Genomic DNA, 285,252 nt, shown 5'->3' on the forward strand with positions numbered 1-285,252 from the left:
AACCCAAACTACTCTGTGATTCTCTGATAATACTTGGGAGGGTGAATTCTGGCAGGGGGAAGCTCTGGTCTCACCTCCAGAACCCTTCTCTGAAGCTCCCTATAATGGGAGGCAGATAAGCAAGGGCTCCCATTGCCATTCAGCCGAGGCTGCATGGGGCTTAAGAGGCTCTTATTGATCAGATCCTCATTATGAAAGGGGTTATTAAATGCCCAGACCTTCCTACAGCAGCCTGGGCATCAATCCTGGCCATGCTCCCTTGCTTGCTTCTGCTGCTGAAATTTTAGGATAAATAAATAAATCAGAATGTCCACGTAATTGTAGGAAAAGAAGACACACATTAGGCTGGAGCAGCAGGGAATAATTATTTGCTGTCCTTCAGCACCCCAAAGCAAGGAGGAGTGGAGGGGAGGCTTGCTGTGGGTAGGAGCTTCGTGTTCCCCACCCTGGCACTGGCACAGGACCAAGCCCTGCAGCCAGGGATGGGGAGCAGACACCAGGGATGGCTGGGTTGGCACAACCACAAGAGCCAAAACCACGTGCAGAAGGGAGGGAAGGACGTGGCCAGAGGCACAGCAGGAGTGGAGATGGGGAAGGGAGCAGAAATATTCCAAACTGGAGCACAGAGAGTCATCCCAAGCAGGGAGCTCTCAGCCCAAGGGCCGGCCCCTGCAGCTCCTGGGGTGTCCATGGAGGGGTGGGACACCACCAAAGCCAGCCTTGAGGCCAGCAAAAATCACCTCATCTGCAGTTTCCAAGGAAAAAGTTGCTTTATTAAATTACCAGCCTGTGGAAAATGTATATCCTGTTCCTCTCGAGAGGAGAGAGACACATAAAATTTGGGCTCGTTTTGACAAGATACCTTCAGTGAGAGCAAATCACTCATGGGTTGATTAACTTCTCTTCTTAGGCAATTCTGCAAGTTAAATGACAAAGCTTCCTCTCCTCCTGAAGGCTTTTACTGAACTTGTAATGAATCTGGGTATACTAATGTCTTTCTTTTTTATTATTATTATTATTACAGAGTCAAGGCAGCACGGCAGCGTTACTGCCTGGGAGCTGTTTGTCATTGTACAGGACACCACTCCCTGTTTACCTTGTTTTCTCCTCAAATACCAGCAAATTAGGAAAAAAAAAAAAAAAAAGGAAAGAGAATTTCATCAACCATGACAAACGATGCCATTTTTTGATGCATATGCAAAACAGCAAATTAGGCATTTGCTGATGCTCTTCCATTTACGACCCAGAAGGGATGGGATGCTGGATATGGCCTCTGGGAGCAGCACAGGAGGGAGGGGTGGATTGGTTGCAAGAACCAAAATATGATAAAAATATTGTGAATCCCCAGAAAACTCAGAAATTCCCCAAAGTGGCCACAGACAGTTTATATCTGTGATAGCAGTGGCAGAAAAGCCCCCCAGGGCTGGGAGCCAGGCAGCTCCCTGCCCATGGGGTATTCATCTCCTGGCCCTGTCTTGGCTCCAACATGCACTGTTCCTCCCTGCTGAGATGCTGAGACACTGAAGATTTCAGACTGCTCAGGAGCTATTTTAATTCAAGGCATAATTATTTGAAACAGCAATTATGTGCTCGGTGAGGCTCAGAGACACCTCCCAAGTCCTGAGTGAAGGGAACACTGAGCACCCTGGGTTATCACCTGTGGCATTCGTGACCACCCCGATGGCTGGGGAGTTCTGTTCCCTTTGAGGAGGAGGATGAACATCCCTTTTCCTGGCTCTGCACACCTTTATCCCTGCTGCTAAAACAGTGTTTTCCCCTGGGAAGCAGCCTCCAGAGTGGAGGAACTCATTTCATCTCCCCAGCTTCACCTGCAGCGTTTTGCCGGTGAAAACACCACAGCACAAAAAAAAATATCTTTATGTGCGTGTTCCACTCATGTCTGAAAGTCTGCAATGTAAAATATAATCATTTTTAAGCCCACTTGCAGCAACGTTTCTCTCATGCAGGGCAAAGAGCTGGGGCTGCTTCCCTGCTCCTCCTCCCTGCAGAAATTCAGATACACCAGGCTCAGGCAAAGCAGGGATGTGCTGTTAACACAGAGGAGTGGTCCTGTGAGCTGCTGGAATGTTTTCCTGGACTGACAAACAATAAATGCTGATTTTTCTGGGCTCTGATAAGAGCAGGGGCTGCAGCAAGGAGGGATGGATGAAACAAGGGCAGCTCCTCAGCGAGGATGGCAAAACCTCTCCCACCTCGTAGGGAAAGTCCAAGCATCTCTGTGATAAGTTTGATAAATTATGGAATACAGCCTCAAAAATAAACTGTCAGGAAAGCTGATAGCAATAAAGGAGTTATGAGAGGAGAGGAAATTTGCCATTCAGAGAGAGATAACCTTGCAAATACTCTGTATTCCTGACACAGAAGGAACAGAACCGACACGCTCCCTGCTCTCCCTCCTATTCCAGAGAATCCGAGCTTCTCCACAAGCTGTGAAAAGGATCGTGCTTTATCTGCTCCTTCCCAGGTTCAGCTGAGGTTTCAGCAGGAGCTTGCTGAACCATCAGTGCTTGCAATTAACACTTGCAACTATTTTTACATTGGGATCTGGGCTGGGTGTTGGAGAGCCCCCGGAGGGAGGCTCAAGCTTGTGCTGCGGCGAGTGTGGCTTTGGGAGGAGCATCACCCCAGCTCCACAGGCTGCTCCTTCCCTTCCATCCCCACTAGGGAACCCTGAAAACCTCTAAGCTAAGCCTAACCCTTAGGGGGACCCTTTTAGGGACCCTAAACCCAGGGCTCAGTGTGGTTCTGCTGGGAGCGTGGCCAAGATCTGCTGCCCTCTGAGCATCATCACCGGACAGAGCCGGGGACATCCAGAGCTCTGAGGATGGAAATTTGTCCAAAAAAGCTTCCAGGTGTTATCTGGGCTGCAAGACAACCAGCCTAGAAGGAAGGGGCTGGAGCCTGAGGGCTCTGCTGCAAGCTGGGGTGGGGGGAAGGCTTTGGGCTGTGCAGAGCTGAGCTCTCCTAACAGGGAGTTTGGGAGCAAGAGAAGATTTTGTGCAGGATTGCTGAGGGAGGCAATGAGAAATGTCCTGAGGATGAGATGCTGGTTTATTTTGTAGCAGAGTAAACCCAGTGTGGCTTCATGGAGCTCTCCAGCTTTACTCCAGGTCCCTCAGCCAGGACATGCTGCCCACTGCAGGTACAAATGTGTCCTCTCATGACAGGTCAGACACTTCCCATAAGCAGAAACAACACTTGGAAGCTGTGGATTGTTTGGTCTGGAACTGAACACACAACCCGAGGCCATCCCTGGGGTAGCCAAGTCTCTGGGGCCGTGGGGGTGATGGTGAGCACAAAACCAGAGGTGATGCCCAGTGCTGTTACACGGGCTGGGGGTGTGAAGAACATTTAATTATCCACTTCCTGAATAATGATACAATAACAGTGTAGATGGCAGGTCATGCTGTGGATCACTCACAGCCACAACAATGGCATTTTTTGCCTCTTTCTTTTTTGCAGGCTCTGCAGAGCCAGTGACCACTCACCCTGCCCCAAAGGGCACTTGCTGGAAAGCCACAGGCTTGGCAGGAATAAGTAAAAAAGCTTTCAATACACTTTTCTTTTCGGTATAAACCCATGGGGAGCTCCACTGTGAATGGAAGGAGGCAGGATGGGAGGCATGGAATGGGAGGAAGGTCTCAGGGCTGCCATGGGCATCACTGTTCCACAGGAAAGCTGCAGGTACCACCTCCAACTAATTTAATTTGGGGAGGGAAGAGGCTGTATTTGTATTTGTAGCAGTATTTCACACCCCTTTGGTGGCAAGAAGGGGCTCCCTCTCCTCCCTCAGCAGCCTTATTCCCTGGCAGCCACAATCCAGTGATTCTGCTTTTTAATCTGCCTGGGAGAAGGGGGATAATTAGTAACGAAGCACACGTGCTAAGAACATGCAATTATAACCATTGGGTTATAATTTATGTCTTATCCTTCTGTGCAAAGTAATTAATATAGTAAAAGATTATTTATACCTAAGTGAGTAGAAGGCAAAGTTTGCCCTGCTCAGCGATGGGACCCAGCTGAACGACCCAAAAGTGGCTGGAAAGCCAGGGAGAGGCAGAGAAAATCCTGAAGGAGCAGGACCTGGTGTTTGGGAAAGCCTCCTCTTCTGGGCACCTTAGAGCAGAGGAAAAGAGAGACCTGGCAGGCCCTGCTCTGCCTTCCCTCTGCCCCCACTGCAGCTCCTCTTTAGGGGCTGCCCTGTGGGCTGCGTCTGACCCTGCTGAGCTTTTGGGTTTGAGATTTATTAAAAAATAATTTAGAGTCTTTGTTCCCCATCCAGCAGCCAGTTTTCCTTGTTTTCTGGCCACGAGCCTGGAGCGAGCAAGGCGAGGGCTGGCCCTTCCACAGGCTCCCAGCAAGGAGGGGAAGGGCAGAGTGTGGGGCAGCAGGGCCAGGGGAGCTCAGCCAGCCACCAGTGCCACTGGGAAAGGCAACTGGGACCAAGAACCAGCTCGAAATGCAGTCATGCCCATGCAACAGTCTCAGCAAGTTAGCAGGCTCTAATTTTTTTCTGACCATGCACAAGCAGTCAGGGCCTTGTGGTTTAATGAGTTTTTCCCCCCTCAGCTCTGGCCTGCAGCTGGTCCCCACCAGCATCGGTTCAACATGTACATTTTTATTAAAAATCACTGCAAACTCCTGCCAGGTCACAGAAATAGGGAATTCAGTGTCCCAGGGAAAGTTGGAACATGCCCAAGGAGCCCTGGGATGAGGTTTCCTTGCCCTGTCCCTGCTGTTCCTGGAGCTGTAAGCCCCAGGGGCAGAGGATGAAGGCAGCAGGGATGAACAAAGCCCCTCCCCTGGCAGGACCCCCTCGGTCCAGCTTCAGAGGCAGATTTTGTGTGCCTTGGCTCTGTTTCCATGGCAATTTGCTTGGGAGCACCACTGCAGAGGGAGCATCCCCAGGGGATGGACCTGGGAGCAGAACGGGCTGAAGGGCTGGACACAGACACAGTGCTGCTGCTGGACTTGTGCATGGGAAACGTGGGGAAAGAGCAGGCACTTGGACTTCAATTTTTTGCTTAAATTCAACTTCCAAACTGCTGCTTTTCTCCTGTGCTGGTGGGATTTACAGCCCCGTGTTCCCCCCAGCTCCCACCCAGCTGCTCTCTCCTCTGTGTCCCACCTGGGTGTGGAGGAGCTGGTTTAGCCACTAAGTCCCAAAGTAAAGGACCAGACACTGCTGCCAGCCCATGACATGGACAAATCAGCCAGGCAGGAGCATGAAGAGACCTTGGCTTGGACACCAAGCAGCTGAGTGGGCTCACCACTGTCATAACCCACATCTATCCAAGGCAAAACCTTGGATGGAGAATAAAGGTGTGCCAGGAGACAAAGCTCAGCAGCAGAAGCCACATTTTAGAGCCACCAGAGTAGCCAGCAGTGATGCAGCTGTGAGGACAGAGCCTCTACCTGAAGTGCACTCAGCCCATGGCTGGTGGGGTTTAGCCCAGTTTGGGAAGGGGTGGAGGTTTGGGAGTGGCTCAGGTGTTCCTGTGCCTGCCCTGACCCACTCCAGCCCCTCTGGCACAGGGGTTCTGCCAGCCCCAGGTGGGATCCTGCAGGGATAAAGGAGAAAAGAGGGACAAAAGTGCTGAGGCAGCTGGATCTGTGCTGGGTACCCAGGGGAGGGCATGGGCCCATGCAGGCAGCAGGTCCCTCATGCCCTGGCCATGCAGGAGCCTCTCCAGCCATGGGATGCTGCTGCCTGAGCCCTGGTTTGTGCTGCTGGACATTTCATCCCTGGAGCAAAATCAGGCAAGAGAAAGCAAAATATTACTTGGGGCAGGTGGCTGAGGAACATGAGGAGCAGACAGGCTTTGCTTTCTTTTTTTCTGACCCAGCCTCCTTCTGGAGTAATTTGCAAGAACCCTTTAACAGTCATTCTCCCTGCAAGAAAAATTGGCTTTTTTCCAGTTTATGAAAGGATTATTGCTGTTTGACAGTGCTGGAGACACACAGGTGTTGTGGTGGTGGTGGTGCAGATAAACAGTCGTGTCCATCTGGCTGTGGGTCAGCCCTGGGGTGTGACACTGGCCTGATGATGATGAGTGTGAGCATCATCACCTCCTGGAACACCACTTGCCCCTCAGCTTTGTCCATCGTGGCTCTGGAGCTCGTCAGCACCATGGTGGCACTCAGTTTGTGCCTGTGGCACCGAGTCCTCACACACACATCTCTCCTGGGGTACTTGTGCTTCTCCTAAAGGTCACTGCCATGTCTCAGGGTGATCTTCTCCCTCCAAGCCTCCTGAAATCCATGTAGCTCATTCAGCAGGGAGAGATGAGCATTAAGGATTGCAAAAGGATGTGCCAAACAGCACAGAAGTGTATATTTTAAATTCTTTCCAGCACTGTGAAGATGGGGAATTCAGCAGCAGGCTCTTGGGTGCCCTGCCTGATGGTGGGTTTTTCTCCCCTCTGATGGGTTTTACTCTCTTTGATGGGTTTTGCTGCTCTGTGGTGCACTGGGATTTGCAGACACACTCCCTTCTCCCCCTTCAGCGAGGAAGGATGAAGCACTGAAAGCTGCCCAGCTCTGTGCAGTGCCTCTGCTCAGCTGCTGCCCTGGGCTCGAGTGCTTCTCGGCAGTTCTGGTGGCCACAGGAGGTACTTGTCAGCAGATGCTCCTCACTGCTGCTTCCAGAAACTCTGCTATGAAGCACTGTAATGAAAAATGGATAGAGGTCTCCAAACACTGCTCTGCCAGCAAACACCTGCTCTGGGTCTCCTTCCCTCAGCCTCTTTTCAGAGGAGGCACATGAGACAGTGGTGGTGCTGCAGAGCATCATCACCTTGAAGGACCCTCCAATGCCCCAAGAGCAGACCTGGGCTGGGTTCTGCTGCTTTACAGCTGAGCTCAGCACAGGGCAAGGTGCAGCCTGTGCTGTGAAACCCCATTTTCATTCACAGCCCCACCAGGCAGTTTATTAATCTGCTGTGTCCTGGAACACAGGCGGTGCAGCCTGTGGGGTGTGTGCTCCCAGGGCTGAGCAGGGGGTAAATGACTCTGTGGTGCTCCTGCTGAGCAGCATCTTCCTGTCCATCATCCCCAGCTGGGCTTTCCCCGTGTGGGAACTGGGGCAGAGCACTCAGCAAGCCTGGGATGAAGGGAGGGGAAGCAGAAATGATGTGTCCTGGACAGCCTGTCACTCCCAGTGATCAACACCATTGATAAACCTTGGTGAATTGATCCAGAGGGAAAGGAAACCCTCTCAGGTGTGGGATTTAACAGCCCTGTTTTCACAGCTATGCTGGGATTGCTCTGACCCCAGTGGAACTGCTCCTCTCGCTGCCCAGACCACCCTGCAGGACCCTCACCTGGGCCAGGTGCAGAATCCAGAGCCAGCAGGGGTGGCTGGGCCCAGGTTGGGCAGAGCCCCCATCTCCAGAGGGGTTTGGTACCCAACACATCCTCTGCTCCTGCACCCTCTGCCCTGACCAACACATCCCTGCACCCAGACATCCAGAAAAACACCAGGAGGGGAAAGATTTTGGAATCCAGCCACGGCTGGGAGCGCTGGTGGCACGGTGCCTTTGCAGCACTGCTGTTTGTCCTCCTGCCAGCGGCACCCAGAGCCTCCAAGAGGATCCTCCAAGGCCGGCGGCTGCAAATGCGAGGGCAAAAGCCAAGCAGCACTCAGAGCTGACAGCTTTGCATCTGGCTTCTGCTCTGAGGGAAGTAATTAACAGGAATAATCACCCAGGAGCAGCAGCAGGCCTGGGAGGGGAGCAGGGTTCGTCATCACCAGCTGATCCTGGACAGGGGGATGGTACCACCTTCTCCAGGGGCAGCAACAGCAAAAGGCAGATGAATGGAAAAAACTCGGGAAAAGGAGGGAAAAGGAGGGAAAAGGAGGTTCCAGCAGAGCCTGGGGAGCTCCCCTCCACACCAGGCACCAGGCAGATTTTTCAGAAGAGATTAAATAATTCAGTGGTGGCCTGGCAGGGAAGCAGCATCATCATGTTCTGACTCTTTCGTCTTGCAGAGCAGGGGTCAGCTGCCCCAGCTCCTGATGTGGTGATGAGGGCACTGAGAGTGAGAGAAGGGAGAGGAAAGGTTGCCCTGTGGGTCCCTGGCTGTCCCCATCACTGGGACCCCTGAAAGGGAGCAGGGCCAGGCCTGGCACTCGTTACCTCCTGTCCCACTTGCGCTGCAGCACGGTGCCACCTCCCACTGCACCAGCCTTGCTACGTGGTCACAAAACTCCTCCTCACCTGGCTGACACCTGCAACACCCACAAGGGAGCAGAAAAATCCTAATAAAATCCAATGAAAACACTCAAAGCATTCCTGGGAGCTTGCAGCAGCCCCCTTCCTTGCTGCCAGCCACACTGGGAGTAGGGTGTGCTCCCCAAATGCCGCCCCACTGGGGGACAACATCGTGTCCTGTGTGGGGACATGGAGCTTTCTGAGGCCCAGTGGGGAGTGGCAGCCACTCTGCCTCCTCAGCCTTGCCAAAAGACTTATAGGTGGATGTTAAAGGCATTTAAGTTTTAATTTTTTATGGTGTCTGACAGTTTATTTTTTAATTAAAGCTGTGCTGGTGCGGGAAGGGCTGAGGCTGTTGTTCCTGTGCTGATCTGCCCTGGCAGGTGCTGGTGGCTGTGTTTCACCCCCAGGATTGGGCAAAGGAGCAGGATGGCCTCAGGGGGCACAGCCCTTTCCTATTTATTTCAATAAAAACACTCAGAGGGCCATCTGAGCCGATTTCCTAAGAAAGAAGAACTGAAGAAACTCCTCCAGGCTCCATCACCAGGTACAACAAATCATCAAAACCCATCTTTTGCACTTATAAATGACATTACACACAGTGCAGCCATGGAATGGCCATTCTAGTGCTTCTGGGAGGAAGTAGGATGGAAAATCAGCCCAGGAGCTGCTGGCCCCTTCCTGGGAAAGAGAAAGTGAGAAGTTTCTGTTTTGGGAGCACCAGCACAAGGCAGTGGGGACGGCTGGAGCCACCGGCCCTTGCTTCGCCTTTCACACCAGCCCTGCTCTCAGCCAGTCGCTAAAACCAGGCATGAAACAGACTTAATTGTGTTAGCAAATGGCTCCCAGGAAATAATTAACTCTTTTATGGAAGTGACCTCATTAGGCACCATTAAATCGGGCAGAAAGGAGCCATCTGGTGCCTCTGACATCACTGCTCCAGCAAGGGCTGGGATGCAGCCACGTCCGCCTGGTGTTCCCAGGGTTCACTCCAGGGTTGTTTTCCTGTCCCTACAGCCTGATCCCAACACATCTGTGCTGCAGGACACCTGAGTGACCAGCACAGGCACACCTGAGTGACCAGCACAGGCACAGCACAGCCCAGCAGTGCCAGGGAGGTTCAGGACCAGTTCCTGGTCCAGGAGATGCGAGTCCTGCCCAGACCTGCAGCAGAGAGGCTTTGACACAGGGAAGGTGGAAGAACACAGATGAAATCCTGAAGGAGTCAGGGCTGCCTAGGCTGGGAACACATCTAAATCAATAACCAGGCAGCTCAGCATAAATGGAGATAATTAATTACCTCTTACTGCATTATTTATTAGTGCAGGGATTTATCATTTTCTATAATGATTCATTATTTTCTGCTTGCTCCCTTCTGCAGCTCCTAATCCCTGGTGCTGAGTCAACTCCAGCCCTGGGCAGATGTCTCAGCAGGGAAAAGCAGCCCTGCAAAGCTGCTGGGAAAGCTGGTTGGTGTCCAGCATGCCTGCAGGTCATCCTGTTCCTGAGCCAGGGAAAATCAGCAGCCCCTTCTCTTGGAGGGGGAGTACCTGATGGCCAGGCTGGGCAATGCACAGGGCTGGATGTGCTGCACCTTTCCTCAAAAAATCTGCACCTGTATTTGTGGCAAAGTTGTTGAAACTGAAGGAGGAGGGTGGCAGTGGGATAGGATGGGGCTGTGGGGTGAGTTGGGGCTGCAGGAGGAGCCGAGCCTGGTCCTTAGCTCGGAGGCAGGAGGCAGCAGAAGGAGCAAATCGAGGGGCTCGATGCCCCTGCCAGCTCCCCCAGCAGCCCAGGAACCTGCAGATGGAAATTAGGGAGCAGCAGTGCCTAAGTCTGAACATGAAGAAACACAGCTGGAAAGTGACCCTTGTTTTTCTCCATCTCCCATCACTGAGGCTGAAGCCGGCTGTGATTACGTTTTACCAGAGAAAACAGCAATATTTGCCCTATTACCTGCAGTGAGCTGCCCCGAGGGCTGGGAGCACTCTCCTTTTAACACAATAAATGCCATTTACTGCACCCATCGCCAGGGACAGACGATATTTGCAGTTTCCCGGCTTGAAGCTGCTCCAGTCTCAGCTTCCACAGCAGGACCCAGCTGGTCCCTGTCCCCCACGGCCCCACAGGGAGCACCCAGCGATTTGGGATGGTCAAATTTGGGGTACCCACGGCAGCAAGACAGCCTGAAAAGTCTTCCTTGCCCGGCCAGTCACTCTGCACTTAAAAATACACTTTTAAGTTCGGGTAGAATGAGAAAATCTTTTCTAGCCAGCTGGGAATAAACTGGGTGACTTGATTATTTTTTCTCCAGGTGTGTTGGTCCTCTGTGAGACACAGGAGCTGGTGCCTCGTCCTGCTTGTCGCTCCCAAAGCGTGTCCGGGAAAAGGGGGATCGGGAGAAGGGATGGAACATCGGGGAGCTGCAGGGAAAAGGGATCGGGAGAAGGGATGGAACATCGGGGAGCTGCAGGGAAAAGGGATCAGGAGAAGGGATGGAACATCGGGGAGCTGCAGGGAAAAGGGATCAGGAGAAGGGATGGAACATCGGGGAGCTGCAGGGAAAAGGGGATCAGGGGAAGGGATGGAACATCGGGGAGCTGCAGGGAAAAGGGGATCAGGGGAAGGGATGGAACATCGGGGAGCTGCAGGGAAAAGGGGATGGGGAGAAGGGATGGAACATCGGGGAGCTGCAGGGAAAAGGGATCAGGAGAAGGGATGGAACATCGGGGAGCTGCAGGGAAAAGGGGATCAGGAGAAGGGATGGAACATCGGGGAGCTGCAGGGAAAAGGGGATCAGGGGAAGGGATGGAACATCGGGGAGCTGCAGGGAAAAGGGGATGGGGAGAAGGGATGGAACATCGGGGAGCTGCAGGGAAAAGGGATCAGGAGAAGGATGCAGCATCGGGGAGCTCTGCACAGCGAACCAGCAGGGAGCAGGACATGAGGGATACTGGCAAATGACACGGGGCTCAGAGCATCACTTCCCCAGGATGCAGATCCAGGGTGGCTCCACAGCCAGGTTTCCCAGCGAGCTCCGGGAAGAGGCTCGGCAGCGCTGCGAGCGATTGCCATCTAGAGGTTTTTGGGAAAGCAGTGCCCTCGACCCTCCAAACACAGCCCGAGCCGTCGGCAGCAGCCCAGGTGACACGGGGGGCTCCTCCAGGACTGGAGGTGGCCGCGATGTCCCAGGACACCCCCCAGGCCCTGGGCAGGGACACCTCCCACCATCCCAGGCTGCTCCAAGCTCCAGTGTCCAACCTGGCTTTGGGCACTGCCAGGGATCCAGGGGCAGCCACAGCTGCTCTGGGCACCTGTCAGGGCCTGCCCAGCCTTCCAGGGGAAGAAATCCTAACATCTAACCTAAATTCCTCCTCTTTTAATTCTTACCCATCCCTCCTTGTCCTGTCCCTGGAGGACGAGGGGGCCCAAGAGGCTGCGTGGAGAACAGACAGGCTGGCATGAGCCAGGTGATGTGGGCACAGCCTGTGGCACCCACAGGGACGTTCTGTGCCTGCTCCCAAGCCAGGGGCAGCCACCAAATTTTGATCTCTCTGCCCAGGGATGGGTGTGGGCTCTGCTCCGTGGGATGGTGAAGTGCAAAGATACTCCAGAAAGGATTAGCTCACCAAGATGCCGCCCCCAGAGCCGCATCATTTCAGCACTGCATTGCTTGTAAAGGGATTTTTTTTGTGGCACGGTGGCAAAACTCATCTGTCCTCTCTGACTCTGTGCAGCCGCCGTTCTCGGCTCTTGATGCGCTCAGCAAGAGGCGGGGTGGGTCTGGTTTGGTTGGTTTTTTATTTTAATTAATTACATTTGAGGCTTCCCTGCTCCTTGGTGTCCCCACAGAGCCCCTGCCTGCTCTCCTGGGGCAGTGCTGCCTTTCCTGCCTCCTCCAGGGCAGCATTTGGCAGCTACACAGAACCCAACAAGGCACCGATTGCTTTCAGAAGCACAGATGAATTTCACAAGGGTCTGGGCGAGTCTTTGAAACCTTGTGGCATCTCCAGCCCTTGGGGCTGCCTTTCCTTATCCATCTGTTTATCTCTGTTATATCTGTTTATCTCTGTTATGTTATATCTGTTTATCTCTGTTAGATCTGTTTATCTCTGTTAGATCTGTTTATCTCTGTTAGATCTGTTTATCTCTGTTAGATCTGTTTATCTGCCATGCTGAGAGCGCTCTCCATCCCTGCCCCAGCAGGGCGGACACCAATAATTCTGTTTAGGTGAGAAATGGCACATGCCTCTCGTCCAACTCCTCTAGGAAGTGTGAAATGCTCATTTTTTAAAAGCACAGATGTCTGGGAGAGCCAGCAGTCAGTTCCTTTATGTTCCATGCCGTGCTCAGCTGCAGGTGGAAATGCTCCCCAAAAGCCCAAATCCTGCTGTTAAAATTTAATATTTTGCTTGAAGCTCTTGAGGGAAAACACTGCTTTCCAAAATCCTGTTCTTCCCTTCCTTGATGTTAAAAAAAGGAAGTGAGAAAGGTGCATTTGGCACAGGATCTGGCACAGCTGCCACTGCTGGGGGGTCTCAGGGTGACCTGTCCTGGCTCAGTTGGGTCTCCCTGAAGGGCTGGACACTGGGAAAATGTGTTTTTCTTGCCTTTTCAGTGCCTGAAGGCTGGGTGGTGCCCACTGACACACCTGCCCTGCCGAGGAGGGCCATGAGCAGCATTTTGTGGTTGCAATGAGGGGTACAGGGAGCATCACTGTGTTGGTGTTGGCACCCCAAGCCCTGGTTTATAATTCTAACAAATAAATACACATGTTAGCATTGAAACCTTTCCCTACACGTGTGGTGCAGGGTTCATTCAAGCCTGGTTTTGCTCAGCCACTCCAAAAAGTGTTTGATTTTCCCATCCAGCCATGGGGTATCTTTTTTTTTTTTTGAAGACTCAGCAGCAGCATTTGAGGGTTAAACCACCAAACCACCACCTGTGAGTGGAGCTGGCATGGCTGCTTGTCCCCACTCCTGCTGGTGCTTGAAATGAAACAGAAATCCAGGTTTCATTATCACAACGGGCCGTGGGAAGGGTTAAATTTGGATTTTTGCAATGTGGGGTGTCACAGCAGCCTCGGTTTGGGCTGTGAGAGGGAGAGCAGACCCTGTCCACTGTGTCTGTACAGGCAAAACTCTTTCACTCTCCAGGTCAAACCGAGCTGGATTTGCAGCACATGGCTCTGCCAGCTGGGCATCTCCAACTCCTGTTGTTTATTTACTCAGCTTTAACCTCCATTTTCTCCTCATGAGTTGTTTGCAGTTGCCACTAATGCAATTACTTCAATTTAAATTGATATTAGGAAGAAATTCTTCCCTGTGAGGGTGGGCAGGCCCTGGCACAGGTGCCCAGAGAACCTGAGGCTGTCCCTGGATCCCTGGAAATGTCCAAAATCAGGCTGGACAGGGCTTGGAGCAGCCAGGGACAGTGGAAGGTGTCCCTGCCCCTGGCAGGGTATTTGGAATGAGGTTCCTTCTAACCCAAACCATTCAGTGATTTTATGATTTGGGGACCAGTGGAGGCTCCTGGTTCTCCTTCCAAGGGCTTAATCTGGCACTGAAAGAAGATTGATTTTCCATCAGAAATTGTTTAGAGAGTGCAGGATCATGGTTTGGGGTTTTAAGTGCTGAAGAGTTCCAGGAATGTCATTTCTTAGCAGCAGGGACAGCAATTTCTGCCCCACTGCACATCCCATCTCTGAACCAGGCAAGCCCCACACTGGGATGGCTGAGAGGGCACCAGAGGCTTAGAAAAAAGGGAAAACAGAAGGATTGGGAATTACTTAATTAGAAACAGTTTTCTCCTTTAATGCTCTGCAATTACTTTGAGGTCAGGAGAATTATTAGTAATATTAATCGCTGTATTTCCAGAGAACTAAAGTTAATAGTACCCTAATTGGGCCGTACAGTCCAGCACTAATTGCTGAGCTCCAGCAGGCAGCTCATTAAGTCTTCCAGCCCTTCTCCCTCGGCAAATCTCATTTCTTCTAAGCCCACATCCCGGATAATGTGGCTGCAGAGGGTTAAAGTGTTGGGATAAGCACACCAGACCAACCAGGCTGAGGCTCTCAAGGACTCTGCCCCTGTTCTCAACCTTCCAGCCATGCCAGAGCCATCTCAGGCCTCTTCCCTTTGGTGTGAGTGCCCAGGTGGGCAAGGAAAGCTGTTTGCTGCTGGGGTGGGCACAAGTGCAATGTTCTGGTTCTGAACAGGCTGGGATCTCATTCCACCCCCTGCCATGGGCAGGGACACCTCCCACCATCCCAGGCTGCTCCAAGCCCTGTCCAACCTGGCCTTGGACACTTCCAGGGATCCAGGGGCAGCCACAGCTGCTCTGGGCACCCTGTGCCAGGGCCTGCCCACCCTCCCAGGGAGAATTTCTCCCAATATCCCACCTAAACCCACCCTCTGTCACTTTGAAGGCATTTCCCCTTGTTCTAGCACCACATAAGTCCTTCTCCAGCTCTTTTGGTCTCTTTTAGGTACTGGAGGGCTGGGAGCTCCAGCAGGGAAATGCTGGTGGTTCCCACAGGAGGACAGGACAGGGATTTTCCTCCTGCCAAAGGGGATGGATGTGCAGACAGGGATATTGTGGCTGTGAATGCACACGACCCAGGCATCATCCTGCCTGAGCTCTGGGGTGACCAGTAAAGGAAAAACAACCAAAATACCCTCAAAATACTGAAATAAAGAACTGAAAAGCTGCAGTCAGGAGGGGTTCTTTCTTATTTTTAAGTTCTGAAATGCAACAACAGGAAACAGGAGGGTAGAGACATAATGAAGCTCCAAACCTGCCCATTTTATGTTTGAAAAAAAATGACGAGGGAGGAAAAGAAAATTTCATCAGGTACAATTAGGTTCTCAAAATTACCAGTTTTTATAAATTGCATGTATTTATGTGCGTGTGTGTGTGTGTATATATATAAAAGCCTTATATTTAAAAGATTAGTGCTCCTTCTGGCAAGGCATCAATGTAAATTGTCCTCTCCTGTTTACCTCCACAATACAAAGAGAAGATTATCTCATTCCAACGTCACTATGTATAAATAACTCTGTAAAAGCACCTTTACAGTGCCAGTGTTTTGCTGCCATTTTATATTATTCTTCCTTACAGAATTCAGAGAAATGCTCCAAAATACATAAAATGTTCCAATTTTTCCCCAGGGAGCAGGAAGGGGAGGCACAGAGCTGTTGCTGGGAAAGGTCCTGTGGCATTATGGAATTCTGCTTTTCTCCAGAGGTGTTTAACAGCAATAACAGGCAAGACTTACAATAAATAGAATAATGCAGCCCTTGGGACTGTGCTGTACTCACTGTGCTCTGTTTTAGTTCTAATTCTCTCCTCCCACCCATGGGGCTGGCGTGGAGTCAACCACTACCTCCATTGCACTTAGGGAGGATTTGGAGCAAAGGAGCTTTCACCTAAAGGCTGGAGCCAGCAGAGAGAGGGGGGGGGAAAACCCCAACCAACCACACCTAAACCACCAACCTTTTCATTTTTATTCCCTTTTAAGCCCCAGCTCTTGGCAGGCTGAGTAGCAGATAATGGGATTGAAGGAGGTGCCTTTCCCATGCAGGTGTTCAGCAGATGCAGCAGCAGAACAGGGATGGCCTCTGGGAGATGTTTATGTCCAAGGGGGCTGGTCAGCAGGAAAAGTGAGGGCACGTGGAATCCCAGTGAAATCCCAAATCCTCCCTGCCTGGCTCCTGGCTGCTCCCCACAGAGCAGGAGTTGGATCTTTGCTGCCCACATGGGCTCGTGAAATGCCCAAGTACTCCTCTCACACCCCTGTGCAGATGGGCCACACTTGTGTTATTAAATAAAGCAGCTAGCTTCTGGAGCTGTGGGGGTTTGTCTGGCCAGGTTTTTTTTGGTTTTTTGTGTTTTTTCTTCTTGTTTCTGCTCTGGCACACCAGAGAGATTTATAGAAACAACATCAAAAGGACTGAGAGTGGAGGGGATGGATGTGCTGAGCTGACCGCTGGCCCCCAGATTTGTCAGGCTGGTATTTATTACAGCAGGGGAGGTGACAGTTTTGTTAAGATCAGACTCAAAAGTCAACAGTGAAATTGCATCAAGGCTGACCACTTTCAAGCAGCTTCCCAGTAATCCCTGCTCCTTCCCTCCAACAGCACCATGAGAGGGGAGAGATAAATTAGGAGGCAGCAAAATGCACCAAGAATAGAGGAACAAAAAGCACATGGGTCTAGTGAAGGCTGTGATGTGGAAAATACTCACGGGGGTGAAGGCTGCTCATGTGCTGATGGCCTCAGATGTCTGGAAAAGGGTCCAGGCATCAAAGGAGAGGTGGCTGTCACAGCAGCTCAAAGTGCTGCTAATCTGACTTAAAAGGTGTGAGTTGTGGGCAGCTGCAGGGCTGGCCAGAGGGAAAAATAAATCGGGATGCTTAAGGGAAGAGACTGGAATGACAGGTAATTTATCTTGTAAAATCTCTGATTAGGAGTTGAAAACTTAGAGGCCAAGCTGTAGTGAGGACTAGGGAAGGTGAAGGTTGTTTTTGTTTGGTATTCCACAAGCTTCTCATACTAAACAAATTTACTGCAACTCACTGGAAAAAAGACTGAAAAGACAAGGATCCATTCTTTACACAGATACATATTTACAAGACTTCTTAGTGCACATTTACAACTGACTATTTTGTTTTCTTTCTAGAATTAAAGCTGCCATAAACCTTCAAAGACTTAAGGGCTGTTTCAACAGCCGAATTACAAAACAGCCCAGTCACAAATTACAAAATAAACTTGGATGGTTTAAATAAAGGGGAAAAATAATAAACCATGTGATCCACTTCAATATAGATTTATATAGGAAAGATAATTCTCTTGACACACTGTCTATGGTTGTGAAATGGTAAATTTCAGTATTTTAATTCATGCTTTGATATTTTGGGTCCTAAAGAGAAGCAGCTGACTGGGCCCCTGTTAGACCACAACCCTGCTGGGAGAGAAACTGCTCAAAGCCATTTGCCCCCCAAAAACTCTACGAGATGATGGTGGTGGAAACCAGACTCTAGAACCAACTTAGAAGAAGGTCTTTTTGAAAAGAAATGTATTTTCTTCATAAATACAGTACAATTACATTTTACAATGTCTTTTTACTTCCTAGACATAAAACCACTAACTTTTACAAAAGAGTTCCTATACAAATACATGAAAAGAGACTCCCCCTCTCCACAGCCCCCTGTCCCCCCAGCCCTGGCATGGAGCAAACCCCTGGGCAGCAGGGTGAATCCCAGGATAACCTGTGCCAGCCCCAGGGAGAGGAAGCTCAGTTATCCCAGGGATTTCCTGCCTTGTGTCAGTGTGGAGAGCCCCGGTCCCCCGAGCCACCACGGGTGCCACAGGTCCCACATGCCACCAGGGGCTCCTGGAGCACGAGGTGTCCTTGGAAATGGGTCTGGCCTAAAATTCTGTGAGTCCCCCCAGCTCAGGCAGCCTCAAAAACCAAAGCAAAGGCGATGCTCGGCTTCCAGCACAGACCCCACGGGCAGAACTTCAGCCCCACCACACGTGGTGACCTCAGTGTCCCCCTGCAGACTCCTGAGGAACAACTCACACATCCCCTTGAGTCCCCTGGCACTAAATCACTGCTCTAAACCCCCCAGGAACTGCCAGGCTGGAGTTCTTTAATTTAATAACAACATTGGGCCAGGTGGAACAGAAGTCTCTGGATCTCAGGCGGTTTCCCGAGCAGTCAGACCATAAAGGAACTGCCCAAGGGAAGGACTTGGGAGTTTGGCCTTTCTGTAAGCACTGGAAGAGGAAAAAAAAGAACTAAACTTCATTTTCTTGTTTTTCTCTACAAAGAAGAATATGTGGCTTTCTTTATAAAAGCTACAATTCTGCTTCTAATACCCGAGTTTAAGAAAAACTCTTAGTCTAAAATTTTGGTTTGCAAAGGTCGTTGCAATCATTGTTAAAAATCACTTTCTACCAGAAATAAGCTCTACAGAAGGCAAAGGAACTAGATGTGCAGTTTGTCTCCTTAAAGCAGTTTCTGTTTTAAAAACAAAATAAAAATCTGTACAGAGACTGAAGACTGTAGTACACATCTTCCTCAAAGCAAGCAGCTCGTTTACATTCACATCAGGATGGCTCTGAGGAAGCTCCAGGGGAAGAATACATTCCTGATGGCTCCCAGTTTGTCAGCACAGGAAAATGACCTCCAACTTCCACAGCAAACTTTTGGGCTTTTTGCTTTTTTTGGAAGAAATTGGAATGACAAAATAGGGCAAAGAGCCTGACTTAAGCAGCATAAAACTGCACCATCTTCCAAAATGACTTCAGTGGACAAGGAACTGCCAAGGCTCCTGCAATCCTGATGGTTCAGGCTGCCAGAGACAGCCTGGCTTCCATTTCTGGAGGAGACAGTTGCTGTATTTTATTCACAGGAAGCTATTATGTCCTTTTTGATTTGTAAAAATAAAATGCAGTGGCACTCCACTTGAAAACAGTGAGCTGCAGGGAGGATAAACCAATTATTTTCGCCTGAACAGACAATACTGATTGGGGAAAATCAGTTTTCTGAAAGAGGTCTTATCTGTAAAAGATCCAAATTTCCCAGATATTTTAGAATTACTGTGAATCAAGTGAGTTTAACTGTTTATTTAGAGACCTACAGTCGTAAAACTTCTTTCCAGATGCTGAGAAGTATTTGTAAAGATGGAATATAACTTTTCCTGGCTCTAAAGGAAGAGAAAAGCATTCAAACATTTCTCCCCACCCTCACACAGACACTCAGTGGCATTTTATTTCCCTTGTTGTTCATTTTAAGCCAAACCCACAAAATACAATATAGATATTTTTGCTGAAATGGCAAAAAGATGGACACCTTGAGCTAATGAGAAAAACTGAATTTTCAACAACTGTGGAGGAGGAAGAGAAATCAAATCATCCAGGGTGGGCATTACTTCATAAAGTGGGATGGAATTAAGCCAAGAGAAATCAGAAGCAAGACATTCTCAGGGATGAGAACGAAGTGGTGGTGGTGTGTGCCTAGAAAAGAGTGGGGAATGGTTCAGGGGGAAGGGAGGTCTGGAACTGTCTGGAAGGACATTGGATGTCCTGATGGAAGGGGGCTGTGCCTGGCCAGAGCATCTCCCACCCCACCCTTTGCCACCTCTGCCTTCTGCAGGACTGGGAAGATCCCCAACCAGCAGCAAACCTGCTAGAAACCAGGGGAAGTGTTTTCCTTGGATTTTAAGTGATTGTTATCAGAAGGAAAGCTCAGGGCTGACCTTTAGGCACCACCTGTGAGGAGAGAGGCACCTCCTCTCCCCTCCCACTGTGGAACTCCTGTGATCCCTGTTGGTCTGCTAAGGCCATTGCATTTGAACACCACAGCAGTAGTGTCAAACAGCAATTAAAGACATTCACTAACTCTGTGATAATTAATTGCTGGATTTCCTCATTTTGGGGGTGAAACGATCTGAAATGAAAATTTTGCTACTCTAATGCTGCACAGAAAGCTGAAACTAGCCAGGTTCCCAGTGTGTGACCACTGGCTAATGAAATATTTTAACATTCAAGTACAAAAAAAAAGTAGTTTTTAACAGAAATTAATATTGAAGTGTTTTAATAAAATGCAAAGACAGTAACAAAAAAATACTCATGTACTTCTATAGGTCTTAATATCTCCTTACAGTTTCTGTAACCAAAGCACTGCTGCATTTGTGATAGTTCCCAAAAATCTGGAAGTGAACCTCATGACTTAAATATGTAACTTTCTTCTGTAATGCCGCTGGGACCTTCTTGAAGCTGCTCTCTCCACTCAGATGAATTAAAGAAGTATTTTGAAAGGAGAGAATCTGCCATCTGAACCTTTGCATAGAGCTTCTCTTTAAAGCTCTACCTCTGAGGCTTTGCTGTGTGAAAAAGAATCCAGTCTCTCCAGAAAGGAGGGACATAGAAAGTTGAAGGGCATTTGAAATACAGAAAATTCTGCTACAGAGAAAGATCTCCACAAATGCAGTAGATTAAGTTGTTAAATCTGAAAAACAATAGGGCTTCCCACTGGAGCTATGGTAAATTTGAAGCAATTTCACTAAAGCCAATGGAATTACCATGTCAGAAATCTGATCTAACAGATCAGGGCTGGGCCTGTAAATTCTCCTTATTAATTTATGTAAAACATGAATGCAATATATTATTTACTATCCACTGTACAAATTATTGAAAAAGTACTTAAGTATAAAAGTGTGGCAAATCTTGCAAAAGGAACTACAAATATGAAATGCGACATTAATCACCGGAGTCATTTGTTTTAACAATGAAATAATTAAAAAAAAAAATTTGGGAAGTAAAAAAAAAAAAGTTACCACACTGAAAATGGTAATCTTTTCAGCCTACAAACATGAAATACCTATTCTGAGTTCTTACACTGAGAGGAAAGAGGAAGTGAAAGGGAAAGCTCCCTTGGTCACAGCTCAGATTTAGAAAAGCTTCCCAGAACACCTGTATTCCAAAACCATTAAGTGATGCTCATGACAATGTCCCTGCTTCTGATCATTTTAAGGCCATTAAGCTCACCTTACTACATTCAAACTAAACATGTAACCAGCACCTGTGAGAGCAGGTACTTCTGCTTAAGAGACTTTAAAAACACTGAAATGAAATATCAGATGTAGTGCACCTAAGGTCTAGTTTTTTTCTCCAGATGTTACCAGATCCAGTATTTAAAAAATAAAAGGGGAAACTTTCAAAGAACAAGTGTTACGGGTTTTTTATAATTTAGAACAAATTATAAATTAACCTGACCAAACTTCTGAGACATAATATACAAGAGCAAACAGCTGAGTGTTCTTTTATTACTCAGGTACTACATTTTTTTTTTTCCCAATAAAAATGTCTTTTAAAAATTTCTTGCTACTGTTATCCCAGCTCAGATCCTGGTACAGCCTTTCAGATGAGGTATTCTACCATCTCTCCATCTGGGAGGTCCTGCCCCACAGTCTGAACAGGGGCTTTTCTTTCAAGAGTGCTGGAGTGGAAGAGTGGCCCATCTATGTGATGAGGAAAAACAAGAGACAGACAATTAAAGGTGTAACTTCAATGAGGTCACAAATATGATATTCATATTTTAAGTCATCTCATATCATTGGCCATAGACAGCTAATAACTTCTTTAGTTTTAAAAAATTCAATTCCCACATGTGCAGCCAGACAAATAAAGCTATTTTATCAAATTCCCTTTGGGTACCTCCCACTGCTACACAAATCCACACAAAACTGGAGTGACTGCATTTAAACCAATGCAGTCAGGGTGGATTTTCACCACCAGACCTGTTCTTCCTCCATACCCATTAAACAGCACAGCATGGGCAGCAGGCAGAGCCCAGCCAAACGCTCTCTGCCATCAAGAACAGCATTGTAATGTGTCTGTAAGGAGAAGAGGCAAGGTTGTGTAATCTGCATTGATTTGGCAGAGTGGGCTGGAAAATGAGCAGCTCTTGCCAGCTGGGAGCTCTGTGGGAAGCAAATTCAGCTCCTGGGACAGTCACTGTCAACTGGATCTCCAAGGCTGAAGCTGGTCCTGTGACTGTGATGGTAGCAGGACAGCTTTATTGTGATAGTTCCCTCTCTCCTGCTTCTCCCTCCCCCTCTCTGAGTCCACCTGGCTTTGGATGCCCACTCAATGCAATGGCCAGTTTGAACAGCCCATTTTCATGTTTTTAAACCCCACATCCTACCCACAACTGACTTCAGAGCAGACACTGACTCAGAGACTGCCCAGGGATTTGCATTTCCCTGTTCTCAATCCTCAGATCTCGCTGCACCTCCCTGCCCAGTGTGCCCACGTTAATGCTGCCATTCTTCAGGCTTTTTTAAAATTCCTTCAGAGTCTTTGGGACCACTCAAACACCATCACACTTGTCTCTGAAATCAACTTGTCCTCACAAAAACTACCCCCAGTTTGCCTGGAGGGAGAAAGGGACGTCAGGGCTGCCCCACAGATGGAGAGTAAGTGGGGGAGGCTCTCCCCTGGGACTGGGGCTGAGCTCTGTTACCTGTTTTCTCTGCACTGTAGGTCAGGTTGGTGCTGGGGAGTCGCGCTGGGGTGGGAGCTGCAGGGGAAGAAGCAGCTTTGCCCTGCTCACTGCCCCTGTCTGTCTGGGTGCTGCAGTCTCTGCTGCCTGTCTTGGAGTGGGCTGACAGCAATGGTGTGGAGGGAAGGACAGGAGAGGGGGTGGAGGGGATGGATTCGGAGCGATATTCTGTTCCCAGCAGAACACCTGTGTGGGAAAAGGGAAGGAAATGTCACAGTCACGGAAAACTAACCGGTATCAGCTCTGCACTGATTGCTCAGGACCTGGAAAGTGCTCCCTCCCTCAAGAGGCAGCACTGCTTTGCCTTTCCACAGCACCTTCCACCCCTGGGTGCTGAAGTACCCAAGGAATAACAGTGTCCCCATGTTGCTGTTTGCAGGTGGGCACTAATCTGCACGCTCTGAAATCACCAGCAACAGGTCCTCATTTACATTTCAGAGGTTTTTACTCTCAGTTTTGGGCCTAACTTCCCCCAGGAAAAAAAAATCATCTGAGATTTGCTTTGTTACAACTCCATTTCCCAGAACAATGCTGTTGAGCCATTCCAGACAGGAGTCATGTTGGTGCAGGCACAACACTACAGGACAGAAATCCTGATTAAAATCTCTGCTCCAGTTCAAGGAGACTTTACACCTTCAGCCAGCTATAATACCCAGCTGAAAGCAAGTGCTTGGGAACCCTGAAAACTGTATCCCAGACATCCCAAAAGTCAGGTGGCAAATTGGGAATAAAGGCTTACATATTTAATGGCAGAGCCTGACTATCAGAAGTCACTATTTACCAGAAGTGACTAAAATAAGCAGCTATTTCAAATGTGTCCCATCTTGCAGCCAGCTTTTACTGCAGGCCAGGCCAGCTGCTCTATCTGTCCAACACATCCTCCCCTGCTGCTCCTGCCTCCCCTCCAAGCAGTGGCTCATGTATCAGAATTGGAATTCGGAAATTACCCAGGCTGCCCTTCCAGCTCTTGTCCTCCCTCTTCTCCTCCAGGATGGGGGTGCTGCTCAGCGTTGAGGAGTGGGACAGCAAGCCTGAGCCAGCGTTGGAGATGGACATGAGGGACTTGGCAGGTCTCATGGAGGAGAGCTGCTCTGTCTTGCCAGGCTCCTTGCGGGAGCGTTGCTGCAGCACTTTGATCATGGCATCCTTCTCGATGATTTGAGCGTGCAGGGTCTTAATCCTTTGGGGGAAGGAAAAAGGACAGTTTAAGTGTCTCCCATCTCACTGGACTGAGGTCTCAGTGTCCCCAAGGCTGTGACTAGGGCTCCCTTAGGCATTTGGAGAGGTCAAGAAAGGATACCAGGAGAGTGTCCTGAGCACTGGCTCCTCTCTGGCCCACAGAGCAGACCATGTGAGAGAGTGTGATATACCCACCCACCTCTGGCTACTGGAAACTGCTCTAAACAGCCATGGAAGGAGCTCTGAGACAAACCTGAGAGTTATGGGCAGGACATGAGAACAACAGAAAGAATTAACACACTTTGGGGAGTCTGCACTGGGCCTAACACCAGGGAAAACATCTCTGTGAGCCTGTTAAGGGGTGGCTGGAGCCTGGGGTCTGATGAAGATGCCCTGAAGACAGAAAAGGCACAAGCTAGATGCAAAAAATCTAAGACAAGACTTTTATACATTAGCCCTTGGTATCAAGACAGGTTTTAGATTGCTGTGTTTATAGTTCCTTGGCCAAATGAGTGTCTGGCATTTGACATCGCTGCTGCTGGTGAAGACACAAGAATTTCTGGTTCTGAGGTGTCTACCCAGGCAGTCAATTTCAAATCCCTGTCCCAAAGAAGCCAGGTAGGACCAAAGGGCACTTTACCTTCCCTCCATGTCGAGACATCTCCTGTTGGCCAGCAGGATCTCCTCCTCCTCCTTCTGGATGCGAGCCTCCAGTGAGGTGTCGTAGCTGGGGTTGGGTGAGTGGTTGATCACCGTGGTGTCCCTGTGAACAAGCAGGACAGCAGATGAAGGACCTGCTGAGTTTGCTGCTTTCCCCCCAGCAGCACAAAAATACTGCTCAAATGGAACAAACAAGAACATCTACTTCTTGTTTTTTAGTTTAAGCGGGCTCAGTGTCTTCCAAAAATCCAACTCTTAACTTCGTTTGTGTCCTAGTGAAGAAGGATTACAAAAACATGAAGATCATGACAATCACCTCCTGTCCACCACAGGCCACTGCCTCACTGCACTACTCTAAACTAATCAATGAGGCAAATCCAAGGACATGAGGGGAAAGGAATACCAGGCACTTTTCTTCAGATAAAAAGCGTTTTCCCTTCCCCTTCCAACAGGGGATGTGAATATCAAAGGGAACAAGGCGTGGAAGTTTCTTAAGTGATTCTAAGCAGCTTGGTCCAAAAAATCTGGAATAGGGTGAAAAGAGTTTCAGACTGATTCCACATAATGCCTAATGTTAAAACTGTGATAGCTGGTCAGTCCACTAACCAAATAATGAGTATTTCATTCTGCTTGTGAATGTGGAAGGGCATGAGAAGATCATTCACCAAAGAAACCCAACCTCACCCAGTTCCTGCTGGGCTCTAAAGCATCCTTCCTGCAACCTCAGCTTCCCAAGGGATGCCAGTTTCCACTGTTAAAGAAAAGGGAAAGGAATCTGGACAGTGTAAATGAGGCTGCCACTGGAATTAGTGGAATCTAGATGGAAATGGAAAAGCAGAGGCTCTTTCCTGACTGGACAACATTCTTGTTCATTTAATGAAACCTGAGCAGGCCTAACACATCCCCTCCCACTCCACGATAAACAATAGACCAGGCCCCAACTTATCAGCCCACGCTGAAAATATAACATGGCCTCTAAGCACAAGCAGCAGCAGGAGCCTTTAGGGAATCTCTGGGGAGGTGGAAAACAGTGCACAAGAAGCATCAATACCCTAAAATAACAGCTTCCTTCTGGAGCAAGATAAGATAAGTCTTTAAACGCTAACACAGCAGATCTGCAGCTTCACCCCTGTAATTCCAGTGTGATCTTACAAGCTGGGAAGCCAGTTGTGATAACATCCCTATCTGGATTTGGCTCATGAAACCATCTACAATAAAATCTGCTGTCCAGAACCATAAACTAGTAAGCAATGAAATCACATGCAAGCAAGGCCTGATGCTAAGGAGTTGCACTCCAGTAACAGCTCTTGTTTACCAACCAGCTGAGGCACTTGGGCCAATTTACAGCTGTAATAAGTGTGTCTGTACAGTTGTCTTGGAATGGGAGCTTGTTACCAAATTTCAGACACCCTTCCCACCCCCACAAGCAGTGCTTTCCATACACAGCAGAATGTTTTGAGCAGAATTTCCTAGTAGATGTTTCTGGTTAGTAACCAGACAATACCACAAAGTAATTTGCAAAAACATTCTGGAGAACAAGGAAGCCATTCAGGGTGAATGATGTGAATCACCAAGCTCACCCCATCTCACATGACTTCAGCAAGGACTGATTCCTGTTTTAAAAATTAAAAAAAAAAAAAAAACCCAAGCCTCTTCTCCTTTGAATCAACAGCTTCTAGGAATGGTTCAGAACAATTCTAATCTGGAAGATGGATCCTGCATGTGGAGGAATCTTCCCCTGGAAAAACGTTTCTAATTGCTGGCAACTGCACAGCTCCCAGGAAGAGCAGCCAAGCTCCGCTTGCTTGCAGAGTTCTGAGGAGCTGTTCAGACCACAGGGTGAGCAGTCACAGGAGGATGGCATGACAGCATTCCTGGGTGGGAAATATGACATTCAACTGGAAAAAGGAAATAATCCCAGAACTGTGGAAAGTCCCACTTACCTCTGAGCAGCCACGGTCGCAGCTGCATCCAAAGCAAACTGTCTCATCACACTTTCCTCCAAGTATTTCTGTTCCCACTTGGTCATGTCAGCTTCCAGAGCAAGGATCCTCTCTTCCTTCTCACGCAGGAGCTCCATGAGCGCCGTGGCATTGTACTCAGAGACATTGGCAGCCTGAGATGTGCCCTGACGCTGATCCCCAGGAGGAAAAAAACAAAGCAAACAAAAATAGAAGTCTCAGGATGCAGCTGTAAAGCTCAGGGTTGGCTGGTTTGCTTTTTGTCACTGGTTTGACACAAGAACCACCCCCAGAGGGAAATGCAGTGGCTTTATGCTGTATTGGCAAGGCTAACAAGAAAATACCTGAGATGGAAAATACTCATCCCAAGGCTTTTTTTTTCCCATGTGCAAAGCCCCAAATAAACATCCCAGAGCTGGACTGTGCTATACAGCTGTGATGTGCACAGCCCTTCCATAATGCCTGATCTAACACAGACAGACTCCCAAGTGCTCAGCAAGGCACTGACTAGTGTCACCCCTTCCAAAAAAATACAGCCAAAATATTCTTAAAGTATTTGATTACTAAATCAATATGATCAATGTATAGCTGGGACTGAAATAATTCGGTTCTAAAGCAAGATTTGGAAGGCAGGCAGTGTCCCCTTTCAGAGTAAGGAAATGTGGAGATTTGTTCAGATAATAGCTCAGTGAACAAAAATTGCAGTTTTATATGGAAGTCTCATGTGGGATTAGCAAGACACTTGACTTAAAAAATAAAATAAATGGTTTCAAGGAATAGAAATTGGGCCGGCTAACTATTTTATGCTGAGCTCAGAATTTTTAACCGTGACAGGAAAACAATTTTTTTGTGTTGACTCAGGTTCAATGTAAAAAGTTGTGGAGTTTAGAGTACCTGATCTTCCAGAAGTGCAACAGAAAACTTTATCAAATTATTGTAACTCCTACTAAAAACCAATGCAAAACCCCAAGATTTAAATATCTATTCCTATGCCGAGATGGAAGCTAGGGGATAAAAGTAACCTGAAACTAAATGTGGTTTAGAACACAGGCCTGCATCCTATTTCCAGTAAAATTCAGACACCTGACAGTTCATCTGTATTTCACACAGGCTGAAGTAAATGTAATTCCTAACACACCTGCACAACCTACTTCTCATTCATTATTTTCACTGAAGAAGACTCATAATAATGTTGCAATACAGTATAGGTGAAACTCCCATCTATTTCCATCAACTCCATTGATAGAATTGGCTTTGCTAGTTTAGTCTTGTGTGCTTTTTTTAAATTCAAAAGGTTTTTGAAGGGCTAGTTGTTAGTGAATTTTATATAAAATCCCAAACTGTGAACAAGATTTTAAAAATAACTTCAAATAATATAACCGTGGTATTTAAAGGTAAAGCAGCATGTAGCTATGAGGCTATTTCTGCATCTTGTCACAGGATGGATTCCCTATTGCTCCTTATCTTAACTCTCTTGTTGAAACAGAATTAAATCAGGTAAAAGCAATACAATGGCCAGGAAATCCATGAATCTAACTAGTGAGAAAGCAGTTTTTTTAACAAGATAAAATCCACTGCCTTTCTGTTCTGTGTGGGGCAGGGTGCAACCCCCCAGGAGGCCAGGGGGTACCTGCTGCATGCGGAGAGATTCCAGCTCCCTCTCCAGCCGGGTGCGCAGCCGGTGCTCCAGCTGCTCCCTCTTCTCACACGCTGCCTGCAGCTGAACCAAGGCCTGCTGCATCTTCTCCACCTTCTCAACATAGACCTGCTTCTTTTTCAGCTGAAACAAAGAAAAGGCAACATAAACAATGAGAACGAGCGAGTGAACTTTGAGCTTTGCCAGCAGCCAGGAAGATGATGTCCAGGTGACTTCCAAGTGATGGGAGCCCATAGGAAAGATGGAGAGAGGCTATTTACAGGAGCTTGGAGAGACAGGACACAGGGAATGGCTTCCCACTGCCATTATCCCATATCCCAGAGGCCAGAGATAGATGGGACTTTGGGAGGAGTTCTCCCCTGTGAGGGTGGGGAGGCCCTGGCACAGGGTGCCCAGAGCAGTTGTGGCTGTCCCTGGATCCCTGGCAGTGCCCAAGGCCAGGCTGGACAGGGCTTGGAGCAGCCAGGGATAGTGGAAGGTGTCCCTATGGCAGAGGGTTGGAATTGGATGATCTTTAAGGTCCCTTCCAGTCCATTCCATGGCTCATCACTGCTGTCAGTGGGCTCCAGCCTCCTGCTCTGGACTGGACACTCAGGATGTTCCAGCTCTGTCCCAGTTCTGCTTTCCTGCTGGGTGTATTTGTCCTTTCTGTCCTCAGTGACCCCATGGTAACGACGAGGAAACTGAGGAAATTATCTGTGGCAATGAACTAGAAAGGGCACCAGGGACTGAACCAGTGTTTGAGTGACTTGACACACGTTTCCAAGGTAACTGCAGCAGTGTTTAGAGCTGGTCCCCAAGTTGGGAACATTCCCAGTGCAATACTGAAAATTGCTGGTAGCATTTTTACAAGATTAAGCAGAAACTGAATCAAAACTTGTAGCGTCCTATTGCAGTCTGATCACAACAAAATTACAGGCTCAAAGTACACACATGGCTCTCCCCATGCCAGGTTTTTATCCAGGTTTATCCCAGCAGTCTGGACATTCTTCCTGGCCTGAGAGGTCCTGCTCTGTTCCTGCCACTGCCCTTCCATCCTCCTCCACTGTTCATCCTGCAAGCCAAGCTGCCATCCTGCCTCACAAGAAGCAACAAAAAGAGCCCCCCAGTAACTCTCTTAGGAAGGTTAATCCACAGTTCAGGCAGAACAAAAAACAAACTAAAATATGACTTTAAAAAAAAAAAAAAAAGAATAAAACATATCCAGCCCCTGGCTCTATTCAAATACAGGGAATACTGCACACCTGTGGGCATTATTTTCTGTTTAGGAAAAGACTAACGATTGGAATTAGCTGGCCGTAATGTGCAGCAAATCTGGGGCACTGCTTTTGTAGCTCTGATTGTCATAAACCCTGAAATAAAAAAATAGCAGGAAGAAGGCAACTTTTCCCAACAGTCAGAGCCAAAGCTCTAGAAAAGCACCACAATGCAAAACACAGACTCCCTTATGTGAGTTCAAAGAGCTGCTCTACATCTTCATGGAAGAAAAGTCCACTGAGGGATATTAAAGACAAAAGACACCACTTTTGGCTCAGGAAGTCCTTCTTGGAAGCGGAAAGTATTCTGGGAAAGTATCAGCCCCATTCTGACAGTGCTCCCTAGGAATCTGCTCTCAGCTTCAGCAGACACAGGATACTTTGATCTCAACAACACGAGCGGTTCTTACATCACACCTTTGTTCCAAAAAGCTCTTATCATGCGTTTCTTATAAAATTTTCCCTTTTCTCACTCCTGTTCCTTCAGGCAATGCGAAGAGCAGAGACAGAAAAATCTCCCAACACTATTAATCCCAGACATAGTATCCTTTTCTTCTCTCCATAAAGTCAGCAGGCATCTAATCTCACAGCAGGAATGTTGCTGCCTTAGAGGATTTTCCCCAAGCAAGAATTTTATAATAAAAGTTACAATAAACAGTGAGCAATCCAGCCAAAGGACTTCTCACCAGTGCATGTACAGTAGAAAGGTTATTTTTTTTTCTTTGATTGCTCAAGATTTCAAGCTTGTTTGGAACAGGAGGGATGAGAATATTTTAATGTAACTTAATAGTCTGCAGAAAATCAATAAATATGTTATACTTAATAAATCTTTTTATTCCAGATCATAGTACTTGATAACACCGATTTAAGGTTTGTCAGACTCCACTAAAGTGTGGATTAATGCACCAGTTTTAAGCTTAGATTAACAGCAGCTCAAAGTAGGCAAAAGTGATATAGGGTCAGCAGCAGAACTCAGAAATGAAGAGCACTCAGCATCTTGGGTTTTGACCTGGACAAGAGTGAGGAGCAAGTTGATAAACTCACTAGCAGTGAAATACCATGCATGGAGCTGAAAAATAATCTCTTCAAAACCATCTCTCCTCCCTCTCTCTTCTTCATAAAAGAAGTTAAGGATGAGGTGATGGAGATTTGGTCTCATTACCTGCTAGAAAGCATTTAAATTTCTGAGTTTTTTAACACACAGGCAAAATCCTGCAAAAGCAGCCACCGACAACATGTTACAGTTTCACAATTAACAAACCTGAGTATGCATATGTGTGGATTAACATTCTGGCCTGCATTCAAAGAATACCAAGACCCCAGCCAAAAAGCAGAATTAGGACACAGAAATTCCACTGAAACATTCACTTTGAACATGCTCCCATCAGCCAAACCTGCAGGTGAAAAGTTGCAACACAATCTGTTGCCCAAGCTCCCAGCACTGCCTGCACACGCCTGACTCGGGCACCAGACCCAAAGTACAGGCACAGCTTGTTCAGTGGCTTTGCAGAAAGACAACTTTTTTTTTTTTCCCCCTTCACAAGATGCACTTCTTCCAGCATCAGGAAGAATTAGGAATGTTGGAAGATTTAGGGCTGGTGTGTGTATTCTTTTCAACAGCTTAAAGCCAGAATTAATTCACTAATTCCTCAAGTAATTTTCAGGTTTTTGGAACCCAGGTGTTCAGTAAGCTTGAAAGGCATGGGATGTGCTTCAGACAGCTCAACTTTCCTAATGTCTTCTGCCAGAATTATCCTTTCTCTACAAGACAATCTCATTTCATGCACTTGCTGCTCTCAGTTAAGTCACTGCATATTCTGGCAGTGACTGCATATTCTCATTTACTTCCAGCTCTGCCACTCTACTACTGCAAGTATTTGTGAGAAAAATTTACCTTTCTGTGAACCAGGATTCTCCAGAAGTGGTAGAAGGGAAATCTAAATCTCTACAGTTTTGGTTTTCATCCCTCTGACTGGATCTGAACTCTCAATGTAAAGAGGATCAGGAATGATTCTGCCAGGCACAGAGGGATTTCATTACCAGAAATCAAGAACATGATCTTGTTTTCCTAAGACAGGAATTGGAAACAATTTCCTGAGTATTGCCAGGGTGCTGAAGACATAACTAAGATGGGAAGAAGGAAAAAAGGCAGCATGCTGAGGCTTGTTCTTGGTCATTTGCCATGGATTCCCCACCCTCTCCCTCCCAGCAAAGAACCAAAACTGGCTGCTCAGTGCCAAGGGCCACAGCAACATCTACCAGGGCAGGGATGGCATCAAAGGACACAGGAATTCTCTCCTCTGCATCAGGCCTTGCAGTGAACACGTGCTCTAGATAAGAGTTCATTCCTGAAGCTTTACAAGGATGCAGTCACGCCCTTTGGGATGTAATTTTAAATAAATTTGACAAGATAGTAATTTTCCTTTTGATGGTACAGCATTTAACTAAGATGCAAGCTCATGTTCACATAATGTATCATAACTGCTTTGCCTCCAAGGGTGTTCTGAAAATACAGAACATTTTGTTAATGAGAATATCTTTATTTTAACACCTCTTTACGATGTAAGATCTCAAATAACCTCAGTGCATGTCTGGAAACACAGCAGGATGACTGTATCCATTCCCAGCTTCCTACAGCACGATTTTAATAATGTCCTTATCCACTCCAGGTCAATCTCTGACTGCTTTGGAAAATGTCCTAACCAAGCATCAGAGGTCAGGCTATCATTTTATCAACAAAGTTTTCTAACTAAACCAAGGTAAACAGAAGCAATCACTCTCCAGTTGCCATTTACTACAAAGTTTATGTAAATTCTGCAACGGAACTGAGGACAAGAAAAATAAAGATGACCATGACTGGCCTGGGCTCCACAGAAATCCAGTGCACAAAGAGCAAAGCAATGCAGCGAATATCCCTGAAAGATTCCCTGGCTGCCTGATCAAGTATTTCCAGCTTCATTTAATTTCCCCTCTCCCTTGGCATGTACTTGCACAGTCTAAAATGAGTGGCCAAAGACAAAGTTCTCCCCTCAGAAATAGGGGATATTTGATTATTACTACAACTGCCCAGCACAAAGGGGATTAAAACATTCTATAAGCCATTCTAAAATCCTGTTCCTCATTTATTTAGGCTTTGACAAACTATGCAATGCCTTTCAGGGACCCCAGGTCCTTGCAGAAGGAAAGCTCTGAGGAGGGCACAGAGGTTCCATGGAAAGGGAGCAGGGGCACACAGGAATGAGGAATTTTCACTCAGGTCACAAGGCACAAAGGAGGCTGCAACATCCTCCAACTGGAGCTGCCTGTGCAGGACAAACACAGCCCTGGACACAGCAGGTGAGGGGGAAGGATGTTCTTTTTGGAAAGAAATTCATTGCTTCCAGATGCGTTACTCAGCAAAGATTTATATTATTTTTTTTTTCCCCTGGGAAAGAAGAGAAAACTTCCTGCAATGATTCAGAACTCTCCCAGGCATTTTGTCAAACCCAGCCATTACCCTCTTCATCTTGGACAGCTCCTATTTCAGCAAATTGGTAACACTCATCAGCATCTGTTTGTCTCCCACCCACTATTTCTGATGTCTTCAAAGTCCTTTGTTTAATATATTCAGGGTGTTTTCATAACATTCTGAGTTTATCCTAAAGCTGAATCCATTCAGATGCAGCTGAAAATGTGTTTCCCCACAAGAATTTGCCTGCTATGGCAGAAATGTAGTTAAAAAAAAAAAAAAAAAAAAAAGAAAAAAAGAAAAAGAGCCAGCAAGCACGTTTAAATCACCTCACCCTCTTGCAGTTGGAATATATTTCTCTAGGATGCCTTTGAACCCTCAGTTTGTTTGAATTCAGGCCCAACAAGGCGCCAGTGGCCTCAGCAAGAATTCCTGCTGAAACAATTTGGTAACACTATCCCCGTGCTAGGGAACAGTGTTTGTGGCATGGGAATGTCACAATGTTGTCACCCCGTTTGTTTGTGTTAAAATAAAGTTCTAACTCTCAAAGCCACCTCTGGAAAATCACTAACAGGCAGAATATGTGAGATAGTGACATGGCAATAAAAAGGCAGCTCTGGCACAAGAATGCAGCTCATTAGAGGGAACCAGGCAAAACAGAGAGGTTTCTCTCCTCTGCACCCAATCCATCCAGGAATGACAAGCCATGCAAAAAGTGTCTCTTTTAAAAGCAACTCTTTGCTGAAAGGAGTATTAGATACCTCTCAGAGTCTACATGAAACAAAGCTGTGGAGACCAGGAGTATCTTTTTATAGACCCAGGGAAGTGACTGGAAAAAACTAGACCAGGCATCAAGCAGACAGCTCTCCTTTGAGTCTCCTCCCTACAAGCCAGAGCTCTGTTCTGAAAGTACCTCAGGCACAGCATAAAAAGTACAATAGATGTCAGTGGGAAATGTATTTTTGCATTTCCCCCCAGACAGAATTCTCAGTGTTATCAGAAATAGAGCATTTTTTCTCTCCACAGCTGCACAGTGAGAAATGAACGCAGTATCTCAGCTGGTATCTGCTTCATGTGGAATTCATGTGGCTGACGGATCTTAGAACTTTTAAACAAAAGCAATTTTAGAAAAAATATTTCATTCAAACTTGTCCTGTCCCTTATCCACCAGTTTCTACCCATTAGAGAGGTCATCTTGTCTCCTCATCCCACTGCAAGGTATGTGTGTGTGAGGATGGCAAAGAGCAGATATTTTCATATCTGCTTTATATTTTATATATTATTTATATATATTATTTATTTTATATATTATTTATATTTTATATTTTTATATCTGCTTTTTATATAGTGGTTGTCACTATTCTTCAAAGCTGTCTCCTTGAGGAACTCGGTAAAAAAGTGGTTTGTAAAGCAGTGGAGCAATGAAGTACAAGTTACACTACTATAAAAAACCCACAAACCTTTCTTAAGCTGGAGTGTGGTCTTCCATGGTACAAATTAAATAAGGTAAGCAGAACTGACCAAGTTTGGGGGAAAAAAAAGTAAAACCAGTAGCACTTGTAGCCTCTGCACTCAGCAGTTGTGGTTAGATAAAGTATTTGGCACCAAACTCCCTCCTGCAACATTCCAAGTCTGGTAAGGACTGGCAGCAAGTCAGCATTCACTCAGTGTCAGGTGGGTCAGGATGGTCCTTTCTGCAAAGCCAGCAGTTCTGGCCCTGGCCTAGAGCAAAGCCCAGCTTAACTGCTCCATCTGCTCCAGGCTCTCAAGGTGTATGTGAGCAGATGGGGTTAAATCCTGTGTGACCAGCCACAACCCTGCTGCCATCACACTTGAGACCCTCACAGCAATCCATGCTCCAAAATGAGCAATATTTCATTGTTTTAGCTCCAAATACTATTCTCACTCTTTCTGACTGTGATACACATTTTTAAGCCAACATATGTTTTGCCTCAAATATGTTCAATTTATGTAAAATGTATTACATGTAATGAAAATAATCTGAAGTTTTGATTTCAGAAACCACAGACCAATACTTCACTAGAAACAATTTTAGCAAGCTGCTGATTTATGCAAAACTGTGGAACATTTACTAAAGGGAAGAACAAAAATAGAGAAGTGAAAATAGGGGTTAATAACTGTGTATCTTTATGGGGAGTAGAGAAGTAGTAAAGTTTAAATATTATATATAAAACATATACATACTTAGCAATTCTGTTCGTAGACACATTTAAGTTTGCTTTAAATATTTATGATCACTCACTTTATTTTGCACTTTGCAGAAATAAACCCCACACTATCAAAAATTCTAATGGCAGTTTGTACTAAATTTGAAGAGCCATTTCATCCCTGCTAACAGGGGAAGCATTCTGTGAATGTCTGCTTTTGCATCCAACTGCTGATCATCCCTTTATCTCTCCTTTAACTTGGATGCTAAAATCCAGTATATATAAAAGCCCTCAAAGCTCCACAGGTATAGACATTTTACAGATGGGTGGTTTTGTGCAGACTGGCAATTCAAGTCAAGGGTTTTGAAAATAATCTAAAGCTCCAATTCCAATGTAACATTTAAATTCAGTTATGTTCATATATGGCTTATAGCTCTCCCTAGAATGGAAATATTCTTTTTATAAAGGATCTGGTACTTACAAGGCAAGGTCACTCTGCTTAATAGGAAGTCAAAATGGAAAGGGTAAAAAGAACAGCTGAAAACTTACATTACAGGATGCAACAACTGAAATATGCATCCCCCCTCAGGCCCTGAGCCAGAGTAGCTGCCAAACCTGAGACTAAGAAACTCCACCCTCTTTTGCAGGACCAGTTTGGAAATTCCTGACACTTACAGGGACTAGTCACTCAGATTAACCTGGCCAGAATAAAGAAATCATCCACAAATTGTTCCTATCTCTTGGCCACTGAATGCCACTAACTCAGAATTGTGCTCCCAACCCCTCCTAAAGGTGCCCTGAGCTCTGAGCAGCTCCTTGGCCGCCTTTCTGAGTTACCAAACAGCCTGGGGATTGGAGAACTTTCCACACTTCAACGCTAATGAGGCAACAAATGCATTATAATCCTAAGTATTTCATTAAAAAGCGATTTGAGAAACCTGCAAAAGTGACTCTTTACCATTTGTTTCCACTTATTCCCTCTCACCTCTAGGAAAAAGCAGAGTTAAGTTATGGAACTGAGACACTTCCATATTTATCTACAGCAGGAAGGGTGGCACTTCCTGCACACCCTGGGATTCGAGCAAAGGTTGGATGCATGTGACCACAAGACCTCATGCAGATCATTTCACTCTGTGTCAGCCTGTGTGTGTGTGTTTTAAGCTATCATGCAATTTAGGTGACTTACCCATTTCACTATTCTACCTAGGCAGAAATACTTTGTCACAGCACTGAACCAAATTCTTCCAGTAAAACAAGAGTAGCCTTTTGAAAATAAAACATGCAATTATTATTACCCCTCAAGGCTTCAACTTTAATGTGAGGGAGCCAAAATTAGTGCCTACACAGAGGTTCAACCCAGCCAAGTGCTGTGTGTGCTGGCCCAGCTGATCAGTGACTCCAAGCATTTTCCAGGGAAACCACGAGGATGTCCCATGTACTTGGGAGTTAGAGACACATCAGACTTTTAAATAAGGTGCTGAAATTTGAATGAAAGCCAAAGAGCTCCAATACATTGCAGAATCAATGGCAATAGTTCGAGAGCTAAAGAGAGCCATGTCACATGTAAATTACACTATAACCTAATGCTCCCTCTCCCCTGAGTGAGTGCAAGGCAGCCAAGCCAGGCTAAAAGAGGTTATGACAGCAGGTAAACCCTCAAGAACCTCCTAAATGAGCAGAGCAGGTCCAGGGGAGATCCAGAGGGACTGAGGGATGGTTTCCATGAAGACATTTTCCATGAAGAGATCTTCCATGAAGATCTTAATGAAAATTTAAGGACACCAGAGAGAGACACAGGAAGGTTCAGGGGAGAGATACTGAGACAAATCCAGAGCTCAGAGAAGAGCAGGCTAAAACTCAGAAATGACCTACACCTGTACCTGAGAGTGGAGGATATTCACTTAGCATTTGATCATTCCTTCTCTGTTGGCACAATGGGATTCTGAAGGGAGAGAGAACTAAAAGGAGACAAGGGGAAGAGTTTGAGGAATGTCTCTGAAGGCAGCAAAATTCAGGTGGACATAGGCACAGTGCCCAGCTGAGGGTGACGCTGAGTGCTGGTAGCCAGGGAGATGGCAGGGCTAGAGAACAAATCTGCTGTGAGGAAGCGTGCTTGGTCAGGAGATTTCCTCCTGAGACTCTCCATGGAGGAAGAGCAGGAGTAAAGGAAGCAGAGGCTGGAGTGAAGCCTTTGAGAGGAGAGCAGAAGGAGGGAGGAAAGGATGGACACTGTGACGCAGAAGGGCACAAAGGTGAGAGCCACAAGTGGCAGGGACAAGGCTACAAAAGAAACTTGTGAAAGCTGCCCAGCTAAGCAGCTCAAAGGCATTATCCCCTCTTGGGAGGAAAGGGAGAGAAAACAACTAAGGTCATACCCAGCTTATTAGAAATGCTGGGCACACATGGAGATCTGCACTGTCCCCACACCTGGCAAGGGGAAAAGCAGCATTCATCTGATATTACTTGAAAGTCCATCCAGATCTGAATTTCTGCCAAGTTCAGCAGGTTTCCAGGGCTGAGATTCCACTTCCAGCCCACTTTTACAAGTTGAAACAAAAAGAAAACAAAATATGGCTGCTTAGACAAAAGCATTTCCAAGAAAATAGAGATTTGTGGCTTATCTGTTTAGCTAGTCAACACAAAGCTAAGCCGATAGAAACAGCTTTGAAGAAAGCAGATTTCCTTATAAATTCCACAAGACAAACTCATTCCCACAGCCACTTTTGCTGGAACACAAAGCCACTCTGGCTCCTCTCAGCATCCTTACCTCCTCCTCCAGTTTCACCACCTTGGCCTGAGCGTTGTTCAAGGCCTGGTCTCGGATCTCGATGTGTCTCCGCTGGTCCTCGTTGGTGGAGCGGGCAGCAGCCAGCTCTATTTCCAGTTTCTCTTTTTCCCGCTGTGTCTCCTTGTCTATGGATAAAAAAGTGATAGTTATCAATGCACAGCACTTGTCTCTGCCCAATTTTCAGGAGCCTTTCACTCCAGAGGTAAAGGGAAGATTGCACTGGGACTTCTCACAAGAAAGAGAATGCAAATCTAGTGCTAAGAGGGAAAATAAAAGGACATGGCTTTCAAGGAAGAGAAGGACCTGTAATCCTGAAAAACAAGTATGGTACCTTCAAGCAACCATGTGCCACAAAGATAGTGAGAAGGAATAGGAGGTGCATCACTCAGTACAGTTACTCAGGCAGTTTGCTGTGATTATACAGATTGTTAGTGAAACTTGGCACCTCTTCACCTCTGGGCTTTCAGCAGTGGAAAACAAACTGAGTAATTTTAATATCTCATGCTGGGGAGAGAGATAGCAGACTGGTGTTCCTGAAAAACTTGTGTTCCTTTTTTTCCACACTGACCCTCCAAACTGGAAGGGGGTTCTGTCCCTTCTCAGAGGAACCCTCAGCAATATTTTCAGAGGAGTCAGAAAACAAATCAGCAGTGAGAACTCCTCAGTCTTCCTCTATTGCCTGTAAGAATGATCCCCTGGGCCAGAAGTGAGGTACACACATCTGTTCTGTCCCTTCTCAGAGCAGATCTGCCACCCCAAACACAGCAGCCCATCCTTTTCTGCTGCTCTCCAGGAAGAGCTGGATGCTTTTGGAGCAGCAATGCTGAGTGTTGCAGGAACAGACACTGCCTTCATAAAAAAAAATAGGATAAAAATAATTGGAGAAATTATCACACAGGGGTGTGAGGCAAAGCCACAACACAGAGCTGATGTCCTCTGTGTATGTTGCCATTCCTAACTCAAGCCAACCAGCTCCAAAGATAACATTAACCCACTTGCTGGAGACACAACCACAGAATACTCCCTGGAGTGATCTACACCCAGCACTGATGACACCAGAGAAACTGCATTCCAGAAACCAATATCCCACGACAAAGGAATGAGGACAAGGAGTGGAAGGCTTGAAAAACAGGAACAAGGTGCTGGGTGTTAGGACAGACTGCATATGGAGTACACAGGCCCATTTGTGCAAGCATGTGCATAACTATATTTACAGGACCACAATTACTCCCTTTCTTCTGCCAGCAAAGAGCCAGGAGCAAAGCTTTAGCAACACAGAGTAGCTAAAGATTCCCTTCTGCCAGGGAATCAACACAGCCCACACACAGGTTGCAAAACAAACCTGTCCACCAACAGCACCCAGAGCTCTGCAGAGCAAGCCCTGACTGCAGCTCAGAGCCAGCCCAGGACATAAGGACAAATGTCATCACCTGCTTAATTTTTTTGCCCATCTTTTCCCAGCATTTCTCCTCCACCCAGGAATGAGTTGCTGCCAGTGTGAGCACATTAAACTGTACTGCAGAGACTGAGCTGCATTGAGACAGGGTGGCATTGTGCCAGCAGGTATCAGTCAGTGCTACCAGTCTGTTTGTTAATCTGGAAATGCTTGCAGAGAGGCTTTTGGAGGTTTTGTTGGAGACTTTTCTCCAAATGAGAACTGCTTCATTGACAAGTGCCTGCAGCACCCCTAGAAATGCTGGGACTGATGAAATGCAGCACTGTGGCTTCCATGTTCATCCGAAAGGAGAGGCCCCACAGCTTTGACCCCTCAATTTTTCTGGGTGTACCTATGAACCTCAGTGTCCACCCAGAAGAAGGAGAGACTAAACTCCCAGACTTCCCAGTACCACCAGGGAGTTTGGAATTCACGCCCTGAACAGCCATTTGCTTGCAAGGCAAACCACAAGGAATAAGCTAAAGATGACATAAGAGAGGAACACCAGAATCTGTCAGGGTAGCTGCAGTGTCTGTTACACCACAGGAAAAACTCTGTTTTGCAATTTTATTGCACTACCTTTTTATATAACAATTGGAGAAAAGTGAGCATTGTCAGAAGGGTGGAGCACACTGTGGGATGAGAGAAAAGTTGGCTCGGCACTGTCGGCCTCAAGACATTTCAGAACAAAGGAAAAGCAGCATTTCACACCCGTCATTTTGGTTTGCCTTGTGATAAATCCACTGCTGTGGACAGAATTCCTGACCCTCACCCAGCCCAGCAGACTGCAGGAGCGTTCATCTCCTTTATTTTTGCTGAACAGGATAGGGCAGTGACAAATTAAAGAGGAAGGAGACAGGAGACCTACCAGGCTCCTCTCCTACTGGCCTTGACTCGTGCCAGGACTCCTGTCAGCCTGGGAAGGTTTAATTTCAAAGCTTTCAAGGAATAAAATAAGTGGATAAAGTATGTAAATTATGGGGTAAACACTAATTTTACAGTTTAACTGCAAATTACCTTTGCTCCAAAATCTCTAATAAATCCCATCATATGGACTTTACACATGGACAGAAAAAGAATTCTTGAATCCCTCCTCCTTTCTCCACTGCCAGTTTTGGACTGCCACTGCCCTGATTTCTGTGCTGATAATTAACCTGCTGCACTGTCCTCCTTCCCAGGGTGACTGGAGCTTTCCACTGACCCATAATGGCTGTGTGACTCACTTTGTGCAAAGAGCTGGGAGATGGTTTTCCGATTGTCTTCAGAACCCTCAAACTCCTTCTCTGCCAGCTGCTTGTTGGCTGTCTCCATGCGTTCTGCAAAAATATTCAATGAAACCAAATTAAATAATTTAAAACTTCCAAGCATTAAGTTATATCTGTTCAGGGCATTCCTGATGCTGGGGGAATGGATCTCTTAATTCCAAAGCCTATCGGAAGTTGACGCTCACTCTTGAAATGTTTCTAATTATGTCCTTAAGGAAATACACTCCATGAGACAAAGCAGGTTAAAGTTCCAAAGAAATTATTTTAAGCATTTATAACATAGAAGTTTATTTTTTCAATTTATACCTTTATTTTTTCCACACAAATCCTACCATGCAATTAAAAGATGTCTTAAAATTTTCCACTAAATCTTAACAGAAGATTACTTGTTGTCCAATTACCTGACTTGAGGGAATAGTGTAAAATCCTAAAAACAGCTTAACAGCTCTGCTGCTTCAAGCTGCTAGAAATCTGTGTCAGTCTGTGAAAATGAGAATGAAATGTTTATGCTGTGTTTTATTATGAATAAGATTATTTAATGCAGGCCTTTGTGTACAGTACTGGGAAATGTATGGCTTTACCTCCTGGATGCAAAACAATTTCTGGGAGTCTTAGTAAAAGACATGAGGCAGCAAGAGCATGCAGGACAATCAGAAGGCTTTCTTAAAAAAATTAAACTTACAGTTTAAACAACTGTTTGTGCACCTTCAAAAATCTCAAATTGCAGATGTTTTCCACCTTTTAAACTAATGCTTAAACTTTTACCCCTGGTAAGGTCAAATACCACTCAACACCACGCTGCTGCCAGCCGTGGTGCTGCCTCAGCCTCTTAGCAAGAACCAGACACCAATAACATCTCACTCTGGAAAAGGAAGGGAGATCCAAAAAAACAGATGCCTACATTGATAAGGAATGACAAGACCTTCAGGAAGAACAGACACTCTGCAGTTTGTATGTCAGTGCAAAAAGGGTCACTGGACAGGAAATAAAGTGAACGTGCCTGGTGTGGGATTAGGCAGTCAGTAAAACCTCTTTCCATTCATGTAAACTGAACAAATTGTACAAATTGTCTCTAGGATATAAGACATGAGAGAATTCCAGGCCTGCATCTGGTTTATGGTATTTGGCTTATCACATGTTTCTTGTCAATGAGAAACAGGCTGGAAATGAAAGACTACAGCCCTCTCCTAAACCTGTCTTTTCCATTCTTCCAGCAAGTGCTTAAAATCTCTTGACTACTGAATGCACCTGAGTATCCTGTCATATTCCTGAATTCTTCAGCAAAACCCTCTCCCACCAAATAAGCATAACAATAAAAACCCCCAGCACTGAAGAACAGAAGTTTTACTTCATTTACCTCTTAGATCTCTGTTGAAATCATGAAGCCTACGAATTTCTCCTTCCAGTTTGTTTCTCATGGCCTTTTCCAGGGCATCCCGCTTAGAGGATGATTTCTCCAGGTTTTTGTATGCCTCTGAAACTTGCTGAATTTCTGTTTCCAGCTGCAGTGGAAGTGAAAACAAGCACTTACTGTTTCTCACTAACAAATTGTATTGTCTCAGACAGGAGATTACTTTGTCTCAAGTGTTCTTTATTGAGGAAAACTTACACTTATACATTAAGTAAAAGAAAGTCTCAGGTCCGTGATGAATCCCTTTATAGAAAAAAATACCAGTGGCTGAATAATTTTGCAGTAAAATATGCTTTATCCTTCCTTTTAGCCTTCAGTGTAAAGCGTCTTTGATCATCCAGAGCAGGAGATTCTCTCCTAACTCTCCTTGCTGGGCATGGTTTGCTATGGAAGTGTGGATCCACACCACAGCAAACCCCATCAGCACTGTCTACGGCAAGTGATCAACAGGGAGGTGGAGGGAAGTGCATTTGTATCCTTCTGTCATTATCAGGAAGCTGTCAAACAATCCTTTCAAGTATTTCCTAGCCAGAAACCTTCCCCAAAAATACAACTAAACAAACATATGCCCCTGGTTAGAGGTAACATGGGGAATAATGAGCATGGAAAGCCACACTGGTCACCTGGACTCAAAGACAAGCAGCCACACATTTTTCTGACCTCAACACTGCTCAGTGCAAAGAGCACAGCAAGGTCCATGAAATCCAAAATTGCTAAGTAGCATCAGCCTTTCCACAGCTGCAAGGCAAAAGCAAAGCTGACCTTCTGTCCAGCTCTAAACCACTGGTCATCAAGAAGTTACTTCTTTGAGGCAGCATGAAAATACCTCCACACATGCACATTAATGATGGGTCTCACTGCATTTTCTTTTAAATGTCTTAGCATCATTTACTCTGCTTGTTCCATAAAGCCAAAGATGGCAAATAGCTGGGTCCAAATCAAGACATTAAGTTTTCATGGAAATTGTGTGGTGTTGAAAGAAGGACAAAAGGAGTCTTAATCCCAGTCCTGCAGTCCAAATGTCTTTAGTGTAGGCACAGCAGCACTACTTGCCCTGCACACTGTGGTGCCAACCAGTTTTGTAGCCATGTCCCCTGTGCTTCCTTGGGTGGCTCTGGTCTCATGCCATCCCAAACAGGCCCTTCCTGCAGCTCTGAAGTCTTTTTGAGAAAATGAAACCTGCTGCTATCCTGGACAAGCCTTAGCTTAGCCAAGCAGCTCTTCAGCAGCTGAGGAGGACGTGCTTCTGAGCACGGTCAATGAACTGTTAGCAGAAAACTGAAGGCTTTGATTCCATCTTCTGCCAAAATTAAGCTGATGCCCAAAGGCACAGGACACAGACTAACCAATCTGCATACAAAAGACTCTAAAGTACATAATCAATCCCTTCAGCAAAGGAATCCAACAGTTGCAGATTAAATGATTAAATTAGGGACTAGACCAGAGACAGGAGAATGCCTGAACTCCACAACCACCCACCTTCTGCAGCCGGGCCACTTTCTCATAGCACCCATCCAGCTCCTGTCGAAGGGACCGGTTCTCCTCTGACAGGATTTCCACCATTTGCTGGGCCCTGGAAACGATGGCAAAAGGATCTACTTGCATCTGCTGGTAGGGGGAAGGGATCTGCTGGGCCCGGGGCATCACGGAGTAGGAGTCGCCTTGCTGCTGCTGCGGGCCTAGGAAGGGCTGGCATAGTCGGTACAGATCTCCCTGATGGACTGGGTTGGACAAGAAAGGCTGCTGGGTCCGTGGCAGAACGCCAGGATCTGCCTGGCTGGGAGTCAGTGGTTGCTGGTGCTGGGAAGGGGACAGCCTAGAGGGTGGCGGAGACTGCAGCAAAGTCAAAGATCCCAGGGATGTCAAGGAAGAAGTTGGGCTGTGGTGGTGAGGTGGTCTCTGTTGTAACTGCAGCTGCACATCTGGGTTCTGCCTGGAAAACAGAGAGCACAGGCTCCATCACAGACATGCAGAGGAAGATGCACAAACCCAGGGACAAGGTGTGTAGCTCCTGTGCACAGGTCTTCCCATATAAAAGACTCAAGTGAGGCTTTCTTCCATTTTATAACTCTGTTTTTAAAAAGCATTTCAAAATAAAATCTTTAGCAGAAATTTATTCTAAAGGCACAGAGGTGTTTCCTCTTGAGACTATTTTTTACAGAAATACATCAACAACTACTGGCCAAAATTATTTTTCTAACTTTTCTCCACACTTTTTGGATAAAACTGCTCAACTAAGGAAGGACTGCTATGAATGGGCTCTTTTCTTCTGGCCTTAAATCCATTAAGTGCCATCTGTCATCAAGAAAACAATTTTCTTCTGCAAATCAGGATAGAGAGTTAAAAGCATTGGCTAAGCTTGATGCTAGTATTCCAGCACCACTGATTTGAGCTTTCTGAAATATCAACCAACAAACTGCAGCCTGGTTAAATGAGACAAAGGATCTGAAAACCAACCCAAGAATCAGAAGCAGCATTTTCATTCCAACCTACCCTGTCCTATGCAGCAGGTGTGTTTACTGCTCCTAACAATAACCTCTGCAAGCTATCAGAGACACATCTAACAATCTATAACATGCCTGAGTCCATCACAGAGCTAAATCCAAGCTACACCCTCTCACATTTCCCAGGCTCTGGAGATCCCCAGCTCAACTCCTGCTGCATTAGCCAAATAAGAAATCTTTCTGAGAAGACTGTGTGGATTTATCATGCTTGGATGACCTCAGGAGGCAGGATTTGCTTTCTCCTCCAGAAACATTCAACCTTTAACTTCTCTGGATGTTCTTTATTCTAACAATTGAAGTCTCTTCCTCTCCATGCTGCAGCCAGTCTCTTCTTGAGCAAAGAGCTCAGCCCAGAGCAGACCCAGCCTGGCAGTTCAGCGTGTCCTGAAACACTCCTGCTGCTCTGACAAGATTTCCCACCCTTTGGGATACAGTTCAGCCCTGCAGCTGGAAAAGTACATACTGTTGTTCCACCTGGCCAGAGCTGCTCCAGAATACCCCCCTGGCTGTCTGTGCTCCCAGGAAGGACTCCTGCCCTGCAGAGGATGGACAAGGCAGCTCACAGCATTCCCACAGCACCAGGAGCCTTGGAGGAACTGACAACAGTGAGCAGGAAGCTGAGCTGGGAACTAAGGCGCTACACAAAACGCTTCAAGTGCAAACATTCAGTACCATCCTTCCTGTCCTCCAAGAAAGGAGGAACCACTCCTCATACCCACCACTCACATCTGGGCATTACTCACATCTGGCAGCAGCACAAGGGAGTTCAGCAGCTCTCAGCCTAGCACAGGGTTCACTATTTCAGCATTATGCTCCTCATGTCTCATTGCCCTGCTTTCCAGCAGAGAAACCTCCAAGCTCCCACTCAAAATTTTTAATGAAGAAAAAAAACTAGTCTTTGTTAACTAAGACAAAACAAAGAATCACTGCTCTAGCTACTGTTTCTCTCCTCCTCACATTCAGGTGACTGTGATCCCTGCCAGCAGCATCATTTCAGGAGCTGTATTTCCCCAGAAACGATCATTTGCAGCATGAGGATTTCAAGGGTCATGCTGAAGAGTGATGTGCAATTAATTTCCTCAGGAATGTTCAGCTTAGTAGCAGCAATTTGGTTCTTCTCCTCCCAGGGGGGCAGCTCTACTTATTGTTGCATTGATTTCATTAACTTCATTTGCCAGTTCTCATAATGAAGAATGAGGCAAAACCATCACAGGCCATGCTCAAGGTCACCTGGTTTGTCTCAGGTGGTTTCCAGCTGCTTTGTTAGCTCATCCAGTTGTGTGCAGAGTTAAAACTTTACATCCTCACAAACCACTCATCTCCCTGAGTTTATTCTTTACCTATCTCCACAGCTCTGCTTTGATGCTGCAATCAATTAGGGAATAACCTCGCTGTGACATTTCATCTGTGATGACCTACAGAGTTAGATCAAATAGAAATACGTTGCCAGTCTGCCTCATGGATGCAATAAAAAAAAAACAATTTTCAACCTACAAAACACTGTTTTCCAGTCTGAAAACAACCTGGAGCAGTTACTCAGGGAGACTGGTCTCAGTGAGTTAATCTTATAAGCCTAATGAGGATGATTTAGATACCAATGTTAACAATTTGAGCTATTTGACTAAAAACATCTTGTTATTCTGTCAACTGCGACCCAGTGGCAGAACCTTGTCATCCTGAGCACCAATGAAAGGAACAAAATGATGGCCAAAGAAACACAGCAGCAGCACTTTTAATTCTGAAGGGCCAGTCAAATTGACATGCCTTGTAATGATCCTTTTTTTAAAAAACCTATTGTAAAGAACAACTCTAGGAGATCGTGGCTGAGTATTTCTAAACAGGATACATTTCCAAGAATTCCAGCATCTTGGCACTCGCATCCAAAGTCTCTCATAATCTTGAAATTATACCAATCTTGTGGGCTCTAGCTAGAACATGAGAGCTTGGAGCCTCTAGTCTTGTGGCATTACCAACAGCATTAGGGCTTCCAAAATGTCACAGATGTATTTATATTCCCAACAGAATAGCACTGCTGGGTTAATACAACCTGCCTTTAAAAAAAAAATATTTAAAAATCCTAACCTCACAGTAACCTAACAGTGACACCAGATTTTTTTAAGATCTTGCATGCAAACTTTTACATACACATTCAAAGAACTTTTTAGCATCCCCACTAACAATTCTGTCTTATAAAATACATACATTTTGTGGGTACAAAATAACTGGCTCTGGGATTTTTTTATATTAACAAGGGAAGTGAAGGATTTATTTCTCTGGTAAAGCAATTTTGGGCTGAGAAAGTCAGAAAGATAAATTAACACAATTTGGATTTTTCAAGATTTTTATGCTACACTGCAAAATGCAAAGGTAAAAATGACTATTGGTGTAACAGTATTGCTGATAAAATGGAGGCAGAAAATTCCCTCTGTGAGAGAATGAGTCCTCAGGTAACCCTGCAATAGTAATCACAATTTTATCTGAACCAACCACTTAAGAAAAAACGTAGACTCTCAAAACACATATACAACAAAATTACACAATCTCCTTCCATTTGCCTCAGTGTCACAGAGACCTAAATAAACCAAATGCAAGGGAAAAAAAAAACAACAACAAAAACTCAGAGCAATTATCCCCACAAGTATTTGGGTCTGAAAGCATAACTTTAAGGGCCACTTCTCTGTGCACCACGCAGGAATTTCTGCTCCCTGGCATGGACCAGAGGAACACTCCACACAGGCCAAGTACAAACCTGGATTTATGGCTCTGCAGCTACAAGGGTCAGCTCAGCTTTTCAGGCAGGAAGACAGAGCCAGGGACTCAGGGCAGCTCTGCAGCATCAGGGGTGCTCAGGCTGCCAGGACAGAGGGTCACACACAAGGTCTGTGGGCAGAGCAGCACAGTGGGGAAGGCAGAAGAATGAAGGGATCAGGAAAGGTCTCTGGCTCGTTAAGGTGTTTGTTTTTTTTTAATGCCTTCCCAGCTTCTCCTGCCTGTTTGGTGTTCAAGAAGCTCCAGTTCCCCTCTCTTCCCCAGCCCTTCTGCACAAACCAGAAATGCTGACTGCGGGAAATGCTGACTGCGGGAGGGAGCAGGCTCCACTCCATTACACAGCCGAAATCAAACCCAGGAATTTTTGTTCTGCTGCCCAGTCACACCTGATTAGCCCCCACTTTGATGGTGCTCAGAGGAACGCAGTGCACAGAGTGATTTACTAATTATGGGACAAATTCTGTAGACCTCCCTCTCAAAAACTTTCTGTGAAGTCAATGGGATTAATCACCACAGCAGGAGTTCAGTCATTTGGGCTCCAGACAGAGGATGGCGCTTGAATCAGAGAGACAAGGAGCTTCGTCTGCACCCAAAAATGCATCAGACAGGGGCTCCCTCTGCACCCAAAAATGCATCAGACAGGGGCTCCCTCTGCACCCAAAAATGCATCAGACAGGGGCTCCCTCTGCAGCCAAAAATGCATCAGATAGGGGCTCCCTCTGCACCCAAAAATGCATCAGACAGGGGCTCCCTCTGCACCCAAAAATGCATCAGACAGGGGCTCCCTCTGCACCCAAAAATGCATCAGACAGGGGATTCCTCTGCACCCAAACCTGCTCCAGCTGTCACAAACCTGTCCTGTGCTGCCACAGGAGCCCCTGCAGCCCCCAGGACACGGAGCCCAAGGCACCCGTGCTCTGCTCTGGAACTGGAGGGTTCTTTTCACCACCAATCCTAAAGTGCAGCTGAGGTATTAGGGAGAGAACTCGACTCCGAAGCTTTCACATGCGGCCAGCCCTCTTCTAAACTTTCTTTAAAATTTCCAAATAACAGCAGAGATGCCTCCGACATGCCCGGCATTTACATTAAACCAACATCATTACCAACATACACTGTTCCCAAACTTTACACCGCCCAGGAGCAGGTGAGGCAAACTGTTTGCAGACTGGTTTAAACTTACCACACAGCCCATTCCTTTCCCAGACTGGGGAGGGTGAAGCATGAGAATGCTGTGAATTCCCCAATGTTTATCTTGCTCAACGAGTTTTATTTAACCGCATCATTAGGTCACCCTCAAATTCCCCCGAACAATGAGGGGAAAAACCCGCAGAAAAGGGTGTGGCTTCGGCAGCAGAGAGAAGGGGCTTTGTTTCCTTGACGCACAGTTCAAAAAATGCACACATTTACCAATCCAAATGAATCCCGATCGACGGCGCAGGAAAACGGGAGACTGCAAGGACACTCCTGGTGCGAGGCAAAGGCTCTCCCCGGAGCTGTTTGCCTTTAAAATCCCTACACCATCACCCAGCTGCACCTTTAGCAACACAGAAGGTTTCTTGTCTAAATGACAGTTTCTCTTAAAGCGTGCGGGAGAGGGAGGGGAATAGAGGACCCGTTCCCTTCCTTTGCTACGCTGCTCTGTAATTTATGGATTAGTCTTGCAATTGTTCTACTGCTCCAGCATTTGCTTGCAAAGGAAACCTCTCCTCTGAGCAGCTATTTAGGTTAAAAAGTAACCTCATTAGATTCCCAGTGCTTTGAAGACAAATTTCAGTTGCTTCCCCTACTGGAAACCTTGCCAGCTGAACCTTTCTCCTCCCCCTCCTTCCCCCCACCATGTTCTTTCAAAGCAGCCAGGATCCATCCAATACAGACAAAAATCACCCTGTCTAGAGGAGCTGACTGCTGGCGTGTTTTCAAATACCTCTCCCTTGAACAGCAAGCAGGCTACGTCTCACTGCATATAATATAAGGAGTATTTCTGATGCAGCAGAACCACTGAGGAGCTGTTTCTCTGTCCCATGTGCACAGAGGTTTGAGGCCTTTGAATTTGCAAAAACATTTGCAACGAGCTTCTACAATCATTACCCCCCCTAAACCCTTTACTTCCCCTTTTCCTGGCCTCTTTATTATTTATTTAGCCAGATCAAAGGGCCTTTTCATCAGGCTTGTATGCTGCTGAAGTCATTTCAGATCACAAACAATGGTGGACAAACTCTGAAAATAGCTCCTCATAGGGCTAGGAAGGTTCTGGGCAGATTCAAACTCCCTAAAGCTCGGACTCTGCTCCCAAATACTGACTGGTTTCTTCATGAGCCCCTCAAAATGTGCAAACACTAATTCACAGAGACCTCTTTCCATTTACATCCTCCCCTTGCTCCTCTGAATTACCCTTTTAGCTCCAAAATGAGGCCGAAATCGTTACACCGGCTACCACCTGGTGTGAGGCAGAGATGAGGCAGTATGGAAACAGGTAAGGTAAAACTGGGGTTTTAGCCCACCTTAAAAAACTTCATCTTCCCACATGGACATCAGTGTTTGGCTCAAGCCAAATCCAGCTCCTTATCTAGAGGGAACCAGAACAGGCTGAGATTTCAAACGATGCAAGAAAAATGAGCAAAAGCTGAACAAGCAAGTCTGGGATGAGGCACAAAGCATACTCCATTTTCCTCTCCTAAACTTCAATCCACTGAAAATAAAATCTTAACAATTCTAAAGGAAGCTCAGAGGTGATTTTTGCTACCTGCACCATTATTGCTTTCCTTCACTTTCTCCTTTCCTATGCAATGTAGTTTTAAAAAAAATTTTTTGTCTGGCAGATGTAATTAAAGAACAACTTAAGCCTTGCAATAAGTAACTAACTGCAAGTTTCTACAATGAATCACACCATAACTTCAGCTTTTGTAGCACAGCTTTTGTGAGGCTCTGGAGCCTCAGCATTAAATTTCCCCATACCACAAAATCAAGTTGGCTCGTTTAGGTTTTTTTTTTTTGGGTTTTTTTTTTGGTAGAAAAGCATCAGGCCTCTCTAGGCAGCTACTGAAGCAGGTACCAGTCCTTCCAGACAGTCTGCAGCTGAACACAACATGTCATCTCACGAATGAAGATGGGGTCTTTGCTGAGGGAAAACCTGCCTCAGGACTGAAGGCGATGGACTGAGTTTTATATTGTAATTCCCTACGTGGCTGTCACAGGGTTTGTTTGAAGGTCTCGCTTACCTGACTGAGCCATACTCAGGGGGATGCTGATACCTCATCATAGGCCCATCAGATCGTCCCTGCTGGCTCATGCGATGGTCACTATAGAAATGCCCCGAGTCCTGGGGTTTGCAGTTCATAGACGGGGTGGACATGTTTTTGTAAGGATACTCAGGGGGAGGCCCCCGCTGCTCCATTCCTTTCATGCTGGGCTGGGAAGGGGGCTGCACCGAGTTCTTGTAGAACTCATTGGAGCCAGAATTTTTGTAAGGGTCGCTGGACTGCTGGGGAGAGAGCGGGGACAGCGGGGAGAGCGGCGCGCTCGTGACGGGCGCGTGGGCCTTGACCCCGCTGGTGGCCAGGGACAGCTGCATCAGCCTCTCGCTCAGGGAGCGCACGTGGCCTTGCTTCAGGTCCTTCAGTCCTTCGTCCTGGTGCACCTTCCCCGGGCTCACCCGCTGCACCGTGGGCCTCCCTTCAGTCCTCATCTTCTGGTTGGTGACACCCGTGACGTAGAAGGCGGCCCCGACGCTGGCGTGCGGCTGGCCCCGGAAATACTGCGACTGCACCTTGGCCTCCTCGTAGGTCGGGAGGTCCTCGCTGTTCTGGAGCCGCGGCGAGAGCTGCTTCTCCATGATGCTGTTGTCCACCTGTATCTCCTGGCCCTGGGGCTCCTGGCGGGCAGCATGAGTTACGAGCTGGTGGTCCTGGGAGCTCAGCCCTTCGTTCTGAGAGGCCGGGCTGCCGGTGCTGCTGAAAGGGGGGGCATTCCCTGTGGCTTGCTGGTGTAAGGCGAGAAGGTTGCGGTTGTCATTTGGGTTCCCGTATCGGAGCTGCTCCTGCAGCAGGCGCTGTAAAACTGTCGTAGCTGCTTGTTCTTCTGAATTCCTCATCTCAAACTGTGGTGCCTTTTGGGTGGAATGTAAAAGCTGCCCTTGACCTAAGGAAAGGAGACACGGTTATTAGCGCCTGAGTGGATCCAGCGAGAGATATTCAGGAGCCAGGGCTTGAAATACAGAAAAAAAGCAGGTTAGATTACCAAAGGTTCCCATAACAATGGGGGTCATCAAGGCCCTTGACCTAAGAAGGACTTGCATGCCCGGGGGGCAAAGCCTCAGAAAGGTGATGAAAGGTGACTTGAAAGTTTATAGGCAAATCAATGGACTGCAAGCTGTAGGGATGCATGCCAAATACCTCAGACAGCATCTCGGGCAAAAAGGAGACGTGGAATTCACAAAATGATGAAACCTGTTTGCTTTATGCTTAGAGTTACCAACAGTGAAATACACTTCCCATATTTGTAGGCAGACAAGGATTGAAGTGTGAAATCAGCAACTCATTGGTTTTAAGGGAAAGAAAAAAAAAACGTCAAAGAGGCCCATTGAGATAGCATATGGTTCAAAAGAAGTAAAGAAATCTCTCAGCTTAGATAAAGCAATTCATGAATACCTAGTTAGCAAGCAGGTTTTCGGAGTTATTAAATGCCCAGAGTGAGATCAGCACCTCTTCTCCCTGCTGCAGAAAACCCCAGGCATGGTGCAAGTGAGGACTCAGGAACTTCCTGCTATACAAAGGCAACCAAATCCTCACACATCTAAATATCCTCAGCGGAATGCATGCAAATGCAAGGGGAGGAAAAAGACTTGTCTGATCTAAGGAACAGAAAAAGACCTCCGAGTGGCAGGAAAAAACACTGCGTCCCAATGAGAGAAACACAAAGAGCCAATGTCAGGCATATCCTAAGTACAGATTAAGCCAGTAACCAACAGCAATTACATTTTGCTCAGTCTCCCAGCAGAGTCCAGAGTGTGTCATGGAAACTCAGGCCCATTGGCCTTGCCTGAGTTGAAATATCAAAAATTAATGATACCTTTGAGACATGTAACTGAAAGCAGAGCTACTTTTGAGCGAGAACAGCTCAGAATAGAGAGTAAGCCTCACTTGCTGTCCAAGCTGTGGCTCTGCCCTGACAGCAGAACACATGTTGCTCTTCTAGCATTTTCTTTGGACACCTTTTTTCTGTATTACATTGTCCTTTAGCAGAAGGTAGCTTGTTCCCAACAGTTTTTTCTGTGGCAGAACCAGGAATCAGGAGGCCTGAAGGGTCTGCTTTGTGCTGCATCTCCACAACCTCCCCATTTGCTCCCTCAGACCAGCCAACCCCTGCAACACAAGGACTCACACTGGGCACACAAAAGCCTCGTGCAAACCTTAATGAAGAGAAAGTTAAAATCCACCTCATTCCAGGCTGCTCACCACGGCAGGAATTCAGGCCCTGTTAGCTGACCTGGAATGTGACTCCTCTGAAATCCTGTTTGAAGTGGCACATACCTTTGTCCTTCACTTGGAGTTCCCTGGTAAGGAGGAGCAGTTCTGCCACATGGGGGGACACACTCAGCCTTCCTCCTGCAAATCCAAGTTCTCCACTCAGAGATGGCTTCAGGCTCCTCTTCAGCAGGCCAGATCACTTGATACTCTCCTCGCTCCCAAAATAATTCTGAGGAAAGTATTGAAAACATCGTTTTAATCAGCAGATGAGACCCTAGAAATAATAAACCTTGGCCCATATTTCAGATTTTCCTTTTTGTAGCTTCTTGTTTTCTCCCAGAGACCAACAATTTTGATCCCTTTAGGATGAATGAACCCCTGTGTCCCCAGCAATCTACTCCAGCTGCTGCTTTAATCATGACCATTTCTGCTCCAAGATTAAATGTTGCCAAGTAATGCTTTGTCCCATCTGTGCCTCCAAGTGAAACAGTGATTAAAACCCGCTAATTCTTTAACTCCATTGTTTTATTTTTTTGCTCAGAATGAAAGCTGCAGCACAGATGAGGATGCCCTGTGCTTATGGCTCCTTTGCCAGTGGTGCTGAGTATTTCAAACTGTGTCAGCAGAAATCCTCTGCTGGAGGGTGACACAGTGAAATGCTTGATAAACTTCAACACACTGTGCCTCAGAAATGACTGTGAGAATGATCAGTTTGTGAATATTAGCTTTATTTTACAGACTGGGAAAGTCAGGGGAAGAAAAGGACACTGACAAGAGTTTATGCCAGAAATACATTGCAGAGCACAGCTCTAATTCCCAAAACACTCTTTAATTACGTTACTTTTCTCCTTCAGAATATGAAGCAGTAAAGAAACTTTAACCATTGAGAGGAGAAACAGGAGAATACAGAACAATGTGTATTTAGGCATGTTACAAGAAGTTACTGAAAGTGTCCTAAAGAAAAAGGTAAGCAATGCAAAAGATGTGGAATGTATTTGTGCACTCAGTGTGTTCATACTTTAAGGAAAGGCAATGAAAACAAAACTAGCAAAACTAAAAATATTCATTGATATGTATAATTTAACTTAATTTCCTGGAATGTTGCAAAAAAATAAAGTGAACAGATGTAGTGAAGGAATGCAGACGTGGATACTTCTGTCTCTGACTTATTATGGCACAAATCCACACCCAACAAAAACTAATCTCAGATCTGCAAGTTAAATACTTGAGGTGTCAACAGCAATTTCAAGGCACATGAACAATATCTAAGGAGAGAACAAGGCAGTGTTGTGTGGTGTGGTACTTCAAGATGGTGGCTGAAAAAAGCAGCTAATGTCAAATTCTTAACTGGTGACTTAGCTCAAGAGGGATATATTGAAAACAGCTGCCAGCAAATATGCAGTAAAGAACCTTTAAACCAGGCATTAAAGATAGCAGATAACTAGAGCAATTTCTAGCCTCTTTTCCCAGTGTTGCACAACAGAAGTTAAGGATTTCTCATCCTCCTCACACCAGAATCATCACTGACTCTTCTTTTTCTAATTTTTTTTTTTCTAAACCAAGCTGCCCTGAGCAATCCTTTTTATTAGTGCATAAAAAGGCTTTCATTATGCAATATGATGCTGCCTTTCCACCCAAAGATTTCTTTTGTCTCAACTGGAAAAATCTAAGGAGGTGGGGGGGAGTTGTTTATTTTTTTAATACAAAGATACAACCCAGCTTGAGATTCTGCCTCTCTGCTTTAAATATTTTTTTTTTTCAACAGACAAATACAATCTGTGCATGTTTAACTCCTTCAAATGCTCCAGGAACCATTTCACACACAGAGCTTCACTCCTCAGCACCACCAGCTCATTCTGCTGAGCTGATGGAGGGAGGGCACAGTTCACACTGAAAACACTTGCTGGAACTGAATGCTACTAATTTTAGTGTGGGTGTAAACTAGAAACCAACCTGGAAACCCAAAGCAAAAGGTGGGCTGAGATGCAATATGAAGATATTCTGGCCAACAAATCCGCTTTCTTTAAATACCGACTGGTAGCCTATTTTTTCCAGTTTTATCCCATTATTTTTAATTAACAAAGAAAATCTTGTGCAACTAACTTGGGTGGCAGCATTCCTGGAATCTGCTTTCTGAGCAGGCTGGAAACTCCTGGCAGAACCAGTGAGTTAACTTTTCTATTAACAAAACACAAAAATGAACAGTACAATCGGTGCTGAAGCCCATGTGTTATTTATTTGGACACCAAACTCTATTTGTGTCAGGCTCTTCCAGCAATTTCGGTTTTCACTGTGCCAAAGATGGAAATTAGTGAGATGCACTGGAAAAGTTGTTATGATAGAGCTGGAAGGAAATTGGGAAGGTTCTGTAGATACTTTAAACAGACATATTTGTGAGTTTAGCCTGCATCTATTATGATTGATAGAGCTGAAATCAGACTGCCAACAAATCTGCCAAACTATACGGATTGGATGGTGCACTCTCCATAGCCACAAAGCCTAGAAACACCTTTTCCAGTGGAAAATTCAGGTTTAGATCAAATCTCATCCAAGGAACCACAGTGAGATTTCCCAGGCTGAATCAATTTTGCAATTTGCTCCCAAACATCGCAGCTCTATCATCTTACACCTCATTCTAAACTCTGGTCTGAAATTACTCCTGGTAATTTGAGGGAAAAACTCTTGAGGAAACATCAGAACCTAGAACTGGTAGAACTAACACAGGAATTGCAAATAATGCTTCACCATGCCGAGATCAAGAATGAGCACAAAAGGGGGGTAGGGTAGGTATTATTTAAGGAAGAAAAGCCTCATGTTTGCAGGGCATTGTATAAAAACCCAGTAGCTGAGGCTTCTTGTCTTAAACATCGTGTAATTATGCACAGGAACCTTGCCAGTCCCTCGTGAGGAAGGAAGATTAATGAAGAATTTAAAATGATAATACTGCCAGGCTGTAGGGAACCAAAGCAGCACATTTCTGTACAGCATGCAAATATTTTCCAGCATTATAAAAATAAACAAGCTTGGACAAGTGAGCGACTCACCACTATTTGATGAGTGGCTCTAATGCTATAGCTCAATTAACCTGCATGAAGCAATAATAACCTCACAAGCAAAGAGAAGCATCTTTCTTTAGCTTGTGAAATGAAGAGGAATGCAAAAGTCCCTGTGAGGACAGCTTGTGCATACTTGCCCAGAATTACTGCTTAGCCAAGGAGCTAATTAGCTAACGCATCAGGTGGGATGGGAACAGGTTCACCACCTCATCAGGGCTGCAGTACAGTTAAGCACTTTCAGTTTTACTCCTAAGTTTTGTGTCACTCACACCTGAAACAATCCAGTGACAGACTTCAAACTCCAGCAGCAAATCTGTAAAGCAGTTCCGTGGTTTTTCGTAACGGATGTGCTCGTGATACTGCCCATCCTGGTTGGCAGCAGGGGATGGGATGCTACCAGGTAGATGAAGTTTTAGGCTGGTTTTTTAGGTGCAGGTTCTTCTTTAGGTTCTTCAGACAGACCTGCACTCTGTAATAGAGGGGAGGACAGGAAACAGTGCGGAAAGGACCAGCTGTGAGGTCCCTGGGCAATACTCCCATGCTGAGTCACCCCTGTGGGTAATGGAAACACTCTGCTGCTCCATGGCCCGTGCAAACCCCAGCAGGCTGATCGCTGATCCTGCAGAATTCACTCAGCCTGTGTCTCCAAGACCATTGGAACCACGGCTGCTCTGCACAAACGCTCACTTTGGAGTCGCTGGGAGCACCAGGGACTCAGAGGCAAGGTCCCAAGTTATTTAATGAATAGTGGAGGCTATCACTGAATGCTCTTTGCTTCCTTTCAGCCCTGCCCAAAGAGGAGGAGGAGGAAGGGAGAGAATACACACCAGAACCGTCCTGGAGAATAAAGGTTCCCAACCTCTGGTGCCGACACCCAGACCTGCAAGGCAGAACTCAACAAGTCCCAGCGTTGTGAGAGCTCTTTAGCACCTGCTCCTAACCAGGAGGAGGTTCCAGACTCCAACCATAAACACCTCCCCAGCTCCCATTCAACCCTCCGAGCCCTGCCTGCCTCCATCTGCTGCCCGTGGCTCAGGTGATCCCGGAGGGTGGCACCGAGCAGGTGCATGGAGCACTGCCAGCATTACTCATCTTCATTCCAGAAGGGCAGAGTCACCGGGCAAACAAGAAAAACTTCCTTCTTTTAACGAAAAACAAGAACAATGTCACCCGGAGGGGGGCAAATAAGATGCATACCCATTGTATTAGATCATCCTGCTACAGCAACACAAGAGAACAATCAAAGACTGGTCCCGGTTTTAACAACTCTCCCAGCCAAACTGAGTCCACCTGAGCAAGGATTAGACTGTCCCTAACCCTGCCCCTCAAACACTTCTGTCACTGGGACCAGGCACAGGGAAGCCTGGCAGGCCTGAAGAAAAGGCAGCAAGTTGCTTGGCCTGGCTGGAGATAAATAAATCAAGACACCAACATGGGAAGATCCCCTCTAAATTACTCTCAAAGGAAAAAAAACTGAGAAGACCTTACTTGACCTTTGAATTACTGCTCCCCTTACTAAAAAGTATCAATTTCTTCACAGGGAAGTTCCTATAATCTTCACCAGAATAATTTAGGTTTTATATTACAAAAGGACAAAAAAAAAGAGAATAAACACTTACAAAGCCCGGTATAAATAGGAATGTGTTGTGGCTTTTAAGCATTTTGTAAAGAATGCTATGGAATTTCAATTCCTCCATAAAATTTTAAAAGTCACAAGGGCAGGAGGATTTATTCTGAATATACCAGTCTAATAGGAAAACCAGCTGCTTTTATTGAGAATATTTCTACATGAAGACATCACACCACTCCGTTACTTAAACTGTTACACAGCACTACCTAACACTGCTCACACATCTGCAGAGTCACAACCCTTTAGGGACAGGTACTGCCATTTCTGCATAATTAACGAAACAAAAATTCCAGCACAGGCAATGGAAGTTCTGCTACCACCTCCAGAAAAGCCAAGATCTCACCTTTAAACGTCCTCTTGCTAAAACCAGCTCAAGTCCACGCAGCTTTTGCCACACCAGGTCTCATTTCAGAGGGCTGCCTTCCCAGCATAGAGCAAGCAAGATTAATTTGCCTCAAATTTCAGCGATTTCCAGTAATTATCCTTGCAGAACTGGGGAATTGCTGCAAGCCCAAGCCGCAGTTTTAATTCAACTTCAAGCTTTGTTTTGTGTTTTTGCGAATGCTCCACTTCTTGCTGCTGCTTCTGCTGCTGGCACTCAGGCAGCGCCCTGCTTCTGTCGTCAGCAGCCCCTGTCCCACAACTATCCCAACTATGCCTCAGCACCAGTTTCATTGCATTGTGTGGTTTCTCCATTCCTTCCCTGATTTAGTCCAGGCCTCTCCTTGGGGCTCTCAGATAATGAAAACCATGTGAGAGTAAAATGTAATCTTCAAACACGCAAACCAGTTTCATGTGCATTATCAGAAGGGAGCAAAATGTTGACAGTGCATCATTTGTCCCTACAGATAGGATCAGACTCTTTTAATTGCTGCTGAGATAAAAAAGAAAAAAAAAAAAAGAAAAAATAAAAGATTGGAATCACCATCTACGTTAAAAGTAAAGTCAAAATTCGAACCAAAAAGCTTAAGAAGTCCTGAAAACAATGGAAATTTGACCCCCAAACAGATATATATCCATTTTGGGCCTCCTTGAGGTAGTTTTTCCTCATATGTCAGTTGTGACATCCTGAAAATTTGTATCATAAATTGACACACACACAAAAAAAAACCAAAAACAAAAAACGTAGGTGAAGGATGCAGAGAAGAAAACAACCACTAGGGCCTAACTTTAGCATGGAATTTTCTGGCTTTTTCTAGTAATACCACAATTTAAACTATTTTAAGCCCCCATATGGAGGAGCTCTTCTTATTTCAGAATGCAGTTTCACAGAATATAACAGGACTAACCACAGAATCTGGAAAGCAGGCAGGAATGGCCCTTCCTTTGGTCTAAGGCCTGCTTTTTGTTTCCTTTAGAAAAAGAAACAGCTAAAATACAGGTAAATTCCCAGTTATCAGCCACAGATGCTGTGGCCCAAGGAAGGGCACAAACCCAGTTCAGTACAGGGACAGCCCAACACCACCAAGAGATCTCAGTGGGTACCATGGGTTAAAAATGTGAATTCAAACTAAAACCCTACAGAAGATCCAGCCCACCGCATTTTTCGACAACAAGGATGTTATAAAAGTGGTTTTGGTGTTGTTCTTTTATCATAACCACCTGGGCTTTTCATGTGCACCTTATAAAAAACCTTTAATTACCTATAAGATGATTAATTGAGCCTCACCACCACACTGGGAGGAAGATATTACTCCATTCATTTTAGCACAGTGGTGACTGGCTAAGTCCTGGCCTACACTGATGTTTTTTTTGTTGCCACAACTATGTCACTCAGAGAATTGATTTCTTTCAATGCAAGTATTCCAGCAACCACTCTAAAACAGATGCAGTTACAGTAGGAAATAATTGGTTTTAGGTGTATTGCTTAGGAAACCTCGCGTAAACCACACCAGCACAACTTCTGCTTTGCTTATATAAACTTCATCACTGCTAGAAAGATTTCCAGCAAGCACAGATCCTGCCTAAATGGATCAAGGATGTTTGCACCCCAGGATTTGTGCAAGAAATGAAGAAGAAGGAAGAGGAAACACTTCTGAGTGTTTTCTACAGCTGGAGAAGATACTCCTGCAAAGGAGCCTCAGCAGCTGCAGAAAAATAGTTAAATATTTAAAAGATCTAAATCGAAAGATTTAGAGCCTTAATGAATGAAATTAAATGAACTTCACTGAGTGCACAGAAATCAGAGGTAACACACGGCTCCTTGAGCACAAATCCAAGGTGATTAACCTTCCCTGCTCCCCCTCAGAGCTCAGTCAACGCCAGCAGGGCTTGTGCAGGAAATGCACTCAGCTCTCCCCTGCCTGAGGAATGCAGTGCCAGAGCCTCTCCAGGCAGGAAAAGCTGCTGTCCTGGGTTTCCTAAGGGAACACATCCTGCGGTTTGCTTCCCCCAGCACAACCCTGGGCCCTGATCTCCAGCCCAGCCTTTTGAGACTGCCCCATGGAAGCTCCCTTCAAACCCCCTGAGCAGCAGGGGATGGGGCAGCAGTGTCCCACACACAGTTACTATTGCCATCCCCACTCCCCCAAATCAGAAATCCCCTGGGCTTCCAACACATGCTAAATCCACTCTTCCTCCCAGGGACGCTAAGCTTTTTTTGTAACTTTTTTTTTAAAGAAGATCCAAGTGCTCCACACCCAATCCCAACTCAACAAGAGCAAAAGCTGCTCTTTTCCATGCAATTTTGGAGTTCTCTTTTCTGCCTCCTCTCCACAGATCCCTGATCTTACCCAAAGGAAGGGTAGAGCAGGCTACGTAATGGCTCTTGGTCTTGTCTCTTCAACCTTCATCATTTACAGTAAAAAGTGTTCCAAGTTTGTTTAAATATCAGCTCTCAGCCGTGACCACTCCAGAAAATTTCAGATTACCACCTCCTTGTGCACCTCCACAGACTATCCCAGGATCCCAGACTGGTTTGGGTTGGAAGGAACATTAAAACCCATCTCATTCCAACCCCTCAGCACAGGCAGGGATGCCATCTCTCACTGGTTTTAAGTTCTGGCTCTCCAGAAATACAGAGGAGCTTTGTTCCTTTTCAAAAAGACAATGGGAAAACAAGGAAGATATGTTTTCCCAAGCCCCACAACTAGACAGGCTAGCCCCAGTATGAAGCAATCAAATTTGTTTCAGCTGAACACAGAACCACCCAAATTAGAACAGCAGGAAAAGTCCACCAAACCCTGATGGGAACAAAGTCACTGAAATGTGGAATTACTTTCCTTGAGGGTTACAGTAAATAATCCTAATATATTAAGTAATTCTTTCAAAAAACAAGTTGTGTAGAGACACAAAACATTTTAAAGAAAATATTACTGTGACACAACTCTTAGACAAGGTCTTATAAATACTAATTAATTCATTAAACAAAATCCTAAATTAGCTTAGTTCATAAACATTCATATAAGAGAACTGTTCAACAACATTTTGGTCTACTATTAGACACTGCTTTGCTAATACAAATAAGCCTTTTAAAACAAATTTTATTGAATCAGTGAACTTTTTTTGTCATTTACACAAAGTCTGGTTCTATACTGTGACCAATACTGATGAACTTATATAGCCCAACGGTGGTTATCAAAGAAAATGACCAAAGACCTCTCCAAACTCCTGAGGAATTTCAAATATTTAGTATTTAAAAAAAAAAAAAAAAAGTTTTTTTAAGCTGAGACACAACCAAACTAGACAAGAGTCATTCTCAGAGAGGACAAGAAAGTAAAAAAGCAGCAAGTCTGAATGGCAGCATTTATCTCTGAAGCCCTTCTGCAGGACCAAGAATGCAGAGTGCCTGCCAGGAAGAGAGGAGCCACTCAGCTATTGGGAACAGGAGGGAGCCCTCACTTCTCCAGGGCCAGCCAAGCTCCATGGGAGCTGCCCACGACGAGGGACGACACATCCAACAGCCACCATGAGGGACATGGCCACAGCTCCATCCCCAGGGGACATGCCAACACGCTTCTTCCTGCACCTAAGCTGAGCACCTCACACAAACCTCTCCACTCTATTAAGACAGGATTTTAAAGCTTTGAGAAGTTTGTTTCTACATGCCTTTGAATTCTGTTCTCAGGATTTATTTTTTTTTAATTCATATTTCGTTTTCCATTCCTATTCACTCCTCATGCACAGAGCTCCCGCTGACATCAAATGTCTGGTTTGCCCTGAATGATCATTTATACACAGGTAAGTTTTAAATCTACTCTTACTTTAAAAATTACATCCAAGTGTCCATGTAAGCACAAATTCCATCAACCATCAAAAACACCTTTCACTTACAGGCATAGTAGGCAAGTAAGAAAAGATTATATTGCATATTTAAAAATTCATTACTCCTAGAACAACTTCAAGCTATTTTTCCCCAAAGTTGTTGGATCTCCTTCCTGTCCTGAAGACAACATTTCAAGGCTACTCTGGAGAGACAGGTAATATGCAAGATTTGGATATTTTCTGACTTTAGAGTTCTCCACACAGCCCATCACTTTCACATGGATACAACTCCAGTATCAGACACGTCCAAAGCATGAACCAAAAACCCTTTTGCAAAGGCTGAAGGTATGGCCATGGAGGCTGCAGCTTGAAGTTCTTCGTGTGGCCAGCACTGCATTCCAGGGCTGTTTGGAAATACACTCGCTCCTGTATAAAAGGGTTTAACAACTCCTGCAGCCAAGCTGGACTCACAGGGCAGGTATTTGCCTGCTCTTTCATAAAAGACAGTGATTTAATTCTACAATATGATGCCGCTGCCACATATTGGGCACGTGCAGAAAGAAGATCAGGCACCAGGGTATGTGGAAATCTAAACTAGAAAGTAACTACTCATCAGAAAGAAAAGCAGAGAATTCCTGAAAGGAATGAGCTTAGAGAAATGGGTTGTGGCCCAGATTCAACACAATGGACTAAATCACTTTGACAAATCCTCTAGTGCTTCCTGCAAGTGTATAACCCCAGCAACAGGCAGTTTGGAACACTTCTATGAGGAACCAAGTCCTCTCTTGTGTTTCAGTGGATAGAAGAGGAGAGAGCGAGCCCTGGACCTCACTGCCAATCCCCGAGAATGGCTGTTCTCACACTTTTATAAACACTTGGTCTCCATGGAAGAGGGATACCTAGCAGCAAACATTGGCAACCAATGGACATTTCACTCCCACTATGTCGTCCACAATAGCAAGGAGGAAATCCATGAGGCTGCTTTGATTAGGAACATTTTGAGAAGACTTCTTCAAAAGCGTCTGAAAATACCTTGAAACGTGGGAATGTGAAACAACAGCCGGATGGGGGAAAACAGGCATCTTACTTTATTCTGAAAGCATTTACACTTCAGTCCAAAGTGGGAATATCCATTAGTCCAAGAACCTTTTGCCAAGAACAAGGTCATTGTTTTCTTTTTAATTCACAACAGAACCCAGCATACAACATATTCTGCACCAAACAGAGGATCTCATCATTTACAGGTGTTTGGAGCCACGTTTCAGTTTAATGCATACTCTGAACATGTAAAAACTTTATTATATTGGGTTTTGTCTACCCTGCAGGTCAGAGCTCTGCTGCTCTTTAAAAGCCAGCAATAAGAATAAAGCAAGAAGTGCACAAGGAGTTCTGCCCCACGAGGGGTTTAAACAGACAAATTCTTTCCCTGTCAAAAGTATTTGTACATTAACACTCTTGGACTGTTGATAATCCTAAAATTTAACACTTATTCCTGTGTATACATTAATACAACAATCTAAACCAAGCTCAAATTTTGCACCACATTAAGAAAATTAAGCTTTAGTGAGCTCAAATTTTACTTCAGCTGTTTGTTCGTTGCAGTGACAGTGAGCCCCAGCCATGGAGCAAGGCATCATTGTGCTGAGCCCTAGGAATTAAATGGTGCAAGTTGCTCTATCAAAATAACCACCAGAAAAAAAAAAATTATACTCAACTGGAAACAAAAGGAAGGACTAGAAGTGGGAGAAGCATTTATGCTCTGAGAACTTGGGGGTTGCAAATTCTCAATTTCACCGTCATGGTTAGGAAAATGTGGCAGCAAAGCAATGCAACCTTATTTCTAAATAAACAAAAAGATTGGTCAGTCTGCTGATGCAAGACAGACTAAAGAGAACAAGAGAACTATTAAATTATCTCCACTTCTGGGACTCTGGCTATTCTTTTGCAAAGTGAATGGCTTATGCTAATCAGGATGCATCTGAAATGCATCATTCAAGCCTTCTTGTACAAATATAGATCTTATTTATCCCAAAAGATCCCCACCAGCTGGCAATGTTTGCATACAATGTTAAACCCAACCTCAAGAGCCCATGCATTATGAGTCATTTTACGCTTAAAAACATTAGTTCCCTTCAGTGTTCTCCAAGACGGTGTATCCCATGAGAAGAATTTTAGTGGAATTTACCAATAATACACTATGTTACCATCCAACTTCCTCTAGCACAAAGAAGTTACAAGTTTTCTGTTGTTCAGTGGGTTGGGTTTTTTTTTTCTCCTAACAGTGCTTTTCCTCCAGAACATCTTTGGGGAAGGAACAAAAGGATTTGCACCAATCCCTTCTATATGAATCAAATATTTATGCTATGCCCTCTTGAAGCACTTTCATCTAGTAACCTATGGAATGTGATCTCCTGACCTCAACACTCAGGCACGTCTAAATCAGCTGCCCTTTGAGCTGTATTAGAGGCTGCAGAGAATTTTTATACACTTGTATCACAGGCATATGAAAACCTTGTGGCCCAGCTGCGGTATTCTCTGCTACGAAGCATTAGTCCAAAGTGTGCTCTAGGAAAGGGGAATGCTTTGGTTGTCCCACGTTTATGGCACAATCCGATGTCACCAGGAACAGGCAAGATGATGAACCACGCTATCAGCATGTTAACCAGCCAGCACAATTTCAATTCAAGTGTCATGGCAAACTCCAGCCCCACGTCCCTCCACATGGCCCATTCTGCCCACTCCCATTCTGCCTCCAGCCCCCTCCCCAGGGCAGATACAGCTGCCTGCAAAACACCTCCAGAATCCAAAAGGCAAAGAGCATGTGGGATGAGCAGGCACCCCATTCCCTCCATCTGGAAATCCCACCCTTTCCTCAAGAAAAATAAATCATCCTATGCTGTCTTTGTGGCTCCCAGGAATCTTTGAAGGATGGGGTTATGTTGCAAATAAGTGTCCTGGAAGTAAAAGAGAGGGAGACCAGGTGTCCCAGATGAACCTGCAACTTCAACTACGGCACAAATTTTTCCAGGGTCAATTCATGACCCCTCTCCCTCAGAGAAGCAGTCACTGAGGTAACCCTGGTGAAAGTCTGACCCAGAGATTTAACAGGGTCACAGTCCTGATGGTAGGCTTCATGTTTTCACAGCAGCCCTGAAAAACTGACGTGATGCTGCCCATCACTCACACGGGAGCAGCACAAGGGTGTAGAGAAAGCTCGAGAACACAGCTCTTTGTGTTGCCACCCTGACGTGCTAGAAAAGGCTCAGTTCTCTGAAACAGTCAAGCAGAAAAATGTGAGACAGCAGCCAAAACCAAGACCCCATCCAAAATCCTGGTCAGTCACCTGCCCCAGTCCTCTCGCAAGGTGCCCCACTGGCTGCTGCACCTCAGCAGAGACTGAGGCACCCCCAGTTCTCCGAGGGTCCAGCAGCTCACAGCACACTGACTTGCTGCCCCACCTATCCCACTTTCTTTTCCCACAGAAATCTTTCCAGGGAAGCAGAAAAAAAACAAGAAAAAAAAAAACAACTTAAAAAAGAAAGAGGAACAGGGAGCAGGACAGACCGATATGTACCATTTCCTGTATCATCCACAGGAAAAACCCACGCAGCAGGGAAGAGCTCAATGTCAAGGCTGGTTTCACCACATGAACAGGCAGTTCCTCCTGCTGGGGGATGCTGTGTGATTCCACAGGGAACAATACAATCTTCCCTGACACAAGAGTCCCACTGCCAGCCACACAAAATTCCACAGGTCTTTCCCTTGCAGAAATGGCTGGTAGCAAAGGAAAGAGGGGAATGAGGAATGTGGGTACGGAGCTGGGGGAGAAGAAAAGTGAGACATTCATTGTGGAATTATCACTTGTAAACCAGGACACCCTCAACACTTGGCCCCTTCAGAAAGGAGGATTCTGCAAAATATGTTTCCCTGCACAGAGACTGGGCCTCCATCCAGTTATTATGTGCACATGTCCCTGCTGCGTTTTCAGTCTTACTTCAGGAAAAAAAAAAAATCTCAAAACAAAGAAAACATCCCCTCGTATTCACTCTGCACAGTGCCAAGCGTGCTCCTGACCATGCTCAATAATCTGTTAAGGAGTGTTAATTATGGGTGCAACACTTTTACACCTTGTGACACAGCAGTAAAGCACTTAATGTAAAACAAATTCCAGTGTGAAACAAGAAATCAGCCGATCGTGGCAGCCCTGTTTGCACGTGTGATACACAAATGCACATACATGATCCTCTGTGCAGCACGACCAGCAAAGACAATCTCAACACGTGGATTACAAGCACAATGACTGCAATTATTTTCTCAAAAGAAAAGAGCACCACAAGAAACGGCTGCTTCCAAACACATCCTGACACAAACCCACTTCGGCGACTTCCACCGAGTTTTACTCAATCCAATTACACACAAGTACATCACTATTCATTCTGGCAATTTACTACCACTGGTGAAATAGGTGGATGAGTGTATTCCTTTTTTTTTTTTTTCCTCAAGAATTTTGCAAGATGAAAAATAAACTTTACAGGAGAAAGAAGTGATGGACAAAAGCTGACACAGAAGAGAGCCAGTCTAAATCCCAGGTTAAGGCTGAAGAAAGAATGCAGAGTCCCTTGCAGCATGAGCACATCTCTTACCTACTGATCTGCTGAAGACAAAAGGTTTTTCTTCTTTTCAGAAACTGGACACTTGTAGCTCGTTGGGTCAGTCACACAAAGCTTCCCTGCTGCCAAAGGTATTCTTTTTCCCCTCGGGTTTTTGTTGTTGTTGTTTGGTTTTTTACCCCGGAGAGTAAAGGGCAGAACAGTGGATTCAGCAGGGGCAAAGGCTGGAATTCGAGATTTAACGGGCTGGAGAACTGCAGAGCTCTCTCCAAAAGATGCTGTATTTCAAGGCGCTTTCATTTGCAAATCCTTCTTCATCCTCAGTGTCAATAAAACTGGAGGAGGGGGAGTAAACTTTTTTTAACCGCAGAAACAAACCGGACTCCACAGAACGGGGAATGTGATACGAACCGGATTTGTGGCTCTACTCTTTCTTTTATTAAAAATAAATATACTTTTCAGAACAGGCAATCGAGCGGGAAGAGGGTAAAAAACAAAATAAAAAATCCCAGAGTCAGCCCAGGACCTGCCCGCGGTCGCTGGGAGGAGGACAGCGGTACCTCGAGAGCGGCAGAATAAACACAAAGAGGGGAAAGTCCGCGTCCCGGCGGTGGCAGCTCGGCTGTCAGTGGCAGCGCCGCCCGGGGCAGTCGCAGCGCCCGCGGCCCCGGCAGCGAAGGGCGGCCCGCGGCATCGCGCCCGGGCGGGCTGGGCTGGGCTGGGCTGGGCTGCGCTCGCTGCTTCTCCGCGGTTACCTGTGCGCGGCGGCGGAGCGGCACCGGGCAGGCTCGGCGGCACGGAGCACAGCGGAGCGTTCGGCTCGGCTCCCTCCTCCGCCTCCTTCCGCTGATGTGGGCGCGGGCGGCCCGCGGGACGCGCTGGGCCGGGGCGGGCAGGAAGCGCCGCCGCCCCCGGGCCCGCCCCGACCGCGGCACCGCCCCCGCTCCGCTGCGCCCGCCCGCCGCTATTGTGTGCGGACACACGGACACACGGACGCACCGAGGCAGCCTCCGCGGGTCCTCGCCCCGCACACGCACCCCAACAACCCCACTCTGTGCCCGGGAGCGGTGTCCAAACGCTCCTGGAGTTCTGGAAGCCTTAGGGCTGTGCCCATTCCCTGGGGAGCCTGGGCAGTGCCCAGCACCCTTTAGGGGAAGAACCTTTCCTTAATTCCCAACCTAGACCTCCCTGACACAGCTCCAGCAGTTCCCTTGGCTCCTGTCCCTGCTCACTGAGAGAGAGATCGGAGCTGCCCCTCCAATGTCCCTCGGGAGGATGCTGAAGACCACAATGAGGTCTCCTCCAGGCTGAACACACCAAGTGACCTCAGCCACTCCTCGTAAGAGTCCATCTAGACCTTTCCCCATCCTCGTGGCCTGCTTTGTACACTCTTCTCAAAGCTTATTTTTTTTTTTTTATATTGAACTGCCCAAAACTGCTCAAAACACTGGAGGCGAGAACATCCCAGTGCAAAGCACAGCAGGACAATCATCTTCCTGCCTGGCTGGTGATGCTGTGCCCGCTGCCCTCCAGGACAGCCCTGATCCCTCTGCAGGAGGAGCCACCTGGGCAGCTCTGGAAGCACCTACAGGAGTCGGCCCCATCAAAACCAACCTGCCAAACTGCTGGACTGAAATGGGTTTATAGCAATGTACACCTGCCCAGGACTCACCCCCGTTTTTGCTGGACAGATGCTGAAAATAAATGAAAGCGAGGCAAGAACTCATCATGACTAACTGCATATAGGCAAGGTATTAAAGGAGATCCCTGTATATAATGTTCTGCTTAAAACCAAAATGTACATCGTGTGATCTTCCAAAGCTTAGGCCATCCTAAGAGGAAATATCCACACACCTCTGCTACTCTGACACACCTGGAAATAATGGTCAGTGTGGAAAGATGAGACTGAAGACACTTCAGTTCTCCCCAAATACAACTCTGATTTTGCTGTGTTTCAGCATTTTATCACATGATAAAAGATGGTGGCCACATTCAGAGGTGGCTTTTGCTGAAGGCTTTTGTGCCTGGAATCACAGTGTGGAATTTCAACTCCTAAAACAGTTTATCTTTAAACATTCCACAGCCTTTACAGCAAAGCATGGACGCTTCACCTTTGTGCATGTGACCCCATTCAAAAGCCTGTAAAATGATCCCAAAATGCTGCTAAAAAGACTTAAAGCAGTCCTGTTTTGGAAGATCTGATAGAGGGTTAGTAATGGCAGTAACACCGTCAGGTCTGCAGTGGAACCAGTCTTTGCATCAGAGAGGCAAAACTCTTGTTCTGAAATGGGCTAAGCAACACCAGCTTCTCCTCACCCCGTCCCTGTAATCAGGGCAAATCCCCAGTCTAAACAAGGCTGAGAGATAACAAACTGGTCCTTCAGTAGGGATTTATTTGTGTACAAACAATCGTACCCTGCCTTTCTCACAATCCACCTCCTCCTCCAGCTCTTTGCATAGGGAGCACTGGAATCCTCCCCCAGTGAGGCCATTCCTGTCCTGAGCTCCCAAGGAGGACAATCTCCCAGTGACAGCTTCCACTTGGCTCCTGGTCATTACCTTGTAATTTCAAAAAAAAAGAGCAAAACAAAAAACTGAATGCAGCTGTCACAGTGTGTCCACAGCTGATTTAATACATAAAGGCTTGATCATGCAAATATGAAGCCCACTAAGCACTACCGATTTGGTAAGGTTTGGCCTAAGAAGCCACCAGTTTCCAAAAAGAACTGAAAGTGCAAAAACTGGCCACATGTAAAATCCTTGCACTGTGAAATTTGGCTTGCATATGAGAAGAGATTCACCCATTTACCTTTTAGTCACTCTGAGCAAATAAATCCTTTCTCACATTCCCAACTCTTAACATTGAAAAGAAAGACTTGTACAAAAATTCAGGAAGTTGAATTACAGAAATCCCAAATGCATCATGTATAAATATCTATTTTTCCCCTACCTCATAACCAACATTCATGCACTGGAATGTTTTAATGGAAGAAACGCAGAAAACATGTAAACAGCTCATTAACATCTCATAACTTTACAGTTTGAAACGCCAAGGGAAAAAAGAAAAGGCAGTGGAGAAGCAGCTACTGAAGGCCACATTTGCTGGATGCTGTGGGGCAGCGTTGTAAGGGAAATGCACAGCTAGAGCAAGAGAAAGAGTTATAAACTGTGCTTCAGTCACACATCCTGTCTCCCTCCCACATGCTCAGAGAAAATATGGGAGTAAAGAGAGGAGGCAGAGTCATCAGGAAAGCACAACTATTGCTTCATGCAGGCACTGGGGAGCAGCGAGCCTTGCCCGAGGCGTGTAAACCTCGGCTTCTCTGCTGCCTATTCCAGGAGCACTGCTCATGTTCAACCCACACAGCTGGAGATACCAGCCTTATCGGGACTGCAAAAGAACAAAGCTACATGAAATCCAAACTCTCTTCCTTCAAATCCTGTCCCCCTGTATCCTCCCTTCACCCAGCTCCCCGCCCAGCCCGGCGCTCAGGAGCTCCAGCGCACATCTGAACGGCTGCCAGCGGAGGAAGCGAGCAGTTTCCATACACACATCACGCCACAATGTGGGAATTCAGGAAACAACACAAGAAAAGGGTTCCTAATAACTGTTCCAGCGTGCTCGGGCCAATTTATGCAATCACACAAAGGTCACGGTGGTTGTGCTAAAAAGCACAAAAGATAAGTGCTACAACGGCAACTAATTCAAAGTAGGAGAATAAATCTCGGGCTTAGGAAAACCTGGAGTTGCTCCACCTACAATTTTTTAAGAGGTTGTCCTTCACATTCTTTAAAATTCCTCCATCTTAAAGTTCCTCCCTCCAGGAATGGCTGTAAGTCTGCCGCCCTTTGTCCGCAGCAGCTGGAGCTCAGGAAGCTGCTGATATTATCCCTCCTGTACAGACACACCAGAGCTCAGCTCAGCATCCACTCAGCACAGCGCACAGGGGCCTCAATTAATTTCCATGCATCTCTGATCTCGGGCCAGTTTAACAGAACTTTTCTTCTTTGCATGTAAATATAAAGGGTTAGCAGCACTCAGAAGTGGCATTCAGCTCTTGGGGCCAGACAGAACATCCTCACCAAAGTCAGGGTTTTTTTGTCTATAAAATATATTATTGGGCAAAATAACGACCCTACAGTAAACAGACAGTCATACAAGAAGTAGTTAAAAAAACCTAAGAAAAGAAGCTGAGGATGTTTTCCAGGAATGAGATCAGGAGCAAGGAACAGGCATTTCTGCAAAGGGAGAGTGTATTTCTTGTCACAGAAGCCAAAGTCAGAATCCCAGAATGGTTTGGGTTGGAAAGGACCTTAAAACTCATCTCATTCCATCTTCCTGCCATGAGCAGGAACACCTTCCACTATCCCAGGCTGCTCCAAGCTCCATCCATCCCAGCCCTGGACACTTCCAGGTCAATTTGACAGATACTCATCGAAGAAAAGGAAGTGAGTGAACCAACATTTGGGAATACAGACCAAAAGAAGCCAAAAATATTCCAAACCTTGTAAAAATCACAAGAAAGGTGTGGAGAAAGCACCAAGGTACCAGAAGGTTGAATGGTTGATCCAAAGTCAGGTTGAGAGTTCAGTCTGCACTTGCAGAGGCCCTGCCTTGCTGCCCACATGTACAGTGAGCTCAGACATGCAGTTCTGCAGCTTTTGCTGCTGTTTTACCACCTGGTTTTAGCACCCAGCACCTTCAGGGTGGCCATGGCCATCTTTCAGTCATATGCAGAGGATTTGGTGCTGCTGCCACATCCAGCCCTGAGCTGTGACAAGGCCTGAAAGGCTCCCTTGGGTCCTGCCATTGAGTGTGGCTGGAGAGCAACTACGATTTCTGAAGGCAAACAGAATCAGACAGACGAGAGATTGAGGCATGAAGTACATGAGTTATCATTCACCAAGATGGCAAAAATGGCTATTCACAGACCAACAGCACCTGAAATTAACACCATCAAACCTGACATGCGTGGAACTGCTAGAAAAATTCTACTCAAAACACACGAGCAGGAACAGTTACACACTACTTATTCCTTTGGCCTTCACTAAGTTAACTGCTGTGCCTTTCTACACAAGTGTATTATTTTACCAATTCTATACAATAAAACTTTGATGACCACACATTTCTGGGAGGGAAGTAATTGATATAGAAACCTCTGCAAAGGCAACTTCATGTCCTGTCTCTTCTGTGATTTACACTGTAACACAGCCCCAGCTCAAAGATTTTTCATGCTGCTGCGTGTAAAGAGTTTTAAAAGTCTGTCAGTCTGGGAGGTACCTCTAATGGATGGTAACTCAAGTGCAGCGTGGTTCCTGGGGTGAAGAAAAGGCCTGCAAGGAAGGGGGAGAAAAGGAACAGCTTACCACAGTGAAATGTAATATAGAGGTCAGCAGCGACATGTCACCCTTGAGGTGATTGATCAGGTACCACCTGTAAGGAGAATTATTCTAACTGCTGAACCTTGGCCCTTCTCTGTGCAGAACTGCAGAGGAGAGCTGTGTATCCAGGAGAGTGGTAAACAACTGCCAACTATGGAAAAACAAATGTTTCAGCTCTGCCCTAAACACACTCACACCTCAGTGCCTTACAGTTAAATGTAATTTGGGCAAAGTAAGGTTAGTCTGGACAAAGTGATTTCCTTACAAAAGTCTGTTCTTCTCACAAAGATGGACCTGTAAGCCTTTAACTGATGTCTATTATATGTTAACAACCTTGATGCAGGAAAGTTGACCACTCCCTTGCTTCTCTGCACTCTTACCTCTCAAGTCTCTTTAGAAAGAGATGTGTCTTTAAAATCTGCTAGAATTAATGGAAAGATTCCCTCAACTTCCAATGGATTTGGACCAGAGTGAACTGTTAAAAGTAAGGCATGGAGGCACTGAACTTCAGCACATTGTTTGTTTGCTCTCAAGGACTAAAGATTGTGTGAAATTACAAGTGAATGAGATGTACAGCAGGTTCTGCAGCAAAAACCAGACTTGCTAATCCTGATATTCCAATGACCATAAAGCCTAAGAGGTGACCACCATGGCTGATTTGATACCAAAAAGCCCAACCTCTTCAAAGCCCCCAGACCTTAAAATGGTACATCCGTATTGATAAATGCCACAGGGATGGGGGACAGGGGGTGATCTTTGATTTAAAGCTCTTGTAACTCATCTTTAATGCTGATGTCAGAAGCAGACTCAGAAGTGAGAAAAGAAAGAGGCCAAACCAACATCAATCTCTGGCTGGGAGCAACTTTGCATTGCCTGGGAAGGGTAAAGGCATGGTCTCAGTGAAACACTGAGTGTGCCATGTACATGCAAGAGCTCTGCTAATTGCAGGAGCAGAACCATCTTCCCCTGCTACAGAGAAGCTGTACTGAAGAATAACCAGCTTATTCTGAACATGAAATTAAAGAAGAGACGTGAAAGGAGAAAAATATGTTGGATACAAAAAAACATATTGAAATAAAATAGATTAATTTCTCTTAACTGCTTCAAAAAGTGCCAATTAGAATTTTTATGAATACATAGATGTGCTCCTAAAAACAGTCTTTCCCCTGTAGTAAGCTACAAAAAGACTGATAATTAGAGAGAGCAAGATATCAAGTTACAGGTAATTGATTAACATTTCATTTTCATGCAAATGAAAAACTAAAAATAGAATTATGGAACAAAGTCTGATTAGATTTTACAATCAATTTCAGAAGCTGTTGCCACATTCTGAAAGAGCACCAGCACTCTCTGCTGGTGATCTTTGTTCAACAGTTATCAAGAGAAAAATGAGGGATGAAAGTACATTATGTTCTTGATATGAAATGCCATTTTTGTTTTAAATGGATGATTAATTAAACCCCAAACAATCTGGCAAACAGCAACTCTAGGAGCTAGCTGTGCTTTTGGAAACAATACAGTCATTAGTAAGAACTGCATTTACCCTGGGCAATCATCACTCACTGGAATAAATTTCACTGTCTCAAGTAAACATCTGATGTAAATGCTTCTCTCAGCAGAAAGCACTTCTGTGGTGCTGCCACACAAAGACAAGCTGGTGTGAGAAATTCCCATGATGCCAAATCCCTTGGCTCCACCCTGACTTTCCATCAATTTTTGGACTATGCCAAGAAAAACAGCTCTCCTTAAAGAAGTCCCAGCACAGCTCCAACACCTTCCCCAACGGGAGCCACAGTGGGAATGCTGCTGTGTTTTCATCAAAGCAAACCTGCTCCCAGCCCTGTCTCTGTTCCACCCTTTGCCAGGAAGCTGGAAAAGCTTTGATTCCCTCTCCCCAGGATGCACCCAAGCTGTGTCTCCTGGATTGCCTTACACACCTGAGCCAGAGCTTACACACGGACAAAGAGGCAGCAAAAATAAACCCCAAGCCAAGCACCTCAGTGACAGCTGTTCCAGCTCCCAAACTGTGCTCGGATCAGGCACCAGGAAGAAGGGTTAAAAATTGGCAAATTGAATCCGTGTGCAGCTCATGGAAGTGTGGGAAACAAAAGAGACAATGTTAAGGACAGAGTATTCATTAGCAAAGGGCTCAAGTTTCTTGGCTTCTGCCATCTGCTTCCCAAAGGCCATTTTTCAAGGTAGCTTTTTGTTCTTCAGTTTTGAATGTAGCTGAAGAAAGACATCCTATTCCTACTTAGCTAATGAACTAAAAGCTCAATGCACATTCAATGGCTTAAAATATTTTGTCTTTTTATTCCCTGGGGACAAGAAGGGAATGCAATGTAAGAGGCAGGGGTTTTTCTCCTGGGATTTGGATCAAATTTTTACCTGACACAGCTGACCCAAAAACCTCACACGTCTCCATAAATATTCATTTACATCATGGTATGAAATACATAAGGAAATCCTGTGCTCACAAAAAAAATACATGAGACTTCAAAATGCTGTATATATCTGTATATTATGTGTAGCAAGATACACAGCCCTTTTGACCGTATTATGAAGTAAAAATTGTGAAGAACAGCTCCTGAATTAGAGAAACAGCTCAGAGCCCTAAAAAGAGCACACTCTGTGGTAAAAATAAGTGAGTTTTAGCACAGTCGTAAGTCAAAGTCAGGAATAATTGTTCTAACGCATTCTGCTCCTGACAAATCTCAAATTTAGAAGAGCTTCACATCTGCTGAGAGTCCCAAGGAACTTCTTAAGCATTCAGGGATCACTGACACTTGGCAGAACGGGACAGAGTGACAGCCAAATGCCAAGCACAGCTCTGAAACACTGCATGAGGAACAGACATTCCTGCCTAAGGGGGCAGAGCAAGTTTCCCACTGCAGAGAAGGACAAGAGTTTTCAAACCTGAAGTTTTCTACTCTTCAAGGAATTTAATATTGTGGACATGACAGGATTCAGCCAGAGACCAGTGATCTGCAAGAAATGAGAAGATGCTCAAAGCCTTGAGAACCTGAACACCTATAGGAAATTAACATGATTACTTTTTTAATATTATTAACTATACATGCCAGACTGCTCTTAAATATTCCCTTTCCACATTCCTATCCACACCTTTACCTTTGTGCCACAGGAATTCCATATTCAGCTCTGCCCCTTGATCATTAATGCAGACTCCTGAGCTTCAGACTTCAAAGCAAGGCAGGATTAAGAGTCACAAGCTCAGGACTGGGACAGCATCAAACCCTCCTTGTGCAAGAACCTCCACCTTGTGTTCAACTCCACAAACACCTCCTTCTGTCAGGACTGGGAAATTCAGGGATTTATGTGGAGCTCTCCACAGACTATGTTAATAAGGGAGCCCAACAGTGCCTCATCTCCTTCCAAACACTGGTAAATAAAAGGAAATGGGAATGTCTCCTGAGGTAAGGGAAAGAAAGATGTGAGTGCTTCCTGCAGGGAAAGAAATCAAAGGCTTCATTGTGTGGAAATGCACTTCTCCAGGAAAACTCTTCTCCCTCTCTTAAGCAGAGGGAGAATGTTCTTAGGGAACCCATCATCATCTACAACCCTGGTGGTGGTTTCATTTTTATTCCTGACTTTTCTATTTTTCCCTCTCACCCTCCCTCATTCTGCTGCTCAAAATGTCTGCACTGCCAGCTTCCTCCTTTCTGCAGGACCTCCCCTGCCATGTGCAGCACTCTACCAGTACCACCAGCATTACTGGGAGCTCCAGCCATGCCTCACTACTCAGAGATTCCAGCAAGGAGACTGATCTACAGTTAACATAATACAAATGAAGAAATTACAGCACAGATATATCAAGACAGACGTCTGTTCAAGACCCTAAGGGACTTAGGGGCTCATTTCGATGTAATTTACAATCAGCATCCCTTTGAGTTAAATTTGAAAATTACACCAACTTGGCCAAGATTAAGCCCACTCAGGCAGAAAGGCAGCCTGGGCTTTTTCAGCTTCACTTGTAACTGATCTCATACCACCAACTTAAAAGGAAATGACACAACACCACAGTAACACAGGTACAGTTCCTTTAGTGGTAAGAAAGCTGATAGAGATCACCAGACTTAGGAATTTTCATTGACAATATGGTCTACACCTGTTCTGAGTTAGCCACTGCAATGGTACAGCGGGAGAATCTGCTGTAGAGACACACAATGCCCTCATCAGCCTCGTGACCCCTCATGAACACTGGGCTAAAGTGATGGTAGATGGTGTTACAGAGCAGAGATTTACTTGTTGAGAAGGTGAACTACAAAGCCAAACTCAGGAACGTTTCTGCTTTACGAGAAGGTTGCAATTAGGTCATGGCTGAGCGCTGGGTAACCACAGCTCCAGAGCAAAAATATTCCCACAGAATAACTCAGATGTGACAGCAGGTACTTGGAATGAGAACAAGGATTTCATCCACATAGTCCTGCTGCTGAATTATGTGGATAAACAGCAATCCTGATGTAGCCAGCCCCCAGCAGGACACGTAGCTGTTGGGATACACAGACCCAGTTTAGCACAAGCAAACTAAATTCCCCAACAGGAAAGCCCATGTCCAACTTTGATGAAATTTGACAAAGAGCTCAGAGCAAGTTTCAGGTCATAATTCTATTTAGGTCGTGGATGAACTGAATCCAGGCCAAAACCTTTTTTTTTAGTATCTTCTGGACTCCAGTCTGAGCAATGTTTCTTATTTCCAAACCCTGTTTCTGCTAAAATACTCCATCAGTTCTATGACCAACCCTGCTCAGCTCAGGCTGGATATTTTGATGAACAAAAGATCATTATTGAAATAACAAGGAACTTCAACAGTACATTCTCCAGGCTGCTTTTGGTCACTGAGACTCCCTCCCTTGGATCCTGCACATGGAATTACCTGTCCTTGGGGCAAACAGGGTGGGAAAGGGGAGATTTTTGGGTTAATGGGATACTGTTCTGATCAGGGATATTATGTTACAAGGCCATGCCTTTGCACACTGCCTTCTTCGGTCTGGCACTTCAGTTTACAACTGGGGATTTCTCCTAATTAGATTGTACTTTTAATTATTTATGGCCTATATTATCTGCAGAAGCTGCCCAAAACCTAAGCCTTAATAAGGATAATCGGAATAATCACATTTTTCTCTCTTTTGTAAAGCACCTTGAGCCTTGCTGATGAGAAATGTTAGGATGTGATTAGATGCTTAATGAAAAATTATCGTAAGAAAGTGGAATAAAAATGAAAAATGAACTAAAATGGAATTTTCTATTTTATACTGCATTGGGGCTGAATTAAGAATCATTTATCAGAGGAGATTTTAACCTGAGAACTGAGTGGGGATCTTTTTTATGCATGTTATGATCGGAGAATGCAGGTGAGGATGCCAAGGAGCAGAGTTGGGGCCTGGATGTTGAGAGAACAGCCCCCAGGAGCCGAAGATCTGGAAGCGCTGGGCTATCCCACCACGAGCAGCCAGCCCTTGGCTGGTGCCAGCACCAAGAAAAGTAATGGGTGTTTAACATCACCCCAGTTCCTGTGCCCACCACAGCTCCTCCACACTGAAGATTTGGCTTTCCAGCACTCACCTTCCCCAAGAAGTATCCTGGAACTGAGGCAGACGGGGTTTCAGCTGCTCAGACCGTGCGGCAGAAGTCACGGTGAAATTTATGGCCCTGTCTGACTCAGTCTGTGAATGAAATCCTCAATCCCTCAGACCGTACCGGGAATGGCCGAACCAAGGCACGGATGCAAAGCTTTCAACCCTTTCTCGATTACCACTTTTCATATTTGCTCTCTCGTACATCAAAGCAGGAGGATTTGGAGACGTTTGTGTTGAATTCAGAGCTGGGGCAGGTGGGGGTGAGCCCCTGCGGGCGGCTGGGGCCGGCGGGAGGAGAAGGGCAGAGCCGGGACCATCTCTGGAGGCTGGGGCAGAGGCTGCGAGTAACCAAACATCCCCGGCACCACCTGCACCTGACAATGGAGCCGGAGAGAGGCCGGACAGAGGAGCAAGGAAGGCTCCCCCACACCCTCAGCAGCCCCCGAGCCTCGCCGCCTCCCCACGCCCAACCTCCCCCAGAGCCCCCGAACCGCGCGGGGCTGAGCCCCAGGACCGCCCCACACCACCCGGGCGAGGAGAAGGAGATCCCCGTGAGGACAGCGGGAACACCCGGCTGCCCTGCCCCGCCTCGGGGGGCCCGTCCCGGGCGGTGCTTGAGGGGACAGCGCCGGCCTTTCCCCGCGCCGGGCGGCGGCCTCGCCCCGCGGCCGCGCCCTCAGCCCGCGCAGCGCCCTTACCCCGCGGGCGCCAGGCCCCGCGGCCGCCCGCACATCCATCCCGGGCCGCTCCCCGCGGGCTGCCGCGGCCGGCACGGCGCCCAGCCACGCCGGGCAGCTCCGGCAAGGGCCTCCCGCCGATGCCGTGGGTAACTTTCAGCAGGCGGCTGCAACTACAGCGCCCGGCATCCCCCGGCGGGCCGGCGAGCGGTGCCGGCCGGGAGCTGTAGTTCCGCACGGGTGGGGGAGCCGCCGGAGGCCTGCGGGGAGGCCGAGGGAAGCACGGAACCACCGCGGCTGGAAGAGACCTGTGAGAGCATCGAGCCCAGCCTGTGAGTGATCCCCACCTGGTCAGCCAGCCCGGAACGCTGAGTACCACGTCCAGCGGTTCCCTGGACACCGCCAGGGATGTGGACTCCACTGCTTCCTGGGCAGCACCTTCCAGTGTTTAACAACCTTTTGCGTGGCAAAATTGTTCCTAATATCCACTGATATTCAACCTGAACCTCTCCTGTTGCTTGGGAGTAGACCCCAATACCCTGCTGTCAGGGAGTTGTGCAGAGCCAGAAGAGCCCCCCTTTTCTCCAGGCTGAGCCCCTTCCCCAGCTCCGTTCCCTTCCCTGGACATGCTCCAGCCCCAAAATATCCTGTCTGAAATGAAGGGCCCAGAACTGACTCCAGCACTGCAGGAGTGGCCTCACCAGTGTCCAGTCACTGTCCTGGTCCTGCTGGCCACACCATGGCTGGGACAGGCCAGGTTCCAGTGGCCTCTTGCCCACCTGGGCACACCTGGCTCATGTTCAGCTGCTGCTGACCAACACCCCCAGGGCCTTTCCCACCAGGCACGTTCCACCTCCTCCACCCCAGCCTAGAGTGTTCCATGGGGTTGGTGTGGCCAAAGGATTTAAAATCTTTACTTTTTATTTCACCTGGCTCTAATTATCAGCCCCCTGAACCTGCTATATCTATTAACTTTGTTCAGTCATAAGCTTTCTGCAACAGTTTTCCTTTTAATCTTCCTTCCACAGTGTTTCCTACAGGGACTATTCCTTGCCCCATAAACTCTCCACAAAAGCAATAAAAATGTAAAAGTGAACCTGTCAAAGAAGTATTAGCAGGCAAAACTTAAAGAAAGGCCCTGGAAACTGTCACTGAAATACTCAGCTGCTGGCCATCAAGTGTTCAGCTCTTATGGTCTCCTGTTTATGTTTCATCTATTTTTATTTACAATTTATTTTTATTTAAATTAAATTAAAATTTATTTAAAATTTATCTCTGGCTCTGCTGTCCCCATGCTGAACACAGACCAGTACACAAGACAAGCCAGGTGTAAAAAAAAAGGATATTTTAGAGATGTGGGTAGGAAGCATCCAAAATCAGGCAGAAAAAGGTTTTAAAGCAGAGATATCTGTATGTACTGCTTGCTGTGTTTAATTACAGACAGCTTTGTTTTGCTGCTTTTGATGGAGAGAGGAAAAAGCCAGCAGAGGTAGTGGCCACACACCAACCTTCCACTGTAAACACCCAGAAAGAAGGGCTGGGGGAAAGTTTGTTATTGCTCCATGGGAGTCCAGCAGCACAGGGGCACAAGAGTGACACAAAAATGGGCTGTGCTGTCACGAGGCCTTGTTGGCCAGAGCCAGACAAGGAAGATCTGTTACAAGACGTGGTGGAATGTTTGTTTTTGTAGTACTGGGTTTCCAAAATCCATGGTCTTTTTGTGGCTGACAAGCCCCCTCCTTTCTTTGCCTCGTTCCTGCAGCTGTTGGAGGTCTGCACCCCTGCCTGGAAAACATGAGCACAACACAGCAAAAATGTGCATCATTCATGTGCCATCAGACAATGCTTGGGAGAGTTACAAAGGAGGGGAGGAAGAAGAAACCACAATGCTGCAGTAATTTGCATTATTTCTACTTTCTTTGCAAGACTCACTTTTAGCTTTAAACTGTAACAAGTATGTATTTCATAGCAGCTTTACCACACTTCAGCTTTATTGGGTTTTAATTCACACCCCCTCATGACCAGGTAAAATTTGGCAGAGTGTGTCTGTTCTAACACATACTTTGTTTTGGTAATATTTCATACACAGAAATTATCTGAAAAGCAGAATCTGTGTTGTGACCTGTTGCTTACCTCAGGGATTCTCCTCTACGGTTCATCCTTAATGCTTTGTGCTGTCCCAGAACCTCCTGAGAGCACCACTGCTGGGGATTGCAAACCAGGATCAAACCAGGCCCCACACCACTCACTTTTCCTGGATCCAGCAGGAAGATCCACAAGCAGTGCCTCTCCTCAGAGCAGAGCTGTGACCAAAGCCATAACCCAAAGGCCAGGCTGAGGCTGGAGAAGTTTGGTTCTGAGCCACGCGGTGCTCACATTTGGGCCCTGCAGCAAAGCACAGGAGCCAGCACAGGTCAGCTCACGTGGAAATGAAGCTCCAGGCACTGGAACCACCTTGCTGGGCCTTCACTGATAGCACCTGCTATTCTGCCACATCCTAAAGCCCACACACAAACCTCAGTGCCCAACTGTGCAGTTTTACCATGCTACCTTCAGTGCTTTTAGGACCACAAACTTGAACAGAAGCACACTGCAATTCTATTTTCTTGGGATTTCCTTTTTGCCTGTCTCAGCCTTGAAAATTCCCAAATTAAATACATCAGTTGCCCACGATGAAGCAAGTTCTCTAGATGACAAACACTTCAATTTGCATTTTTCTTACTTGACTTGCACATTCAAAATTTCATCTTACTTTATTATGAGGGTCACTGAAGTTTTAACATAACAGCACAGCTGTGGCAATTTACTTCCTTACCAACCAAGTTCACTTTGATGATGACTGGGTGCTTATAGAGCCACTGGAAAAACATAAAGGAGATGTACAAATATTGTAATTAGAGCAAATAGGAAAAAAACCCCTCAAAATTCCTGATATGCAGATCAATCTAAAAATCTGAAATAAGGACAACATACAAACTGGGAGCACTTTAAATATGTTTATTCAGCAGCTGTTACAACCAACCTCCAAAAAACTGGAGTCCCCTCTGGTTTCTGAACCGTGTCAAGTGATGAAAATGGCTCTAGGATGGAAGCTGGACAGTGCACTCCTTTCTGAGATACATGTCTAACAGGGATTAATCTCTTTGAAAAGGCAAAATATAAATATATACACTCTAAATTCACAACAACAGCTTCAACTCACTACGTTAATTCAAGTGGGGTAACAGTGGACAAACCCACATCATGTAAACTGCAGTCAGAAAAATCTCTGCTCTCTCCTGCTCCAAGGTCCCGTTCCGGTTTACATTCTGGGATCTGCCTCTGGCAGAGCTGGAATACAGAAGCGCTGAAGTGTTGGATCTCAGGGGCTGTGCACGGGACCGGGGCGTGTTCTGCTCTCTACACGTTGCTCAAGGCATCCACACCAGGGAGAACCTTACCTGGGGACAGATAAAACACAACAGCAGGGTTAAGGATCTTTCTCTGCTCAAACAACTTTGCAATGTTCAATGAGATATAATTCCTAATTTAGTTTTTAAAATTATAGGTTGAAAATGGAAGAGTTTGGCTCCACATTGACCACGGTGGTTCCGTGGACCTGTTCCGAACAGCAAATCCACCCAGAGCACAGCTGCACTCAGATGTCAGCAGAGAGATTCCTAACACAGCCCAGCCATCAATCCTCAATTAACAGTAAATGCCATCTTTCTGTCCCAGTCTCTGCTAGGGCCAGATCCAAACACCCAACATCCCTTTGCATTAAATTTGATGGTAAACAGATTTTTGATTGGATTTAGGGAGTTGCTGCATATTTTCTTAAATCCCTAAAGGCATGTAAATAGAATTCTGGGGAGTGTAGTGGAAAATTTAAGAATTAATTAAGAGAAAAAGCCTCCTATGAGTCCCAGATCTTTAAATAACTAAAACACCCAGTTTGAGACATTTACATGTCTTTTCCAACTGGTGGAATCAAAGAATATGCTCCTCTCTGAGTACAAGGGCCTAGATTAATATAGTTCAACATTTCTAAAGCATTTTGAGCTTTTTGTCCTACTTTAATAATGAACAGACAGCACTCTGGTTTTGCCTTTACTCAGAAAAATATCCTTCTAATGTCCAAGCTGTGGAGCAGGACTGAATTGTAACATTGTTCACAACTCACTAGTTTGCTAGGTTTTCAGGGATTTTCCCCTCTTTTTTCATCTTCAGAAGCTTTTCTAATTAGCCAGACTTCCGTTACATTTAAAAGATCACACACACAAACCCATATTTTGGGCCAAAACTTAGACAAGTTTGTGCTTTTGAATACACAGCGTTTCCTTCGAGCCATCTGCATTCTTTCTCTTCCCCATCACTCCCTAGGCAACAGAAACAAAAGCTCTGTCTCCCACTTCACTCCTGGAAACAGCAGCTGCAAGGCAGTTTATTGAAGTTTCTCCTCTCCAGAGGAGTTGACAGCATTGGATAATTTACACACACTGGGAAACGGCAAATTACCAGAGGAAATGAAAAGTCGTTTAGAGAACAATGGAACTCGTTACAAGAATACCGTCAATCCTCACCATTTTGAATTCCAAGTACCCTCGTGCAGGTTTGTCCCTGAGCACTAGAGGGCCCCCCAAAACCAAGGGAATTCCAAACAGGAAGAGGAGACTTCTGGCAGGAATTCCAGACTGTTCTGATAAGGTTCCCCTAACAGAAACTGGACATTTTAAACAGGCTGGTTGGCATATCCTGAGGGATCAGTGACAAAATCCAGCTCACTCTCGTTTTCTATCCCAGTATTTTTGCTTTGTGGGAGAGGCACGCTGTGCTGTTTGCAGGAATATTCCATTTTCCTTCCTCTCTGAGGGCTACAGAATAGCAGCAGAAAGAGCTTGTGGCTCTAAAGCTACATGTAACCAACTCCACATTCATGTCTTGACCACCAACACACGGCAAAGCACCCAGAACTCCACATTTACTCAAACAAATGAAGATAAAAGAGGATTTACCCTCTAGCAGCTCCAGGCTGGCACCACCTCCTGTGCTGACATGGCTGACTTTATCCTCAGTGTTCCACTTGGCACAGCAAGTAGCTGTATCTCCACCACCTGTAGCACAAACAGAATCCATGAGACACACAGGAAATTCAGATTTTGTCCAACTGAAGGCCCACACTGAAGGACAGAGGAGAATGTGGAGAAAGGAAAACACTTTGACCAGTATTTTTAACACAATGCTGACCAGCATAAGATTCCTTTGTGCATTTAGAAAACCAGAAACAAGCATATCTACTTACCAATAATGGTGATGCAGCCTTTCCCAGTTACTTCTACCACTTTGTCCATCAGGGCTTTGGTTCCTTTGGAAAACTTGTCCCACTCAAAGACCCCAACTGGACCGTTCCACACAATTTGCTTGGCCCTTCCCACAACTTCAACAAACTTCTTCACACTCTCAGGGCCACAGTCCAGGCCCTAAAGGAAGTGAGAGAAGGCAGAGATACACTCACTGCTGACCCCCAGTTCAAATCACCCATGCCCAGCCTGAAGCTTCCCCCTCACCCCAGACATAAAACAAGAGTTTCTCTGTATGCGTGGACAGATTTGCCAGCAGCTGCTGCAGGAGGGTGGAGTCTGGGGTGGTATTTATCTTCCTAACACCAGTAAGTCAATTTTAAATCAATGTCAGATTCTTGAAGCCTTAGTTAGAAAACTTTGCCAGCCCTACTTAAATTCCAGTCAAATAAAAGCGATTTCTACTGCATTCAAATCTGCAAGTTGGGAGAGGAATTTTGTTGTTTTAATCCAAATCTCACATTAGCTACTTTAGACTTCAAAATTCAGAACAAACAACAGGGCTTCAATTTCATTAAGCCAACAAACTCTACACAGCTTGACTGCCCTCAGAAACATTTGCCAAGGCTCACAATTACACTTTCTACTCCTTTAAGAGGTGTCCTACCCACCCTGATCCTTACTGCTCCTGCTGTCAGTCCCTTTCCCATCCAAACCTACCATCCAGCCAGCAGGAATGCCTGAAGCCACTGTGGCCTCCCCAGTCTGTGCATTCTCATCAAATTTGTCAGCAGTGATGAAGTCAACAGGCAGAGTGATCTTCACACCATTCTTCTCTGCCTTGGCCATCAAATCCTTGACAATTTTTGATCCCTCTTCATCAAACAGAGAGTTGCCAATCTAAAGGAAACATTTGGGAAGAATAAGAGAGGCATTTGTTTAGCTCCTGGTTATGACAGAAGAGAACATCAGCACCCAAATTGCTCAGACAGCAATTCTGGAAAGATTGTTTTCTTAAATCACATGGAGAGACACAGCAGCAATCTGAGTTTTGCAAAGGGATTGTCAGGTAATTTCTCAGTGCTTCCTACTTTTGCAGAGAGCCAAGACAGCCAGTGCTCAATCCCAGAACATATAAAGGGCATTCAGACCACATTCTTCACTAGGAGCAGACACAGAATTGTTCTCCTCGTACCTCCATGTTGTTGAGCACTTTGAGGAAGGTGAATGCCATCCCACCACCAATGATCATCTCATTGACCTTATCCAGCATGTTATTGATCAGCTGGATCTTATCCTGAACTTTGGCTCTGGTCAGAGAGAAAAGAAAAAATAATGAATAATGAATATTGTGACTATGGTATATCAAGGCTGTTCTAGAGAATTATCCAATTGTTGGGAATTTCTCAAGTTAGCAGGCCAGCATTAAAATTCAACTTACTAGAACATTATTGAGCCCTCCATTTGTTCTTTGCTATTTAAACATAAACTTCATTTGGCCCTTTAGAGCCTGACTTCCCCTGACTGCCCAGCCAAGTTAATTCACCTGATGAAATGCACCTTGCAGAGCTGCAGTGCTGGACTGGGCACACACATGATGAAAACTGGCTGTAATTAAGTATTTCTGCACTTGGTTGTGCATCACCCAGTCCCTTTGCACACCAGGTGCTGGGGCAGGGCAGGGCAGAGCCCATGCAGCCCCAGCAGGGCCCCAGCTGCATAATGAGAGGGCAGAGTGAGAGGTCATGTCAGTTTACAGAGTGCTGAGCCTGAGCACTCCTGTACCCTGAACTGGGGGGGAAAAGGTCACTGACAATGCCTGGGCCATCATGTGGTTCTAAGTGCTCCCCTGGCTCATCTGGGCAAAAAACTGCCGGGGACTGTCTCAGTTTGGGGAACATCAGAGGTCAGCAGAGACAATGAGCAGCCAGATTGTATCAGCACAGGAGCAGATGTATCAGTTAGCTCCTCTCTAATCCACATCTCAGAGTGCTACAAATCTGAACTGCAGGTACACTTGAAAGGAAAGCACTTGCTGCTTAAACCAAGCCAAAACATGTCATTTGTTAGGGGATTTAGAGAAATAGTGTCACAATGTTCTAGAGTCTCACCCTCCAAGAATTGCCAAGAAGGGTCTCTCTGGACTCTCTAGGGCCTTGGCAAAATAATCCAGTTCTTTCTTCATCAGGAAGCCAGCAGCCTTCTGAGGCAGATTGACACCTACCATGGAGCTGCAGAATTAAAGTAAAAAGTGAGGCAAGGAAAAATTTACATGTGGAAGCACCCCCATGTCTCACAGCTTTACAAAGCCAACCCTTTAGTCAGCTGCAGCAATGGGAACACCAGCATGAAAACATACACAAGGGCTTTGTTTTCCTGGTTTGATAAGACAGCTGTACATGCTTCATTTCTGACACTGGTTTTGCACAGAAATATTGATTTGCAAGACATTTATCATATCGGCTAGTGATCCAAGACACTGGAGGACAAATTAAAAACAGCCAAGAGCAGAGATTTCTTCTTCCAAGAGGACTACTGCTGTCTGCAAGTGCACGTATCTAAACACTCCATGAAAATAATCACTCTGAAGCAATTAATCTTTTGGAAAAGAAGGCTGTTGTGATTGCAGGACAATTTATACAAGCTCTAAGCAAGTAATTTTTAGATCTTCAGAGTCTAAAAAAGTCAATGCAAGTCTTAAGATCTTGTTTCAGCTTTCTCCTGTACCCAGAGACAAACATGAAAGAGCATACACTGATGAAAACTACCTCCAGTAAATCCACTACTGAGGAGCAAACACAATGATAGTGAGATAAGCCCAAAAGGAAATTAAAACTCCTCAAGGGCAATATTTGATGTGTTTCCATGGCAGATATTGTTCTGCCTGTGGAAGGGAAACGGGTACCCACCTGTGAGCTCGGTGCGCAGTGCCAAAAGCATCATTGATATAGACATCTCCCAGTTTGGAAAGAGAGGCTCTGAAAGCCTCCACTTTTGCAGGCTCAGCCTTGATCTAAAAAGAGGAAGAAGGACAAGTTTGTACCTTGAGACTTTGTCTCTGAATCTAAGCTCAAAGTCAGCTATTTGATTCATAAACCCAAAGCAAAGGTCAGTTTGAGGAACTCATCAGTTCATCCAGTAGGTCACTGTCTCCATTTGCTTTTTCCCAGTCCAGCAGGAGCAACAAAAAAGTGAATGGTTTAAATTCCACTTTAAACTCCCCTAGACTGCTATTGCTGAAGACTGTTCCCATTTCTGAACTGCAGCACCACAAACCTTTCAGTCTCTCTCCAGCAGATTTCCAGTGTTGTGAACACGGGTAGCACAGGACAAGCAGGAGGTGTGGAGAGACAAGGCAATGCTGAGATCAGGCTAAACATGCTCACTCACTGAACAAAGCAAGCAGGGTTTCCAAGAGACACAGGTAAAAGGCTGAGCTCCCGAAGGGCTGATTTAGCCACTGCATTGAGGATTAACCCTGGTAAAAGGCCTGCACACTACAACAGACCACAGTGAAAGCAGCCAATGCTGGAAATGCAGAGATAAATGTAGTGTGGAGTAAGAACAGGCATATCTCTGTTAAAAGACTCCTCCAACCATCCTACCAAATCCCCACAGGATGGCCTATGCAGTTCAGCTTTCCTTCCCATCACAAAGAGACAGCAGAGCTCACTAGGGCAGCAGGTGACTGCTCAGAGGAAGCTGACAGCCACTTGCTGTAGAGGAACAGCCCAGACTGGAGTCAGGCCAGCCCCTCTCCGAGGGCTTTTCTGCTCATCACCCCACGGGAGGCCTCTGCCAGCACCCAGATGTGACACCAAAGGGACAATGGCAGGAAGGCACTCCATGAGATGGCAGCAGGGTTCAGCACAGCTTTGGGGGCCCTTTTTAGCAGAGCCTGAGCAGGAGACAAGTCCAAGGGACCACACAGATTCCAGAACAATGCTGCCAACTGCTCCTTCACTCAGCAAACTGCCCGGCTGTACAGAGACTAAGTGCTCCAGTCAGAACCAGAGCCATCTGTGTGTGAGCAGAACACAAGAGGCTCTGACAGAAGGAGCCACTACCACTGCATCTGCTTTGGAGAAACAGTTTAAGCACCAGTCAGAAACCTGCAATCCTGTATTGCATCACTGTTTCCATAGCACTGATTTTCACCTGTGCTAGAAGATCCAGCTCTGTCACTGGCACCTCCCCTGCTGTGCTCTGCAGTGTGTGCTTCCATATGCACACAGCCAGCTAAATCACCTGGGCATTACAGAAACACACAAAACCAAGGGATTGTATCCCAGAGAAAATTAAATTCTTGCCCCACTCTTCTCCCTGCCACTATACCTGCAGTAGCACAAAGTTCTAGCAGTGAGTAATTCCAGACTTCCATCTGCACAAGCTCACCAACTCACTGCTGTGTTCCTATACTGCAGGAGTCCTGTGTCAGCCCATAAAGGGCACCAATCTGTATCAGCATTCCCTCCAAGCACTGGATCTGAACAGAGCCAAGGCCTCTGTGAAACCAGCGGGGTCACCATCGCTAAGAAAAGCAGCTGTCCGGAGCAAGCACTCTGCTGACCTTCAACAAAATGTCAGAGGTGCAAGGCAGCCTGGTTCTAGAGAACTACTCTGAAGAGCAGGCAGGCTTAGAGAAGGGTTTGATAATTCCTGTGCTGCAGAAATATTAGCCATGTAACCCAAAAAAGAAGTGTCATTCTTAGTGGCCTGGTGGCAACAAACTCTCCAAATTAGTTTTCATTTCAGGCATCCAAAACTGAATCCTAACAAGCAGCAGTTTCTTGCACAGCTCTATTTTGTTTCTTTCTCCTTTTTTGACAGTCATCTATAGCCTTTCACTTGAGCTACTTCATCTTGGAAATTCACTGTATTCCACTCAAACTTTTGCACAACAGTGGGACACACTAAAGATCTCTGACATCCTGTTAAGAGCAGGCTCACAATCAGTGCTTTAGAGAGGCTCCTGGTCAATCTGCAGCAAAGAGCAGATAAGATCAGAGCAGTCAACACATGAAAGCCAGACTTGAAGTTTCACCTTGTTCCCTGAAGCATCCTTGCCTTTCCCTTCCTCTTCAACATGGAATCGGAGGTTCTCTAGCAGGATGACTGAGCCAGCAGCAGGATTAGCACAGGCCTTCTCCACCTCAGAACCAACACAATCCTTCAGGAACAAGACCTCCCTGCAAACACAAGACACACACTGTAACCTCACCAGTGACTTGCTAGGGGAAAGAAAAACATCCAGGTCCCCTGGCAGGGAGGGGCTGATGCACACCAGGCTGCTTTTCCACTTTACCTGCCCAGGAGTGCCTTCAGCTCCACAGCTACTGGGGCCAAAGAGAACTTGTCAGGCATGGGGACACCATCCGGGCGACCCAGGTGACTCATGAGAACCACGGACTTGGCCCCATGGTCCAAGCAGTGCTTGATGGTAGGAACAGCTGCCTTGATTCTATAATAGCACAGAAGAACTAATTAATAAGGAATCAAATAGAGTTTACCAGGCAAGCAGATTAGTACCACCTACACATGAGCCCTGGGAGTTGTCCCTCAAAAATGACAAAAGAAACAGAGCACAAGAGCTGGACAAAACAATTCCTTTAAAGCATCAACAAAATTCTCCATCCCAGCCTGTTTTCATACATTTCACTGTTATCTTCCAATCAATAAAGGACATGGAATTAAAATGCATTTTGTAATCTAATTTCTGCTGATTGCTCAGCTAAGAAATGTCAGGACACACCTGAACACTATCAGGCTTCCTGTTTACTCTGGAATCCTGCACAAAGAGAGAAATGAAGAGCAGTGAGCACCTTGTGGTGAACGAAATTGGCAGACAAACAGGGCAGGACATTTGTCATCACTGTTTCTAAATGGTCATGGCCAACTTAACAAGTTTAAGATCTCTAAAATAAGAGATTTTTTTTTCCACAGCAGCCACAGTGAGTATCAGCCTTGTAATTAAATGTAGTTTGTTAACAACTGCAGGGGCTTCAAATAAAAATTGTTGGACTTTCTTTGACACCTTTAATACTCTGGTATGAGCAATGACAACTTAATCATGATAATGTTCCAAATATTGGGGTGAAGTCAAAGACACAGCAGACTTTGGGGCCTCCATTTGGGATGGAAATTACAGCTCACCTCTGATTGTTGGTTATTTTGTGATCCTTCATTGGAACATTGAAGTCAACCCTAAAAAAAAACAAAAAACAAAAACCAGAAGCAAAATTAAATATTCAATACATTTATTTTATTACTTATTGGTTTTATTTAATTTTAAATGTTCAACAAATGAGTGAGGAAACCTGCCAGTAAAGGTGCTGGCTAGAAAAGCAGTTTTACAATTAAGAGTCAGATGTTCACCTCTGCCCTTCTGACAAGTTCCATTTGGAAATCAATGTGTTATCAGCCATTTCTGCTTGTGGTAACACCAGAAATGGAGAACAACCACTGCTCAAATAACTCAGGAAAGCTGGGCCACCAATACATCCTAATGCTCAGGACCAGAGCAGCAGTAATGCTGAGCAGGAATTTTATTTTTAAACAATATGATTTCAGATCCCCAACGAGGAACATCCAAAGGAAAGGGAATGAACAACTAGTGACCTTGTGCTCTCTAATGAGGTTTCTGAAATACTGTGGTCAGCAGGCAGTTCAAGGAAGCTTTAATTTCTGTCCTTTGCAGCTCTAATCTCCCTGCAGTGAGTACTGTGGCTTATCACATTCTCCCTGGAAGACCTGACTTGGATCTTGAGGTAACTTCCTGACTGGAGCCAGCTGAAGGGCTGGCAGGGAGGAGTTTCAGCAGCCCATTCTCCTGGCATCCCTTGTGCCCATGTGCAGGAAGCTGCGTTGTGTAACCGCGGAGGCAGAAATTGCTCACTGAGCTACGGGAGGGAACAGCCATGGCAGAGAGCAGAGAGTGCATCCCTCATCGCTCTATACGTTAAAGAACATCCGAGTTCAGCAAGCTGAATGAATCCCCCTGCAGCCCACTCAGCACCTGAAACAAATGGGAAGAAGGACAAAAGCTGCCAGCAAAACAGGAGTAGCTGAGCAGAAAGAAATTGAACTGGCAGCCCCACAGCACAGTGGTCGAGTTCTAGAAGGGGCAAAGAAAAGCACCATTATCGGGCCATTATCCTAAAAGGAGAGAATAAAAGAACCGTTTGCTTTACAGAGCCGTCAAAACTACAAAAAGAAAGGTCCAGCTCAGCCTTCTTCCCCCCTGCAGACCACTGAAATCTGAGCTCCCCTGAGCCCTTTCTCCTCCCCATTCTCAACTTTTCCTGAAGCTTCGGCATTAGGAGACCCGAAGCAGGATGTGAGTACACCAAAATTACAATGAACATGAGGAGAGAAAGAAGAGGTATCGATTTTAGTACTACTGACAACACGTGGTGACTCGTTTCAGAGACGTGAGATGCAGGCACTGAGCCTGGCAGTTCACCTGCTGTGTTTGGGTAGCCCCTCAGAGAACTGCAAAATTAATTAATTAACATTAATTAAGGGAGATTTTGAGCGGGCAAACCCACCCCCATCGCCTCCCAATGCACGGCTGCTCTCTGTAACATGACTCAGAAATGGAAAAAAACCAGTCAGATGACCAAAAAAATAGTCAGGTACAGACTTCTACCGAGATAGAAAGATCTACCAGACTTAGAAAGTGCACGGAAATCCTGAGCAAGCTTCTTCAGTACCTGGTACACGGGCTGGTTTCTGATAATAAAATTTTTAGGGAACTAGTTCAAAACAAGGTTGAAGAGACAAGGGGGAAAAAGAGCAAGTTGTCTATCAGACTGGGAATAAGAAGAGCTATATTTTTGCTATCCCTGCCTACTGACAGGGTAGATAACACACACGCAGTAGCCACATGACAGCGACCTTGAACAAATTACCCCAAAATAAAAGTATTTTGAGCAGGACATATCACGAAGTACCTTGGTGCCCTTATCTCCCAGGATTTGGCAACAGTTCGAACATTAGGCTTTCAGGCACTTACGTTTTATAAATAAGCTATGAATGCCTATTTTGGGGTTTCAGACCAGGATGTGCTGAAAACCTGCGGTGACGCCCCATCCCTGGAAGTGTCCAAGGCCAGGCTAGAAGAGGTTTGGAGCAACCTGGTCTAATAAAAGGAGTTCGTGCCCGTGGCACGGGGGTGGAAAGAGATGAGCTTTAAGGTCCCTCCCAACCTAGGCCATTCTGTGATTCTATTATTCCATTCCTGCTACGAAATGCTGAATTATTATTGGTATTCGGATAGCTGGGCATCTTCACTTTTTTACTGCAATACTTTTTGAATTCGCATTAAGGAAAAAAACCAAATAACTGGAAAATAAGCATTTTTGGGGGTAATTCTCTGGAATAAAAGCACGGCAAGCTGGCTGGATTTCCTCCCAAGCCGCCTGTGGCCGACACACGTGCGAGCGGGGAGATCCAGGGCGGCAGAGCCGGGCCGGGATTTACACCCTGCCCGGCCGCCACGTCCCCCGCAGGGGAGCCGGGCCGGCTCGATGATGATGCAGGAGCTTCTCCAACACCCAGCGAACGAAAAAAAATGAAACTAAAACCGCACAAATCGACACGTGCCGGGCTCGGGTAAGGGGTTGCTGCCGGGGGGCACCAGCCCGGCCCCAGAGTGAAGGATGGAGCAAGGCGGCCCTCAGGGGACACGTATTCCCCCCGCAAAGTCTCACCTCATGACGACGCGCTTTCCCTTCACGTCCACCTTGTCCAGGGTGAGTTTGTTGGAGAGAGACATGTTTGCTGCTTGTCGGAATCACCCCGCTCAAAGCGCTCCGCTTCGCCGCCTCCGCGTTCTGCCGCAGCGACACCCGCGCCGCCACCACCCAGCGCGCCTCGCCCCGCCCCTCCCGTCAGCGATTGGTCCGTTCTGTCCTTCCTGCGTTTCTATTGGTCAAGTTTCCTGTCTGTCAGCGGACATCCCGCCTCTCGGGGGCGGGGCTGCGGCGCCGGCCCCGGTCACGTCCCACACGCAGCCGCCGCTCCCTGAGGGCGCCGGGAGTGTGCGGTGTTCTGTCCCTGAGCACCGAGTTAACGGTTCCGCACCTTATCTGAGGGAAAATCACCCATAAATGGTGTCTAAACGTGCGTCGACTGGTGCGAATCCTTCAGATGAAGGGCAGGTACCTCAGGGCTGAGCATAGGCCTGGGGCAGGCCAAGCGTTCACCGTAAAGAACAAGACAAAACCCGGGATATTTTTAAGTGACCTACATAAATACTTCTCAAGACAACTGGGGACAAAACAACTGTTTGAATGGATACACCTTGCAGCAGCATGGTTTAGTAGAACCACGGAGTGTTTTGGGTTGGGAGGGACCTTAAATATAATTTTGTTCCACCCCTTGCCATGAGCAGGGCGCCTTTCACTGTCCCAGGCTGCTCCCAGCCCTATCCAGCCTGGCCTTGGACACTTCCAGGGATCCAGGGGCAGCCACAGCTTCTCTGGGCACCCTGTGCCAGGGCCTCACCACTCACACAGGGAAGATTTTTTTCCTAATACCTAATCTCAACCTACTCTCTTTCAGTTTGAATCCATTCCCCCTTGTCCTGTCACTCCAGGCCCTTACAAATAGTCTTTCTCCCTCTTTCTAGTAGCTTCCATTCAGGTACTGGAAAGCCACAAAGCCTTCTTTTTTCCAGGCTGAACAATCCCAGTTCTCTCAACCTTTCCTCCTAGGAGTAGTATTCCATCCCTCTGATCATCTTAGTGCCTCCTCTGGACTTGCTCCATGTCCTTCGTGTGCAGGGGTCCCCAGAGCTGGAGGCAATCCTAACCCTGCCCTCTGTCAGGTCAAAGCCATTCCCTGTTTTCCCGTCACTCCATGCCTTCCTAGCAGGTTGGTGGATGCAATCAAAAATCCCCTGCCCCAACATAGGTGCAGCCTCTAGCAGAGGGCAGTGGGCTTTGCATTGGGTGACAATAGCACAGTGCAATGCATTGTACTGGGTGAAAAAGGAGCTCGTGGTCTTTTGTCTTTTGCCCATAGGATAGGCCTTTCTGTTGCTGACAGGGTTATTTTTTTGCCACGCTCACAAAAATGTACAGACACCACTGAGGAAAGTGGTGGTCACAAAATCAGTTCTCTGCTAACAGAATGGTGCTGGAGAGTCCAGGAAAGGGCAATAGAGCTGGGTAGGGGTCTGGAGAGCCAGTCCTATGAGAAGCAGCTGGGGGAGCTGGCAAGGCTCAGGCTGGGCAAAAGGAGGCTCAGGAGGGACCTTCTGGCTCTGTACAACTCCCTGACAGCAGGAGGCAGCCAGGTTGGGGTCAGGCTCTGCTCTCAGGGAACAGGGACAGGACCAGAGGAAACAGCCTCCAGTTGTACCATGGGAGGGTCAGGCTGGAAGAATTTCTCATGGAAAAGGTTGTTAAACATTGTAATGGGCTGCTCAGGGAGGTTTAGAATTGCTATCCCTGGAGGTGTTCAAGGAAGGATTGGATGTGGCTCTCAGTGCTCTGGTCTCATTGGTAAGGCAGTGATGAAAGGTCAGATCCAATGGTCTCAGAGGTCTTTTCCAACCTAAATGATTCCCTTATTCAAATGAGCAGGCACCGACAAGAAACAAAACACAAAGATACCTAGAGAGCCACACTAATGCACTGCTCACACATGGGTGAAAACACCCAATTTGAGGCAGAGGGGTGGGAGTCTCCTGCAGCAGGACTTGTCAGAAAGCCCAGGAAAGCCTGGATGGGCCTCCAAGATATGTTAAAGGTGTCAGTCCCAACAGCAATAAACCCTGAAACACACAAACAGGAACAAACTGGCAGGTGATATGAAATCTTCTGTGAGGTGGTCACTAATTAGGATGGAGGAGACCAGGAAACATCCCTTTAGTTTGTCAGTGTGTGACACACTACACTTGTGTAATTTATCTTATATTGCTGTAAATCTACAATCAAGGTTCAAATTAGGTCCAGCAATCGTCTCATTGTTGACTGCAGAGTAAATCTGGGGGTCCCTCCTGTGACAGAGCAAATCAGACCCAACCTTGCAGTGGTGGGTCCTTGTAACCCAGAGCCCCTGGACAGTGCTTGAAGAGTCCCCTGTGGGCAAGGGCATCTGGAAATGTCAGTGTGAATCCAGCCTTCACCAAGGCCTGAGAGTCAAATCCTAACCTGGTCCTGAATCCAGCCTCCCCTCAGGAGCTGGGATTGCCTGCTCAAAGCACAGCTGGCCAGAGCCACTTCTACCTGCCGAGCCAGAAACACAAGTGACAGACGAACAAACCTTAGAGGGGCCCTGTGAGGAGATAAGGAAGGGCTTCTCTGGATCCACAGGAGTTGTAACTATTTAACTGTTCTGAAATTAATCCCTTTCCTTCTTCCTGTACTACTTCATGCTGTGCTGCTTTCTCCGAAGGCAAAGGTTAAATTCCTCGCTACTGACTCAGAAAGGAAAGTTCTTCCCAGCTGCAGCCCTTGCAGCACCTCCTGCTTTCCCTGGGAAACGGGTTCATTCATTAGGACAATTTCAAAAGCTCGCCTGTCACCTCCTAGGGGTAAGAAAGTGCAGAGCAGGAATGTCACTGTGTGGTGGCACGAACACGGTAACCTGAGCACCCACAGCGATTTAGAACAGGCGTGTACCACAGCTGAGGGAAAAGGGACTGCAGGACAATGGTGAGTCCCCAGGTAGACAGGACATTCAGCAGCAAAGGACTAAGCAAACCACGACTAAAAATGACCAAGAGGACTTTATTCAATAGGACCAACTCCACTATGTCCCATAGGTTAGGAGAGTATTGGATAAGAAGTCTGGAGCAATCTTGGTGCACTTACAAAGATCATTGTTTTGACAGGAGTGCAGCCATAGCTCGTTCAGTGTTGGCTGGTTTTATCCTTGTTTGCTTTTTCCCCATTTTTTTGTGTGAAAAACATGAGATAGAGGAATAGGGAGGATGTCACATGAGAACCTGAGGTGGCAGAACACAATTAATTACAGATGGGAAATGGACCAGGCTTGAGAATTTGTGTCTTATAAAAGGAGTTACAAAGAAATGGGAAGAAATACAGACACACATTCAAAGCTCGCTTCCACGCTTGAGTCACCTCTCTGTCCTTCCCTCCTGTTGTGAAATATTTAGAATATACTGCAAATATTTAAAGAAAAAAAGCCCATGCAAACAGTTCAACCCCTGCACTTTTAAATTAACCAGTGCAGCAAAGCCAGGAGGGCAAAGGGCTACTAATGACAAATCCAAGGAGCTGGGGTTAGGCCTGTGACCATCCTAGGCAGTCATTCCTAGGAATATGAAGCAGCAGCTGTACTTTAGACTGGCACAGCCCTCTCCTACATGATCTTGCTTCATTCATCCAACAGGAACAGGACTGTGCAAGTTTAGGCAGACCACAGGCTTTGGTGCACTGGGGTGTGTGTGTTGCGGTTTGGAGACCAAAATCTGCATCTCCACCCCTGTCGTGTGACCCAGGCTGCAGAAACTTCCTGCTTTTAGAACCACCCGCTGCAGTTTGAGCCTCCCCTTAAAAACAGGCTGCAGCACAAGGTCTGAGCGCTCTGTTCTCCTTGCAGAGGGACATGGTCAATATTAAAGCACAGGGATCATGTAGGAAAGATAAAGAGCGTCCAATCTGGAAGTGCTGGAAAAGCTGCCTGAAAAACAGGCAGAGTGCTCAGAGAATGAAGGCAGATATCTCCCGGCTGCTCCCTCACCTGGCCAAAGCCTGCACATTCTCATTCCCAACACCTGCAGGGACAAAGGGCTTCAGGCTGTCCATGCATGAAATGGAATGAAGGTTAATTAAAAAATGCTGAAGAATCCTCTGTGTCTCTTTTTCCTGCACCTGAGTGTGTGTGTACAGCTCTCCGATTCTCCTTAAAAAAATATTTTAATGATGTGTTTAATGGGATACAGACAACCCAATGTTACCTGGTCAGCAGTTTTCCTTCATGAGCAAGCAGACGTGCTACAAATTCACAGCTACTACTTAAATTGTCCAGTCAACTGGAAGGAAAAAAAAAACAAAACCCTCACATTGCCCATAGCACAGTTCTGCTATCAAGACAGATGCTGAATTTGGAATCAGTCTGACCTTAAGGGCTTGTCATACCGCTCTGCAGAGATGTAGTCTAAAAATGTTACTTAAAAAGGGGGGAAAAAAAAGAAAGAGCATCTTGAAAGATGATGTAGCCATCCTGAACTGAAAGTGTCTAGGGATTGGCTCAAAAATCATTGCAGGAACTGCACACTGGTAAAACAGAATCCATCAAGGCTGAAAAGGGGATGTTTGAGGCAGCAGCTGCAGAGGCTCCAATGTTCACCCTGGCAGTGGCAGGCTGCATTGCTCTGTCTCTCTAGTGCTAAAGAATGTATGCTTTAAATTAACACGAATCCTACCATTATCTACAGTATCATTTTCTATCAGAGTCCTCAAAGGTGGTGTTTATTCCACTGATTATTACAACATAGAATAAACCTCATTTTGATCACATGATTTACCCATTTTTCCCTAAGAAAATAGTGCTATGGAATGTGAAAGCTCTGCTCACCCCTCACACACCTCAAGGGAGGTGAGGCTGCTCTACTAAACTACTCAAGAAAAACTGAAATCAAGGGCTTGTAACAGAATTGACTCTGGGACAGCTCATGTTTTCACTTAGGAAACATCACTGACACGTCAGGTTTCAGGAAATAAGAGACATTTTATAATTCCAGGAGTCTTAATTTTTAATTCTATATTAAAGTTGGTGTTCCATCACAATGAAGGGTTGTTGGCCAGACAAATGCAGAAATTTTTGTATCACAGCTTAGTCCATAGGATTTGGGACCTCCTGGCAACTTAATGAGGTTTTGGTTTGGCTTTTTATTTATTTGTTTTAGCTCTAACTGAATTAAAAAACAGTTGCATTTGAAACAAGAAGGTTCACACATTGCCTTAACCCAAAATAACTCAAGGCCTAAATTAAACAGTCCCACATATTTTGGTCACTATTTTTGTGCAACAAACCTGCATTTTCCAAACCACAAGTGCTCAAACTGTAGGGTTTCCACACCTGACAGTCATACTAGGCCTGAGACAGTCCAAGAGGATGAAATTAGTGGGTTGTGTTTAAAGGAAAAGCAAAATTCTTCATTTTGGAATTACTTGGACACAACTTGAACCAGACTGTGCTCAGTAACACCCAGTGACAGAAAAAGTGTCAACAGGCACAAACCAAAACACGGGAAATTTCATCCTAACACAAGAAACCCCTTTTTTACCATGAGGGAGAGTGACCCCTGGAAACACGTGCCCAAAGGGCGTGGAGATGTTACAAACCTCAGTCCTGGGGGAGCAGCTCTGGCTCTGCTGGGACAGGCTTTGAGCCAAACTCTTCCCCCATTTGCTAACACAGGGATGCTCCTACACAAGATCATTCCACAATTTCCCAGTTTTCACCAGCCCCACAACTGTACAGGCTCAGTTTTTGCTCCAGTGTTAGTGTTTAGCAGAGCTGGAACCACACCTAACCCCCAATCCTTGGCCTTTTGCTGAGACAGCTACAAATATTTAAAGGAGATGAAAGAACATGATTTTGAACAGCCTTCAGATGCTACATTTTTATTACAGAGGTTATAATTGCCATTAGAATGATAGAGGCACAGTCTTAAAATATTAGGAAACATGAGACAACATGTTTTGAGATGCAAAGAACTGTAACAGCCCTACATTAACATTCCAACCAGCATTGCTTCTCCATTCTTCATCCCTAAAACTGAATAACAAAAGTTCTCCAGTTTAAAACTTTTTGCTGGAACTTCCAAGCAAAAAAAAAAAAAAAAAACAAAAAACAAAAAAAAAGCATAGTTTTTAATAAATAAAAGTGTTTTCTTGCTTCCATTGTGTCCTGGCAGCTTCACATTATTTTTTTTGTATAAAATTTCAAGTGTTTTAAATTCTTTTAAGAGTAAGTTTGGTATGATTCAAAGAGTAACTTTTAAAGCCTGGAGCGTATGTACTTTTTTTATTAAATAGAGCACAGGTTTATAAATAGCTAGACACAGAAAACAATAAAATAGACAAAGGAGTAATACAATATTGTTTGTAACTGAGTGCTTCCAAGTGATACTTTAAATTTCTGAATCCAAACTGTCTCCAACAGGAGGGACCTATTTACATATTAAAACATTTACATTTGGGAAAACATTGAGCTCCCACACGATTTCACTTGCACTGTACATTCAAACTGAAAGGGATTTTGGTTCTTCAACATAAAGCACCTTTTTTAATATTTAAATCACATGATAAACATCCTGGAAGTCATTACCTCATCCTTGGGGAGTGCTGGACAGAAAACCTGCTTTCAAAAATCTGAGTTTATCACAGCCACCTTGCCCCCACCCCCACCTTGGGTTCAGTTATTTCCCCTCCCCAAAAATCCACTCAGAAAAATCTGAACCTGATCCTCTGGGTGTCCTACAAGCTGCTCTCACATCCCTCCCAGCCAGCAGCTGCTGTTCCTTATTCCCTGATAATCATCCTGCACCTCTTCGAGTGTCCTGGTTTGGAAAAAAGCCTTATTTTGCTGTACCTGGATCAAACACTGAGTTTCACAGAAAATGATAAAGCCTAGAAAAAACACCTGTGTTGGGAAAAGGCTGGGAGGTAAAGCCATAAACATTCAACCTACACAGCATTTGGACAATGAAAGGCTGAAGTGCTCTAAAAATATATTTGGAAATTGTTTAAGCAAGTTCTTAATGCTGCTTTATTTACTAACCAGGAATTCAACCCTGAATTAGCTCCCTGTTTCATGCAGTGGGAGGGTGATGTGTCATTTCCCTGCCATCCACTGAAACTCCCATCTGAAGGAGTGACTGAGACCACCCACAGCACAGACAAAGATGTAAATACCTCCCTTTCACCTGCACAACCGTGCCAAGAACATGGAGAAGGAGGGTGGATAAACAAGAGACTGAAATCTTTGCATGATTGTGAAGCACTAAACCCCATCCTAACACAATCAAACAGCTTTGGGTAAGGATCTGCTTTGTAAGAACAGCTCTGCTGCTTCAAACTGAGAACAAAAACTCATGGAATGGCTGTGCAGTGATGCATCCCAGCATGTAACACCACCACACATTACATACAGGTGTAATCTAATTTATAAAAATACTCTATATTCATGTAGAGATATTAAGAACCCAAATCCTCCTACAGAAATATTTTGTTTCTTGAACCAGCAGCACGTGCTACTGCTCTCCTCACTGCAATACAGGTACCCTGATTTCCTAACACCACATCCCCAGCAAAGCCCTTCTGCTCTCACACAAAGGGATTTTTCTGGTGGTTCTCAAATAAAATGCAAGAGCTGTTTACACAGGACTTTTTACATACACAATCTATGCCCTGACATCAGGCTTTGAGTTAAAAAGCACAACATTAAAGAGAACCTCTTTGTCTTCACCAAACTGATTATTTCTCCTCTACAAGCACAACTGGTACATGTTTACATCATGGACTGCAGTTCACAATGAAATTTAACATTATTGGTGGGCAGCAATTGCTGCCAATGACTGCCTCAGCAGTGGATGGGGAGAGAAAGGCTCAGTGAGTAACAAACAGGTAGCTGATGAGCATCTTTCTTACTGAGGATCTTTTTGATATTAATGATTTCATGATCAAAAGCTGCATTTTGATATTGCAGTTCAGCAACAAACGACAACTGTCTGAATTCACAATGCCTGGATCTGCACAGACCAAGCAGAGGGGGCTTGGATCAACCAATGCAGTGATGTTGGGCCCATTCCTAGAATACAGACACTTTACAAGCAAGGCCTGAACTGTAAAGATTTTAAAGGCAGTCTGTGACAAACTCCCCTGGTTCACTGAAGAAGTGCCAGTAGATCCTGGTGGTGAGTGCTGCGCCTTCCTAAAGCTGAACACTTTGGCTAAAACCATCTCACACTGATATTGCATTCAGGTGTTGCAGGAGTTTTTGGCTTAGGAGAGGTTGGGAATGAGCAAAACTCCCAACCCAGGCAACCTTCAGACAGACAGTCTCAGGAGAGTCCTGGGGCAGGGTGTGCAGAGCTCAGCGTGGGGCCGGCCCCAAACGTCCCCGTTTTCTGCCACGCGGGAATCCGGATCCCACTGAGATGATTTGGAGCCTGGAGTGTGAAAAGCTGGAACCAGATGCTGACAACAAGAAAAGGCATTTGAGAGGACCCATTTCCAGCAGAAGGCAGGCTGGAGGAGTGAGAGGGTTCTGAAGTAAGGCACATCTCTCTGCAAACAGAACCTTCAGGATTTTGCAGATGCAAATTCACAATTTTTTAACACGGTACTGAACTCCACTATGCATAAAGTACCCTGGTATAAGGCTGGGAAATCAGTTTCTGCTTCCTTAGTTTCCTTAATTGTATTTTGACAATTTGCCAAAAATAAAGGCTATACTGCAAGCTCCATGGAATGGGAACACAGCCCTGTTTGTGAGCATCAACAGCCCCGCACCAGATATTTTTGGTAAGTCTAGATTAAAAACCACAAAAGACCTTGGAAAGTCACTGCAAAAACTACCTCTACACTGAAGAAGAAATGCATCCAGGAGACCTCCACAAAGATCAGGACATGCACAGACCTCACAACAGCTGTTTTGGTTGCGTTTTTTACTTTGGGGTTTTTTTTTGTTTTGCCTCAGTGGGGGTGGGAGGAGTGAATCTTTCATAAGGCTGTGTCATCCTCTTCAAAATCTCCCACCAGAAGTGAATGTTTGTCTGGCTCACTGAGGACGATGCTGTTCACCGAGCGCTTGTCTGAGAACAGGGAGGTGATGGAGGCTCTGCTGTAGGTGACAATTCGATCCATCAGGCTCAGCTTGGGGGAGCCAGCCCCGCTCTCGTGGATGCCCACGTGGACACTGATCTCTGATGGGCTCTTGTGCCTCAGCTGACCACGGGCACGGAACTCCAGCTTCTCAGAGCTTGGTTTCTGGTACCTAAGGAAGGAGAAATCAAAGTATATCAATACCTCAGAAGCTGAAGTACATTGAAATATGGATAGAAACTGATTATGCACAAGTCAGAGGCATTTATAATTTGATGAACAAGATTTCTCACAAACACATGAAGTTCATTAAGGAATTTCCCATTCTGAACACTTCTGATTTGTACATCTCTTCACATTAGAAATTACATTTTTAAGCACTACTGTCTGCTTAACACAGACTTGCCTGAACTGTTCTTCAAAAGCCTTCAAAATCTCTCACAGTTGCACATTTATTTTCTGTCACTCAAAGTAAAAGACCTGAGCTTCAAATCCAAGTTACAAACCACAAGACTGTTCCTACTCACATCTTTAGGAGCAAAGAAGAAAGCACAACAGAGACTGAGGAGGCAGCCATGGCTGCAGATCCCATCCAGGGCTGCAGAACCAAACCAATGGGCAGGAAGACACCTAGAAAATGACACCAGCTGTTAAGTTCAGAGCAAGGAACACTGCATTATTCATGTATTAATAGATATAATTTCACATGGACTGTCCAGTTCTAGTTGTTTTTCAATTTGTTAGTACATGAGGTTTTAGTTTAAATGGCCAATATTTAATACATAAGGATTTATGGTTTATCTCAACTAGAACTTCAGCCTGAAACTCAGAGTTGGCATGTCCTGCCCACCCTGCAATAAAACTGCTTGCTCACAGGTTCAGGCTCTTTCTATAAACATTTTATCTTGAAGGTATTTTGATGTGCTGAGCACATCCATAGCAGCCACAGTGTGGGAGGAGGACAGCTCACAAATATTCCACTGCAACATCCCCAGGCAGAGAACTCTGCCCTTACTGACAGCCAGAGAGAAAGACAATGGAAACTCTCCCACACAACAATAAATCACTGCAATCTTCTACTCACTGAGCCAAATCCAATTAGTGCAGGCAGCACTCACACACCTGCAGCTATGGGAACTCCAATGAGATTATAAATTAGAGCAAAGACAAAGTTGATCCGGATCCTCTTCACGGTTTTCCTGGATAAATCTATGCTTGCTACCACATCCATCAGGTCATCCTGCAAGTTAAAATGTTTATTGGAGCAGTCAGAGAGACAGAAAGCACACAGGTGGTGTCTTCATAGTCTTGTTTTAGAGCTCACTACAGTGCACTGACTGTAACAGGCTATTCACAGAGAGCTCTTAGCAGGCTGCTCTGCTCAGTGCCAACCCATCATAATCCAGGTAATGTCCACAGCACCTCCCAGGACAGCTCCAAACACTGACCACAGTCTGCCATGGAGTTGCTGATGTGTAGGAAGAAGTGTCTGTAACCCTGGAGGTGCCATGGTGCATTACCCAAATGTAATTGATGTTTGCCAAAGGACAGCTCACTTTGTCTCCCTTTGCCACTCTCAAACTTTACCCCAGAATGTGCAGTGCCCAGAAAATGTGGAAGTGGGATAATCACTTTTATCCTTCATGGGATAATCACTGCACTAGACACAGTGAACACAATCTCTGCTCCACTTCTCCAGCTGATGGAGATTGTGCACCCCTGCATCACCCAAAACATCCTGGGACTTCTGACCCCTCCTACCAGCTCCCTTTACCTCTGATTTCTTACCCTGATGAGAACCACATCAGCTGCCTCGATGGCCACATCCGTGCCCGTGCCAATGGCGATTCCCACGCTGGCCATGGCCAGGGCCGGCGAGTCGTTGATCCCATCTCCAACCATGGCCACCCGCTTCCCTTCGTCCTGGAGCTGCTTCACTTTGGCCACTTTGTGCGAGGGGAGAACCTCTGCAAACACTTTGGTGATGCCAACCTGAACAGAGAGAGAGAGAGAGGACACAGCTTTTCCAGCAGCTGTCAAAGCTCCTGCCTGGAGTGATGTGGCCAGGAGGAGTGAAGCCCACCTGGGAGGCGATGGAGCGGGCTGTTTTGCTGTTGTCACCGGTCATGAGGACAACTTCTAAGCCCATGCTCTTTAAAGTGTACACTGCCAGCTCAGCCTCTGGCTTCACAGTATCTGCAATAGCTATCAAGCCACAGAGCACTCCTGAAAACAGAAAGAAAGTGTTTGTTATAAAGACCTTCGTTAATTTAGGGGGAAAAAAAAGTAACTTTTAAGTTCCAGAACCAGTTCATACTGACAGTAGGAAGTGGGATGAGAGCAGGTATTGGTGCAGCAATGTTTAGAGCAGTATAGAGCATGGAATGTACAACCATAATGAAAAATAAATTCCTTTTGTCTCCTTTTTCCCCTTTTGCTTTCTTTGAAGTCTTTGTATTGTATTATTATGCCAAACTCTCCTGTCAGCTAAGAAAGGCAGGAAGAGCTTTTCCCATAAGAAAAGGCTGTAAAACTGATTAATTATCTCTTTTCATCCCCATTACCCTGCTTCAGATGTAGCTGCTATGACATCACTACTTAGTAATCTCTATTTATGTGACGTTTTATGTGGTATTTAGTGGCAATCAAACTGAATACAGCAGCAGCAGCCCTGAACTCACCATCCACAGCTGCCAGAACAGCTGTGCGGCCTCTGCGCTCGTGTTCCATCATGGCTTTGTCCACCTCAGCTCTCACCATGAGGCCATTCCTGGTCATCCACTCCCTGTTCCCAATGAGAACTGAGTATTTCTGGGAGGTCACACGAGCTGAAGGAAGAAAACACAATGCTGTGTTATCATGTGGATGAGCAGGGAGCTTCCCTGCAGCTTGTCCCAGCATACACTGGAACTGCAGGGAATCCAAACAGGAATCAAGAATTCCTCAATACTTTCTGCCCTATCACCTTTTCATGTAACCTTCACAAGAGAAGACACATTTCTTCAGTCCTGGGGAGTCACCCCATGTCAGAGGGCCAAAAACCACAAGTCAAAGGACAGTTAAGGACTTCTCAGTGCCTCTCATTTCCATGAACAGCCCTATGGAGTTGAAAGACCTAACAATGAGCTGTCATTGAGTGAAAACTAATCAGTTATGCAAATTCAAAATTTTGGCTAGCAAATGGTAATTTGGGACAAAGGAAAGTAAAGCCAGAGAGAGCTGACAGACAACTTCTGTCTGATTTTCCAGTCCCATATTCAACATGCAACTTGAAATTGTATTTAACTTAAATGTTCTGAGTGATGTATGAGCACAAAATAAACTAATGAGCAACTATTTAGTGTGTGCCTTGATGTCAGCCCAGTTCTCCAAGGCAGAAATAAGTGACCTCATTCCTAAGGATCCTAAAGACACAGCAGTAAAATTTTTTTTATTCTCTTACCCAGAGTTAACTTACTGGGTAATTCAGCATCAATGATCAAAGCAGGCTGCACTGATTCTTGTGCATTCTCCTCAATTTTCACAAGTGTCACATTTTTAACATTGTTTTCTTCAACCATTCTGTTGTTCTTGTAGAGCAATGCTTCAATATTGGTGACTTTGCAACTAATGCCACAGCCTGGAACTACCTGAAAATCTGTACATGTCCCCAGAGTTTCTGAGTTCAGCTCCTAGAAAAAGAAGATGGAAACTGATGAAATTTTAAGATATATAAAAGCACGATGCAATTATAAAGCCCACAAAATAAAGTGCAGTTGAACAGAGAGGAGGAGGGAAATAACCATCAAAATTTAGGTGTGAGCGGTGCCTCTAACACGGTGTGATTTATATGGCTCCACAATTTTCAGCTTTCCCAATTAAACACAGCAACTAAATCTGCACGAAGAGTCTTGTGGTGCTGATGAAGTCCTGCAGGAGAGGCTCTTGCACAGCAGGCTGTGTGTGGGAGCCCCTCACCTTTTTGCAGTACTTCGTGATTGCTGCTCCCAGGGGGTGCTCGCTGCTGCTCTCCGCTGTCCCCACAATCGCCAGCATTTTGTGACGAGGGAGGAGGTTCCCCTCCACCAGGAACTTCACCTGCATCACCTCTGGAGTGCCGTGGGTGATGGTCCCCGTTTTGTCAAACACAACCACCTTCACCTGCAGGAAAGCAGGAAGATTTCAATCGAGGAGCTGAGCAGGGAGGCACAGATTCCTTGGAAAAACACCCACTCAAACCAAACTCCCAAACACAAAGCCACGACCTAACACAGAACTGCCTGGGACCCACCAGGATATTCCACCACCTGCTCCAACCACAGCTGGCAAAACACCAGCACCCTGAGTCCGGGCAGCCCTTGGAGCACCCCAGGGCTCACCTTGTGTGCCATCTCCAGGGGCTCCCCGCCCTTGATGAGGATGCCGTTCTGCGCGCCCACGCCCGTGCCCACCATGACGGCCGTGGGGGTGGCCAGGCCCAGGGAGCAGGGACAGGCGATGCACAGCACCGTGATGGAGGCCTGGAAGGCGAAGCGGATGATCACCTCTGCTGCTGAAATGCTCTTGTTGTAGCCCTGGGCATGGAGGGGAGTTGGTCAGTGGGGAAATGCAGCAATAGGAGCAACACATTTCACTACGCATTGTCTTGGAGGTTGGAAATATCTGCTGTGTATTCATACTAAAGTAAAGCATGCAAAACCTGAGATGAATGATTAAATTAATGATTAATTAACCAATTTGTGTTCTATACTGCATCCACCCTTGACTATTTATAGGACATTTTCCTAAAAAAGACACGACATGCTACAACTCTTTAAATTATGTACTTTTATTAAAGATACTCTATCAAAAATATATACAGTAGGGAGAAAAAAAAAAGCAGATATGAAGATGGCTTTCCTAGAAACTGAGAAATTCTCATTAGAAATAGTTTTGAAACAAGAAACCCTGTGATCTAAGCAACCCTTAAGCTCAGGTTGGCATCCTGACCCTCCTCTGGAATCTGTAATGAAGACGAATTCCACCAATTGCCAAGATGAATTCCCACAGAGCTACATATGAAATTGGAGCTTGTGACAGGAGGAACTTCTTTTTCCCACAGAGGAGGGATGGATGGTGGGAAATTTTTGATGTTTAATATTTACTTCTTTTAATTAACTCTTTTTTTAAATCCTAATTTACAAGAGTTGATTAATTACTGTGGACTCTCTAAGTATAAACGCAGGAATGATACAATATAAAAAAATACATAATGTAAAAAATGTAATAACAAGAACAGCAACTGCCTGCAAGGGTAATCCAGAAAGGGAACCACTGCAGTCTAATAGAATTGTAAAGCTGTTTATTAAATATTTCAGAAGGTGTTTAAGGAGATTTACTTACCAGAAAGTACTTTTCCACTATTTCAAAATCCACAAACCCAATTATAATCCAGGCAAAAAGGGTAACCACAGAGACAGCCACAATAAAAGGAACAAAGTAGCCACTAAGTTTGTCTGCAAATTGCTGGATGGGAGCCTGGGAAGGAGAAACATCACTCAGCACCATCATGTGTGTGTCTGAAGGCACAGAAGAGTCACAGCTGCTGCTTGCAGCACACTTGGCTTGCCACACTTGATAATTACAGATTTACTTAATAAGAGGATGAGACTTGGCTCAGTAGACAGGATCAAAGTCCTTATTCAGCAAGATACTTCATTATGCAGCTACAATTCAAATCCAAGCAGCCCCAGCCACCCCTGCAGTGATTTGGTGTGCTGGTGCCTGCATAAGACAGCAAACCCCAAGTGTTAAATGGGATGATACTCTACCTTAGAGGTCTGGGCCTCCTCCACGAGTTGAACAATCTGGGACAGGGTGGTATCAGCTCCCACGTGGGTGGCTGAGATCAGAAGGGAGCCGTTCTGATTGATGGAGCCTGCAATGACTGTACTGCCAGGCTTCTTGGTCACAGGCATGGCCTCACCTGAGACAAGGGCAACAACAGAAACAACCCTGCTGAAAAAGGCACCTTTGGGACAGCTGCCAACTCCTAGCAAGGGGGAGAACATCAGCTTCGACTTCCCCTCTGCAGATTTGTTTAAAGGAAAAGGTTTTCACACTTGGAAAAAGCAAATGCTGACCTGTGATGAGAGACTCGTCCACCATGGAGTGTCCTTCAATAACACGGCCATCCACTGGGAATTTGCCTCCTGGGACCACTTTGACAATGTCACCTCGCTGGACCAGTTCCACATCCACTTGTTCCTCACTGGAATGGTGCAAATGTTTTTTATAAGAGACTGGAAGTGGAGTGACCCAAACAAAGGAGCTGGCACTACACACAAAGCACAATCCCACTGCCTGGCATTAATACATACAAAAACAATCACAAGAAAGTCATAGACCTCTTTGAAATGGCCTATTTTATCATAACTTTATTTACTTTCCAGTTAGGAAAATCCACTAATTGTCTTATCACAGAAAAAAAAACAAAACAAAAACAATAAATCAAAGCAGAGCAGTGTTAATTCTGCATTTTAATATTTTTATCTGTCAGCAAATCTGAAGTTATTTGCTTCATAGTTCTATAAAACAGTAAAATTTGTCTGTGAATTCAGCATATTAACAACAAAAAAGGAGCAACAAAAAAAGCAAATGATAAAGCAAGATACCTTAAAAGAACGTTATCAGGGCCCAAGGTAACAATAGTAGCTTCAGTAGCTTGTAATGAAATTAGTCTTGCCAGTGCTTCTGAGGTTTTACCCTAGAATAATAATTTTCATATTTTTCTGACTATACTATTGAAAAAAAAACCAAAGCTGGGTAAATGACAACTGCATGTGTTGCAATTTACCCTTTTAAGAAAACACTTTCTGCAAACAGTCTGATATTAAGCCAAACTTTTATTAGTTCAGTTATTAAAGACGATTTTACCACACAGAAGGTTAAAAGAACCCATGGGATGCTTTTACAAGGTTCACAGGACTCTGAGGTGATTCTCAGTGGGAAGTTCCTCAGGAAAGTTTCTGCTTTCCTCACCTTTGCCACGTGCTCCAGCCAGCGCCCCAGCGAGATGAACACGAACAGCATCGGGGGGGTGTCGAAGAAGGTGACAGGGTTCACTTTGGCCCTCTCAGCCATTGCCACCAGGAGGATGATGAAGGAGTAGAGGAAGGCAATGGATGTTGCCAGCACCACAAGCACGTCCATGTTGGCTGTGTGGTGCCTCAGTGCTCGGGAGGCCTGGATGTAGAAGTGCCACCCCCCGAACACCTGCAATGGCATTTCACACATCTCTTACACACAGAAGCAGCTTTTCCAGTTTATTTGTGCTATTTGCTTCTCTCCCTGAACAAAATTCCAGCTCTAGCTGGGGCTGTGGTCTTCCCACAGCACTCTCAGGTATTCCCAGTGCCCTCCCAGTGGGATTCAGGAGCTGCCTCAGCTGCACAGCAGCTCTCCACAGCCTGCCCTGCCCCTGAGAGTCCCCAGCACCCATTATTTTGGCAACAGCAGAAGCACACAAGAACCTCAAAAGCATTTTGCATCAGTATAACTGCATTCACTTTTCAAACTTAATTTCTTCATCATCTTCCAATTTGAGCACTTCAGCCCAACAAAGCAGGAGCAGTCATAACCCCACTCACCTGCACAGGAACACAGAGTAAAAATGAGAGGAAATTCATGACAGACAATCCCGGTAGGAGCTGGTATTCCAGGATCATGGAAGAGTGCAGGGCCTCCATCTCCTCACTGCTCATGTTGTGATGTGCGTGAGCGTCCGAGAGCTGGCTGTCCATCACCATCATGTAAATCATCAGCCCCATCACAGGGATACAGAAAACCAGGCTCACCACAAAAGACCTTTTCCACCTCAGATTTAAAAAGAGAGAAAAAAAAAAGGGAAAAAAACCAACTTTTTTGCAATCAAGTGCTGGAGAATATTTTAAGTAGTAAGTCTGTACAGTCACAGAGAAAAATCATAAATTGATGGTTGAGTAACAAAGAAGAATCAAAGATGTTTATGGAGTCTTAGTATGCTCAGGAATACTTACTGCCTGATTTCCTGTTTGTGATCCAGATGACTGGCAGATCTATCTTTTTTGACTAAGGAAGTAGTAAAACCTAAATCCTAAGGGAAAAAACAATAATAAAAAAGAGAACAGTCTGTTCTAAAATACACTTTATACTCTGTTACTGATGATGCCAGTCTTACCTTTGATTAACTTCATTAACGTTTCTAATATAAAATATTGTTTAACTACTGTTGTCTGTTACTATTGTTTAGTTACTTTTCAAAAGGAGAAAAGCAATCTGATGCAGAAATTAACCTGTCTGGAACAAAATGCTATTCTAACATGTGGCTTTCCAAAATGATTGTTGCTAAAGCACAGAAATTGAGAAACTGAAGGAGATGGCTGAGAAACTTATTTCACCTCTACAGTACTGCTACACTACTTGATTTTTAAATAAACGTGCTTTATTTTTCTACAAACCTATAGCTGGTATCTCCAAGTCTACCATAACCTGGTAGACAGCATGTATTTTTAAGAACTTAGGCAAAGTTGTAACAGAGCACTTTTAAGCCAGAACACACAAATCAGCAGCAAAAACCTGCACTAAGAAGAAAGAAGATGGAAGGAGAGAGACCTTTTTTTTTGCTTTAACAGCCTCTCCTTCTATTTCTGGGGTGTGTAACTCTTCTAAGAACACTGGATATCATAGGAGACTTGGTGCCTACATGAGACTCACCTTTATCACTTGTATGACATCTCGAGGACCAATGGCCTCAGGGTCATACTTGATGTGGGCTTTGTTGGTTGCCAGAGCTACTGAGCAGTACAAAACACCATTGGTCTTCATGAGGGTGGATTCTATCTTGTGCACACAGGAGGCACAGGTCATCCCTCTCACCTGTAAAATAAAGGTTATTTTATTTATTTAAACCTGTTAGCAAAGCACAGGTTACCTGGCAAATGCATCTTAACAAGGAAAAAGTGCTTGTGACTATGCTGCATTATTTATTGCTTTGATCTGGGGTGTGAGCACTGTGGAATCAAACAGCAGTTTGGGCTGGAAGGGTCCTTAAAGACCATCTGGTTCCAACCCTGACGTGGGCAGGGATACATCTCACAAAATCAAGTTGCTCAGGGCCCCCTCCAACCCTTCTAGAGGAAGCACAGCACAGGGATGAGGTTATTAAGCCCTGCTAAAGCTCTGTTGGATGCTCAGTCTCAGAGCTGGGGGACACTGAGCTACACTCAGCTTCAAAAAGGAAAAAAAAAAAAAAAGATTCTGGCAACAGGAAGACCAAACAGAAGAAAACAGGAATATTTCTCTGCATTTTCAGTGTAATAGTAGTGAGCCAGCACAGTTTGCAGGACAAGATAAAATCTGTGATACATACTTGACGTATCCTTATACTTAATTTTTTATAAATTAATCTCTATTACACAATTAATCTCTAAGAAACGGACACTAACACAGGGACATCCAACAGATTAAAGTAATGGTGGCTGGGTTTAATGATCAGCTTACAACAAGTTCCAGAATCCCATCTCCTTCCCCGCAGTTTTCCATCACGGTGGCTCCAAAGCCCAGCTCCCGAATGAGCTCTGCAATAGCTGCAGGGTGAATGACAGCAGGGTTGTACCTCACTTCTGCCTTCCCTGCCATGAGGGCAACAAGGATTGAGTGGATTCCTAGGAAATAAAATGTGTGAGTGGCAGATCAGGCTTAAGAACTTTTATTGTAACATGAATGCACAACAATTTACTGAAATTGGGAAAGCTCCTGTGTTGTATATAAAGAAAAACAGCCTCGTGTTTGGAAGCTACAGCAGCACCTCAGTGCAGGTGTGACAGATGAAAGCATCATTCCACATGAGCAGCACGCCTTTAACAGTCTAATTACAAACATTCTCTTCATGCTATATGAAAAATTATCTATTTTTCCTTAAAATAAATTATTTTAAACCACAGTGCTGCATATTTCTCTGATCTGCATTGATCATTTCTGGATGCCTTTTTTAAGGAGAACCTGTACAAGAAAGGGCAGATCCAACAGTGCAATCCCACTGGGCACTGACAGTATTTACATTCATCCACTTTCTAGGATGAAAAAAATTAAAATCCAAGCTGACTCGAAACCCATCCATCTTTGTTACAATAATTAAACACAGTCGGCATTAATGACTGCTACATCACAGTCATGCAGCTGTTTGTTCCTGCAAATATAATCACAGACACCACTGCCCTGACTTGCAAAGCTAAAATTAACCTGTGTCCCCTTCATCCCCTCACACTGTCCCTTCTCACAGCTTCCTAAAGCACACAACTGCTTCTGCCTTTCAGCTGCACACCTGGGAACCTCCCGCCAGTAAGAAAGAGCTGGTTTACATTCAAAAGGATTCCCCATTTGATCCCAATATTCTTTGGAGCACTCAGCCTCTGCTTTTGCAACATCAGTGTCTGGGCAGCTTGTCCATAAAGCAGCAAGGATGTCCCTGTTCCCACTCTATGGGCCAGAGGTGAAGAGGAACACTTGTCCTGACAACCCACCCCTTAGAAACACCACAAAAGCCAAATGGATTCTCCAAACAAATGCTTGGAAATGTAACAGACCACGCTGACACACATCTCACCATCCTCCCTTCTCAGGTTCCTCTCGATGTTGGCCACACACGAGGCACATGTCATTCCTGTCACCTGCACGTAGCACTTGGAGATGGTCTTGCTCTCCTGCCTGCCAAGGTGGGCTGGTGGCACTTTGGAGGGTGGCTCAGGCTTGTGAGAATACAGCTGTGCTTCAGGGCAGGGCTGAGCTTTGGCCACAGGGAGCTCTGCCTTTGCTGGAAAGGAGATTGCAGTTTGTGACACTGTGAACAGCCAGTGCAAGGAGGGATGAGCTGCTGGGACACACTGCTGTTCACCGAGACTGAAGATGGAAATGGTGACTGTACACACCTTGTCAGCAAAAGAAAACAAGACAAAGGTGGGCCACTGATTAACTTACTGGCTTGTTACTATTTTTCCTTTCGCCTTTCCTCATTGTCCTTGTTCTGTTGCACATCCTCTGCCTTCTCCTGTAGCTGTAAGCAAAACCTCTCCCTGTCAACCTGAGTTTTACACACAGTTTTATTGCCTTTACCTGGAGCACAGAGCTGAACTTGTAATCCAGTGCATGTTTCATAAGCAAAACCCATGTTTTTAACCTTAGAGAAAGGCTCTGGAACTACAGGCTCCTTACAGCAATTCAGGGGATGCTCCATTTGTGCAGGAACAGGGTGAAAAGGATTAAATGTGAGCACCCAACCACTTCTGCAGCTATTGACATAAAACAGCATTTATCTGACATATTTATATTGCCAGACACCTCAAGAATTTGAATAAATCTGATGTACTAAAGGATGTGCACATTATCTTTAATGATCTCAGCAGTGAAGATATAAAACTTCTCTTGGCAATCACGAAGTCTATGTCAGCTGCTAAATTTCATCTCGGGTGGTACCAAATCCTAAAACTGCACAACCCTTGTAAATTAAAAATTGTTTCAGATGTTATTACCTGGAAAAGATGCATCAAATCCCATATCCTCTATTGAGGACCTCAAGTCTTCTGGGCTTGTCTGCAGTGGGTCATATTCTATAGTCCCATTTCCATCTGGCAGAGAGACATGAACAGATTTCACACCTGCCTTTTGGGACAGCACTGCCTCGATGGACTGCACGCAGGAGCTGCAAGTCATGCCCTCAATATTGATCACAACAACTTGAGTGAGAGGCTGGCTGGGATCCTTGGAAGCAGGGTGAGATTTCAGTGGAGACACCAGCGTGGGCAGAAGTGCCAGGTTCTCATGCTCCTCAGGAAGGCTGACTCTGAACCTCTCTGGAGACACATTCTCCACAGCTTTCTTCAGTTTTTCTATGCTAATTAAGCTTGGGTTGTAGTTTATAGCAGCAGATTTGTTCTCTAGAGAAACCACCACGCTCGTCACCGCTGGTAATGCTGATATGGTGCTCTGGATGTTGAGGACACAGGAATTGCAGTGCATCCCCTCAATTCTGAACACAACTGTCTTTGTGCCAGTCTCACTGGAGCTTTCCATCTGTGATGCCTCAGAGTCCCTGGGCTGAGCATTCCTCAGCCTCTCCAGGTCAATCCCACTTAGCTTCAGGGGTTTAGGCTGCTTTTTGAAGGTTGCTGTGAAACCTGCCGCTTCAATTTGCTGTTTTATTTCTTCTGCTGTGATTAGAGAAGGCTGGTAGACAACAACAGCTTCCTTACTGTCCAGGGACACTGGAAATTAATCAGTAAAGTAAGTGTGTGACACTGCCCTAAGCATAATAAGCACATCACAGGAGCTTGTCAAAGCTTTCCAGCAACACTTTAAATGGTCAGAAATGTAACTGCAACAGAAAGGAGATTCCATTGGTTTGGTAAAGATCAAACAACTTAGTTCTTCAGCCAGTTTTTGTCTAGTACTATGACAATTTTCAACTCCTCCTCAAATTTTTGCTCTTTCCCCAGGATTTTCACAAATGGCATCACAACTTACTGAATTTATCCTTGTTTTGAGGTCTATGGCAATCTTATCCCAAAGCTAGCTGTATCAGTAAGCTGGTATTGCCTTTTAGATTTTTAACTGGACAGAAAAAATGAACTATCATTAATCACAATTTAAAAAAGACATCTGTTATTAGAGGTTCCTATAACTGGTAATAAGATTAAGGAACACAACTACTCCAGGCTCCCTACCAAATGCTAAACAACCACTGAGCACTATCACACATGTGTAACATCCTTCACACAATGTGGGCTCCTTTCTTCATTTCTAGTCCACATTAAAAACATAATTAAATACCCAGTCCCACAAAGAGTCACTGTCACACTCAGCTATCTCATCTAAAATCTGCAACACCATTAGAAGAAAAACAGCATTGCCAACCTCAATTTACATAAAAACTCACTAAGGCTGTACCTCTAATCTGTTGAATGCCTTGCAATTTGCCAGCTTCAATTTTCATAAAAACACCCCAAGGTTTTACCTTTAATCCTCTGCATTCCCTGCAGTTTGCCAAGCTTGCCCTCGATGGTGCTGGTGCAGGAGTGACAGGTCATGCCATCGACTTTAAGGCGCAGCACAGCACTGCTCCCATGGGACCAGCTGCAATCTCCCCAAGTTCCAGGTGTTACTTCTGGCACAGAGATGTTCAGATCTACCCCTGGGACCATCTGGGTAATGCGCCTGCCATTGATGATGGAAGGGATGAAAGTCACCACCGCAGTTCTTTGATCAGAGGACACTTTCACATCCACAATCCCTTTGTTCTTCAGCAGTGTGGCACAAATCTGTCTGGGTGTTAAGGCTGACTGGGCAGGGAGGGTGAGGAAAATTGTGTCAGGTAGAACAGGTTGTGGTTTTGAATCAGCCAGGGTAGCATCGAATCCCATGTCACATATGGCTTCCTGCAGAGTCACTGGAGTTTGCAGCTTGGAGTCATAGATGACAACGGCGTTCTTGTCCTCCAGGGAGACCTCAAGGGGATGAACAAAGCAATTGAGTGAACTGCAACACAAAGACTTGGGAACTGACACAGCACCAGACTAGAAACTGCTTTTATTTGCAAAGATTAGCAATACTTGTCCAGTAAAACTTTCACTACTCACCTCAAAGAGCAAAGCCAGCACTGAGTAGTAACTCCTGCTCTCCTGTGCAACAACAGGGCTGGAGAGAACAGATCCCAGCCCCACTCCCAGCTCCAGAATCCTTTAGGAGTCTGTCTGGCCACTTCTACTTGCAACATCCAGACAGCACCAACGCACTTAATGAAACTTCCAGAGCCAAATTCACTTGAATTAGGATGACTAACCTAATTCAATCCCTGGAGCAAAACAGCCCACAGAAGAAATTCGAATCAGTTTGCAGCAATTCTAATGCAGTTAGGAGAAACTGCCCTCGGGCTACAAGGATGGAAAAAAATACTCTTTGAAAAAACCCACAGCTTTAAGCAGCAGTGAAAGGAGCCCAGCATTTCCAGGCAATGGAGGCACAGGATGGCAACTTGCTGTGAACAAAAACCTGCATCAGAGTTCACTAAAACTCCCTTTAGACACCTGATACGTGACAAACATTAAAGAAGCTGTTTTTCCTCTCTCTGTACATTTGGGTGATCCAGAGACATCCTCATTTGATAATAACCTTTCCCATCTGATAGTACACATAACCTCAATTCAATTTGCTCCCAACAGATGATATATCAAACATAATAATTGCAGTTTCCAAAAGGAAAAAGCAACGCCTGCCAGAGGCCAAACACATTACCAATTCAATTCTATCTTTCCTCTGGGCAAAGGTACAACCTAAAGACCACAGACATGATTAAATTGTATCAGTTAAATCATTTTAAGAACCACCTTTCCTCATTTCTGTCCCAATTATGGGCCTTAGCAGAATTAGCAACATGGACATTTATTGGTTTCATTGCAGAATAACCTAAAAGCAGTTGTTTGTCTGTATTAGTCATCTGACATTCATGTCCCTTGCTGACCTAAATCATAATCACTACACAAAACCCTGTTTTAACATTTACAGAGAACTTTTTGAATCAACTGATTTGCCTAGAATGATGCTCTGATGCTGTAGAAAGGATAATTACTAAATATAACCTCAAAGTTTCTTAAGAGTCCTGCTTTACTCAGATTAAGGTTTTGCAATGTATCTTTTGAAATAGCATTCAGCTTTGTGATAAGGTATTCACCTAAAAACCTAAATTCAAAATTCTTAATAGTGTCCTTTTAAAAACCTACTTCATTCCTTCTGTAAAAGACACTGGGTATCCACATTGTATAAAACTCCCTATTCTGTCTGAAGTCACCTGTGTATTCTCAGAGATCACGTGAGAAAACACAAGGCTGACAAAATTACATTACTTTGAACACAAGGCTGACAGAATTACATTATTTTGCTAGAATATGGAGAAAGGGAAGATTTTGAAATCAGATTGTTTGGGGGTATTATTTTACAGGCTGCTTTTAGCCTTTACCTGGCTTCATGCTTGCAGACACCCAGAGATTTATCTGTCACAGCACAGACTCACATTAAAACTCTTTTACAGCTGAAGGAAGATGAAAAAATTATCTGTCTTGTAAATTTTGCTGCTTTTCAACAAAATTTCTGTACTCAAACCCCTATTTCAGGATACAGGGAGCTGCTCTGAGTTATGCAGCACCTGCTATGCAGGGGAAGAGCACCACAAAGAGTCTTGCAAAACCAGCTCCACACAATGATCACACACTCCAAATTAAAATTGTGCCCAGTTCTGGGAAAGGAAGTGGTCACCTAAGATATCCCCACTAAAACAGGAGTCAACTGTTGATAAAACCAGGAAGAAGTTATTTTCTTTGGAGTAAAATCAACAACTACAGAATGTAATGGGATGCTTTTAGAACATAGACACTAAAGAAATAAACTTTTCAATTTTCTGTTGTTAGAACTGTTCGTTCTACTACAGGCTGGGTCACAAAATTCATAGAAGTCTGCCAGCTTTTAAATTACTTTTATTATTAAAACTACTGTAAAATTATGTATTCTGCAAGGATGATCAGCTCACCCTGGGATATTCTACAACCCAATATTTTGCCCATGACAGAAGAAAGACTAACAATGTTGCCATTTCCTCTGAGCTAAGAAAAAAGTTAAAACTAAGTCAGGCAAAGAAAGCCTGAATTAGGACAAACCCCATTCTCAACTTTTTCCCCCCATTACTTCACAATACTGAATTAATTGTAAAGCAGAAAATAAATTAAGAGCAATAATGACTTAACTCCCCCCACAGTGAAGCAAGCACCTGTTTTTCTCTCATTTACCAAAAATACATCAATAGACCTCCAACAACAATCTGCAAAGAAATGTAGAGAATAAACTCTTCCTACATTTTTTTTTTCTCTCTCAGAGCACAATTTATCATGGTTTCTCATCCAAACCTTTGCTAGAAGCCGTGCTAGACTCACTCACTTTAATATTGTGGATCCCATTCATCTTCCCAAGGTGCTGCTCAATGCTCTGGACACAGGAGTTGCAGGTCATCCCCTCCACACCGATGGCCACAGATTTTGCCTCCATGGTGAATTTCTACTCGAGTCTTCTCATTGCTGGTGGCTAAAAACAATCAGGACATTAGTTCTTAAAGAATTTCCCAGAGATTGAAATGAAAACAGGGGTGTAGTGGAAGGAGTCCTTGTGGCAGAGCTTGGGATGAGAGGAGCTTCCAGGTCCCTTCCAAACCAAACCACTCTGGGATTCTAAGATTTAACAGAGGACCTTCTCCACATGGAACTAGTAGATGTCAAAATCTGAGCAGGTAACAACAGAATGGAAAACTTCACGTATTTATTCCCATTAATTTCCAAAAATAGAAAGTGTTCAGACATCTAATATTCGAATTGGGTTACACTGGAGATCATTTAATTACATGCTGCAAGCTGTGATTCACTGGTGTGTGACATTAAATTATAGGGAGAAGCAGGAGAGAGAGTGGGACAGCAGCTCTTGGAATGCTGAAACAAGAGGATGGCACATCAGCCACTGTGGCACAGCTGGGAACGCTGTTTTTCCACATTTCTCTCTCACGCATTGCCCTCTGTTTGCAAAAACAAATGATATTGAAGTAATTAGTCCATGAAGCAAACTAAGCTTTTTACCACACCTTGTTCAGAAAGGTCTCATTTCTGCTCCTCTGAAGAGTTTAATCATTATTTTTGCTCATAAAAATAAGCCCAGAAAAAAAATAAATTATTGAACCTGAATGAAATTTGTAGAAATAACAGCTAATGAAAATTCTTTTGCCCAATGCACAAACTGTTAAGTGACTGTGGGGGAAAGAGGGCAAAAGAAGCAAATCTCCAGATTTTTTGTTAATATTTTGAAAAAAAGTAATGCAAAGTTTCATTGACAGAGAGGTTAGTGACCAAGGAAATGATCACCGTTAATGTCTGGCAGCAATGGAAGCAGCAGTAAAATCTGATGAGTAATTGAGGAACTGAAGTGAAGCACAAGCTTAACTTGTTTTCTTACCCTGAGGACTTATCTTGGAAAATTCAATTACATTGATGTTTAGTAAAATAAATTTTTCCTGCTCCATGGTGACATTTCCAGACTGTTACAGAAGGCCTGGAGGGTTCTGCTTTCACTTTGAGACGTGCCACAAACCATGTAAGAACATAAGGAAGTTTCATCATAGAAACTGGTTTACCTCCCTGATGCACAAAAACTAAATGTTGAACTTAATTAACAAGCAGTGAAAGAAGTATAAAACTGGGAATATTGACTTTTCCAACAGATGGAATACATCTCATCCCTGCTAAGAACAGAAATAACACAACTCTACCTGAGGAGTTATTACAGATCTCACTTCTCCCCTGCTTTTATAATAGCTGAGCTATTGGAAACAAATATTGAGTGCGAATATATTTACAAATACTGAGTGTGATATCCACACATTACAGAAATGGAGAACTGTCACAAGAATTATCAACCAACAGAGAAGTGTATTTTAAGCAAATTTCATACAGCAGCTCCTTTCTCAGGCTGATCTGCACACTCAGAGGTACAAAACACTTTAAAACCCACTAAGCTCCTTAAGAAAACATTCGTTTTCCTGCCATCCTATTGAAATGTGATCCTCTGTGCTTCCCCAGCTCTTCCCTAAGGAATGCTCAGTCCACACCCAGCACACAAGGACAGCCTTGGAACTCCACAGCCAGGAATGCACCAATATCCCACAAGCCTGAAATACAAATAAAATTGCAAAAAACCACTTGACTTACAGGGAACTTTGTGCACCACCAGGCACTTGGGACTAAAATCAGACATCACAGACAGAATCAATCTGCCCCCAGTGAGATTTGGAGAAATGTGAATTTAAAAGCATTTCAGGTACATGACCAACCTGGACTGGCCTGTTACTGTACTTTGAAAATAAAAATAAAGTAAGGAAACACTTTGGCTGTGAGATGCTGTCTAAAATAATCAAAGGTTGGCAAGATTCTGCTTTGCCTGTGCTTTGGTTTAAGAGACCCAAGCTGTTAGCACAGTAATATCCATTTTTACAAAACCAAGATACAATGTTCAAAGTTCTCTGTCAAACAAACAGCAGCCACACTGGCAGTACACTGAATTAGCACTGATTACAGTAACCAATAGCACTGCTACCTAATGCCCACTAAGGCATTAAAAACCCAACTGTTTAAATATGTAAAAATAACATTAAACTTCTTTTCACATCTATTACTATTACAGTTTGTATGGGCAAAATGTTTCCTCCATTTTCTCAGTCTGTTTCCTTGCCCTTCTGCTGTTCATTCATAAACACAGCAGAGAAAACCCCTTCCTGGAAGAGGCTGTAATTCAAACAAAAACCATAAAGGCATAAGAAAAATAAATAAAAAAATAAAAAATTATTTTTCTTTTTTTACCCCTCAAAGCCCTGAAGTACTAGGACTGAAGCCAGAACTTCCATCACTAGAATTTATCTATTGGATCAAACTGGCTTTTATTTTTGTTCTCTGACCTTCAATTAAGAATAACCCAGATCTCTCTGACATGAGCACAACTCACAGGTTGGTGGGGAAGACAACCAGCCTGGAATTTCATTTACTTTGTTGCAGGCTGCTAATTTTCATACTAATTTTAAAAGCAGGTTGTTCTCTAAAAGTATGGGATGTCCAAATCTAATGAGCAATGCTTGTCTCTTCAATCAGTCACATGGTATTATTAGCATTGAATTGTTAATGAGCTGTTTCTTAATCTGTTTTCTGTATAGCCTTGCTGAAATTTCCAGAAGCCAAACTGTCTGGATTTCCAGTGCTCCTGAAGCTTCAGAGACACCTTGTTCACCAAAAAAAATATAGGGTTATATACACAGTTACTTTAAATAGACAAATCCTTTTTTCCTCCCCTTGCAAAACTCCCAGGATAACCAGTTAAATTTAAATTTAATCTGAGGCTGAATTCTACCTTGCCATATTCATTTAATTTCTGATGCTCTGCTTCCCTTACAAGTGCTTCAAGGTAGAAATAAGTTGGCTGAAACTTGAATGAAATATTTGTCATATTTCCTCCTCCTGACAACTTTAAAGAAGTCCATGACTAAGCAGACTGAAAATACTTGTTACAGTAATGAATTAGGACTAGATGCCCACAAAAGGTACACATATTAAAAAGTTCTCCTCATTTGGGTTAACATTTTCCCAAGTTTACATGAAAATTGACTTAGAAATCAAAACATCTGCAGCAATCCATATATTTCACATCAATGCCTTGTGCAAGTTAGCATGGACACATCCTTTTAATTATAATGTATTTTATTATAGAAAAAAGCTTGAAGCTGAGGTACTGAAAAGACATGAGATGCTAAGTTATGGATTACATAAGTTTTAGAGAAAAAATAATGTTTTTATTCTTAACTAATGCAATGCTCCATTTATAAAACACCTTTACCATCAATTAGCAAAGAATTTCAGGGTTTGAGAACACAAAGAAATGGCAGTTCCCTTTACAAGTTACCAGCTCTGTAGTTAGTGCTATTTTCTTGAAGGAAGCCAGTGCTTCTACGAAGCAAATGAAGCAACAGAAAGAGGTGATTTCTACTTCCAACAGAAATTTCTCCCCATGAAAAGGAAAATTCAGCAGTGATCAAGCACAAAGTGACTGAGACACTCATTCATCTCTCTAAAGAGTTTTTTGATGTGCTAATACCAGTCCTGTAAGTAAAATATCTGAAGAAATAAAGCTAGAGGGGGTCAAAGTAATTCATAAACCCACACTATCAAAAAAAAGAAAATTTAAAAAAATGAGCAATGCAAAGAGGAAATTACAACACCAGTAAATACTCAAGAGTCCCATTTAACCCCCAAAAAAGGCACTGTGCTGCTTCTAGTATCTGAGCACACCCAGGCATCACAGAGCAGCAAAGCTCTGTGCCCCACAGACAGACTTTGTGCCAGTTTTGGAATTAGTATGGAGACAACCAGGAAAGACAGATGTTTCTGGTTACCTGTACAGCTCCAGTTTTCACCAGTTCATAATTACCTTGAATTTACAGCTGCTGAAATTAAAAGAGGTCACAGCTTGGCAAATAGCACACAAATACCAAACAGCAACAGAACCTAGCAGGTTTAATTACAACCTTTGGATTTTATTAAATTTCTAAATGGCCAAGTGTTACTTACCTTGTTTTATTTATGGCAGCAGAAAGCTAAATTACTTATTACATTAAATAGAAAAAAAGGTTCCTGTCCCTGAGTGTCTGCAGGGCAAAGGGCAGGAAAGGGAAAAAACTGCATCATCTCACCCTTGGGCTTGAAAAGTGCTACAGGAGATGGGCCCAACAGGGAAGAAGGAGGTTTTATAGGGTTCATGTGCAAACAAAGCCACTAGAAAGTGTGCCTAGATAGGAGATATGTATGAGAGGCCCAGGAATAGATGAGGCTTAATCATTGAGAGAGAAACTGCACATCTGCAATAAACGTCACAGCTACGTGACACTTTAAATAGGTTGTAATTCATGTTGCTCAAGACTTTAACAAGCCTTGCTTGGTCAGCAGAGGATGGAAATTTCTCTCAGGGAATTTTTCTATACTAACTGCATGGGGGGAAAAAAAAGCACGCATTGAAAACATTCTGCTTCGCTTCTAATGAATTTTACAGTACTTGAGACAAATTCTAAGCAAATCCTTGAACTCGTTCTTGGCTTTCCACAACCTCCTGAACTCAGATTTCTGGAGAAAATGAACATTTCCTTGGAAGAACGAAAGGAAATATTATGAGTAGAATATAATTTATAACCCCTTGTTACGTGAGCATACCAAGATCAATGGATGCTCCTCTGTCTTAAGCTTAGTCTCAAAGTACTCAGCAGTACAACATGGAATGCGTTATACAGTAAAAATAAGAGGAGTAAGACAACAAACTACATATCATGTTAGCTTTTGCTGCCCTGCTTTGTCACCTGGGAAAGGAAAAAAAGCTTCAGGTCTTTTCTCTACTAAGAAAATACATTATAATTATTAATTTCTAATCAAACTGTGTTTGTGCTCACACAGGGCTTTGTCATACACACAAAGTCCCACACTATCAAATCTTTGCCTATTTACATCCACACAATTCAACAAATTCTTAAGTACAGAAACTCAACCTTTGCTGGCTGAATGAAAGACTTTAAGATTTTAACTTTACGCTACTTACACACAATTTCTAGAACATGAAAACAGGGAGGCAGCAGTTAAGTTGTGTTGCTCATTTTTGTGAGATTTCACCCCAAAGCATCATCAACAACTATTTGCCCTTTTCTAGAATATCCACACTATGCTTTTAATTAGACAAAGGTGCTTGTGCACAGAGTGCTACCATCATAAGGTGACATAATAAACACTAAGGTGTTTCAGAGGGACAAGCTAAGCAGCTCAGACCTGGAACAGGAGCTCAGTGACTCATGCGCTCAGTGACTTTATCTGGCCATTGACAGAAGCACAAGAGGGACTCTTCCGATTGAGTGCAGACTTACTGCGTGCCAAGTCCCGAAACGTGGATGCTCGGTGCAGCCGGCAGTGGGGCCGGGCTCCCGGCCCGCAGCAGCCCCGGGGGCTGCAGGAAGCGGCTGAGCACCAAATGCCGTTCTGGCTCCGGGCTGCGCCGGGACATGGAGATGCCGCCAGGACACTTTGGGGGTGAAGCCCGGGACACCCCCCCAGGATGCGGGCACCCTCACACACAGGACGGCCCCTCCGAGGGGCTGGGCAGACCCCGGCCGAGCCGGGCGCATTTTGGGGCCCGGACGCTCCCCTCCCGTCTGGGGCACACAGCCGGCACAGCCGCACTCCCTCTCCCCGCCGGGACACGGTGACAACGGGCCGGGGACAGCCCCGGAGCGCGGGGGAAAGCGGGAGCCCCCCAGGGCGGGTCCGCACGCACCTGAGGCCGTGGGAGCGCCCCCGGCCCGCAACTACGGAGGGATCGAGAGCCCCCTGAGGGTCCGCACTGCCGGGGATAGCCCCAGAGGACGGGGGAACGGCAGCCCCAAGGGGGGTCCGCACTGCTGGAAGGAAACAACCAAGGCGGGGCCCCGAGGCGAACCCGCACTGCCGGAGGGAAGGGAGCCCCAAGCGGGGTCCGCACTCACCGGGGCCGCGGGCTCCGATCGCCGCTGCCGGCCCGGGACCGCCGGGCTCTTCCCCTGCCGTGCCACGTGACCAACGCCGCTCGGCCCCACCCACCCACCACGTGACGCGGGCGGACACGTGACGGCGGCGGGAGAAGGCGGGGCAGCTGTCGCTGTATCGCGACAGGAAGCCGCCTGCCGCGAAGGACCGAACCAGCAGAACTTCAAGGTTCCTCCCAACCTAAAGCGGCCTGGGATTGTCTGATCATCAAACACCAGCATGACCCTATAACTGCCCTGTTCCCGCCTGATTTCTCTGGGCACTTGTACTGTAAACAAGTTAAATGCAGAGACAGGGTTGGAACCACCCCAAATCTGGGTCCCTTTCATCCCAAATCATTCTGGGATTCCCTAAAAATTCATTAGGAAAGTCACATTGATTCTGGGATAGTGCCTGCTCCTGTGGAGCCTCTCCCACTCAAAACTGAATTTAATTTCTTCACAACTCTCAGGGGTCATGGGAGAAGCAGCTTCCTGGCAGAGGGATTCGAGCCATGAAAATCCTTTTGTGGAATAAAAGGTGGGATCTCGACTTGGTCAGATGTAAAGGGGACTCTGCAGCGGGAGTGCAGTAAGGCTGATTCACACACACATCTGGCTAAATGAAAACAAAGTTCTGGACTTGTCCTTTATCCTCCAGTCATCTTTACAGCAACAACTGGGACTGTAAAATTACTTGGAGTTTTTACACTATTTCCTACAATTCAGCAGAAGTAGAGCACAGAGGAAACCTCCAAGAGCCAGACAGGTTTCTAGGGATATTTATTAGACCAGGAATGCCACTGTCCAAGTGGTAATCAGGGAACAAATGCCATTACATGACCATTTTCTCAGTGAAAGTTTAGACCAGTTCATTAGAAGCAGAGGCTGCTACTCCTTCCATTCACTTGGAGTGATTCTTCCAATAGGTGAAAAGCCCCACTCAATTTTAAGCTGTGTGAGCACCTGTAAAGGGATAAAACCCAAGGGATATTAACTCCAAAATCAAACCTTCTGACATAGGGTTATTTTTATTGTTTTCAGTTCAGATTTCTTGTTATTAGAATATGACATCTCATTAATTTTCTAATTAAACAAGCGGAATATATTTATATTGAATAGTATTTAAACGTTTCAGTTTTCTGTTTCCAAATATCCAACTGTAGAAGGAAGAATCTGGAAAGTAAAACCCCACCAACATATAGGTATTTTCATCTAGAAATTTTGCTGCTGAAAGCTGTACCTGTAGAGGTTCAAAATCCCAAGTAAAATAGAGAACACTTGTGCTTCTGATACATTTTCAAATCAGGCAATAGACTGATGCAGAAATTTGAGTAACAACTCAAAATCAATCTGGGAATTAAAAGAACTTTCACCTTTATCACATCACTATTTGCTCATTGAAGAAGCTCCTAAATTCTGACCACTGAATTTATTTCAAACAGGCAAAATTGACACTTTGGAAGTTTTCAGCTCGAATCACAAGACAGTGGTGACAAAACCAACTTACATAGGTCCAGACAGCAGAGAACACGGCAGCTCCTCCAAGGAGGACAGTGGTTCCATATTTATCATGGAAAGTCGGCTCATGCTTGCGATGAGCTTGTCTGACTGCAGTGTGCTGGATGCCACGAGCTGAGAAGCGTTAACAAGTACAGAAATCAACTCAAATATGTGCTCAAACCATTCACAATCCTCATCTCCCACCAACAGAGCAAACGTTAGTGTTGAAAGACTAAAAATGCTGGAAAAATATTGATTTGGATTTAGAACTCTGGAATGACTCCAAAACACAGGATATACACAAATACTATATTTTTTTTTTTCAGCTCCCTCTATTAATCTCTATAAAGTTATTCTTCAAGTCTAATTCCAGTAAAAAAAAAAATCCTCTAAGTTGCTTTTTCATTAATATGTTTTCTCTAGTATTACTGTTTCTTTAATGAAGTTTTTTTTAGTGCTCCTGGCAATACATGTACCCAACCAATGTCAGGATGAAGCTCACCACCAAATTACGGGGTTAAAGATAGCAGGTGAGGGTAACACCTGCCTCATTCCCTCGGGATTTTTGAAGGAAGGGGAGGAAGGAAACTGAAATAGCCCTTGGGCATGAGATAGAGAAAAAATACACAGTGTTATCTTCAGATGATGTATATTTTAAGTGTACACTATAAAAGGTACACTTATTAAAGGCAACAGTGAAAAATCAAAGCAACAGCTACAAAAGACAGAGTGCCCATTAGTTGTGTACGAAGAATTTGATGAGAGGGTGCTGTTGCATAAAGATATCACAAAATAAAACCTTTCAGTCTCAGGTCAATAGTTTGCATTTCTACACAACCGTGATTAGAGAAGATGATGGTGATACCCGTAATGTACTACATCCCTCGCCTGCTCTATAAGACTGCACAGGACGTTTTTTTAAACATAAGAAAGCTTAAGTATCTACCGAGATACGCTAATTTTAGGTGCTCGCACCTCGGGATAAGCGCATCGTGACCCAGGACCAGACACTGCGGGGGTCTGCATCACTGAAGGGGTAACTTTAACCTTGAATTTAAGGGCTGAGTATTGACTTCCCCTTGACACCGCAGGTTACCAGGCCAGAATGTGCCTTTAGGTACTAGGGAAAGAAAGCACCAAGGAAAGATCTATGTCAAAAAGCAACTAGGAAATAAAAAAGGCTGAAACAAATAAAAAAACAAAAAACAGGAGGCGAAGGACGCCAGAGCCGCCCACAACCCCTGAGGTGCCCTCACGACCCTCGCCGGGTGCACAGCGAGGCTGAGGGACAATCCGCACAGGGGAAGGCACAAACCAGGGCAGACCCCCCGAGGAATCCCCCACACCCCGGGAGCAGCCCCTGTACTTACCGACGAGGCTCCGCGCGGCCCTGGCCACCGGGAACATGATGAGAGCCGAGCGGGTACCCTTGACGCCGGTGAAGAACAAAATGGTCGCAGCGGAAGTGGCGGCACGGCGGGGGCCTGTGGGTAACGCCGGGCTCCACCTCGCTGCGGCGGAGCTCCGCGGCCGGGCCGAGCTGAGCTGGAGGTTGCCTGGCCGTTCTCCGGCGCCTCCCGGGTACAGACAGGCTCTTCGTGACAGGCCAAAGGACACAGAGATGCGGCCATGACGACAATGCTAAGTATGTCCCGGCCACCGCTGCTAATACAGTGTCAGGATGGCCGAGTGGTCTAAGGCGCCAGACTCAAGGCGTTACGCGCCTTCCCGCGGCGGGTTTGGGTGTTCTGGTCTCCGCATGGAGGCGTGGGTTCGAATCCCACTTCTGACACCACTTTTTTCTTTTTTTCCTCTCTGGGTTAACTTTAATTTGCGAAAGCGCCGAGTTAAAAAAGTCTGGGATTTTAGTGAAAACAGAAATCAGAAATAATTTTATAATAAAACCTGAAGCGTAACTCCTCCTCTCTCCTTGGCGATTCTGCTTCAGAACCTTAACCCACCACACAGCTGCTGAGGTATTCCCCTGTGCATTTGGATTTTAACAATATTTGTAACACATGACCCAGCAATTTATAGCGTGTGTGTATAACATGAAGCATGTATCTGAAACAACAGGGAGAACTTCATTACTCAGAGGGTGGCAGAGCACTGGAACAGCTGCCTAGGCAAAGTGTGGAATCCCCCTCTTTGGAGACACTCAAAACCCAGCTGCAAGCATTTGTGTTGTTTCAAATTATGTAAAATTTTCTTAAGAAAGGATGTTCTTTGATGTTTAATCTTGGCATACTTTCTAGCCTACTCAACAAGGAAGGAAAGCTAATCCATGAAACAGCAGGTATCCAGCTCTAAGTGATGTCCAGGTGCTGGAAAAAAGTTTTTGGTAGAACAGCCTTGTTAAGGTTTAGGGCTTGGCATGTTTCAGTTATCTCAGGCTTAGGGGAAGGAGGATGTGCCACTGATAGCAGACACAAAGAACGCAGAATTTACAGCCCACAAGGACATTTTGCAGAATTCCCACGGTAAGGAAGACACTAACAAAGCCAACTGAGCAACTGGGCTGAAATCAGTTCCAACTGGTGAAGGGTTATTTCTGCAGGGGCAAATCACAATCACTAACCATCTTACCCAAGACAAAGTCAGAACCTGTGCACTAATTAGTATGAGAAGCAAAGAGAAGCATTAACCATTAGAAGATAAAATACTAATTAATAAGAGAACTACATTACTTTTATCCAGTGAATACAAATTCCTTTGTTTGTTAAAACGTATAAACAATAAAAAGTTTTGAGAATTGGCCGATTTGTGGAACACCACTGAGCACTCACGGCTAGCACAACTGTAATATAAATCAATCTCTCTCTAAGCGTATAATTATTGGCTTGTTGCACACAGAGTAACGAATCTGATCTTAGTGGACAACAGTGTGTCACCTGGTCCAGGAGACCCTGTCTCGGATGATCTCCGAGGTCCCTTCGAAACGCAAGGGTTCTGTGATGCGGCTGAGAGACATCCCCGGGTCCCGCCACACTTTCTCCCCTCAGGGCCTGCTCTCCCATCAGGGCTCGCCCCGCCCTCCCCTCGCGTCTCCACCAATGGCGCGGCTCCAGCTCGCCGCGCTCCCGCAGGTTCAGCCAATCGCAGGCCGGCAGGGACGCTCGAGCCGACGCCTCCGCCAATCGGCGCCTCGCGGGCGGGGCCTCCCAGCCGGTGGGGCGGGGCGGGCGAAGCGGGGCGGCCATGGCGGCGCTGCCGGTGCCGCTACCGCTGCTGGCGCTGGTGCTGCTGCTGCTGGCGGGATGTGGGGGGCCCGGCGCCGCGGGGCAGAGGCGGAAGGAGGTGAGATTCGTCCAGAGCCCCTGCTCCGCGCTGGGGCAGGTTCTCGCTGAGCGGGATGAGGGCAGGACTGGCTAGGGCCCGGCAGGGTGGCCTGGCTTCACCCCGGGTCTCCGCCCTGAGGTTCGGCCGGCTCTGAGGGGAAGCCGCAGGGAGGGAAGGTCCTTGTTTCCGCGTTCTTCAGTTCTTGTTAGGAGCACTGTACGAGTGTTGTCTTCCTAATGTGTGGGATTCGCGGCGGGGAGGATGCGTGGCCTTTGGCTGTAGTCACTAAGGTGCAGCTTACTTCCACGCACTTGAACTGCTTAGGTTTGGAAAAAAACCCTTTTACGTAAGTGTGTACACTCTTGTGAGTTGTAAGTCAGAGAAATTATTATTATTATTATTATTATTATTATTATTATTATTATTATTATATTCTTGGGGCTGCCCTGGGTCAGGAGTTGGACTTTGATGCTTCTACTGGCTCCCTTCCAGTTCAGGATATATTATGATGATTTCCTCTAACACATTTATCTGAAGAAGGGTGTTAATGAGTAGAGAAGTGCTTTATGATAAACGTAACATTTGTGAATTTGTCAAACTAATGCCTCTTCTTATAATGTTATAGAATTGATTGTCTCCTTTTTAAAGAATATTTTAGTGTTGAGCACTCCTGATTTTTTCAAATATATTCTGAACTATGGTTCTTTTTTTCCAGCAGTGCTGAAAATGAAATGTTGAGGTTGGTTGCATCTCTGATGTTGATTCCACTGCCACAATATTTGAAAGCTGAACCAGTTTGATGCTTAGTATAGAAAAGAGGCTGTGGAGGGGATGGAGGTGGTTGGTACAGCTGAAAGAAATTCTGCAACTACTGTGAGGAAGGGCTGGTGAGCTGAGGGTCTTCACCAGCCTGGTTATGCTGAGTGCTTAAAGCTGGGTGTGTTACTAGGTGGTTGAAGTTAATGAGTTATGTTAACATGATTGTTAAAAGCTGCTGTGAATGCCTTGTGGAATTTTACTGATGTATCACATCACCTGGGTGGTGTTATGAAAAGCAGTGCAGATATTTGTTGCATCAAATCTAAAAACTTCTAAGACTGTATTGTGAAACTAGAAAAAAAAAAAAAAACAAAACCAAGCAAAACCAACAACGTTGCTCTGACTTGATTTTCAGATGGTGTTATCAGAAAAAGTGAACCAGCTGATGGAGTGGGCCAGTAAAAGATCGGTGATCAGAATGAATGGAGACAAATTCCGGCGCCTTGTGAAGGCACCTCCCAGAAACTACTCAGTGATTGTGATGTTCACTGCTCTTCAGCCTCACAGACAGTGTGTTGTGTGCAAGTATGTCCTTTAGTCCTAAATTTGAACTTGAAAGTCATCTGATGCTTTGTAGGAAACTAAATTTAAGGACAGGGTTGAACTTTGATGCACATGGGAGGAATATACTTGGGCAAGTTACAGTAGGACTGATTGTCTTTGCAATTTAATGTATGGGAATATGTATCTAATGTGTTTGTAAAGAAACAACATAATCTTTAGTTTTATCTCCCTCCTAAAATAATCCCTGCTTTGCAGAAACGGTGTTTACTCTGGAGAAAGACACAGTGAAAGCTCAACTTTCCTGGCATGAGCTGCTGAAGAAATGTTTGTAGAATTATTGCTGGGCATGGAGCTTAAGTGTTGTTCTTAATTAATATGTTGCTTGGCATTTATTTACAGTTCAAATATCCTGGATCTTTAACCATATTATAGCTTTCCTGTATTAATGTGGAGGTGGTGGAGGTCTGCAAGGGTGATTTTTATGCTTAGTCAGTTGAAATTATTGGTTTCCCACTCTCTGACCTGGAAGAAAGGGCACACCTGGCTACAGTTTGGTGCTCTGTGGACTGGCAAATCATAAGCAGCTGGGGTCTATTTCACTTTTCAGTTAGAAATTACCTCATCTCTTGTTAGTGGACTCAATAACTTGCCCTTCTATTTAAAAAAGCAGTTGCCAAATGCTTCACCTGATGGTAGACGAGTATCTGGGCTTAAAAGATTTCATTAACACTTAAACTTTCTTTTGAACCCTAGAAGATTAATGGGGTGGGTGGGCAAAGCTCCCTCAGCTGCTTTACAACTTGTACTGTGGACAAAACCATGATACATCATCTCCCTTGGTGTGTTTTCCAGGCAAGCTGATGAGGAATACCAGATTCTGGCAAACTCCTGGAGATATTCCAGTGCATTTACCAACAAGATTTTTTTTGCAATGGTAGATTTTGATGAAGGCTCAGACGTGTTTCAGATGGTAATGTCTTTTTCTCTTCTAACATCATTTTTAGTTTGGGTTTTGGGAAAGAAGGTAAAGATGCTACATAATTTAGTGTTACAGTGAACAAAGGAATGAAAAGTTAAAAACTGTCCCTCTTGGAAGAAACTTGGCCTGAGCATGTTGGTAGGAATATTAACAGAACTGACAGATGTGAATAGGTACAAGGAGTATATTGGTTTCTTTGACTCTTTTTCCCCCGAGTTTGCCTCCTGTAATAACTTACAGTGTAATTCTTAATGGAATTCTTCTGTGCTATGTGAAAAGGCAAGATAGAAAGCACTGATGTCATTAGGAGCAGCTATTACAATTTTTAGATTACTAGAGAATGATAGATTAGGCTTTATGGTAAAACTAATTTCAACTACCCAGCCTTTTTTCTCTTCTCTTCTCTTTTTTCTCTTTTCTCTTAACATTGTGTGACCACTTTTTTTTCTCCAGCTGTGAGAACATTCCATGTGCACTTGCAATTGTAGGTCACATTAATAGTTCATTACAGTCTTGCAGATGTTAACTTTTTCTAAGAGGTACTAATCTCTTATTTAAAAGCTATACTGTTTAGGCAGTGATACTTTATTAAAAGGAAGCTTTTGAACTGGAGAGTTGAAGAGAGATGTCTTTTTATTACTCTTGTTAATTTTTTCCTTACTGTTACATTAAAAATGCATTCATCAAGCTATGGCCTTCCTAGATTTTAGAATCATGTATTGCTATTTTGCAGATTTCTTTATCAAAAGTAGTATTTGGAGAAGAAGATTTTAAAAAAAAGTACATGAAATACAGAAATGCAAGCTGTGTTCTGCCTACTGTTTTTTTAAGAAGTGATGGCCATTAAATCAAAGAGCTAACTTTTCTGATTTACTAACAATAGTACAAGCCAGAAATGGTATAGAATTGTGTTATTAAATAGTCCTTTCCTAGGCTCTATCTTCTGTGAACTCTCTCCCTGCAGCTGAACATGAATTCTGCCCCCACCTTCATTAACTTCCCTGCCAAGGGGAAGCCCAAGCGGGGGGACACCTACGAGCTGCAGGTGCGTGGCTTCGCGGCGGAACAGCTGGCGCGCTGGGTGGCCGACAGGACAGACGTCCACGTGAGTCCAGACACCTTCCCTCAGCACCCCCGTGCAGGGCCAGCACACCTTCCCTCAGCACCCCCGTGCAGGGCCAGCACACCTTCCCTCAGCACCCCCGTGCAGGGCCAGCTGGGGAACATCACTTGTGCCTCCTGAGCTGCTTGAAAGAGCTTGTCTACAAAATCTAGTTCAGACACACAGACTGCATCTTTCAATTTCCTTACAGTCTCTGTGCTGGTGTTTTGTGTAGCGTTGTATTTGAGAAGATGTTAAAATTCATCTCCTTCCTTCTTGCTCTCTGTTCCTGTGGAAGAAAAACAATCTCTAAATTATTGAACTGGGTAAAGTTGTGTAAAACTGAAGTTACAGTATTGGTGGAAGAAGCATTGCTTACTTTCCGAGTCAGATTTGTTACATAGAAAATGTGTGTGCAGTATTTTTTCCACTCAATATGTTGTGGGTTTTTTTAGCAGGAGTGTAGGTATAATGTATAATCCTGCTGAGAGCAAATAATTTCACTGTCCTCTGTTCAGATCCGTGTGATAAGGCCACCAAACTATGCTGGACCCTTGATGCTGGGGTTGCTGCTGGCTGTCATTGGAGGCCTCGTGTATTTGAGGGGCAGCAATCTGGATTTTCTCTATAACAAAACTGGCTGGGCCTTTGCTGCTCTGGTGAGTAATCATGACTTTCGTCTGTTACATTGAGTTTTATAGCTGTTCAAGTTCTCAAAAGTATTTCAAGATTCTTAAAGCTGGTAGAGGAAAATGAGGTAGAGTTAGTTTTGTTTTTTCATAGATTGATAACATTATATGATCTTAGTCCCTTCAGTTCACTGAATGCTTGATAGATGCCTTTTGTACAAGGATAAAGTGGGACAATCATTAGCCTGTGTTCCAAATCAGGACATTTTGGTAGGAAGTGAAGAGATATCCGGTTAAATTAAAAATAGAAGAGAATTCTTATTAAATAGCATTTCTTCTTTCCTTTTCAGTGTTTTGTGTTAGCAATGACATCAGGCCAGATGTGGAACCACATCAGAGGCCCCCCTTATGCTCACAAGAATCCCCATACAGGACAAGTGGTGAGTGTTGCCTTCACTTTCTTTTCTGCATTTCTGGTGTATTTCTGCAGAATAAGGCTGATACTAAGAAACAAATCAGAATGCAAATTCTGCTTTTGGCTTCTCTCTTGGTGAGTGAAACCAACCTATCCTGCAGTGAGCAAGGCAAATCAACATGTCTTGAACATATGTTGTATCTCCAATGGTGAAGGGATGTGATAGTTCTAAACTGCTTACAGCACAATAAAGGTATTTATGGTTTGAGTCCTGCATGCTAAAATTCCTATTGCTGAGCCTGGCAATTACATTTCAACCTGGTCTTGTTAACTTATACACTCATCTAATGACTTCCATATAAAACAATCTTTCCTCAAGATTCTTGAGGTAAATTAATATCCAGTGATCTCAGATTTGTGAAGTTTCTTTCTTGGGAAAAATTTCTTTAATGTAATTTGAAATAATACTGTTCTGTTCACAACATAGAATGAGATCCACTGTAAAAGTAGTCACAGTTTTCTGAGAGCATTACATCTGCTCAGGTGCTTACACATCACATACTGGCTTTTCTTATGTCTTTACTCAGGAAATGAATTTGGTGAAATGTCCTTTTGTGCTTTGTTAGATGGGTCAGGTGCTCTGTATTCTTCTTTAGAAAGTGCATAAAGCTTTTTTTTTCCTACTTAGATACGGCATCATAACCATAACAGGGTGTTCCTTAAGGATTAAAAACAGTATTTTTTCCACAAATTTCAATTTTTCTGTTAACCCAGATGTGAAAAAGATTTCAAATGTTTGGTTCTGAAGCCAAATGAGTTGGGTTCACACACAGGTTGAAGGGATTTCCCCTAAGCTAAGCAGCAGTATACACAACCTTGGAACCTCAGTGAGGGAATGGATCAGCTTTGGATCACATTAGGATGCAGGAGGGCCTAATCTTGTGGTATTGTGCTTAGCTGGACTGAGAATCCAATCACAAAGGTTGTAGTATCTGAATTAGGCTGATTGTGCATGGTAATGGAAGAAGGATCTTTGTTTCTGTTGCAAGTCCCCCAAAAATCAGTGATCAACAGCTGAAATAGTTTGTGCTCTAACTTGTGCTCTCTCCTGAAAAAAACAATGCAAACACCAGTTCCAGGCTCTGTAGCTGTTGTTAATCATGTCAAAGTTGTCTCCAGTCTTTTCTAAATTTAATTACTTTTGTCTCTTACAGAATTATATCCATGGAAGCAGCCAAGCCCAGTTTGTGGCAGAAACACACATAGTTCTGCTGTTCAGTATCCTTCCTGGGAGGAGCATGTGGTTGGTGACAGTTTTTTGGTCAGCAAATGCTGGTGCCTTTTCTGTGGTACTTTGTCATGGCTGTAATTGCCACCTAACACTGATGCAGAAGCTTGTAAAACCTTTCTGCATTGACAACTGTGCTTTTCCTGTGCCTCTGATCTTTTAAGTTGAATAGAAAGATATTTACTGCTTTCTCACCTTGTTTAAGTACCAAGCTGAATGCATCACTAAAGTTGTGGATCTTTTTGGAATCAGAAGATTCAGGATACTCCCTGTTCCTCTGTGCATGTCTCTTTTTGATGTCACTTATTTCTTGCTTTGGTGTTGAATTCATTCCTCTATCATTGATCTTTTATTTCTTTGCTTACCTTCTTATAATCTTATAATTTGTTTGTACTAATGATGCAGGATTTTGCCATGCTGTCAAGAAAGGCAGGTGGAAACTTTCAGATTGAGAGCTTTTACCTTTCTTATTTGTACAAAAAATGCTTTTTGGGGTCATAAGAATACCTTAAAATTCAATGTTCTGTTTTTCTATTCCCACGTGAATGTTTCTGATCCATCATTTGTAACTTTAGTCATTTCTGGCTGGAGCTTTTCTTCTGTGTCTTGTCACCTGTATCAGCATTCCTTTATTTTTTTATCTTTTATTGTATTTAATTTTTTAAACTTAAAACAGGCACTTGGAGGAGAACTTCTGATCTTTTTCTGTTACTGTACTTTTGATCCACTTGGTCAAATTCGAAGTAGAAACTTTTTGTTGATGTTTGTGTTGTTACTATCCATCACATCACAGACCAAACCTACCCATTGCTGGACATTTTAAATTGAATTTAATTGAATTTGGTGAGGTTTCTCTGGGTTCAAGCCACTTTCCTCCTGTGCTGAAGGTGGGCTGTGTCTGGAATGGAAAGACTCTTGATGGTCCTGAGTCAATGATAAGTACTTTTCCTTTCAGGAGGAGACTTGTGACTGGACATTTGTAATTAAATGGAATGAAATCTTTGGGAATTCTGTCTTTTGTTCCACTGGATTAATTACTTTGCTTTGCTAGGATTCATTCTTGGCAAATATGAGGCCTTTTGTGTTGCCTGTTCTCCTTTAATTTTATGATCTTTTTTATTTAATTTGAAGAATTAGGAAAGAAATACTGCCACTTGAAAGACAGCCTGATGGATTAAGTACTGTATGTATTTTATTTGTTCTGTTAGCTGAGTGAATGCAGAAGCTGAATTCCTTTGGGGATTTTCCAGTGGAGAACAGCAGTGGGAGTGGACCAAGCTCTCTGGGAAGGAATGCTGCTACATTACAAGCTGAGATAATAAATGCATGTTTTTAATTTTGCCTGAAGACTTTGCAGTTTATATTTTAAGCTTTGCATTTATTTTCTCTTAAAAGCTGACATTATGAATGTCTTTCAGCTGTTCTTTTTTTCCCCCCATAGTTGCTGATTTGACTGGGAAGTCTTTGATTTTTCCAGTGAGTTTTAATGCCCCAGGTATGGTGTGGGAGCTGAATTTAGGGAGTGTTGTTTTGAGTCTATTGTACTTTGTTGGTTTAGCCTTAAACAGCATCTGTAGATGGTGGAGTTACTTTAGGAATGGTCCTTCTCCACGAAGCTGCTACTTCTGACATGGATGTGGGAAAAAGAAAAAGTAAGTACTGGTACTTTGCTGTCTGAGCAAAGGCATATTCAGTGAGGATGTTTGATACACCATTTAACAGAAATGCTTTTGCACTGGGAGGTTTTGTTCACTCCCCACCTCTAAGCTGAGAGAATAATTTGGATTTTTGACAGTTTTTGGAGTTGCTAAGCAAACTGCAAGATAAATCCTTTTGGTAGACAGAGATAAAGAGGCTTTGCATTATTTAGCTAGTAAGAGGGAGAAGAAGGAACTTTTTCTCAAAGCATTTGTATGAAATTGTTGTGAAATTGGTGTTAATTCAGTATTTCTCAATGACAGAAATAGAGGCCTCAACTGACCAAATCTGTAAAAATATTGCAGAAGGCTTTGAAAACCTGAGTTCACTGAGCTGTCCCATCACAGCCTCTCCCTGTGCATCTCTTGCAGTTATGTGCATTGCTGGCATTGGCTTGGTGGTGCTGTTCTTCAGCTGGCTGCTGTCTGTCTTCAGATCCAAATACCATGGCTACCCCTACAGGTACATCAGGCCGGGGCCCTGCAGCTCGTGCTCTCCTGGGCTTTGGGGTACAGCTACGCCTCTGGAGCTCTGCTGGCTCATTTGGGAAATACTCCTTTAGAAACGCTCCACTGGCTTCTCAGAGTAGCAATATTGGTTGGTAAAGTCAGCAGAAATATGAGTGTTTCATGGGTATCGTGATTTTTCAATCTAGCCAAAGCAAAGATTGTGGAACTCTCCTTTTCATGCCATTGCATATTATAAAATACTTCAGTTTTCACAATGATATCTCAGCCAGTTTATACTGCCAACAAATGTATTTTCCCCCCTACTTTTCTCTCTTCCATATTCATACATCTTCATTATTAACCCTTATTTGGGAGAACAGAGAGGATTCCTGATGTTTTAAAGCTGCCTACATTTGAGGATTGCTTGTGTAAGGAGTCTAATACTGTTAGCTGACCACTTGTATATATGCCTGACTGATAGGGATACCTTAGGTGTGTTTGTTATGCATTTTGAAGCAGTAAGTACATGTTGAAGGACCAATTTCTAATAATGTCACCATCCGCAACAAGCTTAATATGTCTATAAAACTAAACTCACAGACAGATATTGTGCCCTCTCGATGAGAAATGTGTTCTTATTTAAAAATATCTAAATAGTAAAACTTGTTATTTTATGAAGACTTTCCTCAAGAGCAAAAGACAGCTGAAATTATTCCCTTTTTGATAAGTGGTCAGCTTTTATTCTGATCTCTGCAATGATCCTTAGATACTTCTGCTGACTTTATTGTAGGGAAGATGTGGTTGTATTTGGTTTTGAGTTATTAGAAACTCCTTTTTAAGTGACTTCACAGCTGCTTTTGTTACAGCAGCATCAGGCCCACTTTCTCACTCTGTTTTTGTTGGCATTTATAAAAGCTAAGTGGAATGTTGCACACCTTTGTTTCTCATAAAATTAATAAGAATGTTTGTTATTTTGCTCTTTTCAGTTTCCTAATGAGCTAAAGGATTCCAGAGTCTGGTACATCAGGAGGTTGGTGGCTCTGAAGTTGGATGTGGTGGAATGAGGAGCTCAACATGTGTGGTTTGTGCTACCTCTGCTTACAGTGAGACAGTTAAACACTGAACCAAAGACAATGTAGTGCCTTAAATACAGCAAACAATTTGCTCTGAAGGACACAGTGTTAAGATGCAATCTCTCTTTCATAAGCTTTACATCTTCTTAAGCAACTCTGCTAGCAAAATTCAGAACATAATACTTAAAACTATATTTCCATGGACTAACTAGAAATGGTACTTTCAATTCACTTGGATAATCTGTTTACCATGTTTCTTTTTCCCTTGAATTGTCACCTTATTTCCTGTTTGTGCATAGCAGGTGACAGCAGCTTCTCTGTCATGCCTTTTCATGGTTGAGGAAACAGCTTCATGTACCTGGAAATCTTTTCCTTCAGCCTGTGTGGCAACCCTTGGTGCATTCTCCAGCTTCCAGGGTGGAATGTACGTATCCTAGAGCTGTGTCTCATTTTTGAGAAGAGTTCTTAACTGCTGTATGATGCAAGAGGTTGTTTCACAGATGAAGGGGGAGTTTTCAACATGTAGAATGGAGTTATTAATTAATTAAATCTTACTTTGCCAAATGCTAAAACTGCAATATTTAAGTTGTGAACTTTGACTCAGAACTGGAAAAAAACAATTCTTAGACTGTCCAACACTCACACTCTCAAGAATACAACCCAAAAGTTCAAAGGTAACTATCTATGTGTTGCATGAATTCAGAATTGCCAATTGGCTTTCAAGTTACTGCCTAGAGCCCTGGCAAACCAGCAGGTACCAGATTTGTGGCCACTATATAAGTTCTATATTCTCCACTTGTTTTCTCCACATTTTTATCCTTTGGCAGAGATGTCTGCTCCCAGGATAAACGTTGCTACCCCAGGATACATTTGATAGCCTTACAATTGAATGCATGTGCTGCTTGCTCTGTCTTTTTGTCCTATCACCTCACAGATACTTTGCCTTAAGAATTCATGAGTGGAAGACAATTGTGCCTCAGCAAAAACTGCTGTGCAGATCAGCATTTGTATTACAGGAAGTCTTTGCAGCCTGATTCAGTAACACTTCCTTCCGTAGGCTCTGGTGGCCTTAGAGGTTTGTAGTCAGAGAGACTTTTGTCTCCTGCTTCTGCCTCTCCCCTCTCTCAAGGGGTTTCAGAATCTGGATGTTTGAAATTGAATCTCAGAAAGGATTGTATTACTCCAAGTAAAAGGTTATTCTTATGCAGTTTTGCTAAATTAATACACATCTCAAGTGCCTTAACTTCACTAATTTTGTTGTTTGATGTTTCAACTCATTGAGATGCATTTTTCTATGCCACATAGAACGATAAGCCTTAGTGGAATGGATAAATTGTGTGCCTGACTGCATTTTGGACAAGTTTCAATAAAACTTTTTAGTCTAATCCATGCTCCTGTGTCTTTTGAATTTTGACATGAAACAAGGCAACCTCTTTTCTTCCACTATTGTTTCAACGTGTTAATCATAGCCTGTCTATATAGAGTAAGTAACCTGAGTATGGGTGTGTAGACTGGATTAGTAGCCTGTGTGTGTTTATGTGGAGAGTTACAGCCCAGAATGTCAGCACTAGAGAGCTGCTCATGTAGCCAACTGGTAGCATAAAGATTACATGATTTTGGCTTGTCTTTGACAGCTGTCATGCAGTGAAAATCTTGGATTCTTGGAGTTCTAGACAGATCAACTCGCAGTGTTTCCGGAGGTGGAATCTTGTTAGCACTGTAGATGTGCCTGGAACAAATCAGCACTGCTGTACTTGTGGCTTGTTTTCCTGCCCAGTTGGTAAAATGCTTCCCATAAACTTTTCCAGTTATAATTTATGCTGTCCTTCTAAAACCATCCAGTTCCATATTGACTAAGTTTAAACAGTGGCACCTCATGCAGGTGTAATGCTGGAGTCATGTTTGCCTTCCCCTTGAGGTAGCCATGATGTTGAGAGTTTAGGATTTTCCCTTTTTTTTTTTTTCATGCTGAGATGAAAATAATGCTCCTTTTTTTCCAACAGTTTTTCTGCTCTCTAGGCTGAAACTGAAGTGCAGGAGGGAGCAGGTGTGGTAGTGGAGCAGAAGATGAAGTGCTTGTAAGGACCAGGCAGGTTTAGAGAGGATGAATTCTGGCAAGGTTTGACTTGTGCAGCAGTTGAGAGATAATGGCTGGCTCTACCTGGTGCCCAGGGTGATTCTTTGGGCCAGGGGCACTGGCAGCTCACTGGCTGGTTAATGTAACACATCTGGGCCAGCCAAACAAAGGTGGACAAGGCAATGCATTCCAGACCTGCTGTGGGGAAACTGGGAATTGCTGAGGTCATCGCCTTTAGAAAGTGAATTATTAAATAGCTCAGGAGTGCCCTAAAAGCTCACCTTGAGAGAACACTTGCAATAAAGGGAGGAAATGGTGTATTCTGCAGCTGAAAATGGACTCTGTGGTTTTGCTAATGTGGCTGGCCTCAGTGAATGCTGCTTTTTTCTGCTTTTGAGGAGGAGTTGTGGTGTATTTAGAAGATATTTTGGAATAACAGCTAGAAATAATTTAGGGAGCTCTCTGCACCAAGCACAAGGCAAGACAGTAAATTTAAATGTATTATTCTGTGTAATGGTTTGCATTATGTACAATTTACTGGATGTTCCTGCCTTCAAACCATTCTAGTGTTCAGCACAGAACGTGATTTTCATGAGGCCCTGGCACAGGGTGCCCAGAGAAGCTGTGGCTGCTCCTGGATCCCTGGAAGTGTCCAAGGCCAGGTTGGACAGGGCTTGGAGCAACCTGGGGTAATGGAAGGTGTCCCTGCCCATGGTAGGGATGAGCTTTAGTGTCCCTTCCAACACAGACCATTCTGGAGTTCTGTGATAGTGGTGCCTAGTGGTCATTCGTGCAGCTAAGGCTTTTCTAGCTGCCCCATGAGCACCTGCTCTTCAGGGCCAGAACTGCCCAGTCCTCCAGCAAGGTGGAAGATGTGCTCAGCTCTGCCTGTGCTGTGTTCTTGGTGCTCATGCAAGTAACCTTAATTAATCCCCTGCTGGTGATGGCCATGAAGTGAAGATTCAGCCATGGGGGTAAGAACAAGTTCAGCCTCTTGGCAGGCAGGGGGGTGGCCCTCCATGCTTGGGGAAGATGATGAGATGATGGCTGGCTAGGGACTTCAGGAGGAAAATGTAGATGCTTTTATGGTCACAACCACTGGAAGTGTAAGCAAATGTACAGCAAGGTTTGTTCTGAGCCGTGTTCAAAATGTGTGAAAGCATAGCAGGCATTTTTTGATTCCCAGCAAATCGAAGCTGGAGTTTTAGAAGTATTGAAGAAAGTCAGTTTAACCTTCAAAACATTTGAAACATCCAAAGAAAATCAGATGTGTGAATGGCTTCTGCCTGTTTGAATATGCTGCCCATGATATCAGATGATGCCAAATGTTGGCATCTCAGAGCCAAACTTGGTTGGGAGAGAAGAACGGTCTGCAGTGTTCCTCCACGGGCTGTTGGCAGTGGTTTGTGGTAGTTTGTTTTAAAAAATACCCATTCTATAATAGAAAAATACTTAAACTGAAAGCAGATTGTTTAAGAAGTTAAAATTTCCAAGTGCTTTCATCTGCTGTGAGAAATAATTCTCACAATGGATTTGAGAATGTACTGGCACTTGGTTTCTGTCTTGGACCTTGATGTTTGCTATTTTCTCATGCTGAAAAAGTGTAATTCTCAGTTACAAACCACTGCTCAAGTGACTCCACACCATTCCTTTGGACTTTCCTAAGAGGAATAAAGCAACAGCAACACAAAGAACAAACCCAGCACCTCAAGTGAGCATCATCTGTTTTCAGTTTTATCACGCTTTTTGTCTGAGGAATAAGAGTTTTGTTGCACATAACCTGTTCCAATTAACAGCTCAGATCTTGATCATTCCTACAAAATTAATTTAAGCATAGCCTTTTATTGGTCTGGATTAATTGTACTACTTTTATCACAGATAATAATATGAAAGAGATGTATATGTAGTTTGTATTTCTAGGTCAGGAGCACATCAAGTTATTAAAATATCCTCTTGTCAATTGATAGCTATACATGTCTTTCAGCCATGTTCCTTAAAAGTAGGGTAATATGTACTTAACAAAACTAATTGCTATCATTATGAGGAGAAACAATGGGTGTGCTCAGAGTCTGCAGTGGTTTGTCCTGCAAGCTGAGCTCTGAATCCTGACTCTGCCAAGCCTGTTGGAGCAGGGGGAAGGGGTCCTGTGTGCTGGGGAAACTTAACTGGGTGCAGATCTGGTGGATGTGAAGTGTTTCCCTGCAGATGTGCTCAGTATCTGCCTGTACACAAATTTCAGAATACAAGAAGATTCTGTGGGGTTTTTTTGTGTGTGTTTTTTGAAAACCTCATGATAATGTCAGGTTTTGTCTTCTGGAGTAATTGCTGGGAGATGGAAGCATTTCCATTTTTACTTTATCTCGACCTTTTCTCACAGTAGGTTTCCTTTTTCATATGTGACTTCAGATAGAAGTTATGAACTGGAGGCAATTAAATTTGGGTTTTTAAACTGCTTTCAAATACCTTCCCCAAGGAAATAGTGAAAGAATAAAATATTACAGAGCAATTGTAATAAATCTATGTTACTCTGAATCAGTAGGATATTAGTCGGTAATGCTGACTAAATCCCTTGAGGAAAATGAATGTTTTGTGTTCTTATTTTAATCACACAGTTGGGATCCTAATGCAGAACTAAGACTGGGTAATGCTTCCTGTTTCCTTCATTCTCACTGGTGGCAGAACACCTAGAATGGCTTTTTGCAATTTTTAATGGAATTTGTAACTGTCAGTTAATATGGATTTTTTTTTCTCCTCCTAAAATTGGGTGAGAAGGCAGGTGATACTTTGGTCTTCTCCAGGATGAGACAGAATTTGGTAAAAAAGCTGCTGTTAAATCTGCTCTCTGCTATTACTAAATTCAGCAGATACAGGGTGCAGCTCTTGGGTAAAACGTTACATTCTAAAGCAAATTGTGTTTATACCTCTTTGGAGAATTTCCCTGGGAGATGTGTAAGCTTGAATGTGCTGAAGTGTGAAAGTGCTGTTGATTCCATTATCACAGAATGAAATGGTTGTGTTGGGTTGAAGGTGTGTCCTTCCTTCTCACCTGCAGAATTTTCCCCAATACTTTCGGCAAAACCTGACTGCTGGTACTTACTGGGTGTTTTAGAAGACAAAGAGTTTGGCTGGGCCCAGGGGGGAAGGGGGGCAGGTAAAAGGTAGGGGGTGGGGGGAGCTGCTGCTGGGTTCACTTCTTCGGCTTCAGAGCAGGGCACACTCGGAGCTGTTGTTGCTTGGGGTAAGGAATTCGCTGTAACTCAGACGGAGCTGGAGCTTCTCCTCCTTCTCCTCTCCTTTTCCTTCTTTCTCCTCCTCCTCCTCATCCTCCTCTCCTCCTTCCCCTTCCAGCCGGCTGTTCCTCAGAGCCCTGCAGGAGCACCAGGACTGACTGCCCGAGGGGGTTTGTGAAGCAAAGCCTCTCCTCCATCCTCTGTCTCAGCCGAGAAGGCTGTCACGGGGTCCCTGTAGTTACTGTTGTTTGTTTGCCTTGTTGTACATACTAGTAAAGAACTGTTATTCCTACCCCCAGATCTCTGCCTGAGAGCCCCTTGATTTCAAAATGATAATAATTCGGAGGGAAGGGGTTTACATTTTCCATTCCAAGGGAGGCTCTTGCCTTCTCTAGTGGACACTTGTCTTTCAAACCAAGACAGGGTGTTAGGGGTGATTTGCTTGGGTATTTTCTTATGTTTCGTATGTTGCTTTATGAAACCAGGTGAGTAGGTACATTTTATTTTTTTCTTGAGTTTCTGCAGAAAAATGTTAATTTTCAAAACTGGTTTTCTTTACAGTAAGTGGCTAATACTTGTCACCTGTTTCAGATTTTGGGTGGTACTGGGCTTGGCTTTGTTCTTCTGTTCTGTTTCGGTCCCGCGTGGTCATGGAAGTTCACACACAACCTCAGCCTGCCCAGTTCAGTCATCTTCTCACAAAAGCCTGCAACAGCTTTCCCTTGAAGAGGGCTGCATTCCAATCCTCCTCCTTTCACAACATTCTAACATCTGACAGGAGTGTAGAAGCTGCTAGTACCAGCAGGGAAAATTGTCTTGGCATACTTAGGTGTAGCTGCCAATGCTACATCTCCTTATCTAGAGAATTTTCTGATTAAATTTCCTGATTAAAAAGGAAAAATTGTAGCCAAGCTGGGCTGAAGCTGCCCCAGGCAGGGTTACCTGGGGCTGCTCACCTTCAACCTGTGTGTGGTTTATGTTATCCTTGTCTTGCTGTCTTTGTGCTTGGGAAACTCTGCTCCCAGGCTTGCTTGTGGGCTTGGAATTCCAGGGCTGGTTCCTGCAGAGGAGGGTCAAGATGGTGAGCTCTGGAGAGGCTGAGGGTCGTTCTGGTGATCTGTTGAAGGAGAAGGGTAGTTGCGGTGATCCTTGCAGCGGAGGAGGGTTCTGGTGATCCTCATGGAGCAGAAGAGTTGTTGTGATGCTGTTACTACGAGTTTGGGCATCTGCTCCGTGTTACTCTTCCTAAGGGTGACGTGTCCAAAAGCCATTGTTAACCTGCTGTGGTTGAATCGAGATTGCAGAGTCTCCCAAGGATGCAGTTCTCCATCAATGAAGGGCCGTGTGTCCCCGGTGTGACACCGGCTCCTGTTCCGCGCTGTCCATCCCCGGGCTGTGTCAGCGCTTGGCTCCCGCCGCCATGGCCGCAGCCGCGCGCTGGGGCCCCCTGCTGGCTGCAGGTGTCAGTGCACTTTGTTACCAAATGATGTCACGGGTGTCGGTCCATGACGCCAGCGTGACGTCAGCCCCGCCTCAGCCAATCAGCGCGGGGAAGGTTGGGATGGTGACGTAAACTGCCCTAGCAACAGTCGGCGCGGTGCCGCCCAATCAGAAAATAGCTGTGGGCGGCCGCGAGCCAATGGGAGGCGGCGGAGGAGGACGGCGGCAGGAGGCAGGTCCCCTCAGGCTCTCTCGGCTAAGATGGCGGCGGCGCTGGCGATGGCGGCGGCCGCGGCTTTGTCTGCGCCCAGCGCCTGAGCGCGGCCCCGGCCCGGGCGGCCGCTCCGCTCCGAGCAGCGGCGGCGGAGTCATGACTGCAGAGCCCGTGAGGTACGGCCGGGCCGGGCGGCTCCGCTGCGGCCGCGCGGGGTGGGGCGGGGCCGGGCCGGGCCTGGCGCGGCGCAGCCTTGGCGGGACGGGAGGGAGGCGGGATGGCGGCGGGAGGGCAGCGCCGCTCTCGGCCTGGGCGGCGGGGCCGGGCCGGGCGCGGGGGGCGGGAGGGACCGCTCCGTGCGGCGGGAAGGCCTCGGGGGCGGCCCCCGCCCCACGTGCGACCGCGGCGGGGAAGCTCCGCCGAGCCCCCGCCCGCGCCCCGCGCTGGGCACAGGCAGCGGCCGCCTCCACCAGGCCGCTCCGTCCGGTCGCGGGGCTGCCACAGAACGGCAGTAACTGACAAACGCCCGAAAAGTCGGGCTGAGAGAGGCGCCATGTTAAACTGTTAATAAATAGTTGTCTTTGTGTGCTTTCGGTTTTGCACGCATCCCCGGGGCTCTGACCCCCGCAGTCCATCACCCACAGACACGTGCCTGGGGCGCTACGAGAACCATGAAGTGTTGTCGCTTGACCCCCACAAATGCTGCACATATCTTCAAACCGTGTTAGAGAGGCATCGCTGTGTCTTTAGTATTCATCACTGGCTTTAGTGCTGAGCCTTGGGTAAAGTTTTTTCCGCGGTTATATTTATGTATCTTCACCTCCCGCCTTATTTTGAGTAGCTCGTAACTACTGTGTCATTTTAGGCAAAAGTTACAGGGATAGTGAATTTTCTCCTATTTTATATTGCTTGCTTTTGAAGTCTTAACGTTTCCCATTAGGAATATATAAAAAAGAGATTTTTGATTATTATCATCATTGTTGATGTTGATCACACGCTGATGTAGGTCATGAGCATTGCAAATACACATTATTTGCTGCAGGACTTCCCAGCAGTTAGCAGTTTCTTCGGCGTGTAATTTCTTCCTTATTTTGTAAAACAGATTGTCCATCTCTCATCCTTTCTCCTTCTCACTCCCACTTTCTCCCCTCTGTTGTTCTTAAAGTACTTTGACAGTTTAAATAACTTTTTTTTTTGATTGTTTTGTTGTGTAGGTGGAGGCGCTAATTAAGGGGCTTTCTCCTTTTTCTTCTCCAGCCCTCAGAAGTCAAGCATAGAGTTTGATTTTTGTCGGATAAAAATATCTGAGTTACTAATACTTATGGTCTTGTTTGCAGTCACAATTAGTATTTTATATTCTGAAGAACACTATTCCATTTGGACCACTTCACTTTTTGTTTTATTTTGATAGTCATATTTTGTTGCCTGTTGCCCATAATCTTGTTTGTCTTTTTTTGAAACACTTGTATAATATGCAGGGGTTGTAATTAACTTCATTCCATAATCTTATATTGTTATTATTGCCACAACTAGTGTTACTAGCAAGGGGCTGCTTTGGAGGAAGAGGATATGGAAGCTCATACATTTTCCTTGCAATTCTTAGATTACTTGCAGACAGAATAGGATTATTTCAGATTATTTGTTATTTTTGAAGGTCAAAAAGCACTGACAGAATAGATCTGAGATTGTGTGCAGTCTTGTGGGATCTGCCCACAGAGTAAACAGCCCTGTGACAGACAAACTGCTTTTAAGTAGATAGACATAATGATTTCTTGATGCTCCAAACTTTCCTTCTGTTCATGAGCTCAGTTCTCATTCAGTTTAAATGTTTGTTAAAATTCCCATCCCGTGCAGAGCTCATCTTGAGCAGTTTGCACTTGACAAGATGTGTGAAGGGCTGGGCTTAGCACTGCAGCGTCACACATGGTACTGGACATTGCACAGGCTTTACCTTATTTCTGTCCAGTTCTTTTTAAAAATTGAGTTGGAAAGAAGGAAATGAAAAACAAAAGCACACCCGGTCTTCCTCTTTTGTTTCTATTTCCCACAAGTGCTGTTGGCTGTCAGCTGCCCAAGTTCCTGTCACTTCATCCTCTGCTCTCTGCAGTTTTGTCCATGTCAGAGGTGTGCAGAAATAAAGGACTGGGGGATCACTGTTAGAATTCTTGGAAAGATGTGCAAAAAACTGAATTTGGATGGAAAAATCTATTCCCAGTACTTGTGGAAGATTGACTTGCAGTGTTTTAGAGGAAAATCATCAATCAATACTAGTCTGTTCCAGGAGAAGTTTTAAACTTCTGTTACAAGAATACTTTTATTTAATATTAAGATCCTAGGGGCCTTCCATGTCCCAAATGAGAAATTCAGAATGATGAAAACTAGAGTAACCTCCTAAGAAACTTTATTTAAAGCTGCTGCCTCTGTAAATATTTATAAAGAGGCATCAAAAACTTTTGCTCCAAAAAACTTTTTTTTTTTCCTTGTGCTTTCCTTTTTATGGAGAGGAATCTTTATCATAGTGACCTAACCTGTTTCTACCGGTTCATACATTGTACAAAATAAGCACAGCAATAGGAAAACAAGTTTTGAATCTTCCTCACTTGAACTATCTGGTAGTCAGTGAATGTAGGGGGTGTTTTTTTAAAGTTGACAGAATAGGCTTCGTTCTTGGGTTTTTTTAATCCAGGCTTTTCACCTCATATTGTAATATTGGTAATTTGATTTTAAAGTTTTCATTAAATTGTCTGCATTTTTGAGTCAGTTGAATATCTTTGTTCTGAGTGATATTGCAAGGTTGTTTGAGGTGTGTTACTTGATGCCACAATGATATAATTGGAAGTAAGTCAACACTAATCTTCTGTATTCCCTAAAGGGACAGTGAAAGTTCTCTGTCTTCCACACTGTTCTGGAATGAGCATAGGTAGATTCTTTGGTTCTTCCTGAAGAAGAGCAAAACTGTGTCATCTTCAGTGCCAGGTGTGCCCCAGAACCAATATCTGCAGCACTTAAATGAATTTCTCTGGGAGAGGAACTTACTGTAGAGACTTTGTTATTTCTGGTTTTGTACAATACTTTCTGTTATGGCTTCACAAGCTTTGTATCAGGGTCTTTGCAGGGCTTAACTGAAGGTATCTTCATTTTCTGGGAAACAATTTGCTGTGTTAGAGGGGTGTTTAATACAAAGTCTGCAACAGGGTGACCTTAACATTGTGTGAATTTGAAAGTCTCAGTTCTGTCACAGACTAACTCCTTGTATCCTCTGCTTGAAGGGTGGAAAAGAGAATGCTTTTTATGTGCCTCTACCTCACCAAAAGAAAATATCAAAGTAATGCTAAAATGTGCTGTGTTCACCATAAAAACAAATGTCTGTGGCCTGTGAGAAAGTACATTTTAAATTGAATTACCAGAAGTGTCTTTTATAAAGGGAAAGCCTAAGGATAGTGCTGAACCTCATGAAATCACATTTTGTATAGCTGGAGCTCAGCTCGTGCCTGCAGGTGGTTTGAAAACATGAAGGAGTTCATGGATGGGTCAGTGGCAGGTTGTTCCCTTGGTGTGGCAGCAGGAGGAAGAAGAAATTGTAGAAATTCAGTGGCAAATAAAATGGAAGGTTTTATGTTGACTTTAAAAGAGGTGAAGTGTCCTGATTTATTTACTGAAGGAAGAGCATAAAGCTTTCATAGCCTGTGATGAAATGTAGTTGTCACTCAGGGTGGGTGATGGATTGATTAGTGTTGGTGGTTTGTTTTGTTTGCTTTTGTTTTGTTTTTTTGTTAGGAGTGAAACCTTGAAAAAGTCAAGAACTTGATAACACAGGTTGCTGACCAATGTCAGCTGCAGTGCCGTTGAAGCAGTTTATTTGCAGGTCCAAAATCTGCATAGTTGTAGAAATTTCTATCTGACTGGGTCCAACTGAAGGTTTTAATGGGTTTGAGCTAGAAGCTTTGTTGGGTAAATACATCTTGTCATGTAAAGCAAAGGTAAAAAATAGGCAATAAATTTGAGACTGAGATGGCTTTTATCTGTAAAATGAAAACCTGTGCTTTGGACAAGCTGCAGCCCTCAAAGCTGTGGCAGCTGTGGTTGGGGGTATGTGGGAGAGTTGAAGGGCCAGGCTTTGATTCTCAGCAGAGTTGGTACTGAAGGAGGTTTGAGAACCTGTGATCAGCTCCAGGGAGCAGCAGGCAAATGAAGCAAAAGGCATTTTTAGAGTTAGGGGTTCCTGATGCACTTGGTCATGATGCACCCTTCCTTCCCTTCTCACAAAGTGTGTTCAGACATTTTAAATACAGCTCGGTTTGTGTGTTATGTGTGCTAGACTGAGCTTCCTTTCCTGAATCAGCAGAATAAGGTGTGCACTTTGCATGATTTTTGTCCCATAAGGGTGAAAGTGTTTAGATTTTCAAGTGGCAGCTTCAGTCTTTTTTCAGCTTGCAGGGTATTTCACCATTGAAGTTACACTTCAGTGTGGCATTGAAACCAACCTTAACAGTGAGATTGTTTGTCTTACTTTTGCATTGTGGGTTTGTGATAATGTTGCTTGTTTGGGTTTTTTTGAGATCCCATTAAAGAAGCAAGTTAAAAACAAAGGGTTTTTTTTCACTTCTTAGTGAATGAAGTGTGATAACTCACACCATGTCAACAGAAAGAAATTGTGTAATCTTCCTTGAACCAAATCAAGGGTCTCTTAGTGACTTTGAGCTGTTACTTTCTCATTTCCCTTGTGTGTCTGGAGGAAGATAATTGTTTACTTGTCTGAACCCGTTATGCCATATTTAATCTCCAAAATTACTTCACCCACATCATCAAGCATCTTCAACTGTACCAGGTATCACTTGATTAAGCCCCCATGGATTAAAAGTCAGTTCTAAACAAAGTAAAAAAGTGAGTGTGTGTTAACGAAGTGTTAGGTTCAGAATCTCTTATGAAGTGCTGGATGCCTCCATCTCTTTCCAGAGAGAGTATCTCTTTTCAGAGTGTTTCAGTGCTTTATTGCTCAGGTCATTGTGGTACAATTCCTCCTAAGCACAAGAGAAATGCAGTACTGTGGTAATGGTCAAACACGAGCAGCTCACCCAGAAAGATTGTGGGGCCTCCATCTGTGGAGTCACTTGGAACCTGGCTGGACATTGTCCTGGGTGACCTCCTGTACCTGTCTCTGCTTCTGCTGGGGGTTGGACTTAAGGATCTCCAAAGATCCCTGGTGTGGAGTGGAGAACAAAGGAGAGGACTCAGAGGGGATGGCATCAAGTGTGTGCAGGGTGTGAGGGTTTGTGTCCTTGGCCAGTAGAGCTGCTTCATGCCAACACAAACAGATTGTATGAATCCTGAGTGTAAAACCTTACTTGGTTTGGCAGAATTGGTGTTCAATATAAGTAAGGTCCAAAATATGAATCTGATCTAGGACTTGGAGTGTCATGTTGCTTTTGCCTGTAGAAAATCATTGTTGAGTTAAAAATCAAGCACTGTGATGAAGTACTCTGTTTCTCTATCATTATAAAACCATATTTTACTGTTCAAGTAATATAATGGTCGGCTGATTTTATTTTCTGGTTTTGTATTTTTTCTGACAGTAGTTTTCTTATGACATTGCAGGTGTGGGGTGCTCACTCCATTATTTTAATTGGATAAGAAAATAAAACAACTCCTACTGGAGGTTTTATCCTCTTTCACTCTTTCCCACAGCTTTAAGCTATTTCATTCATGTGTGTTCAGCCACAATATTGACATGTTTTATGTGAAACAACAGTGCAGGCTCTACCCTTGTAACTGAAACCTTTGAATTGGGCTAATTCTAACTTTTTTCCTTCTCATCAGGAAAAGCTTTAATGAAGAGTTGCAGGTGACAGAATACTGGCCTGATTATATCAAAGTTTAGGACTAGTCTCTCTTCCCCCCATCCTAAATAAAATATTGAGAGTTTTGCTGTGGGTTGTTGGATTTCTGCTGTTCACACAGGGATGCAGTCTGAAGCAGAGGATGGCAGTCTACAGTTTAAAAGTACATCTGGTTTTATTTTTCTTTAATTATTTTTCCTAAGGGTTGTTTAATTTTGTCTGCTTAATAGTAGTTCTGCAGTGTTTCCGTTTCAAAAGTGAAAAATTACTGACACTGTATTTGAAGCACCTGTAAACATGAATTAAAAAAAACTTGTGCCTTGAACTGTTTTCAAAGTTTAAACATAGAAAAATCTTAGACAAGTGTTGAACTTAAGGAAGGCATATGGTTAAGAAAAGCATATTTGTAAACATTGGGATAGATAAGAGCTGGAGAGGACTCCTGTACCATTTTCAGTAGCCACTTGAAATGCAGATGAGGGACATTTGTTTAGAGTAATAGTTGGTAGGTGTTTGTTTAAAGAAAATGCACTTTCAAATTATTGTTCCAGATGTTGACAATAACTGGGACATTCCCCACTTCCACTTGCAAAGTGTCTGAAGAAAACAAATAGAAACTGAGTGCAATAACAAGGTTTTCAGTACAGTTTCAGAGGACAGTCCAATGTCTCCTGGGTTTGCTGCTGGAGTGGTCAGTGCTGCTCCTTCCTTCCACTGCCCTGGTTTTGAATTTTCATCGTTTCACATGCCTTCAGAAGAAATATAATTATGTGAATGTGTGACAGCTTGGATCCAAATGAAAACTGTTCGTTGAAATTGTATTTATCCAAGGTGAGGTGATTTGCTTTTGGGAAGCACAGTCATCAGCTGGTGCAGGGGGTGAGGTCGTGGTGGGTACCCACTGTGTCACTGCCCCTGCTCAGCTGGGCAGGGGAGGGAGAGGACAATGAGAAGTTCAGGTTGAGATAAGGACAGGGACATCACCCAGCAATTGCCATCACAGGCAAAACAGACTCTGGCTGGGGAAATCAGCTTAATTTATTGCCCATCAAATTAGAGTAGGGTAATGAGAAATAAATCCCCAATATTAAAATACTTTCTACCCATCCCTTCCTTTTCTCCTAGGTTTAACTTTACTTGATTCTCTGCCTCCTCCTGGTGAGCAGTGCAGGGGGATGGGAATGGGGGCTGTAGTTCAGCTCATCACACTCCTTCCCTGCTCCAGTGTGGGGTCTCTCCCATGGGAGATGGTTCTCCATGGACTTCTCCCATGTGGGTCCTTCCCATGGGCTGCAGTTCTTCCTGTGCTGCTCCAGCGTGGTCCTTTCCCATCCCACAGGTTCAGGAAGGGGCTGCTGCAGCAGAGGGTTCCCGTGGGCTTGCAGCCTCCTTCGGGCATCACCCTGAGCAGGCGTGGGGTCCTCCATGGGCTGCAGCTGCGTCTCTGCTCCCCTGTGGCCCCACGATGGGCTGCAGGTGGATCTCTACAGGTGGATCTCTCCTCTGACCCTCATGTGCCTCACCTGTGTCTCCTCCCCTGGCCTCAGTGGCTACAGGGTTGTTGCTGTCACATGCTTGCTCCTCTCTCCCAGCTGCTGTTTTGCAGCAGGTTTTTTCTTTTTCCAAATACATAATCCCAGAGGCACTAGGGGCACTGCTGATGGGCTCAGCCTTGGCCAGCAGCATGTCCCTCTTGGAGCAGGCTGGTTTTGGCTCAGCTGGACATGGAGGAAGCTTTTGGCATCTCTGCACAGAAGTTTGTCACCCCTGTAGCCTCCCACTACCAAAACCTGGCCACACAAACCTGGTACAGGTAAGAACATCCAGGGAGCAGCACTCAACAGCCAGTTGGAATGAAGCGTGTTATGTCTAGATTAAGACACAAGCTGTCTATCTCTTTATTTATTCTAATTATTTGTGGACTCATTTATAGGTAATTTTCCTGCTCTGGATGTTTTGTTATCCTGTAAGGGCCAGACATTTATTGTTTGCTTTAACAGCACTTGCTCTGAATGTAGGTAAGGAATGGTACGTTCCAAGGTAGCTCCCAAGGTCACAAATCAGGTTCATGGCCAAACCAATAATAGCAGGGCACCTTCCACTTCAGTCCTGTTTTAATTAGGCTGAACAGTGTTGAAATAGCTCTACAGTGGCGGGGAAGCTGTTTGCTTAGAAAACTCAAGTGTGAAAACACTAATAAATAGCGCGGGGACTGTCAGTGTAGAGGAGCCTGTTTGCCTCAGTAGTGCTTCAGAGATGGTTCTGTATTTTTAGGCTTGTATGTTTATTAAAAACCACATGCTTATAGGTTCTGATCAGAAGATTGTGTCTGTACTGCAAAGAGTTAGCATTTTGCAGCAGAAGCTTTAAACAAAAATAATAGATTATTATTCTCAAGTATAAATGAGTGACATAAAATCACTTTTGTATAGAACCAGATAAAGCATTGCCCTAAATTAACATTTCTCTCTAGTGAAGTGTAGCAACACCTTTACTTAGATTTGACCTGGTATACCTTAACAAAGCTTATGGTACAAAATGATGAATAATCAAGACAAAAAGCAAGTTGAGAAGGCTTTTTAGTATTAGTTTGTATATCTTTTTTGATTGGTTGTCAGCAAGAACATTTTGCTCTGAAAATGATAATTTTACATTAGTTTGGATAAGAGTTAATGAATGGTAGTAGATAATGTTTCAAGTATTAGTCACAAAGACACATGCATACTATTCTGAACTAATTATGTATTGACAACAATAAAACAATACTAAACTCATCTATAGCTCCCATTTTCTTTCTAAAATGCTGTTACCAAAACAAGTTATTTATAAACTAAATGAGCAGAATTCCACATGTGGCTTTTTTGTTGTTGTTGTTTTTACTACCAAAATGTACTTTCTTGTGGCCTTTCTAAATGTGCTTTATTTCTTCAGACCATCTGGAATGCATATAAAATCTCTTTATATGCTTTTACTATCAAATAATTCTGAAGAACTCTAGGTTTTTTTTCACTTAATGTGAGTAAATTGTCATTAAATCTCCCTTCTAAAGGAGAGCATGCAAGCTGTTAAGGCTGCAGTGTACCATTATCATCTTCTGTAATGTTTTCCAAGTATGCCTTCCATCCATGAGAAAAAGGGAAGCCCAAGATTAGGGAACTGGCAGTTGTGTAGCAGCATGAGTCCAGTAATTAGAGGGAAAGACTTTTGGACAGATTGAGAGAAAAATTTTAAGGTACTCTTGAGAGTTAAAGAGCTTTGTTCTGCTCTTTCAGACTTGCTCCAGTGATTGATGGTACATATGTAGTCTCAAAAGAAAAGTGCCCTTCACTCATGCAGAAAATCTTTTCATTGTAAAGTGCTATTTTGTTTTGAGTACCTCAGGAGATCTAAAGAAATTGCAGATTATTTTTTTTTTTTAAATGGATGGTTTATGCTGTTTTATGTGGTTATTTTCAGTGGTTGGAATAGTCACTGGCACTGATGTGAGGATATTCACTCACAGCTCAAGAGAGCACTCACCTGTACATCCTTCTGATAAAATGAGATTTTATTTTTTTTTAAGCAATAAAAAATTGAAAGTCAGAAGTTAATAAATTGATGTGTTCAGAGAAATAGTAGTGATGGTAAAGGTGGCTGCTCAGGTTGAATATTCAGAAGTTCTTATGACCAATAAAACAGGCACAGAAAATGTAATTTCTTCTTGCTTTTAGAAGACTATTTTGAAATTAATGGGAAAACAAACAGTGGGAAGGGTGGAAAGACTTTTTCCTTCATTTGGGCTCACTTCTGCTGGGAATAGGGCAGGTCAGGAGTTGAAAAGGCATCTGGAGCGGCAGATAAGGGGTGGTGAGTCAGGACAGATCAGCTGCAGATTCCAGAGGGCTGATAAAAAGGAGAGGGAGCAAACAGCTCAGTGGCACTTCTTAACAGGGGCTGAACACCCTTGGCCTAGGTCGGGGCAGCTGGAAAAGCCTTGTCCTGGGAAGTTGTAGGAGTTTTGGGAGAAATAAACCATGTAAAATTCCAGGGGATAACACAGAGGTTATGTATATATGTATATACTACAGTTTTCTAAGGCAAGCCTGGCATCGGGGTGTTGTTTTTTACTGTAATCAGTAAATGTACTCCAGATTGTTCCTGAGGTCTAAAAGTGTCTAATGAAAGTTACCAGAGGATTGTTTTTTATGAGTTAATCATCAGCATTCAAACAGATCAAGGAATGATCTGGTCCTGCATGGTTGTTTCTTGACAAAATTACCACCATGCAGCATGTATGTAGATGGTAGATTTAATAGAAGTTTTGCATCAGCAAATTTTCATATTCAGTGGACCTGTCATATTCATTTAACTATTCACTGTCATATTCAGTGGACCTGTTTGTTTTGAAGTTTGCAGGTGAAACTCTTCTGTTAGTTCTAGTGGTTTATATCCCAAAGGTGACATTTTAGGTAATAAAATAAAGATTTTATTGTTCTTACCTGTCTGGCTTCTGACAAGCAGAATATTAAATTTTTGCTGTCTTCATGTCATCGCAGCATCACCACTCAGACTTCCTTAAATTTTGTCAATAATTGTAAACAGTGAAAATGACTTAAAATAGACTTTTTATGCTTTTTTGTCAATAAGGCTACACCTACTATTTCACTCAGTATTTAGAAAAATTACGTGCTTTTTATTTGCTCTAATATACTCGTGCAGAAACAAATGTTTAAATCTCATGTGGATGTGTATTGAGATTAAACATAAGCTTTCAAGCTTGATAAATTGGAGTGAGATGTGTAAGTAACTCTGAGTATTGTATTTTAACAGTGAAAGCAAGTTGAATACATTGGTACAGAAACTCCATGACTTCTTGGCTCACTCATCAGAAGAATCTGAGGACGCAAACTCTCCTCCAGCATTATCTAAAAACAAAAGTATAGGTAAAAAGACATTTTATGTTCATTTTCAATGTATATGTGATTCAAATGCCAAGTAACTTGATGTTATTTCACTATATCACGCTTCACTGGGATAATTATACCAAGTCTTAAGTGGTGATAGCTTGATAAATACACAATAGGCCTTTGATAGAATATTTATTTCAGTTCTGAATCTTTCTAGAGGTGAAAAAATGTAATCTGGTAATTTCCCTTCTCTGAAACATATCAAACACACAGGTATTTGCTGTGCTAGGAGTTCCTTGTTCAGTGTTTCTGAAATTATAAATGCAGCATCTTGGTTCTTCTGCTGTGGTAATGCTTTTGCAGTCCTTGTAGGTGTGGAAGATTATGTTTCCTTAGTAATTTGAAAAAGATTTCTACATATAATCTAGAAACATTTGAAAAGAAAATAATACTTTTTAAAAAACTAGAGGCCTACACTAGGTCAGAATTGATATTGGAAATTTTTACTTTGAAGTTAGAAATAGGTAACAAAATTTAAACTCTTCCATGACAGTGATTACAAGTGAAATCATTTCATGTCAGTACTAAATAAAATCTGTTTCCAAATTTAACTGGTTAAATTTGTTTCTTAGGTGAACTTGGACTGGATACAGGTGCAAAGCCTTTCAATCTCTACTGATTGATGAGCTAAAAGTTGTGTTGATGTGGTAGACTGCAGGAGAAGAGTGTGCTGGCTGTATTACAGAATTTATTTTCAAACTCCAGTTGTCTTAAGTAATGTCTTCCATGGGTATTCTGGCTTGTAGTTTTTATCTTTTAATGTTGGGTTTTCTGGCTTGTAGTTTTTATCTTTTAATGTTTTGTTTAGAGAAGGAGTCTGCTGCCTGTAGCATTCACCTCCTCATGTCAGCATCAAACAGAACTGTTAGCACAGGAGAAAGAAACTACTCATGTGGTGCTTCAGTAGAACAGTAAAATAAACTGATGTAGATGCATCTCAAAGTGAAATTTTGCTGAGGAGCACACGGCGGAAAAAGAAATCTCTTCTTCCTCTGTAGTTAAAAATTAGCATTTGTTTCTTTGCCATAAAACACAGATTGTCTTTGAAATGGATACACTTGCAAATTCATAGCATATTTTTGTGTTGGTTTTGAGGTCTAAAAGAACATATTAGAGTTGAAGAGTCAGGATTAAACACTTAAATATTAGGAATTTACTGTGCAAATTTCCTTTCCATCCCAATGTTCTGTGCATAATGAAAATGTCTTTAGCAGCTGTGCTTGCTTTTTTTTTTTCTTTAATCCAGAGGGTGCTCATTACAGGCAGAAGTTATGGATGTGACTGGGGCCAAATCAAATTTATTTAGTCATGGATCTTATTTTATTCCAGAATTTGGAGGATATGTGAGCTATAGGGTAGAGTGTTGTGAGGAGGGAGATGATGATGAATGTGGTTAAGTGTGGCCCAGGAAGGCTGGATGTCAGAAATCAGTTGGGTATTAGCTGGTATTACTTCATACCCTAAACTTTTGTCCCTGCCACACACAGAAGTCAGTTAAAACAGGAAGCAATATTTGCTTTATAGCCTTAATAATGTTCTTTATCTTCTCTGCACTGGAACTGGATGTCTCCCTCTTTTCCACTGCATGGCTGCCAGCAGGAGAATCGAGAGCCAGCCTGCCTGCTCTTGTTCCAAGAGTGGAACAGCAATCCCAGGGGAAGCTCTGCTCCCTGATAGCCCTGGAGTGGCTGTGCAGGAGCAGCCAGGCCAGCACTGGCTGCAGCACTCGGGCTGCTTCGGTGGGGACACGGAGAAACTGGCACTGCAGCGTGTTCAGCTGCCTTTGGAATAGCACATGTGCATCAGGCTGCCAGTCTGAGTGCAGAGTCTGCACACACTGGGGCTGCCAGAGCAGGGGAAGCTCTGCCAAGCTCTCCAAGCTGGTGTTTTCCATGGGTTTATCACTCAGGCAAAGTTGGTCAAGAGCAGAATGTGGGCAGTATCCAAGCTGCAGCAGAAATACTACCCTCCTTCCATATCTCACGTTTCTCCCTCACAATAGGGAATGCCTGTTATTCTGGAGAAGAAGTGTCAGGTATTTAAAAAGGCCAAAAACACTGTCTGCTTCCATTTTGTATTTCCTCCTTCACATGCGGAAATGGCTGGATGATTTTCCCTGCAATTTACTCAGTTCTTCAGAGGTCAAATATTCAACATTGAATTCTCTAAGTGATTCAGTTTTTTCAAAGTATAGAAGTAAATTGTTTGGTTCTCCCCAAAACTGAAGTTTAACGTTAAAGAAGTTGTGGTGCTAGTAGTCTTCTGTCAAAATCACATTTTTAATGTGATAAGTATCACGTAAGCCTGTATAAGGCTAATAATCCCGATAAGTATCCTGTAATTATACTTCCTTCTCAGTAGCATCTGTTAAAATCCTGCTGTTCATAAACTTTTGGAGTAACTTCATACGAGAATCATTCAATCACTGAACTCCAATCCTTCCCTTCCATTTCCAGGACTGGTGGATTGGAGCAGGGGCCAATAGGTTGCAGGTCTTTAGGCTTTATATTCCACACTTCCCAAGCTTGAAAAATAGGAATTATCATCAGAACTTGGATCAAATGGGATTTTTGTCTGTGGTTCCGTGATCCCAGATGTAATACTTTGTTGCTTATGTCAAGATGTGTGAGAGAAAATACTTGTAGGAAATTCTTAGAGATCAGCAGAAATGCACTGATGATATTATTACATCTCTGGAAGTCAGTTACCTCTCTCCAAGCTGGTGAAACATAAACAGTGCTGTGATGTGCAGTGTGAAGAACTTCTGATGTTCCTTGCATTTCAATGGACTCCTTTAATTTGTCTCCATAGGTAAAAGTAGAGAACCTAAAGGAAGTCCAGCTTCAATGGAGAACAACAGGGATGAGGTAGGAATAAAAAATGCTTTTGAATTCTAGTTGCATGTCTAGTGCACAGTGGCTGAGATCACTCTGTTGCTTTTACAATAAATACTTCAATAATATTGTCAGAAGCACCCATTAATGTCCTCCCCCTTCACCCTGTTACTCAGATAACAGTAGGTACTTAATTGTTCTTTAGGCAAATATGCTTCCTTTAGAAAAAAAATGGACCTATGTTAAACTGAGCAGAAATTTTTCATATGGTATTTCTTACTTCTGTCTGTTCTCCTATTGGAAACATTCTGGTAGACAAGGTCTTAACATTGTAGAGAAAACACAAGTGCCAGTGTCTTGCCTTAGTTTGCCTTTACTGCTGTAAATTCAGGTATTTTCAACTGCTCAGACCTAGTTGTGATCTGAGTGCAAAAACCATTGAAAAAATCAGTTTTGCTCTGAAGGCAGCCAGTGCTTTCTGGCACATGAGCCACATACAAGAGTCTGTTCTGCTGGCATTTTGTGGCTGCTGCTCCTCCTGAGTGCCAGAGCCCTCTGGAAGGGTGTGTTGGAAAAGGGGATGGCTTCTTCACGTAGCAAGAAGAGCATTCCCAGCCCTGTGTGAGCTGCTGACTTCGGACCTGCAACTCCAGAGATTCAGTTTAACTGAGCTGGCACGACTGTTGAAATTGTCAGTTGTAGCTACTGTTCTTCCTGCTGCTCTTTTAAAATTATTTTTTTTATAAGGGCACTGGTGATTTGAGTTGTTTCTAGTTAATGCAAAAAACTGTTCTTCGACAGTTACCTTAGATATAAATGTTGATTTTTACATTTTTTTTCTTGTTTCTAGGGAAGTAGTTCTTCAGAAAGAACCAAATCCTTAGGATCATCCCGTTCCAAAAGGTTGGTTTGGAAAATGATAACAAATAAATAATTTTTTGGGTATGAGAAGCTATAGAAAAGTGGGTGCACTGTGTCAAATATTTTAGGTCCACACCAGTAAAAATCCATGGAGTGCTGGTAAAACAAATGCCTCATAGTACTTTTAAAATCCAAACTATTTCTCAGGATGAAAGGTTAAGATGCTCAAGCTTGGTTATTATTTACAAAGACAAGATTATCCCACATCTTCAGGACAAAGGAGTTTGTACAAGAGTTCCTTCGGTCTTGTACATGTAGGATTCTTCCAAAAACGTAATTTGGGTCATACAGGAAAAAAAGGCTTTATGTGCTTGACTGTTGGGAGAGTCCAGCATCAGACTGTGCTGTTGGGTTGTCCTGTGCAGAAACTGCCATTTGCTGTATCCCTGCTTAATCTTTTTTCCCTCATCTAAAAAAATATGGAGTGAATTGTTTACCAACTGCTTGAACCTACAAATTATTTGTGTCCCAAGTAAGAGCAGACTCAGTCCAGTCAAACTCTTCCTCATCTGCTCTCAGCTGATGCTCACTCAAATTCTGTCCTCTATGATTTTTATTAAATCTCAGTGAACTGTGCAGGGAGTTGAGCTTTCAACAGCTGCCATACAGCTGTTCTTTAGAAGTCTGTATCTCTTTTCACTCTCCTTTTTATCCAAGTTGCTTTATTTTATCATGTCTGCTGGAATTAATATTCTTCAGTCTCCTTTTTATGTTTGTCTTGATGCTATATTTGCAAGTGTGGTTTTGAATTTGGCTTTAGTTTCTCCCTCATCTTTTGAATCCAGTGTCCTTCTGAACTCTTTTTATTTATATACTTTTTTAGTTCTGCTTTTTGCTTCCTTTCTTATCACCAAAGGGGTTTTCATCCATTTATCATACTGTACCTTATATTGACAAAACCAGTATTGTGCAGTAGTTCATGCATTGCCTTCAGACTACTGAAAAATTTACTTCATATTTTGTATTATTTTCTCCCCATCCTGACGTAGTAAATTCATTCATTTTCATGGATTCAGTTTTAAATTGTTTGTGTGCAATTCTGTCAGCTGATGCTTTTGTTAAATGGTTGGCTTTTTAATTTCTTTTTGTATTTCTTTCATTTTCTTGCAAGCATCTCTTCTGCCAAGATGCTTTTTGTAATTTGCCAATATCTGTATGTTCTCTTTGTGTTGCCTCTTAAACCTGAACGATGGATAAAATTAATGAGCAGACATTCACTTGTGTTTCATTTAGACTTTTTTCCTGGAATTGTGACTTTCTTAAAAATACATCAAACCTCGATTTTACAACAAAAAGATTTTATTAGTATATACCTCTGTTTCACATGAGAGGGGAAAAATCCTGTTGCAAACCAGAAAATTATCTTACAATTGTGTAGTAATAACTTGGAGCATCCCAACTCATAATGTCTTTAATTAATTTAAAAATAACTTAGTTTTGCAAAGTTCATATGGTGTTTTGCCTGCAAAGCTTACCTGAATTGCAGTTTGTACTATTTGTCAGAGCATGGGTTTTTCTTCTGTCTATGCAGGAAACCTACAGTTGTAACAAAATATGTTGGGTCAGATGATGAACAAATCATAGATGAAACTGTAAATGAAGATATTTCAAATGAGAACTCAGAGAATGATGTAGATATGCAAAGCTTGCCTAAAGGTAGGTCATGTTTGGTTTTTTTTTTGGTTTCTGAATTCAGCAAATTAGCCAAGATTATGATGCAGCATAAATAATTCACTAGAATGCACATGTATCAGTAAATGCCTCTCGAAGGTCCTGTTGGTTTTCTGTCCACAAAAAAGAGGAACCTGAGCACTTTCAGTTTAGAACCCAGCAGATTTTAATCTATGGGTGCACACAGATAAGCTGGTGGCTTAATTTCAAAAGCCTGCTGGCACCTGTGTAAAACCGTCACAAAATGGGAAATTATTCTGTTGTTTTGCAGGAGTCTCAAGCTCTGTCACTTGGAGGTCTTATTTTACTGTTCTGTCTTTGAGGTTATTAGCAATTAGATCAACAGAAGCAAAACTAACTCTGGGGGTAAAATGCCATTATTTGATCTATTTTAAGCACCTTTTAGACACAGTTAATACTGTAGGCCTACACTCCTCTGCTCTTAGCTGCAGTGTGAGTTGGATTAATCTCCATTTTTTACCTATGAAAGTTACAGGAAAAACTGCAGCTGTTCATTGTGTGAGGAGCAGTATTAAGAGCAGTCACTCTAAAATTATTTTTTCAGAATATTAGATTAATTTCAGTGTCCTCACAACAAAACTGGGCTCTTAAATAGGAAAGATGTGTTCTTTCCTTCACGTAATTTAGATTAGTACTTTGTTTAAATGAAAATGTCAGATTTTGAATCTTGTTAAAGACAAAGCATGTTTTAGTCTATTGCTTTTTTGTTTATTTCATAAGCTGAAATAAATGAAGATGAGGGAAACTGAATAGAAGGAGTCAAAGAGAGAAAAAGGGGTTTTGAGGGATTTAAGTGGTGTCCTTTATTGGTAGCACATTCCTGTCCTACACCCCCCAGCAGTGTGACAGTCCTGTCCTGCACGTGCCACAGCAGAGCAGAAAGAGCAGAATTTGCACCCCAGCCCATTCAGTCCTTGGTTTCTGTCCTACAGCTGCAACACAGACGTAATTTGAAATATGTGGTGTTGGTTTTGTTTTGTTTTGTTTTATTTTTTTTAACATCTGTGCATTCAAAACTTTGTTGAGTTTTAGTCAACAGATTTCATTTATTTTATTTTATTTTGGTTGGCTTTATTAATCAGAACTTTTGCACTTCACTTGGATGTGTAATGGTTTCCAATTTCTAAATAAAATTATTCTAGGTACAGTGGTTGTACAGCCTGAGCCAGTGCTGAATGAAGACAAAGATGATTTTAAAGGGCCTGAATTTAGAAGCAGAAATACCGTTAAAATGAAACCTGAAGCTCCCAAAAAGCGTGGAGGTAAATACAGTTTAAAACATCTACTGAAACGGGTTTAAATTGTTGCTCATGACCACATTTGGTACGTCTGAAAATTGTCCATATTTCTGATAAATTATCCTAAAAATACCTCCACTCTTCTGGCTTTCTGTTCATTAGGGATTTTAGCTGACAGAAATTAGCCTCCATTGCTGCTCCTGCAATGCAGCAGTGAAAGCTAAGATTAGTTCCCATTAAATTCCTTATTTTCAGTAGGTATAGGATGCTTCATTAGGTGCAGTTGCTTGGTTGCAATCAGATGTTATGAGCGTTCCTTTTTTAAAGGAGTTGGAACACCATTGATACAGGAACATTCACAAGCAACCATGTTTGAGCAGAGACTTGTATGGGCAGATTATCCATCAGTGAGCTAAGAAAAAATCCTAAAGCCTCAAACAATATAAAGACTTTTTTGTTTTGCTTTGAAATTGTGGGAAATTCCCTACCAGTGGGCCCTTCTAAGAATTACCTTTGAAAACCTTTGTGTCAGCTGATTTTCCGTAACTGCTGCTAAAACTGAGAAGTTAGGTAGATTGTAATACTAACAGAAATTAATTTCTCTCCCTTTTTTTTTTTTTCCCAAAAGCAAAGGAGAGGAGGGAGGATTATGTATAATGTAGCCAATAAGACAATAGATATTTTTGTTAACCCTACTGGCAATATCCTGGCTCACGCACCTCCAGCAGTAGCCAGGATAGTCATACAAACAGCTCTTGCACACACTTTTTTCCTTGCCACTGTATCATTTGAGATCCTTGCTCTCTTTTAAAGTAATTTCTTGAGTGTTGTGGGTGAAGGGGAGTGAGATGTGACTGTGTGGAAATAAATGTGCTTGTGCATACACCTGGGCTCCTGTGGTGTCTGTGACATTTGAGCGTTGATGTTTTCTCTAAATTACAAACTTTGGAAGTTGGTTCTGTTTTCTACACGCAAGATGTCCTCTTCATATAAGAATGCTTTCTCCATTTGTGTTTATAACAATTCTATATATGGTCCAGCAGAACTTTCCAGGGGTACAGTGTTAAAAAGATAAGGCACTTGTGCTTGAGTTTTGTGGCCTGTGTCTGCATCCCCAGGACAGTTTGTATCACCTGCCCTTCCAGCTTTTTTAATCTCCATCTTCAGGGAATTTGCAGGCTTTTATATATATATATATATGTATAATATTTACATTTCTAGTGAGAATTATATGACCTGTGTGTATTAGAAATAGTGGTAGAAGCAGATCTCTGGCCTTTCTAGCAACCAGATGCTCTTATCTAAGACTGTAAGAGGCATTGTGTCATTATTTTCAAGTTTTGTGTCTTACAGCATGGTTGTGGTTGTATTTTTGCTAAGAAATTCAGTTAGGAATGTTTTTAACCAAGTAGTTTCTCAGTATCAATGAAACAGTAGTAGTTTAATTTTTTTGGGTCATCATCATTTGTAGTAGTAACCTGGTTTACAAAGGTTTGCCTCATAAATTCTCTTTTCCTGGTGCCAGCTTGCAGGTTTGAGGAAGGAGGCCATAGTGCTTCCCCTTGGTTGTGGAAAACAGGGAAGTGGCTCAGGGCTTGGCAGGGAATATCATGTTCTCCCTGTGTTGGCTGGACCCCTCTGATTCCTGCAGCAGTTTAAGGACGGTGGTGTGTGCCAGGCTTGGATTCTATGCTGCTGTCTTAGGTTCTGCAATGCAGAATGTGGGATTCTTTCCCAAGGAATGTGATGGGATGGGTGTGTTCATCCACGGTTACAGCAGTGTTTGAACCCGGCCTTTGAGCTGGTTTGGAGCTCCTGAGAGGGGCTTGCAGGTCCACAGGCTCTGCAGGATGTGCAGTCAGGAATGGCTGGAGGGTGCAAACACACCCAGCTTTCAGAATTTCACTGAATTAGGAGCGTGGATCAGCTGTTTCACTTCCCCCTGAGCCATCTGAGGCTGTGCTTCAGCAGCAGATTGCTGGGAGCTTGTACTGTGTCTTGAGAATGTTCATTCAGTTCCTTAATATGCTGTGTTGGAGCTTGGTTCTGATTCTGGGGTTGTGATATTTTCATTAAAAATAGAAAAAATACAGAGTCTGTACTCAGATTGTAAGTATTAAATTCAACTGTTTGTATTAATTTCCTCATTGACTTAATCATTGAGCATGACAGCAAAGGGACAAGTCACAGTTCAGTGATCTCTTACCAAACCTGTATCTGCTTGATCCCAAATTTGGCTTTTGGAACAGCAGAACTTCCACAAATGATTTTTCCTTTTTCTGCTGTTGAAAACGAAAAGGTCTCCAAGTATTAAGAACCTGGCATGGAGTAATCCTGCCAGGTCTAAGTTCACCCCATCTGAAGTGAATTGGAGGGCTGGCAAATGTGGATGCAGCAGCAGAGTGATGCACACACCATGGGAGCAATCAGCAACATGGGGAGAACATGTGGATTACTGCAAACCTGTAGTGTCAGAAAAACCCAAAAACCACCACTGAGAAGGGAACAAAACGTGAGAAAAGGTTTTTCAGTCAGTATTGCAAGGATTACTTGTGTTTTCTGGAACAGTTTTCTGTGAGAAACTAAAACTGTATGTGAAAGAAATGCCATAAGACGAACATGAATTGCAGTGGCAATTCATGTTCATTTGTTGAACAAAGATTAAATGGGGAATGTTGTCCAGCATATCAGAGCTGCTCTGAAAGAATTTTAGTGATGACTGTAATTTAGGTGTGTTTTCATGAGATGACCAGTTAACCCAACTTAAATCTCTCAAAGGAAAAGAATTGTGCCTTGACCCCAAGTGCAGCAAAGAAATCAGGGGTAAATTCAGTCTTAAAACAGCAAATGGTTACAGAAAGATTTCTCTGGTACTGGGTGGTGCAGAAGTAAATGCCTATAAAAAACCTGACAGGCTAGAATATTGGAAGAAAATGCAATAGACATATACAGATTTTTAAAATAAGGATGAAAACAATTGATGTGTGCTTTCTAATCCTCTCCATAGAAGAAGGGCTCCATGGAATTGTGAGCTGTACAGCTTGTGGGCAGCAGGTGAACCATTTTCAAAAGGATTCAATCTATAGACACCCTACACTGAAAGTGCTTATTTGTAAGGTATGTGGTAAACAGTTCTGTTTGGTTTTGTTTCAAAATGTCATATTAGTTGGTTTGGGTGGGGTTTTTGTGGGAGCAATTCTTGTTCATTAGTCAGTAAAGTTTTCAGTCATTAGCTGTTACAATTAAGGAAACTAAAAGGAGGGGGGAAAAGAGCAAATACACTTACAAATTTATATTCCTTTTTTCTTATATCCCAGTTACACTGGTGGTGGTTTCTTTGTTATTTAGTTTTACAGCTTTAAGGGTATAATCTTAGTGAATTTTTAATGTTAAATGATCTGTCTGAAATTTCTGCCTACTCGTAATGTATTTTAAGAACGGATTGAAGTCTGCATTTCCTGGTAAAGCAATCCATGTAAAACAGCACTGAAATAAGGAGCAGAAAAGCAGCTTCAAAGCCATCTCTGTTTCTGCCAGCTCCTGGACCATTTTAATTTATGGCAGTTTTGCAATGCTGGTCTAGTCCATAATCTGAGTTTTCAGCTGTGTGGCTTCCTGGTGGCTCTACACAGGCCCTGATTTGGCTGCAGAGGGAAGAGGTGGGACAGGAAGGAAACGTCCCTGCCTCCTGCTGTGGAGATCTGTGTTAATTTTCAAAGAGCTGTAGAGATCTCTCTTGCGTATTTCTATAGTGGTGGAGATTTTGTATTTATAAAGATATTGCTAAAGATAGAGATACAGTTCTGTGATATAATGTACGTGTAGCATTTCCCTGCTTTTTCTCCTCCGTCTTCCCTGTTCCTCATTATTGTTACATATGCAGCTGACAGTCAGCCATGCCCATCTAGTCTGGTGTGCTGGCTTTTCTCTGCATTCTGGCTTGTTTCTTTTACAAAATGTGCTTTACAAAAATCAGCTCACAAGGTGACCTTTACCCATCTCCACTGGAGTCCCAGCTCTTGTTCCTGGCCTTGCACAGCCATGTTCCTGCAGTGTGACCAGTGACCTTGGTCATTTTTGTAACCTGGTCAGGGTGTTGGGCTCAACAGCAGCTCTTGATTGGGAGCTCTGCTACACGAGTTACATCAAGGGATGTTTCCCTTGATTTTCTCTATTTTTACTTAATTGAACATGGCCTTATGTGAATGTGAGAGGGAGGAATGGAAGCCACTCATTTCAAGTTCTTCCATTATTTCTGTGCCGAGTCCTGCCCTTATTTTTCTCCTACTTAGGTAAAAGTACCAGACCTGAGAAGCTATTTTCCTTTGATTGTAAATGTTCCATCAAGTGTCGAAACATCAGATTTTACTGGGCTTTTATGTTGATTTTGGTTGTTTGGATAGTTTAGTTGAACAGATGTGTGAGTCTGTTCCAGATAATGGGGCATCATCATTGTCAATTCAGGTGTTGAATTCTCTTCTGTATTCTGAATTGTATAAATGCCTGTTCAACGTAGAGGTGCAAGTCTGGGAGAACATTTCTTCAGTAACAGCTGGGAAAAAAATGACACCAAACCTTCAAAATTTGGTGTCATCAATTCAGTAGCTGAAGCCATCAATACTCCTAGCTGAGTAATTTGTGGGTTTTTTTCTTACCATTACCAAATTTTCAAATGAAGATGCCTTGTTTGCACCTGGAAATGGAATTCTTGGATGTTAATATCATGATAAATGCTGAAGACATTTTAATCTAAAGCCTTATGGCATCACATGCTAACATAAGGAGCATCCAGCTGAAAATCATAATTTCTGTGGGATTAATTGTGTCAGGGAGGATGTGGTGTTGATATACGTAGGAAATAGATGGAAGAAACATTCAGACTGGAGAGAAACATTCAGCTGATGTTCTAAAATACACAAATATGCAGCCATCAAACAAAAGAGTGTTTAATTTTCCAACAAACCTTAAGCCATCTAAATAAGTCATGGTTTGGGACCATGAAAGATGTTTTTTAGATTAAAACAAATGTAAAAGGCTTAGAATGCGGAAGACCTTGCAGCTGCTGCTTTTACTGGTTTGCTTCTAATGCATGCTGAAATCTAATGAATTGCTGAAGCCCAGTTGAGATTTAATAGAGAATTCCTTGTTCTCTCTTTCTTTACAGACTTGCTACAAGTATTACATGAGTGATGACATCAGTCGTGATTCAGATGGGATGGATGAACAGTGTAGGTAAGTGTACAAAAACTAAAGTAACACCCACAGCTCTACTGGTTTGGGGATTTATTTTTTTTTTTTCAATTGTGATATTATTGATGAATAAATACAAGTACATAAGATCTGAATCAACAATTATTTGTCACCAAGAAATGCTCAATCACAGGTTTTTTTTAACTGATTGTTGTTTTAGTAATGAACAGGAAAATATTTAATAAAGAAATCTAATAACAAACACTTGTAAGATACCACATTTTTAACTAAATAACATGCCAACTTCCTAACACCTTAAAGATGGGGATAAAATCTGACATTCTAAACTTCATGAACCGGAGAAACTCAGTTCTCCAGATGCATCTCACACTTTTGAAATACCAAAGCACTTCTCTGTCCTTATGTCAAATATCTAAATGTGTAATTCAGTCAAAATTGTGCACTGTGTGGTTTCTATGAGCTTATTGTCTGCCACTTTTCAGTCTTCATGTACTGCAGTAGCAATGTATGAGCAAAGGCCAGAAAGACTGAAGCTTATTAATTTTACTGTAAAATAAATCACAAATTTACAGGAGAAACAGGGAAAATATAATTTAATTAATTTTCTTCTCTTCTTTAAAGAAATCAATCCTGAAATTGTGTTTGAAAATTACTGATCATTTCAGCTTTGTGAGCTGTTAATCTAATACATGAATTTTCTGACTTGGCAGTTCTCCACTGAGCTTTTCAGACATGCTTTTAGTAATGGTTTCAAGTAATGGATATCTGTTTAGCACCTAAATTTTTAAATATGTGAACTTAATAATGTATCACCTTGATGATGAGGAGACAAAACTCTTACCTTTCTCAATCTCATTGCAGGTGGTGTGCTGAAGGTGGAAATTTGATTTGCTGTGACTTCTGCCATAACGCCTTCTGTAAAAAGTGCATTTTGCGCAACCTGGGCCGAAAAGAGCTCTCAACTATCCTGGATGAAAATAATCAGTGGCACTGTTATATTTGCCATCCAGAGCCTTTGTTGGACTTGGTTACTGCATGTGACAGTGTCTTTGAAAATTTAGAACAGTTACTTCAACAAAACAAAAAAAAGATGAAAGTTGAAAATGAAAAAAGTAAAATATATGACCACACAGTCAAGTTTTCTCCAAAGAGAAATAATGCAAATTGTAATGGGGAAGAAAAAAAATTAGATAATTTATATTCAGGTTCACTAACATATTCTTATAAAGCACTAATGGTGCCAAAGGACTTGCTTAAGAAAACAAAAAAACTGATTGAAACTACAACAAATCTGAATTCTAGCTTTGTAAGCTTTTTGAAAAATGCTGCAGAAAATGTAGAGATAAGCCCAACTGTGCAACTGTGCCAGCTGAAAGCTTTTAAATCTGTGCTGAGTGACATGAAAAAAGCTCATCTGTCACTAGAAGAAGGCTTGAACCTGGAGATTCAAGCACTGAATGTTAAAATCAAAGATAAAAATACCAAAGAGAAAAAACCCGAGGTTAGATCAGAAAAAAATGAGGTGAAAAAAGATGAAGGAAAGGAGCATGTGGCATTAAAAGAGGATGACGCCACCCAGACACAGAAAGAAGTTGTGTCGGAGCGACCTGACAATGAGCCCATGGATCAAAGCGTTCCCTCAGTGGAACAGACAGATAACAAGGCAGCTCCTGGGGAAGAGAAAAAGTCTGGCGGAAATGAAGAACCGCAGTATGAGCCAAACAGTACAGAGGCTTTAGACATGGATATCGTGTCCATCCCCTCGTCCGTTCCTGAAGATATTTTTGAGACTCTGGAATCTGCTATGGAGATTCAGATGCCATCAGATGAGCAGGACAGTGGAAACACAGCAACAGATCATGAGACTTCAAATTCAAATGCAAAATTAAACACTCCTGTGAAAGATACCAAAGGTGGTAGCAAGTCAAAATCGTCGGCTAAAGGAACAAAAGAACTGGTTGTAAAATTGACTCCAGTTTCCCTTTCAGAGTCTGCAGTTAAAGCTGAAGATCAAGACAACAGCCTAGAAAAGGACAATAAAGACGTTGATGCATCTAAAGGCATTGATGCATCTGAAGATGATGCATCTAAAGACGTTGACGAATCTCAAGCTGGGGCAGCAGACTGTGATTCTGTAAAACAAAACCACAGTGCTGGCAGCGAGCCCTCCATGGAGAATGACGCTGTGCCTGTGGAGGACTCGGATCTCCGGAGGTCGCCGCGTGTCAAGACCACCCCACTGAGGCGCCCCACGGACATCAGCCCCCTGACATCCAACTCAGAAGAGGACAGTAATGACACAAGCAATGAAAAACGAAAGAGGAAACCATCCAAGCAACCCAGGAGGAAAAACGATAAAAGAAATTCTTCTGACAGCACTGCTGATGGTCCCAGTCCTAACAAATCCAAAAAGCCATATGACTTAGATCACAGCTCAGACTCTGATGAGTTGCCAGCTGTCCTGAAAGAAGCAGGGATGATGAGTCGCAGCTCCTCAGACAGTGAAAGCAACAATGAAGCGCCAGAAAAGAATCAAAACACTTCGGATTTTCAAAAGAGTCCACCAGTAAAGGATGAAAATGGGAAACGAAAAAGGAAAAGTTCCAGTTCCGGTTCAGATTTAGATGCTAAAAGAGGCAAATCAGCTAAAAATGCTGCTGCTGCTAAAAAGAAACGACAAAACTACTCTGATTCTTCAAACTATGATTCCGAGTTGGAAAAAGAGATAAAAATGTTGAGTAAAATTGAGGCTGCAAAAAAATCAAAGAAAAAACACACACAAAAAGATGATAGTTATGATTCCTCTGAAGAGGAGCAGAGGAAAAAAGCAAGCAGTAAGAGAAAGGTAAATCTGAAGAAGAAGAGAGGTAAATCTTCTGAAGATGATGATGCTGAGAAGTCTCCAGAGAAGGAAATTAATCACTCTTCTAAAGATAAAATGGGTAAGAGGTCAGCTGCTAAGGACAAGATAAACAGAGACTCAAAAGAAAAATCTGCCAAGGGAAAATGCGATGAGTCTTCGGATGCTGAGAAATCTTCACTGGAGAAAGAGGAGAGTCCTGAAGTTAAGAAAAAGAAGGATTCAAAAAAGACAAAGGCACGGGATGATTCTTCTTCTGAGAGTACTGAGAAATCGGCAAAGAAAGAGCACAAGTTGGAGTCTTCAAAAGACAGATCCAAGAACAAAAAAGCATCAGAAAGCAAAGCAAAGAAATCTGAAAAATTGAAAAAGAAAGGTTTCAAGAAAGAACAAGATGATTCCTCCTCTGATCTTGATAAGTCATCTCCAGAGAAAGGAAGTAGCAATTCTTCTGAAAATGACAAAATTAAAAAGGAACCCGTGTTTACAGAAAAGAGGAAATTGAGAGAGAGAGTAGCTAAAAGAATGCACATTGATTTATCCTCTGATACTGAGAAATCTCCCCAAAAAGAGGAGAGTTCTGATGATGATGCCACGAGGCGTAAAAAACGAACTGAAACGAAAGAAAAGAAAAAAATAAGCCACAAAAAGAAAATTTCCAAGAAAGAGCAGAATGACTCATCCTCTTCTGATGAGGAGTCTTACGAAGACACTAAGAAAAAGATTAAAAGAGGATCAGTAAAAGAAAGTAAAAAAAGCAACTTAAAAAAGAAAGTTGTAAAAAAGAAGGTGGTTGTCACTACTTCTTCCTCGTCTGATAAGGAAGAAAACGATGATCAGAATTCCACAGGCGATGGAAGCAGCGATGAGCAGAAGATCAGGCCGGTGACCGAAAGCTTGATGCTGTCTGCTGATGCAGGATTTTGTCAGTCATCAGGTGTGCAAAAGATGTTAATGTACACATATTAAAATACTAACAGGGGTGTTTTGTAAGGTTTGGGTGACATTTAATAATCTAGAAGCAAAAAACATTCATCGGTTGGTAATTACACATTTAAATGTTTGCAGCCTGTCAGATTTTCTGACGCAGATTTGGAAGCGCATGTTGTAACATTCCTTTCCAGCCAAACTATCCTGTGGCTGTAAGATTCCATGATTTTAGTTTGTGCAGCTTGTGCCTTGAGGAAAAAAAACGGTGTTTGGAAACTCCAGTATTTACAACAGGTACTGCCTTGCAGTCCAGCTTTCCAAAGCCTGGCCCTTGCCTCACCTGCCCAGGGACAATTTAGCAGAAGCTGGTTGGAAGGAGTAGATAATGTGGTGAACTCAAATTTATCATCTCCTGTCTGTGCACTGGAGGTTGCTCTGGAGACTTGTGGTGTTGTAATATACAATTAAAAATCAAGTAAGTGATTTTTATGCCTCACAAGAGCCATGTAGGCTTAGAACAGCTACTCAGAGATCTGCCATTGCTTGTTATTTTCATATGTTGTGTCTCTGTGCAGCTAATACTGGGACTTGTAGGGCTTTTCCTTGAGTGCTGCCTTAGCAATGTTTTCCCCAGTAATGTCACTGCTAGGGGAGATTGCAGATAATTCATGGTTTGCATAGCAATGAATTTTTTATTTTGCATGTGGTTGTTGCCACAGCCATTAAAACTCCTTTAGACAGAATGGATGGCACTCAGTGACAGTTTTCAGCACCACTGGGCCATCAGTGAAAAATGCCTTAAAAATGGATTTGCTCATGTACAGGTCATGGACTTGGTATTGAAATGGCCCAAGAGGAGAAAGTTTGTTTTAATATATCAGAAGTGTCTGAGGCATTGGGAGCTGTTTCATTTGCAGGTCACAATGGAGAGATTGGGTCATTATTGGAGAGATGGATAGCAGGATACAAACCGAACAAGATTGTGGTGTGGGATGACTGAGAGGAGAGTTAGACTGAAAAATAAGAGGCTTGGTTTAGACTGGAGACAGAATGTTAAAAATAGGGCATCTGAATTTCTGTCTGCAGATCACCTCACAGGCAGTTTTAGGAGGGGCTGAGCTTGATGTGTGCCCAGAGGATGAGAGGCAGTGGATACAGCATTTAGCAAGGAAAACTGATACAGATACGAGAAGTATCTTACACTGAGCTGCCCTCTTGAACTCTGGAGTCTTTGTCCTTGGAAATGTTCGAAACTTGTCTGGCTGAGGCCATGAAGTAACTGACCTGACTTTGGATTAGCTTTGCTTTGAGGATGGAGTTGGAGTAGAGCATGTCCAGATGTCTCTTTCAGCTTTGGTTACTGTTTGATTCTCTGAAATTCTGCCTATGTTTGAGTATTTTCAGAGAAGAATGTGGCCTTTGCCTGCGGTTTGCTTTTGGTTTAAGAGTTGAATTAATAAAATAAAGGAGTCTGTTCTGTGTCTGAATAAGCTGTGTAGATTGATTGTTGAATGAGACTTAGGATCTGATTTAACCAGCAGGATACTTTTATTTATCTACATGAGGGACTTCTTGTGATCACCTTGTGTGCCGCTTGCAGCCTTTCAGTACAGTCCCCACAGGCAGAAAATAAACAGAAATAATGAAATAGGGGATCTCAGCTCATTCAAATTTCTTCCCCTTAATTTCACTACCTAGCAGATTTGTCTGACTTGAATGCAAGACATAAAAAAGAGAAAAAGCAAGGGAGAGACCTGGGAATGTGCCAGTTCCTCAGTCCAGCCAGGAGAGTGCAGAAAATCTCAAGGGCAGGATTCACACTGTGCTGTTCCTTCTCTGTCACATGTCTCACACTGTTGGTCTTGATGTCATGTGAAATTCTCAAAATACAACTCTTTACACACACTCATAGTGTGAAAACAAAAATAGGAAGGATTGGTGTTCTCCAGTACTTCCCTTCTGGCAGCAGGGCAACCCATGGGCTTGGGAAGCAGTTCTGTCCTGTATTTGTTTGTGCCTTCTTTTGAGTTTGCACAAACTCACAAGTGGAGCTTCTGAAAGAGCAAATAACTTCTTAGGAAATTTATTTCTGATTCCTGAGTATTTATTCTCTTACGTTTTGGTGTAAAATCCCAAATTTACAGTATGTAATTAGGAATGAATTGCAAGTTGTGCGTAGTAGCGAGCAAAATTGAAAAAACTAGATTTATTTTTATTTGTTGAGCCATGTAACTGGTAGAAAAGTGGTATTACCAAGCTGTTTTTAAATGGGGATTGTTGATGGGGATGCAGTTGATCTGTTGTGTTGTTTATTGTGCTATCATGTTTATCGTTGGATTTACATGTATTAAGTGTTTCCTGTTGGGCATTTTTTTTTCAGGAGATGAGGGAGAGGCTCTAGCAAGGACTATCCCAATGGAGGAGGAGGAAGATGATGATGACGACCCTGAGAATAGGTATGATACCCTCCGTAAGGACTTAAAAACGATTATAACACACCCTAGGCATGGGCGCAAACCGGCGCAACGGAGGAGCAAGCAGGTGGTAAAAAGCACGGCTGCCTGCCCGGTAAAGACTCGCTCACGGGCCTCCTGCAAGTGTGAACGTGGGGCCAGAAAACAGAGGCCCAGAGCCAGAAATGCAAAGCAAATGTTTAGAAGTGGTAGCTGACACACCTGGCTAGGGGGTGTTCTAAAAGCACTGCAGCACTGACCCACTGAGGTTCCCAGTGCATGTGGGGGTTGGTGACAAGGATCTTGCAGGCAGGTCCAAAGCTGCTGCTACTAAATGTGAATTTCAGCTAGTTGTGGGGAGTAGAAGGTTACAGTTTGCATCTGTGCAATTTGCAGTGCTGCAATATTTTCAGAGTGAATTTGGTTATTACTGTTACTTAATATGCTTTTTAAATTGAAACGCCTTTTCTCAATAAAGAGAAAGCACAAATGTGGGGAAAAACATATTAGATATTTTCAGCTGTTAATTCAACTGAGTTTTAATCCACTAAAAAGTGGATCCACCTGAAGTGACTAATGTGAGTTAAGGCCATGATTCTACAAGCGCTGTGCATAGGCTCAAGTGGTATCAAAGAGACTAATTATATATTTTAAGTCTTTGCGTAGATATTTTCAGAATTGTGGCTTATATGTATTGCTTCAGTTTGGAATTCAATAAAAAAAAAAAAGAATCTCTGTAAGATACAGTTAGCTAAGACATGTCATATTTTACCAGTACCTTTGTAGCTATCAAAATTAGCCTGGCTAGAAATGTAAAAGCTTCATTTCCTAAATGCACAACATGAAGTATCGCTCAGCTCAGGTTCTTTTTGGAAGTTACTGTAGTTAGACTGAAGAGCTGCTCAACAAATTTTTATACAGTGTTTCAGAAACTGATTTTTTTGTTGTTGTTTTGGCCATATAGCATGTGTGGGACCAGTTGCTGGTGGAGTCTTTTTCTGCTTCTGAGCCTTACTAGTTTAGAATATGGAATCCTTGTTTCACAGAGTTGTATGTTTTAATATGTGGCTGAAGTAAATTTTAAAAACACTGTTTTATATCCTTTACAGACCTCAGTTTGGCATCAAAATGCTGCTGCTCAATTAGTTCTTGTGTGTTTTCAGTCATCAAATTTAACCCAGTAATTCAGCTCTGTAAAGAAAGATGCTTCTTAGGGATTTAACCCAGTAATTCATCTCTTTAAACAAAAATGCTTTTTAGGGACTTGACAGCACAGGGTCATAAGCAGAACATGTAAACTTTGGTATAACAAGATTTTTTAAAATTCTGCTTTAATTTCAGTCCTGTTTTAATTTATTTTTCTCCTTTTTCTTTTTTCTTTTTTTGTTGTGAGTTTCTGGTTGATAATGAAACCGATACACTTTTGTCAGAAGTTCAGTATTTACCGCTTAAACATTTCTGATAGACTCAATCATGATTTAATTTAAGAGCTATGTTGGGAAATGAATGAACCTAATTGATAAGAAACAGTAACATAAATTCGGGCTTTAAAAATCAGTTTCTGTACTTTGTTTTGAAGCTGCCTCTCTGTTAAGTTTTTATTTAGGGGATCTTTTGAACATCTATTTGTGAGATGAGGAGGTATTTTGTCAATAAACAGTGTTGTCAACCTTCAGACATGTTAACTGGTAATGCAGTCTGACTTTACCTTCATCATGTGTTGTACTTGGCACCAAAATCAGAGCTATAAACTGTAAAAAGGTGGAACAAATTTCAAGAAGTTAAAAACTTGTTCTTCTGTTTACTCAACACAGTGTTTAAATAGTTTACCTACTGATTCAGAGAAGTTGCCTATTTTCTTCCAGGCCAAAGAGGGTACCTGGTACCTGCTGGGTGTGTGTAGTGTGGGAACTCTCCTGTTTGCAAGTCTCTAGTTTAGATGTTCTGTTATTTGCATACCTGAGGATGTGCATGACATGAATATGAATAGCCTTGAAATCATCTTTTTGCCAAAATGCAATATCCAAGTGGGTCATACTATGCCATACAGTGCTGTATGCTTTCATCTTCTGTTGTGTAACTATTATTGGTCCTTCTGATTTCTTAAATGGTACTGTTTGATATGTTTGCAGTAGTTCTGTTTATTAAGAAGTTAATAGTGTATCTAATGCAGAATGCCTTTAAGTATTTGATGGTTACAATAAATTTTTGTAAAACGTTTTTCTTGTCCAAGCATTTAATTTAATCCTACTCTGACAGCTTGAATATCAGCCTCTTCCAACAAAGACAGCACAGTATTTAGAACAAGGTGTTTGGCAGTTTTTACTCATTTTTTTAGACATATGTGACATTTCATCCAAATATTACTGTCTTAAAATATATTTTAAAGGGTTCTGAAATTTCTAATAGTATCCTGAAGGCCCATTTAAGCCAGTAGAGCTCTAGCTGGAATTCTGGTGGCTTTATTAGCCACATCCCACCATCCTCCCCCACCCCAGGGCTTGTTTTAGGCAACCTCACTTGTACATATAATTAGTAGGTATTTATGAACACTGAGTGTGAGTTGATGTAATCTAATTGGTAATGAAACATCACAATCATGAGGTAAAATTTAAAATCATGTCTTTTTAAGAAAAAATGTTTTTACAGCTGTAGCATTTGCTTCACCAAGATTTTGAACAATCTCACTGTATTGGTACTGTAAAATTCTTGAACAAGAATGGTGCAAATTGCCATGGGGGCTTAACTCCACATCATGAGAGGCTGCACCTACTGGTCCAGTTCTGCTGCAAAGTCTGAAGGAGCTTTTTAAAGTAGTCCTGCAGGGTAACCAAGCAACCCCTGGGTAATTTCCAATCTGTCTCTTGTGAAAACTCTCTTCTTTTAGCATGACTTAAAAATCCATAGTCATCAATTCATTGTTTAGCAATGTGTTCTGCTGGTGTTGCTCTGACAGAGGGGAAATATCTTTAAATCCCAGCTGATATGAAATTGTGCATATGTGCTTTTACTTTATTCTAGAGTTGGTTTGGTGTGTCCTGGTTGAGGTTGCAGCCCCATTCTGTGAGGCACTGGATAAATGTGTGTTGGGAGAGTGCCCTTCATACAAATGTCACCATAAGTTTAGATAAAATGGAGTGGGGCAACATGACATGCTCAAAGTCACAGCAGATCAGTGCAGGAATGAGTAAAAGGGATTTTAAAATATTGCTTTATTTTTTACTTTATTTTTTTACTTCCTGAAACCCTGTGCTAGAGGTCATATGGCTCTCTGTGTCTCTTAATTAAATACATCGCTGGTGCTCAACTGTTACATCTGAATGGCCAAGAATCTTTTATGTCCTTGACCTGAGTAAATACTACAGTCCTTTTTGATTTCCATGGTTTTCCCTGGAAGAATATGAGTGAGGCAATTTTCACCCTATTGTAGCTTGTTTTTCTTGCTGCTATTAATGCAAATACTAAAATGTTAAAGCTACCATGTGAAGTTTCTTAGCTTAGAAATCTGGTGACTTTAAATGGGATTTATCATGAAATAGAAATATAATGTGTTATCTTGGTAAATATCTACTGTGGTTTAATTTAAACCCAGCTTCCAGAGTCCAGTACTCAATTTATAATAATTCATAAGAGCCATTTGTTACATCAGTCCTTTGTCACATGCATTTATAAGGCCTAATCTCTTTGGGTCTAACGTTGCTTACCCTTATCATTCCTGTCAGATACGTTGTTAATTAAAAATGGGCATCTTTTAAATCCTATATATCTTAATAATGTCTCACTTTTTTTGCCTAAATTCATACCAGTAAAAGCATTGAAAAAAATGCAGCTTTTCTCCCTAACAAACAGTCTCATCTCAGTTTGGTTGCAAGTGGTAAAGTCTTTATCCTAGATAAAAAACAGGACCAATTTTCTATCATAGCAATAACTTCTTAATCAATATTATTATAAATAATTAGAAACTAATCAGTTTGCCCAATCTGGTTGTTGGTTATGCTGGTGATTAATAGGAAAATGAGAGCATTTTCTCTTTACGGATGGTAGATTTTGTGCATGGTCTTTTTAGGTGTTAGATATATTTGCTATCTCCTATTCCTCTTAAAAAAAGAAATACTTCATTAAAGAACAAATTAAAATGAAGGTCTTGTTTTGCTAAGAACCAAAGTCAGCCTTTTAAAGGTGACTTGTATAGAGGTAAGTATTGCCATCCTTTGCTAATGTACTTGCCAAAATAAGTCAAAGGATTCAGGACTTTCAGGATTAAATTTCAATTTTTTTTTCAGATCTTCTAGGTTTTTTTCTCTTCAAAAACCTTGGGTTTTTATTAAGCAAGATGTATAGCCAGACCACTGCTCTCTGCATTTTCTGGAGCAGGAGTCAAGGTCAATAATTTGTGTTAAAAGCTGTTAAAGGGAAGCCAACCTGTGACACATTCCAAGCAGTTTCATTTTGAAGAAAAACTTCCGACCATTAAGAGATGGAAGAAATATAGTCTGAATTTCTTATATGAGGAGTTGTTTTATACTGTTGCTGATACACATGGTGTGATGGGTTTAAAAAAAAAAAAATCAACAACCAACCAAACCCTAAACCCCTTTTCCAAATATCCTCTGGGAGGACCTAATGCAAAAAGCATTTGGAAGAGGATGTTACTTACCTGTGGAGTTTAGTAAGTTTTCTTTGGGTTCACACTGCCATTTCTTGATAGATGTGGAATTAAAGTGCTCCAAGAGTCCTGCTTGGTAAAGTTTTAATCAGCTTTTTCTTCTCAAGAGAGAGGGGGAGGGTGTGTTTTGGATGCAGATGGGTGATGTGATTCACTGAACAATTGGAAATGTTTGTTAAACTATTTTGCTTCCATCTTTTAATAATAACTGAATATAAATTAGTGTGAGAGTGTTTCTAAAATCTATACTATTACTCAAAAATTAGAAAATACTGTGTGGAGTGTCAGGAAAGATAGCTTGGGAAGATTCCCTTTGAAAAATGATTTGGTTTTAGGGACACATTGCAGGCTGGAAAATGAAATGCTGATTGTTGAAAGCCTATTTTATAGTGCTCCATAGAAGTAACAACTCAGTTTTCTGTTGTATAGGAAGCTTTGCTTCAGAGATCCCTGTTCCTTTGCCATTCCCAAGTGAAGCCTGAGTTGTGGTTCAGTCCCATGGCTTTTGAGCTGCTGTTTTGACTGGTGTGAGAGCTTTCCCATCCTGAACTATGTACACACAGCATGCATTAATTCTCCCAAAAGGCAAGACAGATGAGGTTTCACCTAGAAAACACACATTTCATTTTAAATGGATGACCTCAGAATGAAAACTGTAGTATTCCTGATATTTATATGAGGAAGACCTGGTTTATTTTCTTTTCCCCCCTGGAACTACAAGTACTCTAAGTCCACTATTTTCCTGTGCTTTTGACATACCTGCCTTGGATAGACTCAGACAAGATTTTTATGTTGCAAGTGCATGTAAAGAAATAATTTTTCCACAGTCACTTGTGCATTAGCTGGAAACTTGTTCTGCTGTGAAACCATGGGAAGCTGAGTGGACAGTTTGTGGAGCAGGAAATAAAATAAGATGATGATTTTTATCTGAAATTCAGGTCCTGTAGTGTTGGTCAGACTCTGGGTATAAACACATAAGAGTTTTTGCAAGAGCTGCTGTTAGGCGAGTACTTGTGGTTAGTTATCCAGATAGACCCTGAATAGAAGGAAATCTCTAAGTCTGTACTTTTTATGACCATTTCAAGTCTGCTGAAAAGCAGGAAACTTCTCTTTTAAAGAAGCTTTATACAAACCTGCTTTCAAAAAGAAAGTCAACACATTACATTTAATGTGAGATTTTTGCTGATAGATCCTGTCTTGCCACAATGACTTTTTATCACGTGTCCTTTTTTTTTGTTCAGCTTTCAGCCCTTTTTTTTGAAGTTCTGAATGGTGTAGGATTACACTTGTCATTCATAGATTTACTTGAACAATGGAATAAATAGTGTTTTCTGTTTTACTTCAAAGAATTGCCAAGAAAATGCTTTTAGAAGAAATCAAAGCCAATCTTTCCTCTGATGAGGATACGTCTTCAGATGAGCAGCCGGTGGAAGGAAAAAAGAAACCTGCAAAGCAAACTGAACACACAGGAGATAATGGTAAGCACCAAAAAGCATCTGGGAAAAAGTGGTGCTGTGGCACCTGTCATGATTTCAAGGGTCACTTGGGAAAATGATGATGGTTAGAGGTGTCAGCAAAAAATATTACTGATTTTGATATGTAGTTGCCACATAGAGGCCAATGTATGTGGTCATGAGGATTACCATCTCTTTTTAGTCTTCTGTATGTTTATTTTTTTGTTATAGTCTGGTATTTGTAAGCAGTTAAGAAGTCCTAGGGGTTTGTGAGGGATTATTATCTCTACAGAACAGTGTGTTCTGCAAGTGTAAAGGAGAGATTTGGCTAACACAGTCATTGGAACAGACATTCCAAGCATTCAGGCAATGGGAAATACTAAACATTTGAGGAAACTTTTATGTTGTTGCTTGTAATTCCCTGGAAAAGCACAGGATTTAGCCTAAATTAATTCAGATTTCAATTCTTGTCCAATTTATGTAAGATAAGAAAGTGACTGATATGCCTGTGGTACTGACTCTTTTGTGTGACAGGAGAGAAGGAGAAGGAAGACAAGAAGTCTGAAAAGGAAGAACATGATTCTGAGTCGGACTCAGAGGAAGAAGAAACATCCAAGAAGCCCAGATACAGACACAGACTGCTGAGGCAGAAGCTCACCGTGAGTGATGGGGAGTCTGGAGAAGAAAAAAAGGTGGTGGTGAAACCAAAGGACAAAAAAGAAGCGGGGAAGCGCAGAAATAGAAGGAAAGGTACATAATCCACATCTTTTTTTTTAGTCATAAAAAGTACTTGCTTCTGTAGAATAAATCCAAAGCTTGTCAGAATGGAGATCTCAACCTTTGTGATTTTAAAATCCCTGTATAAGCTTCCTTGTGTATGAAATCTAGCATTCCCTTATCTTTGTTTGATAGTTTTATTTAAAATGTCAAATACAAGTGCAGCTCTCTCCACTCGCTGTATCCTCTGAATTGGATTAATCCTGTGGAGTCTTAAAATATCCATCCTAAACAGCAGAGGAAAGCCCAGAATGCCTAAATTTGGGGAAAGTAGCCCTGTCCTTTATGTAATTTCTCTCTTGGACTGGCAGTGGTGCCTGAGGAATGTGTCCATGCTGGAATTGCAGTGGAGCAGGCTGGAGCTGAGCACCAGATGGCACTGTGAAATGAGCCTGGGCTGGGCCTTCATTGTTTCAGGCAGAAACAAAGAACCTGTGGGTGTTTCCTGGCCAGGAAAGGTGCACTGGGCTGCCCTGATCCCTGTGGTGCACTAATGCCAGCCAGCTTGTTGTGGTCTTCCACAGAATAAAAGATGCAATGTGATTTGTTTAGCATTTTCCTCTGTGAAAACTCTCATTTTTATCTGTTTGCATGTTCGTGGTTTTCCTCCCCTTATATGATTAAAACTCTTACCTGCAGCATTTCATGCAGGAGGAATAACTGTAAACATTAATTTGAATTAATGTGCAAATAAGAGGCAGCTCAGGGTTCTTTAGCGCAAGCCTTTGAAGTTGACTGCCCTCAAACAGAACAGTATATTTGATTTCAGTTTGCCCTTTTTAGCCCTGTTATTGATGTTACCTTCCCCATGTATGTGGAACAGATCATGTTTTAAGCCTTGTCATTTATAAAACAATTAAACTTTCCACTGTGTTCAAGGTCAAGCTGAAATTAAAGGTGTTAAATGCCACGCTGGTGTCTTCATTACCTAAAAATGCCAGTGATGACTCCTCAAAGTGGTTAGGAGAGTATTGCTAATGCTGCTCTTTTAGGTTTTCTTAATTTTTAAATTTTAATTGCTTTTTGAGGCAGTTTTGAGCTTGCATTACCTGAAGTAATGCCAAGCCATAAATGTAGTCATGCAGTTTTATATTTTGTGTGTAAATAAAAGCCCTTTTCTTGAAGTATGGTTATAAAATGTCGTATAAAGCATTTGAAACAAAAGTTTCTGTTTAACTAAAAATCACCTTTTGTTTTCTGAAGTTCCATACTTTTCCCCACAGTTCCCCTCCATCATTTAATGCTCTCTCCCATTTTAAAATAAATGTGGGTGTTCATGCAAAAGGACCTCAAGGCTTGTGGCACAATAAGCCATCCACTAGGACTCAGCTAGTGCTTAAATTTTAACCTTTTCTTCTCTATAGCCTTTTTATCCCCCTTCCTTCTTATAAATATGGGTCCCATATTTATGAAATATTCATATACATATATATATTCATAGATAATAAGAAATATTATGAAATACTCATATTTATGAAATGAACCTTGGCAGTGCTTGTTGCTCTTAAACAGTTTGTTGTGCATTGAGGAGCTGTTGGCTTTGCAGTGATCCTCACCATGAAATAAATGCTGTTTTATTTTCCAAGTGAGCAGTGATGACTCAAATGACTCTGAGTTCCAAGAGTCTGCAGTGAGTGAAGAGGTCAGTGAGTCTGAGGATGACCAGCGGCCAAGGACGAGGTATGAATAAAACTGAACTGTGCTTACCCTGTGTTTATTTTGGGTTTTAATAGTGCAGTTTATTCAGGGAGATGGTAAAAGTTAAAACACTTTGGAGCAGTTCTTAAAACCCTTGGTGATATTTGTTCATAGGAATTATAGAACATTAATTTATTTTGCAGCAAATGTGAGAATTTTGAATTTTTACCACAATAGGGGATATGCAACAATTTGATGAGCCAGTACAACAACAACAAAAAAAAAATCAACAAAAAAATGGACATTTTAATGCCAAACACATCACTGTCAACTGGTGGATTGCAGTATAAAACTAACACTTTGTAGTTCTGAGACTCTGTTGGGTTTTCTTACTGCTCTGCGTATCCAGTGGGCCGAAGAGAAGGGAATTCAGAAGTCAGCCCTAAGTTCACAAAAGGAGTGCATATGTTATTAATTGATGATGTAGTACTCCTTTACCATTGTTTTTTAATGAGGCAGAGGATTATTATGGTTAATCAGTAATATTGCTTTTTTGCTTTTTTAATAGATCTGCCAAGAAAGCTGAGGCCGAAGAAAACCAGCGCAGCTACAAACAGAAAAAGAAACGAAGGAGGATAAAGGTTCAAGAGGATTCATCAAGTGAAAATGAGAATAAGGTGCTGTATCGTGTTTTGAAGTAATAAATGGGGAGTTCCTGTCTCTTCTGCCAGCTGCTCAGGGTATCTCAAACAGCTCTGCACAAAAGAGAGTAAAAAATTAAAAATGTTCTCAATGTCAATTCAGGCTAAAATTTTTAAAATGCAGCCACTGTGGAGGTAAAACCTTATGTTGAATTAAAACTTTTCCTGTCTAGATCTTGATAAAAATGCATGTTATTGGAGTAAATGGAATTTTTAATCTAAATGTAGATCAGACAAATTGTAGATAAAGGCTTTGGTAGTGTTGGGGTTTCTTTTCCTGTGCAGTGTTGGTAAGGGCTGATCTGATTTAGCACCAGTATAACAGGAAAAAAGTGCTTTATTAATAATCATTAGCTACTATCAAATGATAACAGTACCTTCAGTATTGCCTTTGCACAGCTAGGCTTATCTTTGATATCTCAGAATACATTACCGTTAAGGTGGCACTTCTTTTGTCAGACTTTTCAAAAAAGCATTTTTTTCTTATTAGCTGAACTTCACCTGTGTGTGTAAGAATCTCTGGGAGCTTGTCTAAGAAAGAAGGGTTTTGTTGGTTTGTGCCATGATTTTCTTGTTAATGTGTACTTTACTTAATTTCTAATAGAGTAACTCTGAGAATGAGGACAATGATGACTCAAAATCTCCTGGAAAAGGCAGGAAGAAAATCAGGAAAATTATTAAAGATGATAAGCTTAGAACAGAAACACAAAATGCACTTAAAGAAGAAGAGGAAAGAAGAAAACGTATAGCAGAGAGAGAACGGGAGAGAGAGAAACTGAGAGAGGTATGGTCTGGTTTCTGTGTAAAATTCTGTGAACTTGAATTCCTGACGATGTTTAAAATTATAAATTTCAACCTCAATGTAATTTAGTGAGTAATTTTTGAAAACTGCTTACATTCAGCCTTATAAGCCACAAGTTTTGTCTGCAGTTTCCTACAGGCTGACCTTGGTAAGTTTTATTTGACTGCTTTATTTGACCTTAGAAAGTTATTTCAGTTCCCTGCTGCTTCACTTTTGTGCCAGAGTAAGTTGTGATGCAGTAAGGAATTGAACGTTTCTCTTTACTAAATAAATTATGACTTCCAGTTCTGGCAAATCTGAAGTGTCTCAAATGCTGGGTGTGACTCACGAGAATATTCCTCTAATGCCTTTTTTCTGTTTGCAGGTGATAGAGATTGAAGATGCTTCTCCTCTGAAATGTCCCATTACAACCAAGCTGGTTTTAGATGAAGATGAAGAAACCAAAGAACCATTAGTGCAGGTTCACAGGAGTATAGTGACCAAACTGAAGCCACACCAAGTAGATGGTAATGAAAGAGTTTAAAGAAAAAAAATATTTTTTTTTTTTTTTCTCTCTGGGGGCACAGCACCTTATGCAGACTGAACTAGAATAATAAAAACTTCTTGACTGGCAAAACCAGAATGTGTCTTCTCTTCTCCCTGTCCCCAAGATCAGGCAATCTGCATCCTCACAGGAATATTTTCCAACCTAGTTGCCACATCTTCTATGAAGCTGTGAATATAATAAAGTTCAGGACAAAGATCATCCCACATACAACCCACTGGACAAAAATGTTAATTATCCTGACAGCTTTCCTAAGAGTTATCATTATCTCAGTGCTCACAGCTGTCTCTTACCAGGTGAACTTTAATAAAATGAATATTTATTCAGAAAACTTTCAATTCTTTTCTTCAGGTGTTCAGTTTATGTGGGATTGCTGTTGTGAATCTGTAAAAAAAACCAAGACATCTCCTGGCTCTGGCTGCATTCTTGCTCACTGTATGGGCCTGGGGAAAACATTACAGGTAAGGAACAAAATTTATTTCCAAGTGCTGTGTAGTTTTCTTGCAGCTTAGAACAAGAAAGTAAATACAGGTGCCAAGAGAGGCTCCAGGAACCTGTTTCTAAGACTGTGGAGTAATCTTAACGAGGTTGTGTTTTTTCTGTCCTCCTCATTCATTTTTTTCCCCTTAAATGATTTATTTTCTTGGCTGCTTTGAAACTAATTTGCCTCTGATAAAGTACAGTTGGTTGTTTTTATTTTTTAATGCCAAACCTTGTGTGTAAAGTCAGATGCTGGTGGGTTTGTGGGGATATTTTGGGTGACACAGAGCTGAGGATGATCAGAGGAACCAAGATCACTCATAGTATGACCAGTTCAGGCCAACCATGCTACAGCTGCAGTTGGTGTTGGTCCACATCAGGATTTTATCTCCAGCATATTTTAAACATTTGCTTTGTTTAGGGAAATGATGATGACACAATATTTTGACAGTCTACAATTCTACAGAACACTTCAAAAATCAACTTTGAAAGGTGTATTTTAACAGACTTGATCCTAGCTTAGCTGGTGTGGTTCTTGAGGGGTTAATCACACCTTTTAGTGGAGATTTGCAATGCTTTGCAGAACTGTTGTGTAGGGGACTTTTTCCACCTACACTTTACACACCATGTAGTTTGATGAAATACTTAGAGCAAAATGTATTTTTATAGTGATCCAGATGTGTTAATAATTTTGGCTGCAGCTTCTTGATAATCAAAGAAAGCTATAGTTACAGTTATATATCAATATAAACCATTTTGAAGGCTGGTGTTTGAAGCTGAGGTGGTTGTTTTTTCCGTATGTGTTTGTTTGCCAGCCACTGCTGTGCTCTGTGATGCCATTTGTTGTTTAGCTTCTAAAAGAGCTGATCCAGCCATGAGTTCTAGCAGACCTTGCCAGCTGCAGGGCAGGATGTCAGTAGAGATCAGGGAAATCGGGGAATTGGGAACTTGTTGGCCATGACTGTGGTCATGAGACTTCCTGGGTAGTTTTGTCTTACACAGAACCACCAGTAAATCCTTTTGTTTTAAAAGCACTTTGTTGCCCAGTGTTCCAAGCACAGTCATGCAAATTCCTCTATTAAATCAGAGTTGTCAGATACCAAGATTTGATGCAGAAAGAACTTGTGCTGTTGTACATCCAAAGTCCAGTGGGAGAGCTGGAGCTGCCAGGGGATCACTGACTCTCCCTCCTCTAGTCCTGCCTTTGTTTGCTGCTGCTCAATACAGGCAGCCCAGCAGAAGCACTGAGTGACACCAAAAGGTTTTGGGTTTTTCCCAGCCTCAAGAAGGTGGTGTGGTCATCCTCAACATGCAGCCAGGCTGGCTGCGGGGTGAATCCTTGGAAAACACTGCCATAACCTGCTGCAGAGATCTGCTGAGAGAATTTGCATTGAAATACCTTGAAAAAAGTGTGAGAAACTGCTTTAAGACTGAAGTTCACTTTTAAGAAACTTGACCATGAATTTAATTTATGTTTGGGATGAATGTTGGGAGAAAGCTTAAAAATTACATGATAGAAATGTTTAATTTATGAAAACGATCAATGATGTAAAGGGAGGGTTCTCTATGAAATCCTTCATAGATTTCAGCATATCAAAAATATGATATGCTTCATACTTTGCAGCATAAAAGTATGAAGCAATTCAAAAGTATCTCAGTATGTGAAGGATGTGTGCAGCCAAGGAACACAGAGTAAGGAGTGTATGAGCTCCAAATACACCTGTGTGAAAATTTAACCAAAAATTTATATTTGTTTAACCAAAAAATATCTTTAAACAATACTGTTGTTGGTAATTTAATTACATAATTGAGTAGATAACATTTATCTTTCTTTCCTGGTGTTTATTTGGTGTTCTGCCTGTTTTTTTCTCTTGCAGGTAGTAAGTTTTCTCCACACAGTTTTGCTATGCGACAAACTGGATTTTCGGACAGGTCTGGTTGTGTGTCCACTCAACACTGCCTTGAACTGGCTGAATGAGTTTGAAAAATGGCAAGAAGGTTTAGAAGATGAGGAAAAACTAGAGGTAAGAGGCTTAAAAAGAGTTCTTCATTAAATAACTGGATGATTTACATAACTAGGAAGCTCCACCACTTAAAATAAAGGCTAGGAAATGTGCTTTAACCATGTGAAAAATCTACTTGCATTAATACATCAGAAGTATTAAAAATTAGACGACTATTGAATATTTTAAGAGTAATTAAAGGGGTTTTTTTCTCCTTTGGAAGGTCTATGAGCTGGCAACTGTGAAAAGGCCTCAGGAGAGGAGCTACATGCTGCAGCACTGGCAGGATGAGGGAGGGGTGATGATCATTGGCTATGAGATGTATCGAAACCTGGCACAAGGCAGGAATGTGAAGAGCAGAAAACTTAAAGAAATATTCAATAAAGCTTTAGTCGATCCAGGTAAGTGAAAATGTATACAGCTTGTATAGTTTGGAGTTCCAGGTTTATGTATATGAGCAAAGAAAATAAAAAAATAAATAGTATAGGTAAGATTAATCGTATTTTCTTTGTTGGCTTTTGCTGAGTTACAGGAATTTGTTTAGAATCTCCCCCATCTGCTTTTGTAAATAACTTTCTGTAACAGTCTTTTCTGTTAAATCAAATATATTTGATTTATTTTTCTGTTAAATCAAATATATCAAAGGAATATATTCTAGAAACTTTTCCTAATAAGTATTTTTGTTGGCTTTGCTTCCTTTGCAAAGTAACTGGAGGTGTCTGTTGGGGACTTAAGGCTGTTTTAATCTGTTAATTTGTTACCACCACAAGCTGTTTTGTTCTTAATGGAAATCTACCACTGAGGGGGCAACTACACATGAAAATAGTGGACAATGTACTTTAGAAGTGTGAAAAAACAAGTGTTATTGAAGTGCTAATTAAGGGAATGCAGATAAAGCAGTTAATTACTTTTTCAGTCTTGAGAAACAGATGTCTGGTTTGAGCTGAGCTGAATTTAGCAAATTTATGTTGGCATGTATGGAACCACTTGAAAATATTCCATGTTAATATAACTGATTTGTCAGGTGGTTACTAAAAATTTTAGGATTAGGAAGGTTCACCAAAATAACAAAATTTCCCTACAAATTCTGAACTGGCAACTGATACCTGAAAATAATTTAGAGTTAAGCAGGGTGTGTTAAAACCTGGTTTTAAAAGTTTTTGCAGCTGTACTGTTGGTATTTGTCCTTGAGAATGCAAGTAATGGAAGGCAGAGTAAGTGGAGCTGGGTTTTCTTGGATTTTAATTATCTGACTGGACTTTACATTGACAGTGTATAATTGATTTTTTTTCTCTCTTTCTGATTGGTAATTGTACTTTTTGAGCTTGATTTTGTGAAGTTTCCTACTAAAGTAGGGCTGTGAATTCTGTTCTAACAAAAGAGTTTATTCTAAGGAGAAAAATAACTTTGTGATTATTGGCATTGGCCAAGTGGAATTGGCATCTCCAGCTCTGCAGAAAGGTTGTTGGAGCAGCTAAAACATTAATTAATTTTCTGCCAAGTCATACAATGGCTCTGGAGTCAAGGAAGCTCCAGTACAGCAGTTGATGAACTATTTTAACTATTTTTGTTGCTATATAATGTGTTGATTCCACACACATTATTTAAGCAGTGAAGGAAATGCACTTCTTGCCAGTGGGGTTTTTGACTCCTCCTACTTAAGCTGTAGTTATTAAGACCAAAAAAAACCTCAGCAACAAATCAAAAAACCAAAGAAGAGGGGAAAACCCTGTTCTGTCAGTGCTATTCTGTATCTGATTTTCTCAGGATATTGCATTTATTTGGAATATTGTCAAGGAAGTGGAAGCTAAAGGAGAAAAGGTGTGAATTGTTGTCTCAAAGTAGTGCTGATAGGACATTTTAGTAATAATAATTTTGTATTTAGTGGGTCTTGTTCTGGTGCAGTGATGAAATAAAATGTTATACAGGAATTGATTTCTGTGGGGTTTTTTTCCTGGTGGAAAATGTAAGAGAGGGCAAACATAAAGATTGTTACTGTGTGTCTTTACAACAACATTGTCCCTTCATGGATTTGTGTTTGTATAACCCCAAAAATACTGAACTGTGGGATGTCAGGAGGAGACAGTGACTGGTGTAACCTTCCCTGTCCCATCCCATGGCTTTTATATCCTGCTGCGTTCCTGTTCTCCTTCCAGACCTCTTCAGACACTGGGACAGAGCAGTGTTTGGGATTAGATCATGGATTTGTGTTGTTTTAATTGATTTTGGAATCTGCAGCACATTGACCCTCACAGATTTTGAATAATTCCATGTGAACATGGAGCCTCCTGTTCTCTTTTCTTCTAGGACTGGGTTGGTAGAGTGCAATCAGACCATTGGGGAAGTCATCCTTGAAATAACTCCTTAATTATTAATTAATAATTAATAACTCCTTAATTTTATAGAATTCTGGAAACTTTAAGGTTGGAAAAGACCCCTAAGGTCGAGTGCAGACTCACCATGCCCAGTAAACTGTGCCATGATCTTCCATGTCTACTCATTTTTTGAACACTTCAGGGATGATGACTCCACCACCTCCCTGGGCAGCTCCTTTTATGCTTAACCACTCTTTCAGTGAAGAAATTTTTCCAGCCTGAACCTCTCCTGGCACAATTTGAGGGCATTTCATCTTGCCTCATCCCTTTCTCTATTTTAACTAATTGCAGAAAGACAGAAGTGTCTGTGTGTTGTTACCCATGAATTTTTGGAGCCATTTGGATTGGCTAAATGTGCATTGCAAGATTCTCATTTGTTTCTTGCTCTCTTGGTGGGTCAGCATGGACAATTGCAGATTCCAGTGCAGGAGAAAACCATGTGCTGGCTTCTGCTGGGACTGGAAATGGGGAAACCTTGGCCTCTGGGGTCACTTCCCATTCAAAAAGGTGCAAATTTGGGATTTGAGTGCTAATTTAATGAGATGTCTGGTGAATAATGCTGGGCTCAGATACTATATAGGGGAAGCTTGTGTTGCACTGTCAAGGGGAGCAGAAGGGGAAGGTTTAGCCAAAGTTTATGGGTGGAGAGGTGATTTCATTAATTAACCAGCTCAGCTATGTGGATGAATGGCAGGATTTTATCCACATGCAGGATTTCCAGGCTGCCTTGTGCCACTGCTGAAGGGCTGTTGGTTATTGATCATTGCTGTGCTCTGCTTGAAGCACTTCAATTACTTTTTCTTCGTATATTTTTTTTACTTGTTGCTACTAACAAAAATTCTGGTACTGTTTAACTTGGAGACTTCTCTTTAATTGGCAGTTGTATAAAGTTCTTGTAGACTTCAGAGGAACAGGAGAACTGTGTGTACATATCTATATATATCCATCTTTTAAGTATTTCAATATATTAACATGTGCAAGAACAGTAAGAAGGGTGAGAAGATGAAGACTTTGAGGAAGGATTGCATGGGTAAGGCTTTTTAGCCTAAAAAAAACCAACTTCACTGATGTATTTTCCACCATTTAAGAGCTGGTTAGTGAAAGGAGTGTTGTCAGTTGGATTTGACATGATTAGGAGGAAGAAAAGGGTAGAATTTAATCAGATTTGGAGCAAATTGGGTATTATTGCACAGAGTTTTAGCAAGAGAGAGGCTGTGGAGTTTCCCACTTCTGTCAGGTCTGCCCCTTTCTCGTAACCCTTATCTCAGATGGAGAAAATGATCTAAATGATCCCCTGAGGTCCCTTTAAGCTTTACATTCCTTATTATATTTTGAGGAATGTTCTGTCCATAATGATTTGTATTTGTGTTTTGGAAGAACAAGGGAAAAACCCTGCAAACTGATGAAAATCCCTGCAAACTGATGAAAATCCCTGCTGCTGAACTGTAGCCAAGATGTTAGTTGAAGATATCAGTGCTGCATTTCTGCCAAGCAAACCATGAATAATTGTACTGAGATAGGAGTTTTTTTCATATTTTTAGTGTCATTCACTTACTCTAAACAACAGGTTTTGAGGTGGCTTTTTAATTGAATTTCTTTGACTTCATGTGAATGAATCACAGTCTTTAATGAAATGAGGACTAGGATCTGTCACTGCTAGAGATGGTTACTTAAAATTAAAGGAAGGCTTTGTGTGTAGCCACTCAGTGTTTTTTATTCTGTCAAAACTGGGAAGGTACAAAAGTCATTAAATAATCTGGGGAAATGTTCCTGTGGTAGGTGGGAAAATTCAGAAATCCATTGGCTTTGACAAGCCTAAGTGCATTTGGAATTCATATGTGGATTTTCATAATTGTCTTCTAGACTTGTTTCAAAAGTTTGGGATTTGTTTTGTTTCGGTTTTTTACTTGGAAAGAAATATCTTCTTGATTCCTTTCTCTTCACATGTAAGATTTAAATCACTTTTAAACCACCTTAAAATGGCATGATTAAGGTGACTGGCACTGGTGTGTGGAGGCAGAGGTGTAATCGATTCTCTGTTGTTGATCACTGCCCTAGAATTAATTTTCTTCTTTACAAGGAAGTTTGAATTTAGTCTGAGACAAAATATTCTCAGTAAATTATACAAGATTAAACTGTCCTTTCTGACAAATCCTCCTTTGCTCCTCAAATATTGGCCTTTTTAGTGCTGAATTGCTGAACCCAACTGGTGGCTTTTCCCCAAGGTGCAGCAACTTGTCATGAGCTGCTTTCAGAGTTGAGAGTGCTGGAATGGAGGTCAGGTTTAGAGCTGGTAAAACATTTATTCTGAGTTACTACTTGGATCCTAGAATATCTTTTACTTCATTTTCAAGGAAAGAAATTCCAGAAATTGTGCTAAGCCTGAAAACAATTAAGAGTAAGTCTGTACTGCCAAGTTGGGTATTATTTATCTTATTATTAGAGTTGCTTTGCATACTGTGGGAATGTGTTGTGCTGTGGTTTTGACATTCCTTGTGCAGCTCACTTAAACCAGACTGATATTTCATCTCCTGGAAGAAAGCTGAGGACATTCCTGGGGAGGCTTTCAGCTGCAAGGTGGCAATTCACTTGTCTGTAATTCAGATCAAATCTGGTTGTGTTTTATATTCTCTAAGACTTCTGATTGCACTCTGTCTCCCTAGTGATATTCTTGCCTTAATGCAACATTTCAGGTTACCTGGTTTTTTGGGTGTTTTGGGATTGCCCAAGTGTCAGTAGATGGCAGCCTAAAGCTGGAGAGAAGAAAGTTTTGCTGAGTTTTGAGAGGGTGGATGGAGGTACAGCCAGGCACAGCCAGCAGCAGGAATAAACCATTTTAACAGGAATATGCTGCCATGAAGACTTTACAAGCAACAGCCTTGATTTTACCAGAGTGGCTACTCTGAATGCTTGTGCAAAGGCTGAGTGAAAACCCAATCAGTGCTAAAAAAATCTCACCATTAAACACACCAAAAAAAAAAGTTTTAAAAAACCCTTAAGTCACATGGTTGAACAAATTTTGGGTACTTTAGGCTGTTAGATTCTTTGTGGCAGTGAAATATTGTGGAGAAATTTAATATTGTTTCTTTCCAGGTCCTGACTTCGTGGTGTGTGATGAAGGACACATACTGAAAAATGAAGCATCTGCTGTCTCTAAGGCAATGAATTCTATTAGATCTAGGAGAAGAATAATTCTGACAGGAACACCACTGCAGAATAATCTTATAGAATGTGAGTAGTTGTCTTTTATTTCCTTCAGCACACTTTTGCCTGTCAGCCATAGAAGATATATTTAGTTTGATTGGAAGAAAAGGATTTGAAACAGTGCAGATGCCTGCTAGGTTTCCCTGTATTAGATGTGACACATTTACTTTTCTGTTTGCATTAATCCCAGTGTAGCGCTTTCCATTTTGAACCACTCAAGTCTGATCTGCTTCTCCTAGATCACTGCATGGTTAACTTCATTAAGGAGAATTTGCTTGGCTCAATTAAGGAATTCCGGAATCGATTCATCAATCCCATCCAAAATGGGCAGTGTGCAGACTCCACTCTGGTGGATGTCAGAGTGATGAAGAAACGTGCTCACATCCTCTATGAGATGTTGGCTGGCTGTGTTCAGGTGAGAACAGTTTGTCCCTAACTCATCACTTCATTTAACTGCAGGGAAGGAGAGGAGTTACTTTGTCTCACTCTGTAAACATCTGATTTGAGAGCTCCATAAAGCTTTTAACTTAAATATTTTCACTGATTGTGAGATCACTGCATTAGGGCTTCATACTTTTCTCCAAATGTCAGTGTGTTCTAAAATACAAGTCTTTGAGGATACAGCTATTTCCTGCTGGGAGACAAGAACATTTTATGGTAGAGTAGGACATCAGTTGCTCTGAAATACTCCATTTTAATTTCACATGCACATTTAAAAACTGCCTTAAAGTCTGCACAGAAAGTTGCTGGCCCATACTTCATCAGTTATTTCTGAATATGTATTTTTTCTGATCTGTGAGAATCAGAACAACGGAAAACAAGAGAGAAGGAAAATTATTCAGGTTCAAAAGGGTGAAGAATTTGCTACTTTATAGATCTTAAATAAAAAATGCTTTGGATGGAGCCCAGCTGGATTTTCTCCCAGCCCTGTGCAGAGCAGACCCTGTCCATAGAGGGCAGCTCTCTCTTGTGCTCATTGGGTGAGTGGGGAGACAGAGCAGTGTCAGAGGCAAAAAACCCCAAAACAGAAATAAAATCTGGTTGTAGTATTCTAAAATAAACCCCAAAAGAAGTTCCTAGAGCACCTGGAGTTGCAATGAACTTTGCAAGGACTTGGAACTGGGGATGGGCTTAGCAGGTCATAGACTTTGGTCTAAGTGGGATTTCTGCTGCAGGGCCTGTAGTGAATTTTATTTGCTGGGCTGATTTTCCTCCTTGGGGGCTGGAAAACACCAGAATCACCATCACTGATCCATGGTGCTTTGTCCTTTGGGATGCCACAAGTCCTGCAGATCTCAAGAGTCATTCCCATGTTTCTGTGACTGAAGCACTGTTGTTAAATTGCAGAGGAAGGATTACACAGCATTAACCAAGTTCCTGCCCCCCAAATACGAGTACGTGCTCGAGGTGAGGATGACCCCGATCCAGTGCAAGCTGTACCAGTATTACCTGGATCATTTGACAGGTATGTGCCTGCAGCTCTGATGGCATTTAATAAAAGGGGCATTTTGCCACAGTTGGGAGGTGAAAATCAACTTTTTGAACATTGTCCTATGTGCTAAAGTGCTTGGACAACGAACAAATGGGCTGGGGTTTTTTAGGGTTTTTTTGTAATATAATACTGCAGCATTACAGGTCATTGAAAGTAGCTTAGATTAGTTAGATTCATTGAGACCTACATGCAAATGTTATTTTGTGTTTTCCACCTTGGGCTGCTTTTACAAAACCTAAATAGACATGTCTGTCTTTTTAAGAAGATTTGTGTACATTCCTGTACTGAGGAGCAATGTGCTTTTATATAAAAAATATATATTCATGTTTCTCATTATCAAGAAAAAGGAGAAAATCTAATTTTGACAACTTTAACTAGGAGAAAAAATGGCTGTGAGTGAGTAATTTGAGCCCTTTTACAAGAGATGTTGCAGTATGATGTGCAGCTGGAAAGAACACTCAGATCTGCACTGCTGGGCTCTTCAAAGGAGAGCAGAGTGTGGCAAACTCACTTCAGGGCTCACTCTAAAACCTGAACTTTATTGTCAGGTGTAGGTGGTGGCAATGAAGGTGGAAGAGGCAAAGCTGGAGCTAAACTATTCCAGGATTTCCAGATGTTGAGCAGAATCTGGACTCACCCTTGGTGTTTGCAGCTGGACTATATTAGCAAAGAAAATAAGGTAAATTAGATATATCAAAATACTCTCACTTGAGAACTTTCCAAATAAGCTCTGCCAAACTCTAGGTAAAGTTTCGTCAAATTAATGGAAACCTTTGTTGCTGTGGGGTCATTTTGCTGCTGGTTTTGTCATATTTTTCTTGCTGGGTATGTTGTCATTCTTAAAACATTTTGCAAGGCCAGGCCTTTGTAGAACTTAGCATTGTTTAAATGAAGAGTAAGCAGATGGCTGAAGGTTTAATAAAAGCTGCTGGGTGCACACAGTTAATAATTTCTATTTTTTTCTCTTTTGAGGGCTATTTTGATGAAGACAGCATGGATGACTTCATAGCTTCAGATTCCGACGAAACTTCCATGAGCTTAAGTTCTGATGATTATGCCAAGTAATTGACCTTTTATTTAGTTTGCTGGTGTTGTTTCCCCTGTAGAACTGATTTCTGTAAAGTGAATGTTTATTTTGTATTTTATGTGTCTGTTAAGATATGTTTTCTTTCTTCTTATGTGGGTTTTAAAAAAAATAATAATGGGGTGTATAATGTTGCTTTTTAGGAAAAAAAAATCCAAGGGGAAAAAGGTGAGGAAAGAGTGTAGCTCAAGTGGAAGTGGCAGTGATAATGATGTTGAAGTCATTAAAGTCTGGAATTCAAGATCTCGTGGAGGTGGGGAAGGAAATGTAGAAGATCTTACAAACAACCCTGCATCAACAAAGTCAGATGAAGGTGAGGATAACAGTGATGAAAACATGAGGCAGCTTCGTTTTGCAAAAGGCAATTTGAGAGAGCTGTCAGAAATTCTGCTGTATGGCAGAATGGCAAATTCCCTAATTCACAGTTACAGCTTCTGCTACTTCTAATTATGTATTTATTCTGGAGAAACAAGGGGCATCAACTTAGAACTCGGGGGTTTTGAGGCAGGGAAGTTTCACAGTGAAATTCTTTAATTCAGAAGAACAAAATTATATAACCTGGAAGATTAATGGAAATATTAGGAAATATAGCTGTCATAATTTGTTGCATCTGGAATTTGAATTGGATGCTGAGCAAGCAGATCCAGTGCAGCAGGAATACAAGACCTTTTTAAAGCTGTTACTCAAACTCCTTACAGCTGCACATTTTCCCTGTAATAATCTAACTTTTGTCTTGTATCTGGTATCACAGAGATCATTTTCTAATTCTGTTACTTCATGTGTGTCTAATCTCTTTCCCTAAGTAATTTAAAATTTTTGGGACAGTTCAGGTGAGATTTTTTTTTTTTGCCCCCATCCCAATGGCAATATCTTGTAAAATGTGCTGTGGGTGGGAGGGTGTGTGTGTAAAACATTTACACACAGAGATTAAATGTGTTAAAGGAATTATGTTATAGGCAGGGTGAGTTTCTTTCTCTGCATCCCTTAAATATTTAACTCTTGTAATTGCTGGTAGTGCAAAGGCTGTTTTTTCTTTGTCTCTTTAACTCTTTTCATACCAGTTAAGTCTAATAATGAGGGAACAGTTCTGTAGTTCAGACATTCAGAGCATTTAAATGAAGACCATGTTCTCATCTTTGATTTTTATTTTTTTTTCTTTGTTTTTTTTAATAGGCAAAGCTACATCCTCTTCCAATCCTGGTAGTCCAGCTCCAGACTGGTACAAAGATTTTGTCACTGATGCAGATGCTGAGGTGTTGGAACATTCTGGGAAAATGGTGCTGCTCTTTGAAATTCTTCGAATGGCAGAGGAGCTGGGAGACAAAGTGTAAGTTCTGGACATGTCATTAAAGACTTCAGGATTACATTAGTCTGGGAGTGTTCCCCACCCACTCTTCATTCTGCTGGGGCTGTTTTCTGAAGCAGACAAGCATGGTACACTCATTTTTGTCAGGGATCTTCCCACACCTGCCCGTGCTCCACTGAAGTCTTGCTCTGTTTGTCTCAAAGTTTGTATCAAAGGGAGGAGGGAACAAAAATGAAGCAGTACAATAATTTAAATATTCCTGAGATGAATTTTGGGTTTCCCTTTTTCTTTTTTCAGCCTAGTGTTCAGCCAGTCCCTAATATCTCTGGATTTGATAGAAGATTTCCTGGAGCTGGCTAACAGGGAGAAATCTGAGAGAGAAAAGCCTACTATCTACAAAGGTGAGTGTCTCCTTCAACAGCTGCAATGCTCAGAACTTTGTCACAAGTGTCTATTCAGTGCCCAGGGAATGGGTTTGGAATCAGTGTTTTCATTAGGATATTGGATGCTTGGACTGTTCCTGAGGCTGGTGGGATTATTGGGCTCCCCTGCAGGAGCTCTCTGCTGTCCCATTATGGACTCTCTGATTTCAGAGAGTAGCCTAAGCAGATTAAATGTTCATATCTGAGAGAAGGAATTTTGTTAAATTCTGCACAAAAATTATGTTAAATTCTGGTGCATGGCAAATCCTGATCCTTCCTCCTTGGAGAGAGAGTGAAACAAAATGAGGCTGCTTTAAACCAGCGTGTAAAACATGGAAAATGCGAACTTAGGCTTTATATGCACAGCAGCAGTTGGCTTATGGATTTCATAAGGGAGCAAATATTGAATTAATTATTATCCTAGTGATGCTCAAATGGCATGGAATTCCTCACTAGGGTGTTCCCAGAGCTCCTGAGGATGCTGTTGCTCCTTACCTAGAGTTTATTCCCAGGACTTGTGGGTTGAAGAATTCCTTCAAGTCTGCCTTTCCTTTCCAGTCTCTCATCCATCTGTTCCACGTGTTTGCACTTCTAGAGATAAGGGAAAAGTGGCTCAGTGATAGTGACTGGAGATCTCCAGTATCTGCCTCTCACAGATTTATGGTTCCTGCCTGCTGCTTCCTTTTTCTGAATTTTGTTACCTCACACATTACAAGGCGTCTTTTTGAGGAGTTGTGTCTTTATTCTGAGATTGTAAGGAGGTTGGGGTTTTTCATGTGTGATAGTTCTGGCCAGCAAAATTAGATCATGGCAAGATTCACCTTTTCTGACAGAACTTACCAATCTGCCTACCGCAATGGATTGAATTGAGCAGTGCTGCTCCCAAAAACGTTGTTTTCTTGATGATTGTTGGCTCAGGGATATTAATTTTGTGTACAAAATGATGGCCAGAGAAAATGGAAGGTTACTGTGAGCAGGGGAGAGAAGAAAATCCTCCGTCAGCTGTAGTTATTCTTTCCCCCATCTGACAAAAAGTTGCTGTTACTCACAGGATAATTAAACCCAGAAATTTTGCTGGATTTCAGTTCCAAATTGAGTTTGACCTTTGAAATCTCCTTTGGAGCATTGACTTTATCAGTGCTGCTTATGTGGGAGACTCACACTGGTGCTGTAGGTGAACCTACCTGGCTCAACTGGAACAGTGCAATTAGGGCTACAGCACCTAAAGATGAGATGTAACAACATCTTTAGGACTTGTAAAATTAACTTGGGCTCCAAGTTAAGGCAAAGCTCTGCAAATTATAAATACAGCTAGAAAGTGTGAAAAAAAAGAGGACTTCCCCCTGCCAAAAAAAAAAAAAAGCTCAGGTATTTTCAAATAATTAAATTTAAATTTAACCTCAGAACTGTTTTTTTGATTATAAATTTCTGTCTTTAAATTCCAATTGGTTACCAGTCTGGTTATTTACACCATCAGCGTTTTCATAACTTGGCTGTTGCATTTACAGGTGAAGGCAAATGGTTCAGAAATATTGATTATTATCGCTTGGATGGCTCAACCACAGCTCAGTCCAGAAAGAAATGGGCTGAGGAGTTTAATGATGAAACTAATGTGAGGTGAGATCTCTCCTGAGATATATATGCTTTATTTTTCCCTTTTTCTTTCTTTAGTTCCCTATTTATTATTTCTTTTATTAGCTTATAGACCTTAAGACCAGGCAAATGATGATCAGAACTCACACAGAAAATGTGCAGCAATGTTACTGACTTCAGTAAAATTAATCCCATTGGACTCAGCAGTGTTTCCTTGCTCTTTTGATTGTCCTTTAGATTGTTAACAATTTAAATCAGAGAGAGTGTTTTTAAAGGATGCACAGACCTAGGAAGGGTGTGGCCAGGAGGCTGCAGTCCCTGGACCACTCAGGAGCAAATTAAACTCCTTTAACTGCCTCCAGAATTGGCTCCCAGCCCTCCACTTCTCCTCCAAAATGGGACTTTCAGGTCTGATTTAAATAGAGAGATACAAACTTGTATTTGGATGAAGTTAAGGAGCTTCACCTTCCTAGATTGGTTTAACAAATAAAAGACGTAATCAGGATGCAGTCACTTATAATGTGCAGGGGAAAAAAAGTTCAATTACTAAAAGTTCAAGAACTAATCCATTGTTAATACTTTTAAATAGTTTATTCTGTCAGGTGTTTGTCAAGAACTGGTTCCAGGGTGAACCTGAGTGAGATTTTTTTGAATCTCAAAAAACCTGGATATATCAAAGAGACATAAGATATGTCAAAATGTCAAAAACCCCAGATAAATCAAAGAGAGTTACCCTGAAAGTTTGCAGGCCAGGAATGAGTTTCAATGGCATGGAATCTGCCTGTTTAAAATTATGATTTAATTTGATATAACTGATTTCATTAGAGCTTGAAAATGCAAACCCCAAAGTTTTTTCTTCCCTGCCAGTTTTTGTTAACAGCTAATTTACAAAAGGCCTTGATGTGTATTTTTGGGAGTGTATGTTTTGCAAAAAGTGTTGTTCTTGTAAAATCTGCATCTGTTTTATGCTAAAACCCATTCTTTTAATGAAGTTTTAGAGTTATTTCAGTGTATGAACAACTCCACAGCAACCCAGCAACACAGGAGCAAGAGTTACTTTCCAAAATATTCAAACTTTGCAATTTTCCTCTGTTCCAGAGGCCGCTTGTTTATCATATCCACTAAAGCAGGTTCCCTGGGAATAAACCTGGTGGCTGCTAACAGAGTCATCATCTTTGATGCCTCTTGGAACCCCTCCTATGACATCCAGAGCATCTTCAGGGTTTATCGCTTTGGGCAGAACAAGCCTGTGTTTGTGTACAGGTTTTTGGCTCAGGTACGTTTCTGGCTGCAGTTTCTGTGCTGTTTCATCCTGCTATCAAATTTGGGAGCCAGGACTTGTCAGGGTTGTACCTGTTTGGGCTGGTGTTGGAGTCTGTGGTGACCCAAGTTGATCCAGTCATATTCCAGCTCTGATCTGGAGCGGCGTTTGGCCACTGAAGCAGCTCACGAAGGAAAGAATGTTAAAATAAATGACACATTATTTCCTGTAAAGTCCTCCTTGTCTGACACTTTGTGTAACCCAAATTCTAGAATTGCAGCAGTGATTCACATGTCCAGACCCAGACTCAGAACAGGAGTCTCAGCCTTTTTAATTTGCACACCCTTAAAAACTGTGAATGGAGCAGTCCCTGCAGAGGATGGTGGTGTTGTTAGGGAATAGCCCTGCCCAGGGCAGCTCCTTCTGCAGACCCTGATGGTCCAACTGCAGTGAAACCATGGGGATTCAAGCTTGTTTTTATAAAAAGGCATCCAGTCCTGACTGGAAAACTCATATCACACCCTGCAGATGTTAAAGATGGGTAATAACTCAGGTGGACACTGATCTGTGCTTTATGTAAGGTCGTTATTTCTGTTAGGAAATGCCTTGCTTCAGCTTCTGGTTCCTCAGATGTGACAGAGGAGCCTGGAGACCTTTCCCAGTAGCACTTAACCCTTGATCCAGGCACTCTTTCCATCCCAGCTGGAGCAGATCCTTGTCTGGGACATGTTACTGTCAGAAATAGGGTTTTTCTTCAGGCTTCTGTTTATTTTTGTAGTTTCTCTGTGCACTTTTGAACTGTTGATTCCTTTTTAAATTACACTGTTCAGAACGGGCTGTGCTGTTCTTGTCCTTCTCAGTCATCTTTTTTTTCAAAAAATAAGTAATTTTCCTTTCTGTCATCAAAGATCTAATTTTTTTGTACACAGCTGTGGTGAATTAGACTTGACTGCCTCCCTTCCCCTCTCCCCTCCACCACAGTGATATGGTATCTGTTTTCCTTTTTACAGGCTGCTCAAAGCAGCAAAATAAGGTACATGCTGTGAAAATTGCCATTTTTTGGTCATAATCCTACTTTGGGGAACTGAAGCAAAACTGAATCTCTTAAAAACACCACTAAAAGACCAATTTTTTTCCTCTAGTCAACAGCTAGATGACATCTGTCCCATGCACAACTCCTGCTGTGCCACTTCCAGCAGGTTTTGTCTTTTATTGCTCAGCAAACAAAGAGCTTGAAAGTGGTAGAAACTTGGTCATGGAAACAAGGCAAACAGAACTGCTGGGTTGTTGTTTTGGCTTTTTTCTATCTCTAAGTGTGGCTGTGTTTGTGTTCAGGGAACCATGGAGGACAAGATCTACGACCGGCAGGTGACGAAGCAGTCGCTGTCCTTCAGGGTGGTGGACCAGCAACAGGTGGAGCGGCACTTCACCATGAACGAGCTCACCGAGCTCTACACCTTCGAGCCAGACCTGCTGGATGACCCCAACTCGGAGAAGAAGAAGAAGAGGGACACCCCCATGCTGCCAAAAGTGAGTGGTGGCCATCAGCAGGAGTTCCATGCTGTACAAACAACCTGGGTCTGTTTAAACATATTCCAGGTTTTTAGTGTAGAGCGGTGCTGGCCACTTGGAGTGGAGGTAAATAGCAGGGAGCACAATAAAATCCATAATTTTATTATGGATTATAGCTCATTATAGGATGTGTTGTGATACAACACATCCTATAATGAGCTGGCTGAAGAATTTCCCCTCAGTGTAACTGACACAAAGGAAGATACTCATTAAAAGACACAATTTTTAAGGCAGAGCAAACGAAGACACTTTTTCTCACATTTTGAATGAATAGAAGTTTTACTGCATGAAACCAGTGGAAAATTCAAATTAGCATCTGAGTGGGTGCTAGAGCACAACTGCAGTTTGTGGGAACACATCTGTGAAGTGGCAAATCCATGTTTTCCTTCGCCAGGACTTTTTGGATTTTAGTTCCCTGTTTAACCTCCTGTGGGGACCATTAGTAGAGATAAGGGAAGAGTTGCACTTAGGTAAGAATAAATTTTAGGGTAAAGAATAGCTTGTTCCATTATTTTATTCTTTTTCTCTGAGTCAGTTTATATTTAAGATTGGGCTGTGGGTTTGCTGTGTTGTTGTGCTCTGTGCCCCCACCCGGGATATTCTGGGAGGAGCTGGTGATGAAGACAGTGATTCACACCAGATAGGAGCAGGGTGGAACAAAGAGCGGCTCATTGATAATTGGTTAATGTAATTAGCTTTTCAAACACACAGAAACAAACAGCTTTGTGGAGCTGCTCTGACAGAACCCCTGGGCAGGACTTCCACATGCAGTTCCCAGAGTGGCTGCAAAAATCTGTTTGTGGGAGCTTTTTTTAGTCATTGTTCAGCTGAGATTGGTGGGATGGGCTGGATTCCTGCTTGTGCAAACCCTGCCGACGTGGAGGGGCTGGAGGGACTCAACTCATGGCCTGTAATTCCTCTCAGGAGCGGTTCAGTGATGTTTTCATATTAGGAATTTTAGCCTGAATGCTGAGGTGTGTTGGAGCTTCCTTGGGTCATGAAGCTCATCAGCCACACAAGTCATGTAAAAAGCCCTGTTCAATAATGACCTTAGAAAAGGAGCTCCTGAGGGAGGTGCAGCAGGAGCAGTTTTTCATAGTCCTGTAGGGATCTTTTTCTTCATCTTTTGCAGCATCACTTTGACTTTCAGACAAAAAGGTTTGACTTAATAATATTGGAGATGTTGGACCCAAAGTACTGCTCAGTGTTTAAAAGCTGTAGAGATGCTGTTTATCTATAATAAATGCAGATTTATTGATGGGTCCTGTCTGCTGTGCAGCCTAAACAAAGGAAAAGCCACCGAGCACATTCCATTCTTTTTAGGTGCATTTATTGTTGTGGAATCTGAGTGCATTCCTGTGGTTTATTAAGTGACTGGATTGTCATCTCTGCAACAGATTGTTAATCCATTGCTCTCCCTCTGAGGAAAATTGTACTTTTAAATGATTTTCAAGTTTTATTGTGCTGTGGAGTGCTGTGTGTGGAATGGGGAAGGAGCAAACAGGGCAGAGCTGCTGAGTGACTCCTCCTTTATCCTCCTCCTTTGAACAGGACACCATCCTGGCAGAGCTGCTCCAGATCAACAAGGAGTACATCGTTGGGTACCACGAACATGATTCACTCCTGGACCATAAGGAGGAAGAAGAGCTCACTGAAGAAGAGAGGAAGGCAGCCTGGGCAGAATATGAAGCAGAAAAGAAGGTAAAGCTGTTTAACTGATTATATCCATGAGAATAACCTTTCCAAGTATCCCAATTACCTTTTCAGTTTGTCTTGGGGTAATTGAATTTTGTTATAGACCAAAATGTAAAGCAAATTTTGACATAGGAAAAATGGAGACAGTGTGTCTTTTTTGCTCCTTCAATGCTGGTTATTTCTGTGTATTTGCTTTGTTACTTTAATTGCAAGTTACTTTTACACCTGCATTTTTTTTTCTAATTTATGTTGAAACTCAGCTGATGTCCTGTGTAATCCCTCTTTTCCCATTTGAGGGGCTCTGTCTGACAGTGTTACCTTCCTTAGCTAATACACACATTAACATATAAAACAATAGTTAATAAAACAGGAGAAATCAGTGAAATTACAATTAGGTGGAACCCTGTTCCCATTTTGTTGGCCCATGCCCTGTATTGTATCAGAGAGGGCTGATGGTGATTTATCTCCACTAATTGGGGGTGTGGGGTGCACCAAAGCTGTGCCTTTACCCTTGGCAGGGTCGTAAGAGAAGTTAATGAGATGCCACCAGGGTTGAAATTCTCTTTCATATTTGTTGATGTTACCCCAAATTACCTTTTGAGTTTCAATGGGTCAGGCACCCTCAAAAGCCTTCCACTAAAATTACTAAAAGAGGGTGTATAAATTGCCACTGGCCACCTTGAGTGAACTGATGAAAAGGTTTGGGGAGGGAAAAGAAATAGGGAGATAAAGAATAAGATCTGAAGTTACCCTGTGAGAAATCCAAATGGGCAGTGAGCTTTACATTCCTGCTAATAAATTGTGCATTTTACTTCTTCAGAATTTCATTGCAGGCTGGTCAAACTCAACATTAAGTAGTGGGTTTTCAATATAAAAAATTTATCTTTACCAACTTAAGCTGTACTAATAAACCACGGTCATTGATGTATCAAATATTGACAAGCTAAACTGAGAGATTATTCAAGACTGGAACTTGGGTTCCTCTGTGACTGTATTGGGGTTCTGAGCTGAGGTTTGGAAACCTCCATGATCAATGTTGAGGGCCTGTGGCTCTCTCTAGGGGCTGTGTGGTTGGTAGAGAATTCTCAGAGTGAGTGAGAAGTGCACTTTGTGTTTTTCAGGGCATCACCATGCGTTTCAACATGCCAGCAGGGACCACCACGATGCCCACAAATTTCAGCTCTCAGACATATATTCCTTACAATTTGGGTGCTCTGTCAGCAATGAGTAACCAACAGCTGGAGGTAAGGAGCACAGCACTCCTGTGTTGCTGCAGGGGTTTTCTGACACAAATTGTGGATAATGTCAGTCTGAAATATCTTGATATTTTAGTAGTTTGGAGGTTTGGGGTTGTTTTGGTTTCTTGGGGGGTTTTTGTTTTGTTTTGTTTTGTTTTTTTGTATGTAGCTTTATTGAAATTTAACTTGCCTGTATATAAACCTTTACCTGGGCAGATTGTCAGGATTCTGGAGTATCACCTGCATTCTTTACAGACTTTAATTACCACTTTGAATTTGTAACATCTTCAAGTCTGTATGGTAGAAAATTTGCCTGGGTTTTTAGTATTCTCATCCTGGTCTGAAAACCTGTGAGTATAAAAATAGGTTTTACAAATGCTGTCTACAAATTGCCAGGTTTATACATGTTGTTCAACTGATCTGTGCTGAAATTCAGATGGGTGGCAGCTTAGACTCATTGACTTGGGCAAATTGAGAGCAGAAAGGTAATTGCAGTCTAGGTATGTACAAGAGAAAGATTAAAGAAGGTTGGGAAAGAAATGTGTTGGTTGTTTCTGTGCTTTATAACTGATGTTCTGGTGTTTTCTCAGGACCTCATTAATCAGGGAAGAGAGAAGGTGGTGGAAGCAACCAACAGTGTGGCTGCAGCAAGAATCCAGCCCCTTGAAGACATCATTGCAGCCATAGTGAGTGCAGTGGATAACCCTGGGCTTAGATCCGGAGTGGAAAACACTAAACATTATCAGACAAAGATATTGCTACTGCAAATGGTCATCCAGCTAATGAATTGCATTGTTAATGAGCATCACTTCCAGTTGGTAGTGATCTTTATCCCTGCAGTAGTAACCCTTGGTGGTGTTCAGCTGGCACAGAGCCTTGCAGGAGAGGCAGTTTAGAGCCATAAGTATTTGCCATGCTCTGAAAATGCTGGTCTTTTTCTAGAAATCAGCACTTACAAGCAAGTAGTTACTGCATTTTGTGGACTGCTAATTGCCAGTTAGAAGAACTAATAATTACTCCTGGTTCTGGTGAAGCAGTTTTGCACTGACTGGAAATTGGGCTGGTTTAATTCTTGGCACAACTGCGAACATGACCCAGGGCCTCAGCTACCATCAGGCTTCTGTTCAAACCACCAGTGCCAAGGAGGTTTTGGTTTTTTTTGCTTTTCAGTGGAAAGAAAACTTAACCCTGACGGAGAGCCAGGTGCAGGCCCTGGCCCTGAACAGACAGGCCAGCCAGGAGCTGGATGTGAAGCGCCGAGAAGCCATTTACAACGACGTCCTCGGGAAACAGCAGATGGTAAAATATCTTACATTTATTTATCTACTGTCAGGGTTTGAATGAGGATCTTGTCCTGAACCACAAGTGTATGTTTAGGCACATAAATATCCCTCACAGAATGGTCAGCAGCGTGCTGGAGTTCATTGCTCAGCCTCAGTGAGGGAGACACAGGAGAAGTTCATAAAAAAGCCACTCGCCAGGTTTTTGAGCTGAAGGGCTTTGCTGCGAGGTCATGAGGCGTAAAGAGAAATCTGATTCCCAGAGCTCAGCCAGCCACTTAGGAAACACATCTTAGAAAGTGTTGGTAATGTTGTTTTAGCTTGAAATTACTTTGCAGAATCTGAAAGTTGCCCCGATGATGTCAGAGGGGGAAGAGTTTTTCTCCCAGGCAGACAAACACTGACAGTCCACAGGCGGGACTTTCAAAGGGAAGATGAATGGTACCTGACAAATGATGATGTAACTTATACCTGGGAATAATTTCACAGTAGAGTACTCGTTGCCATGGCAACTCACCTAAATGCTGCCTGCAACACAATAGCCGAGTCTTCGGGAGAACTGAGCCCTAAATGCTGTTACTAAATGGTTTCTCCAGTAATGGGCTGCTGAATGCCATCACATTAGGGATGGTGATAACAATGGGGCTTTTTCCCCCAGCCATGCTGTCCCTAACAAATTGATTTCAGCTCTGAACCTGATCCTGGGAGCAGGGGGACTGGTCGTGCACTCAGCCAGCTCTGCTTTCCCTCCACAGTTAATCGGTTGTGTCCAGAGGATCCTGATGAACAGGCGGCTCCAGCACCAGTACAACCAGCAGCAGCAGCAGCAGATGTCCTACCAGCAAGCCATGGGCCACCTCATGATGCCAAAGCCTCCAAATTTAATCATGAATCCTTCCAACTACCCAGCCATAGATGTGAGAGGAATGTATCAGTCAGTGTCTGGTGGGATGCAGCCACCACCCCTACAACGAGCACCACCCCCAATGAGAGGCAAAAATCCAGGGCCTTCCCAAGGGAAATCAATGTGATTTTGCACTAAAAGCCTAAAGGATTGTTAAAATCAGAGAAAGAACTTTTATTTTTTTAGGAATCAATGGCCTAACAGAACTCAACTGTAAAAAAAAAAAAAAAAATTAAAAAGAATAGTTTGGTTGCTCCCCTTAAATACCACGTTCCATATTAGTGTTTCAGCTTTGTTTAAATAGGACACAATGTTTTCCCTGTTGTCAGTGATGTTGCCTAGAATCTTCTTACATATGTTGAGTACAGGAGATAACAAGTTGTTTTCAGTGAAAACAAGTCCTCCCGTTACAGTAGCATCTCCACAGGTTTCCTGTCTAAACTCCTACGCTTGCTTTTCGTGGCTGCAAAGCTTTGGGAAGCTTAGGAAGGACTGCAGGTCTGTATGTTCAGTCTGACATATGTGAATTGTAAACAGCTGAGTTCTTGATTAGAGTTGATTCCTCAAATTATGGAATACTTTTCTGCTTACCCATTTCTTTCTATTACTGGGAACGTTGTAACAGAAATAGTCTAGTTTCCTTCGTGGGTCATCTGTGCTGAATGGAACAGGAGCTGAAAATCCTCTCTGAAACAGAACTGAGTGCAATATTCGTAACTACTACTGCTCTGAACCTTCTGAGGCACAGGGAACTGTGCATCCAGCCTTAAACACAGCTGGGCCTGCCCCAGTCTGCTGCCATTTCGTATTTTCAGTTCCACGTGATGGAATCACAGCTGATGATCTGGGAGTGGGAGATGCTTTTCCTTCACACGCTGATCCCTCGCTCTGGAGTCCAGCACAAAGCACATTTCTGGTAACTCCTTCCTGCTGGTGCTACTGTCTCCTCCCATTGCCGGCAATGGGGGACGGGCCAACACAATTCAGTTCCTGTCCTTGGGGGGCAAAGTGGTGACGGTGACAAACCCTGTCAGAGAACCCCCTTTACTGTGTCACAACCATTGCCGATTGAAAATCCGTACAGAGAAAGGGCTGGAGCGACTTCTAGAGCTGCCAGAAGCGTGAAATGACTTTATTGATAGAAATGTGGCTATGCACTCCTCTCCATCCCTTCAGTTGTGTGAAAACATGGGTTAGGACACAAAGAGCTTGATTTGGGTTTTGTTTTTGTTCTGTTTTGGATTTTTTTTAATGTAGGCCAGAGATAAATTTCAGGTTTATTCTATACCGTTGTCACTCTCTTTGCCCACTCTTGTTGTGCTTGTGAAGTTATTAAATACAAACAGGGCTTTCCTTTGCATAGAGTTCAGTTGATTCTTACCCCCTCCAAAAAGCCCCGTTGGTAATCTGGGGGCACAGGTAAGTGGCAGGAACATGGAGGCAGTGGTGTGTGGACAACACAGAACTCTGGAGACAGGTGGAGGCAGTGGCTCCAGATTTTGCTGGACTCTTCTGATGCTGGCATGGATTAAAATAATTTTGGTTTCTGGGAAGTTTCTTGGCAGGAGTTTTGAGTTCTTGCCCTGAATGGACAAGTTTTGCATCTAAACATGCAGATGTTTCGCTGTGTGACTGACACTTGGTTTGTGACGAGGACAGAGGTTGGTTGGGCTGCTGCAAACCCAGCTGACAAGTTGCTGTCTTGGACTCTCTGATGACAAGATACCACAAAAGACCCTCAGTGTGTTCTAGTGCTCTGCCAGCTCTACAGTTTAACTCTGATCTGGGGGAGGGAGCAAAGAGACGTGTTGGCACTAGAAGAGACAAAAGTGAGATGTTGAGACAAACATTTGAAGGCAAATGTACTGTGGGCAACTCTCACCGATATTCCTACATGTTGTGAATAAGAGAAATACTTTCTACCAAACCTGGGAATGTTAAATGGAGTTTTACAGTAACTCAAAGACTTAAATGTGGAAGTTTTAGGCAACATTGAAAGGCACATTTTATTTCATCCTGGACAAACCTATGGATAACAGAAGACTAATGCACAAGGACGAATCCAAGATAAGCATTGAAGTAAAACCTGGACCACTTTGCTTACGTTTCTCACTCGACATTTTAGCTGCATAACAATGTGCTTTGAGTATAACATCAGGCTTTTAACCAGTACTTAAAGACAGAACATACATCAGTAAGATAATAAAAGGCTCATTTTTATATTTGTTTTAGATGTTTTAACTAGATAAAAATGGCTTAAGATGACAAACAGAAATGTTGCTTGTAATACAGTTTTGCCTGCTAAATTATCCACATTTTGTAACCTGTTTATTCCTTTGGATGTAAAGCGTTTTTGCTTAGTATTGTGATATTGTATATGTTTTGTCCCAGTTGTATAGTAATGTTTCAGTCCATCAACCAGCTTTGGCTGCTGAAATCATACAGCTGTGAAGACTTGCCTTTGTTTCTACTAGATGGCTTTTCAGTTCTGTATTAAATATCTTAAGTACAATAGAAAAGGTGTCCCCTCTTCCTATAAGGCTGTTTTGTAATATATATAAGGACTGGAAATGTGTTTTTAAAAGAGAAGAAGCATTCAAGTATGATGATATACTATCTGTGTTTTCACCATTCAAAGTGCTGTTTTAGTAGTTGAAACTTAAACTATTTAATATCTCATTTAATAAAGTGACCAAAATACATCAGCGTGCCTTGTGCTACATTCACAGTTCAGCATTAACTCCACAGGGATTCAGCCTGGGAATGTGTCTGTGCAGAACTGTTGTTGAAGTCAGCTGTGAGCTGGAGCTCTTCCTGTTTTCTGCAGTGACTTTAGTGGATATAGCCATTGATTTCATTTAAGGAAAATAGCTGCGGTCCAGATTTTCAAATTACTTTATAATAGCAGCTTCTGCCAGCCTGCCTGTTAAAAATGAAATGAGTTGTCCAACAGTGAGATGGTTAAAAAGCGAGGTGAAGTTCTGCTTGGTCAAATCAGAATAAGGTGCTGCCATATTTTAACCTCATAGTTGTACTTCTCCCTTCCTTAGTTATTAAATCCCACCTGTTGGGCAAAAAACTCACTTTGCTATGCAAAGAGAAGTGTAATAATTGTGTTTAAATGTGCCCTCTGCTTGTTCCCTGGCAGTGCTGGGGCTGCTCAGGGGCACAGCTGATCTTGGTAAAGCTGAGGGAGGTGGAAATGGTGTCTGAGGTGAAAATATTGGAGTTGTGCTCCAAGGGGCCCTGTGGGCAGCGTGGTTTTAAATATCCCTGTGACTTTGAACTTAGCTGAACACTGATGGAGGGCAGTGGGCAGCTCAGGCTGGATGTGGCCATCTGTGTTGGGCTGGGAGGTGTCCTGGGATGAGTCCCATGTCCAGAATGTTGTGCTGAGGTGTCCCAACACTGCCCAGCCCTGTTGCTGTGTCAGCTGTGCCCAGCCTGAGCAGCTTTTGCTTTTATCCTAAAAGCAGAACCACTCTGCGCACAGTAAATAAAACTAAATTCATCAGTTCAAGTGAAAAATAGTTTTGAAGTTGGATAGATTTTCAATGTTTATGGGAAGCCAAATGCCCTAAATGTTCCCAGCTGGAGGAGTCTGGAAAAACGCTGGTGTTGCAGCAGCAGCACCAGTAATTATGAAGTGTCTGAACTTCCCAGACCTGCTCAGGTGTCAAATAACCCCCTGTGCACCCTCTGTGCTGTGGAACCCACCCTGGGGATGAGGCCCGGGACAGAGCACCAGAATTCCAAACCAGAGCAGAATTCCAAACGGGGCTCTGGGAAAGCTGTGCTGCTGTGAAGGGTCTGGAGAGGCTCCTGCCCTGCCCTGTGTGGCTGGGGTGAGTGGGATGAGTTCATGCTGTGACTCTTTGATCCAGCCACAGCTCCTGTTCTGCTTTCCCCAGGGAGGAGACGGCTTGGGGTCACTGGAGGAGAGTGTTGGGAAGGGGCTGTGGCCTGAGTGGGGACACTGCCCTGGGGAAGGGCAGGGCTCAGGGAAGGTGGGTGCCGGAGTTGTGGGGCCATCCCTTGGGGCTGTGCTCAGCCACTCCCAAGCTCTGATCTCAAGCACCACCCTGGCCTTGCATTCACAGAAACTGCTGGAGAATGAGACAGTAACTGATACCTGAGAGACTCCTTAAAGCCTGATCCAGCCACAGCAGCTGCTTTGGGAATTCAGTTGCTGAGAGCTGCTCATTCCCCTGGATTCTCACCCGTGCCCAGCAGCAGCAGCGGTGGAGGACCCGTGCCCTGGCCGTGTCTGGTGTGGTGACCTGCCCTGCCTGGTGGCATCTCAGTGCCAGATACCTCCTGGCACAGCAAGGGAAGAGCCTGAGAATCCTCGGAATTTGCTTCCCAGGGCTCCTGCTCACACCCAGTGCAGGTACAAGGTGACGCCCTTGGTGTTCTCCATGGTGAGGATTCAGCAGCTCTGGGGCAGTTTTGGAATAAAGCAATAACCAGCGCTATCCCAAGGGGTGCAGATGTCTTTGTCTCCACATCGACACGAGCTTCAGCCCTTCTCCTTCAGGAATGCTCCATCCCTGGGTGACCTTCCAGGAACTTCTCAGCCACAGTCTGGCAGTGGCAGCACATCTCTCTGGATGTCCAACCGGGTGGGACAACACCAGGACACCTTCACTGCCTTCCAGCACTGAGTTCCTGGATTCCCTCTGCAATTCTGGGCTCTCCATCGCTCTCTCCAGAGGAGGTGAATCTTTGGGGCCTCCTCTCCTTTTCCCCCTTGGAGAAAGGAGCCCCAAGTCACTCACTCCAGAAGAGCTCCCCACAGGCAGCGGGGTCTCCGTGGGGATGACCCTGAGGGCACGTGGAGGCTGCCACTTGTCAGTCTCCAGACAATCCATCCAATCCATCCCTGTGCCCTGGATCGTGAGCCAAAGCCAGGGAGAAAGGCACTCACTGCTGTGCTCGGCCTCTCCCAGGCAGCTCCCCTGTTTCTGCACCCTCCATAGTGAGACTCCAACACTTTCCCAGCTCTTTGCTGGAGCCTCCTCCCTCCTGCTCTGCACAGCTGTCCCAGGATAATGTTTCCCACAGAACAGGCCCACCCCTCTCGGTGGAAGGAGGTTTGAAGAGATGCCTTTTGTCCCATTTGCTGTGGTGTTTCCAGACCCACAGCCGTGTGTAGAACAGCTCTGGGGCCAGGGGCACAGTGGGGTTTCTGGGGATCACAGCCACCCCCTGCACCGGCCTTTGCCTCCCCTTTGAGAGAAGTTCTCCAGCTGGCTGTTGTGCCTTTGAATCCCATGGAATTGACATGAGCTGAGACCCCAAACAAACAGTTTCCTTTTGCTGACCTGGAAGATTCTGTTAGCTTGAAGCAACCCAAACATCTTTTCCTCTCAAACTTTCCTGTAACACCTCCAAACCAAAGGAGCAGTTGGCATCTTCAGGTGGGGTAACAGCTGGACCAAAGGGGATGGGATGGGGTGGAAAGGTGAGAGTGTCCACACAACCTCATAGCCTGAGCTATGAGCGCGAGCTGTGCCACTCAAAATGCGCCCCATGTCTGTGGTGGTTCCCTCTGCTGCTCTTTGGCTCTCAAGTCACTCACATCTTCAGCTGCTTTGCTGAACCAGAACCAAACAAACTGAAAGAACCATTTGGGTGGGATTTAACAGTGCTGAATTCCCCATTTAATGAATGCCCCGCACAGGACAGGACACCTGCCTTAACTGAGAATTTTCCATTAAACTCTTTGTGGATTTTGCTTTTTGCAAGTAAGAGTTTTTTGAACCCAGACCCTGAAAAGGTGTTTTACACCATCCCCAGTACCTGTGTGTCCCTTTGTGGCAGGAGGCTCTGCTGCAGCAGCTCTTTGAGTTGGGTATCAGAAGAACCAGTCCAGCGTTGCCCCCACAGGCAAAATCATCCCCCTTTGGAGTTGGTAAAAAAATGTACTTGGCACTGCTGAGATCAGGTTTTGACCTTCATTTTGAAAAGCAGGAGGATCTTAACCACCAGATTTATCTTCAAGCACAACGGAAAGCCCTGGCTGGAGGGAGCAGGATCATCCCAGGGGGCAGAGCGAGGCTCCAGGGCTGAGGGATTTCCCTTCGTGCAGGGGAAGGTCAAAAGTGCACCTGAGGACGCATCTCATGAGCGAGCAAGCTCCCGACACAGCAGCCGGGGATGAGATGTTTCGGCAGTGACTCAGAGGAAGAAGCTAAATAAACTCTTTTTATTTCAAACACGGGATTAAATTCCTTCATGTCTGGATCATTGAAGGTAAAGCTCCTGTAATCTCCTCATTGCCAACCCCAGCCTGTCGTCTGGTGGCTGCCAGACCCGCTGGGACAGCGAAGGGACGTGGCAGGGACATGGGAGGTGGCAGAGAGGGCAAGAGACAGCCGGGAGCAGAGCTGGGCTCTAGGGCTGCTGCTCCATCATGAAGAAGCTGGTGTGGATCATCTCCAGGTCACTGGAAATGTCCTGGGGATTCACAGGCTGAAGATGAAGGAGCTGAGGTTTTAACATGACTGTTTTGTAAGGAGGAGGTTAAGAAACAACACTGTGCACAAAGCAGTTGTGATAAGGAAAAGCCAGAGCCACCACAGCTGGAGTTGTCCAGGGTTTTCCACACTCCAGAGAACCCCAATGGCCGTCGGCCTCTCCTTGTGCTGCAAAGTGCCTGTGCCTCTGCAGCCACACCACGTTCCTGCTCCCACCGCGTGCTGAAATCCCTCTCTGCAGATCACAGGGGACAAAACATGAACTGGCATCATTGCTGGAAGCTTTCCCTGCAGCTCTGCGACATCCCAAGCAGGCAGCAAGGGCAGACATGTGGCACGAGTGTCACTTGAGGGCCTGTGCTGGCACAGCCAAGCCTCCCCCATGAGTGTCCCTGGTCTGACTGACTGGAGGAGGGCTGCAGCTCCCTGGCACTGCTGGGCACCAGCTGTGAATATGGGGCTGTGGCTCAGGGCTGCCAAATGCCACCGGGTTTGCTGAGCCCAGCTGGAGGCAGAGGAAAGGTGACAGGACTGTGGGACCAGGCAGCTTCTGCAGAAGAAAATGTCACACAGCCAGAACATCCCAGCACTGCCTGCAGGGATGATCCTCATCCACCGTAATTGCCTAAAAGTGAGGGGTTCAGAATTGCTGTTGTTGCTTTCTAGTTCTCCACGGATTTTTCACAGTGCTGCAGGTAAATCTCATGCAAGATGTGCAGGTTTTATTGCAGGAATGATGTGTCCATCCAAAATACAGCAGATGCTCCAAATGTTTGTCCTCTTGGCTTTGGGCAGGATGGTAAATCCACAGGGATGCCTCACGCCCCAGGGAGACTGAGCTGGCGCTTCCCAGAGCTGTGATTTGATGTCATCTTCCTGCAGGAGTTTGGGGCTTAGGTAATTCATCTTTACTGCACAAAGCCCTTTTAGAGGTGGATTTATTGTTCATATTGCTGGGGAAATACTGGGTTAGTTGTTGAAGAGTGCCAAAAAAAAAGGGCTAGCAAGAAATCTACAATATAAAGACAATTTTATTGCCGATAAGCTCTTAAAACTCATTTTTTTTCCTGTTTCAGTAGGACCTTATTCTTCCTGATGAAAATCCGGTCATAGCATCTCTCATTAAAAATAAAATTATTTTGAAATAAATAAATATATAAAATAAATATCATATACATTTTATAAATAGTTTTGTCCTTATGCACAGTATCCATGCTTACATCTGAATAATGTTCCTTGCCCCATTCCCACCCCAACAGCAGGAAGAACCCCACAAATCAGGACCAGTCCATGGAGCATCATCCATGTAGCAAATTCCTGGGCTGCTTAAGCAGGGCACCACTCAAAGGCTTTTCCATAGCAGGAAGCTATCCCAGCTCAGCAGCAGCATCTGCAGCAGTTCTGTGGTCTTTGTTTTCTTTTCTTCTCTTCATTTTTAGGTTGTTTTGGGGCTTTCTTTTCCCCAGTGATCAGGTTTGCTGACCTGCTCGTTCCTTTAAGCAACCGTAACATTGAATATTCAGCCTCTCTTGTAGCAACCGGGTAACGAAAGTGAACGAAAATGGAAGATTAAATGTAGGGATCCCTCCCTTCCCCTACCCCCGCCCCATAAATAACCCAGGTTCGATATACACTGGAAACAAGGAGGAACAGCAGTGTCTGAATTCAATGTAAGTGCTTCCCTAGGTCATCTACGCTTACAGGAATGATGGAATGACTATTAATAGAGTGCTCTGGGAAAAAGCTTGGGAGCCCAAGTATGTACACTGACACTGCAGGAACCATCACCTGTAGTGGAAGAGGTCTCTGTACATGGCAGGGATTTTGGCAGGGTCCACAGGCCGGGGTAAGAAGTGGGTGAATTTCTGGTGTCTCTTAGTCCTGTACCCCTCGCGGGGGGAGCCGTCCTTGTTGAGGGCCACGTAGTACTGGCGCTCCGAGTCAGGGTGCTTGTACAGGGTGGAGGCGTAAGTGTTGTACCAGTTCTCCTCAAACTGCTCGCGGAAAACGCACTCCCGGGTGAGCTTCTTCTGCCGTGGGCAGCGCAGCAGGGGAACAAAGAGACACTCGTGTCAGAAAGGTAAAGGAGAAGACATTGTCACCCTTCCTTTGTTTTTCTAGCCTTTTCCCAGCTGCCTTCTCCTGGCTTCCCTGAGGATGAGGACTGTGGGGATGAGATGTGGAAATGGGCACAAGACCCAAGGACTTCTTGGAGGAGGAAGAAGATAAAAGCAGGAGAATGTGGGTGTGGATTTTGCAAAGGTGCTCCATGAATAATAAATCAGACAGGCACACAGCAAAGCTCCAAACCTGCTCAGGTGTGAGTTTGAGCTTGCTGGGGTGGTCATACCACCAGGCAGGGACACATCCTCCTGCAGCAGCCCCCTCCAAGGTACCACACACCCCAAATCCCCTCTTTTGGGTAAGAGAAGCAGCAGGCAGCACATCTGAAGGGTCTAAACAGGAAAATAGGAGCAAGTTGATTATTGCTGTGTGCTTTGAAAGTTCAGGGCACACAGTTGGATGCACTGAGATGGGAACGAAAGCATTGCTGAGGATTTCACCTGCTGGAGCATCAGTGAGCTGTGATGGGAGGCTGTATCAAGACCCAGAGGGATGCGGGATGTCAGACCCCAGGGAAGGTTTAGGGTAGTGATAGATGATGTGATGAGGGTGTGTGGCTGGTACATTCCATGCTGGTGTGGCAGGACAGATGGCACTGGTGTCACCCCAGCCACAGCCAGCCTTCCCATCCAGCCCTTACAGCTGGGGGCTCTTGGCAGTGGCTGTTTGATGATGGACTTTTTGTTCATGTCCAGTGCTCCTTCCCTCTCCCTCCCATCTCCATGTGCCAGTACAGGGATGTGCCCGGCTGCAGTGGGGAGCAAGGCTGTCCCTCTGCCCCATGAGGACACAGGTGGCTTTACCATCCCCACTGTGCTGTCACAGTGGGTCCAGCCATCCCATCCCATCCCATCCCATCCCATCCCATCCCATCCCATCCCATCCCATCCCATCCCATCCCATCCCATCCCATCCCATCCCGGTACTGCCAGGGTGACTGGGAGCCCTTTCAGCTGAAGGGCAGCCTGTAAATGTAGCATGCTCTAATATTACAGCCACTGTCCCTCCACTGTAAACTATCCGGGCAGGGAATGTGTCCCCTCTGTGGCACACGGAGTGCTCAGTAAACGTTACTGCCTAGATGTGTTTTGTAACACAATCCAGGAGCTCACCTGTGCCCAGAACCTGTTTTCAATGTTTTGCTGCTAATTAAATAAAGCCTGAGGTGAGTTGTGAGCCCTCCAAAAGTCCTAGGCCACAGCTTTGGCCATCTGAGACCCAGGGAACCATGGGCTTCTCTTCCCAGAACTGTCAATAAATACAGGCTGGGCTTTTTCCCTCCTCTCAGATGCCATCTACTTGGAATATGTTGGAACCTGACGAGTGGCTGAACTCTGGCTGCTGCTTTGCCCCCATTCCCCTGTGCTGCACTGGGTAGTTTGGAGTACAGTGTTTGTGGAAAATGTTTGGCGAGTCTGGGGTGACTCTGCAGGGTGTGATTTATTCCTTTCCAAGCCCTGGGATGTCCCCACTGAACCTGACACCACACAGGCAGCAGGCAAGGTGCTGCCCATGACTTTTGCTGCCCTAAGTATTAGTGGCATTTCTGAAACCCTTGGGAAGCTTTACAGAAATGTTGGCACGAGGTCAACAGGGACAGGCTGAAAAGCTCTGTGTCCCGAGGGGACTCCACGTGTCGCTGTGGGGATGGCTGGCTCTGGCTGCATCAACACAGGCATCAGGCAAAATTGGCACAGAGGGAAATAATAAACTTGCTGAAAATTTAAAAATACCGCTGTACTGTGATCTCCCAAAATACCATTGTAATGCTAATGCTGTTGTCAGGCGCTGTTTTATGGACCTTTAATTAAGAATACTGTAGTGGCTTTTGAGTTCCAAAAGCCATCATTGTACAACCCACGTGTCCCAGATTTTAAAACTCCAGGGTTATTTGGGGACCTGGCTCGTGACGCCGGCACAGTTTGGAGCAGCCTTTTGAGTGTGTCCCTGCAGCGTCCTGCCTGGTGCACAAGATCCCAGAATGGTTCGGGTTGGAAACAACCTTAAAGATCACCTTGCTACAACCTCCTGTCAGGGGCAGGGACAGCTCCCAGGACTGTCCTCAGGTCAGTCCTGTTTCAGTCCTGTTTCCTGATTCAGTGCCGTAAAATGCTACCCTGTTTCTGTTCCTGTGTTGTAACATGAACACGGGCTCTAGAATTTAATTAACCCATCATGAAACTCGACTCACAATCAGAGCTGCAGGGTTTGAAGGCAAAGAGGGGGGGGACACATGGGTTCATGTTCTCCAGCAGGCACAAGTGAAAGCTGCAACTCCAGGAGCTGCTGAGCAGCCTTAGAGCTTGACAGGAGAGGTGCTGCTCCAGCCCTGCTTTCTGAAGCATGTTTCAGGAGATTTTGTTTTATGGAATCCTGGTGATTTTTCTTTTTTCTGTTTTGCACATTTTTAATTTAACCACTGGCTCTGCATTTAACTGCTGTGCAGGGTAGAAGGTGTTTCAGAAATGAGGTGGGAAAAGAACAGTTATTGGTGCATGAAGTATCTGATGATCAGAGAATCAGAGAATGGTTTGGGTTGGAAGGGACCTTAAAGCTCATCCCTGGGACATATTCCATTATCCCGTGTTGCTCCAATCCCTATCCAATCTGGCCTTGGACACTTGCAGGGATGGGGCAACTATCTCTGGCAACTATTCTCTGGCAACTGTTCTCTGGCAACTATTCTCTGGCAACTATCTCACATAAACATCAACAACTGTGTCTTAAATGGTGTAAGGGTCTGTGGCAGTCTCAGGTGGAAATGGGAGAAGGAAAAATGAGCTAAACTTGTAGTTTACTGTTTGCCAATCCAAGGTTTTCTAACTGCTTCTGTGTATACACAGTATATGAGTTTTAACTTGTACACTGAGGCTTATCTGATGGTGAGAGGAAGTGCTGCCTTCTGCTTTGGTTTAAAACTGGTTTATTTTATTTCATTTTATTTTTACTATGATCTGCCCTTAATTGATCTAAATAATTAGGAATTGAGTTAAATTAACCTGCAGGAAGCACCTTTACCCAGCAGTTAAGATCTGGCATTTTGACTGTAAGTCATAACACTTAATGGGTTTACACTTGGGGTTTTTAGTCAAAACATGGAAAATTTTAGCCTGAAAAGGGTACTTCTAGGAAATCATGAGCAGCAGCCCTAAACTTCTAAAAGGAGTTACAGAGAATTTTACAGTAACACTCAGGTCACAGTTTGAGCTTCTGTTGTTAAAGAGCTGTAATACAAAGGTAAGACCTGCAGATAGGTGCAGACCTGACCATGAGGAGAATGCAACTGATGTGTTACTCAGGCTATGAAAACACATAAACAGTTCCTGGCTTTATACCAAATGCCCCCCTGCCTTTACCTGGCCATTGCCACACCATATCTGAAAGGCAAAACCTCAGTGTGATGTCTGGGGGCTGGGCACCACGGTGGGCTCTCACAGCAGGACTGAATCCTCCCTCAAATCCAATTTCCTATATATATTTATATTAAAACAGCAGGGGCATCAAGGGCAGGATGGAGATCAGTGGCACCCCAAGGATGTTGGGGGACCTGTGACAGAGCAGCTTGTGACACAGCTGAGGCCACAGGCTGCAGAGCTGGCTGTGGGACAGGATGGAATCAGCCCAGCCTGAACTTACCGACCCATAGAGCTCGCCTCTCTCATTCATGCCGAGGTAGAGTCCGGAGTCCACCCCACGGATGCTCACCAGCCCCACTGCTAGGCTAATAAACTCCAAAATCCCTAAAAAAGAAAAGAACTGCAAGTCTTACAGAGGAAAAAAATGACACCAGGCTCCAGCAACAAAAAAAAACACAGCCATTCCCAGTAACAATACAATTCTTAACTCTATAGTCCCATCTGCGTGCAATCTTCTAATTTCTAGTCTGGGCCTCTCCCCAGCATTGTCAATTTGAGTTGCCCAAGAGGGATTATCTTTGCTAATGAGAAAAGCTTTGCAAGGTTTTGTTGGTTTGGGTTTGGATTTTTTTCATAATTATCACCAAGAAGACAGATGTAGAAACTTGTGCCTGGCCACTAGCAATGTCAGAAGGCTGTTACCATGCAGGGTTTTGTTCTTTAACCAAAAGGAGTGTGATTTTGTCTTCTGGAATAACATGATTGTCCCACAGGTTTTAAAGTCATGGATTCAGTAAAAAGAAGTGAAAAGCACTAGAAGAGATGTCTGTGAGGACCATCTTCATCCTGGCATTCCAGTGGGATTCTTGCCAACCCAAAATGTATATACAAGCTATAGGGATAAAATCCAGCTTCAAAGCACATGGGTAAAAATGTGTTTTCCTCTGCAGCCCTCAGAGCCATGGCACTGCCAGTCCTTTCTCTGTCACCTCCTGCCACTGTTACTGCCAGAACCCCCTCCTGCCCTCTGTGTCCTACTGCCTGTCCCAGCCTCTTCCCAGTCCAGAAGTATCTGTCCCAGCCATCCCCAGCTCTACAAGAGCAACTGCTTTACTCATGGGCTGCAGCCTGCTACGATGGTGCCAGATACTTTAAAAATGAGGGGCAGCCTCATTTCCTGTGTAAAGAAATAGCAGGGTCTGGCTGCTGCACCCTCACAGCCACAGCTGTTTCAATGGGAGAAAGACTTGTAAGAGGAGAACCTTTGGTGAAGCACTTAAAAACAAACAGCCCCTACCCAACACCACAAGTGTTCAAACTTCCCAGGAAGACTTCCTGAAGGCAGTGGTGAGACTATGTTATTATGGATTTCACATATTACCTATGTAGAGTTCACAGGCAGTTTTGCCAGTGTCCAGTGCAGGATTAATAAGCTGGGAGGCAGAAGGAAGAGGGTTTTCCTCATCTCATCTGATGACTGCATGTCTCCATTGACTGGAGAGGAAAATTGCTCTAACCTTTAGCATGGCTCCAGCTCTCCTAATATAGCTCCCTAATATTGCTCCAGCCCTGGGCAATTGATGCTCTGATCAGGTTACCTCCCAGAGCCCCTCTTAGAAGTATTGCCTTGGTTTAAAGCCACCATGTGACAAGCTGCCACCTGAGCCAGATGACTTCAGTGGCAGCCACAGCTCTGGGTCACCCCACAGCCTGGGGATGGTTGTGGCAACTCTCAGATGACACCGCATCACCGCCTAAATATAGGACAGCCCTGACCCCCTTTGTGCAGCACAGACTCATCCTCAGGTGCTGGCAGCTAAGATGCTGCAGGAATTCCTACCTTCCATCAGACCTTCCATCCTCCTTTCCCCTGCCTACTCTGGGGCTTGTGCATCTAATCCAGCCCTCCCTGAAACCAGCAGGTGCCAGGGGACATGAAATATGGACTTGGGAGCATCGAGGCCTGGAGACAAACAGGGAAGCAAACACCAAAAAATACACTTTATGGACCAGAGCAGACATTTTACAGGCTGAAATATGCCCAGCGACACATCCTGGCCTGGAAACACATCCTGCCTGCAGAAATCAGGAACAGGCAGCACATGCAGGGAAGGCAGCCTTTCCAAGTCAGACAGGCAGAGACCCTGGCTCTGCTCTTCTTGGTAATTGTTGTGGTTTCTTAGCTGAAAAGAATCCCAAACAGGGAGGAGAGAGGTGCAGGATGAGGGGTGGTTTCCTCCCTTCACTACCCACCAGTTCTGACACAAGGGAGTTACTGAACTGCTGGGTGATTTTCCCATCCACAGACCAGAAATTACTACAGCTGCTCTTTGAAAAGGAGAGAGTGAGGGAAGATGGACAACTACAGGGAGTGCAAGAAGTAAAACAGGAGTACAGAGATACACCCAGGAATGAGGGAGTCTTTTCCAGGCTGGAGACAAGGGAATATTTAAATGAAACATATCAGGTAACTGGAGAATGGTAGATGAACCTTCCTGTAGGTATAGAGACAGCCCTCAGCAGCAGCACTTTTTTTGTCTCCTGTCACTTCTGGGAAGCAAGAAAATGTTGCTGGTTCCATTGAGAAACTGAGGCATGTCTAAGGTAGAGGAGAACCCAGATCTTTTTTTGAGTATGCCCACATGTATGCTCTGTATGAGGCACGTGAATCCAGGTCTCTAAAGACCTGGGAAGGACCAAGCTAGATGCAGCATCAGCCTTCCTCTCTGAGCAGGAATGAGACATCCCTCACCTGCTGCAGGTTGGGCAGACATGGGTTTTGCAAACGAAATTTTTTCCAAGGTGTGCCCATGACAATCTCTTCTGACAACATCCCTTTTTATGATCTCTGAGGGGCACTTGGAGACATGCATGGAAGATGACTATGTTGAAAGAGCATTAAGAACGTAACTTGAGCCCACAAAAGTCAGGAGACAGAGTAAAGGCTGAAAATATGTGGGCGGATATCCATCCTGTCCTTAACTCACTCCAATTCTAGACAAAATTGCAGCTTCGTACATCTGATCTCCAGCAGCACAGGGAGTGGCCACTGGGGCCAGCTCAAGAATTCTCTTTCCAATTGTAGCGGTGTGTTTTTGTGGTAGAACATGCTTTTGTTTTTTTCTTTTGCTTTCTTTTTTCTTTCCCCCAGGACTTGCCTCCTTTTTTTCCTTACTTTGATTATTCCTTCTCTTTGTTCCTTGAGTCTTTCCAGATAAGACTTGGAGAGATTTGATTAAGACTCTGACTGGATTCATTTACCACCAAAGCACTGGATAATCTCCTGAGCTTTGCCATGGCAGGACCCACACACTCTCGCCTTACTCTAAACCATCCCTCAAAAAATAATTCAGCCCCCTGCACCTGTCTCTTCTTACATGACTGTATTCAGGAGCTGGGGTACAAAAACATCAGATGTTGTATTAATGGCTACAAACCCAAAGCTTCGGCTGAAAACCTCAACAACTGTTCAGCAACAGGTGCACTATGGTCTGAATGTCAAAATTACAGCCAAACTTTCTCTGGAGGTCTCAGCAGCTTCTCTAAGAGTCTGTGTAACATATCCATGAGCAGGTTTGTACCCCAGAAGAGCTTTGTTTTCTGCCTTGATTTGTCTACAGTGCAACCTCAAGGCCTCTTTCTCTCCTCCACTGCAGTGAGTAGCACCGTTGGGTTCACATCTTTAATGCTGCTGTAAAAGAGATGTGAGGCAGAAAAGGAGCAGTTCTTCCTGACAGGGATTTTCCTGGCAAATTTCTCTCAGTTTCATTCTGAGAAGGATTGTCATAAGGGTGCTAATGTCAGTCCAGATCCCCTCCAGGTTTTGACTGTCCTTTATTTTTCGTAGAGGAAGGTTCTGAGCAGATGCAGTGAGAGAGATATATTTTTGAAAACACTTTTTTCTTTTGGGAGTGACCTTGCCAGAGCTGCCGGTTCAGAGAGTGAATTTGGGCACTTCCATAGTGGGAGAATGAGCTTTCTTCCAACAAACCTAGAGGGCTTTTCCACATTTTGCATTAAAGCTCCTCTAGGAAAAATAAGCTGAGCTCCATTGTTCTTGCAAGAATCTGTGTTTTTACAAGTATAAAATATCACATTCCAGAAGACAGGTGTGATTTAGGAAGGCTCCAGTCCTTGACAGATGAGAAGCAGTAGTTCCTGTGATTGCTCAGGCAGTGCGGGTGGATGATGCCAGTACCTCCCCTGTCCCCTACAGTCACACCCCCAAATGCTGTGGTACAAAAGAACCTCTTCTTTTAACCCTCACTGTTGGGACCTTGGGAGTCTGTTCTGCATAGCATTGCAATAGCAAAGCAGGGCTTTGGCTATTTTCCTCTCTGGAAGATGTGGATGTCTTGCACATCTGGCAGCTTTTAGGACGGCTGTGCATGGGAGGGTGCAGATACTGCTTGTCTATTCCTGAATCCCTTCCAAATTAAGAGAGGGGGATGCCAAGTCTGGTTCTACCAGACATCCCACCTGCAGCTGGACACGTGCCTGGGCTGTGGCATCGCAGCCATCCATGGAGCACTTGAATTATCTGCTCATGGTACCAGCCAGGACCTTCCAGTCCCATGGGCTTGATCCTGGATTTCTAAGTATTTCTCCAGATGCCTCAAGATTTAAGGCAGCTTTAAAGGACTTTCCTGAACCCTTCATCTACCTCTGCATCCCTCACCACAGCTTTGGAGTCCCCAGAATCGCTCAGGCTGCCTATTCCCGTTATAAGTTACTTCTCTCTGACTGTTGCATGCAAAATTTAGGAATGCATCGATACATGACATCCTAATACAAACCATACCAGTAACATTGGAATTTAAATATTCATGGCTACTGAACACAGATGGTGAATACTGTGTGCCAATACGTTATTGCTTTGAGTCTCTGCTGAAGCAAGGCTTAGTCCAACTTGATCTGAATGCAAGGATTCCAGTCTAATCCTTTGGGGCTTTGTCTTGCAATTACAACAAATAACTATTTATTTTACACTGCCTCTGGGAAAACCCTGAAGCAGAAAACTATAATATCTGAAGTCTGGTCTAGTTTACGGAGCTGAATGCCGACTGCTAAAACACTTAGGGAATGCCAATGTTTCGATTTATTGAAAGCACTGTGTGACTTAAGCTTCAGTGTGCAAAATCCATGAAAAGTTTTAGCATGTCTAACATGTTTTTTCCAAGTTTGAAAATATGCTTCTTTTACTCAATCTTTATAAAAAATGGACCTGAGACAAATGCTGCTATTTGAAACTGGCAGTTTAGTTCTACAAAGGTAAGGAAAAAGAACTGATAGACTAGAAACACTACGTGGCAGCTTGAACTAAAACCAACCAGATGCAATGGGTTTGCTTTCAACTCTTTGAACACGGAAACCCATCGCATACTGCAGCATGAAAGGTTAAAAGATGGGTGTTTTCAGGAGGTAATTAAAGAATGCTTGCCCCATGAGCATATTAGTACCTGACTCTGACCCGCAGGTTATGACTTTCTTTTTGATTTAGCCAGGGACATGCTATGCACACACCTGGTGTTTATGGAAAGATAAGCTTCCCCAATTGTTCCAAAAACCTGCCTTACACCTCCAACAATAGCAGCAGCAGCACTTCCCAGAGTATCAGAACGGACTGGTTGCAAACAAGTAAAGGCAAAAAAATAATTCCTTTCCCCGAGGAGTTAAATCATTTGAAAACTATAAAAAGTCTTGCAAGCACGTCTTGCAACCTGTTGACAACATAGCTGAGATCACTGGCATGGGACTTGTTGATAGCCTATACAGACACCTGCACTAGATGCTGGAGTAGCGGGAATTTCTCTTACTGTGCTCAGACTGACTGTACTCTTTTCGCCTGTGGCTTGGGATGCATTTTTTGAAGATTACATATAGTCTCATTAGAGGTCACTGCTCTTGTGTGCCACTGATACAGGCACTGCAGTCTTCCAACTGTATCCCGGGCAGCAAGGTAAATCCACGCTGCTCTGCCTATTGTTCCATCTTCTTTCTTTCCTAAGTGTTTCTCCCTCTTCAGCTTCCCCCTTTCCTTTCCAACAACCTTCCCAAACCCAGCTCCTGACACCCCTCCAGCCAACAGATCCCTGCCCGCTTTGGGGAGACGCTCTTCTAATCAAAGTCACGCACGTAAAAGAGAGCAGCTCACAAATATCTGCAGACGCCAGAAAGAAGGAGGAGTTTAAAAAAAAAAAAAAAAAAAAAAAAAAGACTAAAAAAAAGGATTTTTTTTTTCCAACCTAGGAATTTCCAAGAAATTCCAACGAGGAATGTCCCTGTTTTGCCTCCCTCACCGCTAACTTCAGAGGCATAGCTGAAGCTGTTCACTGTCCTCTTTTATTACTTTATTAATTTTTTTTTTTACTTTTTCTTTTTTTCCCTCTTGCGAAGGCACGTTTTAGTGCACCTGCAGAAAGGCTGAGCGCCGGGAGAGTAGGAAATTGGAAATAAAAACTCCCGCATTGCTGGGGAGTGAGCGCATTTGTTTAGGAGGCCAATTATATCCGTCCCGGGATGATTTATATTAGCGGGGTAATTAGTGGTGCGCGCGGGGCACCTGCTCGGGCATCCCCCCCCCCGGCCCCTTACCGAAGCGGCTGTGGTCCTGCCGGGTGCCCTGCACCGTGCCGTTGGGGAAGATCTCCAGGTGGAAGCCGGTGCGGCAGTAGAGCTGCCGCCGCCGCAGGATGCCCTTGAGGTGAGCGAAGTCGGTGGGGGAGCCCCGCTGCAGCCGCCCCTCGATCTGCCCCAGGCGCTCGTTGAGGAAGCCGGGGGAGTCGGCGAGGGGCAGCCCGGCGCCCAGCGCGGGGGAAAAGCCGTGCAGGTCGGGGTCCAGCGCGCCCAGGAAGCCGCCCACCTCGGCCATGGGCGCGGAGCGGACCGGCCCCGGGGGCGCGGGCAGAGCGGCCGCTCAGAGCGAGGGCTGCGGCCGCCCGGCCCCGCGCTGCCGGCCCCGGCCCGGCCCCGCGCCGCCCGCGCCTCCCATCGCTGGATCCACTGTCCCGCCGTCGGATGCGAACTGCACTTTATATACGTACACACTCCCCTTACATTGACATATTGGATATTTAAATGCAAGCCACACCTCACTGGCATCCCCTTTGGCTATTACTTCCCTCCCCCCCCCACCCTTCTCTGATCCATTTGGCTTTTTTTTTTTTTTTCCTTAAAAAAAAAAAGGGGGCCCGCTTCACTCTTTTATTATGAAAAAAAAAAAAAAAAAAGGCAGGAAAAAGCTACACATCGCAGTGAGGCATAACAGCTCTTGGCAGGTCCCCGCCAGCCGACGATGAAATCATGGAGCCCCCGCACGCACCCGTTCCCGCACCGCCGGCAGCCCCGGCTCCGCTCCCGGCCCTGCCCGGACCCGCAGCCGCGTCCCCAGGCCCCGCACGGGCCGGGTCGGTCCGAGCCCCCAGGTGGGTCGGTGGCCCTGGGGCTGTCGGAAGCCCCAGGTCCGTCGGTGCCGCCACCGCCTCAGCCCCCAGCGTGCCCCCCACCCACCACCCCCCGGAACGGACACGGTGGAAAAAAACAACACGTGAGGAGAGGGTCGAGACGCGTTTTTCAGCCGAACGTGTAAAAACGGAATGCGATCTTTCTGAAAGGCGATCCCGTGGGCTGTACGGCCGGGTTACAGCCGCCGGGAGGGGAGGGAGCCCGCGGCGGGGCCGGGCAGCGCCGCTCGCTCTCCCTCCCCACCTTCCCCATGCTGGAAACAGGTGTTTCCGCGCTCTCCCGGCCCGCCGACACCGTATCTGTGCCGGCAGCTGCGGCCGCGCTGCAGACAGACGGAGCCGGGCGGGGCGGGGCGGAGCGGAGCGGGGGAACCGGGGGGAAGCGGGCGCGGGCGGGCCGGGAGCGACCGAGGGCAGGAGCGTCCCCGCCCTGCCCGGCAGGCGGCGCTGCTGCTCGCGCCGCGCCGCCCCGGGGCGCTGGGCCCATGGCGGGTGCTGAGGGGGCCTATGGCGGGTGCTGAGGGGACCCAGGTGGGCCCGGGACGCGGAGTGGGTTGTCGTGTCGCTGGAGCGGTGTGTCGCCCATGCCCTCTGCCGTGCCCCGCCAGGGGACAGACAGCCCACAAACAAACAACCACAAGCACCCAAAACTGCCCACAAGCCACCAGCCCGCTCTGTTGCTGCGGCTCCTTCGGGTGGCATCAGAGCGCAGAGCTGAGGCATCGGTGATGTCCACCTCAGCGGGTCTCCCCCACGGGGTATCCCCACCGTGGGGTCTCTTCCCGAGTGGGTGTCCTCTCAGAGGCTCTCTCCTCTCAGCAGGTCCCACCACAGCTGGTATTCCCTCCGCAGGTTTGTTCCCTTACCTGGTCTCTTACTTCAGCAGATATCTCTGAAGTGTGTCTTTCTTCTTAGAGGGTCTCCTCCCCCAGCAAGTCTTCTCTCAGAAGTTCTCTTCTCTCAGTAGGTCTCTCCTCAGCAAATCTACGACATGTGGAAGGGAACTCAGCAGGTCTGCCACCTGAGAAAGTCTCTCCCTTGCAGTGGATTTTCCTTCAGTGGGTTCCCACCTTGGTGGGTACTCTCTCAGTGGGTCTATCCCCTCATCAGGTCTCTTCCCTCAGAAAGTCTGTCCCATGGCAGATCTAACCTCTCAGCAGGTCTTTCCCCTTGGAGAGTGTCTGCCCTACTGTGGATATGTGGGTTCCTGCCATAGTGGGCCTCTCCCCTCAAAGAGAATTATCCCTACTGTGGATTCCTCCTCAGAGGATTCCCGCCATGGCAGGTCTTCCCTCAGCAGGTCTCTTCCCTCCAAAAGTGTGTTTTTCTCTTCCCTCTACCTCAGTGTGTTCTCCCCATTGTGAGTCTCCCCTCAGTGCATCTCCTCCCTCAGCAAGTCTATCCCATGCTGGGTCTCTCCTCAATGGGTCTCTCCCCACCGGGTGTGTCTCCTGCACAGTGGATTCCTGTCAGGGGGTTCCCGCCATGGCAGGTCTCTCCCCTCAGAGAGTGTCTCCCACACCGTGGATATGCTCTCAGGGGGTTCCTGCCATTGTGGATCTCCCCTTAGAGTGTCTCTCGCCTTAGCAGGTCTCTTCCTCAGCAAGTCTATCCCATGGTGAGTCTCCCAGCAATGTGTCTCTCCCCTCAGAGTGTGTCTCCACGACTGTAGATTCCTACTCCTCAGAGTGTTCCTGCCATGGTGGGTCTCCCCTCAGCAGGTGTCTCCCCCTCAGAGTGTTCCTGCCATGATGGGTCTCCCCTCAGCAGGTGTCTCTTCTCCTAATAAGGTGCTGCTCTCCACATCACCCCAGAGGGAGGGTTAAAATGGTCCCTTGTGGGTCATTTCCCCCAGAGCCAGGCAGGGCTTGTGAAGAAGGAAATTGTGATACTGTGATGTGAAACACCCACCTGTATGTCTGCAGTGGGTGAGGAGTCTGGTTTTTAAACAGGGTTTGGGGTAGTTTTTCCTGTCAGAGCTGTGGCTGTAAAAAGGGGTGTTGATGCAGAACTTGACACATGAAGCCTAAACTCATGATCTTTATAGAAATATAGGCTGTTTCAGAGCTAGTAAAATCTACTGAAGTGCATTTGTTGACTATTTGTTTATCATGCTTCGTTACATGGAGATACCACTGTCTGAGGAGTTCAAGCATCCCCCTGCAAAAATTATGCTTTTATTGCTGTAGTATATATATGAAGACTTAGGTGTGATGAGGTAACTGAAGGAAATAAATTGTGCTTTGGTGAAAATGACAGAGGTCCAAGATGGGGAGGGGCCAGACACAGGTGATGGGACACCCCAAGCCTGGAATTACTGTTAAAGGTGTAATCCTGTAAAGGCTGTGAATTTAATGCATAAAATTAATGTAAAGTGAATTATCCTGCTACAATCAAATACACTCCTTGGTGAAACCTGGTTTTGCTGATGTAAGTATGAGGTTTGCCTGTAGATCCATAGCAAATTCATGTTTTTGAATACTTATTTCTGTACGTGTCTGAGGGCTGGTCCCAGGGGGATTAAGAAGGAAGAGGAAGACCTAGTTCCAGCAGTGGAGGACTAGCCTAACTCTGCAGAGGCCTCTGCCATGGACTTCAATCTCCTCTAGATCTGTCTACAATATCGTTCAACCCAAATCCACACAAGCACTTAGTGGAACACTTAGGAAACTGAAAAAGGTAACAGAGTTCAATTATACTACAGTAAAATCCAAGATAAAGTAAAAACCCACAAACCTTCAGTGCTTAACTAATGTATAACCAAAGCAGCAGAATCCCCCATCCAAGCTGACATTCCTCACTTAACTCTCCTGATTATGGTCAGCTTTTCAAGTGTCCATGATACATTTTATTGAGAAATTGTACAAGCTAGTGCAACATGTTCTTTTTAGGCATGACAAGATGTAGGAAAGGTAGCTTTCTCTTTTTCCTTTTTTTTTTTTCCTTTAATTTCCTGGTTTATTTATGTTTTTACTGAGCTGAGGAAGAAAAGCAAAGATTTGTACCCTGTATTTTTGAAGAAAAAGAGGGATTTATTTTAAGTACTGAAAGCTAGAATGACTCCTCCAAAAGCAGAAACAAGTTTAGCAATTTTTTTCATGTATGACATAGAACACAGTTCTTCACTTAGTAATTTCTTAAAGGAGGACAAAAACTTATGTACAGTTTGTGTCACAGAACAGAGTGCTACAAAATTAACTTTCTGCTCTGCTTTGTTTCAGTTGATTTTCAGTTCCCCCAAGTTTTTTCTTTGATTACAGTTTGTATTGGCCATCTTGGGAACTAAAATTGTTACTGCCAAACTGCTCTTTCAGTTTTCAGAAGAATTAGCAATGATTTTTTTACCCAGTTTGCTAAAAGAGACCTTGCAGACCCCTCCCACAAGCCATAGAAGTGTATTTAGTGAGGTAGTAAAAATATTAATAGCATTTACTGTCAGAGCAATTTCTATCCGTAGAGAGCAGCCACATTTGGTATCTGACTATAAAATCAAAGGAAGAGCAGGACTGGGATCAGAACATTAAATAAATTAGAAAAAAATAAGATAAATAACTGCAATGAGCCAACCCAGTATCCAAGCTACTAGATACTGCATTTCCTCTGCCTGGGGCTATTCCATTTGGTAAAGAAAAGATCAAGACAGCTGAAATAATTTGAAGTAGCAATGGCCATGAATGCAAAATCAGATGTGAAGAATATCTGGGGATAAAGAAACAACAGAGCCTCGAGCTTTAATAAATAATACTTCTGCTTCCTTAGCACTTCCCTTCTTGGGATCTCACAACGATCTATGTGCATTAATTAATTAAGACTCACAACCAAGATCACTGTTCAGCTCCTTTTCCCTGGACAGTCTCATTTTCCACTAAGAGATGTTGTCCAAAGGATATTGATGGCTTTCTGTATTTGTTGGGGATTTTGGATGCATAGCAGCCCTGCTGGAGCAGAAGCTCTGACCAGGTTTCTGAATATCCAGAAACCAGACACGTCCACTGTGAGCATTTCTGCCTTTTGTGGTGTGGTGACCATCTGTGCTGCACATGCAAGGAATGTCTGAGCTCTCCGGGCAGATAAATAGGGCAACCTCCTTTGTGAGGGGGTGAATAAACAAATTTTCTTAAGAGGAGCAGAGAATGCTTTATTGGTTTTTATCTTTGATTGGTTTTACTTAAGCTACTATTATTATTATCATCTTTTGTAGTTCCACTTCAGGCTGTAGACCCTGTTTGTGCCGGATACTGCATTAAGTGTGTAACAGACCTGAGTGCTTGACCTGAGGAATCTCACTGCTCTGCCTTGAGGAAGGATTTCTACTTGAAGGCAACAGAATCTCCATCAAGGTATAGAACTAGGTATAAAAGTATAGGGTTTTGACACATTTAGAACTGGTGACAGAATGAAGGTAAGGGTCTAAAGGATAGAGCTCTGAACTTACCTACTTGGATCTTGGGATGCCTAAATAAATGATGTGACTTTGAAATGAGGAAGTACCTTCCAGTTCTTCCAGTTATTGATAGTTTGGTATCAAACATGGATCTGCTTGTTTTAATTATCACAGTACGGATTAACAGTAAAACTGTTCTAGCTTGACTCTGACTCATAAAAACCCTCATTTGAGAGAATTGAGATCTGCAGTCTTTAGGGGAACAAGTCAGGGACAAATATGTGCAAATGAACATCATGTGCAAATGAGCATGGAAGCTTTGCTGACCCTCAGGTTGCTTTGTCATGGTTCTGTCCCATTTGAAAATTGCAGGTTCCTTGGCATGGCTAAGGACAGGTTTGAATCCTGACTCAAATTATTCACATTAATACATTTCCAACTGCTGGATACTGACTGGGTAATGGGGAAAGTTCCTTTACTGGGGCAAAGTGGTGCATAACACTGTTGTCTCCACTTTTTTTCTGGGAATTTGGGCTAGAATTACCAGACTGCTGAGTCATTAGTCCTAACAGGTGACATTTGAAGCTGGTTCTCAATTGGAGGTTGCCTCTTTTGCTGCAATAAAAATAAATAAAATAAATATATAAAATAAAAGGAATAAAAAATAAAGGGAATAAAAAGGAGGTTAAAACCACAACTCCTCTCTGGGAAACACATCAAATTAAATACAAGAACTGGTTCTGGTCCTCCTCAAATAAAAAATGCTGTCCTTTATGTGATGTTACTCTTCTAAGTGTGCATCTTTTAACTGCAGCAGCTTCTTATGGAATTATCTGTGACTGTGACAGTGTATGTGTTTATATTTGCAGCAGTGAGTATTGGTCAAATACAAAAGAGTCACAGCAAAGGTCTGTCTAGCCCCATATCCTGCCTCTTGATAACGGCTAATAACTTGTATATGGAAAACAGGACGAGTATAGAGTGATACTTCCTTTGGTAAACCCTCCCAGCTTCCAGTGGTTTCTGGTTTAGAGATCTTCCTGAGCTGGAGGCTGCAGCTGTATCATTGTTTTTGATATTCCTTGATGGACCTTTTTCCATAAAATTGTCTAATCGTTTTTGTAAAACCCACTTGTATTTTTGGCTGCCATAACATCCCGTGGCAATGAGTTCCACAACATCATTAGGCATTGTGTGAAAATGAACTTCCTTTTGTTTGCTTTTGAACCCACTTGCTGCCTGCCAGTTTGAGTTGGTGCCCTATTATTTCTGTTAAGAATACTTTAAAATAATCATTGCTGTTTACCTTTACTGTGCTGTAACAGCTTGTCTAGAACTTAATTGTTATTATCCCTTGTTTTCCAGGTTGAAAGGCTCTGGCTTGCTTAATTTTTCCTTGTGTTAAGGCTTTCTAACACCTCTTGTGCAGCTTTGGTACACTGTGCTTCTTGCCCTTTCTGTGGCTTTGTATTTCCACAATTACTAAACTGTGCTCAGTATTGAAGAGATGGACATACTGTGGGTTTATTCAGAGGAATAATACCATTTTCTGCTTTGTTCTCATTCTTCTAAAAATTCTGAACAGGATAGTTTCCCCCAAATGCTGACAGCTGACACTGTGCTGAACTTTTTGGAGAATGATCCACTTCTCCAAGATTTCTTTCATTACTGGTAATAAAGGATTTAAAGTATGGCAAGAATGGCTTTTTCCTCATCCATTATTTTTTATCTATGGACTTTGAGTTAAATTTACTATTTTAACACCCACTGGCTTTGTATCATCAGCCACCTACCCACAGCATTTCCAGATCATTTATGGATTATGAAGCAGCAGGAGACACATCACAGACCCTATTCTGAGTCTGTAGGGAGCTCTGACATTCCTGACGTCAAACATTTATTTCTCTTGGTTAAGATCACCAGTTATGTCACTTATGCTCCCATTCTTGCAGTAAGGCTTATTCATGACCTGGATTTCACACCATAGTTAATGGCTTGGCAATTTCCCATGCGATTCCTGTGGAGATCATCAGTTCATCCTCATATCATTGTGTTTGTAGTGGGTATTTTCATCTGTGCTGCTGCCTAAAATTCATTCTCCTTGCAAAATAGCTGTTGGTGTCTGTATTGAACATCAGTACAAAGATTCACTGAGTTTTCTTGCTATCGCCTTTTCACCTGGGACTCTCTTCAATGCCTTAAACAACTCTTGGTGGCTGTGACTGTTCAGACTGAGGCACAGATTTACACAGTGGAACAGAGTCTGTAATTTTCTGTGGTCAAGTTGCTTTGGGACTTTTGGCCTAGTATCTCTGTATCTGTCTTTAGGGATGACCCTGGTTCTCAGTGGAGACTAAAACTGAAATATATTGGTGTGTGAGGTGGAGTTAGGAATCTGAACTCAGAGTTATTCTAGAAGTGGATGATTAGATGGGACATCCTAAAATAAAGAATAGAGGGACAAAAAAGGGAAAAATAAAGTAAAACCAAAAAAGCTTTCTCCTACTTATGCTGAAAGGCTTGCATTTTTGGTGACTGAAAATTTTCAGCTTTACTGCTGTTCATGTGAGTAACATTACTCAAGTTCATTTGTACAGCACTGGGTTAATTTGTATAGCATGCTTATAAAGAGACACACAAAAAGTTGAAAAACATAAATAACCTGATTTGATAATTATTCTGTAATTATTATTTTCTGTATATTAATTCAGTATACCTTACTAGGTTTGTTCTTTTCTCTAATGAGAATCAGGTAATTAAAATGCAGCATTATTTTTCAAAAAAAGCATCTAGGTACTTTGCAAACTTGGTTAGAGAAATCAAACAACCAACTGCCCCATAAATCATAATGCTTCATCACTAGATCTCTGTGGAGACAGGAGTGAATAGGCTGAGAAAAATGCTGTTAAGGTATACTTGTGGTGAGTTCTGCAAACAGCCAAAGTATAGGGAATATGCAGTAAAGAGAGCACAGTCCTGCTTGCATTGGATTGAAACCCACAGAAACGTGCATGACTGCAGGATGAGGTGTGTTTGTTTTCAGAAGAGCCACTTGATTTTCATATCATGAGTTTCCTTAAAATCTGTCCTGAGAAATCAGGAGTTAACAGAACCCAGTTTCTACAGCCTTAACCTTTCACAAATGCAGTGTTTAGTAATCACAGTTCTGGTAGGTTGAGTTTCATGTGAGATCTCAAAATGTTTATTTCACAGCATCCTTTGCTGTGTTTGTGCAGCCTTGCTGTTGCCTTCCTCCAGATGGGAACATGCAGGAATGCAGAAGCCAGGTGGTTTGCTCAAGGGCATGAGGATCTGTCTTGAGTGCAGTTAACCGGTGCCTTACTGGCACTTGTGTTAGCTGTGCTTTGGTCTGAGCAGTCACCTGGATTGTGTTTACTTCCCCTAGCATTCTTTAACTCCATGTCCTGCAAGGAAGTTACCCTGAGGATGTGTAGGGCCCTGAACAACAAGCAGAAGTCTGGATTCTCAAACCTCTGCTTTAATAACATGGGATATTTATGGTCTTGATAAAACTAGGGAAGAAAGATGAGGGGCATCTTCTCCTGCAGTAGCGTTGGGAAATCCTGTTGCTGAAGTTTTCTAAAAGATTAGAAATTTCTCAGATATCTCCCTCAGCATTAAATGAGTCAAAATACAAAAATTCAAGTATCCTTCTCAAAAACTTGGGAGCATCAGCGTGGCAATGACTTTGAATATCATGCTGGGGCTATGGTTTAGTGTAGCTGGAGTCTGGTTCTCTCATAAGGAAAATCAGAATGAAATGCAAAAATTAAAATAAAATAACACTCCTGCAGCTTCCTTTGTAAACAAATCTGAAACCTTAAGGCCAGGAGAAGAGCACTGTGGCTGTCAAGTGGTATAACTCAGCTTAGGCTTGATAGAAGGAAATGATAACTCTCAGATATATGCTACCTCACAGGAATATTGTAATGAAATCCAGCCAGCTTCAAGGGAAAAACAAAACCTATTGATTTTATTCCAAGGGAAGAGAGAGAAAAAGAACAGATGTGTGGAGTCTTCTGTCCACTTACTGCAATCTGCAGTACCGACTTAGCCATTGTTTCTTCTCATGCTTCCTTCTGTAGAAATGCCTTGGTTTAGGTACCAAATCATTCAGTTTGGGGTAGTAGAGAGGAGGGGGAGCAAAGACCTCACGCAAGAACTGACCTAAACTCTGAGGAGGTTTGTATAATCTAATTTGCAATAAAATGGTATTTACAATGTTATCAGACAAAGCTTAGCAGTGTTAAGTTAAACAGCATATAATGTGATTAGTGGGGGAGTCATGCCCATGATGTCATACACATTCTCTGAACTCTTGGAATGGGCAGATAATGGCTCAGGCATTTGTTCTCTTGTGACACACGAAAAGCTCCGTAAAGATTTGGGGGATGGGAAGGAAATTTGCACATGCTCGGCAGCGCGCATGGAACTCGCCGCACCAGAGACGGCTTCTCCCTTTGGCGCAGAGCTCGACCTGTGGTTGCACCCTGCCAGCGCAGTGCTGTGTAGTGGTTAAAACAGGCCTTTGGGAATAGTTTAGAAGCTTGAAATTCTATTCTTGACTCTGCCGCAGACTTGGGTTTTGACCGCTAAATCTTCTTTGCCTCTGGTAACTCCATTTTTAACTAGCAAAGGTAGTCAGCCGTGTCTGTGGAGTGCCCGGAGTGAGGAGCTGTATGGAGATGGAAACCACTGGCATTCTGTTCATTATGCAGAACAAATACAGCTAGACCACAAAGAGCTTTGCTGTAGATAACAGCGAGCAATTTCACAGCTAGTAATGGTCCATTCAGAGAAAATTAAATCTTTATCTTTCTGCCTCTCCGAGGCATGCAAAATGGTATTAAAAATTTTGGCTAAGTCTAATTCACACGGATCAGCAATATAAATCTCACCTGTAGGTTCACATCAAATGTAATCTAGATTGTATTTCTTTTAATGTTTTGCTTTAAAAAACTCTTGCTAAAAGCTGCTGAATCAGGCAGAGCTCCCTTTAAACTTTCAAGTTATTTTAGTGAAAAAGACAGATTTTGGAACATTGAAGAGTATTTTACTCCCCATGTCCACCATGGACAATAAACCCATATCGCTTTGTGCATGTTAATGTTTTATGGAAACACAAAGATTGCATAAACATTTTTCCTGCCATGGTGTGAAGGCTGTGAACTGTTAAACTCTGCTGCAGAGATTGACTAGGTAGTATTCCTGTTTTCAGTGATGCAAGGAATTAATATGGACTAGACATGAAATGAAATGGGAGTTGCAGATGTGCAGAATGAGATGGGGGCTGCAGACAGAGCCGAAAAAACTTGAAGGAAGGAGGTGGACAGGAGGGAGCAAGGGAGCTTGGAAACTATGGCTCATGCAATGTCAACTCTATTATATGCTAAAATCAACTGCAGCACTTGCACAATCCCCATCTTTTATCAGAACAAGTAGTCATTGTCTTGGCTGTAACACTCATGTCAGTTTATGGCATTGGTGTGGATTTGTTGAGAAATGCATACAAGGATTTTATTTGACTGCAGAGGGATGCCATCAAGAATAAATCTTTGTTGTTCAGAAAGGGGAAGCCAAGCTTTTGTCTCCATGGCTGATAAATTTGGAGCAGGGGCCAAGTGTAATATGAACAGAGCATTGGCCAGTCTGGTCAGACATGTGGGATGTACTAACAATAACGGGCAATGAAAGCAAAGCCCCCAGGTAGACACCTTTTAAATAATCAAGGCTGACAGTTTTACTACAGTAGCACTGTTTAACACTTTGTAGGTATGTGCTGCATCACAGATGCTGCTTATATTAAGTAGTCTGCAAGCATTACACAGCTTATTTAGAGGATAACTTTTATTTCAGGCATTTTTACATTTGTTAATGTAATTACAAGTGAAATATCCTATTGTTGCAGATGCTGTTGCCAATGGATAACACTGAATGATGTACCAGAAAGACATTTTAATGACCTAGATTAAACTCACAGAGGATTGGGCATCCCAGTTATTTCTCAAACACAGAACATTTCCAGGAATGGGTGTTTCTGACGCTCCTTACTAAAGCCACGTACAAATAGTTATCTGATACCTGAGTAGTCAGAGAAGCTGTGTTGAGGCAGATTGCACACAGATTGCCTTCAGTCTTGAGGGCTTGGTTATGGACATGCTGCCTTACCATGATGAGATGTACTGGTTCGTGCCTCAGTTTACCTATCTGTAAAAAGTGGGTGTGGTGCTGTGTATAGAAACTGGCCTAGGAAAAGCATTTTGAATTGCTAGTGACAAACACCAATTAGGAATATACACAGTCCTTAAAGCAAAAGACTTCACAAACTGTAGAGCCTGAAATCTCAGTGAGCAAAATGCCTTCCTCCCAGCTCTCACAGGAAGCAAGTTAATTGGGAGGCCAATAACTATAATGAGGCAGAACCTGGGGTTTTGCATGTGTACAGCAAGATCCCCCCCTTGGGGCCAAATTCCTGTTCCATATTATGAAAGCAGTAAAAGGTCCCCTCAGCAGGTGCTGTGTAAAGGCATTTCAGCTTTGCCTTTGCAGTGTTGGAATTGCCAAGCTATTGCTTCCCTGAGTCTCCAAATGAATTCCCCAACTCAATGTGGAACAGCTGTGTGAGAGATACAGCCTTGAGAAAAGGGGTGGGAAATGAACACGAGAAATGGGGTTTTAATCAAATAGCACATGGCTGTGAAACAGCCTCAGTATCCTTCTGCTCAGCTTTCCTTGGGGTAAGGGAGAAACTCTGTATGGAAGCTCAGAGAAGAGAGGCAGTGTGATCACTGAGTGTTATTGAGGGCTTTTTGTGTGGAGAGGGTGACCCAATGGCACTGGCTGTGTTCATTCATGCAGCGAGTAACAACAGGGCTTACCTGCAAGGATGCCTGGAATGAGAACTGGAGAAAGATCTTTCTTTTTTTCACCTGCTTGAGTGTGGCTGCTGCCTCTGTAGAGGTTTCCCAGAGCACCCAGGCTTCAGCCATTGGGGCCAGGAAGGGAAGATGAAATGGGACAAATCTGGGAGGGTGGAAGGAATTCTTGCGCCCACTTAGGGCAGGGTAGCTTTTCCTTCATATGTGATTGTGGAAGTAGTTGTTTTCTTCCTTATTGAAGCCTTCTGAAATATGGTTTGCACCAAAAAGAAAGAGCTCTCTCAACTGAAAAAATATTTTGTTAAGGGCCACAAATGGTGAGAGTTACTGTTTTTCACTTGAAATTCTTTTATTTAATAATTTTTGAAAGGAAAGTTTGCTGTGTGTCAAGTCTACCTACCTGAATTTCCAGAGTGCTTCATAATAGCTTTTTGGACATCTATCTACTCTGTCAAATACTGACTGTGCCTGTTGGAGTGATTGCTTAGTTATAAGTGTTATGTCTGAAATATAAAACAGACAGGGGAAAAAGAAAAATGAAGGAGAACAAGCAGAATATAGCTGGCTAATTACTGTGGCAGGACCATGTCTTTAAAAACCCCACCATTATGAAACTCATTTTTTTTCTTTTTTCCATGACATAGAATTTCCTTGAAATCTTTTGCTTTTGAGTGTGTGTGCACTTTCCAAAATGATCAGAGCTAAATGGCAGCATCTGTCAGAGAAGATAAATGACCTACCAGCAAATCCTCTCAGTTAAAAGGAAGACAAAAATCTATGGAGTAGGGGAATGAGTTTTAAATTAGCCATTTCACTTAACTTTGCCCTAATGAAGGGCTAATCTTTGGACCCCTGCAAAACAAATGAGAATATCTCGTTAGACCCAACGGAAACTGGTCGTTGAAAAGGCTTTTGCCTTTAAGAACCTAATTGGAAGCAAAGTAATTCCTTTGATAGCTGTCTTCATTTAACAATATTTTTCCCTTTTCCTGATTTATATACAGTAAATGAAGGACTCTGTTAATTACAAACACATTTGCCTGTTTGCGGATTGACAACTAAATATGCTTGGGTGAAGCTGGGTGGAGCAGTCACAAATCAGGCACAAAGGTCTGCAGTGCCAGTTCTTCAGGAGCTGTCTGAGCAGAGCCTCCTGCAGAAGACAGGAAGGGAGCTGCTCTTAAAAATCCTTTCCTGAATACTGAGGCAACCACGTGCAGAGGGTTAAGCAGACTGTGGGCCACTGTGGAAATTAGCTAAATTTACACAAGCTAAAACCTGACCTGGGATTTCAACAATATTCTATTCATTAAATTAGCTAGTTATTGTATTTTTGTGTGTAATGGCAAAATAAGGGTTTTTTCCCCCCTAAAATCCAATGAATGACAGAAAAAACATTGGACACTTGATTGCTGTAGAAGCAGGATTGTGCCTTTAAGGCAGATGGAAGGAATGTGTCAGTCATGCCCCCCCTAAAACTGGGACTTATCTTGATTGTGGTGTTAGCTTGGTAGCAGAATATGATCTCATCACTGTGAAAGATTACACGAAACATCAACTTGGCTGGCCTTAAACCAGCTCTATTCTCAGTCACATTTTCATTTGCTGCAGCTGACATGGGGTTTTATAAATTGAAGAGATGACCATAAAGATGGTTTGCAGGATTTGGCCCATGTATTCAAGTAAAAAAATTAGGGAATGGATAAAAACCATGCCTGCTTCTGATGTTTTCTCTTTGACTGGTTTTTTTTTTTGGTTTTATTTTTGAGAATGTCAAGACAAAACAAGAATTGAATACTCTTAATTTTACAGTACTTAGAACTAATATCAAACCTGGGAAGATAGATACCTGTCTGGTAGAAAGTCACTGAAGTCTATCTAGGCTAAAATGTGAATTATTTTCCACCTTCAAGGAATTATATTCTTGAGGAGATTAAGTCTGTAAGAGAGTCTTGAGCAGTAGATGTTCTGGGCACGGTAACCAGAGGCAAATTCAGAAGATGTATTAATTTGTTTTCTGTGGATGTGCAGTGTAATTCCTTTGGCTCTTGAGCATTATACTTTATGCCCACACTGAGAGGTAAACACTTTTTTTTTTTTTAAATACTGTTCTCAGTGTGACTTCCCCAGAGGTTTAGTAGATGCCATGCACTAAATGAAAGAAATGTCAAATGATGGAGGCCATTTGGGCATGATTGGAGCCATGGTGTGAACCCTGGGTCTGTGCAAATAAAACATCTCCAGACCTGCCAAGCCTAAGAAAAAACATTGTATTTCTAGGGATGTATCCCAGGAACTCCATTTGGAACACTGACACCATTATAAATGACTGTTGTAGAGATGGTGATGAAGCAAGATAGCTCTTAGTTCTGTATCTCTGTAATAGTCCTGGAAAAGTGCAAAAAGGTGAACCATGAAGAAAGTTAATGCAGAGCTTTCCACTAGAATGCAATAGGAGTTGGCTCAGAACCACAGTTTCTTTGACTTGTCTTTTAATGTTCAGAAATTTCCATCTTTGTCATGATGCTCAGAAATCCCGGGAGCCCATCCTGAAGCTCAGAGGTGTTTTCTCTGCTCCAAAGCATCAGTGGCTCTCAGGAGGAGCAGGGAGAGGTGTGAGGTTATGGTGAAACACTCCCCTGCAGGGTCTGACAGCTTTTTGAGATGAAAGAGAGTTGTGCATTGAGTATCTCAAATCATTTCCAAGGAATCTCACAGATAGTTGGGAGTGAAGACAATGAGTCATTTCTTGGAAGAGGATTTTGGTTTTATATCCTCAATAGAACATGTTGCCATAATAACAATAATTATTACAGATAGAAACAAATGCATTCAGGCTGCAGTTTTGACCCAGTCTGTTTCTGCTGCTATTTTGCATTGGTAGTTGCTGGTGTGAATGGTGTGGTTTTAATTTTTCTCTCAGTAACAGTATTTCTAATTATTCCAAGTGGCAACAGCAAGAAATAGCACAACCCAAGTCTATGCTTATGGTGGGGCCTTATGCCTGTTTCATATGAGCCAAGCCTATGCTGGAGCTTTTTGTTTCATTGAGGAGGAGTTTTAAATTTTATCTAAATAAACCCTGAAGCATCTAGTTTTTCATTCATGGATTAGAAATGTGCAGCATGTGTTACACTGGCTTAAGGGAATCTGCTTTTCTTGAGCTACTGAGATAGTGTACATTTTTCATGAGATTTTTTTTTTTTCCTTTTTTTCCCCTGTAGTTTTCCTTTTCTTGGTCTCTGCTAATCAAATCTGAACTTAATACTTGAATCAAATTCTAAACTCAGATGTTCAAAGTGGATTTGAGACTGGGCTGAAATAATTCATTCTGGCCATGCTGAACCCACCTAATCTACTGGCAAGTTGTATCCTTGCCCTTTGTAGTGCAACATTTATGTCACCCAAGCAAGAAAAATAGATCTTTCCATGCTTGGCTGATTCGCGTAAGCCACTGTTTAGTGAATAGGCCCTTTGGTGTGTCATTTTTTTTTTTCCTGCTGGTTTGATAAACTTGAGACATAGTTACTTTGAAGATTGGGCATTATCTACCTGCTCTGGGAACAGTTCCATGAAAACTGAGATTGGATCTCTGGGCTGCTGACAAGCTAATTCTGGACATTATTGGGAACCTCAAGGTCAGTGTGCTTTCAACAGCAGAATAGAATTTCTGGCGCATTCATCTCTCATTTTAAATAGGTCTCCTTAAACCTCAGCTATGCTTTCCTGGTGCTATGAGAATTCAGGCTTACATACATTGTAGAGGATTTTAAAGATACTGAGATAGGAAAAGAAGATGACCTTCAGACCCTAGAGGGGTTATTAAGTAACAGTGTGAGTTTTCACCCTAATGAACCTCCATTCAACCTCTTGGCTGAACAAAACCACCTTACTGTGTTACAGTAACTGATGTGAAAAGAGCTGATGAACACATATGTTTTCTGGGGGACAGATGCAAGGGGTTTCTTGAGTGATTGTTGTTGTTATTCATAGGCAGAAATGCAATAAGACAATTTATTGGCAGTTTCAGTGGGGAGGTGAGAGAGAGAGACAGAGGTGCTGAGCTTGATTTTTCCAGAGCAAAAAGAGGGTGTTGATCTGAGGCCACAGGGACCAGTGTGATTTGTAGGTCCCACTCTTCTCTATCTGGGGGAGCATTTCCCCCCAAAATTCACCCCTGGCTGTTGTGTGAAGTTAGGGGACTGTACTGCTGTCAGAAATGATTATTGGGTGATTTCTGCTGTGCTGTCAAAACCTGCTTAGCTTTTCACTGCCAAATAGTCTTGATCAAGTATTTAGGCAGAGTAGAACTATGGTGTATTGACAGTGTATAGAAATCTGGCAAAGAGGATACCTTGCTACAAATAGCAAGTGATAATTCAGTCTCTTTTTCATTGTCAAACACAGTTAATGCAGTTACCTGCAGACTGGCAGGTTTTTTTGTCCAAAGAACAGTTTGGATTGGGAGGGATTTTTAAAGGCCATCTGGTCCCACCCCCTTGCAATGAGCAGGGGCATCTTCAACTAGATCAGGTTGTTCATAGCCTCATCCAACTTGACTTGAACATTCCTGACTTGAATATTCACCACCTCTCTGGGCAGCCTGTACCAGTGTTTCACTGTCCTTGTCATTAAAAATGTCTTCCTTATTTCTAGTTGAGGTCCATCCTTTTTAGTTTAAAACAATTGTACCTTGTCCTGTTGAACAGGCCCTGTTAAAAAGCCTGTCCCCATCTTCCTTATAGGCCGCCTTTAGGTACTGAAAGTTCTCCTTGGAATTTTCTCTTCTTTAGGCTGGACATTCAAAGCTCTCCCAGCCTCTGTAGCTGGAGTTGTGACCTCCTCTGGACTCACTCCAACAGGTCCATGTCCTTCCTGTGCTGGGGACCCCAGAGCTGGACACAGCTCTGCAGGTGGGGTCTGAGCAGAGCAGGGCAGAGGGGCAGAATGCACCCTCACCTGCTGCACACACTGCCTGTGGTGCAGCCCAGGCCACAGCTGGCTCTCTGGGCTGCCAGTGCACGTGGCCAGGGAATGTCCAGCTTTTCATCCACTGGCACCTTAAAGTCCTTCTCTGCTCCCAGTCTCTGCACACCCCAGCCTGTGCTGAGAGCAGGGGTTGCTTTGATGCAGGTGCCAGGCTTTGCACTCCTCAGGACTGAGTTTCTGCAAAGAGTAGATGTTGGACTTGCCGGCCCTTCCAAATCTGTAACAAAGCCATCTCCTTTTGGAGTGTCAGGAAGCTGGGCCAGCACCCCCTACCCTGTGAGATCAGTGTCCCTCAACATGTGTTGGGTGTCCACCTCTTCCTTGGAAAGTCAGCCAGGCGGCCTTGCTGCTTCACCCCGCAGTCTCCCATGTATCTCTGACCAACAAATCAGCTCTGGGGTGTAAGTACATTCCTGGCTAGTTGGAACCAAGCAGTTTTGTGACTAAAAAGACCAGCAGTCAGAAACACTTCAGTTTTCAGGCAATAGGGTAGCAATCATAAACATAGCAACACATAAAGCAGGAGGTTTAGGAGCATGGAGTCTCTAGTCATTCCTTTCCAGGCAGTGGAGAAACAGAGAGGATGTGTCCTGCAAGAGATATGTGTTCTGATAGACTCGTTGTGCATTAATGTGTGCAACTGTTATCTTTCTCTGTGCTTTGGTTTGTCCAGGAAATAGGGAAAAATTGCAGTCAGATGAAATATGCCATGTCAATTATTTTTCTTTCTTATGAAAGATCCTTCCTCTTTATCCACACCCTGCAATGTGTGCCATGTTTTGCATGCTCTCTCTGAACACTCTGACTTGCTGACCTTCTTTGGGCAAATGAAGGTCTGATGTAACTTCCCATGAGTCCCATCTGATACAACTTCCTTTTGAACCCATCACAGCTGGTTTATGATGACTGGAGGGAATGCTGCAGAGCTCCCAAAGTTCAGGTTCTTGTCTGACCACAGTAGACCCCGACTGTCTGGAAAATCAGAACTGCCTCTAGAGAGAGTCCCTTGGCTTGCTGGAAAGTAGCAGAGAATGGCAGCTAAATTTAAACTTTAATAAAGGTTTTCTGAGCAGGATTAGGTGTTTATGTAATGTCTGCACTAGTGCATAATATGAAAGAATATCTTAACATTATTGCAATTGCATTTGAGCAGGAGGGAAGACATTGCAGTTTTTAATGAAGTGCTTATGGCTTTGTTGGTTGCAGAAATGTCCCCTTCCCAGTGCTTTGGAATTGCAGAGGTGGTGTTCAGCTTGGGTCTGCATGTTCAGACTGATGTGGCTGAGTCTGGATTACTGGCTGCTGAAATCCTGCCTTTGACCTTGCATGATTTGAGTAGAAGTTGGCAGAAATCCTGCAGGAGTGACTTTCTTCCTCATGGAGGATCCTGTCAGCTTGGGATGAGATTTGCTAAGGTAAGGCTCTGGTTTGGTCATGCTGGAATTGGATTTGTGTTTCTTCTGAATCGAGATCTGGATAAATTAAAACCCAAGAAGCACAGTACTTGGTTCAGAGAGTTTAAATCCAGGCTGTTCATCCCCTATTTTCAAGAGGTTCACATCTAAGGGCTGGATTTCAGGAAATTTTCGTTGAGGGAGTGGCTATTCAAAGAGTTGTAAGAGCCCTAGGAGCCAGAGTTCTTTGTTCACAAGCCATGCACAGCGCAGGCAGCAGCAATTGCAGCAATCCTTCTCCCCAGGAACTGCAAATAAGCTTAACCCTGAGTTGGAAAGACCATACTCTGGAGAGGTGAAAGGAAATTCAATAACTGAGCTGAATGTGTTCTGACTTCCTTGAAAGACAGAGTGCCAGCTCAACAAAGTTATGATGATGATGTGATGAGGACCCAAAGTTCACTGAGGCCTCCATCAGCCAGGGATGTTCGTGGAGGACTCCAAGATCAGCAGTCCCATGGGGTGGGGGACATGGGGTCAGCAGTAGACTTTTGTTATTCTTATCCCCACTGCACTTGGATGCCTTGGACAGCTTCAAGGTAAACCTTTTGATGTCTCTTTTACAATGACCTGTTTCTCTACATATTTTGAAATATCTGGTTCCAATGGTACTAAAAATTTGCTGTGACTGAGAACTTTTCCAGTGCAAAGTACTTGTTAAAATACAACATGTGTCCAGAGCAGCCTTGAATAAAGATTGTACTATTCTTCACATTATATTGAAACTTTGGCAATTTTCTTGTGCTTACAATGTAACTTTCCATTGAAGTCTAATTATAGACTTAAAAGTGAAAAGTCTTCCCTGTTTTATAAAGAATAATAGTGACCTTTACCAAGTCCAATCTCCATTTTTGAAGTCAGATACTCAGAGATGTTACTGTTTGTGTTTTTTCTTCTACTTTATTTTCAACAAGTGATTCTAAAAAATGGTGTCATTTCCCCCAGTCTGCTTTCTGACCAATGTAATTTCTGTTTGTAGCCCAAGCTTTGTCACAGACTGGTAAATATTCCTGCTGGACTATTTCTGTCACCTTTCTGTGTGCTGTTTCTGTCTCTGTTGGTGTGGGTCTTGTTTCTTTATATCCTTACTGTTGTTATTTGGCCCTGGTCTGTATTTGTTCCCCAGCTGGAGGTGGATGTTGCATGGTGCTGCTCCTTTTGGATCTTCCTGTTCTGTTAAAGGGAATGTTTCTATGATAGCAAAGAGGTGGCTTTTCCTCATAAAAGGAGTGTGCTTTCTTCTCTTGAAACCGATATTGTTCTCTCAGTTAGCTGCTTGGATTTTGAGATTTAAAATACTGAATTTATTTTCATATTTCTCATAGTTTGAATACAGCTACCTGTTCTGTCAATCTATTTAATTCAGTGAAAGCTCTGGAGTAAAGACATATGGTGGAAAAACTGCTGTCTTTGAATCTGAGGACTTTCACAAACTTCTTCCTGTTCAAGTTTAGTTGATTATTATATGATTTTCCACTAGTGAGATTTATACTGTGCAATTGTGTCCAACACAAGAGCTCAAGGCCTTTAGTACAAAATATTTTGATTGAGAGCTTAATATAGCAGGTAAACTTAATCGAAAGCAACTATTTAAGTCTTTCTGTAGCAAATATCAGCCAGATTTTTGATGGAAGGCTTCTGTACATGTTTTATTTTTTTCATTTATTCATGTTTTCTTTGCTTGTCTTTCTCTAACTTAAGTACGACAGGGCCCAAACTGTATTTTTGTTGATGGCAGGAAGTTTTCTTTTTGGATCCATAATTCCTTATGGCTCTTGTGAAATTATTCAGAAGCAAAATCCTTGACCATAATTTTAGGAACTAGATAGTTAAGGGCTTGTATGTTCTGACATAATAACATAAAATGGCTAGACAGGTACTTTTCATTTGGTACCCTTGGATCCAGAGCTTGAGTCCATTATTCTGCTCAATAAAATACTTCCTTGCAATGACATAATGGCATAAAAGCAGGTGAGGAAGATACAGAAAGAAAGCTGTGGTATTTTCTTCTTAAAGAATTTATAAACATTGATGTGAGGCATCTCTATCACGAGATATGTAAAATATTAGAGATGTTCCTTCTCTATCAAAGTTCATTTTTTGTTCTCATAAACAGTCTGTATTTGATTTTGAAATCTAACCTGAATTTTGCTAAGATTTGAACAACTCCATCTCAGGTCCCTCTGTAGAGGTCACTTCCACAAAGAAACACTCGGTCTGATTTTTAAAACAAAGGGTGTCAGATCATTCATAAAACCATGGAACCATCTGAGGTTTAGTCATCACCTTTATTTCCTCACATTTGTGTATGCTATACATGTGCCGTGTAAAAGTGTACTGGCACCATTAGAGATTTGTATTCCCCCTAGCTGCAGTTGTTATTATGATTTATTATATCATGGCAATGCCAAGGGGCTGGGATTCCCTTGTGTCCAGTGCTGGGCTGGCAGAGGAGGAACCTGGATCCTTCAGGAACCTCTTGTTTTTTGCTTCAGCCCTCCCTGAGGAGGAGGTGGCCTTGCTGCTGGAGTCCCCTGAAGGGGTGCAGGTTTGTGTTGTCACCGTTCTCAAGCAAAATCTTCACTTGGCACAAACCCAGGGAGTCAGCCCAGGTGGGTTAGACCAGATTCATGCTGGGAGTGACAGCCAGGGACATGGGATGAGCATGGGGGCAGTTTGTGTGCATTAATCCTAAAATCGTGCTGAGAGAAACGGTGCTCTAGGGTAAATTCTCCTGTGTTGTCCCAGTGTTGTACTTGTGTCTGATTTTGATTTGAGCAGGTGAATGACTCGAGAGCCCATTAGCGAGTGTTTGACCTGCTGTGTTCCCCATTTCCCTTCCCACTCTGACACCCCCTATAATTTATGTAGCTATTACATTTCAGCTGTAACTCAATTCCCGGATTTGTTCCTTTTACAGAAATTAGTACTGAAAGGCATAGCAATGATGGAGGGCCTGGAATAACCACCAAGTTATTTGTCTATTTAATATACTTTTTTTTTTTTTAAATACCATTTTAATGTTTGGGAAAACACAATGAAGCTGACTGTACCTCAGGAGTTCAGTACTGGTTTTTAGACTCCTCAAATTTGAGGCTGCACCATCAACACTAAGTGATATCACTAAAGAACTGTGAAATGCAGAGCTCCCTCTCCCCCCTTCCTATTCCCCTTGCAGAATTAAAAAGCAGGGCAGAGAAACAATGCTACTCTGACTTATTTATCTTTATCCAGTTCCTCTGTCAGTAAGGGGATGAAGCGAAAAATTCAGAACAAAGTAACTTAAAAAATCAAAGGATTAAAGCCCCATGTATGTGATCCTGATGAATTGGATGATTCAGAAGACGTTAACCAGAGCAGCAGCTGTAATGGAAGGATAGTCTGTAACGAACAGGTTCTCTGATTTATCGGGGTAATCAAGCATAGAAGTGGGCAGGCACTGGGTGGTACAGAATACCAACATTTTTTTTGTGCTGCCTGGGAGATATATTTGAACCTCTAGGGAAGAATTGCCCTCTCCCCCTTAATTCTCCCAAAGATTTTTTTTCTTTTTTTTCCTGAAAATGAAAGCAGGGAAGGAACATTTGCCTGAATCTCATTTTAAATCTTCCTAAGTTTAAAATGGTTATCACTTGTTTATTATTTTTGGCAATGTAATGACCTCACAAGAGAGACTAATCCTATGTGGTGAGGACTCCATTCCCTAACATAAGGGAGATGATGAGGGTGGGGAACCTGGCAAATACAAATCCAGAGATGCTGGTCTGCTTTTAAAAATGCAGCAATTGCCCTGTGCTGTTTTCAGAGTGGTTTATTCTGGTAGCAACTAATGGTCTTTGGATTGAAGACTTTTAAGAACCCACCCTAGAATTACTCTGAAGCCCATCTCTAATACTATTTTCCTTGTTTGCTAGGGCAATATCCCAACCTCTTTCATGTGTAATATCAATGGGAACATGATGCAGACAAAGCTTAACCGAGCTCAGGTTCTTAGAGATAACAATCTACGTCCAGTGTGGTGGGACTGAGGCTTTCATCCAGTTTTGTCCCCTCTAATGCCCATCACATCCTAACAGGCTGTGCAGGTTTGCACTCAGGGAACACTTCCCAGACTCTCCCTAAAATCCCTTGAGTGGTGTATTTGCAAAAAAATGGTAAGTTGGAATTTCTCAGCCTGGGAGTTTTCTCCTGCACAGCCATTTTCTTCTTGAAATCCCATCCCCAAAGAGAATCACTATCTAGCCTTGGCTGAGCATTTTGAACTTATACATTTCTGGTTGCATCATCTATTTCTTTAGTTGTATTACTTGTGGGTATTTTCCAAGGTGTCCCCAGCAGCGTGATGGGCTCATCTCGGTCCCACCCGCAGAGCACCTTGCAAAGCTGCCCCTGTGCAACACCAGCCATAAGTAATCCACGTGTGTCAATTCCAGCCACTCCTGAATGGAAGGAGGAAAACTTTTGTTCTCATCAATATCACAGGTTTTTTTCTTACTCTTATGATCTTTCTCAGTAGTGCTTTTGTCTGTTGAATGTTTATTAAGAAAATAATTTTTGTTTGCTTGTTACAAGAAGAAAGACCTTCTCTGCACAAATAGGATAATATTTGTTTGATTTCCTGATGTGGTTCCTGAAGCCAGTGAGTGAAAATGTTGATATTGCCTCTTGAGATGAATATCATAGGAAAATAGTCTTTTCCATTGTTTGTGCATACAATTACCCAGATTTACTTACATTTTAAAATTATCATTATTATTTTAGTATTATAGGCCCTTCAGAACGGGCTATTAGTGGTTGTTATTGTTGGTTTTAACATGATACATAATTTTGTGGTCAATCATTTCTCTGCAAGACTTTCAACAAAGCCTTTACCAAGTCGTGAGTTTGCTGACAGAGTTGAATTCTGTTTCTCTTCCCCAACTGGATGCAAGTTCAAAACCATTGCTTACTCTTAGCTTTGGCCATTTGCTCTTTCCACTGCTGGGTTTGCTGCAGTTACTACTTTGAGATTAATTTTTCTGTGAAGGGAGAACACTCAGAGACTGGAAAGCCATTCCATTAAGCTGAATACAGTATCTTCTTAAATGAGAAACCACCTAAAAATAATATTGGAATAATATCACAGAGCATCCAAACAAGCAAAAGAAATAAAAAACAAATGAAGAAAACAGACTGCCTTCTGTACCTTCAGGTGGAGCAAATCTGGCCTTCAGTAAATATTTTCCCTGGGTTTGTGACTTCACAGCCGAGCGACCCCCAACAGAACCACCTGTTTGCCAGCTTTTTACCAGCCCCAAGCTACTCCTTTCTCCCCTGAGCCTCCCAAAAATGTTCCTCTTTTGGGCACCCCCAAAACAAAGACCATGAAACTGCTGTGGTTGCCTGCCTGGCTGTCACATCCCCTCTTCCCTCCCACGCTGCTCTTAGCACCAGCTCTTTGCCTCTCCTTGGCCATTCTGGTCCACTGAGTCCACCCATTTGTTCTCCTTTCACTGCAGAAAGCAGTTCCCCATCTTCTGGGGCATTGCTCTGGTAACAATTTAACAATTAGCTCTGGAAGCAATTTAAGAAAACCTGGACGCCAGCTGGGACTTCCAAGGAAGAAAAATAAGATGTGTCTGAGAGAAAACAGGTGCACCTGCTCTGGGTTTGGTGAGCTCTAACAATACATCTGATGAAGCAGCAAAAGTATTTTGGGTAACTTTAAGAAAAGCTGTCTCCTGCACTACATTATCATTAATAATGGCACATTCCTGGTTTCAGTAAGTATATCAAAGATGTTTATTTTAAGGAGAAAGGGCGCAGTTTATTTTGCACAGAACCTGCTTGGGAATGTTTGTCATGATGTGTCAGTGACAATCCCAAAGACCCGGTGTTGCCCTCTTTGCCTATCACTCCCTCCCTCGGCTCCCATCAGTTTGCATTCTTGGTATTGAAGTGAAATGTAGGTAGCATTTTTAACAAAAAGAGCCTTCGTATAATTGATATTTGCAAGAAACTGAGCTCCAAAAGCATGTTTTAACCTGTGTATTTTGTAAACACAACATGAAAAATTCACAGAGAATTTCTGTTACATCCTGAGGCAACTATGAGCCTTTTCCAAAGTAAAAGGCCAAGGAGCTCTATGGTTCATAAGGAAGAGAAAGTGAACAAAGAGATGCCAGATGGGAGTCTACAGGTAGAGCTTGCAATTAGTGTGTCTTGTGCACCCAGCAAAAGCTATTTATTGTGCTGTGGTTGCAGGACACACAACCTCGTGGAGGCACAGAATATTCTGCCAGCAGGGTTTTTGGTGGCTTAGGGACTTCACCTTCCTGAACAGCAGAAAGTGCACTCACCTGGACTCTGCTGCTAGCACAGGTAATGTCAGGTCCCCAGGCCTGTCAGTGTCAGCTATAGGATGTGTATTTTCCATGCCCTGAGCTGACCTTGGGTGTGCAAAACTTTGGCGAAGCTTTACTGCGTAGACATGGCCTAAGGCAGGTAGGATTTGCCAAACGTGGTGTTTAATGAGACAGCCAAGTGTGTGTAGCACACAGCAAGTTCAGTAAAGCCCCTGGGGGCTGGGGTCCAAGGAATGTGCTGTGATGGAGCAAAAGAAGCCAATGATCCTTTTCATTCTGGTTAGGCTGAGCCTGGCTCCTCAGGGATGCAGCAGGGCGGGGCTCAGAGCACAGGGGCACCAGCAGAGCTGTCTGTCTCCTGAAGTGTTTATTGGTGCCTCTCTGCACTGACTGGGCTCTGTTCTCCTGTCTGGGTGCTCAGGGCACAGCTGTGTCCTCAGGACACTTCCACAGGCAGCGAGAGAAGGGCCCAGAGGTGCTGGACCTGGTGTGGCACAGAGCCAGGCAAAGGCCATGTGGTGTCATGGAAGCACTGCCCAGGCCAGGGTGACCCCAGAGAGAGGATATCAGACAAGGATTAGAGATGGCTCAGTTGTGAATTTACTCCCTTATTATGAGCTCCTGGTATAGGATATTTTATGTGAGATCGCCAAATGAGGGTGCTGAAATTTGGTGCTGCTAAATAACAATCAGGTATGTCATTTTTTGGTTAGAAATGTAGTTATTCTGAAAAGCATATTTCCTGGTTTGAACAGTTTTCATCTCAAAGACTTGAGGTACAGCAGTTGCATGTTATTGTATTCCCCTAAAATGTTGTGACACTATCATTACAAATGCTGTACCTCTTTTGTAGGTAAACCTGCACCTCTGCACAAATGAGTGCATCATGTCACACACACAATTCAAACCTGCCTAGTGCCCTATAATTCTCAACATTTCTGCAACTGGAAACATGAAGAAAAGAGTAACAAGTGGATTTCTAGAGGGTTCCAAAGGACAAGTGAGGTTTTGGTGGGAGGGTCTATTTTGTCTTTTTTATATATTTCTTTTAAGGCAAATTTTTTCATGTTTTCTGCTAGAAGAGCTGTTCACTGGTCTTGTGGTTTGTGGATGAGGAGCAGAACCCATTGCTCTGTACACAGGAGGGAAAGCACTGGTCACTGAGTGAGGCTTTCCTGTCTGTAGCACCTTCTGGGAGATATAACGCCTTTTAAATATCAGAAAATGACACTTGATTGAATTTTCTTTCATTTCTAGATAAAGTTCTTTTCTCCTTTCACACAGCTCTTATTCTTTTAGATTGATTTAATCATAGGTTAGAACCATTAGGAACATATGGTTTGAGAGACCTCCTGGATGGGCATCAGACCACACCCAGCAGATTTGTCTGTGTTTTGCTGGCAAAAGTTTAAACTGCAAGGAGAACCTAATGGGAATGTTAGAGGAGTTGCAGTTCTAGAAACGGAGCTCTCTCTGAACACAATCTCTTTGAACGTGAGAGAAATTAGTTCTGTTTCATCAAGGAGATAAGAAAATAAACATGAGCCATTCCTTGGCTCTGAAATGCTTTTTATTCAACAAAGTAGTCTCTGTTTGGAAAGATATTTAGAGCTTGCCTGTTTGACAGTAGCTTATGCTCTGACACTAGGCTGTAGATTTTAAGAAAAACTAGACTAATGCTGCTTATTTTGTAGAATTTGGAAATGTTTTGAGAGGATGTTGGGAAGCAAAGAGAAGCTTAGGCCAGAAGGAAGGCCTGGAGGGCCAGAAGCACAGCCCTGGAAGGGTAGGGCATAGCAGAGAGGGGGAGAGAGTTCGAAGTGCTGCCTGCTTGGCTCCCCCCTTCTCCCATTTCTGCTCTGTGAGCACAACCTGAAGCAGATCCCCTGCTGATATGGAGGTCACACGGTTTATTTCTGTCACACTCAAGTGGCCTTGCCAATACCGGGGGAGCATGAATCAGAGGCTTATTTTAAAACCAAAAATATATGGTGTCACTTTGTATTCTGATAGCATCAGAGGACCAGTTAGGATCAGGGCTTCGTCTGTTACATGCTGAATCTATTACAAGGTGAACAGGTGTTGTGTTGTTGATCATCTGAGAAATTTCAACTCAAGATGCAACGAGCTGTAGGAGGAGAAGGGAGAGCAAAGGAGCTGAGTGTTGGGTGGTCTGCATAATGCAGGAAAGGAGACAGAGAGCTATATGCAAAAAACTGTCACTTAGAACTATTTAGGCAAGTAACTGAAAGACTTGGAACAGAGGAAAAGACCTTCTTTGTTTAATTAAACATTAAAGACATCTGAAAGATCTGGGGTTGATGTGGGGCTGGGATGGGAGGAGGCAGGACAGGCAGGTGAGCAGATTAATGGCATTGTTGCAGCTTGCCCATATGGTGTTTGGCCTCTATTTCCTCAGCTATATTTATCTGGTGGGATATTCTTGATACAAGCATGATCTGGAAAAATAAAATCAATTTGTTTATAGAGGTCAGCTTCATGAGAATTGTATGATTGAGCACCTACTCTTTTTCAGAGCTTGTGACCTGTGTGTGCAGGTGACTGACAGCAACCATGACTGCCGAACAAACTGGAGAAGAGATGAAGGCAGGACTTCATCTGAGGATGTGAAATGGCAAGGAGAAAGAATGAAACCAGTTTGTCACATGCTCTAAAATTGTCTCTCTCTCTTTGCCACATCTTCCACTTCTTAATTATTCTCTCCAGGCACCCAAATGAAAAGGCAGAAAGGCAATTAAGTGATCTGTGCATAGGTGCTACTGCTGTCTCCAGAAGAAAAAAATTAATGCTTGATCAGAATAAGAAATTTATTAAACTCTGGCTAATGATACTCTCCTTCAACCCAAGCACTGCTGCTGGAATAGGATATTTAAAATCTTCCTGTCTCCTGGAAAGTCCTTGGAGTTGGAGGCAGTATGGCAGAAGCCTCAGCTAGGTATGTAGCATTCAGCAGCTTCGCAGATGAGCTTCCAGGAAATCTTTACAGCTTTTGTAATAAAAATAGCATTCATATATGACTTTGTTTATGGTGAGGCCCCAGGGTGAATTGTTTGGGTTTTGCCTGTAAAATTCCTTGCCAGTTGGTCATGCAGAGAACAAGTGTAAGTTGGAGCCTTGTGGAGTTTAAACTTGATGAGAAGGAAATAATATTTGAGGAGAAATCATATTTTGGACCCAGCAAGTTTGACACTGGCTAATGCTGCCAGAGTTTGAGTATTATTGAATTCAACAATCTTTTCCATCAAATTCCAGAATCATCTGGAACATTCCCTCTTACGTGAAATAAATGCTTGCAAGCTGCCAGGTGATTAACACTGTTAACTGAGATGTGAGGGTGTCTCAGGAGACTGTGCTTTGTTTTGCTACTGTAATTTCCAGTAAAGATTTGGTCAAGACTTGAAACTGTCTCAAATGATGTATTTTGCAGCTTTAAGTTAAAATTCAGACCTGCCAAAAGGTTCTTGATTGTTAGTTTTTCTGGCTGAAACCACCTCATTTTTCCACTGTGCTTTGTCCATGGAATTATGGATCACTGTTTTATCTCTCTGGCTTCAGAAAAGACAAACACTGTATCATCTTCTAAGTGTGAGGGGAAAAAAAACCTACTAAAATATTAGTAAGAATTTTCAAAGGATTGCAAATTAATCAGATATTGTACAAATAAACACTGAAAGTGTAGGCCTAGTGAAAAGATTGAAAGCCTAAAAGAGACAAGCCACTGGTTGCATTTAAAAGAAAGTGTAGAGGTGGAGAAATTACTGGATTTGAGGATTAATCTAAGTTGAGAGGTCATTTGGCATACAAAATGAAAGAATAATCAAGCATAAAGAACAGTAAAAAAATAGTCACAAAATAAAGCTAGAAAGAAGTAAAATTAGTTAAATCAGCTAGTTACATTTGCCTTTTCACGGCTGAAATACAGTTAAACAGATTTAAACATTATTCATAGGAAAGAAATGCATTTGGAAGGAAAAACCATCAGATACATGTGTACATTGTTGCTTTGTAAACCATAAAAATACTATTTATAAAGAAATTGTGACTGATACTAGAGATTTCAAGAACTATTCCTTCTGTGTATTATCCTTCAGCTGTATCCTACATCAAGAGGAGCGACAGGTCGTGCTCTTCCCATACTAGTTAGAGTTTGGAGATTCCCAAAGGTAAGAGATCACAGCTTTCTGAGAGGATAGGATGAAACTTCTTTCTGTATTAGACTTAATATTCAAGAGATGAGTTACTACAAGGAGCCCTTAAGAAAGTGACATTGAAAAGACAACTCAACTTGCTTGAAAAACATATTGACCACGTGCAGTAGGAAAGAGCAAATTCCTGAAATTTTGCTGAAATGCTGCAATGTCAGATAAACTCCAGCATGGGGCGTGGATGGCAGATGAGGTGATGTGGAATTCAGATAAACTGAGGCAGGATCTCAAATATATCCTTCAGAGAAGAGCCAATGGAGTTTTCCAGGTCAGCACATGAAGCTCTCAGCATCCTTTATTACATAACATGGGCAAGAGATCCTGCAGCCTCCTGGGCATGAGCCAGGGTGGAGAGCTGCAGTGTAGGAACCTGCCCTGGCAGGAGCAGGAGGAGATGCAGGACTGACTGACCTAGGAGGTATTTCCCCTACTCATCAAAAAGGAACAGGCACAGAGAAGCCACAGGGAGCACCGATTGCCTTCTGTGCAGCTCGAGTGTCTCACCTTCTATTTTTAACTGTCTCATGGAAGCATTTAGGAAAAGCAATATAAAAGAGAAAGAATGTAAATATTATGGTTTCAAGGATATCAGCCTCAGTCCAAGTGCAAAAATCTGCCTTTCAGTGAAAGCTTTGAGGGGCTCCTAGTTCAAAGGATTCCAGAGCTGTGGAGAGGCAGCTATGCACATTACTTTCTTCTCTATCAGTTAGCCCTTATTGATGGCAGCCAGGGTAAAATAAGGAAGAGTATCCCTCTTAAGCAATTCTGAGAGGACAGAAACACTGCCATGGGAAAGAGCAACTACAGGCTGGTAAATACTTTTTCAGATGACAGAATAATTTTTCTGCTGGAAATGTCAGTGTTGAACTTTTGCTCGTGCCTCAGACCTCCTGAAGCAATTGGCTATTTCAGTGTGTGGCAAAATACCCAGGGAAACTCCCCACAGTTATAAGGCTTTCTTTTAGGAGGGTTTTTTGCTCTGCTTGAATGTAATTATCTTATTCTGGTTTTATCTTTCAGGATTAAAGGACTACTGGCAGATATTTTAGGATAAAAATGTGGGTTAGACTTAGTGCTTTGTTTTTTACAGAGTCTGATATGAGTGGGAATATCTGTGAGCTGGGAAAGGCATCCACAATGCCCCTGGAAACTGCATGTTTTTATTTAAATGCAGTCCTGCTGTGTTTAGTGCCAGAGCTAAAAAGGGAACCTGGAAAGTGAAGCAGAAAACTACAATTTGGCTTCCCCAAATCAGTGAATGGCAAAATCAAGAGACTGTAAAAAGTGGATGCTTAAAATGTTTTGGATTTAATCACACTTTTTGTTGTTAAAGACTCACTTTTAAAAATTCACTGTTTTCTAAAATAGCATCTTATATATCCACATATATACATATCCACAGACTGGAGAGCAGTCTGCATAAATTCTGGCCAATTAATTCTTTGCTAAATTATCATAAGCATACGTTCAAAGATTTTGTTACTTTTTTGATTTATTTCTCATATCTGTATTCACATAAGGTCTCTGTGTTGACAACCTGAAAATGCTTTCTAATTTGTGATTAGTGCAGAGCAGCAAGAGGAAGAGTTGGCATGAACAGCTCTTAGCAAGTAAGGTATGTGGTTCTTTTTTATCTCTCAGCCAGGGCTTTGTCAGAGCAGAGGAGCCGAGATTGGTTAATACTCAGACAGGCTGCTGAAGTTCCAGTCTGGTTTTCTAATTTAGAAGTGCTACTGGATGACATAAATGGTAGGAATGATTGTGAATTCTATGTGAAAAAAATCAAATGGGAGTCGTGGAGACTCTAGGTATAGGTCTAAATAGCCCTTTAAAAGTTAGAAACAGCTTCAAATCTATTATACTCTCCGTGTGAATGTTTCGCTTATATTTCCAGTGAATATTTTTCTCACTGATGCTTTGTTTAAGCTCACATTATGATATTTATTTGCTATCTAGTTCAAATCAAAAAAACACTGAAGGGTATTCAGTGAGCTATCCTTGAAAAAATACAGGAGTGAGAGACTGGACAAAGCCAGCAAGAAAAAGGGTGTTAAGTCTTTTCAGAGCCCTTCTCATCTCTGGGAAGACCACAAGAGGAAAAGGTTGAAGGCAGATAATGGTAGTACAGGTTTGGGGAAAATATTGGTCCTATTGTGTTTCTTTTTTTTTTTTTTTGTCTGGTCTTATTTTCCCTATAATTTTTTTTCCACTGTGCATTTTGAATAGAGAGGAACATAGAAAACCCAACAGGAAATCTGTAGCCAGCATCCTGCAGCTTCAGCATGGACACTTAGGAGATGCTTCCCTTCCCTCATCCCTAAAAGCAAAAGTAATCTTAGTTTATCTTGCATCTCAACTAACCTGTCAAAGAAGGCAATGTTTCAAAAATACCAAGTTTATTTGAAAACCATCAAGTTTTGCAACGGATTATGTGGGCAGAGGGGATAACTGGGCTGGAGATGATGGGGGACTCTGAGCAGTCTCAGCTGATGAAAGGAAAAAATTGGTGGAGAAGGAGAAGCCTCCTGTGCCTACCAAAATGCCATGTACATAGGACTGGTCCTGTATAAACTGTCAGAGCTCCCAAGGCCTGGCTTTTTATACTGTACTTGAAGTGAGACCAAAGGATGGAAAACTGGTTGTCTGAGCTATTTTGAGGTTTTTATTATATTCAGGGATTAATTTGGATGATAACAATGATGTTTTCAGTGCAACAAGTAGACTTAAATAAGCAGTCTGGCAGAAGATCTGAGAAGCAGAAGGTGAAAATAAATAAAATGGAGCAGTGAAGAATGCAGAAAGAAACAGAAAATGTTCAAAGGCATTTGGCTTCAGTGAAGGCTGAAGCCAAATTCGTATGCAAATATCTAAGGTACAAATCCTCTTACCTTTTCTCCTTGCCCTGACCAGGTGCCTGTGCAGCCCCTTGCCCCCTCTTGTGTTTACTCTCATGGCAGAATTTAAGCACTGGAACAGAGGAAAAAGGAGGCAGATGTGACTATGTGGGAAGTTGCTTTGCCACTCAGATGTGTATGGGAACCACATCTTTTCCTCTAGTTTGTGGAAGGGGGATTTATTCCTTCAGCATAAGACTTATGATTCCGCCTGGATTTATGCACAATAGCTTTTCTGTCTGTACTCTTTATCTTTCCTTGAGAGCTTTCTGACTAAGTTATTTTTCTCCTGGGATGTATAAAGTATACTCTCACCTACAGTGGGATAAAAGGATCTTGAATACAAAGGTCTCTGCTGAAGGCCTTTTGCAAGTATTGTCCATTCCCATCTCATTTCACCTGGAACTCATCTGTAGGGCCTTGCTCAGCTTGGGCCATGTGGTAGGGCTTTATAAACTCAAAATGGTGTAGCTGTGTGCTGTGATACTCACTCTAGGAAGTTCACACCAAGGCTCTAAATTAGCAACCTATTTAGGCTTTCTAATTGTAATGGTTTTTAAGTCATCTCACTCCAGGCAGTGGTACAGTGAAAGCTGAAATCATGCTGGAGTGCTTTGCTGGCTCACAGCCCAAGCTGGCTCTCAGTGTGTTATAGGCAGCCTTTCCTGGGATGGTGGTGAATTAGAATTGTGGTGAAGTATTTCTAGCAAGATGACAAATCACCTCGCATCTAAAGGTTTTATTGCTTTTTCCGCTGTCTATGAACTCCAAAACGAGGCCATTTCTATGAAAAATGGCACTTGAGAATATGAAATTTCCAGAAGAATTGGGGATCTCTCTTCTAACAGAAGCTGAATGCACAGTGAACAATCCCTTTTGAAAAGAGGACATTTACCTCAGGAAATAGCGATCACAAAATTGTGTGAAGCTTCGGACCTGCAAAATAAACCAGATTCCGGGAAATACATCTGGTTCTAAATTAAATTTACCTTAGTGCCCAATCATGCACTGTGTTCTGCCCAGAACTGGTGTGAGAGGGCTTCAGAGAAACCTGTGAACCTGCATGTCTGTGTCTAGTTCCTGGTAATGCTTCTCTTCTCAATTTCTTAGTACAGAGCTGCTTGGTGAGTCCACCCAACATCCTGCTCCTGAAGAAGAGACTGTTTATGAAACAGAAACAAAGTCATGGCCAAGAGTTACACAGTATTGAGAGTTTCTGCTCTTTGTGTGTTTCTTCAGACACTTTTGTTGTGCTCTAGCAAGTACCCCAAAGAGCCAGACTCTTCTGTAGTCTGTAGCTGCAGAGTGAGTAATCTGAAACCATGTAATTTATTTAATGCCATTTCACTCCTTAGCTTGCAGAATCTCTGTGAGAAATATTCCAGGTGCCTTGACCTTATTTTTTTCAGATTTGTTTTGAACAGCATGTCTGGAACATGTGTTCCATGTGTTATATTTCCTCTGTGGATTCATCTTTGACATTCAATGTGTGAACTTTTCTTATAATTAGTTCTGATCAGTAGAGCTAGTTCAAGTACCACTGCAGATCGTTTAACTCGGATTTCTTGTTGGCAGTCACAAAACACTCACAGGATGCAGGGCTGTAGCTGTGCAGGAGTGGAATTCTGCCCCTAACTCACTTTAAACTCAAGTCAGAGGATATTCAGGTACACTTTGGATGTCCACAGCAGGTTTGCAAAGCCAGTGGTCAAGTATATGGTAAATGTATTCAACGCACAAATTTACTCAAATCCCTCAGGTTTTTTAGTTAGATAAATCTGTCTCTCAGCTGGATGAGGTTTTATTCCATGATTTCATAAGTACTTGCTTTACAAACATCTGTAAATTTAAAGCAGACTTACTTTCAATACCTTTACCAGTTGGGTTTGGTTCCTTCAAGTGCCACCTGAGGAGAAAAACAAAAGGAGCATTTCAGTGGTTAGAGCAGACTCATTGAATATTGAAATATTATTTTTTTGCCTTTACTTGCTTGGGGTTTTCAGTAGATTTTAGGGAGGGATGAGTTAATTAGTCATGGGAAAAAAATCCAAAGTAGCAAGAGCCTAAACCCCAGACTGCTCCGGAAATGGTGTGAAATTTTTTCTTTACCTTTGATTATATATCTTGCCTGCACTATTTTTGCCAACAATTGCAGAAGTCTTGCCTTTCAGGAAGGAGATGAGGCCACTGAAGAAATGTCGACTGATTTATTCACGATTATCTTAGTATCATTAAATAGTTACTGCATCTGATGACTTTTGTGTCTCTGAGTGCGAGGGCCGCCAGAGCAGAGAACACGAGCTGTATTTTGGGAACGCCTCTTGCTTGCCAGGGAACCTGTTGCCCATGGGCTGCGAGGCTTTTCCCTGGCCCCCAGCTCCCTGCCCGGCACACCCTCTGTGTACATTCTGCACATTCCAGCCGGGAATTTGCTTACATAACCCCGGCTGCCCTGCCTTTCTCTGCCCACACAGGTGAAGCTCCGGCTGCCCTGCGCTCCCCGCCCTGAGCCACGGCCACGCCGCGCTCCGCTTTCCGCAGCCGAGCAGAGTCCCGGCTCGGGACATTTCTTTCATTGCATTTCAGGCATTTCTGCAGGAGCCACGGTGGCTTTGTGTGTTAATGTACATTCCTGAGCTCCTCAAAGCTGCCCACCCAGGAGATTGGAGCAGTAAGGGTGCTGGAAGGCTGAACCCTGTTTGCATTGCAATGCCTCGTGCTGAGCAAACCTGGGCACTGTCCTGAGCCACCTCTTCCCTTCCCACACAGAAGAAGCTAACTCAGCTTCTTAAAAAAAAACAACAAGAAAACCACCAAAACAACCGAAAAGCAATCCCCCAAACAAACAGCCCCGCCCAAACCTCTGAGATCCTTGCATGCAGATGTGCTTTAGGTCCCAAGAATACCTACACACATCTAAAATACTCATCCAGGACATGAGTTCAGGGTCCAGCTTTTCTTGCCAGGTGCTGGTGATTCCACAGAAGTGAGTGTTTTTCTACTTGGATTGCTCTACCCATGCTGTCAGTATTCTGTTAGAAATAATTGGTAACAAATAATTCTAATGATAGTGTTGTCAATGGCACTACCCTAAATAAATAAATAAGCTCCTGCTCAATGGCAGGTTGCACGTGCAAAGGGAGTAATAGTCTCAGAAGACTCTGTTCTATAAACAAGCTTATGTGTTTTACTGGTTTAGAATTTTTAGTTTCAAAATTTGGTTTCCAAAGATTTTACATGTCCCCTTTTAACCATCATTGGATTAATCTGTAAAAATTTCTGCTGGAAAGGACACAGGACAGTTTTCATTTCCAGAGCTGCAGAGCATTTCTGGCTTCCACAGCAATTGTGGGCATGCAGGAACTTTAGGAATGAATTGTTAGTTGTTGTTATTAATTTATTTGGGAAACACAACCACTGTGACTCATTAACTCATGTCTTGAAAAATGCTGTACTATTTCTTCACAATCAGCAAGCTGCTGGAAAGCTCTCCCTTCTGACACTGACATGAAGTAGAATCTGAGCAACAGAATTATGAATGTGGACTGAATTCAGTAACCTAAAAAGCCCTGGAAAACTGATGATGATATACAACACAGACAAAAACCCCAGGAGTTCAAAATCATGTGTTTTGTGTCTTTAATGAAACCACCAGAAAATGTCTGAATGACATAGGGCATATATAAAAATGATGTCACCAGCTCGAGAGCATGTCTTCCTGAGGTCGGTGCATTGGTTCCTGATCTGGGTTTTTAATTTGATGTCATCTATTTGATCATTATATCCTGTTTCTTTTTAAATTCTTGGCTAATTTACTTTCTTTTGCTGTAATTTCCATTTCCAAATTCTCTGATAAGTGTCAGCCAGTGCCTTTTCAGACATTTCCTCTGTATATAACCCAGAAAGCTGCTTAATCATAAGTCATATGTGCAGCAATATGGTTTTATTATTATTCATGTCTTTCTAAGAGCTGAAGCCACATCTTAATTTAAGAGCAGAATAGCTGAGGCTTTGAAAAAAAGGGAAAGAATAGGAACTCAGTCACAGTGGACCAAACAATTTCCTTAGCAGCTTTTCATAATACTCTGTAAGACACTTTCATAATATTCTGTAAGGTACTTTTCACTCTTAGGTTCTGTCACCTGTGTGTCTCTGCATCTGCCCTTTTGCCCTCATGCCAGTCCTTGAAAGCAGGTTCTGTACCAGAACTGAAGGGATGTGTTTCTGGAAGCTGGACTTCAAAAATATCTCCTTCCTAACTCTTCTTTTTTGTGCTTCTTTTTGGAAAGGTCAGAATCCCTCTGGGAGGGACCTGTATGTCACTGAGTCCTCAGATCATGGTGTTGTCTTTGAGAGTGGCAATAGTCCCAGGACCTCTCAGTGCCATAAGTACCAAATTTCACATCTATGTTCTTAGTGAGGAATAGAAATAGAAATCAAAACCAGTTGGGTAAATGTGTTCTGTAAATAAGCTGCAAAGAAAGGCCTCCTGCCTGCACTGAAGCTCCTCTGTCTGTATTTCCACTGATAAATTCTGTTTGCTGGCTGTAAATCAAATCACTGTGCCTGAAGATACTTGCAAACAGATCATCTGGTGTAGAACTATTAAGAGAGAGAGAGAGAGATCATCTAGCACAGGAAATATTTTATAGGAATGAAGAAAAAAATGGACTAAAAATGCATTATGTTTTGCACTGTTTAACACTCTACAAATAAACTGGGAAACTCTTTTCCTCTGTTCTTCTCCTTCCCAGACATGTGTACTCATAATATTTAATGGAGTGGAATTGCCTGAAAGAACTGGACCATTAATACACCTTTCTGTGGCTCCTTGGTACATATGTGAACAATTTGAATAAAAAAAATGTTGATTTGTAGTGATTCTTAGACATCTTGTGGTAGATCATCTGGACTGGACAGATGGATTTGGTCACTGTAAGCCAAATAAATAAATTAGCGCTATCTTTGAAATGTATAGCCACAACTGGCATCTCTAGTTACTGTACTCCCCTCCCTCAGCTCAGATGCCTTCCCCTACACTGCTGAACTGGCCTAACTTTATATTCTGCTTGGCCTTGAGTCAGAACAGAGGACCACCTGCAGGAGAGAGATGTGAAATGTTATGCGTGCCTTTGCAATGGGATAAAGCACCAGAGTACCAAGTCTGCAAATATTTTACTGAGCAGGTCATGTATTAAGTAAAGCAATGAAAGGTAAAATGATAAATGATGAGGTCATCGTTTTAAAAGTGGTGTCCAGGTGGTGGAAAGCCAAAGGGCCGAGATGTAGAAAAAAGGGACTTCCTTTCAACTTGCCTGACTTGGTGTGTTTGCCTTCACTGCACAGGATGAAGCTGGACTGTCTTGGGGAGGGTTTTGGCCTGGCTTTGTGGCAATCTGCCTATAAAGCAGGAACCTTGTAAAGGAAGGATATAAATCTACTTTTGACTGTCTTGATTCATCTTTTCAAGTGCCTCATAGGCTGCAAAAATGCATTCTGTATAATGCTAGATTTTTACCTAGTCTAATGTAACTACAATGTAAAATGCTTTAATTAATTCTGCCTGACAGGGCCAGTCATGAAGGCTGAATTTTGACATTTTTCCTCTCCTCCTTCTCCCCATTTTTAACCCAAAACTGGTATCAGCTGGTACCTTCAATCTCCAAAACAACCAACTTTCCAACCCATTGAAAACAACTTCAGGTGAAAACTTTCTGTCCTGTCCTGTGTTTTGGAGTTAGTTTTCTGCCAAATTACTTGGTTGCAGAAGAATCTGACAACTGTAGGAAATGGGGTAAAAGGCATTGGATTGAAGCAGAGCATTTCATGCAACTTCTCTGTCACTTCTATTATGAAGTGGTGTTAGTTTATCCTGGAGGGAGATGCTGTTTGATTTGAAACTGCCTCTCTCAGTTGGGACGGTTCCTTTGGTTCAGTGTGTGATCTGGGTGTGAAAATACACATGTAGACTGATGTGGGTAGCACAAAGGTATGGGGTGGAGGGCCCATCAGTCATTTTTCAAAGCACTCATGCTTTGTCAACTATGCAGCAAGCTTCTTTATTCTCCTTCTTTTGCCAGGGGCACTGGAGCATCAGTCAAGTATTTTCAGAGTGAAAGTCAGTTGTTTTCTGATGGTCTGGAGAGCTCAGTGTGCTTCCTAAGGGTCACTTCAAGCCAGGACTGAGGTGAAGGGAGAAGTGAGAGGGTGTGGGCAGGAAAAGGGCAGGTGGGGGGGACAAAGCTGATCTTCTGTGGCAGCAAGCTGGGAGCAGGTAGAAAAGATGGTCCTGTAAGCTGGCACAGTTAAAAGAGAGTTTCAAAAGAATTCAGGTTTGAATAATATGCATATGTAATTCTTTGCCCTTAGGCTCTCTACTTAAAGAATAAATTGCACTGATTTTCAAGGACTGTAGCTTTCTTATTTCTCATTTGTTTCCGAGGGACAGAAGTCATCTCCTCCTCCTGTCACTGCCCTAAGGGGATTTCCCCTTCGGTAACTCATTCCCTCTTCCCTGAGTGGAAAGCTCAGCACAGATTCAGAGGCAGGAGTGGTCGCCCACTGCCATCATCCTGGCAGTCTGTACTACGTGGAAGGTGCTGCCTTGCATAAAACGTTTTCTGGTGGAAATCTATCCTGGTGTGCCCGTGGCCAGGGCACACCAGTGGTGAAGAGACAAGAGAGCTGTGTCCAGCCTGGCTGTGCTCAGTGCCAAGCCCTGAACTCTGTCTTGAACCTTCTTTCTGTTTGGAGAGAGGAGAAAGTAAGAAAATGCACACCTTGCCTAAATGCAGTGGAGAATTAGTCCTCAGGCAGGAGAATCACACAGTTACCCCACGTGAATTTATTTCTCTTTCTGTGTATGCATGTAATAACACTTGGAAAGCACACAAACGCTCATGGCTCATCTCTGAATGAGGCAGTGCTGAAGCACAAAGTAGGCAAATTTGAAATTGTTTGGAGACTTTTCACAGCTTCTCATTATCTTGTTTGTGCATTTAATGATTATTGTGGGTACAGTTTTTGAGGTTTGGATGCCACTGGCAGCAGTTGGAGGGATGAGTCCTACCTGCAGCAGAGCACAGTGACAGCACTGGTAGCCTGGAGCGTTCTGTGTGGCCAGAACAGGCAGTCCTGTGTGGGATGAGTGATCTGCACTTTTATCTTGGGGAGGCAGGAGTTTGGAAAGAGCTCAGCTACGTTAAGAGTGGAAACATCCCTGAGAAACAGGGGGCTTTTATGATTTTAAGTCATCTATGAGCTTTTGAAAATTATGTTGTCTCTGAAGTCCTCAGCAGAAGTTCTGGGCTAATAAAAGTGTTCAAAGCAGAAAATACTACTCACACATCAGGGGTGGAGCCCAGGTGGGTGCCCAGCCGGGAGGGTTTTGCTCAGGGCAGGCTGAGGAGCTGACAGGGCTTAGCTCAGTTGTAGTGATTTGTCTGAAAGGCCATGAAATCAGTATAGGGTTCTCATGCATGTGTCATAAACCCAGTCCGAGCTGAAAAGAGAGGGAAGCTGAACAATAAGGTTTAGAGGTTTTTACCTGTAATTGCATTTATCACAATGAAATATGAAAGTGTGAACTGAGGCCTGCTTATAACTCCTGTCCAAGGCACTGCTTCCTTCTGAGTGAAGCAACAGGATGCAGTAAGGTGAAGAAATTAAACCACAATAACTGGGTAAAATTTTTGATTAATTAAAAAATTATATGAAAACCTTATGTAAAAATTCTACAGATAAATCAATTTTTTTCCCCCTCTCTTTCTTTTTTTCTCTTTCTGTCTTTCTTGGAATCCACCCTGAACCAGATGTTGGGAGTCTGTAGTTTAGTGTTTTTGGATCCCTGCCCAGACTTCTACCTATCTTTTCAGCTATTTACATGGGTTTTATTTCTCCAGCTGTGCTTTCACTGATACTGTATAGTCACAGACCTCCTCGGTCACTAATAGAGGGAGTTACTGGATTTTCATTGAGATGAACAATGATACCAAACATCAAGTGGAATAATTTTGTCTTTACTCAAATAGTAAGGGGATCAGGAGTAATGAAGGGTGTGAAGAAATCTGCTGTGGACAGTGATAACACAGGAGGAGGGAAGGGAGTGGTACAGGAATTTTCTTTCCAATGCCATCACAGAGAAGGAGCAGACAGCTGCTGCTGTGTATGGGAAAAGGTGCAGGGGAATGTCTTTTGTTTAAAACAGACTCAACTTCCATTGTGTCATTTGGCTTTGAGTGATTTTCTTTTAAGTTTTGATGGTCCCTACTGTTTTAATTTCCATTAAAATGATTTTCTCCTTTTTATACTTAGCTGTTATTAAGGATTTTTAGTTGGATAATTGATCCATAAAGATTCAGTATGGAGGAAATGAAAGATTATTGGCACAGCTGCTCTGAGCATAGAGAACTGCTGTAATTTCTCTCTTGTATTATAACAATAGTATAGAAAAATCATGAGCCTATACATCCCTCCTCTGAAAGGCCACTAAATCTAGTTCATGGCATTGCTTAGGCAGTTACACTAAAACTTTTCTTTTGTGTTGGCATAACATTTTGCACATTTCTGAATTAAAGCCTTTCAACTTGTCTCAGCTGTGAGGTTCATACTGGAGAGAGGAGAAAGTTCCTCAGCAGAGGGCTGGGGAAGGCTCTCCTGAGTGATTTTTATGATTTTTAAAGGTGTTGTGTGGCAGCCTGCCTAAGAGGCTGATGCTTCTCGTTTGGTCCTGACTCTGGATTGGAGCCAGTGCCCTAGAGATTAAGTATTCCACAGCCTGTTACCAATCCCTTGAGCAATCTCCTGTCTCCAGGTGCTGGTCTTTTACACAGACTTCTTCGTAAAAGCAATTTCATTGGCAGGAGGAATCGGCTAGTTCAGTTCAACTGGAATGTTTTAATGAAGTCTCTCATACCAGTCAGGCTGAGGATCATCTAATGGAAGGAAAGGCAAGGGAAAATGGGGATATTCTGGAAGGCTGGTTTGCAGTGCTGTGTCTAGGAAGAGGTAACAGAAGTGTGTGACTGGTGCCTTTTGGGGCTACCTAAAAACAGAGGCCAGACAAAATGAAGAGAATAAAAAGCAGTTCTATTTACTGAAGGGCCTTCAGGTACATTCAGGGCAGACAAAGCCCCCCAGGGGCTGCACCCAAAAATGGATGATGGGTCACAGGTTTTCACTCTTTTTGGTCCATTTGCATATTGGGGGTTAATCTTCCAATTACAGCTTCAGGTAATGAAGTCATTTACTCCAAGTTTGCTCCCCACAACTCACTTTTGTTTCCATCTCTAGAGGCCTGAGTGAGGTGTCCTTGATTCTCAGGCCTGGAGAGGAATTGCTGTGTCTGACCAAAATGTGAAGGCAGTAGCTAGCACATGTATATGGAGTTCAGAGTTATACACTAAAGAATTGCAGGATTACAAATATATGAAAAATAGAAAAGCTAAAATCCTAAGGCATCATAAGAACAGCTGTGATGAGCCTGGGTGTCTGAGCTAGCTCAGGACAACCATGCTGTGCTGAGTTTACTGTGGGAAATGCAGAACTCATTATTTCCCAAACAGCTTTAGCAGTAACTATTTTAAAGAAAGCCCCCTAAACCACAGCTCAGGATGGTTAGAAAATGGGGGCCTGAGCGAATGTGACCCAGCCCAGCTGACAGTGGTGGCCCTATTCTTTAAGGGGATTATATCCCATAGTCACTGTGCTTGTCCCCTGCTGGTGGCTGCTCTACAAATATACAAAATTTATACAAATCTGGGTACTTATGAATGGTAATGTAGTATTAGTAGCTTCCTTTAGGACAGTATTTCTGGAGGCAAGTTAAAATGAGACAGATTTAACTTTAGTGTCCAGAGCCAGAAGGAGATGATCAATGAGTCAAGATTGCTTTGTAACCCAGATTTTCTCCTTGGTGCTCCTAAATCAGTTACATGTTATATATTTAGAACTAAACTTTGGCCCCACAATTCCTTTTCTTCCACACCATTTTCTACCAAAGACAAGGTCTACCACCTCAGCATGGCCATTTCAATTAGTACTTTTTTAGCATGTGGATTTTGATCTCTTTGATTCCTAAATAAGTTATTGGGAATTTTAAAATTTTGTTAAAAGATTGAAAAAGTGCACAGTTTATGAGGTATGAGGGGATCAGTTTGTGCAAAAGTGTATGGCCACATGAGCCAAAAGAGCCTGTTCAAAGAGCACTCTTTATTTGTTTAATTTATGCAATTTGTTAATGCTCTGTTGCATTTTAAGGGCCTCTTGAGGCCACCCAGTTTGTGCCTTGGAGAGATGCTTCATTGCAAACATGGCTCCTGTGAAAACCTGAGGCTCTGGTTCTCTACTTACATTGTGATTGTGATTCAATCCTTATTTCTACAACTCACATTTCACCATTTTCTTCCCTTCAATTTTTTTCCCATCCCAGCAGCCATCTGGTACTTTCTTCTGTCAGCCAAGTTTCTGTTCCTTACCTGGAGCCTTTCAAACAGCCACTCTCGAAAGAGAGTGGATTAACAGTTGTCACTGGAAAATGAGTTTACTTCCAGCTGGAAAAGCTGTGAAATATAACTATTCATTCATTGATATGTTATGCACTTCTGCTTGGACATTCTTAATTCTATTTGAAGGCAAATACCTGGGAACGGTTTTCCTTAAAAATCTGTGAGAAGACCATTAGTAACTTTAAAATGAGCTGGCTGATTTGACTTGCTCCTATTATGCACAGGGTCTCAACATAACAAATGTGTTCTTTAGCAGGCAGGTATTTGGGATTAGCCAGAGATGAGTTTTGAGACTTTAATCTGTGTCAGACTTAGTCCAAATGGAAGAGATTTGTGAGCATTCTACTATGCTTATTATTATTTTTCCTTCCTTTTTTTTTAGTAAAATCTGAAATTTGTACTTGTCCTGCATAATCTTTGTTCATTTTATAATAAAAGTAGAAGTGCATGGGTCACTTGAGAAGCAACTTATTCTCTTTTCTCTGGTTTATTTTAAGCATCCAAAGAATAAAATTTGCTCGTGTACTTTTAATTATTTCAAGAACAAAAATATCTAGGCTAGTAGTAAAAGTGTCATGAAATTACTGTTAGGTTGCATGAGTTTTGGCTGTAAATCTTATTCACCTTGACTAGATCTCATACTTTAATTCACTGGGGTATAAAATACCATTTACATTAGTTCTTAGTTCACGTAATCATAATTAAATTACTTCAGAGGCCAATAATTCTTAGAGACTCTTTCTTTGATGTGACACAAATAACAAACTGTGTTTGTAATGTGAAGGTGTTCTACTTCACTTTTACATTTGTCCCAGCCTTATCCAGCATATAATGTTCTCTTTAGGTGCAGACATATGCTCTTGTTACATGCACCATATGGGTCACAGATGTGGCTGACACGGCTACATGACATCTTTTTTAATTTCATTGCACTATACCAAGGCTGTGCACAGACCTTTTCATGATGGTTTGAAGGGATTTCTGCTCAAGATTTGAATTTTTTTTTTTTTCACGCCAGAATGATGAGTGGGGGGAGGGAACCCACTTTTTCTGCTATCAGGTTATATTGTGGTAATAAAAACCCTCAGGAAGGTAATATTTGTGGCTGCTGAATTCATTGTCACCTTAAGTATGGCTTCACTGCAAAGTACTTGTGATTCCTTTTTCTAGTACTTAAGATTTGCCCTGATTAAGAGGAAAAACTCTTCTGATCACAAAGGGCAATTTTTGGAAGGAAAAGTGCATGGATTCACCATAAACCTAAAAAGTTTGAAATCCAGGTTTCAGTTTTGCAACTGCAAAACCTTGATTTAAATTTTATTTTAAATTTGATTTAAAGGCAACTTAAGAAATAGTTTTATGGTAAGGAGCATATTTAGAAGTAGGGGTTTGCTGTAGTGAATGGAACATTTGGATGTTACCTCAGTCAGAATATCTGTCTAACTAACTAATTAACTAATTACAGGCTTAGTGAACTCCCAGTTTGTGAGAGGTTGGAGGAACAGAAGTTATTTGAACAATAGTGCTGGTTAGGAAGTGAGCTAATGAAATTCCAGAGCAATACTTGATAAAGGCTCCCATCATTTATTAATGTTTTTTTTATTGTTGCCTCCAGAGGAAGTTGGGTTAGTTCTGAGAGGAAACATATAATTTATCATATCAAATTTGAACAGGAGATTATTTGTGTTCTCCCAGCAGCAGCAAACACAGCCATGGAGAAAAGTGCCCATTTTAAGTTAGAGGTGAAAATGGCTAATTACTTGATTTGTCTGATAATCAACCATGGACAGGAAATAAGCACAAAAAGGGATATTTGGATTAGGCACTTGATCCAACACTATCCCTGTTCATCCAGTGAAACCCATTCTTGACTGAAAACTGTCTGTTTCATCCACCTAAACTCTTTTTTGTCAGCATATCATGTAACTCAATGTAAAGATGAGGGGACTGAAGGGCACAGTGCCCCAAAAGACAGAGCTGAAGCACTCCTGGGTGAGGGAGAACCTGTGACACTTAGAAACATTCTTTGCTGCAATTTGAGGTTCTGATGAATGGCTGATGCAACTTGGTATTTCTTGGGGTAGGAAAAAAATCATAATTAAACCAGAAGTCGTTTCATTAAAATATTTTATACACGTAAAAAATTTTTTTCTTCTTTTCCAATGCATAAAAAATCCATGAGATGTGCATGAGATGTTTTTAATGAAATGGCCACATGTGAAAACACACACTGAAGGGACAGAGAGTGATGTGGAGCTGCTTCAAGTGCTTCAAGCTGCTTCAAGTGCTCTGACAACCCAAATAGCAAATTTTGTGTGAGTGTGGTGGAACTCAGGAGATCTCTGCTCAGTGCACAGCAAGTTCCAGGGCATGTGGTGGCTTCCTGTCATTAATGCTATCTAGGAGATCAGGGCAATTCTTTTTACGAAATTTGGAAAGTTTTCATCTCAACTTTGACCTTTTATTTGAATGTATATTCATTTAAATTTGTAAAGCAGAAGTAGATTGCAATTCAAAGGAACTCATTTGTTCAAAATATTTTTGAAAGGACATTGGGGCAGTTTCAAAAGGTTTTGGCTTTGTTTTAATGGGAAATCTGCCCAAATTAATTTGCTTCCACAGTTTCTGTTCTGCTGAAACAGCAGAGAGTCTTCTTGTCCCTCCCCACCCAAATACTCTCTTCTTGATAAACCTCCTTCTGAATCTCACTGATGTTGCCAGAAATTAGATATAAATGATATTCATGCAAAAAAAATAAATTCAGAAATAGGTTTGAATTAACATTCATCACTGTTGGCACAGACAATTGGACTAATTATACCAAATTTGCCTCTTTATTTTGCAGTCCACAGAGGCTGGGTGCTGCAAGTGGAACCATCTCTGGCCTGGATCTCTTGATCATAGTTTTTCCATCAATACATTTAATATATTCAAGGCCCTCCTTGATTCGTTACAGCTCTTAGGGAATTGTTTCAGCTCACAACACTGCACCTTTTCCCCAGGTTATTTTGTAAAACATTATGCAAAGAGAAGTAGTCCTGTTTCTGCAAAATAATTGTTGAAGGTCATGGCCTTCTTCCTCCTTCTGAAACCTTAGAGAACCTTAAGTTTTATATCCCCTCCAGACATTAAGATGTCCATTTCAAAGCAATGTTGGCATGTGGGAGGTGTACACATGAGTCTTTCTAACAAATAATTGAATTTCTTTTTTGACTTGACCGTTTTAAGCACAACTTTGAAAACTTACCCAACAATATCCATCTGAAAAGTCTTCAATCACCCTCTAAGATAGAGAATTTATGGGCAAGCAAGGTTTGAGCTTTGATTAATTTGATCTGTATGACTGGAAGCAGAAGATAATTAACTGTCTCCTGGCCATTTAGATTCCATGGGGCAACTGCTGCTAAAGTTGACCATGGCAAGGTCCAGTTGTACTGGAGCCTACTGATACCTGCAGGGGAAGGGATGCCCAGAGCCCACTGATGGACAAAGAACTCATTTCCCAGCCCTGTTGCTGGCCCATAACATCCTGACACCCCATGCTGGTAAACTGGCACTTCATCCTGTCAGCTGCTTCTACATCAGCTTTTCACAGGAACCTGGAATGTGCTTTTTTGAGAGACTGCTTCTCTATGTCCTGTTAAGGTTCAGACAACTGAAATTCAGCTTTAAACCAAGGGTATCCTGTGAGGAGGAGTTCCCAGCACAAGGGACAGTCAACTGAGAAGAGAAACTGGTGGCTGCAGATGAGATGTGAGGGAGGGTATTCCTTAGAGCAAGGGGTGTGAGAGATGTACAGACAGGCTGGGATGGTGGCTTGGAGCTGAGATAGAAGTACAGCCATTAAAAGTCATGCTGGGTATTGAAAAGGAAGACTGAAAAAATGACCCCCAAGTCAATTTCCAGTTTTTCATGTCACAGAAGTCCTTGCTGTGAACAACTTGAATTCCCCTGGCACATTTACCTGCTAGACCTGCCTAAACTCAAATGGGCTGATCCTGTTTTCCTCTGCAGAGACCATGGCAGGTTTCTCATTGCTTTGTGATGTTGTCACTCAAACCCAGGCATTTGGCAAGTCCTGTAGAGAGGAATTCTCTGAGCTTGGCTTCAGCAAGGCAGAGATCAAACTTGTACTGAAGGTGTTTCATGGATTCAGGACAGGAGCTGCACAAAGGCAGCTGGTGTGACCATTTCCTGAAGTGCTTTCAGACTATCTGTGCCCTGAGAGGTTCTGAAGGAGGAATTGGCTTTGAGCCAGAAGCAGTCTAAGGGAATAAAAAAGCAACTGGATGAATTAGATGGAATAAGTCATATAACTGGATACCATAAGAGGTAATTTTAGCAGGTCAGTTTTTGACTGTGCTCCCAGACATTAAATCTGCAATACCACAGCATAATTCTGTAGTCTAAATACCAGTATGAACCCAGAATAAATCAGTGGAAAAAACTTTCTATTACCTCTTAAAGAATGAGGGCTGGTGGTTGTCATTTTTATATGGTGAAAACCAATTGCACTTACCCTTGGATGTAGCTGTAGATGAGATATTTCTATAATAGTCTGTTGCTACTGCTCTATGGTCTCAGAAGATATCCTCCATCTGGATGATTCATTCAGCTGAATTACTTATCCAGTCCTGGGATCTCTAGTAGAAAAGCAAGCAATTAACCTTTCCTAATAAGAGCCAGAAGTAGGCCTTAAGGAAGTTAAAATGAAGGAGGAAGCTGGTGTTTAGTTTCCAGAGCAAGTTTTAACACCAGCAGATGGTGCTAAAATGTCCATTAAAAGGAAAAAAAAAAAAACCAACAACCCAAACATCTCAAATTTCCTTAAAATCATAAACTGTCAGAGAAAGATAAATTGAGATACTTTAGCTAATTGCTGTGGAAAGTTGAATCTAGGGTGATGTTAGTCATCTTTTTACTTAGACTAGCTTAACACACATGAAGATGTGTGTAGCCCTTATTTTTTAGTTTGCTTTCAAGATGGATCAATTTTCCTCGAGTCAGGTCTTTACCTTGAATAAGGCAACTCAAGTATTTCAGGAATTTTCATTCATATTCAAAGGAGGGATTAAAAGCTTTGTTGTATAATTTTGCTGATTAATTATAGGAATGATTTACGATTTTTAGACTAATTTTCAGTCTGAACAACTGCTTGAAACAACTGGCAGCTGCTTTTCAAAGGATATTGCTGTATAATTTTGTTAGCCACTAAAGAAAAGCTATATGTGGGTTTTTTTATATACAGAAACCCCTAAAATCACACAAAGAATAATCTTAAAAATACATTGTAAAGGAGTTGTATGACTAAATTAAGGAAATTGGCATAGGAATGAAGAAATACTCCGTTCTAATTCAACATTGGTCCAAAGCTGGTAACTACTGAAGGCTGTTGGCCACTAAGTGCGTTAGGAGAGTTTAGTGGGGCAGCCTGCAGCCACCCCAGGCAGTCTGCAACCAGAACAAGAAATTAAAACCTTCTTGACATCCTCTGCAAAGGGGTAACACCATGAAAATGGCTCTTTTCCTCTTAGATCTAAATGTCACGTGGATTTACACGTGTGGTAGCAAAGAGAAAAATGGGGGTTGAAGGGGTAGGTCATGGAGAGGGGTGGTCTCAGAACACCCCAGCGCTTTAGGGAGTGCCCAGTTTTCCTTGGGTCACAGCTTGGTTCTCAGCCCCTCAAGTGTGGGATGTGTGTAATAATGGAAGTGCAGGGATTAATAATGGGGGGCATTTAGGGTCAGCGCCGGGCACGTTTCTATAAGAGCATAAAGAAACTCCACTGGAATTTCTGAGCATTAATGCTGCAGTAGAGGCCCAAAGCAACTGGCAGGAATTCCAAATGCCATATCCCAGCTTAAAATGTGCTGCCCTGGGAGATTCAGGAATTAAGGACTCTGCAACAAACTTGGTTTATATTTAAAAGTTCTCAGCTTCATAACCATTGACTGTTCCATGTCTCATCAGAGGATGAGGAAACATGGAAGTACTGCAAGTCTGGAAAACCTGCAAAGCCAATCCTACAAAACTACACCATCCTTTCTAAGGATCTAAAAGTTATTCCTAGCAAGATAAGTAATGTAAAATTATTTCTAGCAGAATAATTTTGCCTAATGTATCCATGAGTGGTGAGCTACATCCCCGTGTCTCTTACATGCACTTGTGCCTGAAAAAGGGCTGAGAAACCCCTTTTAAATGTTCATTAATTGTGTGGCCAATTGGGACTGCACATCTGCACCTCCCTGCTGCTGCCTTCATCAAAACTCTGCAAGAAACATCCAGGTGACTGTGTGATGCAAGGTGTAGGTGTACACAGTGATGCATTATAATATCCTATTTAATTATTTTTTGGCAAGGATGGTGTATAATTATTTACTGACCTGTGGAATTGGTCACTGAATGACTGTGAAATTCAGATTCTAAGCAGCACTGTCATTTTGATAATTAGAGGCTCTGCCTTACGAGAATGTGTGCTCGTTAAGTTGTAATTTGCTTAAAAAAAATAAATTAAAGACAGAGGTTATTTAGGAAGGAAGGCTTAAGACCAAGATTATATTCAAAGGAAATTAAAGACAGGAAGCCCCAGGGTATTCCAGCCCTGCCATGCAGCTCCTATTAACGAAAATGAAGTCTTACAAACAGCACAAATCGTGGTGTCTGCCATAAGGCTGCCCAAGACTTTCTATTATAAGGTCCTGTTTTATGTTGCTTATGGCTTCACCAAACTTAAATCATTCTGGCCAAAATTTTCCATGCTGTCTCCCTTGGGCAAACATTTTTAAGAGTTTACTCTAAAATCCTCAGCCATTTTTCCAACAGGAATTGGGGAAAAAAAAAAACAAAACATATTTTTTACCCATGTTTACAGGGCTCTGTGTAGGTATGAAGGTAATTATGGCCATGTGTATGTATATGTGAGAAACCCAAGAAATTTGGAGAAATATTAGTGCTTCCATGGCCTGCAGTGAGGAGGTGAGGACTTCATTTTGAATCTGAAAACTGACAATTTGAACATGCTCAGGGGAGAGTAATTTGAATTTTTCAGCTGTATTTTTGGGAGGTGCCACCACAGCACTCCAATATGGAATCAGCTCACATGCAGCCCCTTTGACAGACAAACTGAACATGGAGAGGCCTTAGCAAGCATTTGCATCCCCTGGTTGCACTGTAGCTGTAGTAAGTCTGGTCAGAAGAGAGAAAAATAGGAATGGCTGATGCTCCTAAGCTCCCTGTGCTCCTCCTGGCTTGTGCTAAGGCACTGGAGAAGAGGAAGGCTCTGCCTTGCTGAGGTACAAAAGTTGGAGGGCAGTGGATGAGGGGCAGGGCAAGAACAGAGTGGTAAAGGAAACAAAAGGAATTTAGGAAGGCAACGCTGTAAAAACAGTGTTAAAAATAGTGAAAAATTGGAAAGGATGCTCTGGAGACAGTGCAAAGAAACAGGGACAGAAGTCCTTTATAATCATTACACCTCTACACTTGAAACCTAGAGAGGAGGTTTGTTTCTCCATCTCTTTCTAGTGGCAAATCAGGCAGAGTGTATTGTGTATCCTGGGCAGGCTGACCACCTGGAGGGGTGGAATTCTGCCTCGTGACATTTGATTTGCAGTGTAAGCATTTTAAAGGATTTATTCAAGTCCATAAATGTCGCCCTTCTCCCTACAAACTATTAAAATAATCCTTACAATGTGTGGTCAAAGGTCTTATGATGGTTAATTAAGAACTTAAACATTATTTTAATATCTTGGGCTGCTCATTTATGTCCATTTGCTGTTGTCCTACAGCTTTCACCCTGTGACTCCCACATCATGTTCCAATCTCATCACTTCCCTCTTCAGGGAACTCCTTCACTACTCTCCTCCCCTCACACCCCTGATTTTTCCCCTTACTCTTTGTTCCCTTTTTTAGACCATTTCTCTCAAATCCTAGTCCCTACATTTCCATGGCATTCCCCTTTCCTTTCACTCCTGTGAGCAGACAGAGCATTCTCCTGTTGCCAAAGGATGGATCTTGATTTCTTTTTCAGCCTGGCTGTCTCTTCTCTAGCCTGGCTGGCTCTAGGGAAATCCTTCTGTCTCTTCAGCAGGGCATGTAGAACCCCTGTCCTGTCCATCTCCAGGTGCCCTCATCTGCAGAGGTGTTTCTGGGCTCCTCTTGGCTCAGGTTTTACCAAGGCAGAGCCTTCCCCTCTGCCCTTGCTCTCTTGTCCCTTCAAACTCTGCTCCTTAGATCATTTTCCTGACTCTTCATCCTATTTCACACGTTCTGCTGTCTTGCTCTTCACTCTTCCACTTGTTCAGTGTCTCAGCTGGTGCTGCATCATTTACAGCTGTCTTCACTTTCCAGCAGTGTGAGCTTTTCCCACATGGGAATCTGCTCCTGCAATCATTTCCATGCTTTCTCTTGCTATCTGAGGTGTCTAAGAAAGCCTACAAAACTCACAGTTTATTATTTAAAACTTTTAAAACTACCTCCTATCAAAATGCTTGCTGAACAATGCTGGCATGCCAAACTTCATGAGCATCTCTATTCACATTTCTGCTGCCTTATCTTTCCATTCATATTTCTCAGCCTTTTTTCCCCCTTTGTTCCTCTGTTTCCTGAAATTAACCCAGAATATAAGGTATGACCTGCCCTTTTTTACAATTTATGTACAGATCTTACACAATATGTCTTTTCTCCAATCCTTAACAAGCCTCAGGCCATTATGATGTACGTAATCTTAAAAGTAATTGATATGATTTTGAAAAAACCCAAACAATTTAGAGATTTGCCTTTTGGAAAATGGCTCTGAAAGGAGCCAGTATCACAGCAGTAGCACAGTCTCATTTTAGGTAACTAGGACAGAATATCCTATGCTATTGTTGAGCATTGTAAGTATTTCTGGAGGTTTTTTTCTTTAATCTTATGTTGTGTGTGTTGTCTTTGCAACAATACTTTTTGCTATGGTAACTCTTTTATTGGAATCCAGAGCATGAACATGTAATGCTGCATTGACCCTTTTACTCCTGAGACAAATTAAGTTTAGGAAGATTTGTTTTGGCCAAACTTGCAAGGAGGAAACAAAGTGTAAAAATGTGCATTAATTGAAAAAAGGCTTGTTTTTAAACAATATTTCCCATTATTATTGCCATTATTGTCCTTTCATTAAAGCCTTAGGTTTGAGGTCATTAGCAATTTTTTTTGTAAATCACAGGGTGGGGAATATTATTTTGCTCCCATTATTTTATTCTCATCATTTTGCACATCAGAAAGTAAATGATTTCTTGAGTCAAATGCACAACAGCTGGATGTTCCTGTACCCCCTCCCATTCTTCCAGTTGAGAATCAACATCAACTGTGGCTTTGTGCAGAGGCACAGAGTGGGATCAAGGCTGATTTAGCATCTCATTCAGATGATATGAATATGTAATTATAATTAGGAGCTCCAGGGTCCATCAGCACATGTATGAGCCTGGAATTTAGGTTGTGTTTTGATGTATTATACCTCTCAACTCCCCAGTGGGTAATAAACCTGCAAGCCAAGAAAAGCCAGAGGTGAGAACTTTGTCTGGAGGTACTGCAGAGCTTCCCTGGAGGTCCTTCAAACAGTGAATCATCAATGTTGAAATGCTTGCAGCTGAATTCCCAGCTCGGGCTCAGCTACAGAAAATTGAAGGCAAATTGTGCAATTGAATTGTCTATTCAGGGTGCCTGGTGCTTGATAGGCCTCTAAAATTGGGATAACAAAAAATACTGAGGGCACAGAGTCTGGCTGGCCCTAATTCTGCTGTATGCCAAGGACTTCTTAAGATCTTCCAAGTATCATCTTTTCTGCCCAAAGTCAATGGGAGACACTGGCTAGTGATCAAGGAAGGACAAGAGTCCAGAGCTGCTCACCTGGCACTGGGCTCCCAGACTGTTCCTTCCTGAGGTGGGAACCTGTATTTCATGAGAGGGCTCAGCTCTCATTTGGAGCAGAAACTGTTGTGTCACATAATACAGGTAAGGATTTTATTTTTTTTTTTATAACACTGAAAGATTTTATAAATTCAGTGTATTCTTTACCCTTATCTGTGAGCTAGTAGTTATTAGATCATTTTGTCCCTGAGCCACCTTTCCAGTACCTCTTGTTTTTACTACATTTTAACATAAATAATACAGAGAGATGCTAAAATTGCTGGTTTTCACTCAGACAAAACTCCATATATATCAGTGGGTTCGGATCTCATTAGCAGAAGTTCTCCCCCTTCTCAATGAGGTTTGCACAGGTTTGTAATGAATACCTTGTTGAGATATCCATTCTCATAGAAATTAGGAATTAGATCTCACTCTTTCCTATTGACCCTGTTTTGGTTCCCACAATTCCTGTAACTCAGCCTTTACAGGAGAGATCTGCCTTTGTTTCACTGCCAGCACTTGGTCCTCAGAGCGACCAGGAATCAATTCTGGTTTGAGATGTGCTGGTGGCCACAGAGCAAACTTTGGGTGAGGGTGCAGTTAATCATCTCACCCTGCTGTGGGCATTACCCAAGGTTTTCTGTGTGTTTTAGTGCCCAGGAGAAGGAGGTTACACCGATCAAATACATTTTGCACTAATTAATGAAGTGACTGATTAGAATGTAAGCTGACCTGAGGCAGCATTCCTGGCAATCCCACTCTTCCAGCCACAATGTCAGAATGGTTGGGATGGACCTGGACAATCATTTGATGTGAACATCAGCCAGGGCTTAGGGGACAAGTGACCCCTCACAGATTCAGAGTCTGTCTTTCTGCTGCAGCCCCTTTGATCTCGTGGTCATGCTGAGCGACAGCTTCCTTGAATGAGACTTATCTACCTGTGGGGAAGGGACTGTTAAAGGAATAACCTTTCATATCCACTTGAAGAAAGGAATTTCACAAATGCCAAAAAAAAAAAGTATGTGTAAATGAATGTGTGCTAATGGGAACTGTCAGCAGGGGAATCTTGTGCAAATAATTCCCAAATGGATGCAAGATATTGTGGATAACCAAGGCTGTCCAGCTCTGGAAATAAAATAAAGCACACAGAATGGAAAATGTATATTTAACACACTTGCAAGTAAAATCTTCAGCTTCATATAAAGCAGAATGAATATTCTTCCTTCTTTTGAAATGCTTAGGTTATCTATAGAAAACTTTGGAATGCTGTCCAGGTGCCACATTAATATCTGTCAAAGCATGCAGTGCAAAAACTTTAGGTTGCACTGGAATCCCGTTTATTTCATGGTTATAGACAAAAAAAAGAGAGAATTTTGCTGGTGCTTTTAGATTTATACCAGTCCTCCCACTGCTGTAGTCCTGGTTTCCTTCCACTGGGATATTTAGGTACAAAGCCACATCAGCTGCTCATGTGAGCCCTTCAAAGCCCTGCCTGAAGTACCAAAGCAGCACCAAATTTTGGTGCATATTACTGAGGTAGAATGCACCAAAGCAGCGTGAAACAAAGGCCAGTTAATATCCAGTGGAGAGGCTGGGTGGGACAGGGATTTTTGGAAATGTACTGAGGGATGTGATTTCTGTAGTTTCATTCTTCTGGAGTTAGGAATTGAGAAAATTGTGTTGGTTTAAGTTGGAGGACTGGGTGAGAGTGTCTTTAACATGGAAAATATTCTTTTCAGGGGTGTGAAAATAGAAATTTTGGTGTTAGGCTCCCTGATTTCATAGCTCTATTTATGCCATTAACAAAGCTGAGATACTTTATGAATTTTAAAGAATCTTGAATGTGAATGTAAATTGCTGATTTTTAATAGCTTTGGTGTTTACATATTTTATTTACTAAGGAAAATTATGCCAATTATCCATATTTGGCAACCTCAATACACAAGTTTCCTTAATTCTCTATTTTTTTCTGTCCTAATTTTATTTAATTAGGAGACTTTTAAAAATTGCTCTGTAATTACCTGGTCCTAGGCATTATGTAGAAGGATGTTGAGAGACATGTGATTATAAAATCCAGACTGCTGTGTGCTGACATTTATGGCTTTATTTCTCAGCACTAGCATGAATAGATGCTAAATTTTGTCAAGCTAAAACGTAGCTGGAAGGTTTCTGGTAAAAAGCAATTTGCATTTTTGGACAACAAACAGAAAAAAGGGCAGATACAATTTTCCAACACCTGCTCTGGTTTTTAAATTCTTCCATTGAGTCTCTGTATTGTTCAGAAATGGTTTTCTGCTTTTCCCTGGAATGTCTAAAATTGGCCTCTGACAGAAATAAAATATTAGAATAATTGGATTCTGTCCTTTATCATTATATCATTTTGTGTTTCCATTAACATGAAATCCATTGAAAAGATGTTTCTAACATTTCCTGAAAAATGTCTTTCAGCATAAGCTTTTTCCATCTGCTTTTGGAAAATCAGAATATTTTATAACTATACAATCATCTTGCTAGAGTTACTTGTTTTCTATTAAAACATTTTGTACTGTTCAAGGTTTCATCAAAGAAAGATTTAGGAAAAATTAGAACTAAAATTCACCTTTCTGTCTAAAAACTGCTCACAGGGAAAGATAACTGGACAAACTTGCATTTTTGAGAATGATGTCAGCGTATGACATCACTGTAGATATGACATATATGATGTAGCATATGACATATGATGTAGATATTAATTATTTATTAGCTTATGATGCAATTACATCATTCATCTTAAATATTGGGTAATAGAAACCTTTGCTAACTGTTCCCTAATTGTGGTTTAATGGATGGAACCCCCACCAGTTTCTTTAAACTGTTATTCCAGCTTGGAGCTGATACACTTGAGATAAATTTGGACCATGAAGTGAGAGTTTCATAGAATCATGGAATGGTTTGGGTTGGTGGGGATCTCAAAGCTCATCCAGTCCCACCCCTTCCACCATCCCAGGCTGCTCCAAGCCCCATCCAGCCTGGCCTTGGACACTTCCAGGGATCCAGGGGCAGCCACAGCTGCTCTGGGCACCCTGTGCCAGGGCCTGCCCACCCTCCCAGGGAACAATTCCTTCCTAACCTAAAGGTTGCTGTGAATAAGGGTCCAGTTAAAATAAAACTAACAGTCAACCACTATGGTAATTGGAACCTGTTAAGATGTTTGAGGTTGAGATAAATTGGGGGTGGAGGATTGACTCAATCTAATGTGCTTTTAAAATTTTTAATTTCTAAATTATTGAAAATCAAGAAGGAATGAAGAAACCCATAGAAATAAAATAAATTTTTAAAAATTGTCTAAACTGAGAAAAAAAAGAAAAATAAAGTAGCTCATTTGAGACTTATCAGGAATAATCCTCATTCTGCTGGGCTCTGCTTTCTATTCTTGCTCAGCTTCTTGATGAGCACCCTGAAATGATAAGCACATAGAGCAGAGGCAGCTCTGCCCTTCCCTGGGCTGTGCTGGGCACATTTTGGGGCTGGGCAGAGCCCAGCAGGGAGCACTGACAGCACCCAAATCCTCCACAGTCCCTGGCCCACCTACAGCAGGTTAAGAAAACACCAACTTATGTCTGAAAATGGTTTGAGGGTCAGCTGCCAGCAAGAAAAACCAGCTCTGGAGAAGTGGTTGTGCCTGCAGGAAAGTCCTGTGGTACCGTGCCAGGGGTTCTGTGAATTATTAGGTTTGGGGTATGTAAACAATACATTTTAATTCAGTTTATGTGTGTATGGCTCGCTGCTGGAAGAAGCCATGACTCCCACTGGTTTCAGTGAAAGCTGCAAATGCACAGTCTGGTGTGTGATATGGTTCATAAATGCTGTGTTCAAAGGAGATTGAAGCTCTGGATTAACCCTTCCAAATCCAAAATTCCTGCAAAAACACTGCTGCTTTCTTGTCTCGGGTTTGTGTACCCAGGCATTTACCAGGTGTCATCATGCTCTGATCACTCCAGAGCAGTTTCCATGTGCAGAGGTGCATGTGATACACACATGTGCAGGGTTCGGTCCATTTAATTACATTTATTGCATTTAATTGCATGAATATGCAAATCATGTGCTTGTCCAAGAAGCTGAGCAAGTTCTTCTATTACACTCACACAAGCTGTGTAATGGAAACAAAAATCTGCATATTTGATAATTACATTGGATTAGAACCCTAGGCTTAAGGATTAGGATTTAGTGCTGGTGGATGGTCCCCCTGCCTAAAAGAGGAAGAGTAAAAGGACAGGAATTTGAAAGGTTTGCTAGAATATAGTCTTGGATATGGAAAACATAGAAAGCCAAATAACAATGACAGAACTTACATGTCCTCATTGTTCAAAGTGGAATGACCAGGAGAAAGAGTAGAAAACATGTATCTAAATGTTCCAGTGGGAATTCAGACACGTGGACTGAAGAATTTCTCTTATGGAAAAAAAAGAACAATGCTGGTCCATATCTGAAAGATGATTACAAAACCAGGGATGTTGATGGGACCTTTACTGTAGGTGTGCTGTGCCACATTTCCTGGAACAGGGAAGAACATGAATAACTAGGTTTAACAGCAATTAGGTTCAATATTCTGGATTATCTGAGTATTTTTAGAACCAGAATTGGAGGTAAGATAATAAAGATATTCTTTTGTAGAAGTGTTTAACAGACTGTGCTTATGGGGGTGAATAAAAATAAATAAAAGCAGCAGAGATGGTAAAATTTCCTAATGCTCTTTCACCTCAGCTGAATCCATACTTGTCAGGGAAGGTAAGGCTTAAAAACTAAACCCTCTGGAAAAGTCTGAGAGCTGCTACTTTAATCTTCACCTTCTGAGAAGTTTCAAATATCAAGAGCAGAGAGAGAGGTTGAGTCTCTAATTAGTGAGGGAGGCAGGTAGGACATTAATTGATTTGTTATGCTACTTCTTTGACCTGAGCTGTGTTTGAGAACAATAGAGGAGCTGTAATGTTCCTCCACTTTGATCACAAACTGGGGCTGTAAATCTATAATTTTTATAATAGTAATTTTTGCTACACGTATTTTATTTTTAGTCATTTATTTTTTGCTAAGGAACCAGTTTCTCTGCCTTTGGGCTACTTTCTCATTTTACACAGTGTTTGAAAATCCTGAAATCAGTGTCACTTTTCTAATAGTGGCATAGTACAAACCTAGCAATGTTTGTGGGGAAGTGGGGTGGTCTGGATTTATGTATGATCAGGTCATTATAAAGGTAAAAAAAAAAAAAAAAGAAAAGTGTGGAAAGAAGGTGCAGAAAGACAGAGAAAGGATTACTTTTTATCTGTCCTGGATTGTCATCTAGGTTCTTACTTACTCTGTAACTGTGTCTGTGATGGCTCCACAGTCCCAAATTTCACAGTGAAATTTGATACTGTCACTGCACAGTCCTTTGAAAGTCGCCTTTGGTAAAGGTGTTCATTACTGCAAAAAATTTCATTAATGTTTTAGATAGAAAGAGATATTTAATTTCACGAGAAATGTAGAAATAATGCTATAAAAGCAGTGTACCTATTGGGACAATTTGTTATCAAAATGTTGGTTTACAAAAATGTGTGGGCTCAGGCCTAATTGAATCAGTTTGTTAGGAAGGAGAATGTATAACAAAAAGGATGTCTCAACTCCTATAGAGTCCCAGAGCAGAACAATTTACTAAGAATTTAATGAAAATGTGCAACACAAACACACAAACATCAGAGGTCTCAAAAAAGAAACAGCCAAGAGCTTCAATTTGCAAAGAAAAGGTCCCTGACACTGAAGCTAACTCCTGGTGATCAATTTTAACCTTTTTTTTCAGAGAAAGATGACTTTCTCTAGTGTCAGCAGCCAGTTTAAAAGAGATCAGGCAATCAGCCAGAGTTCCAGGTAAAAAATTTAGATTTCTGTTTGTCAGGATTCCCTGTGTAGCCAAAAAGGAAAGAGAAGGATGATCCATCACACTGTAGAGAGATGGCTGAGATATTTGAGATACTGTGCCCTGGTGGGATAAAATGTCCTTTGCAAATTCTGCTCCAACATCACAATCCAATGGCAACAGAATGATCTTGGATCTTGGTTCTCAGATGACTGTGGATGGAAAACAACATAATTGCATGGTAAAATAATTCAAGTAAACACTGTTATCTGGGCAAGTCACTTTGGAGAGGATTTCACCTGAAACAATGCAAACCATTTTTTATTTGGTAGAAGAATGCTCAGATAGGGAAATGGGCTTGTTTATTTGTAATGATTTAACTCAACATCTGTGAAATGAATAACATTTTAGCTGTGGGACAAGTCCATATATCAAAGCAAAGTGTTGCCTTTCCTGAACGGAGCATTTCTTGGCCGTGGCCAGATGGCTCTGTGTGCTTAAGAACCTCAAGACCTGTTTTGTACAGGGTGATGGGTTTGGACATAACATTACTTGTTTATCACTCTCTGCCTTAAACTTGTCATTGTACAAGAGTATGTCAATTGCAGTTCAGTGTATTAGGTACAGAATTAGGGAATTCTTTCCCTGATTTTGGTACATGAAGGTCCAAGTGAAAGAATGAACTTTACATTTTCAGGAGAACACAACTGTCTATTTGTTGATAAAGTGGCATTTTCTTTCATGGGCCTCTGGGTAGTAGAATAGAAAATAATTCTTGTGGGTGGGAAGAATATCCCTGCTCTGGAAAAAAACCCCTTCAGCCAAAATAAGTATTTGACTGTTTTGCTAGATAATGTCTAACATGACGTAATACCAGGCACCTGGTGCAGACTCATCACCATTGGTTTCAGCTTTTTGTCATGACTAACAAAATTAGGCAACATATTCCAAAACCAAAACAAAGAAACAACCAAAAAAGAAAAGAACTGTAGGCCAGATGATTTTTGAGAACTGACTAAAGTGGGAGGTGAAGTAAGTACTTGACAAGAATGCTCGGGGAAAGGATTAATCATCACTTCATGTTCTATGTCCAAAACAATTGTGTCTTTGTTATCTGTGATGCCTGATTTTGAGTAAGACAACAGTCATTCCTTTTCAGGGACACTCAGCTGTCCCTCTAAAGGAAAAAGGAATTGAGCAGATGCAAACAGCCTGCATAACTCAGATATCCACAATACAAAAGTCATTACATTTATTTACACAATTTCATCACAAACTACTACCATGGTATGGCAAAGTTAACAGATGAGCTTTCGGAAGCAGAGAATAATGCATATTTAAAATAACAAAACTATTTAATCTCATATTAAAGGCCATGCTGGCTATTTGTGTTTGTTCATTTGCAATAGGATTCATGGAACATCCTGGGAACACTCAGGAGATTTGTAAATTGTGTCGAGGTTGGGCTGCAGGGGCAGCACGCAGCACCTTCAGGCAGTACCTGCTTGTTCTGAACTTCTTATCTGTGTACATGAAACGGCCTGGGAGTGATGTGAGTGTCTGAAACCATCCCTGTGTGTGTTTCTACATACCCAGAACTGAACACCTGCAGAAAGCTGCATGCAAGTGGTTTACAAATTGCACTTGTTAGGGCACTCTTGGACTCCTTGAAAAACAACATTTGTTGTGTAGATCAGAGAGTAAACACTGGACAAAAGAACAAACAAAGGGGTAGAGGATAGGAAATCATAACTATACCCCTGTTAGCTTTTTCATTCATATAAACATAACATATGTAGAATATGTTGAATTTTGTATTTTAATGACAATGCTACGTGAGGTCCACCAAACTATTCCAGCATTTTTTAATTTTACAATCAAATTCCAAAAGCAGTGATCAAAGTTCTATTACAAAGCTAATAACTGCATATCACCTGATATAGGCTATAGGTTTCAATGATAAGAATAATTTTGTTAAATGATGTCCTTTTGGGACAGTTTCTTCTAAGGACCTGGCACCTAGTTATTTTTGTGGACAAAGTGAATGCTTAACTCACTTATATGCAGGTGGCTAGAAGTGGCCCTGATCCACACACAAACACACTGTCTATATATATACATATATATTATATATAAGTACAATAGTTGACACAACTATGTCTGAATTTTTATGTCCCTGATTAATATTATCTCCTAATATTCCTTGACTATTTGATATATTAAAGCTTGTGATATTTAGACTGTTAACACCATTACAAAAGCAAACTTCTTTTGATTTTTTTTTTCATTACTCTCAGGGCTATCAGCCCTCGTTTCACATCCTGTTTTGTGAAAAGAGAGGCCAATTCCAACAGGTTTAGATTTCACTTTTGGGAGAGAGAAGAATTAGTAGTTCAGAGAGGCTCAGATAAGCCTGACCTTAACTGACACAGTGTATGTTAGTGCTCAGTCAAGGAGAAAAAGGGAGAAGCAACATTGCCAAGAACTTGAAAATCGGGAAGGTTTCAGTTTAGATTTTCTACAGATGACTTAAAAGACATATAAATTTTTATAGTTAAGCACATTTTATCTCAGTGACCTCAATCAGGATACCCTGGGCAATCCCTTTTTGCCATGAGCACAGTTCCTGCTGCAGGGGACACTCCATGTGTGGGTTTTGATTCTGACCCTTCCAGTTCATCTCATTTTTGTGACACTCACATGGTGACACTGGATGGCTCAGCCTTGGCTTAAAAACAGCTTGGGTTTCCCTGTTCCATATTTCTGTATTAAATGGTGCTTGCAATTGCTAAGCATTTTTTTTTTGTTGTGTTTCTTTTCTGCTGCTCATATAACTTTGACAGTAAGAAACTTCCAAATGATCTCTAGGTATAAGCTGCTTACAGGTGAGTTTTGCAGTGGCATATGAGTTGCCTTTGTTCATCCAGGCTGGTGCTGTGCCTCCAAAACTAGGATAAAGGCACAAGGAATATGACAGCTGCTAGTTTCAGAAAAACTCCCCCAAAGAAAACATTCTTTCCCAATATCTGGTAATTAAAAATTCATGTCTTAGGGTTTATTTCCATTCTAATTCTCCCCTGAGGTTCAAAAATGTTTTATTTCTTACTAATGTAGTTCTTGGTGATGTTGTCATTGATGAAATATTTGGTTCTTTTTGTACGTAGCTTTACTCTTGGTCCTGATTATGTCATGGAGCATTAGGTGCTCGTGGAAGGAACAGATAAACACACTGCAGGCAGCAGCAGCAGCACATGCTCTGGTGCTATCCAGCCAACATTCCTCAACTCTGACCCCAGGACCACCTCTGGAGATAAGAGTCCCCTCTTATCAGTGAGTCCTCGCTTGCTCTGCCAAGACTGTCAGCAAAAAAAGGACAGTCAGAGCCAGCAGTGTGGTTGTACAGCAGGGGCTGGTTCACCAGAAACTGCTCTGTGATCACTGAAGTGATTTCACATCCACCATCACAAGATTTATATTGTAACATATTCTCGTTCCCATTTCACCCAGAGCTTGAACTCTGCAGATCTGGCAAATGGCCAGGGCTGTAAGTCATTTGTTTCCTCCAGACCTGGCATTATGTAAGTGTTTCTATCTGCAGTGGATCAGG

General features: G+C 43.2%; 7 protein-coding genes and 1 non-coding gene across 17 annotated transcripts; 3 read left to right on the forward strand and 5 right to left on the reverse strand.

Annotated features, from left to right (window-relative positions):
• Window positions 1-19,805: 19,805 nt before the first annotated feature.
• AMOT (angiomotin) lies at window positions 19,806-77,505 on the reverse strand. 2 transcript variants are annotated; one of them, XM_005527406.3, is made up of 14 exons: window positions 66,525-66,615; window positions 65,803-66,104; window positions 52,334-52,499; window positions 50,024-50,942; window positions 43,012-43,465; window positions 41,479-41,623; window positions 40,080-40,172; window positions 37,401-37,546; window positions 27,735-27,884; window positions 26,087-26,277; window positions 24,124-24,246; window positions 23,252-23,484; window positions 22,266-22,490; window positions 19,806-21,261 (listed from the first exon to the last, which is right to left on the reverse strand). In XM_005527406.3, exons 4-14 carry the CDS (start codon window positions 50,893-50,895, stop codon window positions 21,161-21,163), a joined length of 2,733 nt encoding a protein of 910 aa, XP_005527463.1. In that variant the 5' UTR covers window positions 50,896-50,942; window positions 52,334-52,499; window positions 65,803-66,104; window positions 66,525-66,615; the 3' UTR covers window positions 19,806-21,160. The 2 variants fall into 2 exon arrangements, with proteins under 2 accessions (XP_005527463.1, XP_087918709.1); XM_088062583.1 differs by lacking the exons at window positions 65,803-66,104; window positions 66,525-66,615 and adding an exon at window positions 77,447-77,505.
• A 2,902-nt stretch (window positions 77,506-80,407) lies between these two features.
• On the reverse strand, window positions 80,408-91,572 carry PGK1 (phosphoglycerate kinase 1). Its single transcript, XM_005527405.2, has 11 exons — window positions 91,416-91,572; window positions 88,858-88,908; window positions 88,010-88,165; window positions 87,749-87,893; window positions 85,614-85,717; window positions 84,816-84,935; window positions 83,900-84,014; window positions 83,425-83,604; window positions 82,707-82,884; window positions 82,420-82,518; window positions 80,408-80,865 (listed from the first exon to the last, which is right to left on the reverse strand). Exons 1-11 carry the CDS (start codon window positions 91,478-91,480, stop codon window positions 80,825-80,827), a joined length of 1,254 nt encoding a protein of 417 aa, XP_005527462.1. The 5' UTR covers window positions 91,481-91,572; the 3' UTR covers window positions 80,408-80,824.
• A 5,721-nt stretch (window positions 91,573-97,293) lies between these two features.
• Window positions 97,294-122,735, reverse strand: ATP7A (ATPase copper transporting alpha). Of its 5 annotated transcripts, none has more exons than XM_014256508.2 (23): window positions 122,650-122,735; window positions 116,487-116,630; window positions 113,518-114,007; window positions 112,037-112,768; window positions 111,115-111,321; window positions 110,010-110,173; window positions 109,224-109,385; window positions 108,527-108,603; window positions 108,119-108,344; window positions 107,511-107,744; window positions 107,144-107,235; window positions 106,613-106,740; window positions 106,301-106,455; window positions 105,873-106,007; window positions 104,870-105,064; window positions 104,469-104,651; window positions 103,969-104,182; window positions 103,193-103,339; window positions 102,595-102,737; window positions 102,300-102,503; window positions 101,634-101,751; window positions 101,039-101,141; window positions 97,294-100,683 (listed from the first exon to the last, which is right to left on the reverse strand). In XM_014256508.2, exons 2-23 carry the CDS (start codon window positions 116,592-116,594, stop codon window positions 100,410-100,412), a joined length of 4,491 nt encoding a protein of 1,496 aa, XP_014111983.1. In that variant the 5' UTR covers window positions 116,595-116,630; window positions 122,650-122,735; the 3' UTR covers window positions 97,294-100,409. The 5 variants fall into 5 exon arrangements, with proteins under 5 accessions (XP_014111983.1, XP_005527461.1, XP_087918611.1 ...); XM_005527404.3 differs by having other exon boundaries at window positions 116,487-116,623; window positions 122,650-122,726; XM_088062485.1 differs by lacking the exon at window positions 122,650-122,735 and adding an exon at window positions 122,035-122,157.
• Window positions 122,736-123,433: 698 nt separating this feature from the next.
• Window positions 123,434-125,695, reverse strand: COX7B (cytochrome c oxidase subunit 7B). Its single transcript, XM_005527403.2, has 3 exons — window positions 125,541-125,695; window positions 124,178-124,302; window positions 123,434-123,633 (listed from the first exon to the last, which is right to left on the reverse strand). Exons 1-3 carry the CDS (start codon window positions 125,575-125,577, stop codon window positions 123,559-123,561), a joined length of 237 nt encoding a protein of 78 aa, XP_005527460.1. The 5' UTR covers window positions 125,578-125,695; the 3' UTR covers window positions 123,434-123,558.
• Window positions 125,696-125,845: 150 nt separating this feature from the next.
• TRNAL-CAA (transfer RNA leucine (anticodon CAA)) lies at window positions 125,846-125,962 on the forward strand. Its single transcript has 2 exons — window positions 125,846-125,883; window positions 125,917-125,962. It is a non-coding gene; the product is annotated as a tRNA-Leu (tRNA).
• Window positions 125,963-127,348: 1,386 nt separating this feature from the next.
• MAGT1 (magnesium transporter 1) lies at window positions 127,349-137,794 on the forward strand. Of its 2 annotated transcripts, XM_005527402.3 has the most exons (10): window positions 127,349-127,467; window positions 128,624-128,793; window positions 129,625-129,742; window positions 130,716-130,856; window positions 131,372-131,512; window positions 131,833-131,922; window positions 133,112-133,175; window positions 134,763-134,837; window positions 135,255-135,345; window positions 136,319-137,794. In XM_005527402.3, exons 1-10 carry the CDS (start codon window positions 127,369-127,371, stop codon window positions 136,332-136,334), a joined length of 1,005 nt encoding a protein of 334 aa, XP_005527459.1. In that variant the 5' UTR covers window positions 127,349-127,368; the 3' UTR covers window positions 136,335-137,794. The 2 variants fall into 2 exon arrangements, with proteins under 2 accessions (XP_005527459.1, XP_014112018.1); XM_014256543.2 differs by lacking the exons at window positions 134,763-134,837; window positions 135,255-135,345; window positions 136,319-137,794 and adding an exon at window positions 134,627-134,674 and having other exon boundaries at window positions 133,112-133,200.
• A 5,671-nt stretch (window positions 137,795-143,465) lies between these two features.
• Window positions 143,466-207,481, forward strand: ATRX (ATRX chromatin remodeler). Of its 4 annotated transcripts, none has more exons than XM_014256451.2 (35): window positions 143,466-143,542; window positions 154,013-154,125; window positions 156,961-157,016; window positions 157,834-157,886; window positions 159,436-159,560; window positions 160,739-160,858; window positions 163,842-163,951; window positions 165,999-166,066; window positions 166,907-169,842; window positions 172,216-172,291; window positions 178,302-178,432; window positions 178,943-179,158; window positions 180,772-180,865; window positions 181,392-181,500; window positions 182,129-182,308; window positions 182,691-182,832; window positions 183,222-183,331; window positions 185,228-185,374; window positions 185,577-185,754; window positions 190,822-190,959; window positions 191,172-191,347; window positions 192,280-192,397; window positions 192,973-193,103; window positions 193,397-193,485; window positions 193,652-193,821; window positions 194,682-194,835; window positions 195,112-195,215; window positions 196,745-196,853; window positions 197,928-198,105; window positions 199,426-199,620; window positions 201,214-201,363; window positions 202,479-202,601; window positions 203,186-203,281; window positions 203,766-203,894; window positions 204,631-207,481. In XM_014256451.2, exons 1-35 carry the CDS (start codon window positions 143,523-143,525, stop codon window positions 204,904-204,906), a joined length of 7,320 nt encoding a protein of 2,439 aa, XP_014111926.2. In that variant the 5' UTR covers window positions 143,466-143,522; the 3' UTR covers window positions 204,907-207,481. The 4 variants fall into 4 exon arrangements, with proteins under 4 accessions (XP_014111926.2, XP_014111928.2, XP_087918989.1 ...); XM_014256453.2 differs by lacking the exon at window positions 143,466-143,542 and adding an exon at window positions 150,926-151,016; XM_088062864.1 differs by lacking the exon at window positions 143,466-143,542 and adding an exon at window positions 153,634-153,651.
• Window positions 207,482-212,302: 4,821 nt separating this feature from the next.
• On the reverse strand, window positions 212,303-223,613 carry FGF16 (fibroblast growth factor 16). Its single transcript, XM_005527400.3, has 3 exons — window positions 223,333-223,613; window positions 217,019-217,122; window positions 212,303-213,288 (listed from the first exon to the last, which is right to left on the reverse strand). The coding sequence occupies exons 1-3, from the start codon at window positions 223,607-223,609 to the stop codon at window positions 213,043-213,045; spliced, it is 627 nt and encodes a 208-aa protein (XP_005527457.1). The 5' UTR covers window positions 223,610-223,613; the 3' UTR covers window positions 212,303-213,042.
• Between the last annotated feature and the right edge of the window lie 61,639 nt (window positions 223,614-285,252).

Source organism: Pseudopodoces humilis, chromosome 15 (genome assembly GCF_049639895.1).
Source record: "Pseudopodoces humilis isolate 2021_Gansu_Grassland_sample_001 chromosome 15, ASM4963989v1, whole genome shotgun sequence".
Taxonomy (NCBI): domain Eukaryota; kingdom Metazoa; phylum Chordata; class Aves; order Passeriformes; family Paridae; genus Pseudopodoces; species Pseudopodoces humilis.

Coding starts and splice junctions, on each gene's coding strand:
- AMOT (XM_088062583.1), bottom strand. CDS start 50,895: ATGAGGAATTCAGAAGAACAAGCAGCTACGACAGTTTTACAGCGCCTG. Junction 26,278..27,734: donor AATCTCTCCGCATGCAGCAG/GTACCCCCTGGC, acceptor CCTGGGGATCAG/CGTCAGGGCACATCTCAGGC. Junction 24,247..26,086: donor GCGACCGTGGCTGCTCAGAG/GTAAGTGGGACT, acceptor GCTTGTTCACAG/GGACACCACGGTGATCAACC.
- PGK1 (XM_005527405.2), bottom strand. CDS start 91,480: ATGTCTCTCTCCAACAAACTCACCCTGGACAAGGTGGACGTGAAGGGA. Junction 84,015..84,815: donor TTCTTGGCAATTCTTGGAGG/GTGAGACTCTAG, acceptor CTCTCTGACCAG/AGCCAAAGTTCAGGATAAGA. Junction 80,866..82,419: donor CAGCCTGGAGCTGCTAGAGG/GTAAATCCTCTT, acceptor ATCTGTCCCCAG/GTAAGGTTCTCCCTGGTGTG.
- ATP7A (XM_014256508.2), bottom strand. CDS start 116,594: ATGGAGGCAAAATCTGTGGCCATCGGTGTGGAGGGGATGACCTGCAAC. Junction 106,741..107,143: donor CCTGATAACGTTCTTTTAAG/GTATCTTGCTTT, acceptor GCACCATTCCAG/TGAGGAACAAGTGGATGTGG. Junction 102,738..103,192: donor TGTTCTGGCAGCTGTGGATG/GTGAGTTCAGGG, acceptor TTCTGTTTTCAG/GAGTGCTCTGTGGCTTGATA.
- COX7B (XM_005527403.2), bottom strand. CDS start 125,577: ATGTTCCCGGTGGCCAGGGCCGCGCGGAGCCTCGTCG. Junction 124,303..125,540: donor GGCCGCGCGGAGCCTCGTCG/GTAAGTACAGGG, acceptor AACGCTTCTCAG/CTCGTGGCATCCAGCACACT. Junction 123,634..124,177: donor TCTCTGCTGTCTGGACCTAT/GTAAGTTGGTTT, acceptor ATCCCTTTACAG/GTGCTCACACAGCTTAAAAT.
- MAGT1 (XM_005527402.3), top strand. CDS start 127,369: ATGGCGGCGCTGCCGGTGCCGCTACCGCTGCTGGCGCTGGTGCTGCTG. Junction 131,923..133,111: donor ATCCCCATACAGGACAAGTG/GTGAGTGTTGCC, acceptor TGTCTCTTACAG/AATTATATCCATGGAAGCAG. Junction 133,176..134,762: donor ACACATAGTTCTGCTGTTCA/GTATCCTTCCTG, acceptor CAGCATCTGTAG/ATGGTGGAGTTACTTTAGGA.
- ATRX (XM_014256453.2), top strand. CDS start 150,928: ATGGAGGAAGCTTTTGGCATCTCTGCACAGAAGTTTGTCACCCCTGTA. Junction 178,433..178,942: donor TGAACACACAGGAGATAATG/GTAAGCACCAAA, acceptor TTTGTGTGACAG/GAGAGAAGGAGAAGGAAGAC. Junction 180,866..181,391: donor GACCAGCGGCCAAGGACGAG/GTATGAATAAAA, acceptor CTTTTTTAATAG/ATCTGCCAAGAAAGCTGAGG.
- FGF16 (XM_005527400.3), bottom strand. CDS start 223,609: ATGGCCGAGGTGGGCGGCTTCCTGGGCGCGCTGGACCCCGACCTGCAC. Junction 217,123..223,332: donor GCAGGACCACAGCCGCTTCG/GTAAGGGGCCGG, acceptor TTTCTTTTTTAG/GGATTTTGGAGTTTATTAGC. Junction 213,289..217,018: donor GAGGCGAGCTCTATGGGTCG/GTAAGTTCAGGC, acceptor TGCCCACGGCAG/AAGAAGCTCACCCGGGAGTG.